Here is a 288,358-nt window from a genome sequence, read left to right as displayed (position 1 = left end):
GTCAACTTCTAGCTGGATCTCTCATCTGCTTTTGTTGATTTGTTTTTCCAACCTTCTTAGTCTCTGAAGGAGACTTTCTTCCTCTCTTGGCCCAGGTCTCACTCCTTTTGAATTTAACCAACTCCTGAATTCTTAGTCCAGGGAGCATCCCCTGAAAGACTTTTTCTTGGCTGTAGACACTTGGTTTTTCCTGAACTAAACAATTCATTGATAATATTGTTTTCTGTAGCAATTTCTCCTTAATGTGTTTTCCTTCTTCCTTTATAGTCTCTTTCTCTTACGCTAGGTCTTTTTGTTTTGTTTTGTTTTTTGTTTTTGCAAGGCAATGGGGTTCAGTAACTTGCCCAAAATCACATATCTAGTAAGTGTCAAGTGTCTGAGGCCGGATTCAAATTTCTGTCTTCCTGACTCCAAAGCCAGTGCTCTATCCACTGTGCCACTTAGCTGCCCTTAAGCTAGGTCTTAAAAATTTTAGAGCTATAGGATTTTGGATTTATAAGGCACCTAAGAGACTTATCTATTCTATTATCTATTTCATCCCTTTATTTTATGGAGGACTCATAATTCTTGTGATACTCTAGCAATATTCCTCCACTTAAAATAAATTTAAATTTTTTTTCTTTCTGCTTCTAGTCACAGCTTTCACCTTAGTTTTTAAAATTTTTCTCAATTGCATATAAAACTCTTTAAACAATTTTTAAAAGTTTTGAGTGCCAAATTCTCTCTCTCCCTTACTTCCCCCCCCCCTTGAGAAGACAAAAAATTTTTGATGTAGATTATAGATGTGCAGTCAGGCAAAGCATTTCCATATTGGCTATGTTGCAAAAGAGAATGCAGACCAAAGGAAAAAATTACAATAATAAAGCAAAAAAAAAGTGTATGCATCAATCTGCATTCAGTCTCTATCAGTTCTTTCTCTAGAGATAGTATTTTTCAACATGAGTCCTTTGGAATTTTCTTCTATCTAATTGTTGAGAATATCTAAGTCATTCACAGTTGATCATTATACTGTTTTACTGATCAATGTTGCTATTATTATGTATAATGTTCCCCTAGTTCTGGTCAGTTCACTTTGCATCAGTTCATGGAAATCTTCCTTTTCTTTCTTTTTTTTTTTGCTTATTATTTTACTTTTTTAAAATTTATTTTTTTGTTTGTTTTCTTTTGCAAGGCGATGGGGTTAAATGACTTGCCCAAGGTCACACAGCTAGATAATCATTTAGTGTCTGAGGTCACATTTGAACTCAGGCCCTCCTGACCCCAGGACCGGTGCTCTATCCACTGCACCACCTAGTTGCCCCCTAGATTTTTCTCACAGCATCCCATTCATAAGTTCTTAGAGCTCAATAGTATTTCATCACAATCATATGCCCCAACTTGTTTAGTTATTTCCCAAATAATGGACATCCTTAAATTTCCAATTCTTTGCTATCACAAAAAACCCAGTTTCACTTAAAATATAACATTCTATATTTCCATTCCCCAACTTCACCCATTGGTAATCTAAAAAGTCACCAAGCTCAGATATTCTAACCACTCTCCCAAGCAACCAAATTCCTTTGTTCCCTTCTCTGAATCATTTTTCCTCTTCATAGTATTTTCTGTATTTTTTTTATCTTATCTATTACTAATTCAACCTAGCTTTAACATACAATTGGTATGCTAAAAGAAAGGCATAGCTCCTGCCTATGAAGTCTCATCAATCATATACAGTCTCTATTATAGGTCCAAAAGAAGAATTAAGTCTCCTATTTGTGCAATCATATTATTGGAATAAACTTGGGTAAATCATTCAACATCAGTGGTACTCAGTTTCCCCATTTCTAAAATGAGAAGATTGGACTAGAGGATCTCTAAGGACACTTCTAGGTCCAAAATAATTATTTTTCAAGTTCTAAAATTTCATGATTTTATAAGTTGGAAATATGCAGAAGGAACCTGCAAGTGGCCGGTGGCAATAGAACTGAGTCTTCAGAGACATCATGGATTTTAAGAGGCTAAAGTACTAAGGGGAAATAATTTCACACCTGGAAAATGGTCTTCCAAGACCCATGGAAATGGGAATATGTGGAAGAAAAGCAAGTTACCTTCTACAGATGGATCATTAAAGTATATTTACTTATTATTTTGAATTGTAGAATTTAAGAACTCTAAAGATAGATGAGGAGGGGAGAGAGAGAGAGAGAGAGAGAGAGAGAGAGAGAGAGACAGAGACAGAGACAGAGACGAGAGAGAGAGAAATAAAGAGAAATAAAGATATATTAAACCAAAAGGACCCTTAGAAAGCCTTTGAGCCAACCTCCTTATTTTAGAGGTGGGAAAACAGTATTATTGAGGCTAAAGGACTTACCCAAGGTAGTCCATGTCATACAACTTGCAAAACCCAAATTCTAATCCAGGGATCCTGACCCTGAATCCTATTTCCTTTGTGGGCTTCTCCTACCTAAATGATCTAGTCCAATCACATCTTTATATAAATGAGGACATTGACACTCAAAGCAGTACCTAAGACTTCACATATATAGTTTATCATATTTGTCTCAGCTATAGATCTTGAATTTTCCTTAACAAAAAAATTTAAATAAACATTTTAGGGCAGTGGGGCATATTGGTAGACTTGCCTTGTTCAATACCCACCTCCTCAAAATTCCTTCGTATGAAATTTTTGTTTTTATTTCATTTGTGTATATGCTGTATTCCCTAATGGAATTCTTGAAGGTAGGAAATGTTTTATTTTTGACTTTAGATGCTTAAATCCTGGTTGAATTAAATTGACCTGAATTTCATCATCACCTTAATTCTAGAGCTTCAAAGAAGTCTAAGGAATAAGATAATATTAAATATATATGTATTTTTTCTTTTATGAAACAAATTAAAATTTGACCCTGCTTTGCAAAAATCTTATATAATTGAGACAAAATCATCACTAACATTCAACCAGGTTTATCCTGAACATATAAGGTACTTGTGGCCAGGAATCTTGTCTTTTTAAGTTAATAACATAACTGAACTTGTGGACACTAGGAAATTAAACTGCAACCAAAAACAAGAGAAAGTCTACCAAATTGAGTTCTGAATTGGCAAAGAAGTGCATGTTACCTTTTCCTTGATGCTAAAAAAGTTCCACTTGGAAATTATTGTAATATTCTTTTTGAGGATCTCCTTTTGGATTCAAATGCAGAAACCTAATTAAAATAATATACTCTGTCCATTAGTCTTAAGCTTTATAACCATCTCACTGTTCTCCCATTTCTTTATTCAGAGGCAGTGAACAAGGACGCCTTCTCCTTTCTCTTGCCTTTTTCCCCACTTACACTCCAGGCTTAACCATCTCCATTCAGAGCCACAGAATAGAACAATGTGGTTTTGTACTTCACAACAGCCATTGCTTTATTTACTAGGAATAGCTTTTCTGTTCAGTCTTAGAAGAAACACCCAGGTTCTCCCTGTCTCTCCTGTGCACTGGGCTTTATAAAGTCCATTCCTGCAAGTTTATTGCAGGCTACAAGGAGAAAGAGAGGAGAAAAAGCCAGAGGCCCATGCAAGGTGTCCTAATTCCAAGAAAGCAAGTAGGAAAGTAAATAAAGGTGGCAAAATACAAAGATGAGTACATTCCTCAAACCCTCCCTGCCATGTGGATCAAAAAAGGGACCATTTCAGAAAAAAAGGGGTAAAATGATAAACGGCATATGAATTCCAGTAAGTGCTAAGAGAGAGAAACAGTGGCTATGATGTTTATTTCACACACACACACACACACACACACACACACACACACACCCACACCAAGAGTAGAAATACAACAGCAACAACCCAGTTCCTGCATTGGATTTAACTGCTAGTTTGATACTAGACCAATACTACTGCCCTTCAAAGACTAGAGTAAAATATGTAACTTTGTAATAAAAACCTTAAAGGAAAATGGCAATTCCTGCCAGAGAGTGCAGGGCACAAGGTTTGAATCTGTAAGACAGGGTTTCATAAACTGGAATCCACAGGGATTCTGAATATATTTCAGGGAAACTAAGAACTTGGATAAATGAGGGAAAATACAACCTTTAATTTTACTAACCTATAACTTAAGTTTAACATGTTCTCTAATTATGAATATTGATGACCAATGGCTTATTCTGAGGAGTCTATAGACTTCAGTGAGACAACAAAGGTTATGAGGCAATGCCACAATCAGAAGCTGTAGAGTCATTCCAGTTTGGGAACATTGATTTCCCATTACTCACCATCACTTTATAATATAACAACAAAACTGGTCTAAAAGAAATTTTGTCACTTATTTCTATATCTTTCACTCTTTCCATGCATTTCAGTTTCTTTCCTTAGCTCTTCCTCCACCTCCCTTCAAGGTTCATATTAAGTGTAATTTTCTACATAAGAACGCCCCCCCTTCCTTCAATTGATAGTATTCTTTCTGTTCCCTAATAAATTTGTACTTACTTTATATTTGCTCTTACCTTTGCTAATCTTCCTATGCCTCCATCTCTCAAGAGAATATGTGATTCTTGAATTTAGAGACTATTTGATTTTTTAACCTTTTTTTCTCTATAGCAGTGTTTTTCATATAAGAGGAGATTAATAAATGCTGCTTAAACAGTATTGGATAAAGTACTCCTGGGGAGTGCCAAAATATATATTGTTGAAATGGACAAACTGGACACCTGAACAGAATGTTGAATCTGAATTAGATTAGGAGGCTAAGTGTATAAAATATCTTAGAACCTGCCATTTATCCAATTTCACCTGATTTCCCAAGGTATAGATCTTTCATGGCAACCTCTTCTTACTCCCAAGGGCTAATGTATCAATAGACTGGTTTAATCTCTGTGTGACTCATTCACTCTCTTCATGTTGTAAACCTAACTGGGAAATCCTTTAAAATGAAGTTTGTTTTTTATTCTCTTTAGTGATCTTGGGTCCCTTTGGCAGCCTAGTGAAGCATATGGATCCTTTCTCGGGATAATTTTTTTTAAAGGCATGAAGATAAAAATATATAAAATTACAAAAGAAACCAATTGTGTTTAAAAAAAAAAGCCATTATTTTCCCCATCTGAGTTCATGGACTCCTAGAATTTGTCCTTGGACATTAGGTTATGAACTTCTGATTTTGGACTAATTCTAAAGGGTGTCCCTAAAGTCTTAGTGCAGTTTCAATTTAATTTATTAAAGTCTAAGAATTAAAATTACTAAAGCTTAAAACTGGACTAAGACTTTGGGGACATCTAAACATCCATCTTTGACAAGTCATTGCCCTCTTCAGTCCACCAATTCTTCAATTATTTTATCTACAACTCAGTATATGTCCTAGGAACCCAAGCACCTACAAGACTGTTTTTCCCCTCTGGATAATGTGACTCATTCCAGACAGGCACCAGGGAAAGTCTGAATAGATTGTAGCTTCTTATTGGCTCAGGATAAGCTTAAGCAGAGAGGAGCAAAGAATTTAAAACTCTTCTCATTGGAGAATCAATGAGCCCTCTTCTGAAGAGCCCACACAGAGTCCTGGGGGCAAAGCAGCAAAAGGAAAGAGGAGCTGAAAAAACATCTCCTCCTAGTTTAACCCAGATATTGGAGCTTGCACTTAACCAAAGACCTTCCAAAGATACCACATAAAAAGTCATCAGCAGCTGCTAACTTGTACAGGAACCTTGCATAACTCCTAGAGGGTCCCTGGGGGCTATTTGCCTCAGAGAAGATATTTTGTGTCTAAAACTACATTAGCAATATGAGCTTATGTGGGGATTGAGGTTGAGAAACACAGGAAGTCCTGGTAAACTCAATTGAAGAAAAATTAGGAAAGAATATACTTTAATGCCTTCATCTTGTGCAGTATCTTTTTCCAAAATGTTTTTGACAGTGGACAGATATTCTACTCTAATGCTTCATCATGATAAGATGGTGATCCTGTGTTCCCAAAGGCTATGTCCCCAGAGAACAAACTTTGGCATATTCAACCAAGCTGGAAAGGCTTCAAGGATAAAACCACAACAGACTATGTCTGCTGTCCAAGAACTGGTTGAACTAGGGAAAACAACAAAAACAAAAATAATAGCATTCATATAAAACTTACCTCACGTAATTCCTACAGCAATCATATAAAGTGGGTATTTTTTTTTTTAACAGACTGAGAGATCAAGTAATTTGTCCAGGCCCAGGAGGGTAAATGACTGAGGCAGGTTTTCTTGTACACATTCTCTACCTTGCCACCTGAGTCACTAAAGAAGAATTCTCTGGTTTGAGTGACCCATGAAATTTCTTTTTTTCATGAGGAGGGCAACTAAAGGATTGACTGTGTTCTCTCTGATCATTTCCTCTCAGTATATCTATAGAGGTTACTTGAGGGATCCCTGAGAATTGCACCCAAGTATGAAAACTGCCAAGTTAGAGGGTAAATACAGTTATATGAGTCAAGATAAATAAACTATTCAAACCCTTCCTCCCAAAATAGCAGTGGAATTGAGCCAGAATGTCAAAAGAAAATTGCATGTGACTCAGAAAAAACTACAAATAAGAAAAAGACAAAAAAGAAAAACATTTTCAATTCTTCGAAGTAGATATTTCCTTCTAAGGCTGCCACTTTTGGTCAACTTTATGTTGATATAGTAAAGAAAACACAGTGGAATAAATTAGTCCTGAAGTAACCAGGTTCAGAAAGTTAAACAACATAGGAAATATTGCTCAACATATGAAAGAGACGTAGAAGCCTGAAATTTTCAGATGCACATCTAAGGGAGAACTGTCCAAGAAAATAATGATGTGCAATTATTTGTTGAGGAAGTATTAAAGGACTCAACCTTCCAACTTTGAACCATTGGATTGTAGAATTCTTGAGGACAAGCCTTTCTTTATATTCCCAAAACTTAACATAGTGCTTGGAATACAGTAAGTGCTTAATAAATGTGTGTTGATTTAATGGAAGTAAGAAGAAAAGGCATTGCCATATATCTCATAGCCTCAAAAAGACTCAGAATAATTTGTATAATGTTTCTAAAATAGACACCATTGTCAAACAATTTCTCCATATCATCCTGAAAAACAAGGAACCTCCTAGCAATGATGCCTTAAAGATGGAATAGTGTATGTACTGTCAGTAAATGTGGATATTAACTTACCAAAGAATCATAGAACCATAACTTTCTAATTTGGAAAAAATTCTGAGATATGTCATTATGGAATAGGGAGTGAAGAATAAACCTTTATTAATTCAAAAAAGACATTGTGCTAATCACTTTACAAATATCTAATTTGATTTTCACAACAACTCTATGAGGTAGATGGTATTATTATCATTGTCATTTTACAGTTGAAGAAACCAAGGAAGATAACATTAATATGTATATTTAATCTTTGTATTGAATTTTCTGTACACAGAGATACAGAGGTGATGATAATATTTGTCCTTCATTCTCAAAGAAGACCATGACATCAGGGAGTTGATGCCATGACAAGCACATGAATTGAATTTGATGAGGGTGGTGCTGTGTGGAATCACCAGTCTCACTTTATCTTCCAGAGTCATCTGGATCCACTATTCAGATATGAATCAGGAAGGCTGGAGATAGTCCTGCTTGGGAAGCAGTCAAGGCTAAGTAACTTGCCCAAGTTCCTACAGCTAGTCAGTGTCAAGTGTCTGAGACTGGATTCCAACTCCCATTCTTCTGACTCTCAGTATTCTTTCTGCTGCACAATCTAACAGTTAGGTGGAGCAGTGGATAGATCACCTGATCTGGAGTCAGAAGGACCTGAGTTCAAATTTGATCTCAGATACTTGATACTTAATAGCTGTGTGACCTTGGGCAAGTTACTTAACTCCAATGTCTCCATAGAGCTGATGATCCCTCTGTAGACTTCCCTGGTCAGACTACATCTGTAGAACTGTGATTTAGTCTTAGGCAGACTATCCCATTCTTAGAAGGACAGTAATAAATTGGAAAAGAATAATGAAAGGCATTGAGTTTAGGCCAACAGGTGAACTGGGTTGAAGAAATTAAGACTTATTAGTCTTAAATAAAACTTAAAGAAACTTAAGAAAACTTAAAGAAAACTTGAGGGGAAGTGACTAGGAAAGGATAGAAGCATTGGTTATCTATCAATATTTGAAGGGAAATAAATTAAAATTTTTCTGTTTGGCCCCAGAGGGTATAAACACACAACAAAATCAAATATGGGTGGAAGTTCCAGAGGCCATTGCCTCTGGAATTGAGATTTAATGTTAGTAAACATTTCCTAATAATTATAGTTCTTCAAAAGGAGAATGGATTGCCTTCAGAGGGGGTGTTTTTGTTCTTTCTAGAGATCTTCAGACAGTTTGCATTTTGTAAGGTGGACTCCTTTTTTGGGCAATGGTTGGATAATATAGCCATTGGGATCCCAATTCTAAACTCTGTGTTCCTGTGACCTTCTCTCTAGACTCCATCTGCAATCTGGGGACAGTAATACCTGTCATCCCCATTTCACAATGCTGTTGAGAAGATCAAATGAGGTAATGCCTATAAAGCACCTTGTAAACCTTAAAACATTGTATAAAATGCCAGTCATTGTTATTATTACTAAGATTATAATGATGATGAAAATGGAAATTTTTCCATAAGAAAAAACATGTTCCTTTTTTAACATTCTCTTCATTCTCTTTGACTTCCTTGAGATGGGAATTGGCACGAAAGGGCAGAATGCAGACCTCTGACTTCACTACCATTTTAGCTAAAGAAAATGGCAACAGAGAAAACTCTGTTCTGTAGTTAGAAGTTATTAGAACCTGCTTTTCTGAGTTTGGGTGAAAATGACAAAAGTGTATATGAATAATACTATTACTTTCATTTTGGTTATGATCTATGATACACACCAATGCATGGAATTTCTTGAGTTCCTTAATATTCCAGAACTTAAAAATTCTTGGCTCCATTTTGATTAGTATGTATTCACAGATATATGATACCAAAATGTTACTCCAATGTATTTTTCAGGCATAGCAGTGAACTCTGATTCTCAAAGACTTTGCTGATAGAGCACAAACTTTAGTTGATCCTGTAAAGCCTGAAAGGTTTAGAGCAGGGGTAAGAAAATTATGACCTACAGACCAGATTTGTTCCACTGCCAGTTTTTGTACTGCTAAGAGTGGGCAGTGAGCCAGATTCAATTTGTTGACCCATAGCTTAAAGTACAGGATCATAGAGTACAGAATCAATAATGTAGGATATTTCCTTCATCCAAGAAGCAGCTCTGCAAATTTGAAAGAGGCTTATCATCTAATTGACCAGAGTGGTAAGAAGTTGCTCAGAAATGTCAAAAGGGAGCTGCCATTCAAATTTTGGTTTTGTCAACTCCTACTTGTATAACCTTTTTTATAATCACTTTATTTTTTTGGATCTCAGTTCCTCATCCATAAATTGAAGAGGTTGTATTAGATGACCTCCAATATTTGTTCTAGCCCTGCATTTATAATTCTATGAATTTTTAAATTTACTGATTGTCAATTGTATATACATATGGGGCCGCTAGGTGTCATAGTGCATAGAGTCAGGGGTAGCTGAATTCAAATCTGACCTCAGACACTTAATAATTACCTAGCTGTGTGGCCTCAGGCAAGCCATTTAACCCCATTGCCTTGCAAAAAAAAAAAAAAAAACTAAAAAAAGATTATCTACTAAAACATAAAGGTGTTGAGATCTGTTTTGATGGATGAAGGACCCATAGCTAGTAACTCAGAGAACTATGAAAAGATAAAGTACAAAGAACCATTGCCAATAGTTTTTAAAAGAATGCCAATATGATACACTCAGGATAGTTTGTTGGTTTCTTTTCTCTACCACAATAAAGTTGAATAGCAACAAAAATCAGAAAGGCATTTATCCAAAGAGAAAATGCACATAATGGGTGTAGGCCAGAAGAAAGAATCGTCAGCTATATACCTGCCATTTCAGAGTCAGCATTTTAACTAATGGTGCAAAAATAGAAAAAGGGTGCTGTTCATAGTAAAAGGAAATCATCTAAGAGATAGGAACTAAGGTAATTAGAGCCATATGTGTCTTCTCTTTCCTCTCTTCACTCTTCCATGGAAATTTCATTCACTTCCATGGATTCAACTAGTGCTTCTTTGCAGGTGATTCACAATCCAGTATCACCAGCCTTGACCTCCTAAAACTCAGACCTAAATCTCCAACTACCTGCAGAACAGTGTTATCTGGATGCCCCATGGTCAGCATGAATATCAACAGTCAAACTGCTGATCTTTGCTCTTAACCCGTTATTCTTCTGAAAAACAAAAGATGGCTATTTCTGAAGATGGATATTCCCAGTATTCTCAGAACCATACTGTTTTCTTGTACTCTTCCCTGTCTCTCAATTCTCATAGACAATAAATTAAATACATTCTGTCAATTGTATATACATATCTTTCACATCTTCATCTTCTACACTATTCTCAGTGCCTCTGCCTGATTCTCTCTATTCACCCATGGGGACTACTGCACAGCCTCCTAACAAGTCTTCCTCTCCTTTCAATTAACTCCCATTTCAACCTTCATCTGACTTCCAGATCAGGAATGATCCTTAGTTTTAGAGTTGGAAGGGACCTTAGAGATCACCTAATCCAACCATTCCATTTTTCACAAAAAGAAATCAAGACCAAGAGAATTCAAAACGTGTTTCTAAGTTTCAAACAAAGGTCCTTTGCTTCCAAGGGCACTACTCTTTCCACTGACATGGAAATGTCAGTACCATGCTGGCTAATGTTCCTCAGGGATAGAGCTTGTCATGATACTCTTCTGCTCAAAACCCTTCATTTTCCCCTGGATTTCAGTGAAATTAATTATTAATCACTTGTAATGACACTATACTGTCAGAACTTGCATTTAAAGAGTTTACAATTTGGGAACAGAAATTGTGGAAATATATGATATGTTGACAAATTGGTATAAGGAAAAATGTGATCGAAGCAGAAGAAAAAGAACCATTATATTGCCAGAAATTTGACCGAAATTTCAACCTCTTTGTCCTGGCATTCGAAGCTCTATGTAATCTGGCATCTTATATTATCTCTTACTTTGTCTCTAGGGGTATATAGGGTATTCAGGGAAGACTAGCATTTCAGGTATGAGGGCTTGCCAAGCCCTGTCCATCTACACCTAGCTCTCACGGGTGGCTCCAAGAAGCTTTACCATGCACAGAGGCCATACCACAACACACACACACACACACACACCCCAACAACAACAACAACAACACAAACATCTCAGCAGAAAGGTCAAACTTGGCTGAGGATAACTGACAAGCAAAACCCTCTTAGTGATTTAGGGGAATGGCTGAGACTTCCCCTGGTGGTAAGAGTAGATGAAAACAATTTGTTCCAGAGGCAATAAAATAGGCATTGTGGAGAGCTTAGAGCTTGAAGAGTCACTGAAAACATGAAGGTCATCTACTACATCTGGGGTCATCCCCAGTGATCTTGACTTTTGTCCTGCCACAGTACTTGGATGAATTTAGAATGAGACTGATAACCTTGTGCAACTCTCCTCGTTTAATTCCTCAAGATATTACCTGAATGCTTGGGTCTTCTTGAAAACAAAGGCATCATCATCAACAACTTTCATGTACTCCATGCTTTAGTCAAACTCGACAATGTTGACATTACTTTTTGCTTTGTATCCTTACTGTCTTTGTTTACATTTTTTCCCTCTACCTGGAATCACTTTGATTCACCTGTTGAAATTTTGTCTATCATTAAAGTTTCACAGAAAGGCCACTTCCCTTAAAAAAATCTCCAATAGTTCTTTTTTCCTCTGGCCTTTAATGTCCTTTCCTTTCTCAGGTTTCAAGTATAACTTTGTCTCCCTCAGCTATGTGTGCAATAGTTCAGTGTATTGTTGTATACCACAGTTGTTTGTGTTTAAGCACATCATAAAAACAACAAACACTTATTAAAATGTGCAGAATACCACTAGCTCCAAGAAATACAAAACCAAATCTGAAATAGTCTCTTTCCCTCAAGGTATTGCATGGAGCCTTACCATTTTGGATGACAAAACTCCCTTTGACAGTCTGATGGAGCAGATCTCACAATAATGATTTTCAATACATAAAATAAAAATATGATATTACAAAAGAAACCAATTGTATTGAAATAATTATTCAGTTTTTCCCATTTGAATGTGTGTGCTCCTCCAAATTCTATATACCCTAGGTTTTCTGTACAGCATGTACAAGATACATTTAAAATGAATACAATTTAATTTTAATTGTAAAAGAATGCTAATAGGGGCATACTACCTTAAGAAGTGACTCTGGGGAGGCTAGGTGGTACAGTGGATAGAGCACGGGCTCTGGAATCAGGAGTACCTGAGTTCAAATCGGGCCTCAGACACTTAATAATTACCTAGCTGTGTGGCCACTTAACTCCATTTGCCTTGCAAAAAAAAAACCCCCTAAAAATAAAAAAAAAATTATTTATTTGTTTTTGCAACAAGCAACATCAGGTTTCACCATTCCTTTTTTTTTGCAAGGTTTTGAGGTTCACATTTTTCTCCCTCCATCCCTTCCTTCTCACTTCCCCCAGACAGAAAACAATCGAATTTAGGTTCTATATGTGTTAATTATGCTAAACATAGATTCATATTAATCGTTTTGTGAAAGAAGGCTCAAATTCAAACGGAAGGAAATATATTAGAGTTAAAAAAATGACATAATTCCTAAGACAACTTTTAAAAATTGAAGAAAGTGTTTTGGTCTGCATTTAAACTCCATAGTTCCCTCTCTGGATATGGATGGTATTTTCCATCACAAGTCTTTTAGAATTGTTTTTGTTTATGGTAATAATGTTTTCCCTTCATTTTGGAAGAAGACCGTGACATCAAGGGGAAGATGGCATGAACTGACATGCACATGAATTGGATTTGAGTAAGGCACTGAGTGCATGATTAGCTAATCATCACCCAATGCTGTTATTAGTGGATATAATGTTCTGGTTCTGCTCATTTCACTCAGCTTCACTTCACGAAAGTCCTTCCAGGCTTTTCTGAAGTCCCTTACAGAACAGAAGTGCTCCATCCCATTCATATACCGCAATATGGAACGGATTTCTCGACCTGATTTTGTGTGCTCTTTGAGGGCAGGGCAGGGGTTGTTTCTTATGAAAACTCTGCTTCCCCCCAGCACCCTGAGTTTAGCGGCTTGCTGTGAGCACAGCAGTGCTAAATAAATGTTTGCTGAATTGACTTAGATGCATACTCTGGTGTCTGAAAGCACAACAAGCTTAATTTAACGTCCTGAAAAGAACCAGCCCTGAGAGACCAGGAGGAACTCTGGGTCTAGCGCAGGGAGACAGCCACCTTCTCTGCAACACAGAAGAGACAAGGTTGCCTTGAGACTGTGTGTTTGAGGGTTCCCCCGCCAGTCTAGCTCGGAAGGCAGGACTTCGACCCAGGCCTTCCTGGCTTCGAGGCCCCCTCCCCAGTCACCAAAACTGAAAATGAGTAAGAGGCGTTGGAGAGATGTGGAAGGGCCAAGGCAGCTCTGACTTCTTCCCAAGAAGCTACCTACACTCAGCGAGGTGATCATGTGGGGCCGGGAAAGAAGAAAGCAGGAGCTCGGTGCCAACAGCAGGGAGCTCCTCCGGCATGGCTACGGGACGTGGTGGAGGGAGTCGGGGTCCATTAGAGACGCTGCGAGCAGTAGTGCCCAACGCCACCCTGACAACCTTGGCTGCTTCCCGGGGCCCGCAGCCAGGCCTGCCGCTCCCCACCTCGCGCCCGCGAGCCCCGCTGCCTTTAGGCACGGCCGGCCCGGCGCGGTCCCCACATCTGGCCAGCACTTGCTGCGGGGGGGGGGGGGGGCGCGCCGCAGCCGTCCGCTCTATGGGTGCCCCGCCGCCCCTTGCCAAGCCGGGGCCTTCCTCTGCTCTGCCTCCCACCCAAGCTCTCGGCCCCCGGCCCCCCGGCCCGGATCTCCCCGACAACACCCTCTGCTAGCTAAGCGGGAGAGGCTCAGACAGAAGGACTTGTCGCAACTTCTGTCCCGCCTGCAGCCTCCCTCGGGCTCGTTATTTCCACACGACGAGAACATATGGGCCTTTGTGAAACGTGCATCTGGAAAACTTCCCAGATCCTACATCTGCCCTCTGATTTACACCTTACGGAGTAAGGCTGACCAGCAGGAAAGACGACCTTAGCCGGTGGGTGGGCTAGGCTCTCTCCCTCCCCCAACGCCCGCCTCTTTCCTATTCTGAGAAACAATCGTGGGTGTTCCGGCCTCCCCAAACTTCCCTCCCCAGAAAAAGTGGGGGGTGGGGAGTGGAGCGCTTCCTGGCTGGATAAAGCTGAAACACCTGTGTGCCAGAAAGAACTGCACAGCAGGGCCCTTCACCCATCTGCGGACCAATCCACAATCCAGTGCCTTGCTACGGGAGTGGTGAGGAACTATCAGAAAAGGAAAACCCACAACACAGGGAAAGCTCCTTTTGTGTCCCCCTTCCCTGCAATTCCTCTCCTCATATATCTGGGCTTGTGGCAAGAGCACAGACCGAGGAAGAGAACATACAATGCCAAACATAACCGTTGTCTGAAAGGGCTTGAAACGGAGCCCTTCCTGGGGCGACTCCTTACTCACAATAACAAACACTAGGCTGCATTCTTGGCATCCTGGAGTCCCCTGTGGAGTCGGGATCAGTGGGGCCAATTCGCTTGTTTTACAGGTTAAAAAATTCAGGTGACTTCCACAATGTACTTCCACAAGTTCCTGCTGCACTAGGTTCAAAGTGCTTCAATGGGAGTAGGGAATTCTAAGACAAAAAAGCAAGAAAATTGCTTCCCTCAAAGGAACTAGATTCTACTTGCTTAAGATCCCAGAGCTATTAAGAGTCCAGCCCTCATCTCAAAATCTCTCCATCTCTCTTCTTCCTCTTGGAACAGAAAATTCACTTCAAGCTGATCTTTCATAAGATGAGTCTCCAGATTCCCCCAATTGTAAGTACTCTCTTCCATCCCAAATCCCTTTCTATTTAGTTTTCCCCAGTAGAATATAAACTCCATGAGGATAGAGATTATTTCGTTTTCGTCTGTGTGTCTCTCTTGGGCCTAGTCTGGTACCCGGCACTTTTTTTTAAAAATCCAGAATTGTGATTTGGGGACTATAGCAATTGATCCAGAGATTGTCACCTTAACCCTTCTTATGTAGACAGAAGCTTTCTCTGAAACTCAGAGCTTTAGAGAGTAGCTTAAATTTAAATAACTGGCACATGATCTCTATGGTCTAGAGGCAGGATCAGAACTCACGTCTTCCTGACTCAGAGACCAGTGCTTTCTTTCTTTCTTTCTTTTCCTCTTTTTCTCCCCTCCCCCTCCCTCCTCCTCTCCCCCACTCCCTCTGTTTCTGTCGCTGTATCTCTGCTCTTCTCTTCCTATCCCTCTCCCTCTCTCCTCTCTCTCCCCTCTTCTCTCTGCCCCCATCTTTGTCTCTGTAGGTCTCTATCTCTCTCTCTCTTTCTCTCTCTCTCTCTCTCTCTCTCTCTCTCTCTCTCTCTGCCTCTTTCACATTTCTTCTTATAATAGTGCTGCATAACTTTGTGTTGAATTGAATTGTTTTAGTCTGGGATAAATTGAAACGAACTGTATACTTGAATTGATCTCATTGAACTCTAATTGAACTCATCCCAAAGGAAACTCCTTGTCTCCTTTCTTCTCTCTGAGAAGTTTCTTTGGGTTCTTTGGCCCAAGTAAATAGTGTGCTGTGGCTCTAGGCCAATCAAAAGCCAAGTTGCTGGGGTAGGGTGGGGTGAAAATTGAGAAATGGTTAGCCACTACTGTTATCTCCTGGCTTGCATTTCTCCAACCACCCTAACTCTTCTGTAGACCACCCTCCTTGGTTGAGAAAGCAGATGCAAAAGAGAAGCTATTCTTGAAGAATTCAATTTGGGCTGATTTGGGTATAGGTGTTGCTTGGACCCATGTGAGACCAGTTTTATGTAGAGAACAGGGAGAAAGTTTTTTTGGTGACTGGTGGTTTCAAACTATGGTTGTTGTAGTTTGAGATGCTGCTTCCTTCTTCTCAGTAAGTAAATGGTGCTCCCAGAAAATGATTCCAATTACATTTTACTTCCCTATCCCAATTCTCACTTTCTTATCAAATGTCTTAGTGTTCACAGGAGTCAAATTCAGAACAGAAGACCACCTTCAGGGCAGGGACTTCAGAAATCCATTCCATATTGAGTCATTTGCTACATCTTCTCAAGTGGATTCAATGGCAGCAATAGAGGAAAGTATGACTGGATTAAAGTCTGTTTTGGACTGAGTAGAGATAATAATATTAACAACAATAATATGGATAGGCAGTGGGTTAATATTCACAACTTTATTCAGACTTTCATTTGAGCCTCACAATAATCATATGAAGTGGCTATTGCAAATATTATTATCCAGTTTTAGAGACTGGGAAACCATGATTTGGAGAAGTTAAGTGACTTGTCACTGGTCACAACTTTAAGTAAGTGTCAGGGATGGGATTTGAATCCAGGTCTTCCATGATCTAAATTCAGAACTCTATCCATTATGTCAGCATAGAGGATGACAAAGTGAACTTTAATTTTAAGCAGCTGGAAGTTGAATGTCATAGATTGATTCTTAGAGATGAAATGTTGTACAGGTTGGTTTGTAGGAGGAAAATAATGGCCCTTTCCACTCCACCCCCACCCTAAATTGCTTATTTCAAGGACTGAAGAGATGTATTGTCTTGAATTTTCATTCATATGCTCAATTTTATTTGATCTTGTTTATACCTATCTTTGAGTTTTCTTGTTCCATTCATCTCAACCAACATGTTTGGCATTATATAGTAATCCCCTTAGAGGCTTGGAAACAGATGAAAATTGCTCTGTCCAAGTAGAGGTCAGGTGTAGACCACCCTTTAATATATGCTTAGTGAGCATATCAAAGACTCCTTCTGATATTTGTGCAAAACCCTGAAGGTTTAGATAAATTAGGCAAGGCTTTGCACTTCTGTTTGTTCAGGAGGACCCACTCAGTTTGCATTTAATAAAGAAAAACACAAGTAAAATATGTAAAAAGACCTGTACTGAAAGACACATTTTGCAAAGGACCTTTCCTTCTCTCTCTCTCTCTCTCTCTCTCTCTCTCTCTCTCTCTTTCTCTCTTACTCCCTTTCTCTCTCTTTCTCTCTCTCTCTCTTTCTTTCTTTCTTTCTTTCTTTCTTTCTTTCTTTCTTTCTTTCTTTCTTCTTTTCTTTCTGGATTACATCAATCAAACTGGTTTTCTTGTTCTTTTCTGCACTCAGTATCCCATCTCCGTTTCCATGCATTTACAGATGCAGAAGTTGTCTAATCTGCCTGAAATGTCCTTCCTTTTCATCTCTTTATTAGAATACTGAGTTTCCTTCAAGGATCAGTTCTTATGCCATTCCCCCAAGAGGTCAATCAAGTGCTTAGTACAATGCTTGCAGTCAATCAATAAATATTTATTAAGTGCCTACCATAACAAACAGCAGGAACCAGTTACAAGCTTATTTTCTTCCCTTCTCCCCCCCCACACACATCTTCTTTGTTAGTTATGTCTTCCAAATTTTCTCATACTTATCAGTGTAAATAATCTATTTCTTTTTTTAATTTTATTTAAGGCAGTGGGGTTACATGACTTACCCAAGGTCACACAGCTAGGCAAATATTAAGTATCTAAGGCTGGATTTGAATGCAGGTCCTCCTGATGCCAGGGTCAGTACTCTCTCCACTGTACCACATTTAGTTGTTCTAAATGTTCTATTTCTGAGAAGAATGGATATCTCTTTTGAGGGAAGCCAGAATTCCACATGCATTGTTCACAAGAAATACTTAATAATTGTTTAATGAATTGTTGCTAAATTAGTAACATTTCAGGTATAGTTAAAGTTGAACTAGAAAGGATTTGCCAAACAGTGAGGGAAGAACTAGAATTCTTTGATCCTTCTCCAACCCGGAAAGTCAGTAAAGACTCATGGGTCCTAGAACTAAAAGAAATCAGTTGAGGTCTAAAAGAAGCTAGTTTGTGGGAAGAATGGATTAAAAAAAATTCATGGTATCTATACCCAATGTGATAAGGCTGGTAGATGTTGGAGGGGTTGTTGGAAACTCAGGCAGGTTAAAAGACACACAAAGAGATAGAGGAAAACCTTTACAAGGAAAGAGTCATTCAGTGTTGTTATAAATTATTCTCTATCTTACAGGTAGAATTAAGAAAGGAAAAAAAAGTAGAAAGGGACTTCCTGACCTTGTACATCTGAAAGAAAGGAAAGGTCAAGTACCCTTTCTCAACATCTTTGTTAACCTCCAGAGACTCAATAAGTCTTTGAGTTAAGAGCAGGACAGGATTACAAATTCCATTTCATAGATGGGGAAAATGAAGCACAACCTCATTCAGTAATTTGTTGAAGGTCTTGAAAGCCCATCTAAGATCCCATAAGTAAATCCAGTATATAATTGAAGATAGAATTCAGTTCCCCATTTCCTGTTGGCTAACTTGGAATCTTAGATTCATCCTAGCCTGGAATGTTCTGACATTGCTTGCTCTGTCAAGGGAAGTACTGAATTGGTGGGCAATCAACTAGGTCAGAGTGTTAAATCAAAAATCTCATTAAGTTTTAGGGGTTTTAATAGAAATGCTCATTCCCTAGTAGATAGTCACATGACAGAAAATTTCAGCATACTCTCAGATATTCTTTTTTTTTGCAAGGCAAATGGGGTTAAGTGGCTTGCCCAAGGCCACATAATTAGGTTATTATTAAGTGTCTGAGGCCGGATTTGAACCCAGGTACTCCTGACTCCAAGGCCAGTGCTTTATCCACTACACCACCTAGCTGCCCCTCTCAGATATTCTTAATCTTTTCTGTATCTATGGACCTCTTCTTAGCATGCTTTTTAAATGAAAAATAAAATGAATAGGATATCAAAGGAAACTATATTTAAATAAATAATTTTTTCCCTGTCCAAGTCAAAGGTCCCCTGAAATCTAGCCACAGATTCCCCCATGACCATAGATCCCAAGTTTAAAACCTTTGTTCTAAATTAAGTCTTGGTAAGATCAACTGCCTCCAACAATGTTTAAGAAATTCAGAATTTCCAATTGGCTTCTATCTGAAAAATCTATTCAGTAGGTCCCCTTAAGGACCTCATGCAAGTTGAACATGAAATACAAAGCAGGACTTGGGTGTGGAGGGAGAAGTTGTAGCTTGGTGGCTTTATACTGTTGTATAGGAAAGCCAGTGATGTATGGAGCCCAAAATACTAAACAGTACTTGGGGAAGGATGAAAAAAGTTCCCAATTTAAAAACCTCATATAGGTTGCAAATGAGAGTCAGTAGTATTTGGACCCTAAAAAGGCAAACAAGGTAGCAAGGTTCTGAGTAAACTCACTCTCTTCTGGATCTAGAAACAAGTTAACAAAGGGCTTAAGTTCCCATTCTGCACAACTTTCAACCCACCAAAAGTAATTCTAGAAGCAGACATCACACTGACTGGAAAACACATCTTCCTCAGTTTAAAATATAAACAGGTCACCCCGTCCCTCCCAGCCCACAAAGGACTAACTTGATGTTAAATGAACTGATTCCTTAGGATGCTGGCAGTGTAGCTTGGGAGTGGGCACCACTCATTGGATCAAAGTGGATGTGTATTTTTTTTTGAAAAGGGAGTGGGGGGGGGCTGGGAGGAGAGACTAGCAGGATGGTGTTCAGCAAAGCAAAGTGACTTCATCACTTTTTTTCCACTTTAGCTTCCCATTTATAGTTACAAACTGATGTTCAGGGAATACCCCAGCAGGCATTCATGACTATGGGAAAGAGAGCATTTTGACAATAAACTTTATAAAAGGTCCAACCTGGCACATTTGAAAAGACTCTTTAATTATCAATGAAAAAAGGAGGGAGGGGAGAGAAATGGGTTATGAGGGAGAAGTCTTCTTGGGATAACTCCCTGGCTCAGCAGGCTGGTCAAAATCAATTGCTCAGTTCTAATTCTCCTAGCAGCTTCCATGCTATTCTTTGAAACGGAGTAAGAACCCCTTGGCTTAATCCCAAGAGCCAATCTATAGTAAATAGTGCACACTTAAAGCCCAAGTTCCTTTTTAGCACCATGCAGACAGTGACTTCAGCCACACAGCTTAGTCATAGCAGACATTTTTGTGGTGAAGGCATTAAACCCACATGCAGCTCTCTTTCTGTGGCCACTGGGGGTCATGCTCCCTTCCCATTAGCTGAATAAATCATAAAGTCTGCACAGACCACACAAGTAGCGAAGACCAGCAAGCCACAGGCAATGCCTACAGCCTGTTATTTCTTTTTTTTTCAGAATTTGAAAAAAAAGGAAAAGAGAAAGATAGAAAGAACGCAAGAAAGACAAAATAAAACAAAGAGAAGCAGAGGGAAGAAAATAAGGAGAAAAAACAGCAAAACACTCTCTGAAGGCAATTAATTCACTGTTCAGATTTGATCTTGGTGAGGTAATAGGGAGCTGAGCTGTTTATTTTTCCCTTTAACCCAGGAAGCCTTCTTTAAGAAGGAAAGTAATCAAAAAAAAAGAAGAAAGCCATGTATGCCCCTTTGTCATATGTCACAACATGCAGACAAAAATTTTGCTGGGTTTGAAAATGAGGAGGGCCACCCTGAGCGGCCAGTCCCCATGAGGCTTGCCCAGGTACTTTACTAAGATACAATGCAGATGCTTTGCAGGGGGTTTCCATCCGTTGAGAAGATTATATGGCAGGATGGATTTAACAAGGAAGCAAAAGTGTCGTCTAATGAATGTTCCCTGCCATCCAGTGATTCATCCTTCCAGGGAGAAGAACTGGAAGGGAGTGAGGTCTGGAAGTCTTGAGGTTGGTTCAAGTTCCCATCAATCAGGAAACAAGATAAGCAAGAAGAATTTTAAACAGAACCATTAGCAGGCAAAGACTATCAGGCTACAAGCCAAGGTTCCTTTTGATAAGCAGTTTCTTTGGGAACTTTAAAACACACACACACACACACATATATGTATATATATATATGCATGTTTTATGTATGTATGCATGTATGTTTGTAATGTAATAATAGTATTTACAAGATATATCTATTGAAAAATTAAGTGTATTGAACTTTAAAGCATTTTCAGGAGACTGCTGAACTCAAACTTTGATCCTTTCTTCCAAAGACTCAGTCAAAAATGTAGGAGAGGGAGCAAAAAGGGATTTTTTTTTTAACAAAGCAGGTTCCATGGTTTCTCATAGATAATTTAGGGATACAGTGTTTATAACATTGTAACAGTTCTGAAAGACTGAGATTCAAAGAGGGTGAGTTACTTTCTTTCAGCAAAATAGCTACAGTTTAGAATTGTCTGTGTATTTGTGTGTGTGTGTGTGTGTGTGTGTGTGTGTGTGTGTGTGTGTGTGTACACGCACGCACTTTATTAGTGGTATACTTTAGATGTAGAAGGGATGCCATTGGACTCAAATGGCTCTGGAGGAAAGTGACACTCTCCTGCCTCACTTCAATCTAATTCACAAGCAGATCATGACATCACCTTCCTCTTCCTCTAGAACAACAGAGAGCAACAATAAGGATATATTGTGTTTATGTATTGAATATATAGTATTTGGTGATTAGAAACTAAAGGAACTGTGTTCAAATCAAGGTTTCTCCATTTACTAATTTACTACTCTCAGAGTAGTACCTTCATTTTTCAAAATAGCTTTCTCCAATTCACTGCAGAGAGCTGTTCCTTCTAATATAGATTTAAATTTTTTTAAAAAAATTTTGGTTAAACTAAAGACTACATCAACTATACTATATAAACTATACCTCGGCAAAGAAGAGAGGGAAATGCAATTGATTGTTATTATCACTATAATTAGAATAAGTGATAGGGAAGAGAATCTGGGAGTATGGGGGAAATAGAAGGGAAGCTACTTCTATTTCAGAGCCTCAGTTTCCTTATCTAAATGAAGAAGGTAGTCTCCATAACAGTCCAATACAAATTCTAGCTCTAAATTATGATCCTGTCACTCTATATATTGAATTATCTTCCATGAAGACAGAGCAAAGTTTACTAACCTTTCTACCTATCTTTCAGATGAAACCTTCCATGACTATCATATCCCCAGTTAGAGCATGAGCTCCTTGAGTAGAAGGACTATCTCAATTTTCTAATCATATCCAAAGTGCTTTGCACCTAGTAAGAAACTAATGAATATTTTTTCATTCACTCACTCATACTACTAGTGTGACCTCAAGCAACTAACTTAATCTCTCTCTACCTCAGTTTCCTTATTAATAAAATGAGGAGGTTAAACTCAATGACATTTGTGACCTTTCTAGCTCTAGATTTAGGATTCTTTGATCCAAATACCCTTGATCTGCAATATCCCTCCCACTGGCAGAGAAATAGATCCTAATGAACGTAAACTGAACTCACTTCATGGTGATTTTTGTGATTTGAACATGTCACTATGGAGTAGGTCAAGATCAGTTAGACCTATTTTATTCATGTCTTAATATCCTTGGTTATCCAAAACTAAATAAGAGGAAACTTCAATCTCCTGGGAACAAGGAATCTTAACCACCCAAGCCATAAAGCAACAAGCCAATAACACATAGCCCCTGATGTATTTGGTCCCTGGATCTGGGACTCAATGGTCTACAGCTTTAACATAAACAAAATTTGATGAATATCTCTTCAATGGTGAACTGAAAGGAAGAGCCTAGAAGAAAATTGAAGATTTCCCTCATTCCAGTGGCATGACCGGCACTTCCCTTTTTCATGCACATGTTTTCCACATCAGTTAAGCAGATCATTTAGTGCATCCTCTCTGAAACTTGAGCATTTGGAGACTAGCCCCGACCCCCTCCCTATAGCCATCCCTTATGACTATGGGGATCATCTCATGGCCCACATGTTCTCAGGGAAGGTCCTCTGGGAAACCAACTGCATCCTTCTAATCAGAATGCAGTAGGCACACACACACACACACACACACACACACACACACACACACAGACAAAGGTATGCTTATGAAGCCCTGTGCCACTGGAATCCATATAAACTATACTAGGGGAGAGGGGGAAAAATAAAAAAGCAGGCAACACAAAAAATAATTTTGACTTGAAACAGGCTATTTATTCTCTGGGATACATTGGGGAAATAACTCCTTTTTGCACTAACAGGCAGCACATATTTATCTTCAGAATTCAGGGTTGTTCACTGGCATGGATGTACTTGACAATTTACTCTATTGTTTAAGTATATCTGATCTCTAGCAGAACTAATTTTCATTTTGTTATGCTAAATCTATGTTTGCTATGCATTTATATATATATATATGTATATTTATATACATATTCATAGATTATGATGTATATACCTAGAGTTGACCTAGCTCCTAAAGGAAAAAAATGAAACTAGGGAGAGGGGAAAGATTTGAAGTAGGGATCTTTGAGAAGGGAAAAGAATAATAATAAATATAATGGCTAACATTAACATAACACTTTAAGGCTTGAAAAGTACTTTACAAATATTTTATTTTTTGTTCAAAATAAATCTGAAAGATAGGTATTATCTCTGTTTTACAGATAAAGAAACTGAAATAGATGGAGATTCAGTGACTTGCTCAGGTCACACAGCTAACAAATGATTGGGGCTAGATTTGCATCCAGGGCTTCCTGACTCCAAGTCTAATGCTTTAGCTACTGTGCCACCTTGAATTTAGGATAGTAATGATTTGATCATTGACAATGATTTGAAATCTGAGATTTAGAAAAGGATTATTCTATTTTATAAAAAAATTAGTACTATAAAACAAGCTACATTTCTCTTAGGGTTGTTTTCAGAGTCACGGTTCTCTCCCTTAATAATCCACTCAATTGGTTGGTTTTCCATCTGTATCCCCCATACTCCTAGATTCTCTTCCCTAAAACACTTATTCTAATAATTATAGTGATAATAATCAATTGCATTTCCCTCCTTTCTTTGTAGAGGTATAGTTAATACATAGTATAGTTAATATATTCTTTAGTTTAACCAAGCTTTAAAAATTTTTTTAAACTCTATATTAGAAGGAACAGCTCTCTGCAGTGAAGGGGAAAAGGCTATTCTGGGAAATTAAGGTAATATAGATTTTTCTATAAAAATTTTTTAAATTAAATAACAATGGTTTATATTTATGTGGTATTTCCATTTTAAAAACTGCTTTCCTCTAAATGATCCTCTCAGTCTATTCCATTATCTCAAGTCTGTCAGCTAACCTAAGAGTTCATTTAAATGGGAAAATACTAATTGACTATTAATTTGACACACTCATTTTCTTGGTAGAATGCCTAAGATACCATGGAAGCATCAATGAACAGGAAACTAATTAGCCAGAGCCTTCATTTAACCGGGCCCTCAATTGACCAGAGCCTTCAATTAATGAGAATCCTCTATTAATGAGATTCTTTCATTGTTCTCTGCTTTTAGGGAGGAAAATACATACAGACAGACATGATAAAAATCACCTTATATGTAGAATATAAGAAATTTATTTAGAAGAACAATTTAAATAAGCTCTTTATCTTTTGGAGGTAAAAGAGGAAGCATGAAGTTTTGCCTAGATTTTAAGGGGAAGGGAGGATGGGATATACATATCTGCCATCCTCAAGGGGACCTCTGAATGCATTTTTCTATAGTTGCACATGATAATTAGATTCACAGAACTGTAGAACTCCTTCAGGGCCCTCAGAAGTCATTTGGTCCAAATCAAAACTGAATGAATAATCCTTCTACCAATTTGAAGATGATCAATTCTCTCTAGAGCTAATCAGGTATTAGGATGTTTTCCCAATAATTTTTTTAAGACTGTTAGCATGATAGTATATCTCATGTTTATCTTTTGAAAAGCAATGTGGAATGAATGTTAGATCTGAAGTCAAGACAAGCTAGGATTCAAACTTTTCTCTGATGGTCTCTTTATAACTGTGGGCAAGGTTCTTAACCTCAGGCAAATCTCAAAGAATTATCTTCTAAGTTGCCAATGATTTAATAGAGCTTATAAGAAAACTGGTAAGCAATAAGAACTGCCAGATGATTTCCAGGTAATTCTTCCTTCTAGCCTATATCCATTCCTTTCTCCTCTCCTCCAAAGTCTCCTTCTGTTGAAGTGACCTGGAGGTCACAGAGGGATCAAAATGCCAAACTACGCTGATGGAAGGATTTCCCACACCAAGGAAATCATAGATTTTTTTCATATAATAACACAATTCTTTAAGAATACACATTAATATTTATAAAGTACCTTGCATACATTACCATATTTGAGTCGTAACACAATCCTAAGAAGTAGCCACAGGATTTTATAATTTTCATTTCATAGATGGTAGTACTCATTGAAAAAGATCTTGATATTGGGGAAGACTAAAGACAAAAGGAGATGGGAACAGCATAGGGTGATATGGAATCAATGAACATGAACTTATACTTGAAGAGATAGTAGAGGACAGTACATGGAGTCATTAAAAGTTAGACTGAAGTCAGCAAGACTTAAGACACTTACTAGGCCATCTCCCTGATCCATATCTAACCCCTGGACCCACATGACTCTGGAGGAGAAAGTGAAGCTGATGGATTAGTATAACATCCCCTCACTCAAATCCAATTCTCATGCCAGTCATGGCATCACCTCCCTGTTGTCATGGTCTTCTTCAAGAATGGAGGAAAAACAACAATCCCATGCCATATAAATGAAGTGACTTGCCAAAGAGGTAGCTATGTGATGTAGTGCATAGAGCACTAAACCTAGAATCAAGAAGACTTGAGTTCAAATTTGGCCTTTTGTGACCCTGGGCAAGTTACTTAACATCTGCTTCAGTTTCCTCAGCATTAAAATGGAGATAGTAATAACACCAACTTTTCAAGTTTGTTGTGAAGATCAAATACATATACAAATACACTTGAAAAGTGCCAAGCATTATAAAGCATAGAAGATGCTTAACAAATCTTTTTTTCCTTCCTTCAAATGTCATGTTACTAATAATTGTGGGAGTCAAGACTCAAATCTATTTCTATTTCTAAGTCCAATACTTATTTTACTATATAACACAGCATTCCAAGAAGCTTTTGTGTTTGGGTTTGTATATCTAATCAGTCTCATTTCTTTGGAAGATATATTCCAGGAACCAAACAATTGGATTACATTTTTAGGGCATAACCCATTTGTAAACTGGTAGCTTGATTACCTACCAAAGAGCCTAACTCTATTTGTCTTAGTTTGTCATATGGGGATAATAATAAGACTAATCTCCCAGGGTGGATGTAATGATTAAATGAGAAAATAATAGTAAAACCCTTAACATTATCATTATTTTTATTTTATTAGTATCTATAGGGCTGTGGAAATATCCTGAAAAATCAGTGTTCTCTATACTATAACTACTAAGGCAGGAAAGGTCACTCAACTAAAATGTAAGATTCTTAAAGATACCTATGCTTCTTAAAATTATATCATTTACTTATAAATTATATCATTTTCTTATCCCCTAGAACAGTGAACTATAGTGGAACCTTCTCTTCTCACTTTTTCCCATTCCCTCTGCCAAATTTAAAGAGGAGATAGTGTGGTTTTTTTTCTCACTCATTGTTATACAAAGGTCCCTAATGGGCAGGATATGATGAAGTTTGCTGTAACAGATCAGGGTCCAAGTAAAGATCCCAGATAACAGTAAAGACCAAAGAAGGTTCAGATGAACAATGCAGGGCTAGAGAAGGAGATGAGAATAGGTAATTAGGTAAGTAGCAGATGTCTTGAGGTGGTCTGGTATCAGGGTTCCAGTCTGAAACAATATTGCAAACTACTTCCTTCTGGCTCAGTTTATGTACTCCCTGGTGCCAATTGCTACTTGTCTATTAGAGAATTAAGGGGACATCATAACTATGATAAAGCAGTCTATAATGCAATTTTAGAAAAAAAACAGTAATTTTTTTAGAGATAAAGTTTTAATTTGCTTAAACATTAGAGATTTTGATGTCATATTCACTATATCTACCTTTTACACTAAATTTAACTATAACAGTGAGGCAAGTAGGTGGTACAATGGATAAAGCACTGGATAGGAGGACCTAAGTTCAAATTTGTATCTAAGGTGGTACAAAGAATAGAGCACTGGTCTTGGAGTTAGGAGGACAGGAGTTCAAATCCAGCCTCAAATGCTTGACTCTTACTAACTGTGTGACCTTGGACAAGTCACTTAACCCTGATTGTCTCACATCTGGAGCCATCTCCACACATCCTGATTCATAGCAGGCCCCTGGACCCAGATGGCTCTGGAGGAGAAAGTGAGACTGGTGACTTAACACAGCACCCCTCACTCAAATCAAATGCATGTGCTTATCATGGGATCACCTCCCTCGTGCCATGGTCTTCATTGAGAATCAAGGACAAACAACAACTGTAACAGCCCAAGCATAGCATGAGCATGACCCTGGGCAGTTGGTGACTAAGCCAGTGGTATCCCATCTCTGACAGATACAATCAAACTCAAAGGAATCAATAAAGAACAATTTAAGACATAAAATTGGGGCCTTCTTTGATGAAGATAATATATATACCATTGAAATATCACGGAAATTTTGAAATATTGAACCAAAATTTTAGATTTACATCATTTAGCTAGGCCATTTAACAATGGACAAATCACTTAACTACTCTAGACTTTGGTTTCTTCATTACATGAGTATGTTTGAGGAGATTACATTTAAGATCCCTTCCAGCTCCCAATGTCTCATCTTATTGTTTTCTTTAAACTCCAGTAGCAACAACAGAAAAGGAAGCATTGTAGGGATGGCTCATTGAATCCAAGGGGAGACTTAGTTGGAAACTAAAGGGAAGATGGGGAAATGGGGAAGGGAGAGAAGCACTTGGGATCATGAGATTAGAGAGTCAGAGCTCCTAGCCCAAGTCTCTCATTTTACAGTGGTAAGATTTAAATGATAGGGTATTCTGACTCAAGTCAACCTTAATCATTTTCCTGTGCCATGATGACTCTTAGATCGGTAAACCAATGACCATTATTGTTATAGAAGAAAAGATAACATTACAATGCAAAGAAGTGAATAATATGATGACTTTACTTGTGGTCTGTTGCATCTGCTGTTTGGCTTGCTTCTGATACTTATTAACTGTACAATCTTGGCCAAGTCATTTATCCTCCTTGGGCCTCAGTTTCTTTATCTATAATCCTATAATCCTATGCATAGCAGAGGTTTTCCAAAGAGAATAAATGTGTATGTGCCTTCTGTGGAAGAGAACAAAAAATTTTACAGTTATTTTCAGCATTATTTTTCTACCATTTAATGGAATGAATTAAATAAAGGTAAAAATGAAATTTTGACATTGTGATCTACAAAGGGTTTTGTAAATGTAATAGGTGATGATTCAAAATTCCATTAAGTAGGCAGCAGGCTGATTTTGAGGGAACCAGCTGCCCCCATCCTCTGCCCACTTATTTCTCATGCCAACGTCTTCAGAGAAGTGAGACAAGATTCACAAGAGTCAACTGTAAGCATGTCGCTAACAGTTTACTTTTAATAAAATTGTTTGTGTTTTTGCAAAAGAATAGAAAAAAGAAGTCAATGGGGCTCTCAATGCCATCAAGTGCCACCGATAGCTCAAATATGTGGATAAGTATTATAGCCCTTGAAAACAGATCATCTGAGTGGGCTTTTGCAAAGTTGGAAAAGTTTCAAAAATTTGTTATGAAATTAGAAAAAAAAAATCAGGGTGAATAAGTAAGGTCACTATTTCCAGTAAAGTGCTTGCTTTGTTCACTTTATTTTTTCAACCTAGTATTGGATCAAAGCTCTATCCTATATTATTTGTTTTTCCAACAATACAGTTTAAGTAATGTTTATGAAAAAGCAGAAACCTGGGGGTTACTTTCAATGCTGTCGTATTGGATATATATGTATACATATGAGGGTGCACACACGCACACACACACATGCCTTTACACAAATAACCTCTTGGCTTTAGTTTTCACACAGTGAAAAATAGAATATCTGTCATATCAACCCCATAGATATTTGTTTTATTTTTAGTACAAATGGGATGCTAAGAAAATTTGTTGGACAGCAGAAACTAAGATCTCCAAAGGAGTTCCATAAGTTAGAATGATGGGCCAAATCTCATAGATGAAATTGAATTGTGAGAAATATAGATTCTTAAACTTGGGTTTAAAAAATCAACTTTATAATTATAGAATATGGTAAAGCAACAGTGTGATGTGCCAATCAAAAAATCAAATACCACTTAGACACATTAATAGAAACAAAATGTACAGAAGAATTAAGATGTTTATTATCTCACTGTACTCTGTCCTAGTCAGACTTTATGTTGTTGTTGTTGTTCAGTCAAGTCTAATTCTCTTTGGATTTAGGATTTTCTTGACAACGATACTGAAATGATTTGTTATTTCCTTTTCCAGCTCACTTTATAGATGAGGGAACTGAAGCAAACAGTGACTAGCACACAAGATTTGAACTCAGGAATGTGATTCTTTTTTATAATTTATTTATATTATTACAATAATTTTTTGTGAAAGTAAACATAAACCCCCCTCCCCAAGAAAAGAAAGAGAAACCTCAAGAGAAGTGAAGTGAGAGGTGGAAAAAAGTATATTTCACTCTGTGTTCAGATTCCATTGGCTCTGTCTCTGGGGAGTTGCCTTCTTTATCATAAGTCCACCAGAGAATTTGCTTCAGTATCTTTTCCTACAATCATTACTAGCTGTATTTCCCTCCATTCTAATCCTCCCCACTGTCATTTATTCTCTTCTCTCTCTCCTTTCACCCTGTCCCTGTTCAGAAGTATGTTGTATCTGAGTACCCTATCCCAAGATCTTCCCTCTCTTCTGTCATCTACTCCCCCTCCCCTCCCCCATTTCCCCTTATCCCATCCCTTTCCTCTCATTTTTCTCCAAGGTAAGGTAGATTTCTATACTCTATTAAGTGTGTATGTTATTTCTTCAGAGAGCCATTTCTGATGAGAATGAAGGCTCACTCATTCCCCTTCGCCTTCCCCCATTCCTCTCCATTGTAAAAGCTTCTTGCTTCTTTTATGTGAAATATCTTGACCCATTCTACCTCTCCCTTCTTCCAAGTACTTTCCTTTATCACCCATTGACTTCATCTTTATACCATATTATGCCATTATATTCAATTCCCTCCTCTGCCTTGTCTTATATGCTCCTTCTAACTGCTCTTATAAATGAGAGGGTTCATATGAACTTTCAGTTTCTTCTTCCCATGCAGGAATACATCACTAAAATCAACATCATTAAATTCCTCATAATTAGTCCTTCTCATCCACCCTCTCTGTGTTTCACCTGAGTCCTGTACTTAGAGATCAAACTTTCTGTTCACCTTTGGTTGTTTCAACAGGAATGTTTGAAAGTCCCCTGTTTCATTGAAAGTCCATCTTTTCCCCTGGAAGAGGATGTTCAGTTTTTCTGGATAATTGATTCTCACTTTTAAACCAAGCTCTTTTGTATCATATTACAAACCCTGCAAGCCCTTAATGTAAACATTGCCAAATCCTGTGTAATCCTGACTGTAGAGCTACAATAGCTGAATTATTTGTTTCTGGCTTGTAGTATTTTTCTCTTTGACTTGGGAGTTTTGGACTTTGGCCATAATATTCCTGGGAGTTTTTCTTTTGGGATCTCTTTCAGGAGGTGACCATTGGATTCCCTCAATTTCTATACCTTCTGCTTCTAGCATCTCAGGGCAATTTTGCTGTATTATTTCTGGAAAAATGAAGTTTAACCTCTTCTCCTGGTCACAACTTTCAGCAAGCCCAATAATTTTTAAATTATCTCTTCTGTATCTGTTTTCTAGGTCAGTTGTTTTTTCCAATGAGATATTTCACATTTCTTCTTATTTTTCATTCTTTTGGTATTATTTTATTGTTTCTTGATTTCTCACAAAGTCATCAGCTTCCTTTAGCTCTATTCTACACTTGAAGTAGTTATTTTCTTGAGAGAGCTTTCCAGCTGGTCAATTCTGCTTTTTAAGGCATTCTCTTCCTCATTTGCATTTTGGGTTGCTTTTTCCATTTAGACTAAACTGATTTTTAATTTGTTATTTTCTTCAGTATTTTTTTGTATTTCTTTCATCAAGCTGCCAAGTTGGTTTTTCATTATTTACCTGCATTGCTCTCATTTCTTTTCCTATTTTTTCCTCTACCTCCCTTACTTGTTTTTCAAAATCTTTTTTGAGCTTTGCTATTGTCTGAGCCTATTTCTTATTTCTCTTGGAGGCTTTGGAAACAGAAGCTTTGACTTTGTCATTTTCTGTCTATGTATTTTGATCCTCCATGAGATCAAAGTGATTGTCTATGGTCAGAGTCTTCTTTTTCTCTTGTTTGCTCATTTTCTCAGCCTATGATTTACAGCATTTCCAAGGCTTTGGGGAGTTTTGGGGACACCCCACAGGGACCTTAAGCCTTCCAATGTCTTATGAGAGGCTCTGACTACTTGCTTGTCTATGCTCTGGTCTGTGGATGACCACAGGCCCTCCTCTCTGCCCTGGAGCTGTTAGGAGGGTCCCTGCTCCACTATGGTAGTATGTGGGCCCAGACTGCAACCTGGATCTGAGTGTGGGCAAACAGCAGAGTCCTGCCCCAGAAAGAGTGGAGGGACCTCTGCAATCTCTTCCCACCCCCTTACCATCTGTGAGCTGAGTGCTCTGGAAGTGTTGGATGGCTCTACAAGTTCCCCTCACAGGTTATCACCATAGGGCTGCTCTGAGGCAGTGCTGGCCGGGGCTCCAAGCTCACTATGATTTGGCAAAGTGCCCTCACTGCCCCTTTAAGCCATCCCCCATGATCCTTGGAATAAGAGGTCTGGAAATTGCCCTCTCTGCCACAGACCTAGGCACCCTCCCCCCCAGGGAACGAGGGGCTCCTCAGGTTGTTCCTGGAAGGCTGGAGCTACTTTGCTTCACCTAGCTGCACTGTTACCCTTTCCACCCTCTGGTCCTGATAAAACAGACCTTTTTTTTTTTATTAAAGATTTTATTTATTTTGAGTTTTACAATTTTCCCCTTATTCTTACTTTCCTCCCCCCACTCCCCACAGAAGGAAATTTGCCAGTCTTTACATTGTTTCCATGTTATACAATGATCTAAATTGAATGTGATGAGAGAGAAATCATATCCTTAAGGAAGAAACATAAAGTATAAGAAACAGTAAGATCAGACAATAAGATATCAGGTTTTTTTCCTAAATTAAAGGTAATAGTCCTTGGTCTTTGGTCAAACTCCACAGTTCTTCCTCTGGATACAGATGGTATTCTCCATTGCAGACAGCTCCAAATTGTCCCTGATTGTTGCACTGATAGAATGAGTGAGTCCATCAAGGTTGATCATTGCCCCCATGTTGCTGTTAGGATGTACAGTGTTTTACTGGTTCTGCTCATCTCACTCAGCATCAGTTCATACAAATCCTTCCAGGCTTCCCTGAATTCCCATCCCTCTTGGTTTCTAATAGAACAATAGTGTTCCATGATATACATATACCACAGTTTGCTAAGCCATTCCCCAATTTAAGGACATTTACTTGATTTCCAATTCTTTGCCACCACAAACAGGCCTGCTATGAATATTTTTGTACAAGTGATGTTTTTACCCTTTTTCATCATCTCTTCAGGGTATAGACCCAATACTGGTATTGTTGGATAAAAGGGTATGCATATTTTTGTTGCCCTTTGGGTGTAGTTCCAAATTTCTCTCCAGAAAGGTTGGATGAGTTCACAGCTCCACCGACAATGTAATAATGTCTCAGATTTCCCACAACCCTTCCAACAATGATCATTATCCTTTCTGGTCATATTGGCCAGTCTAAACAGACTTTTCTTGCAGATCGTCTAGGTTATCTTGGACTGGGAAATTGTATCACTCAGTCTTTCTGTGAGTTTCTGCCCCTTTAAGTTTTGGCTAGAGTAATGATTTGATGGCTTTTTGAATTTTAGGGGGGACCAGTTTCCAGGAATTCCAGCCTTCCTGCCACCATCTTGACTCTGCCCCAGGAAGATGATTCTTTCTGATTCTACTCCATCCACTGTGCCACCTAGTTGCTCCCAATCAGACTTTGGATTTATCCCTAATAAATGTAGTCTTCCTCTAAATAAAGTTTTACACCAAAGCCTCAGTGTCATGTAGAGTTGATTCTGGTTTCTTAAAGACCATGCTAAAGGAGGACAAGTGGCTACCTAGAAATGTCTGCCTTGTTGAATAGGCTAAGATTACATGTCTTCTATTTGAAATGATTCAAAAAAACCTGAATACCAGAAGTTTATTTACTTATTGGTGAATTTTTTGCTTAGTAACTTGTTTACTAAGATGTTTAGGGGTTATAACTTGTGTGATTGGAGGACATAATTATATAATGAAGTAACATTTATTTTGGAGTAGAAACTTCACGTTATTTGTTCCAAATTGTTGAGATGTTTTTAGATTTCATTTATGCCATCCAATTTATTTGCTATCATTCTTATCTTTGTATACCAGGTCCATAAACATGTTACCTATGCCTTCACCTTGGTCATTTTTAAAAAATCAAGGATACAACTCTATCACACTCAAAAAAAGAAACTAGCAACCACATTGATATTAGCACATTGAACTAAACTCTTGCCAAACAATTCAACCCTCTCTTTTGTCCACAAGGATATAAAGACTATGTCTACAACATTCTTCTTATCTCCTAATCCAGTAGATAATAAGGTAATATCTGTAAAAAGTTCAGTGTCTGGTCCTTAGTAGTTGCTATATAGATACTTATTTTTCCCTTTCTCTTGTTGTTTGTCTTTCATTTTCAAAAGAGGACCAATGACATCACAGGGTAATGTCTTGACTCCTGGGTGAATTAGATTAAAGTGAAACAGAACTGCATTAAGTCATTAACCTCACTTTCTCTTGCTGAGTCATCAGACTTCATGGTAAGTACAGACAGTGAATGAACTTGGTGTCTTCAATGTCTGACCAAGTTCTCAGCATTTCACAGAGCCTGCTTCAGCCTCCTTCATGGCCATTGGAACAAATAGTTCCATTCAACTAATCCTCATAGAGAAGTCTTCATTTGCTTAGGGAAGATATTTCTCTAACTCATTGACAGGTTTCAGGCTTTTCAATTATTCTCAACTTCATTTAGCCCATCAGCTGAGTTGGGGTATGGTCACCAGGCATATTACATCTTCTTGGAGTTGGGTGAAGGTGGAAACCAAAGGTGGATGAGCAGCCCTAAAAAAGGCTCTTTAAGCTCTCACATCAGAGATGCCAATCTTCCCTGAACACCCCAAACACTCCTAGTAATCCTATCAATAAATGTGGTATAGTCTGATAATGCTTGCTATTAATAAAGTCATAATGGTTCTTCATTATTATCTTCTCACTTTTGAAGTACTTATAACTACTGAACCTTAACAATCAGAAAGAATGAGTGCTTAAACAACAGAATTTGAATATTTGAAATGAAAATTTTGAATGTTTAAAAGTTGCATATATTTATATATCATACATTCACACACATCCTTAACATGCTATTCACATTCATATCTCTGCATATCTCACAGCTCCACCAACAGTGTAATAGTGTCCCAGATTTTCCATAGCCCTTCCAATAATGATCATTATCCTTTCTGGTCATATTGGCCAGTCGAAACAGACCTTTCTTGCAGATCTTCTAGGTTATCTTGGATTGGGAAATTATATCTCTCAGTCTTTGAATTTTTGAAATGAAAAGTTGGAATGTTTAAAAATTGTATACATTCATATATCATGCATTCACATACATCCCTAACATGCTATTCACATTCATATCTCTACATATCTCACATACACACATTACACACATACACACTTATATTAAACATTATATATTAATATATATTAAACAATATATATTAAACATATGAATGTATATGAGTGTTTGTACAAATATTACAGATATGAATGTGTATATACATACATACATATATATTTATGTATACACACACAATTATGTCTGTCTGATTTCTAGCTATTGTTCAAGTTAATGCTCCTGAAGCTATCTGGCAACATGGCTGTAAAGATTGATGGACATCTGGCCAAAAGTCCATATAAAGCCTACCTTTTCATCTGGTGCCACAGTCACTGTTGGTTGAATGTGGATGATACATTAAGATCATCTCAGCATGTGTTACTGTCTCTGTTTTGTCTTGTCATCAGTGTGAGGTCTTTTATTTCACTTCATTTAAAAAAAAAAGTTGAGCAAAGCACTTCTTTGAGAATCAGAGATCCAGAGATAAAAATGAAAACTAAGTGCAAAGCTACTCAGCTAATATTTTGTTGGTGGAATGCTGCATATATCATTGAATCCAAAGCATCTACAAAGCAAAGTAATTTCATGAGAGGGTGAGCAGTAACAATGGAGGTTGGTGGGTTAGAATCAGTGATCTTTTCCCTCTCACTTTTTCATATTGCCTCCCTGATTAGATTGTAATATCCTTGCCTCTTTGTATGTGCCTGGCTTATTGATTGATTTGTTGATTATCCTTTGAAGGAAGCAAGGGTTTCTGTGAGATGGGATTTAGGAAGGAGTATATTCTAGAAATGGGGAACTACCTCTGTAAAGATAGAAAGGTAGACAATAGAATGACATGTGTGGAGAAAAGTTAGCAGATCATTTTCACTGGGATAGAGGATACAGGAAGAGGAGTAATATGGAATGCATAAGTGGGTACCATATTGTGGAATATTTTGAAATGCCAGGCAAACCGCATTTTACATTTTTCTAACTCTTGCTTTCCAGGAATACTGAAGTTAAAACACATCAATTGAAGTTTTGCTTCATTGTATATTGCAATATAGCCTGTTTGCTATTGCCCTATTATTGCTCATTAAACAATTGTCATTGCTGTGTCTTGTTTTTGTTCACTCATATGATTTAGGGGGATCTGAGTTGTGACAAAAATCACCATTTATTAGCTAATTAGCTTATTAGTCTATTGACTTTTTATATAATAGAAGCTTATTAGTGATCTTTAGTCCCCTGTTGATGTTTAATAATGGTTTTTAAATAATAGCAATGAAAGACTAAAGAGTCAAATACAGTGCCTCAGTGCCTGGCAAATTGCTTTACACTCAAGGCAGACACTCAAACATCTGTTAAATTTAAGTGAATCACCATCTGCAGAAAATTCAAGACTCATGGTCCTGAAGAGAGTTGGACTCAAGCACTGCTTGGGAGTCCTTTGGCTTGGAGCATGATATCTGATATCCTGATGTGACACTTTGCCAGGCTCCTGATTGCCATTGCCAATATTGTGGATTAGATTTTCTGGCTCTTGGTCAGTCACTTTGGGACAGATTTCTACCAAGAAAGGTAATTTAGTAATGGTTTTCAGTTATGTGTGTGGCAAAAATCTCATAAAATCACTGTGTCTTCTAACATGATTGTGCATTATGACTTTAATAAAATCTGACATCTTTCACAGCTCTGTTTAGTCCATTGGTGATGAAGCAATGAGTTGACCAGAAAAAAATCTTTCTGATAAAACTAGAGAAACAGAGCCATAACTAGTCATTTGTGTGTCTGAGGCAAGCAGCAATAAATGTGTGTTCAAGTGAGTCTAGAATGAGGATGGAGACTCTGAAATTGGAAACCATAATATTGTGAAGTTGTGAATGCCAGGAATCCTAGGGAAGAGCAAGATAAGAGTGGAGCAGAAAGAAGCCCATCTGGTATGTGGCCACACTAGGTGAAAAAGGAAGACTGCCATTTGGTAACATCTTGGTTTAACTAATTATTCTTATTAACTGATTTAAATTAATTAGATCCACTAAATATCTGGAATAAGGTCTCTGATCACTACCTAGATATGGTCTTGTAGAGAAATTTGAATACAAAACTTGAAGATCTAAGCAAGTTTCTGTAGAAAGTCACATTTGCTTAGAGACTGACAAAGTCTACAACAGAAAATGATTATATAAAGTTGAAAATGATAAAAAAATAAAAAAATAAAAGATAGTGAATGTATTGCTACATTTCAATTCACATAGTGCAAGACCCTGCTTCCTATCAATCCAGCTGTTCACATTGGCTAGGCCATCTTCCGACCAGCCACTCTCTGATCTTACATATATACCTTACTTTCCTTTATGTTTCTCTTTCTGAAAACCACAATCAAAGCAAAACTGCCTTGATGTGTCTGAAAGGATGAATCAATCACCTTTTGATTCCACTAACTGGTCCTGAGGTGAGACCCTCCTGCCTCACACTGTTAAAATTTCCCTGACATCTTTTCCAACTGAAAACACTTCTCCCAGACTATCAGCTCTCTATGTGTAATGTCCTTTCCCATTAGAATGTTAGTTTTTTTGAGGGTAGAGACTATCTCTTTTTGTCACTTTTGTATATATGTCCTTGGCACAAAGGATTACAATAAATATTTATTCAGGTCTCTATCTTCCATTTTTCTTCATAGTCAAAGCCATGCTATACTGCTAAGATTTACGTTACAGATTTCTGATAGTTAAAGATCCCATAGTAAATAGGATGCTCCCATAGTTGCTATTATTATCATTATTCCTCTTATTGATGATGATAATGATGGCAGCTTTGACATCCTATGGCACTAATCCCTCTTGGTCTCAGTTTCTTTATTAAGATAGGTAGGTTGGATGAATGACTCCTAAAGTTTCTCCTAATTTTAAATCCTGTGTACCTATGATCTTTAACCTTCATATTTCACAGTAACCAAAGTAGACCTCCACAAATAGTTGGAAAACTTCAATAGGCAAAATGTTTCATTTCATATATTTTATCAGTCTTCATGTCTTTTCACAAACAGCTCCCTAAAAAAGTGTTTTCGAGTTTGGTTCTTGCTTATTTTTCCACAGTTAGAAAGGCCTTATCAATGATGGCAGTATGGAGCTCTTACCTGGACAGAATTTCTTTCTTTATACATGATGAAGGCATGTGTGGTACCTAGCTTATCACTGCATTGATTTATCTTTTAGCTTTTCCCACTTCCCACTCATTTAAGAAGTTTCATGTTCTAGCTTTACTATTTTCAAAATACATATGTAATATATCCAGATATTATATATATTACATACATATATTCATATATATTCATTTATTACTATTATCTTTTTGCATTCAGTCCCTCTTCTTAAATCCCACTTAGACTTTCATTTTTCTCATCCTACTGTAACAACTTCTAACTCAATTTCTTGTCTCTAGCTTTTACCTCATTATAAAATTCACCCTTCACATTGGCTCACCAGCTATAACCTGATTGCATCAGGCTGGTCATATCACTATTCCACAGTAACCTATGGGATGAAGCAATAAGTCTTGATATTCAAGGTTCTCAACAACTTCATTTTAATTTGCCTTTCTTATCTTATATCACATTATTCTTCTTTATGTACTTGACTGGAATGGTTATAGTACCATCATCATGTTACAGTAATAGAAGGGGTCCCAACAGGGTAATATGGAAGATTAAAAAATAAGACATTATTGGTAGATGAGGGTTATGAATAGTCAAATGAAAGAAGTAGGAGAGCTAGGTAGGCACTTAAAAAAAAGAATTTCAACAAGCAGAGATGTAAGAAAAGATTACAAATGAATGAAGAGGACAAAATCAGGGAGATAAAAATTCCTTAAAGACCTTTGTAACTGGTATGTGTTGTATATGAAGAGAAAAAAAAAATTTTTTTGGACACTTTTAGTGAATGATTTCCAATGCAATCAAATAAAATCTCCTTAGTCTAGAATTCAATGCTTTTTATGATTGCTGCTGCTGCTGCTGCTGCTGCTGCTGCTGCTGCTGCTGCTGCTGCTGTAATGTTTCTCGGGGTTTTTGGTTTGGGGCTTTTTTGACTAATCAAAATTCTATTCCTCATAATGCTGTGGGGAGATCATTTGTTATAAGACCCTTGAACTGGGAGTCAGGAGATCAGGGTGCAAACCAAGATCTTCAGGTAAGCTTTGCAACCTTATGTCATTATACCAGACATACCTGCTTAATAAATGGTTATTGACTGTTACTTATGATACTAAACTCTCACTCCAACTAAATGTACTATATGAAGGTTCCTCTTCCATTTCTAATATTTTCATTCAGAGATAGCAAATCATAAATTCAAGTTCTTATTCTGACCTAAACTGGCTTTGTGATGGCAGACAAACCAATTAACCACTCAGTGCAATAAATATAACCTCCATGGGTAGAAGAAGTTTTTGTATCATGAGCACCCAAACCAATGAAATGAAAGGCCTAGTCTAAAATATCATTTGCTAACCAGAGGGGTTAAACTCACTGCCCACAGGTCACAAACTCCTGAATGAGAACCAGAGTAAAATGTAATTGGCAAATGTTTAAGAAAATAAATAAAAATATAACATTGTGGTTTTCTAAACCCAGAGGGATCCATTTCTACTTGTTTGACACCACTGTTTTAAATTACAGTTTTCATGTATCTCATAAAAACTTTCATTTTTAGGAACATAATCCCTATTTGTTATTGACTGATGAATTAACATTAATATCTTATAGGCAGTAATCTTACTTAAAAAAACCTTACCCAAGTAACACTTTACAACAATTCCCTGGGATAAGAAAAAGATGGATATTATTGTTATTATTTGTTTCTTTTATTTACAGTTTAAATCAATGTATTCTTAGAATAAAAGAATTAGTCTGGTACATAATAATAGTGATGAGGAATAAAGTTCACATCATCACCCTTAAGTGATCACCCTTAGGTGATATAGTTCTACCATATGGATGAACAACTCATTTTAGGTGGTTCATTAATACACATATTAGAGAGTTGCTAATTGGGTTCAAACTGGGTTTGAACCAGGTCCAAAATTTAATAGGAGTAAGAAAACAACCTAAGTTACATGTGGGAAATGTGCTCTTGGTGGTGCTAACCTGTTTTCAAAAGTAAGAGTCTCATTCTCTTAACAGCAAGATTCTTCCAATGATGCTATATGGCTTCTAGCATCAATGTATACCAATAACTCCAAGGTATTACAATTATAGATGATCCAAAGGACAATGGAAGAGATTTACTTTATTTTTATTTTGTGCAAATGTATCTATTTGTCTTTCTCTTTATCTATTCTCACATATACATATACATACACATACATATACACATACACATATACAATGTCTCCCCCACCACCACCTTCCTCTACCCCCGTAGAATTTGTAAACTGTTTGAGAGTAAGTTCTTTCATTTTTGTTGCTATAACCATTAAGCTTAACAGTTGCACAAAGTAGATGTTTAATAAATGTTTCTTGATTGACTTATTATAAAGGCACATAGTGGCTTATGTAGCATATAGTATATTTTAAAAGATGATTGTATAGAAAGTAGTATAAAGGATATCTCATCACAGAAATAGCACCAGAAAAGGAAGTGGGTCAGTTAAATATAAGAAGTGAATGATCACAGATGAAAAAAAATCAGTTTGCAAGTAGATTTTATTAGTCATCAATATAAATACATTGTTAAATCACAAAAAAGCATTCATCCTCCATTTATTTTGTGGTTTTGATTTTTCTTCATTGATTAAAAACTAATTGTGTAATACAGGTCTACTTCATGAGACTCTGCAGTTTTCTGTCTCTGAATGGATCAACTTATTCACTAACAAGACCATAGCAATTCTTCTTCCATTTGGGCTCTGCCCTGGACTTCTTCCATGATGGTGGCCAATTCCTTTTGGCAGGCATATATCTCTTTGCCTAGGGTCTTGATTAATCTTAATAAATTGATAATAATCTTATAAAACATAAAGTCTAGATGAGGACATACCCATCTATTGGAGAGACCAAGATCTTGTAGAGCTATAATAAGGACTGAGCAACATCATCTTCAGGAATCATGCCAGAATATAATGAATAACTAGTTTCTTGGGAATTATGATTTTTAAGATGATGACACATTTCTAATTTACCTCAATTAATTCATTGGTTTGTCCAGACTTGTGATTTAATTAGAATGGGGGAACTCCCAGGGAGGAAAGTCCCTCACTGATACAGGTTCGAAATTCTCTTTAACTTTTAGTCTTAATATGTTTCTTGGAGCATTGAGCACTAACATGATTTGTTCACAGTCCTATGAACTGTATAATATTAGAGGAAGCATTTAAACCCATGTCTTCCTGATTGAGGCCCTTTCCCTAGCAATTATACCACACTACTTCTTTATTTTTTCAGTCTATAGGGAGCAATAATCATAGCTAAAATTTCCATAGAGGGTTTTTGTTGTTTATTGCTACTGTTTATAAAGCACTTTCTGATATACCTTGTGATATCAATGGTATATGTATCATTCCCATTGCAGGGAGGGTGGGGAGGTGAAAGAAGGGTAGCTCTCTGGTGTTAAAATACCCTCTATTAGTGATAACAGGTTATTCAGTCAGTCAATAAAAATTTATGCAGCACCTACTATGGACCAGGTACTATGTTAAACACTGGGGATAAAAATATATATAAAAAAAAGAAAGACAGTCTCTCTGTCCTCAAGGAGCTTACAATCTACAGAGTGAAGACAATATTAAAAGGAGCTAAAAAAGAGGGTAGGTGGAAAGGTATCCCATGGGAAGATTTGGGTATAATTTATATTGGGGCACTGAGAGGCAGAACCAAGACTTAGATTTTCCTGACTCCACAGTCAGTCCTACTTGCCTTTACATCCCCATTCCCATTTTAAGATGAATAAAAATAGATAGTACTTAATTTGGCATTTTAAGCTTTGCAAAAGTGCTTTACATATGTTACCTCCTCTGAATCTCATAACAAACCTAGGAGATAAAAGCTATTATTGTCTCCTTTTTAGAGATAGGCAAACTGAGACATACACCAGTTAAGTGACTTGCCCAGGGTCACATAGCTAGTTAATGGCAGGGGCACAATTTGAACCCATATCTTCCTTAATCCAAGTCCAGCACTCTATAGATTCCATCACCTAGCTATTTTCATTTATTTGGGGTTTTTGTTTGTTTTGTTTGTTTGTTTGTTTGTTTCCAAGGCAGTGGGGTTAATTGCCTTGCCCAAGGCCACACAGCTAGGTGTCTGAGTGTCTGAGATCAAATTTGAACTCAGGTCCTCCTGACTCCAGGACCAGTGCTCTATCCACTGCACCACCTAGCTGCCCCCCTAGCTATTTTAAAAAAAAATGAAGCTTCAGAACATAAAGTATGTTGCCCAATTTCATCCCACAAAGCATCAGAGTCAATAATCAAAACAAAAAACTCCATTTTCCAAGCCCAACATAATTCTACTGTGTTTTACTGTTTCTAACAGGGAAAAAAACTAAGGAAAAAGCAAGAAGAAAGTTGAGGAAAAGTTGGGAAGGGAAGTAGGTGACAGAAAGGATGAAGATGGGATGGCTAGGTGGTGCAGTGGATAGAGCACTGGCCCTGGAGTCAGGAAGACTTGAGTCTGAATCTCAAACACTTAATAATTACCTAGCTGTGTGTTGAGCAAACCATTTAACCTCATTGCCTTGCAAAAAAAAAATTAAGTAAAAGAAAGGATGAAGACATTCATTCATCTAAAGTTAGCCTAATGTCTTGGAAACAGTAGGTACTTAATAGATATTTGTTGGCTTAAATGACTGTTGAGTCATGAACTGAAGTGCACTGGAGTGGGCTGTTGAAGTGTTCAGCTTCTGCTGGAAACTAGAATAGTTTCACTTTTACCCTTGGTGGGTAACTTACAAACTGGCAGGGACTAAAGCCGGTACACCAGGGAGCTCCCACTGTGAGAGAATAGATACTGATGGGAAAAGTGATAGCATGGGTTGTCCTATTGTTAGCTCAAATGATGGTGCCCAGTCCTGAGAAAGAGAAAGTGCATGCTCTAGGATGAGTTTCAGCTCTCATCTGGCCTCATTAATTCATGAGAATCAGAGGGAAAAAATAAGTCAATTTTACATTTGCATTGGAAGTTCAGTGATAACCAGGATGTAGTTTCATACTTATGTTCCATTTACAAAATGCTATTGAGATATCTGTTGGGGAAAGAGGGAAAGCTATCTGTAATTTCATCTGTGTAGAAAATTCCTTGTACAAAAATTCACTGAATTGATATAGATCAACAACTCGACTGTAATTTCCTCTAGGTAGAACCTGTTATACATAACTAGGAAGTGTCAGAATCAGGACTTGAACCCAGATCTTCCTGACATCAAGGCTAAACCTTCATGCCACATTACCTCTATATACTATCATGTTAGAAAGAGATGGATGGGTCCAGGAAGTTCTTATGAAAGAACTTTTCAGAAGTACAAATTTAATTTTCTTTGTTACCATCTCATTTTTCCCAAATCATACCATTTTACTTTAATAAATCTCATGTTAATGAACTTTTTTTAAAGGAAAGAAAGTTAACGGGAAAGCTTATCTTACAAGATCTTATGAATTAAGTCTATCTCGGCCATCATTTTTCCTGGCTCTTCCTGCCAGTCCAAACATAGATATTTCTTAGTAATATATTGCACCTGGTGTTATCTTGAGTTGCTGCCCCTCTGCTCCAAGCCCCCTTTTAAAATACTTTACTAAGAGAGATGCAGATTTGGGCATCCGAGTATATTTGTAGAAGTCGTAGTTGTGGTCACAAGGCGAAGTTTACATGTCTGTCCACATCAGCCCCACCATGTACTCAAGATGGATTTCAGCTGCCAAAAAGGTCAACCCAAACTGCTTGTACAAACCTGTCTTTATGCTCCTGTTTATTATGTTCCCATGTAGCCGATGTCTTAGGCACTGAAACAGTGGGGCCGTGTATCAACATCTCTCTGGTGGTTCCGAATGTTCTAAACAAGAGCAAGCGAGCGCTGAGCCTCCCGTGTAAACTTTATACAACAGATTCAGCAGAACTGTAATTATTTACAAAAGGATGGCATGAGAAATCTCTGGATTTATATCTTACATTCAAGGAATGGGGATGGTCTCCACATAATTCTTGAGTTCGTGGTGGGTTTGCAATTGGTCTTTGTTTTATTTTGGTCGCACTCGATAAAGCCTTGAGATGATTTTTATGAGGGGAAAAAAAAAACAGCGTCCTAAAGCTGGGCAGGTTTTGAACAAGCAGTAAAATTGCCGTATATCCTCTCTGCACTCCTTCCTCATCCCCCGTCTCAAAGATTCTCCTTCTTTCTTCAAAGCACAATTCAGGTACCACCCTCTATAGGGGACCTCTCCTGCTCCTCCTCATTCATACTGGATAAGTCCTTAGAAGTCATATAGTCCAACTCTGTCCTTTGACAGATGGGAAACTGAAGTCCGATAAGGTTAGGGGACTTTTCTTAGAGCTGTGTTAATCTTGAAATTACTTTGTGTATTTTGAAAATACTTTGTATCAATTGAGATCATATTGCATTCCTAAAGCATCCTTCCCTTGAGGGCAGGAGTTGTTTCTTTTTTTAAAAAATTGTCTCCTCCCCTTCATTTAAATATTCAAAGCTGGATAGGTCTTTAGAGGTCATATAGCCCAACTCCATCATTTCACGTATGGGGGAAACTGAGGCGTCATTAGGGTTAAGTGACCTTTATTAAGGTTCTGTTAATCTTGAAATTTTTTCATGTTATTTTCAAAATGCTTTGTATCATCTGAGATTATATTGCATTCCTCTAGCATCCTCCCCTTGAGGGCAGGAGCTTTTTCATTTAAAGAAAATTGTCTCCTCTGTACTAAACACAGTACCTTACACATAGAAGACATTTAATAAATATTTGTGGAAAGGAACTGGATAAGTTCTAAGTATGAATCACTCCTCTGGTGGCTGCAACTTTCTTCTGCAAGGGACTTGACCATTGGCTCCAGATGGAGCTCCTACTTTGCCTTGAGTGTACTAAAAGAAATCCATTTTTATATTTCCAAATTGAGATCAATGAGGCAAACAACTACCAGAAACCACAGCATCGTCGGGAAACCTCTTGAAACATCAGACCGACAACAAGGTCAGGTGGACGACAGGACTCAGTGTCCTGTTTTCAGTTTGTCTTCCATCCAAAAGAGTGAATCTCACCACAGAGCTCCCTTTTGGCTCAGGAGGGAACTGCTTCTGTGGATTGACTTTCTAAGGGTGGGAATAAAAAATTGAATGAATCCCCTGAGAATATGGGGGGAAAAATTTTCAGAGAAGAATGACATTTAACAATTTCTAAAAAGGCCACCCTTTCAAACTGGTAGATCTACATCTATTTAATTTATAAACCATGGATCCTAGAGTACCCAAACAAGGAATGTCTTAAAAGCATATTGATTCCCAGATATAAAATATATGTCCCCTGAACTATCTTCCCTACAAATGTTGGCTACAAAGACAGTGGTAATTAAGAATGTAACTAAGAACTTCTACAGTATATTTTTAAAAAACAATATAAATATCAAATCAAACATTTGTATACTTTTATTTCAGTCTTTTATTTGTATATCATCTTTGAGAAGTTTAAATTTCTCCAAAAAAAAGCATAATCTTACCATTGAAAGCCATTTTTCACATACCAAAATTACTTTGGATAAATTTTGTCCTGATATTTCAGTGGAGGGTTAGGCCATAAGAACATGAATATTCTTCTCTGAAACATTATCTTATTACTGTCAGCATATTTTTTCAGGCTTTTGCTAAATATTGCTCCCATCACCACTGCAGAGAAGATAAAGATATTACTCTATCTTCTTCCCTCAGCAGGAAAACTGAAAAGAGAGTAGTTAAATGTTTTGCTCAAGGTAAGCAAGGGAATTTGGGACAGAGAGAGATTGAATGCTAATTTAACTCATCATCTTGTTTACCAATCAAGGCAGTAGATGATTTTTTTTTTCATTCCCAAATGTCTCTGACCTGCTGTGAGGGCTCTGTAATGTGATAAACTAGTTCTATTTGGACCATCCAATTTATTTAATCCAGTGTTTGCATCACTCACTGGAAATAAATTAGGTGAGTTTTTGTTGTTGTTTTTTTTACTTGTTTGTTTTTTGTAAATTAGGTGTTGAGAAGATGTGGCAACTCTGAAATATGATGAGACCATTTAGGGAGTAACAGAAGTATTATACTAAACAACTTAACAACTACCAGAGGATGGTGGAGATGATATAATCTATGTCTCTATAATCCCTAGATACCCAGACCACATGTGGAAATGCCATCGACTTTACTTGTTTCTTAGCAAACACATGATTTTCTTTTTTAAAATAGAATAATTTTTTAAATGGAATTTGTTCAAACTAGTCTGTATGAATAAAAATAATCTCCAGCAATTCAAAGAATAGAAGTATGGTGGAAAGAACTCTCATTTTGGAGTATTCAGAGAGTGTGGATTTGTATTGGGTTCTGCTACTTGTTTTATTTTCCATTCTTATTTTCAGTTTTGAGTTTTCTCTTTCTTGCTAACCTTTCCCATATCCCATAAGAAGATAAAAAAATGATACCCATTTTACATATGAAGTCATACAAAACAGAAATTTAAGTGAAAAAGAAAAATAAAGTGAAAAATTATTTATTTTAGTGTGCATATGACTTTGCATCATTGAATTTCTTCTTTCTTATCTGTAAAATGGGGAGATTAGATTCACTGATTTCTCTCTTATGTTCACTTTAAGATTTTGTGATTGAGAATCCAGACTCAGAAACACAATATATGAGAGTAGCAAAATGATTTAGTGTCTTTCGTCCTGGTTTAGGCTTTCAATCAAATATTGACCTACTACTGCTGTATTTTATGTCTTTCAAAATTCATGATTAGAGGCATATTTCTGTGCCTTATGTTCTCCATTGTAAGTAGGGCACTTGACTATTTACTGGGGAAGACAGATAAATAAACAAAAATTGTAATTTCTTTAACCAGGAATTCCTAAGCTATGAAACACATTGCTATTCATTTGATTTTTGTCACAAATCCTGCTTTTCCCAAAGTTCCATTTTTGTTTTAAAAATAAAGTTGATTTGAGATTAATTTTATTCCATCGTGTTTTAAAAGTAGCCTTATTTTGGGAGTAGCTATGTGTCATAGTGGATAAAGCACCAGCCCTGGAGTCAGGAGAACCTGAGTTCAAATTTGACCTCATACACTTAATTACTTAGCTGTGTGGTCTTAGGCAAGTCACTTAACCTCTTGGCCTTTCTAAAAAAAAGTACTTATTTTAAAGGACAATATACTTTAAAATCATAGGAGAAGCCTGTGAGGTTACCAGGATCCTTACCTTAACCAAAGAAAATACCGTTTGTGGTGTGTGTGTGTGTGTGTGTGTGTGTGTGTGTGTGTGAGAGAGAGAGAGAGAGAGAGAGAGAGAGAGAGAGAGAGAGAGAGAGAGAGAGAGAGGGAGAGAGAAAATGAACCAATACAGGCATGATTCCACATTTTCAAGTGAGGAAAACTGAGACTGAAGGCATTAAAGTCATGACTGGCTTGTCCAGGTTCATTCCACTAATGTCAAAGCTGAAATTTGAACTCTCACATCTAGCACTTTTGCATCTGTCTAGAAGCTGACATCAATATCTAAGTAATACTTTTCTATACTCAAATAAAGGTGAAAGATAAACAAGAGCAAAAGTAAGAGACAGACTAAAGCACAAGCCTAACTGTTCTATTTACTGGCTATAAATATCATAACTTCCATAATGTTTAGATTTTCCCTAATATCACATTTTCCTAGACACTCAGAATTAAAGAATTAAAGTTTAAGAGACCCTTAGAGAACATGACCCTTTCTATAATAATAAATCCTAATTATAACATCCTCATTGAATTATATATAATTTGAAGACCTCTGTTGATAGAACTCAACATCCTTACCATATTCCTAAAATGTCCCATTCCACTTGAGGACAGAGCTTCTACAACTTCCACCCATGGCTCCTCATTTTTTTCCCCCAACTCAAAAGCAAAATTCAAATCCCTGCAAAGGCCCTGAAGTTAGTTGGACATCCTGGTTTCAAATTCTAAGCCTGACACTGACTAGCTGTGAGTTCCTGAATGAGTTCTAAACCTGTGTGAGCCTCAGGTTTCCTATGAAATGATGCAACACCTTGTATAACAAGATATAGAACCTGGGTGAGCTTATATGCAAGAGATAAAATTTTGTGAATGAGGAGTAGCAAGAAGGACAATATGACTAGCACACTGAGTCCACAAGAAAGAATAGAAATCTTAAAATGAAGACTGGAGCCAGATTGTGGAGGAATTTAAATACCAAGGTAATTATATAGAAAGTCCCTGTAGATTTTCACACAGAAAAGATACATGGTTAGAAAGAGCTGAATATACTTTGGTAAGATGATTTTGGCAGCTGTGGAGAGGATGGATTGGAGAAGGGAGAGAGTGGAAGTAGGGAAAGCAATTATTGTAACTATTCAGATTACGGAGAGTTGACTAGACTAGAAGCTGTGTGAATGGAAGTACTAAATTAGACTAATTTAGCATGACCATCAACTCCTGATAAAGCAATCTATGCCACTGAGGGGAAAATGTATAATACCTGAGAATATATATATATATACATACATATACATATATATATATATGACTATAGAATAATATTTTTCATATTTTCTTGAGTATGTGTTCAATCTTCAAATCACTTCTAACAAAATCCACTTGGAAGACTTTTCTTTTTATCATTTGGCAAACTGTCTAGTTTGCCTTTTGTCTTCCCCTGCTCAACTCCTTCTCATAATTTTCTCCCTCCTGGGAAAAGGGGTACTCTATAAAATGAGAGAAAACTAGTGTTTTTATTTTCTCTTCCCTCTATCCTCCCTTCCTTTCACCCTTCCTTCCTTCCTTCCTTGCTTCCTTCCTTTCATCTTTCCTTTCTTCTTTCTTTTTATTCTTTCTAGAATTTTATTTATGATATTTTAAACTTATAAAATAAGTATTTCCATGACAGAAGAATAAAAAAAGATGATTGTACATGAAATTGCAAATCTATTATGTACAACTTCCTATAACTTTTAGATATGTCATAAATTTACATTTATCACATAAAATTCTTTTTTCTTCCCTCCCCCAGAGATAGCTACCATTAGACAAAAATATATAAATGGATAAATATATATATATATATATAAGTGTGTGTGTATATATATATATATATATATACATGGATATGTAAAAATTATTCTATACGTACTTTTATTTATCAGTTCTAAAGAGTTTCAAAAGGAGCAAAGTTTGTACTAATTGTTTAAAAAACTAAAGCAAGATTTACCCAAATTCAAGGCCATTTATGGGACAAACAAGAAAGCCATCAAATGTCATATGGACCATAGGCTCTTTAAGATTTCTTATGATTTTAAGATATCATCAATCATAGAATGTTAGATCTGGGAAATGCCTTGAAGTTCATCCAAATCGAACTTTTACAAAGTATGTCACTGAGGCCCAGAGAAGGTATTTTTTGCCTCCCAAAATTATAATATTACTTTAATACAAAAGGAAATGGAACCTAGTTCATATGACCCCAAGATCAATGCCCTTTCCATTAAACCTATGCCAATTTTAGGTCATAGTGATATTCTATGAATCAGAATGGGGCTAAAAAAAAATCAAGTCAATCAAATTCAAATGTAGGACTTTCAAAGACCTGTCAATGAAAGGAGCAGTGGTTCTAGACTTCAACACATGACTTATTCATATACATTATGGCCACTTGGTCCACAATTTTTTACTCTGTTAGCTTATCTGTGCTTATGGCCTTATGCTCCATTGCTGATGTACTTGTATCACTGTTCTGAGAGATAGTGGATTAGAATAAAAAGGATTTAGCTTGTTATAATAATAGCATTTTTGTGGTAGTAAAAAAATTGAAAGAAAGATGTTCATTAATCTGGGAACAACTGTATAAATTGTAGTAACATCTTGATTCCATGTTATATGAGTGCATAACTGTTGCTCAGTTATTTTTCATTTGTGTCCAACTCTTTGTGATGTCATTTGGAGTTTTCTTGGTAACAATATTGGAATAGTTTGCCAGTTCATATTACAGATGAGAAACTGAGGCAAATAGAGTTAAGTGACTTACCCAGGTTACACAGCTAGTAATGTGTCTGAAACCGAATTAAAATTCATAAAGATAAGTCTTCCTGACTATTGGCCCAGTCTTCTATTCACTGCATCACTCAGGGAAATAAAGACTTCATATACCTGAAGAGCCAACATTAGAAAGAGATTAGATTTGTGTCTTGCTCCAGAGAGTTAGGAGCAATGGGTAGAAGTAGCAAAACAAAGCAAATTTAATCTTGATTCCAAAGAAACTCCTAACAATGAGGCTAGCCATGAGTAGAATAAATGAGAGGAAGTTGGTTTTTATTCTTATTGGAGATTTTTAAGAAGATGATCCATGACCACTTGTCAGGTATATATAGAATTCTTTTCAGGATGTGATTTAGATTCAGTGACTGCTGATTTTCTTTACAGATTGAACATTCTGTGACTCTGTGAATGTCATGGAATACTATCACATTATGAAAATCACAAGTAATGTAATTCAGAGAAACATGGGAAGATTTGAATGAACTAATGGCTGAGGGAAGTAAGCAGAACCCAGAGACTGAGAGACACAATGACTAACTTGAAATAATTAAAGTCACCTGGTTTGGCCCTAGAGAAGAGTATGAATCACATCTCCCTCTGTTTGGTAAGGGGTAGAGAGCAATGGATAAGGATGGTTGCATGCACTCTCAGAGATGGTTGTTTTTGTTTAACTGTGGGTTGCTTTTGCTTAACTTTCATTCTTTGTAGCAGGAGTGAGCCTTCAGGTGGCAGAAATGTCTTTGTTATAAAGCAAATTATATCAACAAAATTTAATAAACATAATACAATAGGGTAATTGTTATTATCGATTATATTTCAAAATACAATAGATAATAACAATTATATGGGGCAGCTAGACGATGAAGTAGAAAGAGTGTTAGACCTGAAGAAAGGAAGACTCATCTTCCTGAACTCAAATCCAGCCTCAATCACTTACTAGCTATGTGACCCTGGGCAAGTCACTTAACTTTTGGTATTCATTTCAGTGATTTTTTTCAGTGATGTCCAACTCTTCGTTGACCCCATTTGGGATTTTCTTGGAAAAGATATTGGTGAGGCAGCTAAGTGGTGCAATGAATAGAACACCAGTCCTGGAGTCAGGAGGACCTGATTTCAAATCTGACCTCAGATACTTAGTAATTACCTAGCTGTGTGACCTTGGGCAAGTCACTTAACCCCATTGCATTGCCAAAAAAAAATAAAGATATTGGTGTAGTTTTTCATTTACTTCTCTAACTCATTTTACAAATGAGAAAGCTGGGGTAAGGAGCTAATAAATGTCTGAGGCCAAATTTAAATGCAGAAAGATGTGTGACCTTGGATGAGTCATTTAACCCTGTTTGCCTAAGTTTTCCCATCTGTAAAATGAGCTGGAGAAGGAAATGGTGAACCATTCTGGTGTTTCTGCCAAGAAAACCCCAAATGGAATGATGAATTTAGGAGGACTAAACAACAATAACCTTTCACTCTCTGCCTACCAATATGATGTATTTTATTTTTATGTGTTTTGTCTACTAGACAAGGAACCAACCTGGACTCACACTGTTGCTAGGCTTAGGGGGAGGCTAACATGATCCTAACTTTGCAATAGACAGCCTGCCAATGTTCTGTGTTCGTCACTGAATCCATGGGTAAGGGTAACCTGTTCTGTAGGGACAGGTACTTCTTCATTAATATTTCAGGAGTTATATTGTAAATTACTTAATGTCAGAGTCCTGTACTTTTCTTCTCTGTCTCTTTATCTGATCCCCGAGGGGCTATTTATTCCAGTTATACACAACCTGTCCTTAAAAGTGAGTCTAATGTGACATGACACAGGTAACACATGCACATACACGTGCACTGTGCTTAAACATTCCAGAAAGTTAGCGAATGAAATTCAAACACGGTGCACATACACTTTTCTGCTCAGAAGACAGCAAGGCCAGAGGGTCTTGATATTACACACTGCTCACTGTAGGTGGCCAATTACTACATTGGATCCAAGCTGGAACAAATCCTTCATATATATACATAAAGCATATAATCTCTTATCTGCTTAGGCATTATCAAATTTTTAGCAAATCCCAAGGAACTTCAAACACAGTTTTAATGGAATGCGATGCTAAAACATGCAAAGTAAGGAACCAAGGCTTTTTTTTAAAGAATATAATCTGTTTTAGACTTTTTCAAGAAAACTCCTTTGCAAGGCCATTAGAATCTTATCCCATAAGGATATGTGTCTGATTTGGCAAAATCACATTCCATATGTTCAGAGGAAGGGAAAAAGAATTAGAGCCACAGACAGACTTGGAGCCCATTTCAACTTTTCATCAACTGAATGAGGACATGGTGACTGGGTCTGTCCTTGTCACTTTGTCAGAGAGTTATATTTATTTCAAAAGGAATTCTACTAGATTGCCACACCATCTTAAACTGTGCTCCAGCTGGGGTATATTCCAATGTTAATAAGAGATTCATGGCTTTTTATCTCACTGTCAAGTTAAAATGAATGCTAATTAATCAGATTCTAAGAATGAAAAAAATCATTTTCTGTTTTGCTGTCTCTACTGATCTGGGGCAATCCCTGTGTCCCATTACTTACTCTGGTTGGAAATGGAGTCTTAATTTAAAACTACTCGAAAACTGTTTGTGTGTGTGTGTGTGTGTGTGTGTGTGTGTGTGTGTGTGTGTGTGAGCGCGTGCGCACACACTTGTTTCTTCCTTATTCTTGGATTTCCCCACCTTCCAAAAGTGGTATAGGAGAAAGATGAATAGCAAAAATGAAACAAAAATTGTTTTTCAAAGAGAAAGAAAGAAAAGAAGCAGGAAAACGAATGGGAAGTTGGAAGCTTGAGACAGATTAAATTCTCTGGGAAAAGTGATTTTTCTTATGATCAGGGGCAAAATGTTGAACAAGTTGACTGTTTTCTGCGTGTTTCACAAAACAAAGGAGTTGAAACCAAAGGCTAGGCCTTGACCAAAACTTATTTTAAAACTAATTTAAAATTACAGAAAGTTGCCACTATCTTATTTTTTACAATAATATTATTTGCTTAATAGGGCCTGCAGAACTTAACAAAGAAATCTATTGCTTGTGAGTGATGCAAGATAGCACTTTCTTGTAATTTTATATAGTAAGCAAAGATTTAGAGTATTTACAGACCACCCTGTGTAGGAACGTCAGTAGGCTCCATGAGCATGATCATACCAGCACATTCATCTTTAAAAAAAAAAAGTCCAATGGTCCTCTGGCCATATATGGCTTCAGGGGAAGGTATGCCTTTGACCTCCCTTCAGCATCAGGGCCAGAGGGAAACTCATTTCATGGTACTTAAAGTTGTCTGGTGTATTGTTATTTTAATTTACAAAGATGGTTTTTTTCTCAATCAATTTTTGTCAGTTATTGTGATGAAATTCATAAAATTCTCTAAACTAATTTCTGACAAGAGATACAGCATGGTTTAGTGGAAAGAGACTAAAAGGGGAGCCAAAGGAGCTGAGTTTTAGTCTATACTGCCATTAATGAGTTAGTCATTTAACAATCTGTGCCTTGAGATTGTGCTTCTTTCATAAAATGAAAGACTTAGAATGTATGATCCTTAAGGACCACAGTCATAGTTAGGAAATTTTGTTCTCTTGGGCAAATTCAGTTGAGTATGGGCAGCAGGCAATAAATAAGGCAGCCAACTCCTTCTCTATAAAGGAGAAGGGATGGCTCATCACCATAGAGAGATTAGGGCTTTTTTTTTACATCCTAAAGTCACTGATAGTGTAGCCCTTCAAGACAAGGTGGGGATAGAAAGAAATGGATGAAAGTGGGTCATGGAAGAGAGATGCCATTTGGTTGTTCCCCAGTGGTGGAAGACCAGGCTAGATAAGAGGGGAGGAGGTAAAATAGAGAATTATAGGGTTTGGGAAGTTAGGCTGGAGAATCACATGGAGAGGAAGGGCGTCCCCTTGAATGACAGAAGTTTCGCAATGAAGAGCAGACTGCTCCACCTTAGTTATAACTCTTCTAAAGTACTTTCAAGCTCTAAGAGTATATGATTTAATGATATCCAGAGATATGATGGTTTAAGGGTTTGGGGGTCTAGAGGTGTGACAACAAACAGGCATTTATGAAGTGTCTATATCTCAGACACTTTGCTTGGAGCTAAGGTTATAAAAATGAAAGAGAAACAATGCCTGTTTTGAAAGAACTTTTATATTCTACTGAAAAGAGGCATATACACATAGACATAAACACATATTTGCACACACATATGCATAATCAACAACATACAAAGTTAAAAAGGCAAACTAATATAAATGTTTGCATTATCACTCTATGTTGCTTTAGGATATGGAAGTTTTAACCAGCTCCATTTTTGTGTCCTCACAGAAGAAAAGCCTAAATATTTTATCACAGTGTGGACTGAATGCAGCCAAGCTAGTTTCAGGTCTTTTTGATTTATGAGTATGTCTTGAAACATTCAATATCTCTCCTTATTAAAATGGATGCGGGAACATTTCAAGCTTTTACTCCTGAAAAATTCCTTTCCTATCCCTTCAACTCAATATGATTGTAATGAATTACAGTAAGCTACTATTTATGTTCCCAAAGTTGACTCCCACAGAAGTCCCCTTGTCATTCTGCATTAGCCAACGGATGCTAAAATAAGTCTGATCTCAAGATTCATGGTCTCTGGGCATTTTACACATTATACACTCAACTTGATTTTCCCAGTTTGTAAATTCCTCTCTGGGAGCAAACAGAGCTTTGACACAGCATTAACTATTTCATGGTTCTGTTTGCTGAAAGATAATGCAGTGAAAAATCAATAGAAGTCATTATAACTGCCCAAGAACTTTACCATGAATTCTACTTTTCTACTGAATGATACCTTCTATACTTGTATTGATGCATTCTTTTAAAAAATAATTATTATAAAAAATAGGAAGAGAAGAAAAAAGGGGAAAAAGTTTACTTGATTTTATTATATATTTAAAAGGAAAAGCAAATCATACATAAGAAATTTGGAATTTTATGTGCAATCATTTTTTATTATACTATGTTATGGAAATGCTTGTTTTGTCCATAAATTAAAAGTTAAATAAATAAACATTTAAATAATAATAATAGTAACAACAGGGGAATCAGTGAAGGATCTGAGGTTTCATCAATGTTTGGAACTTTCTATGTGTTAACCTTCTCCCTAAGATCATTAACAACTTGGGAACCTTACATGTTATATAATCCAAGTCTTTCATTTTGTAGAGAAGGAAAATGAAGCCCATGCAGTGGATATGATTTGCCCAAAGTCATGTAGTCAATCCATGACAGTTATCATGGAATTTGAACCCAGATCTTGATTTCAAAGTCTATCAAATTACATTGATTTTTATGAATCAAAAGCAAGGATATATGAAGTAAACATTTAACCACTAGTTCTCAAAAAAAAAGAAATCTAAGCAGGACACATGACATTATTAATATTTTTTCCCAGTACTTTCTTAAATCTAGACAATTTAAAAAACAGTAAATCAAGTCCTGAATTGTAACATTTGCTGATTCTCAAGGTAAAAATACAATGAAAATTTAACAATTAACTCTCAAGAATTATATAAGCTCTAGTTCAGTGGTCAAACTCAAATAGAAACAGTTACATAAAGATCCTTACTGGTCATATATGGACTTAGAAAACCACATATTAACTATCTATTTCTATATTATTTTTATTTATTTTGCTAAATGTTTAGCAATTACATTTTTGTTTTACGTTTTTGCAAGGCAATGGTGTTAAGTGGCTTGCCCAAGGCCACACAACTAGGTAATCATTAAGTGTCTGAGGTCAAATTTGAACTCAGGTACTCCTGACTCCAGGGTCAGTGCTTTATCCACTGCCCCACCTAACCGCCCCTAACAATTACATTTTAATCTACTTTGGACTTCCTTCAGAAATATCTGTCTTGGGCTGTTAGTTTAGAAACCTCTTTTCCAGCACACATTCATTGATAAGTCCTATAGAGTGGCCTGAGGCAAAGAGAGATTAAGTCATTAGCTCAGTCTCCAAGATATAAATGGAAGCCAGTTCTTCCTGCCTCCAAGATGACCATGATATTTCTAACAATAATAATTTTAAGAATAATATTTATACAGAACTTTAAAGTTTACAAAGCACTTTACAGACAGTATTCCACTTGAACTTTACATTCTCTGAAGTATCTGCTAGATACTATTAGTTTTTTTACATATGAAGAAGTTGAGGCAAACAGATTAGGTAATTTTTACCCAACTACAGCTAATTAGTGTCTGAGGCATGAGTTAAATGTAGTTCTTTTGGGCATTTACTATGCATCTATTTCCAGGCTCTGGGTTAGGTACCAAGGATCCCAAAACAAAAGTGAAATAACCTTTGCCTTCAAGGAATTTATATTCTAATAGAAGAGATGGTGTGAACATATATAAGTCAATGTAGAATAAATATCAATTGAATGCAAGGTAGTTTGGACAGGAAAGGCATTAATAGCAGAACCAGGAGTGGCTTAATGTGGGAGGTTGCCTCTGGAGCTGAGTTTTGAAAGAAACTCAGGATTCTAAGAGGTAGAAATGAGTTGGGGGACCTTTCCATTTTATGGATATAGGACAAAGGCACAGGGTTAGAAATAGTGAATAGTCTAAGGAGGGGTGGGGGATGGAGCATAATATAGAAGATAGAAAGAGACCAGGATTAGTGTTTTAAGACTCATTAAGTTACTTGCCTAAATGATCTCATTTAACCTTCCTTCCATAACATAACCCTATGACTCAGCCATAACTGCCATGATCCCATTTTATAAATGAGGGAATTAAAGTTCAAATCTCTCAAATAACTTGTCCAAGGCTATACAATTAGAAAGTTGGAGAGAGAAGATAAGAATGTATGTCTTGTCTGAATCTAAGACAAATTCCTCTTACCTCTATATTATATTGACTTGATTCCACTTAGGTCCTTAGTTTGGTGATCTCTGGAGCTTTCAAAAGCATTACCAAAAATTGATGTTTCCCTATTAAAACCACACCTTGCCCAGATAAAAGGACAAGAAAATGACAACACTATTTGATCATTGATTAAAATTTGGAAAGAAAAAAATCCTCACTGCTTAGATGAGGAAACTGAGGACTAGAGAAGAGAAAGAAGGGACTTGACCGAGGCATATAAGTAGTAAGCAGCAGAGCCAAGATTTGAACCCAGGCCTCTGACACCAAATCAAGGGCTCTCTTCCCTGACACACCAGCATCTCTTAATTGTATAAGCCTGAGGAGTATTATATGGTATAGGGCTATAACTTGGTCTAATTGTCAATCTATTAAAAACCCATTTTTCTAAATATTTATATTTATAACTCATTTTTATTAGTGTTTTCAGCTTCTAATTGGATGCAAGTCTTTTTGGTTTTCTCTGTGGACAGTATCCCTTCTTAGAGACCTGAAGTACTTAGAATAAATCATTAGACCAACCACATTACTATTCTGGAAAGCATAGCTTTGTGTAGCAGTCTCCTTCCATGATTTAAGTCTAGTAACCGCTGTAATTCATAAGTCTGAGTTATTTTAACAGAGTGCTAGTGATTGAAAATTCTTAGACGTGATGATAATTTATAACACACAGGTATTTATATTAAGGATAGGCAAACATGATTTGCCACCTCAAATTCAGGAACCTGGAATTTCCAATCCAAGATTTGCTATTCGGCTTCTTCTACCTTAACCAAAAAGCAGCTTCCATTGAGAGAGAGAGAGAGAGAGAGAGAGAGAGAGAGAGAGAGAGAGAGAGAGAGAGAGAGAAAGAAACTCACTCTTAAGGCATGATTTATTATAGGTCTTTCCCACAGAAGACTATTATGCTATTCAGTGAGCTCTCTCCTGTTCTTCACATCTAGAAGGGATCTAGGTAGTCACTCTCCTCAGAGCAGACCAGAGGAGAGTCTGTCTTCTATACCAGGCCAAGTGTTTTCCAGGGAAGAAACACTCAAAAAATTCATTTCAATTCACCAAGCTTTTATTAACTATTTACCATGTGTAAGGCAAATCATCAAACCTCTTAGTAAGCTAGACAATTGTTTAAGACTAGAAGTTGATCTCATAATTTATTTTTCTTCCTTAAGGATATGATTTCTCTGTCATCACATTTAACTGAGAACACTGTATACCATGGAACTAATGTAAAGACTAACAGAATGCCTTCTGTGAGGGGTGGGGGGGGAGGGAAGCAAGAATGGGGGGAAAATTGTAAAACACAAAATAAATAAAATCTTTCTTAAAAAAGAAAGACCAGGGAGTCTAGGTGACGCAGTGGATAAAGCACCGGCCCTGGAGTCAGGAGTACCTGAGTTCAAATCCAGCCTCAGACACTTAATAATTACCTAGCTGTGTGGCCTTGGGCAAGCCACTTAATCCCATTTGCCTTGCAAAAACCTAAAAAAAAAAATTAAAAAAGCCTTGAAGTTGCAAATGCTTACCCTCATTTGTTATGTTAAAGGGAGTTTCCTCCTCTGAAAATTCCTTATAGTAATGAAGTCATAGGTCCAGTCCCTATCCCTATTCTAAGTGCAAGGCCCAGTAGGCTAGCCCTGAAGTTTACCTAGTTGTTAAGTAGTCAAAAGTTATAGTCAGTTTTCTAATGAAGAAATCAATGCCCTCAATTAATTCTCTAAGCCTCTAAGATACATGGATCTATAATGGTAGAAGGAGTTACCAACATGAGGGACTCTATACAACCAAACCAAAATTTTAAAAGAAGAAAAATATAAGCAAGGCAGTATTCTATATAAAAAAATACAAATGTAATGCAGAAGTTCTTGATGCAGGGTTCAGTCACTGGAACATTTGCAATCTGCTCTCCTCCAAACACACAATAATATTTAGCTAAGGGGTACTATCCCCCAATCCACAGTATGGACAGTTATTTGATGACTGTTTCTTATCTACTTAGTAGGAGGTAAGAAAATCTTTTAACTGGATGCTGAGTTGGAATTAAAGATAGATTCAGATTCAATTTCTCTCTCTCTCTCTCTCTCTCTCTCTCTCTCTCTCTCTCTCTCTCTCTCTCTCTCTCTGTCACCTCATCAAGGTGAGGAATGATGTACCATTAGTTTCAGCTTGTGAGAACAGGTGTTGCTGAGATTATATTATCTCACCACTCAGGCTCCCATGTAACCTGGGAACATAAAGTAACTCTGTGTCCTCTGTCCCCCAATTTGTCCAATCTTTCTAAATATTAGGTGAATTAATGTTAGAGAGAGAGAGAATATCTGAAAATAGCCTTGCCTGTGACCTTGTGACTTCGATAGGCTAAAGGACTCAGGAAAAGTCCAATGAAAGGAGTCCAGATCAGAGACTATTGTATATATCATAACCCTGAGGAAGCAGTAGTGAAGTGTGACCTGTATGATCTAGTTTTGCAATGAATCAACCCTGCAAACATTATGTCTTGAAAAAAGGAGAGTGCCATGCTGCATTCAAAACTGAATTTTGGAGGAATTTTGTAGCAGCCACTTAAAGTTTCGGTCCGCTTTCCCCAGGGACCAAGGGGTAGCTGAGAGAATGTGCTTGTGATATCTTTTCATCTTCTTAGTAAAAAGTCCTTTTATTTAGAGGAAGTATTAACTAATCAAAATGATATTGAAACACTTACCACTGGTTACATCATATTTAAGAAATATTAAATTAGGGAAGGAATTATGATGGATGAGGACTTGAATATTAGAAGCCTTAACCCTCCTAGAAGTATCCCTAACTCTAGAACAGTATCCTTGGTCTGGGAACTTAATGCTCTAGTGTTAGACTGAGTTGAAAAAAAGTAATTTCCAAGTCTCTTCACAGAAATACAATAAAGAAAGCAATCTCTGATCTCAAGAAGCCTGATATTCTCAAGAATCATCAAAATTCTCTTGTGACATCTCTAGAAAGGGCTTCTCATTTGCAGACTTAAGACCCATTTGGTAATTTTTTTTCTCCCTGCCCCCAGCCTTCCTCCTGCCACCCCTGGGAATATTATGAATAAAACTGGAACCTCATAGAATCACTGGAAGAGCGACTTTGTCCACTGTACCTCAGGTCACAGTTCCTATAGTTCAGTTTTTTTAAAGTCTATAGAATTTCTTCTTCTCTCTCATAGCCCTTTTGTAGTGCAGGTAGGATGTTATCTTTATTCTACAGAGGAAGAAACTGGGGCCTGCCCATGATCACACAGAACCTAGCCTCTTGACTGAGTCCTGAGCTTTTTCCCCCCACTACTTCACAACATCCTTGAGCTTCAAAGAGAATATATCCAGACAGACAACTTAAAGTCTCCTTGCAGAATGGACCCTGAGACTATTTCAGAATTATGGAGAGAGCTTTGCTATTTTGATAATATCACCTACACGATGAAGTCACATTTAGATATCCAGAATATTAAGATGTTGCTATTAAGAAGCCATTATTCTATTTTAACCTTCTTTAGACTGAGTCAATGACATCCTCTAATGACCTCTATTTTCATGAATCTGATTTTTCTCTGTGATGGTTTTCTATTTCCACTTTCTAGCCATTCTACTCTTCCACCCAAGTGCCCCCCCGCCATTGTTTTTGACCTGCATCACTCTTGTCCATAGATCTTTCTAAAGCATATAATTCAAAGTTTTTGGTTTCTATGAGTGCCTCCCAAGCCTGGAAAAATGATCAGCACTGCTAGCCACAGCACAAGTGCCATTTTCTACCAGATTCTCTCATTTATGAGTGTTAGCCCCCTTCATTCCTAAAATTACATTGTATTTATTTTAATCTCTTCCTCACCTACCTCCCCTACCCACCTTGATATGCACACTTTAAATTTGCTCTTCTTTGCTTTTCTTCCTAATGGAACATGAATTCCATAAGAATAGGAACAGTTTCATTTTTACATTTGTATTTCCTTTATGACTGTTAATCAGATGGTAGTTACTTATGACATCATAGCTTTTGAGCTAGGCAGGCCTATAAATGCTACCTAGTCTAAAGTCCTCATTTTAATAAGTTAAGTGATTTGCCAAGGTCGCACTGGTAGAAAATGACTACTGAAATTTGAACACAAATCTTCTGCTTTCTAATCCAACAGTCCCTTTCCACTTTACCACAATGTCTCCCACTTCATACTTGTTATTTGTATGAACAAATGAATGCCCTATGTCTAATGAATGGGAGTTATTTGAAAATAACGAAGTAATTTATTCCTGATCAATATAGGATCTAAGAAGTCATTTTTCCTTTGCTGGTAGGATGCATATAAGCACTGGAGTATAATAGCTTTAGAACTAGAAAAGATCTTATAGATGATCTAATCCAAGGGTTCTTAACTCTTTGGGGAGGGTCATGGACCCTCCTGTCAATCTGAGGGAGTCCATGGATCCCTTCTCAGATTTTTAAAAATCATAATTGAAGGAAATGTTAAACTTTACTTAAAGATTAGTGAAAAAAATAAGCAGTTAGATGATGGAGGGGGAAAAAATATCAGGTGTGAAGTTAAGAAGACCAGAATTTAAATCTGGTCTCAGATTCTCACTAATTATATGACCTTGGACAAGTCATTTAGCTCTGCTTCAATTTCCTAATCTGTAAAATAAGTTAGAAAAGGATATGACAAATCACATCAGTATCTTTGCCAAGAAAATCCGAAATGGACCCTCATGAGGTCATGAATAGTCAGGCACAATTGAAAATTTCCTGACTAACAAAAACAATAATAAAAAAAAAAAGATGTTTTATTAAAAAAAAATATTCTAACCATCCAAGTTCACAGACCTCCAGAAATCCATGGACTCCAACCTAATTACAGTTGAGCTAGTTAAACCTTCTGATTTTAAAGAAAAAGAAACTGAGGCCTTAAAAGGGGAGCACATTCCACTATTTGGTTTTTAAACCCTTCACCATCTGACTTTAGCTTACTGGGCTGAGAAAGGGCAAAATGTGATTCAGGACTAGGGAGTAGTCAGTTTGGCTAGCACATGGAAAGGGTAAAAGAGATGAGTGTAGGATAAACCTGGGAAGGCAGGTTGGAGCCAGGTGGTGGTGAAGGAGGGCCCCAAATTACCCCACAGGATTATTAGGTATTTTCTGGCAACCTTTGGGGGATAACCTGAACATTCAAGTCTTTTCCTGGAGCCATGAGCAGCAGTGACGCAAGACCTGTCTAAACTTTGCCTAGTGGCCTGGCTTGGCATAACGGGAATTTGTCCAGCCCACTTTGTGAATGTCATCCAAACTTGTCTAGTCACCACTACCCCCAGACCACTTTCCTAATTTCTTTTTCCACTGTCTTCTAAAGAAAATAAAGTCACACAAAATAAATAAGACATTTCTTCTCTGAGAAGAGAAATACAAATAATCAGTTACAAAAGAATTGTCTTAATGAACTGTTAAGCCTAAATTAGACTTGCCGATTGTAAACTGAAATTCAGGGCCCAGAGCCTGTGCTAAATTAATGAGTATTACACATATTAAGCAAAAGGTTATCCAGTACTTCTATGATCTAAAAAAGGCAAGATTTCCCAACCAGGGGCCAGAATGAGGGTGGCTGAAAGCAGAAAGGGAGGGCAAGATGGATGGATGGATTGGCTAGGTTTAGGGGGCTATCGGAATTTTCTCTATATACAGAATACTGTCAGTTATTTCAGAGAGAGATAGAGAAAGCATTTCTGAAGAGCTTCCTATGAGCCAAGAACTTTGCCAAGCTTTAGAGTTATATAAATACAATCAAGCATAACAATCCCTACTAAGGTGACATTCTAAGGGGAATAGCAACATATAAAGGGGGGAGAAGAGGAAAGGGGCAAGAAACTGAAATACAGAGAATGAATCCATCTGGGAAAGGAGGTATGGTCAGGAGACCTCTGATGATGGCTTAGGTTAAGTACTCATCAAACAGGGAAGCAGACCTTAAGGAAGAAGTATCTTAAGGGCAGAAAGGCTGCTGCTTGAGGAGGCAAAGAAATCCAACAGGTACAACTGCTGCAAATATTTAAACCATATTGGAATTTTTCTAAATACCTACATACATAGGTATCAAAATGTATCTAAAAATATATCTAAATAGAGATTATCTAGGCAAACTCACACCTGAAAAAGAATTCCCTTTAGGGATTCTCTCTCATGATGAGGAACCTGAGGCAAGTGTTAAGGGTTAAGTGACTTGCTCAGGGTCACCCAGTTCACAAGAATCTGAGGCTAGATTTGAATTCAGGAAGAAAAGTATTCCTGATTCCTGTCCCCTTGCTCTATCCATTCATCTAGGTGGCACAGTGGGTAGAGCACCAATTCTGGAGTCAGGAGGACCTGAGTTCAAATGTGGCCTCAGACATGTAATAATTGCCTAGCTGTGTGACCTTGGGCAAGTCACTTGATCCCATTGCCTAAAATAAATAAAAATAAAATAAGATCCTGTGACCCAAAATCTTACATTTGTCCCCTTCTCTAAGTGATTCCAAACCAAAACCAATCTCCTGCAAGCCCATGTCATCTTTCTTTTGTATGATTGCCTTTCTGATCCCAGCCTATTCTTTTACTTCTCTCCAATTCACCCTATGCATTTACACCCCTACTCAAGAAATGTTAGTGGTTTTCTGTTTTCTTTAAAACAAAATAGAAGTTACCTTTTTTTGGATATACAAAAAACCCTTTATAGTCTGACCCCAGATTATGGTTTCAGTCAATTCCATGTTATTCTTGGCCATATATTCTATTTTTCCATCCAGACTGATCTGTTTGCTGGTCCATCTCTCACTTCCATATCTTTCCACAGACCTAGAATCCTGTTCACTCTATCCTCTTCTTTACTTCTAGAAATCCCAGTTTTTTAAAGGTTTTTTTTTTCAAGTGCTACCTTTTACAACTTTCCCAATGCCCTGAGAAGTTAGTAATTCTTTCACTCATAATCACCCATATATTTGCTTCTCTGTCAACATACTGTTTTCACCTAATCAAGTGTAAACTCCCTGCAGGCAAGGACTATTTGATTTTTGTCTTTGTTCCCCTAGAGCCTAGGTCAGTGCTTGGCCCACAGGGGTTGCTTAATAAATTCTTGTCGAATTGAATATTATTTTTACACTTGATTATAGTAGTCTAGGTGGCTAAAGTTCTTCCTCTGGATTTTTGGCCTATTCTAGCTTTGATCTGGCAGGGTATGGGTGAAAAGGAATCTAACAGGAAGTTTCCTAGAAGGTCCTCTCATTTTACAGATAAGAAAACTAGGAATGATAGAGGCATGGCATTTCCCAAGATCATATAAATAGTGAACAACAGAGTCTGAGTTCAAACTCAGCCCTTCTGATTCCCAGTCTAACACACTTCACATTGACCTGTGATGCCCCAGATGCCTCATGTCTAACTGGCATGTGGCTCATATTTCTCCATTTATTTGACCTATTTCTATCATTTTGAGCTGCCAAATTGTGCAATGGATAAAACACTGGATGTGGAATCAGAAAGACTATTTTTCATGAGTTCAAATCCAGCCTCAAGCACTGACTAACTGTGTGACCATGGTCAAGTCACTTAACCTTGTTTGCTTCAATTTCTTCATCTGTTAAAAAGCTGGTAAAGGAAATGGCAAACCGCTCCAGTATCTTTGCCAAGAAAACCCCAAACAGGGTCATGAAGGGTCAGATACCACTGCAGTGAATGAACAATATTAAAATATCTCATGTTAGATAGTAGGTTCATGAACTTAGGACAATAAGATACATGCAAACTACACCTATGAGAAGCTCAGCAATTATCAGCAGCTTTGTACTTGTGTGAGTTTTTTTCCCTGAATTCATTATGTTAAGAGTATCACAATCTGGAACATTCCCTCCCAACAACTGCCTAGCTAAGGTTAATGACCTAATGCTGTTCTTGGGGTCATTAGTTATTCCCAGCTGGTCATTAATCCCCAGAAAGTGCCCCCCACACCTCAGTGATTAGTTCTTCCTTTGACTACAGACAGAATCCTGAATTTCACTGCTTTAAACAAGAAGAAGCATAGAGTCTGGGAGTTTAATTAGTTGTTTATAAATTGGTCATTTCTCTTCAAAATCCATAACAGAGCCTCTTATTGTTAATATCTCTAGCATAATGTCACATGGAATCTAATCCAATTTGTAATTCTCCTTGAGAGCAGGATTAACTAATTTAAAAATAACCATGTTTCCATTCTCTTGCCAGACATGTTGGGTGATCAGAGATTTGCCCCAGGTTATCAACATTTATAGAGCCAGGTTATCAACATTTAGAGAGCACTGACAGTAGTTACAATCTTTCATCAAGTCAATTCAACAGTGATTTATAGGTTAAACACTAGTTCTAGATTAAGTGCTAGGGTTGCCAAGAAAAAGAGGAAAAAAAGAGGGAACAGTTTCTTTTCTCATGGATTGACAGTCTAATTAATGAAGGAATCAAAATATAAATAACTAGATATTTATTTACAAGATATATGGAGTAGATAGAAAATAATCATTATCAACTGGGGAGAACTAAGAATTTACATCAATGTCCCCCAGAGGCTTCACCAGGATGAGCTCCTGGCCTATCTATCCAGTTCCATGGCCTGCCACTCTACCAGTCCACTGAAGGCCTGTTCTTTGTTCCATGCTCAGGGAACAATTTTGTTGTTGTTTTTCCTTTTTAAAAATTGTTAGTGTTGACTATGACCTTCTCCTCCATCTCTATGTATGATAAAATAAAATCTACTCATGCTCAACTTTCCTTACTTCTAGCCCATCTCCTCCTTATGAACACTGGGTCAGACTTCTAAAAACTATTTCACAAGGAATCCCTAATGACAATAGGTTGCAAAGGTTCATCATACAATATATTTTGATACTGCACAACCTCAGGCATATCATAGATTTATTAAATTATCAACAGCAAAATATAACATGGAATTTATCCAGGGTTTTGCTATACAAATATTTACTGCAGCACAGAACTTTGTTATATTTCCCCAGTCTACTTGATAATCCCCTGATTAGACGTCCCTGTTCTTGGTGGAGCCAAAGAAAAATTGTACTGAAAGGTCAAATGCAAATAGAGCGTGTATTTGTTTTCAAAATTCTGTCTAATTCTACAATAGCTTGTTTAGGGGTTTTGTAGTTCACTGATTTGGACCAACCAGCAGGCTTCATTGATCTTTGGCCCTTCCAATCACATCAAAAGCCTGCAATGAGCCAATTAGCTGGGATACAAAGGAAAGGACATTCAGTTGAACTTCTAAGCACTTCCTGCCAATGGCAATGTAGCATACATTCAATTTACTCAGTGCCTTTTATGTGAAAAACCATAGGATTAATGCTACAAATATAATGTAGGTAGATCCCTTTATTTACAAATTAACTTACGCTTTATGTTACCTACTACTGAAGGAAACTTAAAAAAATAAATCTGAAATCCAGAGTATACAAACACCAGCCAACTCTTGTTTGATCATCTGAAATGATGGTGGAATGGTAATTTAAATGTTTAGAATCTGTGACATTTTTCCAGTAATTGTCTATGGGGTTGAGTCACAGAATTCAGCAATCTCTGAATAATTAGAGCTGAGGATCACTCAAAGGGCAGTGGAGAGACAGGGAAACTATGAGAGGTTGTAACATATTTAAAATGAGGAATAAGGCAGGAGAAGTAGTGCATTCTGGTTACATATGAGGGGTGACCAATGGCTAGAGCCTATTTTCTCTTGGTTTATATGCAGTGTGGAAAGAAGTCAAGGAAGGCCTTCAGTACTTAGAGTGTGTATTTTATGGAGGTTCTATGGGATGGAACTCTCACATGTTGAGCAGGCCTCAATGGGCTGTGATCTGTGTATCTGGAGGAACTACATACACACTGATAAATTCACATTTCCAATGTAATTACTACAACCTTATTTCAGTTGCTAACTTCCATTACTTCCCTAGCACAAATCTTTTACCAAAGCAGCTTGAAACAAGTATCATTAGGAATTTGAGCTTTAACTTCTTTCCCTTCCCCTTTACACCTTAAGTAGAAATAAGATTGCTAAGGGAACAGAGGGGAAATAAAACAAAAGGAAAGACCAAAAGAAGAGAATTTAGAAACTGGTTGTTTTCTTAAGTAATTTGAAATATACAAGATTTGTGGCAAATATTAAAGGGTTATATCTTTAGGAAGATCTGACCTCTTGATAAAATTTCATGTGCCAAATGTCATTCATATATTCAGACATTTATTTCAATAAAAAAAGTAATTGCTTATGTGGACAGTACATGCCAGGTGCTGAAACTATAAAGATGAAAAATGGTCCAATTCTTGATCTCTAGAAACTTAGATTTTTAATAAGGAAAAAATAGTCAGGAATGCACATTTTTAGCTGGGATAATCAAAGAGGATTTTGTGGAGAAGGTGACCCCTTAAAAGAGAAGAGATTTCACAAGAAGAGTGGAGTATATCCTAGGCAAGTTTGGTATCCTATGTGAATGCACAGAGGCAAGAGGCGACATATAGCATTAAAGGAACAGTCAACAGTTTATTGTTGGATTGAAATGAGGCTATGGAACAGGAAATGAGGATGAAATAAAAGAGAAAAAGTAGGGTCAGATTGTAGAAGGCCTGGAATGTCTTTGTTTTTCAGTCATTTCTGATTGTGTACAAGAGCTCACTTGGGATTTTCTGAGCAAAGATACTGTTGTGGTTTGCCATTTCTCTCTCCAGCCCATTTTACAGAAGAGTAAACTGAGATAAATGTGTTGGGTGTCTTGTTCAGGGTTACACAGTTAGTAAGTGTCTGAAGCAGTATTTGAACTCCGGTCTTCCTGACTCCTGGTCTAGCATTCAATCTACTGCCCCATCTAGCTGCCCCCTTGAATGTTCATTGAATACTAACAAAGGGAAAGGTACTGCTATAGCAAATAAGGATGAAAAAGACATAGCCCATGACCTCAAAGCATTTTTGAGATAGTAAAAGGACTTGCTTTTAATGTAACAGATTCTTTTGTCACTCAAGTTATTCTCTCCCTCTATCTCTGTCTCTCTGTCTCTCTGTCTCTCTCTCTCTCTCTCTCTCTCTGACTCTGTCTCTGTCTCTGTCTCTCTGCCTGTCTGTCTCTCTCCCCCTTCTCTGTTCCTGACTCTGTCTCTATCTCTCTCTCTTTCTCATCAACTCCAACAAGCAATAATGGGAACCAATTACCTTCATGTAGCAGGTAATTCTCTCTCTATAGAATGTACAGACTAGAAATACAGAATTAAGACTGAGAGAGCACTTACTTTTGCTTTGAGCAAGAATTCTTTTTCAAGTTAGGAAAAAAGCATACAAGCATACAACAACAAGTGAAAATAGAAAAAACACAACACATTTCAAAATCAAGCATAACATTTTAATCTAAAAAATATGTGGGACTAGTTGAGCAAAGTCACCAAGGTCACTTTTTTCATACACGTATCAGGTATTGAAAAATGCTATTGGACTCTGATTCTCTGAACAAGAATTTCCAGCCTTTTCCTGAATGCTTTTCCTTTAAAGTACAAACAGACTCCATTCATCAAAACCAGATGCTACTGTTTCTCTGTTCAGTTTCAGTTATCAATATTACCTTGGAAAGATCCAAAGCATTTTAGTTTAAAAAAATGACCAAAGCTTGTGATCAGGTCAAGTTAGACTGGGATGCTATGCCAAGTTTTATAGACCCCTTTGAAATGAGAAAAAGTCAAGTTTATTTCCCCCTTCTAATTGTTATTTTTAATCCTGAAAATATTGTTCATGTTGTAAAGAGAACACACACACACACACACACATACACCCATATATTCACTTCCTTTTGTCAGTGTCTGCTAAAAGTTAGAAAAGGAGAGAAACCAGCAAACTTCCTGTCTTCATTAGATTTGAAAATTCCTTTTTGAAATTGTTGGCATTAAACAGACCAGTGTTCATAAAGTAGGCCTACCCAGTTCACAGGCATCTCGGTGACACTGAGGAGAGAATTCAGATTCAGCCTGAAACACTTATTGTATGACCCTGGGCAAGTCATTCAACCCTGTTTGCCTCTGTTTCCTTACCTGTAAAGTGAACTGGAAAAAGAAATCACAAACACTCCAGTATCTTTGTCAAGAAAGACCCAAATGGGATCATGAAAGCTTGTATATAATTAATGAAAAAAAAAAAAAAGAGCAAGCATAGTTAGCCACAGGAACACTCCTAGGATGCTGAGTTCCCTCTGCCAGTAAAATAGGCCAACCAAACATGACAATTCCACCTCACTGTAGTAGTAGTAACATGACCATACTCTGGTTTGAAGGTTCTGAAGATTATCTTCTCCCACTTATGAAGATTCTAAGGAGCTTCATATTTTATGAGAACATACCACCTCCTACCTGTATCTTGTAGTGGTTAGTAGCTAAAGAATTTTCCTTTTTTTCCATGGACAGTAATAAAAATATCTTAAATTTATTTTTTAAGATTTATAGTTAAATAAACCCAGTCTCAGATATCTCTATAAACTTTTATAAACCCATGGAAAGACACAATTAACTAGAAATACAAGAAGACATATAGTATAAGGACTAGAAAGATAATTTTGAAGTCAGAGAGATCCAAGTTCAAGTCTTACCATTTGAGTTCATCACATACTTTTACTCTAAGATGATAAGTTTTAGAAAAGTTGTGGATCTTTATTGTTTCTACACCAAGAGTTTCTGCACAGGGAGTAAAATTTTTAACAGGTTCAAAAACTCAACTTCAGAAGCATAGGATGGAATCAGCATGGCTAGAGTACTGAGATAATGAATGTAAAGATCTTTGCAAATATAAATGTGAGCTGTGATTTATAAAGATTCCAAGAATCATCCTTGTGGAGGTGGTTAGTAGGTCTCAATTTCAATATGAATGGAAAATGGTGTCCAAAAAAGCTAAAGCATAATAAGGCCATATTTAGAGAAGAAAAGTATCCAGAATAAGGGAAGTTGTAATGCTGATAGAACTTCCCTGATTAGAACACATTTGATATACTGTTTTACTCTGTTCTGGGTGCCATATTTTAGGAAGGTGATACACAAGGTAAACTCTGTGATGAATAAGATTATGGTGAAAGGACTGGAGATCATGTTGCTTAAGGATTAGTTGAAGGAATTGGGAATGTTTAGCCTGGAGAAGAGAAGATTTTGAGAAACCAGAGAGGGATATGATTGCTATCTTTCTGAAGGTGATTACATGATGGGAAAGGGATTAGATTAATTATGCTTGGCTCCAGAGGGTAGAATTTGAAATAATGGATGGAAATTATAGAAAGTCAGAATTTTGTTATATGTGAGCAAAAACTAATCCACAATTCCCAAAATAGATAAAAATGCCTTGGGACAGGATAGGTTCCCCTACCTCACATTGCTTTTGTGAGGAAAGTATTTTGTATACTTTAAATACTTTCATAATGTTGATTATCATAGTCTTAATGATCTGTTATTTATATCATACAAATATAATAATAATAAAAAATATTATCATTAAGAACTGGTGACCACATTAGAGAAAAATCTACTCCAGTTGAACTGAAGTAGATCTTTGCTTCCCTATTGCTTTATGGTCTCCCTACAAAGATGAATTTTAGAGTATATGTATTAGTCTTACTTCATCCTGAGTCAGCCCTAAGTATCCACACAATTGGACCTATTTTGAGATGGAGAGTGGATTCTGTCATTTGTATGGATGCTGAGTTTGCCCAGAATAGAAATAATTATAAGGAAAACAACTTATTTTTAAATCATTATCAAAATATTTAAACAACAAGTTCACGAACTTCTGTCAAAGTCCATGAGTTTCCCTATTGGTCTCTTCTTGGATATCATGGGAATTTCCCCAGGAATATTTCATAAGTTTTCAAGTATTCTGTACCATGAGGTCATGTATTTAATGACCAAACTGCATTCCAGAATGGTAACAATTTGCTGAAGGTAGGTAAGTAGCAGAGCTGGAATTCAAACTCAGGTCTTCTGATTCTGAACCACAGCACTTTCTAGAATGACAAGTACTCTGCCTCTGGTTTCAACCTGGCTTCTCTCTGTGACTGAATGATTTTTAGAGTCCCAGTTGCCCTTATCTATTTATCATACTAATTTTGTTTTCTCTTGTTGGTATTTTAGAGCTAAAGAATACTTAAAGACCTGCGGTATTGTGAGCAGTTGTGGCTTTCACATTTGAAGAGAGACTTTGGCAGAAATTTGGGATATTGAAATACCTCATAACAATTACAATTTTCCAAAAATGGAATGTGATGCCTTGGGACATAAATTATTTCTGCCTCTAGAAGACATTAAAGAAGGATTCTTAACCTGGGGTTCATGAACTTGTTTTATTTTAAATATTTTGATTGCTAAATATAATCCTTTGATTACTAAATATAATTTTTTATAAAACAATGTGATTTTTATGAATTTAAAAACATGTTTCTGAGAGGGGTATTAGACTGCCAGAGGCCTTCCAAGAATTTGGTGAGAAGCAGAATGTTACATTCAGTATTTGGAGTCAGAGGCCTTGAATCCTGATCCCATTACTTAGTACCTCTATAACATAAGCTAACATTTTACCTATCTAAATCTTGAGTTCATCTAGAAAGTGAAAGGGCTATAATCCACTTTTCTGATACCTCCCAATTCTAAATCTATAATTTTAGAATGCCATAGAATTCTTTCTTTTTTTATTTTAATGCTTAGGGGGAATGAGTTTTGCTATCTTTCTGTGTAATAGGGGTAAAGAGGATCACTTCCCCATTTGGAAGGTTGTATATAATGGGGAAACCTATACCCAAATAGAAGCAAGAAATGTACTGGGTCAACCTTAGTCTCACTCTAAAGTCACATATTCATAAGTATGTATGGCATACAAATCCACTTAAAAATATAGAGACTCCTCTGAACAAAAAAAAAGTTTATTTTGGTTTTTCTGGAGAAAAGGACACACTCCAAGTCCCACCAAGGTAGTGAAGATCAAGGAGCTGCTCCAAAATGTTAGTCAAGCAAAATTATATGGCCTAATGTAATCCCCTCCTCCTCCTCCCTTTGTCCATCTCTACTCATTCATTGGTTAGTCTTCAAAGTTACATTCTACTTGTGAAAATCTACCCCAGCAACAAAGAAAAGAATGAAAGGTTTCCATAAAATATTACCTCACCATCCAGATGGTGAGAATAACCTTCAAGATTATAACTATCTTGTTGAAGTCATGTAACTTGTCTTAGAATGCAAGGCCTAGGAACAGTCTACTTGTCATCAAACAAGAAGAGTCTTATGAACTTCTTTGGAATGCAAGGTTTTTCTCGTGGAGAAAAAAGTCTACTATTCTTCTAGTAGTCAGTAAAAGTAGTCTTATCAAAAGTTAGGAGAGTGAGTCACCTCTTTGGAATACAAAGGGCTTTCTTCTAGAAATAGTTTAAGAATAATAGTCTGTTCTTTCTTTAATATTTCTTAACCCTGAGAGGACTTCACGAGGAATATTAATCCTGAAATGGTTTTATTGTGAATATTCCACTATATAGAAAAAAATATGGTATTGATTTTGAAAATACTGCTCCCTAGCTGTATAGCTCAACTGTCCACAGACCACTCAATTCACTTTCAGTCAATAAGTATACCATATTTCCCCATGTATGAGATGCACCATTTTCCAAACTATTTGGAGTCTAATCCCCAACCAGATGAAGAAAAACAAAAACAAAAAAAACAGAAAAAACACCCCTACCAAAATTGATGAACACTTTATTAAAAAGTATCTCTTATGTATCTCTTTCCCTTAATCCTAATTCCTCATGCCAAAAAATTATTAATTTGTAAATATGTTTAACAAAATATGTATGTAAAATGCTAACCTGACTGTTCCCAACTGAAGGGGGGGTGGGAAGGAAGGGTGGAGGGAAATTTTGTAATTTGAAAATATAGATGAAAATTTTAAAAAAGAAAAGAAAAATTTGGGGGTCTAAAAACTGGGAGCATCTTTGTGCTTGTTTTTGCACTCATTGTTCCCCATTATCACCTGTATATTAGGTGATGTTTTTACCATGTTCTGTCCAGAAATGGCTCCAAAAAAGATTTTCATCAGGTACTGAATTCAAATTCAAAGTCATTCAGTTACAAAAGTGAATGGTGTAGAGGGCCAGCCCCAGGGACTGATATTCATATATCCTTGGTGATCTTCTTCATCAAAGGTATGTATGGATTATTGCTCATTGTATGGATCCATTGGCTCACCAGTGACCTAGGATAATCAGTGGCTTGAGGATGATTGTAAAAGGTTTCTTTGATAGAGAAGCATGCATTTTTCTAAGAACAAATATTGTAAATTTACCCAGGAACTTGTAAAATTGGGTCTCTTTTAACCTGTCATTCCTGAGATGTTTTTGCTATAAAAATTCTGAATTTCCAAAAATAAAGTTGGTAGATTTTCACTTCCCAACTTCTTCTGTTTGGTTGTGTTCTCTACCCAACCTGACTCTTGTATATTCTTGTCCAGACCCACACCAGAGCTATTGTGGGTGATAGAATGGAAATCATGCTGCTGAACATCAGTCTGATCCTCCTCCAACTGAGAAAACAATCCAAGACTGACTACCTGAAGAAGAAACCCTATTGAAAACACCCTGGCAGAAGAAAACCATGAGAGGCAAGGCAGCCAAATAGCCTGAGTTAGAGAGAGAATTGAAGAGGTGTATTGAAGAGCAAAGGACCATTGAAATTCCTGTGTCCACAGAAATGGTTCAGCAGGAGGCCAGAAGAATTGCTGATGAATAAGAAATGACTGATTTCAAAGGAGGACACAATAGGTGCTTCAGGTTCATGAAACAAAATGGACTAAACATTCGTCCATACACCAGTTTTGCCCAGGGAGTACTTGTGGTCAACTACAGATTAGAGCATAGGGAGAAGAGTGGTAAGAGTCTCTCCTTAGACAGTGATTCATCATCAAACACAGATGAGGATGAGTTAATGGATGGGAGTTTTGATAGTAATGAGGAGTTGTATGAATTTGATGATGACTATAACTTGAGTTCAATAACTTTTTGTAATGCATTTTTTTTCAAATTTTGGCCTCCAAAATTAAGGTGCTTTTTATACATGGGAGTGTCTATGTAGGGAGATACAGTACTTCATGCAAATGCAGTTTTACATGGGTTGAAGTCTTCCTACTACCTCTTTCTGAGTGGAAACTTAAGGCTTTCTTTCCTTGTGGAATACATAGAGGATCTGGGTAGCTCAAAATTGACCCTATTTGTTAACCTTGCAAGATTATTTTCATGGGAGTGAATTAGGTCTGTTCTAGATATAAAACCCAAATGACTGAATATAATGGGATTTCTATAAGGAACACAACTCCAGATTTTTTTCCTCCTTAGGTGATATTCCCTCTAGAAGTTGCTGAGGGGGCCATATTTCTGTACTACTTTGGTCTTAATATGCTGGCAGCTTTCAGTTTTCATTAAGTTTATGGTCAGTGCCAAGTTTGTTTTCCTTTGAGGACAGCTCCAAGACTTGGGTGGAATGATTTGTATCTGGGTTTGTGTTGCTTCTCAGATGATATCATACTTCTCACACTAGAGGACCTGCCAGGAAAAGTATCTGCTAAGGGGGGGGGGGGGGAATAAAGATTCAGGGTGGAGAGGAGAAAAGAAAAAACACAAGGAAGACCAGGTCAATTTTACATACCAGGAATTCCAAGCAATAGAAATGGAAAACATTTGAGTGACATCAACTTTATCACCAGGGATAAACATATTAAATGAATGCTGACTCATCTTTCCAGTTTAGGTAGTTCTATTCAATTGAATGAGTATATAATGGAGGAAAAGACATAGTGTGCTCCATGGAAGCCCAGTTCTTGTCCCCTACTACCTGGGACCTTTCTTTATTGTCTATATTATTAGCTCTCTCTCTCTCTCTCTCTCTCTCTCTCTCTCTCTCTCTCTCTTATGATTTCTTTGTCATGTGTTTTATTTTCTTTCTTTTTTCTTCCTTTCTGTCATTTTCTTCATTTCTTTGATCCTTTGTTTTTTGTGCATTTGCTTTTTTTCCTTTCTTTCTTTCTTTCTTTCTGCAGTCAAGGTTAAGTGACTTGCCCAGTATCACACAGCTAAGTCTCTGAGATAGGATTTGAACTTAGGTCCACCTGACTCCAAGACCCACTGCAAAACCTAACTGACATGCTTCATATTTTCCTATTTGTATTTATAATGTATTCCCCTAAGTAGACAGTAAGTCTCTTGATGACAGGGATGGTTTTTGCTTTTGTTTTGTATCCTTGGTGCTTGGCATAGTCCCCTTACAGATATTGGATATTTGATGTGAATTCCTTAAGGAAAGCAAAGGTTATTTTTTGTGTGTTTGTATCCTTCAATGCCCAACTCACTGTCTTGTATACAGGAGGTATTTGATTCAAATTTATTGAAACATAGTTCATATTCCATAAAGGTTTTGTTAACTGTAGGTCAAATAAGAGCCGCCTAGCAAGATAAAACTTTTTTTCAAACAAAGTTAGTTTATATTGCATTAAAAAAAAGATGACCAGGTGATATCAACATCTAAATGGGATGTTGGAAAACTAAGTTCTAGTAATTTGGAGTAAGTCATCTCACCTTTTTCAGCCTTGTTTTCTTTGGCAAAGTGAAGAGTGATCTTGAGTATCACTATGGGTCTTTCTAGCTCTAAAAGTCTATGATCATAAATACAATGTCCAGATAACAGCTCCTGTGTAGCTATAATTTCATATCACATCTGAGTTCCTGATTTGAAGAGGGGCATATTCAAGCTAAGTGCCACAGTATAAAGAATGCCAGACCTGGAGGCAGGAAGACTTGAGTTCAAATCCAGCCTCAGATATTCATTAGCTCTGTGACTCTGAGCAGGTCACTTAATCCTGTTTGCCTCAGTTTCTTTATCTATAGAATGAACTAGAGAAGGAAATGTAAATCCATTCCAGTACCTTTGTCAAGAAAACTGCAACTGGGGTTCCGAAGAGTCACACATGACTACTAACCCACAACATTGACAAACTGGCCAGGATCACAAAAGGGAATTTCCTCTACAATACTTCCAAGCAGTCATTCAGCCTTCACATGAAGAACCTACTGCCCATTCATCAGTACAGCTTATTATATTAATATATTAAAGGTCATTGATTTCCTCAGGTTGCATACTTCTCTCCGTCAGTGCAGATAATAATCCTTCTAAAATTTGTTTGATAGTGATAGCTAAGTGGTGCAGTGGATAGAGCACTTGCCCTGGAGTCAGGAGGACCTCAGTTCAAATCCAACCTCAGAACCTTACTAATTACCTAGTTATGTGATAAAATTTGATTGATAGGTTTGGGGGAGTTGTTTGAGATTCAGAAAAGTTAATTGACCTTGTATAGCTAGAAAAATGTAAAGGTAGGACTTGAACTCACACCTTTCTGAATTTAAATTCAGTACTCTATCCACTGTGATGCAGTATCTTAGAAACCATATCTCATGGAACATTGGAAGAATGGAGATTGGTTAGTCCAATGGAAAGAAAACGTTGTGTCAATAAGAAACATTCTTTCTGTCTTTTGGAAGAAGGATCTGACATTCTGAGCTGTTAGAATGGGTTAAAGTAGGACCACAACAATGGATAGAAATTAAAATGAAGCAAATTTTGTCTCAATATGAAGAACTTTAAAATAATGAGTTTTTGAACATTGAGACAAGTGATTTCAAGTATCTTGTTTATGCATAATTGTTTCTATGTTGTCTTACCTATTAGACTGTGAATTCCCTGAGAACAGGGATTAATTTTTACCTTTTTTTATATTTTCCAGCATTTGGCACAAGACCTGGAACATAGGTTCTTTTTAAGTGCCTTTTGACTTGACCTGGCTGAAAAAATTCAAAATGAAGTTGAATGGCTACCTGCAAAGGGTGTGATAGAATGAATTTCTCTTCAGATTTAGGGTTGCATTGGTCAATGCTAAAATTCCCTAGTGACTTAATTTGATAGAAATTGGATAAGATGGTAGCTTACAAATTCCACCTCATAAATTGATATCACAAATATTTTTGTTCTACCAAGAAAGTGAGGGGACAGAAAGATAATTGAATCATAGATTAAAAGGTTACTGAGTCTGACAAGCTACCTTTGCAGATAAAACAGAGGCACAGAGAGGTTAAGTGATTTGCCTAGTGTCTTACAGCTAGTAAGTGTTGGAGGTGGGAAAACTATTCTTCATACAAATATTTCCTTCTACTGTGGAACCTAATACTCACTACTGAAAACAAAATTCCCTTGGTCTTTGCTGCCTGTTTTTTGTCATCTTTTCAGCAGAGGGCTCAGCCTGTGTTCATAGGAATAACACATGTGTTAAAAAAGTGTTAGCTGCTGACTGGCAGGGACAATCTCCATGCCTGAGGGATCTATCCTACTCCCAGAAAATCTGAAGCATGAAATATATTCCAGGTCCTACTTAAATTCATATTAGAAGAATTACTCAGGTTATCTTAGGTGTGGGCTGTTAGAAGGAAGGAAAAATGTTTTTCTTTAAAAAATATTTCTTGGTTTCTATGCCAAAGTTGGCAAGGAAAAAACTACAATCACCGAATCAAGGTTTTCCTGAGAGTCAGACCCCAAATCTCCTGCCTTTCTTATTCTTAATGAATTTTAAGAGGAATGAGTCAACAAAAGAAGTGATGAAGTGATAATAGATTGTTAAAGATGAGCTAGAAAGTGGAAAATGGGGAGATGGTTGCATAATCATTCAGTAATTGGATGACTTGCAGAAGTAGCAGGTTTATTAGAATAAGTATCCTTTTGCAAAAGCAGGAGACTAAAGTAAATCCTCCCACAGTGAGTAGGAAATTTTTCCAACATCAGAGATTTTTGTTTTTATTTTGGTAAACCCCAAATCTTAGCATATATTATTTATATTTATTGATATATAGTATATTATTTATATTATATATTGTTTATATATTATATATTGTTTGCATATATTAAACACCTTTTGATTAATTTCATTCATGATCACAGATCAAGGGATCTTTGAAGCCAAATAGTTCAATCCTCTCACTTTATAAATGAGGCAAATGAGTTCCATGATGGTTGATTGACTTGTCCAAGGTCACACTGAATTTCTTTTTTTTTTTAGGGTGTTTTTTTTTTGCAAGGCAATGGGGGTTAAGTAGCTTGCCCAAGGCCACAGGGCTAGGTAATTATTAAGTGTCTGAGGCCGGATTTGAACCCAGGTATTTCTGACTCCAGGGCCGGTGCTTTATCCACTGTGCCACCTAGCTGCCCCCATACTGAATTTCAAAGGTGAGATATGTACCTAGATACTCCAACTTCTTCCACTACACTAAGCTGCCTCTTTGATTAACTGATGTGGGGGTTCTGGTCCACAAGTCTGGACTTTGTTCAAAGCCCCAGAACCACTTCAGGGATATATATTTAAAATGAATTCACAGGGGCAGCTAGGTAGCACAGTGGATAAAGCACCGGCCCTGGAGTCAGGAGTACCTGGGTTCAAATCCGGTCTCAGACACTTAATAATTACCTAGCCGTGTGGCTTTGGGCAAGCCACTTAATCCCATTTGCCTTGCAAAAACCTAAAAAAACAACAACAACAAAATAAAATGAATTCAGAGGAGCAAGACACTTGGAGTTAAAAGGGATCTTAGGGACAAGTTAGTCCACTCCTTCTAGTGTTCCTTTTTGCAGCTGAGGAAAGTGAGTCCTAGGGATACTAACCTAATCTCTACTGTAATACAGTAATGAGTAGAACTAAGATTCAAACCCAGGTACTTGGACTCCACTTCCAGTTCACTTTCTATACTAAACTACATCAAACCACCCAGGAATGGACCTCTTGGTAGACACCACAGGGATCCCCCTCATATCATACCACCAAATAAGATGCAGACATAAATATTGTTTTTTGTTTTTCCTAGATATATGTTTTTGTTTTTCCTAGGATGATGAGTGCTTTCAATTGGCAAAGTTTAACACATGTATTGAATTTAATTGAATCTGGCAAATTTAATGCACATAAAAATGCATGGGTTTGCCAAGGAATAGTCCAAAGGTTAAGGGTTGGTTATACTGCCATTCAAGATTAAAAGATTGAAGTGGGGAATGAAGGGGGATGGGTACAAAGTAGGGAATGAGAATGGCAGCAAGGCCAGTGACAGGTTGCTCGAGACACTGAATAGGATAAATGAGTAACTAGTTTACTAAGGTCAGTTCAGCCATTTTTTAAAGCAAAGAATATTATATTCTCCTTACTTGAGGAATTTGACTCCTGGTGCTCCTTTTTCTTGTCTTTCTTTATCAAGGCAGTATAGCCTAAAGGGCACAGTACTGAATTCTGCCTTCTTTCTCATTATTTGTCACTTTCTTCCTTCACACTTTTACCCAATTATGTATTAAATTTCCTGATCCTCAAAAAAAGTCGTTTCTGGAGTCTGTCAGCTATTCTAATGATCTTTCTTTAGATTTTGCTTTGTTAATTTTTCACCATTCAGACTCTTTCCTGGCAACCTTGAAATGTGGGCAAGTCATCCTTAAATATACAAATATAGTCATCAAGATCCTCCCTCTTGTCCCTATCCAACTCCCTTAAACATCCTCTATATGGTTATCACCTCAGCTTCCTCTTGAATTCCTTTCTTGATTGCCCTTCAGTCTTATTGCCATTCTCATCACTTCTCTGAAATGGAGTACCCACTGATGTTTTCATAATCAAATTCAAAGCCTTCTATCCACATTTCCTTTGATCTGTCAGCATTTCAGCATTTGATACAGTTAGTCCTGGCCACCCTTTACAATCTTGGCTTTAATAATGATAACAAATATTGTTTTTCTTCTCATATCCCTAATCTTCCTTCAGAATCTCCTTCATGGTTCCCACGTTTCCAGTTGATCTTTTTTAAACATAGACCCTCAGATATACTTTCTTCAATACTTCAAAGGTCTGTGATTTCAATAGTTTGGGTATACCCTGCCTTGGCAAAGATCACAACCTACCCAGACATTCATAGACAATGTTTGAAAACTGGAGTAAAAATTTATCATCTCACAACAAACCAATTTATGAGTCTCTCTGAATCTCGTTAGATTGGTCTTTGGACCACAAACAAACTGCCAGAGCTTGGATTGCTCTGGCATGGACCTGGAGATTTCACTAGATAATGATGATAATAGCAATAAACCAAAATATTGATAGTAATCTGCATTTTCATAGCGCCCAAAGTTTTCAAAATGTTTCCTTATTTGATCATTTGATCCATATGACTACATAAACTAAATGGTAATGGGGGTGGCTAGGTGGAGCAGTGGATAGAGCACAGGCCCTGGAGTCAGGAGTACCTGAGTTCAAATCTGACCTCAGACACTTAATAGTTACCTAGCTGTGTGGCCTTGGGCAAGCCACTTACCCCCATTTGCCTTGCAAAAATCTAAAAAAAAAAAACCCAAAACTAAATGGTAATGATTAAGAAAAAAAGAGTATGTTTATCCCCTTTTGTTCAGTAAGGAAACTGAGGCACAGAAAAATTAAATGATTTGTTCAATGGCACACAATGGGAGAGCCAAGAAAAAAAAGCAAAGTCTTTTGACTCTCCAGGCTAAAATTCATTTCATTTGACTGTTTTGATTCTAAACCATGCTTGCTAATTGGCATTTCATTACATAAAATTAACCAGCAACTAATTTCAGATTTCTTATCTCTGATGATCATTTTAACAATATAAAAGTGGCTGGAAAAGGACCTTAATTTAGGAACAACTGCTATGTGTCAATAGAAATTTATATTGTTCAGGTAAGATATGTATATCCACATAGGCTGTCTAAATACTGCTTTGCAGTGGGACATTGGTAGATATATTCTGAGATTCCCAACATCCATGAGGATAGGAGCAAAGTCAGAATAAAAGAAGAAATGGAGGGGGAGGTACTCATTGTTCCAGTCTATCTGTTTCCCTAAATATTGCTGGTCAAGGGGCACAATAGGTCACACACACACACACACACACACACACACACACACACACACCCACAGACTCTTTCATAGTTGCTATCCTTTAAAAGGAAAAATGATTACCCCAAGTTTATTCTCACAAGCTCCTTCCCACCAAATTCTGGTTGCATAAAAAGTTATCACAAATAGTGAATAGTCAGGACAGTTAGGTGGTACAGTGGATAGAGCACCAATCCCAAAGTCAGGAGGACCCGAATTCAAATCTAGCCTCAAACACTTAATAATTGCCTAGCTATGTGACCTTGGGCAAATCACTTTACCCCATTGCCTTAAATAAACAAAATAAAAAAACAAATAGTGAATAGTATTTAAACTCATTTTTCTTTTTTAAAAAATAAATTTATTTATTTTTCCATCTACATGCAAAGATGGTTTTCAACATTCATTTTTTTTTTTTAGTTTTTGTTAGGCAGTGGGGTTAAGTGACTTGCCCACGGTCACACAGCTAGGCAATTACTAAGTGTCTGATGTTGGATGTGAACTCAGGTCCTCCTGACTCCAGGGCTGGTGCTCTATCCACTGCACCACCTAGCTGCCCCTCAACATTCATTTTTTGTAATATTTTGAGTTTCACATTTTTCTCCTTCCATCTTTTCCGTCCCCCCTCCTCTTGACATCAAGTAATCTAATATAATTATGTGAAACATATTTTCATATTAATCATGTTGTGAAAGAAGAATCAGAACGAAAGGGGGGAAAGCATGTAAGAGAGAGACAAACATAAAGCAAATTTAAAAATTGAAAATAGTGTGCTTTGGTCTTCGTAGACCTCCATAAGACTTCTCTGTATCCCATCTGTATTTCCATCATAAGTCCTTTAGAATTGTCTTTGATCATTGTACTGCTGAGAAGAACAAGTCCATCATAGTTGATCAAAACATAATGTTGTTAATGTGTACAATATTCTTTCTGTTCTCACTTCACTCAGTCAAACTTTTTTCAAGCAAAAAACAAACATAATTAAGAGAAATAATGAAGTTTTGAGTGTATTTGAAAATCCTCAGAGTGAATGAGCTATAGTAGGACATATAGCAATTCAAAAATAAATGAGAACGGGTAGCTGAGTGACACAGTGAATAGAGCATGGTCTCTGAGCTCAAAGCCAGACTCAGATATTTTATAATGACCTAGCTGTGTGACTTTGGGCAAGTCACTTAACTGCCTTCCCTTGTGGAAACCTAAAATAAATAAATGAGAAGCCCTAATCACACCTAATGGAAAATTCTTCAAATTCCCCCCCCCATCATTGTCATTTTCCTTTTCTGTCATGATAGATGTGAGGTTGTATCTCTGAATGGTTTTATTTTGCATTTTTTTCTAATCAGTTGTGATTTAGAACATTTTTTATGTAGCTGTATTTCTTCTAAAAACTGCCTGATCAAATCCTTTGACCATTTATCAACTAGAAAATAGCTCTTATTTTTATAAATTTGGTTCAATTCTTTATATATTTGAGAAATGAGGCCTTTATCAGAGAAATTTGTAAAATCGCTTTCCCTACCACCCCTTTCTGTTTTCCTTCTAATGTTAGCTATGTTAATTTTATTTGTAACAAACCTTTTCATTTTCAAATAGTCGAAATGATCCATTTTACTTCTTGGGATTCTCTCTATCTCTTACCAGGTACATTTTTCTCTGTTCCCCAATTTACTCATGATATTGCATTTTATGTCTATTTACCCATTTTGACATCCACTTGAAATAAGAGAGACATAGATAGGTCTATACCTAGTTTCTTCCAACTTCTTTTTTTTTTCCCCAACAATTTTTTTTCCAAAATGGTGAGTTTTTAATCATAAAATCTAGTATCTTTGGGTTTATCAACCATTAAATTACTATGGCCATTTACTGCTGCATAATATGTACCTATTCTATCCCAATGATCAGTCACTCTGTTTCTTAACCAGCACCAGATTGTTTTTATGATTATCACTTTGTAAAACAGTACAAAATTTGATCCTTCTAGGCTGCTTTTATTTACATTCATTTCATTGATTCCCTTTATATCTTGATCTTTTATTATTATTTTTTCTAGCTCTATAAAATAATGCTTTGATAGTTTGATAGGCATGATACTAAAAAAGCAAATTAACTTAAGTAGAATTTTTATTTTTATTATGCTGGCAATATTCTTGTTTAGAGTTACCTTTATTTGTGTTCAAAGTGTTTTTCAATTATGTTTATATATTCCAGGCTTTCTTGAAAGATTGATACTCAAGTATTTTATATTGTCTGTTACTTTAATAGGAATTTATCTTTTTAACTCTTCTTCTTAGACTTTGTTGATAATATATAGAAATGATCATTTATATAAGTTTATTTTATATTTTTCAACTTTGCTAATGCTGTTTATTATTTCAATTAGTTTTTTTATTTGATTCTCTAGGATTCTCTATGTATAACATCATATCATCTGTAAACAATGATAATTTTATTCCTTCAACCCCTATTCTAATTCTTTCAATTTCTTTTTCTTTTAGTATTGCTATAGCTAGCATCATTTCTAAGGCAGTATGCCTTGCTTCAACCTTTAGTATATAGGGAAGACTTCTGATTTATTCTCATAATAGGCAATACTTTGGGTTTTAGATGGATGCTACTTATCAGTTTAAAAATATTTCATTTTTCCTATGTTTTCTGGTGTCTTTAATAAGAATGGATGGTGTTGTATTCTATTGAAAGCTTTTTCTACATTTATTGAGAAAATAATTTTAGTTTTATTATTTTTGTTATTGTTGTAATCAATTATGCTTATTGTTTTCCTGGTTTCAAACTAGCCCTAGATTCCTACTATAAATCCCACCTGGTATATGATCTTTTTGCTATATTCCTATAATGTTCTTATACAAGTAATTTATTTAAAACTTTTTTATTAATATTTATTAAGGAAGTTAGTCTATAGTTTTATTTCTCTTTTTTTAACTCTTCTTGGTTTACACATCAACACCATTTTTGTGTCATAAAAGCAATTTTTTTTAAATTCCTTCTTTAAGGGGCAGCTAGGTGGCCAATGGATAGAACACCAGCCCTGGAGTCAGGAGGACCTAAGTCCAAATCTGGCCTCAGACAATTAATAATTACCTAGCTGTGTAACCTTGGGCAAGTCACTTAATCTCTTTGTCTTTGCAAAAACAAAAAATATAATTAAAATAAAATTCCTTCTTTGTCTATTTTTTCAAATAGTTTATATAGTATTGAGTTTAATTATTCTTTAAATGTTTAGTGGAATTCACTTGTTAATCCATTTGGTACTTGGGAATTTTTCTTAGGGAGTTAGTTAATGATTGTTCAATTTATTTTTCTAAGATAGGGATATTTAAATATTCTATTTTTTCTTCTGTTAATCGGAGCAGTTTATATTTTTGTAAATATTCATCTATTTTACTTAGATTTTTCAGTTTTAAATGTATATAATTGGGCAAAATAGCTCCTAATAATTGAATTAATTTCATCTTAATTGGTAGTATATTCATGCTTTTCAATTTTGATACTGGTAATTTGATTTTCTTCTTTGTTCATAAAATCAAATTAACCAATAACTATTTTTTTTCTTTTTTATAACAACATCTCCTAATTTTATTTATTAGTCCAATCTGGGGTTGTTGTGTTTTTACATTTTAAATTAGTTTTATTAATCTGTTTGTTGATTTTCAGGATTTCCATTTTAGGCAAATTAGTGTTTAGGAAATCTATTCAAGATTTATGTTTAATTAGGGATTTTTAATTTGTTCTTTTTCTAGGGTTTTTCCTACTTTCATGACCAATTCATTTATCTGCTCTTTCTCTGTTTTATTGATTTGTGTGTTTAGAGATATAAATTTTCCTCTAAGTACTACTTTGGCTGCATCTGACAAATTTTACTTTGTTGAGTCTTTTTTGCCATTCTTTTTAATGAAATTATTGATTGCTTCTATGATTTGTTCTTTGACCCACTCATTGTTTAGGATTAGATTATTTAGTTTACAATTCATTTTTAATTTATGTTTCCATGACCCTTAATTGAATCCAATGTTTATTGCATTATGGTCTGAAAATAATGCATTTAATATTTTTTTCTGCAGTTAGTTGTGTGGTTTTTATAACCTAATACATGGTCAGTTTTTGTGAATATGACATCTATAGTGAGAAAGAGAAATGATTCTCTCTATTCCCATTCAGTTTTCTCCAAAGATATATCCTATCTAACTTTTTAAAGATTCTATTCAACTTTTTTATGTTTTCTTTAAAATTATTTTATGGTTAGATTTATCTAGCTCTGAGAAGAATAAAGTTACAAATAGGTTAGACTCTGTTTTGTTCAGTAGGTTATTCTTTGTTGTAATCTTTTTTGCTATCTGGAATATTATATTATACATCTTCTGCTCCTTTACATGATTGCTACTTAATCTTGTTTGATATTGACTGTGGATTCATTTGAATTGTTACTCTCTGTCTACTTCTTTGACACAGGAGCTCTGAAATTTGACTATAGTATTATTCCTGGGAGTTTAGTGATTCTTTCGATTTCTATTTTATCCTCTGGTTCTAACAGATTAGAATAGATTTCCTTGATAATTTCTTGAAATATGATTCTTAGGCTTCTTTATTTGGTCATGATTTTTAGATAGTTCAATAATTCTTAAATTATCTCTCCTCAATCTATTATCCAGAGGATTGTTTTGCCAATAATATACTTCACATTTTTTCTGGTTTTTCATTCTTTTGACTTTTTTATATTGTTTCCTGCTATCTCATGAAATTATCCCCTCATTTACCCAATACAAATTTTTACAGAATTATTTTTAAGTGAATTTTTTAACCTCATTTTCCATGTAGCCAATTCTGTTTTTTAAGGTGTTATGTTCTTCGGTACTTTTTGCATATCTTTTAGCAAGCTGGTAATTACCTTTTCATACTTTTGCTTTCATTTCTTGCTTATTTTGTTTTTGTTTTTAATTGATGTTATATTTTATTTTTTCAATTACATATTTTGAAAGTTTTTTTTAATTTATTTCTTTATTTTTCACATTACTACAGTAGTCTTGTAAAAGCAAACATAACCCCCCTCCCTCCACAAAGCTAGAGAAACCTCAGAAAAATAAAGTGAGAGAAGAAAAGGTGTGCTTCAGTATTCAAATACCATCAAGCTTTGTCTTTGGGATGGATAGTATTGTTTATCATAAGTTATATCAGAGAAAATGTTTCAATATTTTTTCCCACAGTTGCTATTACTAGCTATATTTTCCTCCATTATATTCCTTCCCCTCCCTATTTATTCTAGTGTCTCTCCCCTTTCACCTTGTCCCTCCTCAAAGATGTGTTATATTTGACTACTCCCTTTCCTCTCTTTTTATCACCCTACCTTCTTTCTACTCCCCTTCCCCTCTCCCTGTCCCCTTTCTCCCATCCCTTTCCTCTTCTATTTTCCTCTAGGGTAAAAATAAATATCTATACCCAATTGAGCACTTATGTTATTTCCTCTCTGAGTCACTATGAAAATTTTTCAACATTCATCCACTTGCATAAGTTACACAATTTTCTTCCACTCTCCCTTCCCAACCCCTCTCCCTTCAGCAGTGAACAGTTTGATGAACAATGTACATGAACATTTGGGTTTAATGAGTTTACGTATTAGTCATTTTGTGAATGAGGAATAAGAACTAAGGGAAAAGAATGAGAGATTTTTTTTAAAAGTGAATAAAGTGTTCATTCAGATTCTGTGGTTTTTTGTTTGTTTGTTCATTTTTTTCCAACTTAACATTGATGACATTATCCATAACAAATGTCTCAAAGCTGACCTAACTCTCTGAACTGCTGAGAGGAGCTGCATCCATTAAAGTTGATCAACTCACAATGTTGTTACTAATGTATACAGTGTTCTCTTTGTTCTCCTCCTTGCTCAGTATCAATTCATGTATTTCTTTCCATACTTCTCTAGAATTTGACCATTCATAGTTTCTCATAGAGTAATAGTATTCTATAATATTCACATACCATATCATTCCCCCCTTGGTGAGCATCCCTCAATTTCTAATTTTTTGCTACTACAAAAAGTTGCTCTCATTTCTTTCTCCAAATTTTCCTCTGCCACTCTTATTTGAGTTTGAAGATGATTTTTAGCTCTTCCAGGAATTACTGTAGGCCTTTTGTGCAATTCATATTTTTTCTTTGAGACTTTGATTCTAACTACTTCCTCTTACTGGTGTTTCATCCATGTGATCTCATATTTTTCTTTTTCCAACCTGTTTAGTTTTCTTAAGCTGGAATAAAGTCTTATCCTTACTTTTTGTTGATTATCTCCTCCATAATTTGATTTGAGGTGTAATTTTAAAGATGTTTGAGGGGCATGTTGGGAGAACTCGACTGAGTTCTTGCTGTATTCTGCCATCACCACAACCCCACCAAGTCCAAGACCAATATTTCTTCTTATCCTTCATCCCATTGTCTTGTCTCTTATGTGAGCTTGTTACTTCAATCATTCTCCCTCTCATCTTTATCCTCTCCATGTCTTCCAGCTACTTTCCCTGGTGTCCATAAATATGCCCCTGTAAAAAGTCTTTAAAAAACAAACTTCTTTTGATCCGCTCTTCCCTTAAAGCTACCATTATCAGTCATTCTAACTTGTCTTATCACCACTTCCCTCACTTAAACCCAATGTGTTAGTCAAGAAATCACGCATGTCAGCAACCTCCCTCAGAAATGAGGGACAAATAATAACAGCTAGTGAAGCAAGGATCAGAAGCAATATTTCAACCCAGACTCTTTCTATCATATCAAATTGCTTTATATATATATATATATATATATATATATATATAATAGCTTAATAAATAGTTGTTGAATTGAATTATACTCTCATTGTGCAATGGTAACCCACCATATTCTCTGTCTTCCTCTCTTCATACTCTGTATGAATGAGATGTTGAGTTTTCCTAAGTATTTTAGGTAACCATGTGGACATATGTTGACATAAGCACATTCTGTGCTAAAATCAAACAAGCCAAGTAAACACCTATACCTCAGTATTTAAAGGGCAATCCAAGACCCCATGGTGGGCTATTTTTGCTGGTACCAAAGGAGATGCCCCCACTGTAGATACTAACACAAGCAGGAGAATAGGAAATATTAAGGAGAGCCCAAATGGCTTAACAAGGAACATAGTTTTAATTCAATTAAGCAAAATATTACCTATTAATCAATTCCCAAAATGGAATGGTCTATATCTAGAGGTAAAAGTTGCTTTCCCCTTGAAAGCTTTTGTGAAATCCTAGGTTCAAAGATCGCTTGAGAACATCAAGTTCAACCACTTCATTTTGTAGTTGATGAAACAAAGACAAAAACAGTTGATTTTCCCAAAGTCACATAAAGTAACAGAATGCAAACCTGTGACTGTAAGATCAGCATTCTCTCCATTATGCCATACTATCTAGTCCATAGAGAGGAGGGATCATTGGTGGATATTCCATGGAGGAGATTCCTGCTTAGGTGTGGTTGGACTACATTCCATCTGCGATTCTCTTAAGTACCCAAATATTCACAAGGGATTTTTTTTTATCAACAAACAATAAACTAATATGTGTTGATGTAATTCCTGTGTGTATTTAAGAAAGATAGAATCAGATTGATTATTGTACTTCTTCCAATCATGGCCCAAATCCATTTTCCTCTTAAGTAACCTGGTAGAGATTTGCAGAAGCTTGGATAGACCCATGTGCATGCTGCCTCCCAAAATGGTTTCCCAAGGACTGTTTTGCATTAGGTGCTCTGGTACTGATTAAAAGTTCTAGGAACAAGCTATAAGATGTGTGTTTGTGAGTGTGGGGGGGGGAGGGTGTGTGTGTGTGTGTGTGTGTGTGTGTGTGTGTGTGTGTGTGTGTGTATACATGCTTTGGAGCTAGGGCTAGAATTGAAAGTTTTCCCAAGGATCTATTTCTAGTTTTGCCCTAGGCCCTAGGCAACCAAGCTGAATATAAAAGTACAACAAAAAATTGATCTACTACTGTTAACAACTTCCAGGCTACAAATCCAAGTAGAGACCAATACATAAGATTCATGGCACTTTAGCTTCATGACCTGAAGCTCGATTAGATGAAGATCTATGGAAGAACTTTAATGCTACATAGAAAACAGGACCACAACTATAAGTCAGTTTGCCATAAATAAACTATTTGAATAATTATCCAAGAAATTGTCCATTTCAGCAATAAGGAGCCTAAATAAGTTTTTTTCTAGAGAAAGCATTAGATTTAATTCTTCAATTTTTTTCCTACAATTTGCTTTGACCAAATATGTTTTAAAGTAAAATATAGCATAAATTCTTTATACATTTTTTAAAATAAATAGAATATAAGAATCCTGTATTTAGATCTAGAGAAATGAATTGGAATGGAAATAATTTAGAACTAGGCAAACAAAGTGATTTAATGTCTATGCTTTCTGAATCAGAGATCCTACTTCAAGGAAGTAGACTTCAAGGCAGTAACTGAGAAACATAAAAGCTCAATATTCACCAAAAATTAATAGTATTTGGCGCCCATCAATTGGGGAATGGTTAAACCAAGTTAGGTATGTGAATATAATAGACTAGTTTGTGCTATAGAAAATAAAGAACATGATGGATAAAGAGAAGTATGGAAAGATTTACATGAGCTGATAAAAAGTAAAGTAAGTAAATCAAGGAATATTATATACATGATGATTACAATAAGGTATATGGAAGGAATAACCACCAAAAAACAATCAAAACTGAGTATTATAAAGTTTCAAAAATTAAGTCTGGCCCTAAAGAAAAGAAATAAGAAGATATCTTTCCTTATTCCTTTGCATAGATTGGAAAACATAGGTATGGAGCATTGCATCAGATTTTTTTCTATATTTTTAATGTCTCTTTTTTTCCTGCCTATTTTTCTTCTTTTTTTAAAAAAATTCTTTATTTATTGTGCTCTTTCTAGAAGAGAGGCAGGATAGCAATATAGGGGAAATCTAGGTTATGTAAAAAGAAAAAAAATTATGAAATATATTTCAAAGGAACAATAAATGGATAAATGAATAAACAAACAAATAAGGAGACCATCCATAACACAGGGACCAGACTAGACTTGGAATTAAAATGCTGAACTTTTAGGCCCTGCTTTGCTAAAGACTAGTTCCATCACTTTGGGTACATTACTTCCTTTAGGGACCTCAGTTTTCACATTTTTAAAAATAAAGGTTGAAGGAGAAACTATGAATTAATGCAGCAAAGTAAGTGGAATCCAGAAAATAATATGTTCAGTGCCTTCAAAAATTTCAGCCTGAGAAAAGGCATAAGAAACATATGATTACCAGTGCAGAACTTTGCACATGTTGCCAGAAATGGTATGGTGAAAGTTGTTATTACTTACCTATTTTTCTTTATTAAAAGGTAAGACTCACTGGGTGATGGAAATCAGGTAGGGATGGTATATCTAGAAATGACCATGATTTTAAAGGTATCAATAATGCTATATAGAAAACAGGACCCCACAGCTATAAATCAATTTGTCATAAAGTATTTGAATAACTACCCAAGGAATTGTCTATTTCATCAATAAGAAGCCTAATTAGCACCATTTTAAAAATTTTTATTTAAAAATATTTTGGTTTTTAAGAAATGAAGAGTAAACTGGGTGATCTCAAAGGTCTATTCTAGCTCTAAAATTCTATCTTTGATGACAAAAAAAATCAAAACATATTTCCCTATTGATAAGGTAGACAGAAATTGACTTTTATCTTTGGTCAGTCCCTTGACCATTATGTTAGTCAATTGCTTTTAAATTAGAAATATTAATAGTGTATGTACAGAGCAAAAAGGAAATAATAGAACATATTATGTGATTGGAAAACCTAGTAATCCTAGTAATAAATCCTGAAATGGGTTACACATCCATCTGTCTTTAATTTCATCCATTTTGTTCTTGAGAGGCCTCTCATTGTTGCTAAGTATAATGCTAAGGATAGGCCAGTTAATGAAATATGACAAATCTCATCATAAAATGATGCATCACCAAAGGAAAATTGTCCATGATTCAAGACAGCTACTGTTGTTTTTTGTAGCTACTAGTTTGGGATACAATGCTCTGAGGGAAGGGAGTATCCTTTTATTTCCCTTGTTTGTTGTGATGTCTCACCCTACTGCTCCATCACTCCTGTCATTTGCTTTCATGGCCTTGATCTCTAAGGAATAATAAGGGAGGAAGTAGTGTCAGCAAGAGAGAACAGACAGATTATGGTGGGGAGAAATGTTTGAAATATTTGGAGGAATGATATATCCTCAAGACTCTCATCACTCAGTTTATTTCTATGTCACCTCCACCATATAAATGCACAGATGTTGACCATCTTAGAACTATTTTTACTGATACTGAAGGCAAGGAATTTTATACTTTCCAACAAATAAAAGAGATTCAGAAAGTCCAAGGATTTCCTTTTCTCTACATATTCTGTATCAACATGACTGTGTTCCATGAGGGTTTATCTCTTGAGATGTTTAAAAGCTGTCATTCCATTGCCTTAAATAAAAATGGTTTCATGGAATTTGCTAGTGGTGTCAAGATTCTTTCCTCAGCTTCTTCTCAAATAAATTTATATATTTTGATTTTACTTAGAAGACAACATCATTCTCTGAAAGACTTTGTTCAAGCTCCTGAATGCATAAGGAAAAGATATGAAGCAAAATGACATAGAGCAAAAAGTGATTGAAATGAAAGGTACCCGTGTTGATATTAGAAAATGATAAGAGAATGTGCAGTAGGGAACATTAACCCTTAAATTCTTATCTATTGTTAGTTATCATATGACAGTGAGGGGGTATCAGTCAAGGCCATGCTTGTAGAGAATTGAACAAATCCAAAACTCATCTAGAGCCCCTCCCTTTATCTAACTTGGCCTTGTTTTCTTGTTTTTCATGCTGTTCCACCATAGTGGCCCAAATATAGAATTGCCTTCACTACCAAGTGGTCCTGTTCACTTGGGTTGATTGATGACAGGAAATGGCTCCCTGACTCATGAAGGCCCCAAAGCAATGTGGAATCCTTTCATGTTGGGATTCTCAGCATTCCATTTGGTTGCTCCTTCCCAACATGAATTCAATGAATAGTGATTGAGAGCCCACAGAGTGCCAAGAACTGGGGAGGTCAGAACTGGAGGCCCAGTTTTATGTTCAGTTCTCTGCCTCATTTTCATTGGACCCAGATGTTACCATTCATGTCTAGTTCAGGGAAATGACAATGAAGGGCTCTCAAAAACACACAGGTTCATAGAGTTTTAGTCCTGGAAAGAACCTTAGCGATAACTTAACACAACTCATTCATTTTGTAGAAAAAGTAATGGTGAATGGAGCTATAGACAAGTCAATTGATATGCACTTTCTAGGAAAGACATAAAATGAATTTGATTATGGATTCAGGTCTTGTTGAGGGTGGGGAAAAGAGGTTGGAAATTTGATGGGGCTGCTAGTTAACTGTGGAGTGAACTGAGGTGTTCACTTCAGTTGGGAGAGGTACTTGTTTTAGTAGGCCTGTCTACTTTCCCTTTAAGGATATGTGGAGACCATCTTCTGAATCATCATTGGTTTGACTTTCTCTCCCACCTTCTGAGACATAATAGATCCAAAACTTGAATTAGAAGTTTTAGCAGAATTTCCCTGTCTTTCTGATCTAGCTTTATGGATTGTCATGGTAAATGGGGGTAGGAAGCAGGGGAAAGGAGGGAGGCAGTGAACAACAGCATTTTCTTTAAATTAGTTTTAAAATTTAGAAATTTTATCCTTTTAAATAATTCTAAGTAAAGTTGTTTTACTGCATATTATAGTCATGAGTATCGTTAAGCCTGAGTTTGAGTCACTGGACTGACCTGAGCTGAACCTGAATATAATAGGTGACTGAGGCAACTACCAATCGAGACAAACTAAGGGTGGGAGTTCTGGGGGTGAAAGCGTTAATTCTTCTGGGAATTGGTAAGATTTAGTCTCAATTTAATTCAAAAAGATTAAATTATAACAGACTTTATTGGAGATTAAATTTCGAACTAATGAGATAAGGTTAGAGATAGGAGAGATATGACTGAAAACATTAAAAGCAAATCTATATAATTGCTATAGAGTACATAATTACCCTTGCTTAAAAAAATAATTTTTTTTCTTAGTTAGCCTTGCTATAATATGAATTTCTGCTAAGTGAAAAAAATTTCCCCTTGGAATTCAGTTATGAAATTAAAAATTCTTTCATACTTAGGGAAAAATATCAATTTCATGTTCAACATTATCTCTAGAATTCCATTCCATGGTGAACATACTTCCCTTTTTTCTGAACCTCTATCACATTCCTTCCATCTTCTATCCCTCACAGAGACCAGATAATACCACATCACTGATCATCTTCTCTATTATTAGTTGTTCCTTCACTATCAATACTGATCCTGAAGGTCAGGTACAATATGTCTTTGCTCCTCACTATTCCTTTTAGATTCTACCTTTATCAATATCACTCATAGTTCCTCTCTTGAGATTTGCAATATCAAAATTTTCCTCTCCATTCAAATTTTGGTGACTTTGCTCAATTTTAACACTAAAGGCATAAGAAATTATAGCTCTCCTTTTACCTGAGAGATGGAGAATTTTGGGTGTAGGACATTGTATATTCCATCAAAAATTGTCCTTGGGGCAGCTGGTGTTGCTTAAGTGTTTTAGTTGTTGTTATTGTTATAACCACCCCCCAACATTTGTGTACTTCCGAACTCTTGGAAACTTTAGCATCTACACTGATATTCCCTTAAACTGATCTTTCATATACCATTTCCTTAAATCCCATGGCCCATTCATTCAGAAATGATCATATCTTGAATCATACCTTTAACCTACAAGCATTCTACTTCCTTAACCAAATTCTCTGACATTCCTCTATCTAAAAATAACCTCCTATCATTCCATTTTTTCCAATGCTTCATAGTCCTTAAATCTATTATGTGATCTCATGAAGGACTGTCACTTCTCCATCTCTCTGAACTTTCTCTCGGTCTATTATGCCTTCTCACCCTTCATCATTTTGAGCTTTAAATCCAGTTTTAAGCTCTTGATTGCAGTCCCTCCTTTCTTCTCCAGAAGATTATCCCCTTCAATTATTTCTCTTACTTTTCAGTTCTCAACTTCTTTCTTCTGGTTCCTGTCCTACTACCTTCAAATATACCTATCTCCCCTTTTCTTTAAAAATAGCTCCACTCGGGCAGCTAGATGGTGCAGTGGATAGAGCACCGGCCTTGGAGTCATGAGTACCTGAGTTCAAATCCAGCCTCAGACACTTAATAATTATCTAGCTGTGTGGCCTTGGGCAAGCCACTTAACCCCATTTACCTTGCCAAGAAAACCTAAAAAAAAATAGCTCCACTAATTCCAACCATTTCCTAAAACCATGGTCCTATATCTCTCTTTTCCCTGTCCTCAAACAATATAATGGTAAAAATTATCTTCTCTCATTGACTCTATTTCTCTTTTTTTCACTTGTTCTTCACCTTTTTGTGACCAGGTAATCTTATCACTCAACTCTCCAAAGTTGTCAATAATAATAATTGTGCCCTCATGGTGGACCTATAGTTAACCAATCCAACTTTAAGCTCTTGTCTACTATGAAATCATTTCTCCCTTTCCTCTGGTGTCCCTTGTGCCAAAAATGACTACTGGATTACTCTTACTATCTGTTCTTATTCACATGCTGCTAAAAATGTTGTCTGGCTGCTAGTGGGAAGTTTGAAGACAATTATGGGAAAACACTACCAGGTCACTAGACGGCATCCTTTATGGTTGGAGCAATGACCAAATCTGACCATCTTCAAACCTCCTAGTAGCAATCACTGTTCAAATTTCAGGGATACTCATCAATTTGAGACTGAATGAAAAATATTGTGCCATATGATTGTGATGGAATACCATTGTGCTGTGAGAAATGACTAGGGAAATGATTTCAGAAAAAACATGATAAGACCTATGGTGAAATGAGAAGAATCAGGAAATCATTATGCACAATGAAAGCAAAGTTTTAATAATGATCAATTGTGAATGACTTGATTACTCTGATCAATATAATAATCCAAGATAATTCAAAAGGACTTATGGTGAATAAAATGTCACCCACCTCCAGAGAGAAGACTGATAAACTCAGAACAATCTAAAGTATCAGTTTCTTACTTTATTTTTTATTTTTTTTAAAAATGTCTAATAGATAAATGTTTTATTGATATAGTGTTTGCCTTCTCAGGGGATTGGGGGAAAGACAGAAGGAAGGGAGAGAATTTGAAACTCAATATGTTAAAATAAAATACAAAGAAGTAAACACATTTTAAGAACCAATTAATCAACATTAAAAAATTTTGAAACTAACACTACTTCCATTTATTCAAATTAAATCACAAAATAACTAAGTAACTTGGAATCCTTCATTTTCTAGTCTTCATCTTGTCCTAATTCTCCTGGATGCTTGTGCCTAATATTGCTCCAAATTGTTTTTTTAACATATTTTCTATCTTTTCATTATATGTCCATATACATACATACATACATACATATATATACATATATATATATGTATATGTATACTTGTATAGTCAATAAGGATCTTTCAAAAGCTTTGGTAGCTTCAAGTTGCACTAAGACTTTCAGAACTGTCTGTATATATAGATTGACTCCCCCAATAGAATTTAAGCTCATTGAGGGCAAAGAATGCTTCTTCACCTTTGTCTTTGTTCACCTGACACTTATTATAGTGTCTGATAAATAATAGGTGATCAATAAATACTTGTGAAAATACTTGCACTTCAGTGAAAATGAAAATGTTAAATATGATATTGTACCAGAAACTGACAGTCTGAAAGACTCCATCTCTAAAATTTTAACAATTTGAATATATTTTTACTGTGTTTAGTAGTCACAAATATCTCAATATAAATTTAAAGAGAGTTTTGACCTTTGGGCATTTTCCCATCATCTGAATTGCTTCAGTGTCCTTGAATCATAACATCTCCACAAGGAGGTTTAAAGGAAAATCACTTTGCAAAGAATTAACTGATTTTTAGATAAGAAAAAAATATTGATTTGGTAATATAACCTTGGGGAAATCACATTTTATTTCTCAGGCTCAGTTTCCTCATCTGTAAAAGAGATGCTTAACCTTTAAAATTTCTTTCTTGGATATTTTAGAATTTTCTGAAATGTCTGATCCTTGCCTTGTAATAGAAACTGATCCAAAGAAAATTCTACTTGGAGCCTTTGTCAGTTTGAAAATTGAAGAGAATTCAAAATTAATCAATATAGTACCTGCCTGAGCTTGTATGAAGTTCAGTACTGAGTCTAATGACTAGTTTATTTACCTCATTGATGAAATCTTTTGTATATGGATTCTATGCTATCCAGGCATTAACATCAAGAAATGCTAACCATAACTACTTCACAAAGAGAAGTGGACCCACCAGCCCCTTCCCACAGTAATTACACACTCCCAGTTCTGATAAGCTTATGTGTGAATTGGTTTAACTATAATTATTTGCAATTTCTCTTCAGTGAAGGACTCATAACTCCCACACTAAACCATTTCTTAGTGTTCCTTTCCTTTTTTCCCCTTTTTTTAAACTTTATAAGGGTTTCTTCTTAAGACACGGAACACAATTGTGTCTTATGGTAGCCATCTCTAGAGCAGGGACTGGGTGAGGTTGGGAAGGGGAGGCAAGGGGAGGAAAGCAGAAGAAAAAAAGGGAAAAAAGAAATTTACAGGATAACTTTATTATATATTTAAAAGGAATAGAAAATTGTACGTAGTAGATGTAGTTTCATGTGCAATCATCTTTTTATTATACTATGTTATGAGAATGCTTGTTCTATTCCATAAATTAAAATTTAAAAATAAAGTCTTCACAATAATACTGTGTGTTTTGTGGGACACTGTGTTCCAGGTTAAAAGGAAAAATGTTTAACTACTATTTTTATTATGCTTTTTCATTAAAGGCTTTTGAACTCATTTTGTCCTCTGGTTGACTAATAAAAGTATACATAGTGCTGAAGTTTGTGTGCTCTGAGTTTGAATGGATGTGGACCTACAGAATACTGTAAATTTGGGGTGGCCTTGTCTGGGGACGCACATTCTGGTGAGAATTCCCTCAAATTCCACATTTAGCTGATTTTCATGTCTTAGCTGAATGGATTAATAGAAAAAAAACACAAATAAAGGATCCAGGAAATTATTAGAAATCTTTATACTGGTATCTATGAAATGTTCAGAATTCTAGAGAAAACCCCCCTTTGTAAAGCAGGTACTTTTTGAAAACTTTATGAGTAGCTATGCCTAAGTATTACACAAGAAAAGAAGACAGAGGTATCATTGTGATCTGTGCCAATGGAAGAAGTATCCATTATCAAAGATATGATCAAGGCAACATGCAACAGCATTTATTAAGCCTTATTTGCCAGCCTCTAGGGATACAAACCTAAGCATTGAGGATTCCAGAAAAGACAAAATCAATTCCTGTGGTCAAGGACCACACATTCTTCAAAAGGAAATAATTTACAAAAGTCATACACACATATGTGCATATGCATATATGTATACCCATATACATATACAAGATTTGTTTGGAATAAATTCTAGTTAATCTTAATGTGAAGACATTGGCAATGAGAGGGACTAGAAAAGCCATCTTGCAGAGGCAAAATTTTAATATGAAACTTGAAAGAAGCAAGAAAAGTCAATGCAATTCTAGGCTTGCAAGACAAGCACTAGACTAAAGATTATGTGGTAGAGAGTAAAGGGCATGAAGATTCGAAATGTAGAAGGAACAAGTTTGCAAAGAATTTTTAAAAGCCAGAGAATAATAGCAGACATTTATATAGTGCTTTAAGGTTTCCAAAGTGCTTTAAGTATTTTATTTCATTTAACCATCATGAAAACCCTAGGAGAAAACACTATTATTATGCTTATTTTACAGATGAGGAAACTGAGAGGGATAGACGTTAAGTGACTTGCCCAGGGTCATATAGCTAGGTGTGTTTGAAGCGAGATTAGAACTCAGGTCCTCCTAACTTGAAGAACAGTATTCTATCCACACTGTCTCCTAGCTAACAGCATAAACCCATCAATGTATCGAAACATATGTGGTACAGTGGTTAAAGCATTGGGCTTGGACTCAGCAATATTCATTTTCCTCAGTTCAGATGTTTGTTAGCTGTGTGAGTCTAGGCAGGTCAATTGACCCTGTTTGCCTCAGTTTCCTCATCTGTAAAATGAGTTAGAGAAGGAAATGGCAAAGCACTTCAGTATTTTTGCCAATAAAACAAATAACTGAATAACAGCAAACACATTTTGAGCTCAGAGTAACAGAAAAACACTGGCATGCTAGGCTAGATGAGCTATATGTTCATTGAAGGATATGATTAAATAAAATGGAATATTTCACTTATAGGAATGGCATTGTCTCCAAGTTCAAAATGTTTTAATGATGGACACAAGCAGGTAGAGGAGAAGTATGGGAAATGCCCTTTAATCTCTGACCCTTTTTATTCAAACCTTGACAACATCCATGTAAATTGGGGACTTACAGGTGATGGTGGTAATGGTGATAGGGAAATATTCAAGAAGGAAAGATTATAGAAAGACCCCAACTGATTTTAATAACTGAGACAATACATGACCTCAGCAGGCATCTGTCCTGCTCTTAAGAGCCCAAACTGGCTTGGCATGGCATATGACAGGCTCTATGAGAAGAGAAAATATGTATTTTTAGTTAGATAATAACTGAGACTTAATTCAGCCTTAGACCACTTTACGTCAGGCAGGACCTAAAAGAACTCAAACCAAGCCTAAAAAAAGAAAACAGATAGCCTAAGGGAAATGAAACATTCTGATCATTTTAAAATTAGCTTTGCCCCACCCCGCTTTTTTCCCTAGATTGTTCTTAGATTCTCTTCCTCTCAGTTTAGCAATTGATGTGAACTGTAGTCAGTTATCTTCAATGCCCATCAAATAACTTGGAATCTACACTGATCAAATTAGTCAAAAAATTTTATTTCATGCTATATTGTATGGACGTGACCAAATAGATCAGGAGACAATTGATCCAGGGTTTTCAGTTGTCATCATAATTATGACTTTCTTTTTGATTTTTTTGCATGGAAAATGGCAGACATGTTAGTAGTAATGATGACCTGACTTTTGGGTCACAGAGACATAACTTAGGTATGTACTTAGTTTGCTACAGAGAGATGCATGCCTTTCTGTGGGTAATTGTCATGAGGTATAAATAAAATCACTGGACTTGCCATCACCAAAGACCTGAGTGTGACCTCAGGTCTATCAATTATTAGTGACTATAGGCAAGACTTATAACCTGTGACGGTCAACATCTTCTATCTAATGTGGATAAAAATATTTTCATTATCTATTTCATCAGATTGTCATGAGTTTCCAATGAAATGATACTTATAAAGTATTCTGTAATGATGCAAGATGCTATAACTAATATTTATATAATCTTTTAAAATTTTAAGCCCCCCCCCAAAAAAAAATCTCCTAACAGCACAATTCCATGAGATACATATCGATGTTATATCTTTATATTTCCCTTTTTCCAAATGACTGTGTCACATTCCTGGAATATGCTCTAACTTTTGGGATTCTTCATTCTCATCTCTTAATGAACAAACTACTTAAAAGATATTGTTAAAAGGAGAACAAAAACTTTGCATTACAGAAAGTGAAAAAATTAGGAACAAGAACTGTGAATATCCATTTCTTACTCTTTGATAGAAAATAGGATCAATCAAAAAGTTATAATAAAAATTAATAAGAGGAATGGCATTTAAAAAATTATATATGGCTTCATATTATACACACACACACACATACACACACATATGGAAAGAGACAGAGAGAAAGAATAAAGAAAAGTCAACACAACTGATCAACACATTGACAGAGTTCAAAAATATGTGGAATGTCAAACGACTGTGGACCTCTACCTCCATAAAGGGGATAGATTTGGAGAGTCTTTTCATATTGAAAAAGAATAACTTTTAATTATGGTCACACTTTGAAAATGAAAATAACATCTCTAAATCAAGTAGAACATTTCAATCGAAACATATCACTATTATTATAGCAAATATATTTATAAACTAAAAAGGTTGAGAATTCAATTCAACTTGATTTTCCTCCAAATTACATATGAATGTATTTGAATATTCCTGTGTTATGAGAAACAATAAATATGATGAATACAGAAAAGTATGGGAAGACTTATGTGAACTGATACAAAGTAAAGGTAAAGGATCTGCTGCACCACTATAAATAAAAATAAAAACAAATAAACAAATAAAATTAGATACTGCATAATAAAAATGACTAAGGTTGGTCCTAAAGGAGAGATTTGAGAAGATATCTACCTTATTCCTTCAAAGAGGGGGGTAGTTTATGGGTGTGGAACACTGCATATAATTTCTAGGACTTTGCTGGTATCTTGGCTAGTTTTAGACAACTGCCTTTTCCTCTTTTTTATTCTTTGGAATGACTCTGAGGTGGAAGGTGGTATGAAAAGAGAGATGAAGACGGTTTAAAAACAAAGTGTATTAAATTGCATTTAATTGCATTAAATCTCATATTTCCATTCATTTTCCTTTACATAGTAGCCTTTCCTGATCTCCCTAGCTCCTAATACATTCCATGCACACACATATATCTACAAACATACACATATGAACATGTTTTCTCTAACAGGCTACTTCTTTATGAACTTTTTCCTTGAACACCAATATTGCCATAATGTCTAATAGAGATAGGAGCTCTTTCAGTCTGTTTCCATTCTTGTTAAAGGACTACACCATGGAATAGAGTTACCACATTGATTATTTTACATAGATACTGAATCTCAGAGAAGTGATTTGTCAAGGGTCAAACAGCCAATAGATGTCAATATTGGTATTTGAACCCAGATCACTGATGACTGCAGATTGAGTACTCTTTCCACATTATTGCCCTAACCTAAAATGACTAGGAGAGAAAGAACACTAATAACAATGGAAAGGACAACAGCAAATTTGTGAGGTTTTTAAGAATTTGCAGAATACTCTGGGAGAGGTGTGAGAACCAGGGAATTCAAATGAACAGCACATAAAAGTAGATGTGACTGCTTTTCAAAATCAAAATGTTCCTAAACAGTTATATGTAAATCAAAAATTTCAAAATTGGCAGATCCTAACATAGTAAGTGACCCCCTGTGTTGAATTTAAGGAAAGACATAAACAAAAGTTACCCAAGATGGGCAAGCATATATGTGTTCTGTCTGCTTCATTGGAAGCATTATGCATATTGATGACATTACAGATTCTGAATATCTGATACTTTGACTTAAAGATTCAGTTTTCTAATTTTTTTTTATTCAAGCAAATTAAGAATAATGGTGGCGCATTTGAGGATGAGCCAATGCAGGTGCAGGCCCCTTCTTCTTCCCCCCATATTTTTTTTTTGCAAGGCAAATGGGGTTAAGTGGTTTGCCCAAAGCCACACAGCTAGGTAATTATTAAGTGTCTGAGACCAGATTTGAACCCAGGTACTCCTGACTCCAAGGCCAGTGCTTTATCCACTATGCCACCTAGCTGCCCCTTCCCCCCATATTTAAACACTTGGAGCATAAAGCCAACCAACCATGCTATATGTAGGATAAAGATGGACATATTCCCTGAATCACAAGTGGACTTTTCTCAGCACTCACTAGATGGAGAGCACTAGAGGGAGCGTGGGAGAAGTAAGAAAGGAGAAATACTACACATGGAAGCAACCATTATAAGGAATCCCGCTTCCACAAAACAACTATAACAACAGAACAAAATAACAATTAAAACAACAATCTAACATAACATTGTTTAACTACAGTACAATTACTAAAAGGAATTTTTTTTATCATTTTGGAACTTCTTAAAAATTAAATGTCATCTTTCATCATGCATTCCACTATGTTGCAATCAAGATGCACTATTAACTGTTCCCTGAGTTTTATTCATCCCTAACCTCCATAAATTTGTACAAGCCACCATAAAGAATGAATGTAACCTTTTGCCATTTCTTGTACTAGGACTCCTTATCTTCCTTTGAGATTCAGCTCAGATGCTCCCTCCCACATGAAGGTTCTCCTGATATTCTGTTGTTAATCCTTCTCTACTCAAATTAGCTTAATTTTATGTAACTTTAATTTATTATATAACTTGAATATACTTATCTATGATCTTCTAGAGGGACAATCAGACAGATGGGGATGGGTTGAATTCTTGATTGTCAGAGAGATTATTCATATCAATGAGAATACAAATTCATTGGAATATTGGAGAATTACACATCTGTGTATATGGTGCAATCTTCTGAATGAAGCTTCCATAGTCAAGGACTGTTAGCTTTGTCTTTGCTTCTCCATCACCTAACTCAACTGCTTGCACATGATAGAATTTTAATTTCTCTTGGTTTTTTTAATTGAGTTGGATTCCTTAAGATTCTTTCTAACTGATAGAGACATGATGGGCTCCCATTGAGAAAACTATTTTACTATTGGTGAGTTGTAAACAGGTCCAATCACTCTGGAGAATAATTGGAATTATGTCCAAAAGGCTATAACACTGTGACCCAACCATACCATCACTAGATCTGTATCCTAAAGAGATCAAAGAAAAATCTTTTCCATCTATATGTAAAAACATATAAAAACAAAAAACATTGATAACAGTTCTTTTGTGAGATGAATTAGAGATTTTGGCCAAGAATTAGAGATTTAGGGAATATCCATTAATTGGACAATGGTGAAAAACTCGTGGTTTATGATTGTGATGGAATACTACTACTATGCTAGAAAAATAACGAGCAGAATGGTTTCAGGAAAAAACTGGAAAGACTAATGTGAATTGATAGAAAGTATGGTGAGCAGATATAGTAGAACATTGTATATAGTAACAACAATATTGTAATGATAATCAGTTATGAAAGATTTAGCTGTTCTCATCAATATAATGATCCATGATGATTCCAAAGGACTCTTGATAAAAAATGCTATTCACCTCCAGAGAGGAAACTGATGGACCCTGAATAGATTGCAGCATATTTTTTCACTTTCTTTTTCTCTTTTACTTTTGCATCATGTTTAATACAGAAATATGTTTTGTATAACTTCATAGATTATTATATTTCTTAACTTCCCAATGAAAGGAGAGGAGGTGGAGGGAAGGGGAAAATTTGGAACTGAAAATAACTTTTTTTAAAAAAAACCTTCTTTTGGACATTGGCAATGGGAGAATTAGTTTTGCTTGACTATGCTTATTTGTTACAAGGTTTTTCTTTTTCTTTCCTTTTTGAATTGAGAAGAAAATGGGAAGGAGAGAAAATAGATTTGTTTGTTGACAAAATATAATTTTAAAAAGATGTCCTAAAGTATATTGAAATAGGATGAATTTCTAAGTTCTATTAACTTCTTCTGTGGAACAATGAAATAAGTAGACAAAGATGTTGAAGATGAAGCTGAAGTCTTTATTAGGTAGTATCAATGAACAGATTGGGGGAAATAAGCAGGACAGAAAGCAAGCACTGACTTTATGCTGTTATTTATCATTTAGGGATAAATCAGCTTTTCTGGGCTCACTTGAGTATTTATACACCTTTTACAAAAGTGTATTTCTGAGTTCCAAATGACTAAATTGAAACTTAATATTTGGATAAATCTTGTTAAATATGGGCTGCCTATATATGAAAATGTGGACTTAAAAATAAAAGCTCCATGGGACAGCTAGGTGGTGCAGTGGATAGAGCACTGGCCCTGGAGTCAGGAGTACCTGAGTTCAAATTGCCCTCAGACACTTAATAATTACCTGATGTGTGGCCTTGGGCAAGCCACTTAACCCCATTAGCCTTACAAAAACATAAAAATAAATAAAACAAAAGATCCAAGTCTTTTTCAAATACCATCAAAGTTTTTTTCTACTCATGAGAAATCCACAGCCTAATTTGTTGAAACATAAATGACAAGGCAACAAGGTGGCACAGTGAATAGAGAGCCTGACTTGGGAAACACTCTTCCTGAGTTCAAATCTGATCTCAGGCATTTACTATGTGACCCTCAGTAAGTCACTTAACTTTTTTTGCCTCAGTTTCCTTGTCTGTAAAATGAACTGGAGAAGGAAACAAACCACTCAAATATAACAAAGAAAGCTCTTAAAATGGGGGTCGCAAAGAGTTGACACAATTAAACCATGAACAACAAAAATAACACTGACCTCAATAAACAAGTTGACACTATTGAAGATTTTGGAATCATAGGAATATTCCTGAGTTGGGATAGTAAAGGAAAATAGAGACAGAATTTCTTTTACTTCTTAAGGTGCTAAAGATTTGAAGTGTTAAAAAGTTTTCTGCTTGGCCAATGAATTTCATAGAGATTGGATTTTGGAGATTTAATGAGGGCCACAAAAACTTGATCAAGATGTTCATAAAATTTTTGCATGCTTAGCCTGGGAGATGGAGACAATTAACATTTAAAGGAATGTCACAGCAAAACAGAATTAGACTTATTTTATTGCAGCCCAGCAGATAGAACCAGGGACAGTGAGATATAGGCTCCTTCATTGGAAAGATTCCCTAGTGAAGATAGGATGACACTTGTTGACATGGTTGAATGAAGGATGAGGTTCTGATTCTGTGATCAGAATCCTCAATCCCTTGAATGGTACACTATTAAATTCTGAAATAGTTTTACAGGAAAATATGTATTAGGCCTCCGAGCAATTCATATGTCTATATCAATGTCTATATCAATGTCTATGTCTATACCTATGTCTAAATCTATATCTATATCTATATCTATATCATCTATATCTATATCTATATCCACACACACATACTATATATGTATAGTGTTTTGATAGTTATTGAGGATTCAAAAAGTAAACCCAAATAAGTTCTCAATTTTCTCTTTGTATTTCAGTTTTCTTGAATTTGGACCTTCTTCAGTCATGTAAAGTTCATTTCTGATAAAGAAACAAAAAAATTATAATTGGCTCTCAAGTCTCAATGTATTTACAGTTTACATACAGCAGACTTACATTTCTCTGGATTCAGGTCCTGCTTTCAACTGAATCATAATCATTAAATTCTTAATTTATAGTTAAGTTCAATTGGGCAAATTTGCATATGGTAGACATCAGGGAGTCAAAGAAAAAATCCAAACAAAAGGTCAAAGTTCTCTTAGTATTTCAATTTCATCTTTTTTTTTCTTTTATAAGCAATGAGGATTAAATGACTTGGGCAGGGTCATACAGTTCAGTCAGTATCTGAGGTCAAATTTGAACTCAGGTCCTCCTCATTCCAGGGCATTTATTTTAGTCACATCTTGAAACTTACCTTCTGCAATAATACAAAATGAATTCCCAATAAACTAAAAAACTATTTTTACCTTGGGTAGTTATAGGTGGTACTGTAGATAGAGAAATGGACCTAGTTGTGACTCATCTTCCTGAGTTCAGATCTGTCCTCAAATACTTCCTAACTGTGTGACCCTGGGCAAGTCACTTAAACATTTTTGCCTCAGTTTCCTCATCAGTAAAATGAACTAGATAAGGAAATGGCAAACCACTCCAGTATCTTTGAAGAAAAACCCAAATGGGATCACAAAGAATTGGACATAACTGAAAAATGATTGAATAACAAAACACTCACTCATCATTAGAAGTATGAAGTATACATAGTTGGAGAATATGTATAGAATTTTTTTGCTTTGCATTTCATTAATGTATTCAAGCCTCACAATAGCCTTGTCAGATCGATACAACAGGAATTATTATATCCATTTAAAGAAGAGGAGACTGAGGCTGAGGTGTACTTTGAGCTTAGGTCTTCCTGACCCTAGGACCAGTTCTCTGTGCTCCACCCCACTACTATGGTGATACGCCATCAGGAAAGGGCAGGACAAAAACTTAGACCTATTCTCCATAGCCAAGTTTGTTGAATTTTCAGGATAAATATATATATATGTATGTATGTATGTATGTATGTATCAGAAATCCACAAACACGATAAAAACAATTGAGGCTTGATTTATCCTTTTGTTGTATAGTTTAAGAAAGTGATGCAGAGAAACTTAATTAAGCATATTAAGCTATGTTAAGCATGCTTCTTTTGGAAGGAGTGGGGGGAAGGAGTTAAATATTTACCAGCATCTACTGCTTGGATCCTTGTGACAGAGAATGCAAGACCAAAACTAAGAAAGTGGTTGGGTTTGGTTGGCACTCACTTGGCCTGGCTTCCAGAGTTCTTAGATTACAACCCTGTTTATTGCATTATTATTTTAACAGGGTCTTTTAAAGGGCATTTTAATAGCCTCCTTGTTTAGGCAGATATACATTGAAAGGCATTTGGAATACTTCCCAGTTGCTACATTTTTGATCTGCACATTTCTTAGAATTCTGACAACCTACCAGGTAACAGTTAGTATGATATTTTGCTGACACATTCCAGGCTTGGCAGTTGTTAGATTTGCCAGTGAGGTTTGTTGTCCAGATCCCATTGGCTAGAGATTTATTGCCTTTCCCTATAACTCATCTTACACTTGCCCTGCTCCTATTTGAGTTGCTTGTGTTATAACACACACCATAGATGTGGTTTTTTGAATTTGCAATGGATAGCCATGATGTAAGACAAAAGTTCTAAGCCTCTTATGTTAAGACTGGAAAAGGGCAAAAATATGACCACACACACATATATATATATACAAATGTCCTTTTTTGATCAATTAATGCTTTTAAAAAAAACATTATTTAAAGCAATAAGGTACAAAGGGAAAAGTAATTTAAAGAAAAAGTAAGGCAAGTTATTTAAAGTAATAATGGACTTCAAAGCTCCTTTGTCAACTAAATAGGAATTTGTCTATGTCATGGAAAATAGTTATCTATAAAGCCCCTTGAAAGGCTATTTTTTTCCTGAGATTTGTTCTCCCAATCTCACCAGACTGGAATTACCAGAATAATTAACAATTTGATCCCAATACTGATAAGTTAGAAGCTTTCACTTACTTCACTTCTCTGATTTAGGCAGGTTTGTCCTTTATTTGGTAGCATGATAACTCTCCACTTGTAGAGGCTCCTGTTATTGGTCTCAGACACTTAATTAGCTTTAGGCCTACTGCAATTTAGATCTCTTGAATTCAAGAAACCAACCATCCTCAATCTCAGCTTTCACTAGTAACAGGGATTACAGATTTATATCCCCACACCTGGCCAAAATTCATTTTGTCAAAGGTTTTTGTTTTTGGTTAGTCATTTCTGAGTCTTCATGACCCTATTTGGGGGTTTTCTTTGCAAAAATACAGGAATCTTTCTCCAGCTCATTATACAGATGAGGAAACCAAGGCAAACCAGATTAAGTGAGCTGCCCAAGGTCACTTGGCAAGGTCACTATCAGAGGACAGATTTGAACTCAGGGGACATTGGGCCCAAGCAAAGCAAACTAGGTCCATTATTGGAGGTTTCCTCACCTCTAAAAGACAGGATCAATTTTTTTTTCAATTTCTGGCTTATTATGCCCTCTACCAAGAATGAAAGGGAAAAAATCTCTAAATAAAAAATTAAATTTGTCTCATACCTAGGGTTTACTCAAGGATCTATTCCATTGACTTCTGACAGTCTTCTCTCTTGGTTCTCCTCTGATTTGTCTGACTAGTCCTTCACTCCTTTATTGAATTATCATCCCTGCCTTGTCACCTAAAAAAAAAATCTCCCCTAAGGCTCCATTCTATTCCCTCTTCTTTTTTTTCACTCTCATAGCGATCTTATTAGCTCCAGAAAATTAAATGATTATCTCTATGTAGATAAATTTCAAAACTATATATTTAGCCCTAATTTCACTCCTGAATTCTTTTTTGAACATTATCATCTGCCTTCTGGTCATCTACATCCTGGATCATCCATATACATTTCATATTTCACATATAATTTCCCCTAAACTCACCTCTCCTTCAAATTTGCCTGTTTCTGTTGAAACCAGATCCTTTCATTTACTCAGGATTTCAACTTCAAGGTCATCCTGAACTCTTCCTTCATCCCCCAATTCAAACAGTTGTCAAATTTTGTCTATTCTACCTCTACAATATATTTCACATCTATCCTCTTCTGTCAGCCAACAAAGCTATCAAAGTAAGTCAGGTCCTCTGCACTTTTTGGCTGGGATATTGAATCTCTGCTTCTAATCTCTTGCTTTTCTAATCCTTGTTCTACTGTGACAAGTGTTCCTAAGGCACAGGTGTGACTATTATTGTTTCACTACTCAAAGGCCTTCAGGAGGGTCCTTCTCTTTTATCTAAAGAATAAAATACAAATTTTTCATGCTAACCTTTTACCATAAGTAAAGCCCAGGGTGGGGAAAGTTTGCTCCAGAATACTATTGTCAAATACTGGTGATAGAAAGAAATTCCTGTCAGGATCCCACCAGTATAAGACACTTAGCACAAATCTGCTCCCTTGACCATCCTCATCTTCAGAACTATCACACTTTTGGTCCACCTTCCCTTCTATCCCCAAAGGAGTACAGGAAGATGAGCCACTTCATTTCCCAGATCAACTACACCCACACTCAGATTGACCACTGTACCATCATTGCTCTCCCTTCCCTTTGAACTCTTCCCTTGAACTCAGTGGTGTCAAACTCAAAACGAAACAAGGAAGGCATAAGGAACCCTACCTTATCAAGGTATCAAGTTAGAAAACCACATGTTAACATTAGCTATGTTCTATTTTATTTTTGTTTTCTTTTGATAAATATTTCCCAGTTACGTTTTAATCTGGCTTGTTGTATATTCATATTTTTTAAATATCATTGAATAAGTCCTTTTTGCTAAACATAATTTAGGACTAATCAGGATTTAGATTAGTGTCATCTTCTGACAATAAATACTAGGAACTGATTCAATTTTTTTTTATTAGAAAGATTTAATATGGGATATCAGTGGAAATGGATTCCCGAGCAGTTCTAAGATCAATGAATGATTAAAATAACCAAAATAAGTTTTCTATATATGTTCTCTTGAAAAGGTATGGGAAGACACAGGCAAGAATTTAAAAGTATTAAAAAAAAGTAACAGTAGCACCCATAGAAATAACAATTGCTCCTGTTAGTCACATTTATCTAAACTTAAGGGAATTGACTTCTGCATGGTGGAAGGAGTGTCAGTAAGGATAGAATCTTGAATCCATTTGAGATGTCTTGAAATTGTATTCCTGGGGAGACAGCTAGGTAGCGCAGTAGATAGATCACTGGCCCTGGAGTCAGGAGTACCTGAGTTCAAATCCGGCCTCAGACACTTAATAATTACCTAGCTGTGTGGCCTTGGGCAAGCCACTTAACCCCATTGCCTTGCAAAAACCTAAAAAATAAAAAGAAATTGTATTCCTGGAAAATATGAATTATCATTCAATCTTCATATAGAAATTGTTACATGAACATTTTTAATTATTATTCAGTTTATTCCAACATACATTTAAAATTACTTGATACTTGCAGGGTCAAAGGATGAAGAATTGCAAATAGAAAGTAAAAATAAAAGTGTCTCTGGCATCAAGGAGTTTATATTTTATTGGGTGAATGGTATAATTATTTTTGTCACTAAATGTTTTTCAGAATCAGGCTCTAAAACAAATTCTCCATCCATCATACAACACTGCCTTTCTGAAAATGTACGTGCTAGACAAGAATTTGAACTGTAGACAAAACTGCATCATAAACTGGGGTAAAAGAGACTGAGAACATCAGTGGGGAAATGAGAATTAACCATAACTGAATGTTGGTGTTAGGTAAATCAAAAACTGCAGTAGAAAAGGCTAGCCATTGGGCATAGATAATTTGAAAGTACTATGCTTTCCAGCTCTATTTGTAGTGGAGAATTGGAGATCGAGGGGATGCTCATCAATTGGGTAATGGCTAAACAAATTATAATATATGTATATGATGGGACACTATTGTTCTATAAGAAATCATGAAGGACAGAATTTCAGAAAAACTTGGAAAGGCTTGCATGAATTGATGCTGAGTAAGATGAACAGAACCAAAAGAACATTCATTATACACCTTAAAAACAACATGGGCTGATGATCAACCTTGATGGACTTGCTCCATCAGTAAAATAATCAGGAACACTTGTAGGTAATCTGGGATGGAGAATATTATCTGTATGCAGAGAAGGAAATGTGGAGTTTAAATAAATCCAAAAGCTTATTATCTTCAATTTTAAAAGTTGTCTTATGTTTTATTTAATTTTGCTATCTCTAATGTTTTCTTCTTTTTCAATCTGCTTTTTCTCTCAATATATTCAATTTTGATCTATGCTTATCACAGATGCAAATGTAAAGCCTATATCAGATTGCCTTCTGTTGGGAGGACGAAAGGAAGAGAGGGAGAAAAAAATTGCAAAACTCAAAATCTTGCAAAAAAAATGTTTGGTAGAAACTACCATTGTATGTAATTGGAAAGCAAATTACATATTTATATAATAAAAAAGTATAATGCTTTCAAGTCAATAAGCATTTAAATGACTATTATGTGGCAAACATTAGCTTAAATCCTAGAGGACAATTAATTTGCCCAACTCTCTCATCTAAGTCCAATTCATGCACAAGTCAAGATCTCCCCTTGTAATGTTATTGGTCTTTGAAAACAAAGGACAAACAACAGTTGTTGCAAAAAACTGAAGTGGAGAGAGTGTAACACAACTAGTAAGAGTCTGAGTGGAATTTAAATTCAGGTCTTCCTACTCCAGCCACTAAATCACCTACTTCCCTGAAAAAAATTACTCTGGAAGACAAAGTTAGAGAGCCTGGGGATATCAAAATTAAAATCTGCAGAAAGAAAGGCCGATCAAAATTAAGTTGAATCTTTGTTTCTTGATTTTCAACCAGTGTAATGGACTAATTCCTAGAAATCACTTTTAACAGGTCAGTGTTCCAACCATACATATGAATATGGTTGTTCCAGTCATTGGAATAGTTTGAGATAATCATAAAGGCTTGGCAAGAGTTAAGTTGGCCAGTGAATGTCAGATGCAATAAATAGTTTTCTTATTTGGTATATGTTAACTCACACAAGGTCTCACAAGCCCAAAGTTAGGAGAAAAACACAAAAAGGGTAAAATCCAACTAGAGTGTCTATGGTGGTCTTTGGCCCATGGTTAGGGTCAAAAAGAAAGAAAGTTCAATGATGGTTCTACTGAAAGGTAATCTTTAGCATGGAAAATCCTAACTTCTGTCCTATGGTTACAATTAATCAATGTAGAAGCTGCCTGAGGCTATCATTTCCTCAGCTAAGGCATTGAATCAGTCTTCTTGTACCAGAATTGGATGTCCATACCTCACAAATGAGGACCATAATCTAAGTTTCTCCACTAGAATCAATAACTGAATTCCACAAACATTTTCCATATAAGGACAGCTTGCTCCTTAAGGAAATCTAGGGCAGCCCACATTACCAGGACAGGAATAAAACAGGTCAAGTTCAAGAATTTTATATGAAGGGGTTTATATGAAGGGGTTTTATATGAAGGGTCAACTCTCATGCACCTCTGATTGGTTTCCTACATCTGATGTCATAGGCAAGGAGGTACCAATGAGAAAGATTGCACATAGTATGGAAGTTTCTAGCCCAGAAGGTTTTGGCATAGAAAATTCCACAAAAGAGATGCTGTTCCACCTAGCAGGTCTGTGTGTAGAACAAAGGCAACCTGAAATAAAATAGACTAGGTCCCAGCCAGGAAAGGGTTTTGGGCTATCACAAAGTTTTTCTTTGGTATGCAAAGTTTATTCTTTATATCTCACCTCTCTACACAAAGTGACAGTCTTCTGATTAGGAAGGATAATAGAAATGGTTAATAGGATTAAACCCACAGGAAGAGAAGTATCTTGAATCACAGAAATATTTAAAAAAATAAAGTAATTACTTTAAGAATAAAAATACTTTATATGTGTATGGTGCATTATATAATACCTGCATTTATATATTTTAGGTAATGCATTAATATATATATGAATAAATATTTTCATATACATTATCTATTTTATCTTCATGCCAGATGTATAAGATAATTGTTACTAAGTAAGGACAGGTGTTATTATTCTTTTTTATAGAGAAAAGGGAAGTTTCATATATAATGATGTTTTTTTCTTGCCTTCAGGTGCACAATGAAAATAACTTTATTAGTTCTTTCATTCACCTTTCCACGGAGTGTCTGCAAGTTGACCCTTTGTTTATTTTTTCCATTTTTGGACATATTTTATTATGATTCATCAATCACATCCCAATAAACAAGCTTCTTCTCCTACCCCCAGAACATTCCCATTAAAAAAAGTTATGCAAAACAAAACAATGTAATAGAGTGATTGTGACTTACAACACATGTAATTTTCCATTCATACTTCCTTGAAAAAAAAAGAAAGGAAGTGTGTTTTAACCTCAGTCAGCTGGAAATAGCATTGGCCATTATATTTGATTTAAATTCCTTTCTCCTTTAGTGTTTTCACCATTTACATGATTATAATAATTGTATATATTTTTCTTTGGGTTCTTCTTATTTCACTCTGCATCAATTTATATAAACAGAAACATAAATGTTTCTAATTCTTTCTTATTTATGATTTCATATGGAGCAATAATATTCCATTATATTCATATACCATAAGTTGTTCATCCACTTACAAATCATTAGATACATAATTTGTTCTCATCTTTTTGATACAATTAAAGCAGTGCTATGAATATTTTGTTACCTCTTTGTCATTAGATGAATCAATGCTGTTCCTGCAAAAGAATTTTAATTTTACAATCATTAAAATTATTTATTTGTTCTTTAATAATCTCCACTATCCCCTGTCTGATGCTAAACTATTTCCCAAACCACAATTGTAAAGACTATAATCTTTCATTTCCTTGATTACATGTTTTTTATACTTAGATAATTAATTTTTGAATTTTTTGCCACTATATGATATAAGATCTTGGCCTGACCCTATTTTCTTCCACATCCTTTGTGGTTTTACTAGAAGTACTTATGGAATAAAGAGTTCTTTATAATAGCTTATGTTTTAGGTTAACATTCAGTTGCTTTGTCTCATCAAAAATCACCATCAAAACACCTACGTGTTTTAGAGTCACCTGAAGCATAATGAATTCCTCCAGTTCCTCATTTAACTTGAAATGTCTTTATATTTTATTTTCCCCCAATTTTATTTGATATTTTATGTTCCCAATTACTTGTAAAAATAGTTTTAGCATTTTTTTTCAAATTTTGAGTTCCAAATTTTCTCCCTCTTTCAATCATTGAGAAGGCAAGTATTTTGACATAGGTTATGAGAGTGCAGACTTACATTTTTCATATTAAGTCATTTAGTGAAAGAAAACAGAAAAAAAAATAAACAAAGAAAAGGTATCTTTGATCTGCAATCAGGTTCCACCAGTTCTTTCTCTGGAAATGGACAGCACCTTCCATCATAAGCCCTGCAGAATTATCTTGGATCATTGTATTGTTGAAAATAGCTAAGTTATTCATAGTAGATTATCATACAATATTGTTGTATTGCGTATAATATTCTCCTAGTTCTGCTCATTTCACGTTGCATAAGATCATTTAAGTTTTTCTATGTTTTTCTGAGAACATCTTGCTCATGATTTCTTTTTTTAATTTTAATTAATTTATTTTTAAATTTTACAATTTTCCCCCAAATCTCCTACCCCTCCCCCCACTCCCACAGAAGGTAGTCTGTTAGTCTTTACATTGTTTCCATGCTATACATTGATCTAAACTGAATGTGTTGAGAGAGAAATTGCATCCTTAAGGAAAAAAAATTAAAATATAAAAGATAGCAAAATTACATAATAAGATAACTTTTTTAAAAAAAATTAGAGGCAATTGTCTTTGGTCTTTATTCAAACTCTACAATTCTTTCTCTGGATACAGATGGCATTTTGCAGATAGCTCAAAATTGTCCATGATTGTTATACTGAAGGAATGAGCAAGTCCATCAAAGTTGATCGTCAGCCCCATGTTGCTGTTAGTGTGTACAATGTTCTTCTGATTCTGCCCATCTTGCTCAGCATCAGTTCATGCCAATTCTTCCAGGCTTCCCTGAATTCCCATCCCTCCTGGTTTCTAATAGAAAAATAATGTTCCATTGCTCCATATACCACAGTTCTGCTCATTATTTCTTAAAGCACAGTAATATTCCATCACAATCAAATGCAAAAATTTGCTCAACCATTCCCCAGTTGATGGACATCCCAATATCCAGTTCTTTGTCACCACTAAAAGAACTACTATAAATATTTTTGTACACGTTTTGTGTTTTATCCCTTTGGGATACAGACTAGCAACAATATTGCTTGGTCAAAGGGCAAACATGATATTATAGTCTTTTAGACATAGTCCCAAATTGCTTTCCAGAATGGTTGGATCACTATACAATTTCACCAATATGTACATTAGTGTTTTAATTTTCTCACATATCTTTGAACATTTGACATTTTTCTTTTCTGTCATATTAGCAATCTGATAGGTTTAAGATAGTAGCTCAGAGTTGTTTCAGTATGCATTTCTCTCATCAATCACAAATTAGAGCATTTTTTAATTAATTTTTTGTACAAGTGATGTTTTTATACATTACTAAAATATTCTTGCTTAATAATAAACATAATACTCCCTCCTCCCCCAAAATATAGACCCCTCATGAGAAATAAAGTAAAAGAAAGAGAAAAAAAATGTGTTTCAGTCTGTGGTCTGATACCATCAGCTCTGTCTTGGGTGGATCACATTCTTTGTAAGTCCATCATAAAAGTTACTTTCATATTTTTCAACTGTTGTTGCTGATTGTAATTTTCTTCATCCATACCTCTCCACTACCTTATATTATATTTTCTCTCTCCTTTCACTCTGTCCCTCTTCTAAAATATCCTGTAGGGTAGCTGAGTGGCACAGTGGACTGATCACTGGCTCTGGGGCTAAGAGACCCCAAGCCCACATACCACCCCTGAGACCCAACAACCACCTGGCCTCATGGTCCCAGACAGCCCACCCAATCCCTTGCAAAAAGTAAAAAAGAAAATGTATTATATCTGACTATTCTCTCCTATGATCTACCCTCTTCTCTATCACCCATATCCCCCCCTTTCCCCCTTTCCCCCTTCTCTCCTTTTCACCCTAGATGTCTATACCCTATTGAATGTATATGCTGTTTCCTCTCTGAGCCATTTCTGATGAGAGTGAAGGTTCCCTCATTCCCTCTCACCTTCCCCTCTTCCATAACATTGCAATAAAGTTTTTAAAAATATCTTTTATATGAAATATCTTAGCCTATTCCACCTCTCCTTTCTCTTATTCCCAGTATGTTTCCCTTTAAGCCATTGACTCCATTTTACAATATATTATATCTTCAAATTCAGCTCTTTACTGTGCTTCATCTATATAAGCTCCTTCTACCTGCTCTATTGAATGAGAGGTTTCATATGAGTATTATCAGTATCATTTTTCTATGCAGCAATACATGCAGTTCATCATCATTAAGTCCCTCATATTTTACCCTTCTCCTCCACTCTCTATGCTTCACTGAAGTCCTATATTTGAAGGTCAAACTTTCTGTTCAGCTCTGGTTGTTTCAACAGGAACATTTGAAATTCCCCTGTTTTATTGAAAGTCCATCTTTTCCCCTGGAAAAAGATGTTCAGTTTTTCTGGGTAGTTGATTCTCAGTTGCATTCCAAGCTCTTTTGCCTTCCAGAATATTATATTGCAAGTCCTAAGAGCCCTTAATGTAGTTGCTGCTAAGTCCTGTGTGATCCTGACTGCAGCTCCATGATATTTGAATTGTGTCCTTCTGGCTGCTTGTAATATTTTCTCTTTGACTTGGGAGTTCTAGAACTTGGCTATAATATTCCTGGGGTTGGTTTTTTTATCTCTTTCCAGGGGAGATCAGTGAATTCTTTCAATTTCTATTTTACCCTCTGCTCTAGGATATCAGGGAAATTCTCCTGTAGGAATTCTTTAATAATGAGGTCAAGGCTCTTTTCCTGATCATGAATTTCAGGTATCACAATAATTTTTAAATTATCTTTCCTGAATTTGTTTTCTAGATCAGTTGTTTTTTCAATGAAATGTTTCACATTTTCTTCTAATTTTTCATTCTTTTGGTGTTGAAGTACTGTGTCTTGACTTCTCATAAAGTCATCATCTTCCTTTAGCTCCATTCTACATTTGAGGGATTTGTTTTCCTCAGAGAGCTTTCTTATCTCCTTTTCCATCTGGCCAATTTTACTTCTGAAAGCATTCTTCTCCTTGATAACTTTTTGAACTGTTTTATCCATTTGTCCTATACTGGTTTTTAACATTATTTTCTTCAGCATTTTTTTGGATCTTCTTGACTAAACTGCTGACTTCTTTTTCAAGTTTTTCCTGCATCTATCTCATTTCTTTTCCCAATTTTTATTCTATCTCCCTTTCTTGATTTTCAAAAATCTTTTTTTGAGCTCTATCATAGCCTGAGCCCAACTTTCATTTTTCTTGGAATCTTTAGATGCAGAAGCTTGTACTTCCTCATCTTCAGACTGAGTATTTTGATCCTTCTTGGGATCATAGACAATGTATTTCTCAATGGTGCTCCTCTTTTTCCTCGGTTTACTCATTTCTCCAGCCTGTGCCTGGTTTTGGAGTACTTCCTGAGGTTTTGAGTATTATTGGAACAACCCCCCCCCCCAAGGATCTCAGTATGTGAAGTTCCGACTTCCCTCCTGGTCTGTGAAAGACCACAAGCACAACCCTCTGTCACCGGGCTAAGGGGGGGGGCTGTTCTATTGGGGGGGGGGGCTATACTGCAATCAGGATTTGAATTTGGTCAGAGTCCTGTTCCAGGTACAGAGGAAAAATCTCAGAAGTCTTCCCTACCTTTGGTGGGCTTCAGTTGTCTGGAGGCTCCTGCTTGCCAGCTCTGTGCCTTCTTCCATTTCCTGGATCTGGGCTGCTGCAGCCACCACCACTACCCTGAAAGAGCTGATGGCCACAACAGCCCTGATGGTCTGGGCTTTGCAGGCTTGCTCTGGAAGAGGTCCCCCCCACATACTTATCCTCCAAGTTATGCCTGCTGCTCCCCGGGGTGTAGATCAGGAAACTGTCCCGGCTACCATGAGCCGTGGCTCCCAGGCACACTGGGGCTGCCTACAGGAAGCTGAAGTTTCTTCACTCTGGTGAGCCACCCCTCTAAACCCATGGAGTGGAGTCTTTCCACTATTTTCCAGGTTACCTTGGTCGAGAGAATGGCCTCACTGGATTTTACTGTGGGTTCTGTCACTGGAAATTTTAGTTACAGTCATAATTTTAAGATTTTGAAGTATTATGAAGAGAACACCTAGGAGAGGCTCTTCTGTCACCATCTTGACTCCACCCTCAAGAAACATTTCTTATGGCCTTTTCAAAATTTCTCTTGTACAGTAGATAGAGACAACGTGGAGCATTGTTTAATATGACTATTGATTACTGTCTGAAAACTACCTATTCAGATCCTTTGACCATTTATCAATTGAGGAATGGTTCTTATTTTTATTTTGAGGAATGGTTCTTATTTTTATAACTTTGACTAATTTTCCTATATGTTTGAGAAATTATATCTTTATCAGAGAAACTCTGTAAAACAATCTTTCAAATTAATGATTATCAACATTTCCCTCTATCCTACTTGTTCCCTGTTAATATTTCTCTCTCTCTCTCTCTCTCTCTCTCTCTCTCTCTCTCTCTCTCTCTCTCTCTCTCTCCTTTTACCCTGTCCATCTCAAAAGTGTTTTGCTTCTGACTTTTACCTCCCCTAAACTGTCCTTCTTTCTATCAACTCTACCCCCTTTCTTTTACCTCCTTCCCTTCCTACCTTTCAGAATGGTAAGATTTATTTCTGCACTAAACTGAGTGTGCATATTATTCTCTCTTTGAGTCAATTCTGATTAGACTAAGGTTCATGTGCTCCCCTCTCCACTTTTCCCATTTTCTCCTCCACTGTAAAATCTCTTTGAGGCCTCTTTTATATGAAATAAATTATTTCATTCTGTCTTTCCCTTTCCCTTTCTCCCAGTGTCTTTTTCTTTCTCATTCTTTTATTTTGTTACATAATCATACCATTACATTCAACACATATCTCTGCTTTCTTTCTATCTATATTCCTTCTAATGAATCTAATAAAGAGGAATTTTTAGGAGTTATAAATATCATTTTCCCGAATAGAAATAGAAATAATTTAACATTATCAAACTCCTTATGATTTCTCTTTCCAGTTTATCTTTTTATGCTTCTTTTGCATCTTGCATTTGAAAGTCAAGTTTTCTACTCAACTGTACTCTTTTCATCAGGAATGCTAGACAATCCTCTATTTCATTGAATGTCCATTTTTTTCCTCCTGATTGTACTCAGTTTTGCTGGGTAGGTGATTCTTGGTTGTAATCCTAACTCTTTTGCCCTCCAGAATGTCATATTTAAAGAGTTCTGAACCTTTAATGTAGAGGATGCTAAATCGCATGTTATACTGGCTGTGGCTCTGCATTATTTGAATTGTTTCTTTTTGGCTGTTTGTAGTGTTTTCATTTGACTAATTCTACTTTTTAAGGGGTTCTTCTCTTCAGTGAATTTTTATATATCTTTTTTTTGAACTGGCCCATTCTGCTTTTCAAGGAATTCTCTTCACTGGATTTTTGTACCTATTTTACCACTGGCCTATTCTATTTTAAGGTGTTTTTTAATTCAGTATTTTTGTACTTCCTTTACAAAACTGTTGGCTCTTTTTTCATGATTTTCTTGCATTGCTCTCATTTCTCTTCCCAATTTTTCTTCTACTCTTACTTGATATTTGCAATCTTTTTGAGCTCTTCCATAACCTGAGACTATTTCATATTTTTCTTGAAGGTTTTGTATGCAGGAATTTTGATTTGTTATCATCTTCTAAATGTGTTTTATTCATTTCCCTAGCTTATTTGTTGACTTTTAACTGTGCTAAAGTGGGGCTCTGATTCCCAAATGGAAGGAGCACTGCCCCAAGTTTCAAGATTTTTGAGTAGCTATTTTCAGAGATAATTCTGGGGACCTATAAGTTTTTGACTCTTCCAAGATGGTAGTATGATATAGGTATAGGGATATAGAGATTCTCCTGTACTGTGCAGTGGTTTGTGAGTAACCATAAGCACTCTCTTCAGTCCTGTGACCAGATTCCCTGAGCCTCTGCCACCACAAGCTCTGCTGTGGTAGTGCTCCTCTTCACATTGTGACTAATACCCAGGACTGTGACCTAGATCCACATATAGACAATGCAATAGAGTTCTGTACCTTTTGTTAGCAAAGAGACCCCTGTAAATATCCTTTCGACTTGTTGTCTGATCTCCTTACCAACTCTGAGGTGAGAAGTCTGAAAATCAGCTCTGCTGCCACTAATTCAGTCACCCAGAGTCCTGCTTTGGGTTTGGCTAGCCCTGGTCCAAGCTCATGCACACTGCACTGAACTGCAGTCTGGTGCAACCTGGCTTTTCCTGCTGCCCCTCTAAGTTGTCTTGAACAGGAAAATTCTTTCATTTTTTTCTTTTGTGGTTCTTCTGCTCTCAGCTTAATCAAATATTATTTAAAGGGATTTGAAGGGATTGGGGCCTTTATTCTGTACTCTTAGCTTTGCTCTACCCTGTCTTTACATTTTAAATGTATTTTTTTACATGCAAAACATTATTGGGTTCTTTTTTATACCCTAGTCTATAATTCTTTTCCATTTTATGGGTGAATTTAGTGCATTACTATTCAATGGTATGATTCTTATGTTTATGTTAAACTTCATCAATTTTTTTCTTTCAAATTAGCAGTATGTTTCTGCAGTTTGCTTTGATTACATCAAGTTGATCCCAGGTTCTTCTAACAGACCACACCTCCAACTTTATACTGAATTTATTGATCTTTTTTTTCTAGTTCTATTCATTTATTGGTTCTTTCCTTTCCCAACTTAAAGAAAATTATTATTAAGAATATCTTGTTTCCCTATCGCCACATATTTTGTTGGCATAAAATTAACCTATGATTCTACTTTTCCAATTATTCTATCAGTTCTTCCCCTCTCATACTTTCTTTTCTTTGTGATTTTTTTATTTTCAATATTTAATATTTATTTATTATCATTTTGTACAATTTTTTATACATTAATAAAATATTCTTGTTTAAGAGTAAACAAAATGCCCCCCCAAATAAATAGATTCACTTGAGCGATAAAGTAAAGGGGAGAGAAAAAAAGTTAAAATAAAAAAATAGTAATAATTGTAGGTATGGCCAGGTGGCGCAGTGGACAGAGCACCAGCCCTGGAGTCATGAGCACCCAAGCTGACATCCCACCCCATACACCCAACAATCACCCAGCTGTGTGACAGGCAAGCCACCCAAACCCCACTGCCCTGCAAAAACCAAAAAAAAAAGGAAAAAAAAACAAAATAAAATAAAATATTAATAATAGTAGGGGTGGCTAGGTGGCAGACAGAGCATTGGCCCTTGAGCCAGGAGCACCTAGGTCCAAATCTGACCTCAGACACCCAACGATCACCCTGCTATGCGACCCCGGGTGGGCCACCCAGCCCCATTTGCCCTGCACTCCCCCCAAAAATAATAATAATAAAAAATGTGCTTGAGTCTTTGTTCCAACACCAACAACTCTGTCACAGGTGGGTCACATTCTTTATGATAAGTCCATGGCAAAAGTTACTTCCATATTTTTCCACTGTTGCCTTTCATATTTCTCCACTACCATGTACTATATTTTTCTCTCTCCTTTCATTCTGACTCTGCTGTAGCATATCTGAGTGGCGCAGCAGACAGATCCCTGGCCCTGGGGCCAAGAGGCCCTGAGCCCCCATACCACACCTTAGGCCCAGCATCCACCTGACTCTATGGTCCCATCCAATCCCAGCCCCTTGCAAGAAGTAAAAAAGAAAATGTGTTATAACTGACCACTCTCCCCCTGTGGTCCATTCTCTCCTCCATCACTCACACTCCCCCTTCCCCCTGTCCACCCCCTCCTTCTTACTCCAGATGCCTATACCCCATTGAGTATATATGCTGTTTCCTCTCCTAGCCACCTCTGATGAGAGCGAAGATTCCCTCATTCCCCCTCACCTTCCTCCCTTCCATATCATTGTAGTAGCTCATTGTAATAAAGAAAAATCTTATTATGTGAAATATCTTGGCCTATTCCCCCTCTCCTTTTTCTTTCTCCCATTCCATTTCCCTTTTTTTCTATTGACTCCATTTTTACTCCATATTTTATCTTTGAATTAAGCTTTCTCCTGTGCTTCAACTATAAAAGCTCCCTCTACCTGCTCTATTAACTGAGAAGGTTCATATGAGTATTCTCAGTGTCATTTTTCTATGCAGGAATACATGCAGTTCATCATCATTAAGTCCCTCATATTTTCCCCTCTCCTCCAATCTCTATGCTTCACCTGAGTCTTGTATCTGAAGATCAAACCTTCTATTCAGCTCTGGCCATTCCAACAGGAACATTTGAAATTCCCCTGGTTCATTGAAAGTCCATATTTTTCCCTGGAAGAGGACATTCATTTTTGCTGGGTAGTTGATTCTCGGTTGCATTCTAAGCTCTTTTGCCTTCTGGTATATTATATTTCAAGCCCTACAAGCTTCCAATGTAGTTGCTGCTAAGTCCTGTGTGATCCTGACTGCAGCTCCACGATATTTGAACTGTGTCCTTCTGGCTGCTTATAATATTTTCTCTTTGACTTGGGAGTTCTGGAACTTGGCTATAATATTCCTAGGGGTTGGTTTTTTTGGGATCTCTTTCTTGGGGGGATCGGTGGATTCTCTCCATTTCTATTTTGCCCTCTGCTTCTAGAATATCAGGGCAATTTTCCTGTAGTAATTCTTTGAAAATGATGTCAAAGGCTCTTTTCCTGATCATGACTTTCAGGTATTCCAATAATTTTTAAATTATCTTTCCTAAGTCTGTTTTCCATATCAGTTGTTTTTCAATGAGATATTTCACATTTTCTTCTAATTTTTCATTTTTTTGGTTTTGAAGTATTGATTCCTGATTTCTGATAAATTCATCAATCTCCCTGAATTCTATTCTTTGTCTGAAGGATTTGTTCTCCTCAGAGAGTTTTCTTATCTCTTTTTCCATCTGGCCAATTTTGCTTTTTAAAGCATTCTTCTCCTCAATAACTTTTTGAACTGTTTTATCCATTTGACCTAAGCTGGTTTTTAGCATGCTATTTTCTTCAGCATTTTTCTGGATTTCCTTGACTAGGCTGCTGACTTCATTTTCATGTTTTTCCTGCATCTCTCTCCTTTCTTTCCCAAGTTTTTCTTCTAACTCCCTCATTTGATTTTCAAAGTCTTTTTTGAGCTCTGTCATAGCCTGAGCCCAATTTCTATTTTTCTTGGAGTCTTTAGATGCAGGAGCTTGTGCTTCCTCATCTTCAGACTGAGTATATTGATCTTTCTTGGGTTCATAGATAATGTATTTCTCAATAGTATTTCTCTTGTTTCTCTGCTTGCTCATTTTCCCAGTCTAAGCCTGTTTTGGGGGTGCTTCCTGAGCTTTTGGGACACTCCCACAAGAGTCTCAGTGTGTGAGGCTCTGTCCTCTCTCCTGGTCTGTAAATGACCACAGGATCCCCTCCTCTGCCACGGGGCTCAGGTGTGGGGTGGCCCTGCTGTTCTATGGGGAAGCCTGGACTATGATCAGGATCTGAATGTGGTCAGAACCCCACAGTCCTGTTCCAGGGGCAGAGGACAGAGCTCTGCAGTCTCTCTCTTCACTCCCCTCCCTAGGTTCAATGGGCTCATGCCCTTGGGGCTCCTGCTTACCAGCTCTGCCTGCTTCTGTTTCCTGGATCTGGAATGCAGTGGCCAAGCAGCTTGCTATGTGCTCTGAGGGCTGGGCTCCACGTGCTCGCTCTGGCAGAGGTCCCCCCCTGGTCCCCTACTTTGTGCCCGGTGCTCCCTGGGGCATAGCTCAGGAGGCTCCCCCACTGCTGTGAGCCCTGGCTCCCACCGCCCTGGGGATGCCTCTGGGAGGCTTTAGTTCTTTCGCTCTGGCACGCTGCCCCTCTGGCGGGCTGCCCCTCCAACCCCTGGGAGCAGAGCCTTTCTGCTCTTTTCCAGGTTACCTTGAGTAGGAGAACTGCTTCATTGGGTCCCTCTGTGGGTTCTGTCTCTCGAAAATTTAAAGTCCTTAGTTTCAAAGATTTATGAGAGAGCTCCTAGGACACCCTCCACTCTTGTCACCATCTTGGCTCCACCCCCCCCCACTTTCTTATTCATTTCAGATACCCTGGAATCCAATCATTCTTCATGGGGCGGGGGCAGGATAAGAGTCTCAGTTCTCTCAATGACTTTGAGAAAAGGTGAGATTTCTAAAAGACTTAATATGTTTATGTAATGGTTTATTTCAATAGTCTTGGCACTTGGGTTTTTCACAGAGTCAGACTCTTAAGTAATATCTATTTCAACAAATTTTAGTTCATACTTGAATCAAGACATTTAGAAACAGGATTTTTCAGAACAGGAATACTCTAAAAGGGTTTAAGACAAAGTATACAAATATATTATAATTAGTAGAGGAATGTTTACAGAACTTGGGAGGAAAGATTTTCAGGGAAAACAGAAAGAGAAAAGTCTGTTCTTGAAATTGGCATCTCCAGGTACTAATTGACCTCTTATTTCTTGTCAAAATATGGGAAAACTGGGTTCTTATCAAACTATATCCTGGACAGTTTAATGATAAAGTCAAAAGTCATGAGTTTTATGGGGATAGGAAGGTAGCATGCAATGACCTATTCAGGTGAACCCAACTGGTCTTCTACCTCATGGGAATAGAGATGCTAAGGATTGGACAACAAGATCCCAGTTATATAAATATGGGTCATAAAACTTTCTAGCATGGGCCATGTTAAGCAATAAGAGCTATATTTGCTTCATCTAAGGGTGACCAGAGCCTCCAAAATTCTCAAACTCACAATATCTTCTTCTAGCTTGGGCACTGGCATCTCAATAGATGATCTTTTCCTAAGATCAAGAAAGAATAAACATCCACACATAAACAAAACAAGATAACATAAAATAACAGATAGAGCCCCAGTGCAAGCTCACATTATTGATTTCCCCTGTATGAGCTGCCATATGGGTGTGGTTGCCATAATACCTCTATGGTGAAAGGTTAGGCCTTCCCTTACCCCTCACTGAAAGTCTCAAATTTACATAATTTCATCAAGGGTAACAACATAGGAAAATGATTTTCCTTTTCCCTAACTGCTTTGTCACTGCCAAAAGGGAGGCAAGAAGGATTAATGGATCACTCAGAGTTTACCACTTCATAACAAAATCCTAAATTTCTTCATCTCTTGGTTACCCGATGTTCAGAAGCAGGAAAGCAATTCATCATCTCAAATATTCTCAAATTCTAAGTCACATACTTGGTACACAAGAAACAGGCAGGGATGTTTGTATAACCTGCATTACAATGAAACCATTAGAAAGATAACAAATTGATGTGAAAGGGAATTGGTTTGCCAGTGTTTCTAGAAAAATCTATTCTTATTACTTAAGAAAGAAGAATCACCTTATTTGAATTTTACCACATCAGTGTTATGAGAGGAAATAGTACTGGTACTTAGGAAGAAAAGTTGGAAAGATTGACTGTACCTGATCAAATATATATGTGTGTGTGTGTGTGTGTGTGTGTGTATGTATATATATATATATATATATATATATATATATATATATATATATATATATATATATATATATTAGAATTACATCCTGGGAGTGAGAAGAAATTAAGGGCACTCAAAAGTTTGGCTTTTGTTTCAGTTTTACCATATCTCAAATAGAAAAAGTTCTTAAAAAAAAACAATCACAGATAGTGATAAAATTGTTCCTGAAATAAAACAAAACACAAGTCAACTGAGATATTAGTAGTATTGGTTGCATTAAGATCATGCAAAATTTCCTTGATAGATATAAAGATCTTCTGATAAGCAACATCAAAGCAAGCATTAAACACTATGACTGCCAAAATTGTTTGTCAATACCACAGAAGATGCCCTCTGCAAAGTCCAAAGAGGGGAATTCTTTTTCTTTCTTTTTTTTGCAGCTCCAAACAGTTTTTATTTTTTAAATATAAATATTTATTTTCTTTTTCTGATTACATGCAAAGAGAATTTTCAACACTCATTCTTTGCAAGCTTTGAGGTCCACATTTTTCTACCACTTTCCCTTCCCTCCCTCCTCCCCATGACAGCGAGCAAACTGATATGGGGAGTACATGTAGAATCATGTTTAACATATTTTCATATTAGTCATGTTGTGAAAGGAAGAATTAGAACTGGGGGGGGGACCATGAGAAAGAAAGAAAAAATGTGAAAGACGTTTTAAAAATGAACATAGTATGCTTTGTTCTGCATTCAGACTCCATAACATTTTTTCTGAATATAAATGGAATTTTCTATAACAGATCTCTCAGGATTGTCCTTGATCACTTAAATGCTGAGAGGAACTGCATCCATCATAGTTGATCATCTCACAATGAGGCTGTCTATGTGTTCAATGTCCTTCTAGTTCTACTACCTTCACTCAGCATCAGTTCAAGCAAGTCTTTCCCAAAGACTTTTCTAAAGTTCAGTCCCTCATGATTTCTTTTAGAAATACAGAAGAATTTCATAAATTCAAATACCATAGCTTGTTTAGCCATTCCCAATTGATGGACGTCCACTCAATTTCAATTTTTTTTGTGACCACAAAAAGGATTGTCATGAATATTTTTGAACATGTGGATCTTTTCCCCTTTTTTATGATGTCTTGGTGTTGCTCAATCAAAGGGTGTGCACAGTTTTATTACCTTTTAAGCATAGCTCCAAATTGCTTTCCAGTATGGTTGGATCAGTTCACAATTCGACCATCAGTTCATTTGTCCCAATTTTCCCACTCTTTTCTAACACATATCATTTTCCTTTTCTGTGATATTACTCGATCTGAGGTAGTACCTCAGAGTTGTTATAATTTGCATTTTTCTAAGCAATAATGATTTGGAGAATTTTTTCATATAATTATAGAGAGATTTAATTTCTTCATCTAAAAACTGCTTGATCATATCCTTCGACCATTTATCAGTTGGCGAATGACTTATATTTTTATAAATTTGACTCAGTTCTCTTTATGTTCTAGAAATGAGTCTGTTAGGGTGGCTAGGTGGTGCAGTGCATAGAGAACCGGCCCTGGAGTCAGGAGTCCCTGAGTGCAAATCTGGCCTCAGACACTTAATAATTACTTAGCTGTGTGGGCCTTGGGCAAGCCACTTAACCCCATTACCTTGCAAAAACCAAAAAAAAAGAAATAAAAAAGAAATGAGTCTGTTATTGCTTCTCGGCCTTTTGGCTAAGATCAAGTGTAGAAATGAGTCTGTTATCAGAAACACTAGCTATGAAAATTATTTCCATTCAATCATAATTTTGGTTGTATTGGTTTCATTTGTGCAAAGACTTTAAATTTTAATGTAGTATCCATTTTGCTATTAATAATGTTCTTTATCTCTTGTTTGGTCATAAACTCTTCCCACCTCCATGGATCTGACAGACAGACTGCTCCTTGTTATCCCAATTGGCCTATGGTAAAATCCTTTATGTCTAAATCCTATACTCTTTCTACTTTATATTGTTATATAGGGTGTGAGATGCTGAACTATACCTAGTTTTTGCATACCGTCTTGCAGTTTTCCTAGCAGTTTTTGTCAAATAGTGAGTTTTTGTCACAAAAGCTCTTTGAATTTATCAAACAGTAGGTTACAATAGTCATTTACTACTGTTTCTTTTGTGTCTAATCTATCCCACTCATCTACTTGTCTATTTCTTGGCCAGTACCAGACTGCCACTTTATAATATAGTTTTAAATTTGGTATGCCTAGGCTACCTTCCTTTTCATTTTGTCAGTAATTCCCTTGATATTCTTGACTTTTTGCTCAAGAGGGATTTTTTAATAAATGGCAGTTGTCTCTTCTGTTTCTAAATAATATTGAATTGCTGTTGCTATACAGTTGCTTCACTCATTTATGACTCTTCCTGCCCCATTTAAGGTTTTGTTTGATAAAGAGAGGGGAATGGTTTGCCATTTCTTGCTCCAGCTCATTTTATAAATGAGGAAATTGAGGTAAACAGGATTTAGTGACTTGCCTAGGGATGCACAGCTAGTAAAAGTATCTGAGAATGGATTTGAACTCAGGAAGAGGAGTCTTTCTGGCTTCGGGCTGGGAGCTCTATTCACTGTGCCACCGCTACCCCAATATTTTATTATTTATATCAAATCCCAATATCAAGACCTCCATTGTCCCTTATGAAAAATAGATTAATAATTAATACAGGAAAAATCAAATGGTTAAAGACTTCATTATCATCCCAATTATGACATAAAATTGTATGGAAAGCCCTTTGAGTTATCTATACCTGTATCTATCTATCTGTTTCTATAGATGGGCATCTACAGTTATATAGATAGCTAGTTGTCACTATGTATATAATGGTTGGTTGATTATTTCTTGTCCTTCATTATCAAAGAAGACCAAAATGACATCAAATTACAGTGTATCTCTGTCTGTGGCTGATCAGACCTTTTGGTTAATCAGAAATTGACCACACTCTTTTTTTATAACTATGGAAAGTTTTTATGGTAGAAAGTGTAAAGAGTAAAGTTAAAAAAAAGTAAATGGCTTGGGTTCAGACTTCATTATTTTCCAGCAGTTTGATTACAGCACCTTTCTATATCTACTTTCTCATCTTTCCTCAAAACCTCAAGGGATTTGTCAGTTCATATACTGGTATCTTCTCTTCATTGTTACAATTAAAAATCCATCCATACTTTCTCATTTTGCAAAACTCTCATCCATATTAATATGAATGAAAATGATTGTTCATATTTTATCCATATTCAAATGAATTTGTCAATTTCCTTGACACATTCAGTGAGGATCTAGCCAGTGCTGGAGTCCTTCCTCTGATCTTTCAGTATTGCAAGAACACTATACAAGCAATCAGGTTTTTTCCTCTGTTATCCTTCAATTTCCCTAAGAGGATAGACCACATCTTTTTTTCTGATCATCTATATCCTAATTGTCTTTTATATTATTTCTTACATGCAAGTCATTGTTGGCAATAAGTTGTAGCTCAGTCATAACCTCTCTCTCTCTCTCTACATATATATATATATATATATACATATATATATATATATATGTATATATATATATATATATAATGATCTTGGAATCACCTGGAATATTGATTCTTCTCACCTTGTGATATTTTATACGTTATAGCCCTACAGAATCACTGAGTAACTACTGACTTGTTTTTGTAACTTTAAAAAATGGACTTGTGGCAGCTAGGTGGCACAGTGGATGGAGTACTGGCCCTGGAGTCCAGAAGACCTGAGTTCAAATGTGACCTGATACACTTAATAATTACCTAGCTGTGTGACCTTGGCCAGGTTACTTAACCCTATTGCCTTGCCAAAAACCAAAAAAAAAGTGGACTTTTGCAGTAGAATAGATTAGTGGTTATTGAAAATGCAAAAAAAAATGTGATCCAAATTATCTTTCTCTGATTCAGTATTCCTTCTAACCCTTTACTCATGCACACTAACAACAGATGACATACTAACATACAATTTTTGATAAACCAAAAGAATTGAAAAAGCATGAATAAACATATATATAAGACAAATGAGTAAAAGGAAAATAACTAGAAATCACAGGCTTACTGTTAAAAATTAAAAGATTAATATAGTAATATATTTCATTCAATGTTCATTAATAAAATTTAGCATGGATACTAAATCACTTTTTTTGTTACTATTAAGAAAAAGAAGCTGTAATTAAGCCCTCAGGAGAAGGCAACATGGAAAGTCCTTTACCTGTTTCCCGCTCAATCTTCCTGCCAATTCCCCCTTTTATTTCCCCTCTCTTGACTAAACACTCAATCTCTAGTTCTACTTTATGAGAGTGAATTCATAATCCCTACCGCACTCCAACCCTTAGACCTATTTCTCCCTTTCTAATGGTGGTGGGTTGAATTGTTCCAGTTCATTATTTCTCTTTTCTACTTTCTGGACAGAAACAGTTCTTCACATTGCTTGTATAAATAGGGAATACCAAACAATAATCCTTCCAGTTAGATGGAAGATTGCCAAATCTTACCATCTGCCCTGACACTATACTCCCTGACATTGCCATCTGACCTATTAATGAATTTTAATGACTCTTAGACCTTTCCCTCCTCCCTGAAGCTGAACTCTTAAGACCACCAATTCTTTCCATCTGTCCTGTAGCTTTGCCTTCCTATAAATGTGTTATCTTCTCTAACTAGAATGAAATCTTTGGGATCAGGGACTACTTCATTCCTCAATTTGCAGCCCCAGTGCATTATTCATTAAGTGAAACACAAAGCATATCAGGGATAAGCACTTAATCCACAATGTCAAGAAATAGTTTGCCAACAAGTTCTGCAAACAGTGACTTCAGTTAGCAGTCAAAGAACAATCCTCATGGGCACAGGTTGGGCACTTTAATTGAGTGCCTCTTTTTGTTCCCATGAACATAATAAATAGTATTTAAATGTTAACATTTTGCGATCAATTAGGGATTGCAAAATGTATTATTTGATCAAATTGTTACTTCTCTACTTGTTACATGGAACCCTAGTCTTGCAAAATTTTCTTATGCAGTTCGCTTACTAATACAGATTATTTTTAAAAGAAATAGAAACTCAATAATATATCATTTACTCAATTTCAAAGGTGAATGATTCAGATATTCTATGAGTGAATTTTTTCAGACAGCTAACATTTGTCCATCTGAGGACCAAAAGTTTTCTTTAATCATTTTGATGCAATTATGTCTAACTAGCATTATAAATTTCCAAATGTCATAGGATAATAAATTTAAAGCTATTTCAGATAATATCCATAGATTTAGAAACTTTAAACCTTAAAGGTCATCTGGATTAAGCTTTTTATTTTCTGGAGATCTGGTCCCAAAGATTCATATAACTAGTAAATGGTTCTATGCCTTCTTTAAACTTTTTTTTAAAAATTCATTTATTTAAGGTAATGGGGTTAAGTGACTTGCCCGAGGTCACACAGCTAGGCAATTATTAAGTGTCTGAGGCCGAGTTTGAACTCAAGTCTTCCTGATTCCAGGACTGGTGCTCTATCCACTGCTCCAACTAGCTGCTCCCCTGCCCCCATGACTTCTTTATAAAAAGTTTTATTGATTCATTCTGGGGTTTTTTGAATCAAAGTCATCCTTTATATCTGAAGTCCTTTGACTTACCAAAACATCAATCAGAATATTGTTAAATAGTTACTGAAGTGGACAGAATATTTAAGATTCATCTCCACACTCTACCACTTCTCTCCAGAGAGGAACTGACCTATAATTAGCCTTGTTTATTTCACCTATATTATTGATCACAATTCTGTTTGTCTTGCGTTTTTAATTGGTTTTTTTATTTTGATGTTATAATTATGGTATATATCATTTTCTGCATAAACTCATGCAAACTTTTCTTTGGTTTTTTTGAAGTTATCAGATTTGTAATGTCCTATGGCACTAGCATTTTATTGCTTTCATTTACCACAAATTGTTCAGCCTCTCCTAAATTAAAGAGCAGCTACTTTTTCTCCAATTGTTTTGTTATTATTAAAAAGTTCTGCTAGAAATATTTGGGTAAGTGTGAAACTTTATTTTCTGTCATTCCACTTCTTAGGATATATGCTAAAGTGTATAACCATTGAACCAAATGGAATGAAGAATTTGATAGCTTTTTTCCATGTAATTCTAATTCAAGGCTCACCCATCATGCAAAAATGTGCATGTATTCCCACAGTCACTTCAAAAATAATTATTGCTATCACTTAGTATCCTTGTCAAGCTAACTGGTCTGAAGTAATTCCTCAGAGTTATCTTTATTTGAATATACCTTATAATTCCTATTTGTACTTTTTTCCTTTGAAAAGCATTTATTCATATTAATTCAATAATTACCAGTTGGAGAATAACTAGCTTTTTGTGTTTGTGAATCCCCTAAAAATTTTCAATACCAGATTTTTTATTAGCTACACTGACCACAAATGATAGCTTTCATTTCATTGTAGTTACATTAATTTTATTCACCCAAAGGCATTTTAATTTTTACACATAAAATGAACTATTTTGTTTTATCTCTGCTAGCTGTGGCTATTATTTTGATATCTCTTGATCTCTATTTTCTAATTTAACTTTATTTCTTCAACAGTTTTCTTTTTTGATAAATGATACAATTTAAACCTTCCATAAATTAGAAAAAAAATCTATAATACTGTTTACCATTTCAGAAATAACATATTTAAGTCATTAAATAATCATTTAATTTTTAATGACTTCAAATGAAACCTTAGATCTTTTCTATATGCATATTACTAAAGAAAAATATCTTAAATGTCTCACTGGTAATTGTTTTATAAACTGTGGTAGAACATGACAATTCTTTCATTATAAACCCCTCTGGTTTATTACTTAGAGTCTATACATATATGTACATATATATATATATATATATTATGTGTATGATGATAAACTGATATATAAATAAAATATTATACTATATATATATATATATATATATACACACATAGATATGTATACATACATATGTGAGCTTAAAAATGCTTTTATTTCTTTTGCTTCATTTGGTAAAAGAATGTTATCCCAAAAATGAGTTTTTCCCATTGGGGGCAATGATCCACAGTTTTGTTTTCTTGTTTGTTTTTAAATTTTCTTTAAGTGGCTAGTTATTTTCCATTAAGTGAATGCCATCCTTTATATTCTGATAGTATACATTTAGCACTTTTTGTGCTATATAGTGTAAGATGTTTCTCTATAACTACAGTCTGCCAAACAAGTCTTTCCAGCAACTGTTACTGATAAAGAAGACATTTCTTCAACCTTTATTTTCATTTGCTTTTAGATTTTGCTTATTCTCTTCCACAGATCTACTTTTATTTTTTATTAATCAGTAGCAAATTATTTTGATATTGTATTTTAAAATTTGATAATGCTAGAATACCATGTTTTTCATTGTCTATCTTAAAAGTTTTGATCTTTTGTTCATCTATATGAAATTTCAAGTTAATTTTGCCTTTCCTGTTCTTTCCTATCCTTTCTTTGCTGTGTGTTTTTTGAATCCATTACTCTATTTGGTTTATTTCTTGCTATTTTTGAGATGATGGAGAGCTGGCACAACCCCTGACTCCACCATCTTTCTGGAACTAAACCTTTTCCCTTCTGTTCCTCCTCCTGCATCCAAGTTGACAGCTTTCTTTTATCCAGACCACTAGGGCTGGGCAAATTCACAAGCTTCCATCCACTGAAGGGTGGGGCAGTCTGGCCAAATCTCTGCCTAGGGTAGACACTGAGACACAACAAAAGATGCTGCTGCAGCCATGTAGAACTCAGAACATGTGACTCAAAGTGAGAAAAGGGAACAGGGAAGCAGAGGTTACCAATAAGAGTTGGTACTTTCTAATTTGCTCTTCTGTGGTCATTTTTTTCTCTGCAGCTATTACTTTGTGGGGTGTTATTTCCTTTCCCTTTATGTTGTCACATTTCTTATTATCACTGGTTCCTTTTTGAATATTTTTAGGTGGTCATGGTGAGGGAAGGGGGTGGTAATGAGCTTAGTTTCAATCTCTCATTCAGCAAAATTTACAGAATTCTTCTCTGTGTTCTCAGATAGAGTGCATCAAATTTTGTGTCATCTTTGGAAATATAAATTTTGTTATGGATCAATTAATGTAAAGGACTAGTTCCCCATAAACTAAACATTTCTAAATTGCTCCACTTCCTAGTTATATTCGATTTTTAATTTTCTTCTAATGTGTCTAATATCATCACTATTATTCTCATTAATTTCATCACTATTATTCTCATTACTATTAGTATGCTTACCTCTAGCATTCTTTTACCTTCCTTCCTTCTGATTTGTTGAGCCTAATTTGCTTTGAGCTGATTTTAAAGTATGTTTTACATTTAAGTTTGTAAGAAATGTGAATAAAGCAATTAGACTTTGAGGGAGAATCTAAGAACTTCTAAAGAATGAAGTGCATGGGCTTTATGAAAGCTATTTTAGCCACTTGAGGCTTTTTTTTAAAAAATCCTCATCATCATTATTTCCACAAAAACAGTTGAGTTTGCTGGACCCCCCAAATAGCCAGGGTATTACTATATACACATCTCCAGTTGGCAAGAAAATTAAATGGCAAGAGACAAGGCAGAGCATCATGTTGAATATACATAATGTCAGAACCATTAAAGAGGTTTCCATTCCTTCATGCTGAAAGGAGATATTAGGGATTACCTCAGTCAAGAAAATGAAGCAGCTGGAACATATGTCTCCTATAGAGAAATGCTATCTTCCTGGTTAGCCAGAAAGCTCTTCAGAAGGTGGTTCATTTCACCATTGAAGACAGGGCTTTCCTGGTCACTTCAGCACCACCTCAGAAACAGAACAGAGTCCTTATTCATCAGGGGCAAGATAGTGTTTTTCCTCTTCTGTGATAGATTCACATTGGCTAAGTGGACCTTTATGGCTAGGCGTGACTTCCTGAGGGATTTTCTCTGGATTCACAGGAGGCTCCCTGAGACAGGGGGAAAGAAAGCCTGACTCACCCACAGTGCTCTCAGGGTGGGGCTGGCATGACTTGGAAGCATCTCCTCTTGGACCGAGGAGGGGATTTTGAGTTTTAAAACCAAAGCTGTCCGAATGAGAAATAGGGGAACGTGATGTTGTAAAGGCCCCACCAAGGCGTTGAAAGGGCCAGTTGAACCAAAGTCAAAGTTCTCCTCTTCCCAGCCTCTCCCTGATGCTCTGGGTGACACATTGGGGAGAGAGGGAATATGTATTCTCTCTGTCAGTTCATCTCTCTCTCTCTCTCTGTCTCTCTGTCTGTCTGTCGCTCTCTCTCTCTCTCTCTCTCTCTCGCTCTCGCTCTCACTCTTGCTCTCGTTCTCTGGCTCTCTCTTACTTCCATCTGTCTCTTCATTTCTGTCTCTCTACCTCTATCTCTGTCTGTGTGTATGTCTCTCTCACCTTCACCCTCACTTTCACTCTATATTGAAGATTTCTGCACTCTTCTTCCCTTTCCCCTAAATTAGCCTTTCTTATGAGCTTATCCTTCATATTTTAATAACTGATGCTTTTTTAAAACCAACACCTGTCTTAGACAATTGCATATCAACTGATAGCTAGTCTCTGAACCTTGCCTCTTACATTAGCTATTGTGAAACAATATTTAGTGCTTAGCACAATGCCCAGCATAAATGTTTATTGATTAAAGGCATATTGAGGCTCATTTTAAGATCATAATTCATTACATAACATACTGAATTTCATCAACAGTCTTATTCTACAAAATGTGACCCTCGGGAGACATGAAGGTTCTACTTACATCATGGCCAACACACATCCCTGACTCTTGCAAACAAGCAAAAGCAATGGGGCTGGGTATTCCCAAGGAGGAGAAGGGTTTGCTTGGTGGTGTTTAAAACAAACAGTAGCCTGAGGCCAGAGGGGCAAAACAGAGCCTGTGGTTGGAATTGGAATGTAGGTTGGGGAGTCTGAGAGGAAGGAGAGAAGGAGAGATGAAATGAGGTAGTCAAAAACAGACTTGTTTGGGAATATTAAGGGGGACAAGAAAAGGAACCCTCCAAATTAGCCAAACTGATTTGCAGATTAATCATGTGTATGCTTCCCACCAATCATTATTTGGATTCTTGGAATACTACTCTTGCTTTAATAACCAACCCACAAATCTCACCTCCCTGACTACTGCAACTCACAGGGACTTCCCAGTTCATTTGAAAGCCTCTGTAATTTCATTAAGATAGAGTATGTTCAGGTGAGAAAATGACCTCTCCCAATGGAGGTTGACATTTTCTAAACATTTATAATTTTGGAAAGTTCTCTAGGGTCCTGAGAGTTTGTGACTTGCCCAGGGCCAAATTTGTATATATTGGAGGAGGACTTTGAACCTAAATCATCCTTTCTCCAATTCCAGCTCTCTATCCACCACATCATGCTGCCTCTTTTGTGGTATGTGCAATCATTTGATCTATATGCACTGATACCTACCCCACATCTAAAAAATGCTATGAACTCCTTGGAGAAACCTGACTTACTGACTTATACCTCTTTCTGTTTCTCTTACCAAGCAACAATGCATGCAGTAAGACTTCAAGAGATGCTTAATAATGCTATTGCTAGCATTTGCCCATCTGTCTGTAATGCAGCAGTGAATATGTGTATAGGTATGATTTCAAAACAACAACTTCATTAACCTTCCTGATTAAAAAAAAATTCACTTTCCTGAGATTTGATCTTGATCATCAAACAAATAGGAGAAATCTTGTGGAAGATACATTAGACTCGTTCTGGTAATCCTCATGGGTGAAATTAAAAATGCTTTATGGAAGTAGCAACCTCAGGATTGCTATATGAAAAACAAGGAGAGCTGTCCAAAAAGGGAATGGGATGCCTTGGGAGGTAGTGAGTTCTCCCTCACTAATGTTCTATAGATTTTCTTTGAGTTATGGATTGGACCAGATGGCCTCAGAGGACCCTCTTAACTCTAAAATTTGGTGATTCTATGAACGTATTGTACCATTGTGTGTGTGTGTGTGTGTGTGTGTGCTTTAGTCAGTTCAGCCCTTAATAGAAATTGGGACTGGAAAGAAAATTCCTAAAGCCAAAAGGAAAAGAGCCAACAATGCAAGTAAGTTATCTTTTGTGGTCACTGGGTGGGGAGAGATAGAGATATGTTTGTATAAAGCAACCACAAAATGACATTGAAGCTATTGATGGATAAGCTGTTCCTGAATCCTCTGCTTTGTGAAGAAACTACAAATGTCAGCCAACAAGGCAAATCACAAAGCCATCCACTTCTCTTGATGCAAATGGCCTGCTCATTCCAGAACTATTTTAACATTGGTAATGTGTAAGACACTGATAAGCACAGTTTCATTTGTTAGATAAACAAGATACATTTTTTGTTTAAGTACAGAGCAAGGGGAAACCATGAGAAGTGTGAAACTATTAGAACAGGAGGGACAAAAATAATGTATATGGGAAGTGAAGAAAAAAAATGGTTGTAAAAGTGGATTCAGAGAATATTTCAAGTTAAAAGAAAAAATATAATTTCTCAAGCACTTGATAGAAATTGAAACCTTGAGTTTATTTTATTCACAAAAGACTATGTCTTCTTTGATTTTATAACTAAAATAGATATCTCACTCAGTCCGAGAATTTCTTATAACATTGATTCAATGTTTGGGAGATATTTGGCTCAAGCCCCCTCCTGTACCTACTTTACCAATAAAGTGGTCAGAAGTCATGACTCATGTAAGAAAGCATTTAATTGGACCATAATAGCTGAGTAAATTATTGGAAAAGTCTTGCAATAGAATAATTCTCAGGCACCTATAGACAAATGAGTACAACCTCCTACAGACTCACATGCCAACAGCAAGGGAACAAATCTCCGGAAAAATCATGTTCCAAGATAGGGAAGGGTTCCAGATTTAGTGCCATCTGCTTTGTATTGTGGCTGGGAAAAACTCTCCTGCCTGAGTTCTCACAGTTCTGTCTCCTGGCAACCAGTTGTTCCATGTTGCCATCTAGCTCCACTTCATGCAGCTCCTTAGCATGATCCAGAAGTTCTCTTGTTTTTGCCATTCCATACCTGTAATCTAGTAAAGCTCTGCTCTCAGCCATGGCTATCAACCTATGTCTACTATTTTTTCCATAGAATTGCTGATGTCACCCAGATGCTTAATTGACACCTACCAAAGCCCTGTCTCACTGCTGTAACTGGTTGTCATTGCTGCCACTAGCCAGTAGCTGTGTTGAATATTTGGTTATCTGCTCAAAGTTGATTGCTGGTCTCTGTTACTGCTACATAAGGAGAGTGTCATTGCTCACTCATGGTGAGACCATGTCAGTCAAATGCTTCAAAATTAGTTAAGACTATGGCACTTGATAAGGTACTATATCTTCAATCAACTCCAATAGTTCTACCTTGTGTCAAATGCTTTGCAGGAGAAGCTGAGAGTTTTACTATTGTTTTCATCTCCTTCAAGGAATAGTCCTCATTTCCATGTTCAAGCAAGTGAATTTCTATTCTCTCTTTTTTCTTTTTTTTGAAATCCAATATACTTTCTCTCCAACCATTCATAGTCTTTCAAAAGTTATTGGCAGGAACTCAGCAATCATATCTGTCTGTTCTTTCAGTATTCCAAGATCTCCCCTTGATCAACTGGCTTGAGTTCATTTGAGTGCAACTCAACACTTTCTTATCATCTCCCTACTTCTGTTGGATATCAATTCCCTATCTACTATTTTTGATGTTTCCTCTTCAGTTCAAAAATCATGTTCCTAGGAAGAGAAAACAGAAATAAAATAAGAATTGAAAAGCCCTGTTTTTGCTTCATTGTCCATTATCATCATCCCATCCCCTGATTAGCAGTTTTATGTTGAACTAGAAGTTTTCCTGTATTAACAACTGATGAGACATATGGGGTGAAGAAAAGTGGAGAATCCAAAATGACTTTAATATTTAGAAGTCAGGGTCTATGATGATGTACCATCAATAGAATTAATGGGTTATGGGAAAGAAGAAGTTTATAAAAGAGAGAAGCTATAGTGAATAATTAGGGATTAGCTGGGAGTGTACAGTGTGAAGGATAAAGGGAAAAGGTGTTTAATGATGGAGGGCATCTTTTTGGATAATTTAACTATTATAGGACCAAGATTATGAATGGAGGACACTAAGAACAGAAGAGAGATGTTGGATTAGGAATAGGGAAGAGATCTGGAAGTAAAAAATTGCAAAGGACAGGTCTAGTAGAACAGTAAGAAAGGTAGAAGGGCGAGAAACTATGATCAAAAAGAAATGTTATAGTTCAGCATCTTGGAAGTGGAACAACTTGGGAGTGAGGCTGAGTCTAAAATGTGGTCATTCTGGTGAGGAGTTGAGGAAGAGTGGAGAAAGGGGTCATGGGGGTGGGATAAAAGGATGAACTGGAAGACAAAGGTCTTCAAAGGTTCATATATATGCTTGTTAGAGTTGCTGAGAGTGAGAATAGAGATTAGATAAAATTCAATGAGAAAAGACTAACCTACAGGTCAATAGATGACAATATTATGGACCTAGATGGAGAATAAAGTCAAATGATAAGAACTGCAAAGAAAGAGAAAGGTTCATAATTCATGATTTCTGATGGAGTGTCTAGAAGTGGCAGTGAAGAGCAAGGAGTATGTCAATGGTCCCTTTGTGTATCATGAGGCATGAGAGGAAAAATTGCTGGTAATTGAAAGAATAGCGAAGGGCATGGTGTCTTCAGAAGAAAACTTTCAATATGAGCCCCAGAAGATGTAAAGCATGTGAAAATAAGAGACTAGAAGGAAGGCAATTTTGTTAAAATTAAAGGGGAGGTGGGACTAAGTGGCAGCCAGGTGGAGCAGTGAATAGAGCACCAACACTGGAATCAGGAGTACCTGAGTTCAAATCCAGCCTCAGACACTTAATAATGACCTAGCTCTGTGGCCTTGGGCAAGTCACTTAACCCCATTTGCCTTGCAAAAAAAAAAAAGAATATCTGATCATAATTACTAAACTTTGGCCTTGGAGAAAAACTAAGAATTGAGAAAATGAACCTGCCTCCTTTCATTGTGAAAGTAAGGAATATATACTCTCAGATATTGTTCATATATTAATCAATCTTGCTGAACTTTTAAATCAATCTTTAATTAATCAATCTTTCTTTTAAAAAATTCCTTGTCATCAAGCTCAGGAGGAGAGAGGGCAAAAATATATTCAGAAATGAATATAATATAAAAACAAAAGGAATCAATATGAATATGATTTTTAAAAATTCAAAATAATAATGACAATCCTGAGGGCACAATGGAATAGAAGGAAAGGAAACAAACAAGTAAGGTGATCCTTCATTAGAATCAGAATATAGAGAGTGAAAGTAGAGGGCAAGGATTTTGCATAGATAAAGATATTGAGTAGTTCGGAATCAGAAGCATTCAAAGAACAAGAGGTAGATTTTCTAGCTGTAGGACAGAGAGAGAACCAAGTAGGAAGAAGTTCATAAAATTGACCCCAAGTTTCTAATGAAGTTGTCCTTCAATCTCAAAGAAGACCATAGTATCTTAGAAGTGATAACATGACATGTACATAATTTGGATTAAAATGGGGGGGGGGTGTTGTGCAAAGACACCATTCTCACCATCTCTTCCAGAACCATCTGAACCCAGTGGTCTGGTATAATAGGAACAGGATGACTAGTATTGACTTGAATACAATGGAAGACTTTGGCCTTTTAGAGGTAGCTCTTTCCCATATCACCAAGGTACCTCAGTGCTAAAGTTTGAGAATAGGTTGAGATCGTTTTGGCCCCAAGGCTTCTAATCATTTATTTGACAGTTTGAAACTGCATGGCCTCCACACAGCATGGCCATTGCAAGAGCACCAGCTAGACTATGGCACCATGGACATCCTAGGCACTAAATAAATGCCTGTTTCCTTGAATCTGCAGGAAGGAAATCTCTGCCACGCCTATTTAACTAATGGAGTCCTTTTAAATGATTTCAGAAGAGGAAGAGAGAACCAAGGCTTATTGCAGTCTAGAGGGCCCATAGATTGATGGAGGTATCTACAGATCCCATGAGTCCCAGTTGAATCCAACTAGAGTTATGACTTCTTGTAAGAGTCTTGTTCCTGAAATAAAAATTTGAGTTAATTAAGATATTACTCTGTGTGTGTGTGTGTGTGTGTGTGTGTGTGTGTCTGTGTGTGTGTCTGTGTGTGTGTCTGTGTCTGTGTGTCTGTATGTGTGTGTTTAGAAAAATCATAGGTCAGGGATAAATTAGAGATACACATATGTATTTGAAAAGATAGAAGTAATTTCAGGCTTATCAGAAGGTTTCTGTCTTATGTCTGACTATGAACTTACTGAAAAACTAAATTAGAGGGGATATTAAATTATGACTTCATAGAATGTTAGAGTTAAAAAAGATCTTATGTCACTTAGTCCAGGAGTTTTTTTTTACCTTTTAATGTTATAGAACCCATTGGCAGTCTGCTAAGTCTAAGTGGAACTAGGAAGAAAATCTTTTATATTGAAATATATATTTAAAAAATAATTTTAAGGTTCAAGATTAAGAATTCATCACATCCAAACCCTTCATACTCCAAGTGAGATAACTGAGACTTAGAGAAATACAGCTGCTTGTTCACCATCACAGAATTAATTAGTGTAAGAACTAACACTATATTAGAATTCAGCTTCTCTCCTGACTGTGTCATTAGGGGTACTCAGGGAAAATAATAGACTCTATGGTGGTTTTACTAAATTAAAGAAAATAGTGTATCAAAAATGGACTGAAATTCAGGTGGATGAGTATGAAGTATTCTAATATATTTTTATGGGGTTTTGTTTGTCTTTTTGTTTCCTTGTCTGTTTTGGTTCAGTCATCATCGGGTTGGTAAATCTTGGTATAGAAATGCCCCCCGCTATAATAGATTAGCACCTCGCCTGTAATATCTCATTTTAGAAAGTAACTTGAGGAAATTGAAAAGTTAATTTACTCAGAGTCATACAACTGAGTGTCAGAAACAAGATTTGAACTCTGGTTTATCTGACTTCAAAACTAGCATATGCATGATACTATGATGATTTTTTAAAAAGTAGGAATAAACTTAAAAAAATTGTCTAGGCATGAAATCATCAAAAAGACTGGAGAGGCCCAATGGGTTAAACATAAATGGACCATGTAGTTGTTTCTTCAAAAAATAGTGATGTAGGAGCAGGGTCCAAAAATATATTAACAGAATTGTACATATACAACTTATACCAGATTGTTCACTGCCATGGAGACGGGGGAGGGAAGGGAGGATGGTAGAAAAATGTGGAATTCATAAACTTGCAAATGGATGAATGTTGAAAACTATCTTTGCACGTAATTGGAAATAAATAAAATTTTAAAAAAGAATATATTGACTGGAGTATGATAGGTCCCATTGGGAAAATCCTCATCCCTGAATTAATAAAAGTGAGCAGCAATGTTAATTATGTAAAGGAAGGGAAGGGATAAACATTTCTATATTGCCAATTTTATATATATATATATATATATATATATATATCCATCTATCTATATATATAGCACAGTATTAAATTCTTTACAATTAATATTTCATTTGCTCCACACAACATCTCTGAGAGGTAGATGCTACTATTATCCCCATTTTGCAGTTAAAGAAATTGAGGCAAAAAAGAGTTTAAATGACTTACCCAGGGTCACACAGTTAAGTAGCTGAGACTGGATTAAAACTCAGATCTTCCTGCCTCCAGGTCCAACACTCTATCTACTGCAACATCAATAACAAATACAAAAATAATTTACCTCCTGTAGTAATGCCACACAAATGCCTCTTTTTGGGAGGAACACTGCAAGAGGTGGATCAGATTTTCTGGAATATTAAAATTAGCCTGTTCTGAACACAGACCAATAGATTATAGGAAGAGATACCTATGAAACTACTTGACAACAGAGGTTAAGGATTCAGATTATATTTTTGCTTGAGGAAAATCATCTCCATCATAATCCTAAAAGTCTATGACCTAGAAAATGGGCAATCCAAATCATGGGATAGCATCACCAAGTTAAAAGTTTGTATTGGAACTTTTTTCCTCATATTTGTGAAGAACTAGACATGAAATAAATTCCGAGATTTCTCAAGACAACTCTGGGTGGGAGCAAAGTAAGGAAAAAAAGACAGTTATGATATTTTTTGAAGGGTGAATCCTTGAAGATTTCCCCTAGTCTGTTTAAGCCCAATATTTGGGGTGATGAATCACAGGTTGCATGACTTTTTTCAGTAACTAACATGATGCCATGCACATTGTAGACAATTAATCAAGACTTATTTAATTGAATTAAATCTTTTGTAAGGAAGGCTATTTTCTTTCTACTTTTGCCCTCTTGTCTGAAAGTTAATTTAATAAACAGACCATTTGAATGAATTCAGTATCATTGTTCTGATGCCCAACGCTTTCATTTCTAAGGCTTTATTTTGATGAATTATGCCTGAAAAATGCCTGCTCTTCAGACCACTCAGTTTGGGTCTTAGTTTATGACTGAAGTTAGTTACTGGGATCCATGATCAGATTTTCATTAAGCCCAGTATCTAACTCTTGTCATTGTCTAAACCACCATTATCACCCCAGCTCCATAGTTTTCTACTCAAGTGACTTCACCTCTCTGATTCTTAACAGAAGTAGGACTGAATAAGCTCTGGATGACTCCTAGATCAAAACCTAGGATCCTATAATCATAAATAACTGCCAAAGATCTCTAATTTCAATTTTGGTTTTATTTTGGCAATGCTTTTAAGCCATGAGTATTGGAAGAAAGAAAAAAGAGGGTAAAGTCAAACTGTCCTCAGACTTTTTTGGGGGTTCCTAAATTTTGGATTCCTCTTCTTCCCTCCATTTTTGCTTGAAGTTTCTCCTTCTCTCTCACTTATCAAGTGCTTCCTTAATTGCAAAACATTTCTTCTAAGGTCAAGCTATCCTTCTCTGATCCAATTTATTCAAACCTTAGGGGCCCCTAGGTGAACTATAGGGAACTCAGAAATATTTTAGTCAAAATGTATTGAGCATGCACTCTACAGAAAACCTGGTAACAGTCACTACTTCCTAGAAAATTACAAAGGAAGCAAAAGTAAAAGCTCCATTCCTCTAGGAGCTTGAGTGATAGAACAAACAATAAAAAGACATAGGTACATAAAAATGGATTGTTGTGAGAAAAGTGGTTTGTAAACCATAAATTATTAAATAAATGTGTGTTATTATTTGAAATGAATATTTGTTAAGACACATGTGAACTGATTATTACCCATAACAAATAAAATGCAATTAAAAAAAGAATTGAAACAAATGATATTATCAAAAAAAGTATAACTGAAAGAAAAGATGGATTGATCACAGAGTGAGAGAAAGGGATAACCCACAGACTGCCCCTGAAATCAAAACACATTATTATAATGTCCAGAGAAAGCATATATGGCCCCAGCATGTTGATGCCTGAACCTTACTGGGAAACTTAGGGGATAATAGAGACAAGAGTCACTCTGCATGGGTAGACGTGGATAGGATGGGACCTGAATAGCTGGAAAGAACATTCACATAAATGAGATCATAGTTCTAGTTCAGAATCTGACTATTTTTAAATCCATTATCAATAGTAAAGTAATAAGGGAGCTAGAAAGGAGTTGCTGAGATTCAAGGTGTTTACTAGCCTGAAAAGAGTTCTTAGGATTCACAACATCATAGCAAGAAGAGACCTCAGAAGCCATCTAGTATAACACCTTCATTAATTCAGAAAGTATTGAGTATTTGCTATGTATTCTAGCATTGGGCTGTGTGCTGGGACTATAAAGCCAAATTTTAAAAAATTCCTGCTCTTATGGAGCTTCCATTCTACTAAAATAGGCAATTCAATGTTATTTCTTAAAGGAGTATGGATATGTTAGAAAGAGATGATAGATAGGTAGATAAATGGATATCTATACCTCACATTTTTAGTTATGACACAATAAGAAAAGGAATAATTTTACAGAGCACAAAAAAGATATGAACCTAAATGGAAATTAATAATAAAAACCTAAACAAAGAGTGATTCAAAGAAAAATTCATAGAAACAATTAATAATTATATGAAAGATGATGACAATGACAAGATAATATACCAAAATTTTGGGATGCAACAAAGCAATAAGAAGGACAAAATTATATCTGTAAAAATATATATTAGCAAAATAGAAAAGATTAATAACATGAATATGTATTCAAAAATAAAAAGTAAGCACAATAGAAAAAATATCCAAAATTAGAACATTAGACAAGGAAGAAGTCAAAGAGACTATAGAAATTATAAACAAAACAAAAATCTACTTATTTGAAAAGTCTTATATGTGGTTAATAAATGTTGTTGAAATAGATTGACATGGTCCCTAACCTCCAAGAATCTATAGTTTAACCTAGAAAGACATGATATAACTTGATGAAAAGGCAGGATATAGTTAAGTATCCAATAAGAAACAGTAAGTGCTGTATTTTTTTTGGAAGAAAGATTGTCACATGGAGTTTTGAAGGAGAGAAGGGAAACATGGGATATAAGAACAATCTGTGAATGGGATAGTTGAGAATGTTGTTTCCAGGAAGAAGGAGGTTTAAGTCAGAAACAATTAGTGAAAGCCTTTGAACTCCGTGAATTAGTAGTTTGAGTTAGATACAAAAAGGATTTGCATCTCCTGTGGTGTTCTTTATTTAAAAACAATATTTTATTTTTTCCAATTACATGTAAAGACAATTTTTTATCATTCATTTAAAAAAAATTTTGAGTTCTAAATTTTCCCCCTTTCTTCTTCCCTTTCCCCCTTACTAAAAAACTAAACAATTTGTGGGGGTTATACATATGCAATCATGTAAAACATATTTCCATATTAGACATGTTGTGAGGAAAGAATCAGAACATAAGGAAAAACAGTCACACAAATAAAGAGAAAATAGCATACTTCAATCTGCATTCAGACGCCATCAGTTCTTTCTCTGGATGTGTGTAGCATCTTCCATCATGAACCCTTTGTAATTGTCTTTGATCATTGTGTTGCTGAGAAGAGCTAAATTATTCTCCACTGATCAATGTACAGTATTGCTGGGTTTTTTTTTTGAAATCTGCCTCCTTATCATTTCTTATAATAGTGTTCTTTTATAGTCATACCATAGTTTGTTCAGCCATTCCTCAATTGAAGGAAGTTTCCTCACTTTCCAATTCTTTGCCGACTGTGATGTACTAAAGAAATAGAGGAACATTCAAATTAATGCGTTGTGGATCTCTGATTGGAAAAATAAAAGAAAGATGAGGCAGAAATTCAAGTGTCCAAGTGCACTGTAGTCATCAGATAACTAGAACCTGGACTGGAGTTCCTGTCCTGGACTCGGCTAAGATAGAGCAAGGAAAATCATCCCATTATTAAAACATTGTCAGACTGAGTCAGAGGAAGAGAGAGACTGACACATAGTCAGAGATAGAAAGACAGAGAGAATGAGTGACAGAGCAACAGAGAAAGACAGAGACAGAGACAGAGAGAGAAGACAGAGACAGAGACAGAGATAGACCAGAAAGCGGAGATAGAAAAAGAGTCAGTTAGAGAAAGAGAAAAGGTGAGAGACAGAGCTAAAAAGAGAACAAGACAGATAAAAATGGGAAAAAATGATATAAGAGAGATATAAAGATTCCAAAAGAGTGTTGAATCCCAGTCTTGAGTTAGTAAAAATGTTTTCAGGACAGATCTTTTTTTTTTAAATGCCTATTTGAAAGGCTGCATTAACTGGCTTCTGGTAAGGAGGGAAAACTCAATTCCCTAGGTTGAAATAAACTGAAACATACATATTTTAGATGACTGAGGGGAAAACACATGCCCCTCACTAAATAGCTGCCTAGGTACTGAGATTATTCTTCCATGGGAAAGAAGAAATACTGTATTCTTTTCCTCATGAACATCCTTTTGCTTTTGAAAATGTTGTCAATATGTTCATTGTGTTTTCCTTTTTAATATAAGAGGATAGATGAAAGCAGGTGATTTGCCTCTAACAAGAAGGCTAATGCAAACTATCAGAAAACTTAATATTGCATAAATCATGAATAAGAGAAATGCAAATTAAATCTCTGAAGTTTCACCCAATATATTGTCAAAGCTACTAAAAATAGAAAGAATATTGGAGGTATATGAGAAGAAATGTACATTTTGCTACACCTGTTGATGGAAGTATCCATTGATTTTTCCCTGTTCAGGTTATTACTCTCTGGGTTTGCCTTAATTCTAGTTTGTTTTTACTGGCCTCCTAAACTATTTATGTGCTTTCATCTAGAGATTCCACTGAAGTAAATAAACCCCAAAGAGGTCTAAAAACAGAAAGTTTTTATATGTACCACCCAAAATCCATATTAACATACTGTTATAAAAATAATAAAAATAGTACAAATCAATTGTTAGAGAAAAATTGGGAAGATGAATTTGAAGAATTCAGAGAAACACAGGAAGACTTTAATGAACTGATGCAAAGAAAAATAGAGAATTTACATTACTACAATAATATCAATGAAAACAATACTAAAACAAAAACCAATGCTGTGAAATATTAATGATCCATCTTGTCTCTGGAATTGTAAGTCATAGCAATTACACCCCCCCCAAATAGAGATAAAAATAAACTAATTTGGAAAACTGGTAGATTATAGGTACAGTGTCCTAATACAATCACTGTTTCTTAACAAGAATAACATTGCTATAAAAAATCTCACAAGGTGTTTGTGGGGTGCAGAATATCTGGAAATGACTGATGTAAAAACAAAAGGCATCAATGAAACTTCTGAAAAATGAAAAAGAATGCTTCTGAATGCCAGTTATTTGGATTGCTTGGGACCAGTTTTTCCTGTTGCAAGACAGGCTTGTCTTAAAATCCTTCACTTTGACAACAGGAGTTGGCTGCTCTCCCAGGTTAACAACCCTTCTATTGTGTGTTGCTATTTCTCTTTACAATAAAAAATAAGCAGCATACAAAAAAATCTAGCTATTTGCTATGCCTTAAAACATAAGTCCCAGTGCATTAAAAACTTATTTGGGGGCAACTTGAGGATCCTGTGTGGTATTTGGGATCCAGTAAAAACAAACTAGAATTAATGCAAATCCAGAGAGTAATATAGCCTGAACAGGGGAGAAGATATCTATCATATGAAATATCATCTTAACAAAGAAAAGAAAAAAGAGGATGGTAGGAAGAGCAAGAGCAGGGGGAAGAAAAGGAGAGTTATGTGAGCTATAGCTCTGTTTATAAGAACATTTTTTTAAGTGATTTGTGTCCACATGGGAGGTACAGCTCTTGAGAATGAATTTCCACATTTTGTTGTCCATGAAGGAAACTCTTAATGAAAATGAGCACAATGCTGGTATCAAGTCAGTGGGTCTTCTGTCCATTCGTCAGTCTGTTTGAAACAGTTCCATCCCCTCTAACTTCTTCAAGATATAAGTTGAGAGGCGGCTAAATGGTACAGTGGATAGAGCACTGGCCCTGGAGTCAAGAGTACCTGAGTTCAAATCCGGCCTCAGAAACTTAATAATTAACCTAGCTGTGTGCCTTGGGCAAGCCACTTAACCCCATTCACCTTGCAAAAACCTAAAAACAAGATATAGTTTGAAAGTCTGGCATTTGGAGTAAGCAGAAGACCCCTACTTCGTGCTTTGCTAGGCACTTCACATGCTAATGCCACTAAAGCTAACATTCCACCCACCCCAAAAAAGTAAACCAACACTTGAACATAAAGATTTTCTATTTTATGCCATCTGACTTTAAAGTCAGGAGGACTGATTTCAAATACCATCATATTGACTGTCTAACAAGAGACAAGTTACTTAATCTCTCTCAACCTTAAGTCCTTCATTTTATAAAATGGAGATAATGGTAACTATAACATTGCCTCTTAGGATTGTGAAGCATCAAATGAGATAATATCTATAAAATAATGTCTAACGTTGAGATACTGTAATTACTGTCTCACAAAGTCTACCTCCATTGATTGATTTAGATCTCAACTAAAGATCATCATTGACTCATTATTGCCTCTCAGGTAAAATACAAATCTGAAGCTTGGCATTTTCTATGACTCCCATTTACCTATCCAGTCTTCTTTAATAATACTCCCTTTTAGTTGAATGACTGGAATTCCCATATATCACTCATATTTTATCTCCTTTGCACAGATGCCATATCTGGAATATACATCTTCCTCACCTGTGCCTCTTAGAATCCCCACAACTCAGGGGCCATCTCCCACACTCATCTCTCTCTCTCTCTACCTTTTGTATTTTATATTTCCTCATCTTCATACATGCTCAATTCTCTAGTAGAACACACACTCCTTGAGGTGATGATATTTTTTGTTTTTGTGTTCCTAGAATAGTACAAAATCCTTACACATACTAAGGACTTTTCTAATGTTTGGTGAGTTGATTTGAATAAAAGTCCCCTATTATAACAGTGAGGAGAATTATTTTGGATCCAGGAGGAAGGTCCTTCTTCTACCTCTTGCTCTAAGAACAATGGTTAATTCATTACTTCCATTGTTTCTGAAGAAGGCATGGCATTGACTGCTATGCAGATCAACTTACTATCACTGTAACTCAGAACTTGGTTCTAGGTAAAGAATGATGGTGCTCACACTTGCAAAAATCCCAATTACAAATCCCAATTACAAATTACATTAGATTATCAATGTAGTCACCTACTTGTTGGTCATCAAAAGCCTTCCTGAAACTCGCAGAAGAGCAAAGAAATGGTTAATCTGCTCAATTATGTTTTCCTTTTGCAAATGACCAACTCTTCTTTGAATAATTATCCTGAATTTTATATATCAAAGACATTTGGCTACAGGACTACTTTGGTTCATTAAACTCTAATTTCATATTGTTGTGTTTTTTTTGTCTTCTAATTCTTTAACAATCATTCTTAAGTTTCAAACAGTGAGTTGAGATAGGAATTAGATAAAAGAAAATCTCTCATTTGTACTCCAGGAAACATTATCCACAGAACAAATTTTGGAAACCTCCCTTGGCTCAGGGGTTCAGTATCATGTCTTGTTTTTTCCTCCCAGAAACAGATAGTACCAATGTGAGCTCGGCTAAGCTCGCAGTGGAAATCATGCCTTGGGCACTGCATCTGGCCACAGAGGATTTGGCATCAAGGCTGTAACCTCTTCTCTCCACTCACCAGTGAGAATCCCACCACAGTTTTCCATCCGTTGGTGACCTACCTCCATCCAGCATTACCTCAGTGCCCTTTTCTTGGGGCTATGGTTAAAAGACCTCCCAGAAGCTCCAGCTGTTGGTACAGAAGGCAACAGTTGTCTAGTTAATAACCGTCACCGTCTGACGTGACTGGGGTGGCTCCTGAATTCTAAAGGCCCATTAGGCTTTATGCTGGTGGTCCCCCCAAGCCTTTTAATCAGACTCTGAGTCACTGGCATTTTCAAAAGGTGTATTGAGTCCCACTGATATTTCACAACTTCTGGGTCCCCCAAAAGGCAAAGAGACAAGACAGGTGAAAAAGTAAAAGGTGGAAAAGAGACATAAGAAAAGATGTCATGGAAAGTTCTCATTGCTTTGAACAGGGGATAAAGGAAAAGGCACTGATGAGGAAATTGCTAACTCTTCTTAACACATGCTATGAACTAATGGCTAGAGAGACTCTAGATTAAGTTCCTATGACTTCTGAGACTTCTTTGTTTTGGAGTGTCATCACAATAATGAGAACGAACTGGAATCTTTAGGCTACTCTTTTCTTTCAATGCAATAGCTATCCAAAAGAGTTGAATCCACATCAACTTTACAACTGTATGATGGGCTGATCTACCTTGATGGGTGAGAGAGTGAAAATACATCTAAGGTTCTATAAAGAGGGCATTTAGAAAGCAGTTCAACTGAAAGCAGACATGGAGGTTTTAGTGGACCACACGAGAGTCCAGAAAGTTAATAGGATCTGAGACTGAATTAAGAGAGGTCTAACTTCTAGGAATTAAGAGGAGGAAAGTCCTGTTACACATTTACCTAGTTATAACTGGAGTACTTTATTCAGTTTTGAGTATCATATATTGGAAAAATATTGATGATGTAGAGTGTACCCAGAGGAGGGAAACCAGGCTAGTTAAGATCCTAGAGTTTTTGCTATATGAAGATTGGTTAAAGTCTGGATAGGGGAAGATTTTGCAGGAGCTTTATAATACTCTGCAATTATTTCCAGGGTTGTTATGGGCAAGAGGGGTTAGATTTACTTACCTGATTCCAGAGGACAGAACCAAGATCAATGAGGGTTCTTTGACAAAGGCTAATTTAGTCTTGATCCAGGAAAAATCTTTAATGCAACTAGATCTATTCATAAGTGAATGCATTGCATTGGGAGGAAGAGGCTTCTCCACTGTTGCTCTCTTTATCATCACCACCACTGTCATTGCCACCATCGCCATCATCATTATCACTATCAATATCACTTCTTTTTATTTAATATTTTATTATTTCCAAATTACAAGTAAAAGTAGTTTTAACATTCTTTTTTTTTTTCAAATTTTGAATTTCAAATTCTCTCCCTTCCCCCCCTCCATTGAGAAGGGAAGCAAATTGACATAGATTATACTTATGTAGTCATACAAAAAATTTTCCTTTTAAGTCATGCTGTGAAAGAAAATGCATTCAAAAACAAATCAAGATAAGTAAAGAAAAAAGTATCTTCAATCTGCATTCAATCTCCACCAATTCTTTCTCTGGAGATGTACAGTACCTTCTTCATAAGTCCTTCAGAATTGTCTTGGATCATTGTATTGCTGAGAATAGCTAAGTTCTTCAGAGTAGATCATCATACAATGTTGCTGTTACTGTGTACCATGTTCTCCTAGTTCTGCTCATTTCACTTTGCATCAGTTCATGTAAGTCTTTCCACTATCAATATCACTTCTATCATCATCATCATGATCATCATCATGGCCCTCTCCATCACCATCATCACTATTACTAACACCACCACCACCACAATCTCTTTCTCTGGGTAGTAACCAAACAAATAGTACTATTGCTTGTGGAATCATTTCATCTACCAATGAAAATGGCATAAACTCTAGCTTCTGAGAATGAAGGCCTTAAAGGAAATCTTATTGTGTTGGAGTTGCATAGAAGAGTCTTAAAATTTGGAGGAGTTTGCAGTTACTGCTTGATGAGGTTCCAGTTTATTGAAAGAATTGTACTTCCTTCTTTTCTAGTTTGTAAAACTGTTGTATCAAGTTTTGCCAAGTCCTGCCAAGTGCACATACAGTGATGCTGCTGAGGGTGCCCAAAAATGTTTTGCCCCCAAAGAAAAATGAATGGAAGGTACATGCATTTATTTCCCCCAATTCTTTGCTAAGCATCTGGGACTTTGCCATCTAGGCTGTTTGTTGCAATATTATTCAGTGAAAACAAAATCTGCCACTAATGAACCCCATGTGTCTTTATATTCAACATAACAAATGCAAAAAATAAAAATACAGCTTTGGAAAGAAATTATGAACTGCCTCTGAAAGGTCAGTTTCTTGCTAGGGGAATTGACCCAAGCAATTTTTCAACCCTCACTCAGCAAAACTTTCAAATATTAAACAAGAATGATACTCCCCTCTTCCCAACATACATATTTATTAAAGCCTAAGCTTCTTGAAGGAAGATTGTGTTTTGTTTCTGTATTTGTTTCTTAGAATAGTGCCATATACTTATTAGGGGCTTTTGACCTCATCACTTAAATGAAACTGCTCTCTCCAAAGTTACAGAAGTCTTGTAATTGATAAATTCAATGTTCTTATCTTTCTAACCTTTCTTCAGCTTTTGGCACTGTTGATAAATCTCTCTCCTCTTGAATATATCTTCTGCCTTGACTTCCACAATACTACTTTCCTATGTATATAACTGCCCTTGGTCAGCATAGCTTTGCTGGCTCATCATTCATCTCCCACTCTAATAGAATGGATAGCTTCCAAGACTTTCCCAGTTCCTCTTCTCTCTTTATAGTATATATTCCTCTGACAAATTGAGATCTGAGAAGGACCTTAATTTTAAGTCACCCACTGTATCCCAAGTCATCACCAGTCATGTTGACTTTTGTTTTGCCACTGAAGACCCTGGAAGAGAGAGTGAAGCCCATGACTTGCACAGTTCTCCCAATTCACTTGCAAGTTATGACATCACCTACCTAATGTCATTGTTCCTCTTTGAGAATGAAGAATAAACAGAAAATGTACTTTATTTTCACTAACCTCAAACTGAAATTTAGCATTTCCTCCAATTAAAAAAGAATTATGAGTTAAAAATAAACCACTTTCATTCTGAAATGGGATCCATAAACTTTATCAGACTATCAAAGGGGTTGAGAACAGCAAAACTTTAAGAACTTCTGTTCTATTGACTCTCTTTCTTGGTGATTTCATCAACTCTTGAATATTGAATTGAATATCTTCTCAATTCATATGACTTCCAAGGCCAAGTATATAGTTATGATCTTTATCCTTAATTTCAGTGTTCCATTTCCAACTGCCCCCAGTGTCTCATATAACATCTCAAACTCAGCAAGTCCAAAAAAGGAACTGATTATCTCCAGCTGTAATCTTCCATCTGCCCTTCCTTCCAACATCTCTTTTACTGTTGAGAGTACTATGATCTTCCTAATGAACCAGGTGTGTGAGTCATAATTGTTTTCTTTTAATCCAAAAAAATTGTCTTTTTTTTTAAATCCAAGAAGTATTTATTTTATTTAATGTCATAAATGATTCTCTATAAACCCTGCCTCTCTATCCTCTGTTACTCCTCTGCTCCCCTCCCCCTCCCTCTTACCTTTGAATCAAATCTGTAGAGATCCTGACTGTGGATTTAGTCTACTTAGTTTTGAAACTCTGATCTAGGTGTCAAAATTGTCTCGATTAAACAATATGCACAATATAATTGATCCTCTAGCTCATCAGTTCCAGAACATGCTTCAGGTCCTTTCACTCTAAACATCTTGCTCACTGCCCTGCCACCAGCATGTAACCTTCCCTCCTACTCTTCTTCCAAGGCTTGCTCTGGGAACAGTAAATAAATGACTGCTTCCTCAACAGTCTCCTCACCAAGGTCCTACTCTCTGATGATCTCTACCTCACTGGAAACTTGGAAACTTGGACTCAGTCCCTGAGTCGCCCTTCCATAGGTGAACTTTTGCTGGGGCCCAGGCCTCCATGCCAGTTCCAGGAAGTCTTGTCACCTTCTCCCCCTCTTTCTCACTTGCCCTTTTCAGCATTTTCTCCCTCCCCACTTCCAGTATTTTGGCATGAGTTGTCTTCCCTGTTAGAATATAAGTGTCTTGAATACAGAGTATGAGGCTTTCTTACTTTCTTGCATTTATATTCCCAGTTCTTAGTATAGTCTCTCTCTCTGTGTTTCTCTTTCTGTCAGTCTATCCTATCTGTCTGTCTGTCTCTCTTTCACCCTCTCTCTCTCTCTCTCATCTTCCCCCCCCCTTCTCTCTGTTTCTATATCTGTTTTTCTGTCTCTCTGTGCCTCTCTCTCTCTGGTTCCCTCATTGCTTCTAGAGATAGTTTAGCAATCAGCTGGATTATGGTTCCATTAAGTATCTTAGTGATTTCCCAACCTTTCCCTGTCCACACCAATTTATGTATTTATTATTTCTATACACACACACACACACACACACACATACACACACACACACACACACACACACACACGCATGCACACACACACACCAGGAAAAATATAAGTTCCTTGAGGACAGAAACCACCCAGTACCTGAAACATAGAAAGCTTTTAACAAAATGCTTTTCATTCATCATTTCACTCAATCATTTATTCATATTTCATCTCTCTTTTCCAAATGATCTATCCTGTCAGTTCCATATTGGTCTTGAATTTAGGAAGACCTGAGTTCATATTCTGCCCCTGACATTTATTGGTTGTGTGACCAAGGGCAAGTCATATAATTTCTCTGATTTTTCAGTGTTCTCATTTTCAAAAGAGAATATCATAAAACCTTTTTTTCAGTATGGTTGTGAAACACAAATCAGATAATTTATGTAAAATACTTTTCAAACTTTAATGTTCTATTTAAATATCAATTACTATTATAATTTTAGTGAATTCCCTTTTCTCCGTTCATACAGCCATTACCCTAGTCCAAGCTCTCCATCACCCCATACCTGGACAAATGTAATAAACTGTGCTTAGATTTCAGTCTTTCCCTTCTTCAATTCATCCTACAAAAATCTACTAAAATAATTTCTCTATGGCACAGGTCTTACCATGTCACCCACTTAACCAAAAACCTTCAACTCCTGAGTCTGGCATTTAAAACCCTCTGTCATTGGATTTTACCTTTCTGGACATTTCATTTCATAAATTCTCCATTCCAGACAAACTATGCTATCAACTGTTTCCTAAATTCAAGTTTATCTCCCAAATCCACTTATAATCCTTTGCTTCCTTCAATGTTCAGTTTAGCTGTCTCTTCCAAACATCAGCCAACTCTTTATCATCTCCATCCCACCCCTTTGCAAAATAACTTATTTTTATTTGTGTACATGTCAAAAGTAAGATCTTTAAAGATAGGAACTATTTAATATTTATCTGTTCCCCTCCACCACCCACCCAATTTAGGGCCTTGAACAGAGTAGACAGCTCAATAAATCCTTGTTGAATCGAATTGAATTGAATGAAAACAATGAAAACTATTAGAAGGATAAGTCTTATCTACAAATTGACTCCTCATCCATTTCATCACTATTGATATTTGTAGGCACCTCTTGAAAATAATCAGGCTACTTAGTAATAATTCAGAATATTTAGACTGTCCTTGAAGCAAATCCAAATTCTTTCTGGAAATTAATGGAAAGTGCATGTGCCCATTCTCAGGGTCATTCCTTCCATTGGCATGAATGAAGGATTGCTAAGGACCTCCTCAGAGTGCAATTTCTTCCCAAACCACCAAGCGGCGTTCTAAACTTGAGGAGCTTCAGCTGACTTCCATTGTATATACCTAAGCAGTTTAAGTGATTGAACCAGTCTTAAGTAATCTGCTTACTACCAAATGAATGCATATGAGCAATTCCCATGGTCCCTGCATTTACTAGTGGATCAACTTCCATAGTCCCTACATTCCCTAGTTTTTCATTTTTAGGGTCTTCTGTTTTCCTATTTAATCTTGGGGTCTAAAAAATGTCAACAATAATTCATAATTTATCAAGTGAATAGTTTTAGCCCCCATTACCATAGAATCATTCTTTGGCCCAATATCATATGACCTTAAAAGTATTATCTGCTCTCATATAGTGTGTCCCTAAGATATTAGCATAGTTTTTAGTAAATTGTACCAAGACTTTGGGGAAATCATATAAAAGTTAAGCAGAATTTTCATTCCAATGAAAATGAAATTAACAGCAACACTTGGTGCTCTGAAGGGTAGAATCTCAATCTTTCCCTCCTCTCATCTGTGACCCCACCATTGTCTTCTGTCTCAGCAACATGTTTTTTGGATTAGGAAAACACTTTCATTGCCCCATTTGCAGGTGGGAGGGGGTGTGCAGACACTCTGAACTCATCATATTTGCCTCCTACCATCTGCTTGTGTCAGAGCGGCTTCCTTCTCAAATTCCTGGGAAGCCCCATTTTGAGTTTCTGGCTCACATAGCAATTTAATTTCCCAATGAGGCTACCAGTCTGACCCCCCCAAGCCTTATCAGAACCTGGTTCTGCTCTTGAAAGTCTAAGTATCTAAAAGAAAGGGAAACCATCCCCAAAGGTAGAAAGATACAAAGCCTTGTGCCATTCCTTTCAAAATTCCTTTGTCCCAAATGGGATATGACCTCCCTCACTCCTGTTATAATAATTCCCTGAGGTCATTCAGTTCCATACTTTCCCTCTCCTTGGAACCTTCAAGATGTTGGATAAGTCAGTGAATAAACAATGGACATCTATGACTTGTATATAGTTCATGAGAGACTGGGCAGTTCTTATCATGTCTTTCCTCATAGATCTTTAAGAAAGTGTCGTAAGACATATCCTATAGAAACCCTCTAAGTCAGAAAGTGAACCCATTATGATTATCCACTCTCTTCTAAGAGAGTGGACAATGCACTAAACCTTAATGCATATACATATATGTGTGTGTGTGTGTGTGTGTGTGTGTATATAAATTTCCCCCACACATATATAAATTTCCCCATGAAATGACATCTCTCTAATTTTTTTAATAATAAAATTCATGTACACAAATTGACTGTACAGGGTTGTTGTTATTGCTGTTATCATTGTTGTTGTTTTTTTAATTTGAACTTTTGTTTTGTGTCATTGGTGATTTCTTGATATGGCAATTCCTTCCTCTGATGCCAGGCTATAATTCATCTGGAAATGAAGTCTTATCTGGCTGCCTGGGACTTTGAAAAATTAAGCCCATGATCATGCAGTTGGTGAACTGACTCCAATGTCACTCCAAAATCTCTATCTACTATGCTAAGGTGCCTGCCTTTCAAAATATAATTCACATAGTGAAAAAATAAAGCCAATTATATGTCACATTCAGGATTCCTACAAGACAGGATGGAAGGGGAGGGAGAATGAGAGAGGAGATGGGTCAAGTAACATGCCACTCTGAGTGTTTCTGTATTCTAAATTTACCAAGTCAGGGAAGTCAGACCCAGAGAAGGAATTGACTTATCTTTTGTTTTTAAAACCGTATAATTGGCGTGTGATGGAGCCACGTCTCTGAATTTTAGCTCATGACTCCCCCAGATAGTACTATTTGGAAATCTTGAACCCACAAATATATACAAAAACAGTCAGAATGAGTATTTTTACATTTTAATGTATGTTTGTATATAGGGTCAAAGGCATTTTCTGGTTGGGCCCTCCTGGTTGGAGGAGGGAGATGGGGCTTTTTTCTGTGTGGTCCAGGGGCCCTCTTTACAGGAAAAGGCTCTTTCTGGCCACACAGTTTTACCAGGGACCTTTCCCCCCCTTCTAGTCCAGCCCTGTTTATAAATATACAGGCACACATCCACAAACACATATATCCTTTAAATGTTGAGAGTGTTTCTGTATCCACAGAGATAAATACAGAAAGAAAAAGGGTGAAAGAGACAGATGGGCATGGAGAAAGTATTTTTAATTTTTAGGGAAAAAATTTGCCTGCTTTGGAGAAAGAAAACCAGCTTCTAAAGGAAAGGAAACCTGTACTTAGGCTACAAATTCTCAAGATTAATTATTGTTTTATATTAAATCCAAATGAGCTGACCCATAATTAGTGGATAAGTGCAATCCAGAGGATAAATGTCCACTCTGTCCACAATGAGACAGGTATCCTCACCAAGTTCTAAAGCCTCTAGAATTTACCACACCTATTAAGGCCTTCTTGAATGATGAGGGGTATGAGTATTTCTGAAAGAACTTAGAGTTAGCCAACAAAACCTCAGGCTAATTAAGAGAAACCACAGGCCTAACCAGCTGCAGGGCCATTGGGGTAAGCAATCACTGAGTCCCATACCCCCTTCTGCAAAAGTGTGCCTCAGGGTTCAATTGACAGCAATCAGCTCCTGGACTTCTAAAACATGGACCACCTGGACAAAATCTATATATTTCTAGACATCATGACTGGATGGGAGAGCAGAAGATTCACTGATCATTCTGAGTGTTTGTAATGATTGCTTACAGCCCTAAGTCAGGTTGTTTCCAAACAGATGTAGGCAGGAGGAAACTTCATGGGCTAGCAGATACCTACTATGATTCTTGCCCAATTGCTTTATGAGGAAAAAAGACAGAAGAGAATGGATGTCTTGTTAAGCAATGTTTGTTTGTTCATTGAGGTTGGTTTTATTAGATCAGAGAGGAGAGCATTGCCCCAGGAATCCCTTTTGGCTACAAATTAAAACATCTCTTACATACAAATTCTATTTTGGCATTGAATTAAAGAATTGGTCAATTTATAACCATGTTATATCATAGTTATATAACTGTGTTATTTCAGACTTATAATTATGTTTTAAATATGTACATATATTTATATACATACATATATAACTATAGGACTTTATGCTATATAACATATAAACATTAGGGGCAGAGTTATAACTAGGAGTTTTTGCACCTGAGGTAAGAGACATAAAAAGCATCCTCAGTTACTCAGTTGAGGTAAAGGCTAGGGACCCTGGAATATTGCTGTGAGATCTGAGAATCAGAGGGAGGGCTCACCCCTGGAGATCATTTGGAAGATTCCAGTCCAGACCAACAAGCATGAGTTAAATGCTTTCTTTGTGCACAATAGACCATGAACAAAAGCAAAACAAAAAATGCCTCTGCTTTCAAGTATTTTATAATCTTCTGAGGAAAGGATATATAAATAGATAAATAAAACATAATTTGAGGAGGGAGAGGGGGCTAGCAAATAGTCATATCAGAAAAGGTTTTCTATAGGAAATATCAAATGAGCTCATTCTAGGACAGAGCTGGGGCTTGTAAGAGGGAGAACTGAGGAGGGTTTACATCCCAATCATGGGTTACAGCTTGTGTCTTTCATTCTCAAGGAAGATTGTGCTATCAGGAAGGCAGTGCTAATGACTTGGAAGAAAATTTGATTTAAGTGAAGGAAGGCTGGGCAAAGTCACCAGCCCTACTATTTCCTCCAAATCCATCTGGGTCCAGTGGAAAGATATAGATCAGGAGAACTGGAAATGACCTGGCATGCAGTCTGAGAATTCAGACTTTTTAAACTAAGATCCTTCCCAGGTCTCAGTTTGTCTGAGAAAACACCCAGTATGTGATTAAGGCTAGATAAGATATGAAACAAAGAATAGCCTATTTTGCCCATCAAAAGGAAAAAAAATATCAATTTGAAGGGGAAGACCCTCCAGGGTTTCTGGCCAAAACAGAAACAATTGCTATTTACATTCACTCTGAGCCACCAGGTCCCAAACAAGGACCAAGTAAGACTTGGGCTGAGACCTGTTTTTGACACATCAGTGAAAACCAAAGTGATTCGGATTTAAAAGAAAGAAGGAAGGAAGGAAGGGAGGGAGGGAGGGAGGGAGGAAGGGAGGAAGGAAAAGCATGTTTATAGGAAAGCAATGAAGTGGCTAGTTAAGGCAATAGCAAATAATTAGAATAGACTTGGGAATGTAAAGTGTGCAAAGGAAAGTAATATGAAACAAGCCTGGGAAATGGTATGAAATCAAACTGCAAAGGACTTCAAATGTCATACTGAAGAGCTTCAATTGTCCCTAGCAGCAATAGAGAACCGTTGAAGATCCTTGCAAACAGGGAGGCAAATTTTAGGAAATGTATGTTAGTGTCTTTGGTAAAGGATGGATTGGATATAGAAGAAAGTAGAAGATGAGAGTCTAATCAGAAGGCTAATAGAATAAAGGAGATGAGAGATGAGAAAGGCCTGAACCAGAGAGTGCAGAGTAGGAAAAACAAGATTGATGGAAGAGATGTTATGAAGTAGAATCAATTGGTTGGTAGTTGAGGCACAATGAGAGACTAAAGATACCTATGAATTCCCAAACCTGGGTGCCTAAGAGATGCTGGTACTCGCAAGCAGCTGGGATGTTAAGAGGAATAACTGGGCATAGACCAATATCTCAAGCCGTTTATCAAGATAAGATCAAAATGGATACATGACTTAGTTATAAAGGCAAATATTACAAGAAAATTTGAAGAACATGGAACATATTACTTATCTAATATGTATAGACAATTTATGAATAAATAATAGAGTGAGGTGTAAAGTGGATAGTATCAATTACATAAAATAAAAAAGGTTTTATACAAATAAATCAAATATAGTTGAAATCAGGAAAAGAGTCAAAACTTAGGGGGGAAATTTTATTGGCAATTTCTCAGATAAAGTTTTTGTATCTCAAATATTTAAAGAACTTTGTAAAAATCTATAAGAATATGAGTTGTTCTCCAATGATAAATGGTCAAAGGATATAAACAGGCAGTTTTCTTATGAAGAAATCTAAACAATTTATAGTCATATGAAAAAATACTCTAAATCTTTATTGGCTAGAAAATACCAATTAAAACGATCTTGAGATACCATTTTATACTTACCAGATTGGTTAAAATGGTAGAAAGGGGAAAGGTGGCAATATTGGAAGGGATATGGGTAAATAATTCAGTGTTGATGAAATTGTGAATTGATCCAACCATTTTGGGTATAGGCAGCTTAATAACTCTTTTGGAATTATGCCCAAAGAGTTATTAAGCTGCCTATACCCTTTAATCTAGCAATACCACTACTAGATCTATTTCCAATGATGATTAAGGAAAAAGGAAAAGAACCTAGGCATTCTAAAATATTTATAGCAGCTGTCTTTGTGGTGGCAAAGAACTGGAAACTGCAAGAATGCCTGTCAGGGAGTAGCTGAACAAGCTATGGTATATGATCTTGATAGAATACTACTGTGCTGCAAGAAATCATGAGCTTATTGAATTTAGAAAAACATGGATAGTCTTACATGAAATAAGGAAGAGAAGAACCAAGAGACCACTGTATACACTAAAGTAATATTGTTTTAAGAACAACTTTGAGCGACTAAGTAATTCTGATTATTATTAGCACCAAAATTAACTACAAATAGAGGTATATACAGAATGATAAATAGAAGTATGTATTGAATGATTTCACATATATATATTCATATATGTATATATTATATGTATATAAACACACATACGCATACATATGCACATATCTTTGTGTCTAATAGTAGCCATCTCTAGGGTGGAGGTTAGGGGAGGGAAGAAAAAAGGAAAAAAAGAACATTTACATGATAAAGTTATATATTTAGAAAGACTATCAAGTTGTACATAATAGATGATTATGTTATGAAAATATTTGTTTTATTTCATAAATTTAGAATTAAATCATTTTAAAAGGAGGAATAGTGAATAGGAAAGATTATCAGTTCTGTTTGAATTCACTAGGCATCTTAATTCTGTTCAGAATAAAGTTAGTTTTATAGATTTGGAAATTAATAACAAAAAATGAATTGAACACAAGGAAGAAAATGAAATCACCAAGAGATAGGGAATGAAGGAAGAAGAAGAAAGGGGGACCCAGGACAAAAACTTGAGAGAGATCCACCGTTAGAGGAGTGAAAAATGGATAATAATCAGTAAAAGGAGACTGAGAAAGAATAGTTAGGGAAGAATTCTTCACAGATAAATCCTTAAATAAATTGGTTTTTTTTAATACTTTGAAAGTTCCTTAAAGCAAATCAAAATTGATACATGTTTTAGGATAGCATGTTATATAGAATTTTATGATATATATCATTGTGCTATATGCTATATATTTATACGTAAATACATGTATGTTTACATATCTTAATTGAATCTAACAGAACCTTAGGTATGTATAGTGGTCATTACCTCCATTTTATAGATAAATAAAATGATGCTAATATAGATTATGATTTACCAAGGTCACTGACAAAATGCTTTACTTTGGGACTTTGTGTGTGACTTCAACCTTTTTATATTTTAAAGGTATGGAGAAATAATATTTTAGCTGGTAATACAGTAGATAAGAGAGAATAATAGAAATGGAGTCAAAAAAGTCTGAGTTTAAATCTTTCCTCAGAGACTACCTGAGTGACTTTGTGCAAATTAGGGAATCTTAGGCATTAATAGCATCTGCTCCACAGATCTCTTGTGAGTATAGTGTTTTGCCGTTGTTAAACTATTACAGTTATCTATAGTTATTGTCATCATTTAAAAAAGAAAAGGAAAATTTTTTTCAAGGTCAGAGATGACTAAATTTATTTACTCAGAATGTGCTTTGAGGGGATCATATCCCTGAAACTGCTTTTTCCCAAGTTACCAGTGACCTCTTAATTGCCGAATCAAATAGCCTTTTCTCAATCCTCATCCTTCTTGATCTCTGTGATGCATTGGACACAGTTGATTACCATCTCCTCTTAGATATTTTCTCCTCTAAGTTTGCATGACACTACTTGCTCCTGGTTTTCCTTTTACCTGTCTGACTTTTTACTTCATCCTCCTTTGTTGTGTTCCTGAACTGTGAGTATCCCCAAGTGTCTACTGTGAGCTCTCTTCTTTTTCTCTCTATCCTATCTCCTTTGGCTATCTCATCAGTTCCCATTTATCATTTTCTTGCACATGATTCCAATATTTCTATCTAGCTAATCTTAGTGAACTCATTTCATTTTGAAATGAAGCTACCATAGATTTCTTAAATCCAAATATCTAAAATAGAGCTCATTATTTCATCTTCCTCCTCCTCTTTCTCCTCCAACTCTCCCCAGCTTCCTCTCTCTGACCTTTTCAAATTGCCTTATTATTGTTTAGGCTAACACCATTCTCTCACTCTCTGAAGTTCACAACTTCAATGCCCTCTATGACCTCCCTCTTCCTCTTCTCTCCCTCTCTGTCTCTTTCTTTGTCTCTGCCTCCCTCTCCTTCTCTCTCTCTCTCTCTCTCTCTCTCTCTCTCTCTCTCTCTCTCTCTCTCTCTCTCTCTCTCTCTCTCCCTCCCTCCTTCTTCTTCCTCCTCCTCCTCACCCCCCTCTTTTTTCTCTCCCCCTTCCATATCCAAATCTTCTCTACCTTCACTACCTTATTCACAAATCTCCCCTTCTCTCTACTCACATAGCTACTACCAATTTCAATCTTTCATTATCTCTTGCTTGACCTATTGCAAATTGGACTTCAAATTAGCCTCTTGCTTCAAGTCTATCTCCATTCCAATCCATTTTCCACTCATCAGTCAAAGTGATTTTTCTAAAGTATAGGTCTGATCAAATCATCCTGAGCTCTATAAAAATCAGTGGTTCATTATATAATTACCACCAGGATCAAATATAAATCCTCTATTCAGCTTTTAAAACATTTCCCATTCTGTTCCCTTTCTTATCTTTCCAGTCTTCTAAGACTTTACTCCATTCCAAAGCACTTTAGCCCAAGTACTTTATATAGTGGCTCATAGAGAGTGCTTAATAAATATGTGTTTCTTAATGTAAAACCCATTTAAGGCCCTACCACTCTGTGTGTATACAAGTATAATACACACATATGTACAGAGAAAAATTGTATATGCCACAGAGGAGGCTATAGAGAGCATATATATAGATATCATGGCTTTTAGAAACTTCATAGAAGATTGAAAACTATTTTTACAATATATTCAATTATCCTCATCCTCATCTGAAAGTCATAGTGAACCAATAAATAAAGGATGAAGGTAAATTTACAATCTCTTGTTTGCTTTCAAATGAATTAAGATATCAAAGAAAAATATGTTAAGAAAAGATGTAAGAAATGTACTGGCATTCTGAAATTGAAGCTAAAAGGGAAAAATACATTTAAAGCAATTTACATTCATGCAGAAAAATCCTTAATGCATACTTCTGCAACTGTCATATGAACCACAACAGATCTGGAAAGTAGCCTGAATATTACTACTAGTAGTAGGAGAGTTAGTAGGCACATACTCAGGTACTACTAAATTAAGTTCTAAGATAGGAGTTCCAAAGATATTATGGATAAGCTTCAACAAACATTATAACTTGAAGAATTGGGAAGATGTATCTTGATTGACTGTAACAAAATACAAGGAAGGAAGGAAGGGAGGAAGGAAGAAAGGAAGGAAGGAAGGAAGGAAGGAAGGAAGGAAGGAAGGAAGGAAGGAAGGAAGGAAGGAAGGAAGGAAAGAAGGAAGGGAGAAGGAAGAAAAAAAGAAAATAATAAGAACAAATGAACTTTGGAGCTCTGATCAACCCAATGACCAATCATAAAGCTTGCAGACTCATAATGAAACATGTATCAACCTCTCAACCAAGAGATGACCATTGAGATACTTTGCTTTGCTTAAATATAAATGTTTGTAGTAAAGGCTTTGTTTTCCTTGCGATTTTTTTTTTAGATTTTTCAAGGCAATGGGGTTAAGTGGCCTGCCCAAGGCCACGCAGCTAGGTAATTATTAAGTGTCTGAGGTTGGATTTGAACCCAGGTACTCCTGACTCCAAGGCCAGTGCTCTATTCACTGTGCCACCTAGCTGCCCCTTTTCTTGCTTTCTTAATGGGTATGGGGAGGAGAACAGAAATGGAAGGAGAGAAGGATGATCTTTGTTTGAAAATAAAATATGATTTATGAAAAAACTCTAGTCCTCTTTTTTTTGCAAGGCAATGGGGTTAAGTGGCTTGCCCAAGACCACACAGCTAGGTATTATTAAGTGTCTGAGGCTGGATTTGAACTCAGGTACTCTTGACTCCAGGGCCAGTGCTCTCTATCCACTGTGCCACCTAGCCACCACAACTCTAGTCCTCTTGACACATTATCCACTGCACCACCTACTCTATCCCTTTGCTTTATATTATAAAATCAGTAACTGCGACATTAAAGAATAATTTTTAAAAATAGCCTTAATTAAATTTAATGTCTTTTTTAAAAAAGTAAGTAGCAGCCAATGGATTTAATTTTAAAATGAAAATGGAGTGTTTATTCTCAAAGCTAATCATCTAGCATTTAGTAAAAACCTACCCTGTGCCAGACACAGTGCTAGGTGATGGGGACAAAAATAATTAATGAAAGCAAAGAAGAGATCCTTTCCTAAATATCGTACTTTTTTGTCCTACTCATATCACTGGGGAAAAAAAATCTAAAAAGATGCGTTTTCAGAATTAATAAAAGAAAAAATCAAATCTTATTCCATTTTCTTCCTCTTCTTGATCATTCTGATGGTAAACCTGAGATAGGTAGATGACTTTTTCCCATTAAATACATAATTATTTCTCATGATAGAAGAGGCAGGCATGGAATGAAAACAGGAATGAAAACCAAAAGACATTCTTTGAAATTGTCACTGTAGCACTGATTTTAATCCTAGACAAATCATTTACCTTCTCTAGGCCTGCCTTTAGCTTATCATCCTTAAGATGGAACTAAGAAAACTTACTTTAGATATTTTTAGAAAGAAAGTGATATGATAGAGAGCAGGCCTCACTGTCAGAAAGAAAGACAGACGGAGAAAGAGGTACAGAGAGGCAGAGAGATAGAGACAAAGAGAGACACAGAGAGAAACTGAGATAAAGAGTCAGACAGAGACAGAGATAGACAGAGAGATAGAGAGACAACATACATAGCCTCAGAGGAATACAGAGAAAACAAATACCTTGTTTGCCTACACAAGATGAAATTCCTCTCTAGTGAAGAAAGTTAGAAATCAGGGATAAGTTAAGATACTGTCTACTGTATATGTCTGTTTCTTTATAAAGTTTTTTCCCACCTTTTAAGGACCTCTTCTTGAAAGGAAAAAAAAAACAGAAACAAATACAAAAAAACTAAAATTAAGTCAAAACTGGAAGTCAAAAGTAAAACTTTTCTCTTTCAAGGTCATTCCAGTTCCACCTTTCTCACAAGAATGGTATGCTGAGTAATCTTTTTCTCCACCAATCAGGAGAGTGATAAAAATGCATCAGGCTTGAACCCCAGGTTACAAATGCATATGCACTTAAATGTGCATATTTACACACACACACACACACACATACACATACACATATGTATTTCATACTATTGCTTTGAGTATAGAAATGAAATAATAAATGTAAAAATATATTCAAAATAAAAGGTATTTTTATTATTGTATTATCATCATGTTTTTCATAGGATTCTGACAAAAATAGTCTTGGATAAGTCACTAGACTGCAGTACTATTATTTTATATTAAATATTTGTTAGACTGCTGCACAGATAAAATAACTGTTTTTTGTTATTAAATAAAAATAGTAGAATGCAAACTCATGTTCTATGGACTGTAGAAAGCATCCTCAGCATAATCTCAATAGTAGATAGACTAAAATGGCATCCTGTTCATTCAATTATGATTTCAATCTCCCATGCTATGGCTTTATATTTTGAAAGATTTTAGTTCTATGATGCTTTAAAATTAAGAGTACTTGGGGTGGCGAGATCTTTTCATCTAATACTACAGTAGAGTGATTGTGGATAACAGTTCCATCTGTAATAATTGTACCAAATACATCATATTTTATTCATTAGTTTTTCTATACTATTTCATCTTTGTGATATGGGTAGCTGTTACCTGTCAGTAAATGAAAGATAACAAGTTTCTAATATTCTAATATTCTAGCCACTATATCATTATTAGGTGCTGGGTAAGTGCTAATTTTCTATGTCCTGTAGGAATATGTAACACAGTTTCAAGTTATTCCCTACATAATATCTACATTGATCATTTAGCTCAAGATCTTTACATGTAGTCCTTCTATAATTACTGATAGTAATGATATGGTATGGGATTGTCATTATAAACTTTTATATTCCTCTTATTTATCAACATATTATTGACTGAGTTTATGTAAATGTTGCCTATGGACAACCTTGTAATTCTATTCTTAAATTTGAGACCCTGCATTGGTTTTATCAAAAGGTTAACATTTTTGGTTACATCTGGGAAATCCAATTCAGAATTCCAATTTTCAGTCTTGATGATTGCCTATAGATATTGCATCTTCTTCTTCTTCCAAAATATTTCTATAGACTTTTTACGTATGTGTCATATGCTCTAAGAATCTTTATAAATATCCTTTTTTGTTAAGGAAATATTAATCATTCTATATTGTGCTTTTTACATATGTGTCATATGCTCCAAGAATATTTATCAATCTCCTTTTTTGGTAAGGAACTATTAACCTTTGCATGGGTTATTGTTAGTATATTTTATAGTTATGATACATTTTATAGTTATAAAAATATGCATTAAGGCTTCTATTGCATGGGTATTAATTGCATTAGATGAGTTCTTCCTGTTTGTTTGATTTCAGGATGCCAGTAAATCTCTTAAAATATCCAGATATAACATCTTCATTGCTATCTTAAATATCTTTGTTTCTTTTCTCAAAGCAAATATGGTATTTGTAAGTTTCATTTTCGTTCTTTGACCCTTGATTGAGAATGATTTATGGATAAGGATGATTGATGGTGATAGAATCTATTCTCAAACTGATATTCAATCTCCTAAAAAGCTTCCAAAAGCAATAATTTTATAGAGTATATGTAAATCTTGGGAGATAGCAGTCATGACATTGAAAAAAGAATTCTTCATTTTGCATAAAGTTAATTATCTCCATTAAGGAGATCAAACAGATGACCATGATGTCAGACCAGCTACTCTGAAGTTTCCTATGAATGGAAGCCACGATTAAAGAAAACTGAGAAAAATGTTCATTGCTGGCATACCCAATTCTGACCAAGATCCAGAGAGGACTATCCCAAACCCAATAGAATTTAACATCTTTAGTAGCAATGATCTAATTGCAGCACCAAACACAGAATTTGTCCCTCAGTCCTGTTCACTGGGCTTACAATATGAAGTTTTCTCAGTCTTTGTGTAAGATGTGAAACTCTAGTATTACCATCCCATCATACTGTTCATCAGCACAATTCAGCCTAAGCCCAGAGGTTCTTTAAAAAAATATTGCAGTTGGTGGTTTAGAGAAAGGACAAACTTGGATGCCCTGTTGCTAAAGTTAAAACAGCTGAATAAACCTCACTGACACAACAACCCTCAACAGGGGAGTCCCCACAGGGTTACCATGGAGTTGACAAGAGGGCAAGCAGATCAGAAGCACTACAAGAGACACAGGGCTAGTCTGAGAGACTTGGTAGACAGAGTGCTGTAAATCCTCATGCCACCAACACTACCATTTCCAGACCACCAGGGCTGTACAGGATAAAGAAAAGGAGGCAAGGAGGCAGAGGAAAAAAAAGGTCAAGTACAACAGAGAATTGGGAAGAAAAGATTTGAACATTCATCTTCTAAAATTCAAGGGAGGGAACATGATCTCTCCCTCTCCTCTCTATTTCTTGTTCCCCTAATGACAACTAATCTACCTTTACACCTCACAAAAGACAAAAGCATTCTTGACCATGTTTCACATTCCCAGGGATATAGTCCATAAGTTCCTCTCTAAAATCCAAGACAATGTGTTGTATAGATGATAAATAGGTAAAGGATTTTGGCAGTGAGTGGAGAGGCTTTTGCCAACAGAAATTATAGACTATCTTTTCCTTAGTAGATAAGTCTGTGGATTTGTCTAAATCTCATACATGCTGGTACATACTCAATAAATGCAACAGTTTTGAATTCATTTTTCCTAATTCAAAGTCCATCACTCTACTATAGACCATGCTACCTTTGGGCAGTGAAATGGATAGAGTCCTGGGCCTAAAGTCATCTTTCTAAGTTCAAATCTTGTCTCATATTCTTAATAGTTGTGTGACCTAGACAAGTCACTTTACCTTATCTGTTTCTGCTTCCTCATCTATAAATTAAGCTGGAGAAGGAATTGGAAAACCACTTAGTTTCTTTGCCAAGAAAATACCATGAAAAGCTGAACACAAGTGGAACAAATGAAGAACAAAAACATCAAAAAAGTCATATCAAGTGTTTGTGAAATTGAAATTAAATGTCCTATATGATGGATGTTGTTCTTGTGTTTACAATGTTGATGACCTTAACACATAGAAGCAATTCAAAAAGCAATTATCTGATTTTGCTTTTTTGGACAAATGATATCAAATAAAAACACCTGTCATGCCATTTAAGACATCACAATCGGTTTTTCATTGCGACCAATGTGGTCATGATTATTTTTTTTCATACAGCTGAAAGAAACCAAGATAAATCTCATGCATAGTGTGTGACTGCTATTTGTTTGTGGTTGACAGCTACAGATGAAAATTATTGGATTTCAGAATGAGAAGTCTAAGGAGCATTCATTGCAGATTTAAATCTAGAAAGGGCTTCAGATACCATAGTACAAATCCTTTATTGGAAAGTTAAGGAATCTGAGACCCAAGGTTCAGTTCTTTGCCAAAGTCACACAGGTAATAAATAGATAACGTGGTATTGGAAGCCAAGTCCTCTTGCATTCCATAGATCATCAAGCCTTTGGATTTCTACTATAATATTGGCACATGGACATAAAAGTCATAGGATTTAGCATTAACACATTACCTAGCTCAATCTGGTCATCCTTCATATGAGGAGATTATGATCCAGAAAAGTAAGTGATTTCCTTAAGATCAGACAATTAAGGTGATGCCAAGTAACTGTAGTTTTTGGCTTTGGGGGAAAAAGATTGAGTTTAGGAGACTTGGGCTCAATTTCTAATTCTAATTAGTGCCTGGATAAACTAGGGCAACTTTGTTAATCTCTCTGGGACTCAAATCAATTTAATTTGTATTTACTAAGTGAAAGGCATTGTCTGTGTCTAGACTTCAGGTATGTTCACATTGGGGGGGGGGGGGATGGGGGGGCAGCCAGGCCCATTCAGGAAGGTCCCAGTCATATTTGAGGTAGTGCTCTTTGGTGGTATGGGTTGCACTGTATTTATGAATAGGCATTAAATTCTGTATGTGGTCCTTGAAGAGTTTTTGTTGGGCAATATGACCCAGGAGTAAAAAAATAATCCCTTTCCTCGAGGAACTTACATTCTACTAGTTCCTCATCTATTTTTTAAAAAATGGTAAGTAGGATGGGAGAGGGGAAAAGGATACTCCAAAATAGTCCTTTGAATGGTTCTGGTTAGATGTACCAGAAAAGTGTAATATCAGAGAAAAATATGGAGGTGATGAGAACTTATGGGCAACTCAAGATGAAAAAGGAAAGAGTTAAAATGATAGGACAAACTAATAAATGAATCAGCATAGCACCATGGACAGAGAGTTAGCCTTGGGGCCAGGAAGGCATAGGTTCAAAGGTAGTCTCTGGCATCAGCATACACTATTGATGTACTTCTAGGTCAACTACTTAACTTCTCAGTGGTCCAAGTCCATGTGCAAGTTATAAACAAACAGCTGATCTGTCTCTGTGGAGAATCTTTCTGGACCTTCAGTAATAAGATCTTACATTTAGGCCTGGAACATTGGGGATATCGAGTTCAAATCTCTTTGTTTTATAGAGACATGTTGCATGATGGACGCTCTGGGTGAAGTTAGGATGACCCCAAATACCAATCCTTTCTCAGAAACAGAGGAACTGTGTGACTCCAAGCAAGTCACCTAAGCTTTGTACCTCAGTTTCCTCAACTATAAAGTAATTATTTCTCAGGATTGTTGTGAGCATCAAATAAGATAATATTTGTAAATCCCTAGCTCAGTGCCTCACTAATAATAGCAATAAATAGCTGCTTCTTTTTTTCCTACAGAGGGAATAAAACATCAAACCTAGGAAAATTGAATGAATTATTTGCCCAAGGTCATGTGCAACATCATGGAAGAGACAGAATTTAAACAGATTCATAGAGTGAGAAATGGAAAAGACCTTGGATGTCCTCAAAACCCAACTCCTTCATTTTACAGTTAAGGAAACTGAGTCTGGAAGAAGGGAAGTGATTTATCTATGGTCATACAGCTGGTAAGTTTCTGAGACAAGATCTAAACTTCTGTCTTACTGAGTCTTGTACTCTGCCTCATATACTCTTAGACTATCCAGCTGCTCTCTAACTTGCTTACTTTAATCTAAATTCAAAGCTCTTTCCATTTCTCCTGGAAATCCTAAATATTGATATAGTAATATGTGGTACTAAATAGCAAGGTCGGAAGTCCTGGGCATTTTCCCTGCTAGTTCTTGATAACACCCAATGAAATTCTGTGGGGATTTTTTGGTACTTTTATTCCCTTGTAAGAGAGTGAGTGGGTGGCAAATATTACCAGTCTCTCATGGCCACTTTTGGATTGCAGTATATATTGTTGTAAAGTGTTGTGAGATGGTTCAGAAGAGGGGAGGAGGGGAAAGGGGAAATAATAGAAATATCAAAGGGAACAATAAAGAAATGAGGCTCAGGGGGAGGAAAAGAGGAGTAGAAATCATTTCTGGATGTGATGGGACTCCTTGCACCAGGTCCCCAGGGGCTCTGAAAGGAGGTGATAGGAACTGCTGGGAAAGGGAGCCATATCCATGGCACTTTCTTGGCTGGATGAGGAAGTGCCATGGATATGGCTCCCTTTCCCAGCAGTTCCTATCACCTGCTACTCTCCTTGAGGGTCATTTTCACAAGTCAGTGGGGGGGGGGGGCAAAAGCAGAAGGGGTCAGGAGGCAAATTCAGCCTATATTGGAAATAAGGGCATTCTCTGTGCCAGAAAGGAAATGTGGACTAAGGACTCTAATGAGAGGGTAAGCAGAGAGCCGCTGGTTTCAAGCAGGGAGATGTGTCATCGAGAGAGAACAGCAGCCCTGCTGGCACTGTGACAGGCCAGAGCCTTAATCTGTAAATCACTGTGCAGCCCAATATGCCCCAAAAAAATAAAAATAAAGAAAAAACTTTGGCCACCCTTGGAGTACAGGCATAAGGCAACAAAATAATCTCCTGTGGATAACCCATATGAAAATGCAAAAACACCCAGCCATCCAAGAAAGGGAAGGATGGCTTGCCAAAGACTAATTATATTTAATCAAGATGGCAAAAAATGATGAACACGTGTCTCATAATCCTAAATGAAACACACACATACACACACACACACAACTCTCTTAAGAATGCTGGTCTGTACATTCTCTCATCTCCCTTTATAAGCATACTTTAAAATTTCTGGCCCTAGCCTGAAAGTCATTAGTGATTTAGCTGAAACGTAAAATTTTACTGCAGCGCATTGGTAGCTATTATGAGGTATAAATCTGTGTGGCTCTGACAGGTTGAGTTCCCTCCCACTCCATTCCATGGTGTTACAGAAAAAGCATTTCGCTAGGCTGGAGGTATATGGGACACATCTTGGAATCTGAGGGGGAGAGAGCCAGAAACCTAGAGCTAGCAAATGAGGAAACTGAGGTCCAGAGTGATGAAGGGATTTGTCTGAGTTCTCATAGGAAGCAATGCTGCAGTCAAATTGGAGACAGAAGCCTACAGAAATGCCCTTTCTCCTGGCTACAAACTAGCTAGTCTGAATAGGTGCATGGAGCCAAGTTCTAAGAGAGAAAATGTGATTTCAGAAACCCAAGTTCAACAAAAGGGCCTTAGATATAGTTTAGAGTTCTAGAGACTGCTAGTAATTGAATCCAGCATCAGGAAGACTTGAGTTCAAATTTGCCTTCAGAAATTTACTAGCTGTGTGATCCTAGTCAGGTTACTTAACCTGTTTGCCTCACCTCCTCAACTAGAAAATCTGTATAGCAGCACCTACCTTGTAGGAGTGTTGTGAGGTCAAAATGAAATAATATTTGTAAAATGTTCAGCATAGTGTGGAGCACATAATGGTTGGTGTGTCATTGATTATTTCCTTCCTTTCCTTTTCAAAATCATGAATTCCATCAATTTGTATTGACCTCACCCACAATCATCAAAGGCCCTTCTACCTCCCTTGTTTATCCATCTTTTTTGTCTTGTTGCTGCTTCATAGAACCTTAAGTCCTTAAGTCCATGAAGGATCATCAAATTTCAGCATCATAAACTGAAGGATGGGGTAACAGATTCCTTTACCAAAGTAAAAGTTGAGCTAGGTTTCAAACTTAGGGTACTCCAAATTCATACTCCAAATATGACTCTTCCTAACATATTAGGCTGAGAACTTGTCAGCAAACCCATTTTCCCCTTAAAGTTGACACACACTAGCTTTGTGAACTTGCATAAGTCACCTAAGACTCATTGCCTCCATCCAGGGTCATCTCCAGTTGTTCTGATTCATATCTGGCTACTGGACTCAGAAGGTTCCAGAGGAGAAACTGAGGCTGGTGACTTAGCACAGTACCACCTCACCCCACCCCCACTCAAAGCCAATTCACTTGTTAGTCATGGCATCACTTCCCTGATGGTCTTCTTTGAGAATTAAGGTTAAACATAATCTTCATTAGCATCATCTCCTTTAAAGCACTAAACCAAAAGGAGAGAAAAATAAAATATTTCTAAGTTGGGACTTTGCTGCAAAAGAAGCTTTTAATTCCTCATAAATAGATTTACAATTCCATTCTGCTCAACAGCTGTTACAAGTCTACTTGTCTTTGCTCAAACCTCCTATAGAGATCTGAATCCTCTCCCTCATACTTCACTGAAAGAAAGAGAGAGACCATTTGCCAAGAACTCCTTCTGCCCTCCTCATCTCATATAATTTGGACATTTCCCCAACTCTCTCTGGTCTCAAATGAAGAGATGAACCTTCTCCTTACTCACCTATTATCAAATCCTGCTGGTGTTACCTCCATAAGAATCTTCACTCAATAGTCATTACATTGATACTGAGAGAAATGATCATTAATAGTCAATTACTAATATTGGGAAAGTAAAGGATCCAGGTTTTTTCCTTCATATAGTTTCATTTAAAAATCAATCTTCCAAAAAGATATTTCTGACCTTGCCCAAAAAATTCATCCTACTCAGACCATTTTATCTAAGTAGAATTCTTAAGCACAATTGTTCATTGTTCATAGACTGTGGAAAATAGTCCCTTTTGTACAGATTGCCCAAAGCAGTAGTAGTCTGGCTTTAGATGAGTGTCTTTGTTCAAAAGTAACACAATCAGAGTCATGTCCCTGTCTCCTCAAGGGAATAAGCCTACTTCTCATAATAATATTCATTCTCTCATTAAGTGTTAATTAATCAAAGTTGATATATGTCTTTTGGGAATATCCACTCTTCTGAGGGTGTTTCAACATTGAATGTTCTTCAGGGGATTTGTTGGTTACAATAAAAAGCAATTATTTCAATATATTGATTGTTTGCTAGTCATAATTAATAAACTGATTATTAATTACTCAGACACTATGCCTCTTAGACTTTTCAGTCTAAGTGCAGACCTTTATTACCTCTTGTTTGTATTACTGTAATAACCTTCTTATTGTTCTTTCTGCCTCAAACACACACACACACACACACACACACACACACACACACACACAGCCAGCTCATCACCTTACAACTTGATTGAACCTGAAATGATAGTTATTATTACCACAGTATCTGGCACATGATAAGAACTTAATAAATTTAACTGCTTCTATCCTTATCCAACTATAATAACAATAGTAATAGAAATAATAACTGGTTTTTATATAGCATTTAAGGTTCACAATGTATTTCACATAGCTTACCTTATTTCATCCTCCTAATAAGGTGCTAATGAAGAAGTAGATGAGGGATTAAGTGATATTACTAGAGACTAGTTGAGTGTTTGAGACAGAATTTGAATGCACACCTTCCCGACTCCAACTTCAACAATACTCTATTGTACTAATTGTTTCTGTGGCCATCCAATCCTTTATTCAATTAGCATGAGCAATGAGAGTGAGGACCTCAGGACTGGCATTTTTCTCCAGGACTAGCAAAGTTGTGAGTCTTCACACAAAGGACTGCCTTATTAAAAATTGATAATAATAATAATTTTTATTTCTATAAACTTTAAGATTCATAAAATATTGCTTCACAAGAGCTATGTGAAATGGATCATTGAAGTCTTACTATCCCTATTTTAAAGAAAGTGACATAAGCGATTTGGCCAGGATCATATAGCTAGTAAGGGTTGGAGCTAAGATTCAAATCCAGGTCTATCCTGACTCCAAGTCCATGATACCCATGAACAGACAGACCACCCTCATCGTTACTCAAATTGCTCCCATGAGGCACTGAGAGCATTATGCACATTAAACAAAAGCATATTTACATATTGAATGAATATACAAATTAAATAAGCAAGTTAAGCATTTTGTTGAATAACAATGAGTGAAAAAAACTTCTGTTCATTCAAGGAGAGTTATTACTAAAGATTACTACAACTAAAGTTGTAAATTTGTCTGTGTTAGGATTGTCACTCTTACTAGAAGAGATAACATTTCAGCCATTCAAAAGTTAGGGATACAACTCATCTGTTTCCTAGCCATGGATAGTGGTGACCAGAATTGATAGCATGCTAAGAAATCATCTTGAAATGACTGGTGAGTTAGCCAAGTTTACCTGCTAGGATGGCTTAGCCACTGTGCTTCTCATTGCCTGCTAAAGAAGTTAATTTAGAGCCCCCTAATTCCGAGCTTAATCTGGAATGTTTGCTTACCAGCCTCATCCTCCTGAAAAAAAAGCAGAGGGAAACATAAGGTCCTGTCTCTCTTTGCTGCAAGTCAAAACAGCTAATACTTAGGTTGTATACTTTTTCCATATATGTCAAAATATCTGGTGAATGTAAAATATTCTGGTGGCTAACTAAACCCCAAACGGGTGATTATTGCCAGCTCAGAGAGTCACTTTTTTTTTGGTATGGTTTTTTTTTGGTTTTTGAAAGGCAATGGAATTAAGTGATTTGCCCAAGGTCATACAGCGAGGTAATTATTAAATGTCTGAGGCCAAATTGGAACTCAGGTCCTCCTGACTCCAGTCTGTGCTCTATCCACTATACTACCTAGCTCCCCCTCAGAGAGACACTTAAGAGTTCTCTGACCTTTAAAGAAAAGACAAGACACTATCCCTTTTACTGAAGCATGCAGCAGAAAAAAGGTAAGAAAAGATATATAAGGATTTTTCCATAAGCAAAAGAGAAAATGATAGTTATAATCCCAAGATCAGGGATTCTTAATCTGGCATCTGTAAACTTACAAAATTGACATTATAAAACATTTTGGTAACTTTTTTTTCTTCTTAAGAAACATTTTCATTGATGACTTATTTTTGACATCATCAGTTATCTGCAATATCTTTCTTCTTCTTCTCTTTCCCAGGGAATCATACTTAATAACAAATGGGGTCTTTTTTTAGGTTTTTGCAAGGCAAATGGCTTTAAGTGGCTTGCCCAAGGCCACACACTCAGGTAATTATTAAGTGTTTGAGGTCGGATTTGACTCCAGGGCTAGTGCTCTATCCATTGCAGCACCTAGCCACCCCACAAATGTCCTTTTTAAAGAAGAAAAAGAAAAAAATCAGGACAACTGATCAACATATTGGAAAAGTTCTACATACGTACACATCTGTATGATGTGTAATACCTCCTTGAAGGAATGGGTTAAGGATGTCTTTTCATATCTCTCAAGTCATTCTTGGTCTTCATAATTTTCCTTACTTTTGACAAAATTATCACTTTTTATTTAATTTTGTGTTTCTTTATTTTTATACTGCTGTAGTCATTATGAATATTGTTTTATTTATTCTGCACCAGTTCATATATGGATCTTTCCATATTTCTCTGTATTCATCATAATCACTTCTTAAAGCACAGTGATATTCAATTATTTTTCTATACCACAATTTGTTTAACTAATCCTCAATTAATGGGTATCTTTTATTTCCAATTCTTTGCTCTGATAAAAAGGTGCTGTTCTATAAATATTTTGGTGTATACAGGAACTTCTTATTAATGACTTCCTTGTTGAAATATACGATATTTTCCCATGTATAAGACACTCCCATGTATAGGTTGCACCTTAATTTTGGAGGCCTGAAATTTGAAAAAAAATGTATTACATAAAGTTATTGAACTCAAATTTTGTTCACTATAAAATTCAAGGAACTTTTGCTCATAGCTTTCAGGCATCATTTGGTTAAGTCTGGTGCATGTATGCATGCATAGTATATTCCAATTCATGAACCTGAAGCAACCAATGTGCCTTTCTTTGAAATTAGTAACTTTTTCCTCAGCAATTCTTCTGCTGAACCATCTTTGTGGACATAGGAATTCCAATTTTCCTTTGCTCTTCAGTCTAGCTCTTAAATTGGCTCTCTAAATCAGGTCATTTAGCTTACTTGCCTCTCATGACCTTCTTTTGCTGGGGCATGTTCAGTAGGATTTCTTCTTCCTGTAGCCAGTCTCAGAATGTTTTTTTCAGTTGGAGGAGGACCAAACTGACGTTCAGCAGCACGATTTCCAGCACTGGATGAAAATCTTTTCTGAGCCATTTCTGGGCAGAATGTGGCAAAACATCACCTAATGTACCACAACAAATGCGAAACAATGAACACAAAGAAAGACTACAAGCACAAAAAACTGGAAATGCAAGTAAAAAAAACTACAGCCACTGTATAAGATGCTCCCAGTTTTTAGAGCACAAATTTTTCAAAAAAAAGTTTGCATGTTATACATGGTTCCCAGTAATGAACTCTCTGATTCATAGGATAAAGATATTTTAGTCATTTTAACAATTTCTAATTGCTTTTCAAAATGGTTACATCACTTCACAATGGTACATACACCAATAACGTACTAGTATAGCTATCATCCCACAGACCCTCCAACATTGGCTGTTGACACTTTTTCTATTTGCTATTTTATCAATTTTGCCAATTTGTCAAATGTAAAGTGAATGTTGTTTCATTTGAGTTTTTCACTTTCAATCATTCATTCAATATTATTATTGGTGATTTGGAACATTCTTTCATGTGGTTGTAAATATTTTGCATTTCTCTTTTTGACAACTATTTATCCAATATTATTTGACCACTTATCTCTTAGATGAATAACCATTAATACTTATCTGTCAGTCTGTCTATCTGTCTTCTGTCTATCTATATATCCATGTATCTATGTATCATCTAATTATCTATCTATTATCTATCATCTATTTCACTATCTAAAATTAAGTGGCACAATGGATAGAACTGTGGACTTGGAATCAAGAAGATTCATCTTTGTGAATTTAAGTCCAGCCTCAGACACTTAGATATGTGACCATTGACAAGTCACTTAATCTTGTTTGCTTGAGTTCTTCATCTATTAAATGGAGAAGGGAATGACAAACCACTTCAGTGTTTGTGCCAAGAAAACCCCCAAAATGGGGTTTGAAGACTGAGACATAGCAAGAATTACTGAACAAGACAACAAATCTATCTACCATTTTTATCTGTTGTTATAAAACTCATTAATATTCTAATACAATGATTTCCTCCTCATTTGACCATTTGTTTCCCTTCTTGTCCTAAGTGCATTTATTTTGTCTGTGCAGAAACTTTTCAGTTTCATTTAATAAAAAGTAGCTATTTTATCTTTTGTAATTCCTTCTATCTCTTATTTGATTAAAAATACTTCTAATACCCATAATTTGAGAGGTACTTGATCTTTCATTTTTCCAGTCTTCTAATGAACTGTTATTCTTTTTATCTTCTATTTTTTATTGTATGGTCTTTAACATAAAGGTTGTATACTTCATTTAGAACATTGTAGAATATGGAATAAGGTACTCTATAAGTCTATTTCTATCAGACTATTTTTCAATTTTCCCAGTAGCTTTTTTAAAATTAGGAATTTTTTCCCCTAGGTAATTTGATTTTCACTTTATCAGACTGTGTTATTGAGTTCCATTACTTCTGATTCTCTCTTGTCTAGTATATGCCTTTGATCTATCTCCCTTTTCTCTAACTAGTACCAGATGATTTTAATGACTGCTGTTTTAAAATACAGTTTGAGGTCCAGAAGCATTATTTCCCTTTTGTCTTTACTTAACCTCAAATGTCTTTTTATATTAAGAATCTTTTGTTTTTCCAAATGAATTTTGTTCTTTTATCAACTTCTATAAAGTACCCCCTTAGTAATTTTATTTTATTAAATTCACATTATTTTCTTGACAATACAATGTAAATTAATTTTAGTAGAATTGTAATTTTTATTATATTGATATGTTGTAGTCATGAGGACTGAATATTCTTGCAGTGATTTTATTCTTTATTTCTTTAAGGAGCACTTTCTAATTGAATCTATAGAAATCTTCTGTGTGTTTATAGATAGATCCCTAGATATTTTGTGCATTTTGTAGTTATTTGGAATGGGATTTTCTCTTTTATTATTTCTTATATTTGTAGAAATATAGTTGCTTTCTGAGTATTTTGTGGTGGGAAACTTGGCCAAATTTATTAATTTTCTCAATTAGTATCTTTGCTGATTCTTGAGGATTTTCTAACTATATCACCATATCACCAGCAAATAGTCAAAGTTTTATCTCTTCTTTACTTATCTTGTCTCATTTCTATTGCACTTCTAGAATTATATCCTTATATCCTTGTTTTGCTCTCATATTTATAGGAAAGTTTTAATATGTTCCATTGCATATGAGACTTGATTTTGGTTTCAGACAGATACTTTTAAAGATAACAAATAGTCTCTTTATGCTCTTATATTATAAGATGTTTAGCATAAAAGAGTGCTGCACTTCGACAAAGGATTTTTCTACATCTATTGGGATGATCATGTGTTTTTTTGGATGTTTTAATTTTTAAAATGATTCTGTTCATTGTTTTTCTAATATTGAACCATCATTGCATACTTGGTATAAATACCATTTGGTCATAATAAATTATTTCTTGCTAATGATTCCAGTTTATTTGACAAGATTATAATTTTTGAGTCAATAATCATTAATGATATTGGTCTATGGGTTTTTTCCTGATGTTTTATCTTTCCTCAAGGCATTAGAACTATATTAAAGGATTCTTATAGGGTACTTTCTCAATTTTTGATAACTTTTTCTTTTAGGTTTTTGCAAGGCAAATGGGGTTAAGTGGCTTGCCCAAGGCCACACAGCTAGGTAATTATTAAGTGTCTGAGACCAGATTTGAACCCAGGTACTCCTGACTCCAAGGCTGGTGCTTTATCCACTACACCACCTAGCCGCCCCTTTGATGATTTTTTTAAAGGTTTAACAAATGTCTACCATGAATCCTTCAGGACTATGATTTTTTCTTTGATAATCTCTATAAGACCTATTTTCTTTTCTGTGATTGGGTTCTTTAAGATCTCTAACTAGTCTTATGATATTTTGAACATTTAATATTTTTTAAGATATTTCACTAAGTTCCTTATTTTGTAAGCATATAACCATAATCATTAATAATTGTAATATGAAATGAGATGAGATTATATATATGAGATGAGATATGAGAAGAGATGAAATCTGATATAAATAATGTAGTATAATATAATCATGATAACTAATTATCCCTGTTTATTTCTTCTAGTTGTATTATGACTTCATAATACTCAATTTCTAATTAACTGATGTGATATTCTGCTCTCTTCTTTTTGATCAAGGTTTATCAATGTGATATGATCTTCTTGAAGACATTGATTTTAATTTAATCATTTGTCATTTTTGTTTCCAATGTATCTATTTTTCTTCCATTTCTAATATCTCCTTTTTGTGTTTATTTTAGACTTGTTTATTTGTTGACTTTCTGATTTTTCAAAAAAAATCTATGTTCAGTTCATCATTTCAATATTTTTCTATTTTGTTAGTGTATATGAAAACTGCATCAACTGCATCCCAGAAAATTTGGGTGTGCCATTTCATCATTGTCATTTTCTTTACCTTGATTGTTGTTTTAGTTCTTTTTCTTTGACCCACGAATTATTTAGGATTTTATTATTAAGGCTCCATTTGAGTCTCTGTGTGTGTGTGTGTGTGTGTGTGTGTGTGTGTGTGTGTGTGTGTGTTCCCTAAACCAACAATTATTTCTATTGTATTATAGATACCTTTTTATATTTATTTGCCTTATCTTCAAACCTTAAACATGGCTAATTTTTGTAAAAGTTCCAAGTGATGCAGAGAACATGTATATTCTATAGTCATCCCATTTGAAGTTATTATAAATATTTTAGCTCTAATTTCTCCAGCAATTTATTCAATTCCCCATTTTTCAAAACAGAGAGAGGGGCTTCTCCTATCACAATTGTGCTACTGTCTATGTCTTCTAGTCGGTTAATGTCTCTTTTATGAGTTTGGATACTAATACATTTGGCATAATAATATTGCTATGATGATTATAGTTTACAATGTAACACAACATAGTTTCTATTTATCCCTTTTTATTTTTGAATATTTGTTTTTGTTTTGTCATATAGCATGGCTACAGCTCTTGTTTTTTTCCCTCTTGGATACAATGAATATGAAATAACGTTTTTATCCACTTAGTTCTGATTTAGTCATGTTTATGTTTTTTTCTTGTTTTTATCTTTTTTTTTAGGTTTTTTTTTTGTAAGTCAAATGGGGTTAAGTGGCTTGACCAAGGCCACACAGGTAATTATTAAATGTTTGAGAACAGATTGGAACCCAGGTACTCCTGACTCCAGGGCCGGTGCTTTATCCACTACACCACCTAGCCACCCTATGTTTTTTTCTTTAAATTTATTATTCATTTGACATATCTTTTGAAATTTTGAGATCCAAATTCTTTCTCCTTCTCACTCCTTTCTCTTTCATTGAGAAAGCAAACAATATATCAATTATATATGTGAAATCATGCAAAATATATTCCACATTAGCCATATTATCAAAAAAAAGCAAAAAATAAAATAGTGTGAAAAAACTACATTTCAGTTTGCACTGAGTTCATCATTTCTCTGCCTGGATATGATAGTATTTTTTTACCATGAGTCCTTTGGAATTGCTGCTTGTATTTCTTTTGATTAGAATAGTCAAACCTTTCACATTGATCATTATTATAACATTGTTATTGCGCATAATAACATTCTAATCTTTCTCACTTCACTTTGCATCAGATCATATATATATATAATATACATATATATATGTTATGCTAAAATTTTTGTTATACTTGTATGGCAATTTACTTTTAAATTTTACCACATTTTTATTATGGGCATAATCAATAAATGTGAACACTTTCAATATACTCAGGACAAAAAAGTGTGTCAATAATGGTGAACTCTGTTATAAACAGTTAAGTATTTTTCTATTAAATATGATTTTTTTGTACAATTCAAATTTAACATTGCAATTTTGGCATATCCCTAATGATCTTTGTTTCCTTTTATTTTACATGTGAAGTTATGAAAAACATCTTTTTTATATTAGCCATGTTGCAAAAGAAAACTGACAAAAAAGAAAAAGAAAGAAAATAAAATAAGATATGCTTCAATCTACATTCAGAGCTCATCAGTTTTCTATAGGAAGTTGATAGTATTTTTCATTCTAGGTCCTTTGGAATTATCTTGATCATTGTCTTTATGAGAGTAGTTAAGTCTTTCACAGTTGATCATTCTTATAATAATATTACTATCACTTTGTACAGTGTTCTCCTAGTCCTGTTCACCTCTCTTTGCATGAGTTCATATAATCTTCCCAGGTTCATCTGAAATCATCCTGATCAACATTATTTTTAGCACTATAATATTCCACTATAATTGTATATTACAGTTTGTTCAGCCATTCCCCAATTGTTGAGCATCCTTTTAATTTCCAAGTCTTTGCCACAGGTTGTTTTTCCATTCTCTTTGATCTCTTTAGGATACAGTCCTAGTAGTGGTATTTCTGGATCAAAATGTATACACAATTATATATCCTTTGAGCATAATTCTAAATTGTTCTCCAAGATGATTAGAACAGTTTACAATTGTAGCATCAGTGCATTAGTAGGGTCCCTACTGGTGAAAGCCATGAGTAATGTGGATTCTCTATCAGTGAAATACATGAATCTTTGGTGCCTTTAGTTGTGAAAGCCATGAATCATGCAAGATTAATGTAAGCCAAAAGAAAGCATACAGACCAGGACACAACTGGGAACATGACTAGTAGATGTTCAATACATAACCTTGCATATCCAGGACTCCAGCCCAAACAGTACTGATAGGGTACCCAGGTATCTGGGGCCTGAGCCCTGTGCTGAGTAGAGTATACCCCAAATAATTAGGTCTATTTTTGCTTTTGACCTGTCTGAGATCATGTTTAATATCTCTGCCTTCTTTTCTTCATATGAAGCTTATTAGATTCTGCTCTAACCTTCTAGATAAACTCATATCTTTCTATTTCAAGTTTGTCTCTTGTAAACAACATATTGTTGGATTCTAGTGTCTAATTCATTCTGTTATTCAACTCTGTTTATGGGTGAGCTCATCCCACTAACATTAGTGGTTAGGAATATTTCTCTCTTGTTTACTTTTCTTTTTCTTTTTATCCTGTCCCACCACAAAAATCTTTTTTTCACTTCTGACCTTTATTTCTTAATCTCTCCTCCATTTTATCATCCCCTCCCTCTTTTATCTGATCCCCTTCCCTTCCTATTTCCCTGTTGGGGTAAGATAAATTTCTATATACAACTGAATATGTATGTATAGTCTTCCCTCTTTGAACCAATTCCAGTGACAGTGAGGTTCAATCATTGCCCACCATCTCCCCTCATTTCCCCCTCCACTGTAAAAATTGTATGCCTCTTTTATATGAGAAAAAATTCACCATTGTGATTCTCCCTTCCCCCAATTCTAGAATATCCTTCTTTCACCTCTTTATTTACTTCTTTTTTAGATCATTCCTTCATAATCAACTCACACTTATTCCCTCTGTCTATATGGACTTCTCCTAACTTCCATAATAATGATAAAGATCTTACATGGATCACCTTCCCAACTAGAAATAGAAACAGTTTAACTTTATTGAGTCCTTTATGTTTTTCTTTCATGATTCTTTTTTATATTGCTCTCTAGTCTTTTGTTTGAATGTCGACTTTTCTATTTAGCTTTGGTCTTTTCATCAGGAATGCTTAAAAGTCTTCTATTCCATTAAATAAAAATTTTCTTCTTAATTTTACTAAATAGATGATTGTTGGCTTAATCCAAATTCCTTTACCTTCTAGAATATCATTTCCCAAGCCCTTTGCTCCATTAATATGGAAGTCACCAAATCTTGTATGAGCTTGACTGTGGCTCCATCATATTTGAATTGTTGATTGCTTGCAATATTTATTTTCTCATTTAACTGAGAACCCTGAAATTTGGTTATAATATTCCTGAAAGTTTTCATTTTGGGATCTCTTTTAGAAGATGATTAGTAGATTATTTAAATTTCCATTTTATCCTCTAGATCCAAGGTATCAGGGTAGTTTTCCTGTATAATTTCTTGAAATATAACATCTGGGCTCTTTTTAAAATTATGGCTTTCAGACAGTTCAATAATTCTTAAATTATCTCTCTTTAATAGATTTTTCAGGTCAGTTGTTCTTCAAAACAGATATTTCGCATTTTCTTCTATGTTTCACTTTTGACTTTGTTTTATTGTTTTTTGAGGTTTCATTGAGTCATGAGCTTCCATTTGCCCAATTCTAATTTTAAGGAATATTTTTCTTTAACTTACTTTTTTTTCCATTTGACCAATTCATCTTTTAAAGAAATTCTTTTCTTGAGTGAATTTGTATGCCTCTTTTACTATTAGGCAAATTCTGTTTTCTAAGGCAATATTTTCTTCAGTCTTTCTTTTCCTTCTTTTACCAAGTTGTTAATTGTCTTTCCATAATTTTCTTGTATCATTCTCATTTCATTTCCAAATTTGCCCTATAACCATTCTTATTGCTTTCTTTAACTCTTCCAAGAATTCCTGAATCCCTGTATCCAATTAGCATTTTTCTTTGAGACATTCTTTGTAGCGGTTTTCCCGTTGTTTCCTTCTTGTAATTTTATGCCTTGGTTTTCGTTGCTACTGTGGTAGTTTTTTATGGTCAAATTCTTGTGTTCTTATTATGTTTTGCTCATTTTTCTAGCCTATTCCTTGATTTTTAATTTTATGTTAAATTTGGGTTCTGTTATCCTTAAGATATGGAATCCCTGTCCCGAACTTTAGACTTTTTCTTGCTGCTGTTTTCAGAGCTTGTTCTGTGAGGTTTACAAGTTTTCAGTGTTTCCAAAGTGGTGTGATCTGGGGAGAGGTGTGGTCACAGGGGTTCTCCCTTTACCTGGGAAGGAGCCCTGCTCCCCTGCAGCTGGACATGCTAGCATTCTTCTTGGCCCTCGAACTGGGACTAGGTCCCGTGTTCTTCTGCATTCACAAGTGTTAGTGCTATTCTCAGTCTTAGAACTGTGACAATCTTCTTTGTGGGCAATCACAGCTCTCTTTGTCCTAGAATTGTAATCCAGGACTGCATATGCAGCTATAGAATTGTCCATCAGTGTGTCAGCAGAATCCCTTGTAATCTCTTTCTGACCAGTTCTGATACTCTTACCATCTCTGAGTTAAGAGCTCCATAAACTGTTAACTGATGCTGCTACTGTTGCAGCTGCCTCCAAGACTCACTGTTGATATTATATATGCTATGTATTCTCCAGATTGGCCCCACTCTGGTGTCACATCTCTCCTAAGTCATCTTAGTCTTAAACACTATCTCACCCTGACCTTTTGTTTCTCTTCCTCTCCAAAATTTGATTTGGAGCATTATTTTAAAGGTTCTTTTAGAGGCAAATGTTGAAAGAGTTCAGCTGGTTGGCTGCCTCTAATCCACCATCATGGCTCTACCATCTGTCTTTGCTTTAAAAATGTGTTTTTTATGAGCAACAGATTGATTGTTGGGTATTGTTTTCTTATCCTATCTGTCACTCATTTGTTTTTGGTGATTTTTTTGCTTTTATTTAGAATTATAAAGTTTAGATTTATGTTTTCTTCCATTTGTCTCATATATCTTTTTTAAGTTATGATTTTTATCCACCCTACTGGAAACAAAGTATAATTTCTCTTCAATAACTTTAGCTTACTCTTTTTCTTAAGGTGGCCTATTCCTACTGGATCTCTTCCCCTTACTCCTGAACCACACTCTCATTTGTTAACCTTTTCGCTTTGAAGTTTTGTTTATTAAATCCTATTTACTTCCTGTTTTTATTTGGTTATTTAATTCTTCTCTTTTTTTCTTTCTCAATCAAGTAAATTCCTCTTCTCTCAATTTTCCTTCAGCTAGTTGTATTCAATTAGTTTTTTTAATTCCTTTTTTTGCAGAGAAATTATCTCCTCGCTCTCTTCATTATCTATTCTTTCTTATTGTGTATTCTAGAGGAACATTCTCTGATTCATGACTCCTATACTAATGAGATTTGATCTTTATTCCCTGCATTTCCCATGGAATCAGATCTTCTGAGGTATCCATTCTAAACTCTCCACTCTAAGCAGTTTTTGTCATTCCCTTATAGAATTTGCCCTAATTTCCTTTGTCCATTGTGCTTCACTACCAGAAAAATACCAATTCCATCAGATGACAGTGATGACAATGTCCCAAGATAGGACTTCCCATGTTCCTGATTAAGTAGTCCATCACGTATGGAAATCCTCTATCTTTCAACTTCTTTCCCTATTTGCCTCAAAAAAATTTCTTCTCTGGTCCATGTCTTCCCATACTCCCAAGCACCAGTTGTTCCCAAGTTCAACTTCTCCCTACCTCAAGGTAAGACGTATCATTTTTTAAAGTATCTAATCTCCACAGAAAACATCCAACACTTGGTCCCTATATTCCTTCACAATACATCCCTCTTCATTGGAAGAAGCATTCATTAGTGAAATCTCAATGGAAACAAGGCTTTCCTCTTTCTTTCCCCATTTCAATCTTTTCCCCCCTTTTTCTCACCTACTCTCCAATAGGCTCCTCTCTTCTGAGAGACTACAGGGTTCAGCTTCCTCTCATTTTAGTTCTTGATTTGACTTGGACATGTCAGTTACTCCCCTTTCCTCTTCCATGCATCCTGCCATTTTGTAATGTAGTTCCACAAAGGTTATTAATTCACCTACAGGTGGAATATCTCAAGCATTTGTCCAGAATACCCCTAAAATGTTTATAGTTGCTTTCTTTGTGGTGACAAAAAACTGGAAATTGGAGAGCTGTCCATCAACTGGGAAATGGCTGAATAGGTTGTGGTATGATTGTGATGGAATACCGTGTTATAAGAAATGAAGAGTTAAGTGAATTTAGAAAAACAAGAAAAGATTTACACAAAATTATGAAGAACAAAATGAGCAGAACCAAGAACCATTGTAAACAGCAATAGTAATATTGTTTTAATAACAAAATTGAGCAAATAAGTTATTTTGAATATTATAAATACCTAAATTATGTATAAAGGACATATTAAGAAGATACTATCTGTATCCAGAAAAAGAACTGATAAAAAGCTATAGAGAATAATCTGGCATACATTTGCTTATTTATTTATTTGTTTGGTTTTTTTGTTTATAATGTATACATTTTAGGATGGGAGGGTGGGGAGAGAAAATTAAATGATACTTTAGTTAGATATTTGAAAGGAATAGCAAGTTGAGCATAATAGATTTGCAGTTTCATGGAAAACTATCTTTCTTATTTTACCATGTTATGAGAATGATTGTTTTATTCCACAGAGTAAAAATAAATAAAAAAAGAACCTCTTCACCTTTACTTCTGTCTTCTTGTGTGCATTTAGAAAGAAGTTTCTTACTGGTCCCTTTGCCACCACTATATTGGTGTTGCTCTCCATGGCTTCTTCATTCATTCATCCCTCTTGAACTTTTGTTGTCATGATTGTATGACAAAAATAACCTCTTCAAAAGTCTATGTTCTTCATAAGAATGTCTCTTTATCATTGGAAGGCTTTCTTTTTTTTATCCATATTTAAGTTTAGATTTGCAGGGTAAGTCATCCTGGGCAGCATCACAAACTCCATTGCTTTGGAGAACAAATTATTCCATTCCCTTCTGTATTTTCTACTGGGTACAGAACAGTCTTGTGTTATTCAAATTTATTTTCTTTTATATATAAAGGAGTTTCTCCTGGTTCCTTGCAGAATGTGTTGCTTCTGAATTGAATTGTTAAATTTAACTACTCGTTTTAGAATCTATTGTTTTGTTTTTAAATTATTTCTGGAGTCAACATTAGCATTCTGTCAAATAGTATTTCCTTTTCTATATTTAGAAGTTCTAGATGGTTTTCTTGTATTATTTCTTACATAACAATGTACAAGTTTAATGACTTGTGCTCCTCTAGAAGATCTCTATTTCTTAGGTTGCCTCTTCATGTCCTATTATTAAGCTTAATGTTTTGTTTCAAAAGAGAGCCTGTTTTCTTCTAACATTGTTTTTTGCTTTTCTTTTTTTATTGCTCTTAGATTGTCCTTCACTTTTTTAATTGCTCTCCAAATCAATTGTTCTTTTTTTAGTGCCTTTAGTAAAACTTGCCACTGAAGATTCAAATTTTCTATTCTGTCAGTTATTTCTGTTGTTCAGGCCAAAAAATCTGTTCTAATAATTCTTATTTCTCTTTTAAGTCACTCGGGAATAGAGTTTTAGAGTTCCACTTTCTCAAATTCCACAGAGTCCCTGTTTCTAAAATTATTGGTCATGTCTATATAATGGATAGTATTAATGTTCATTATTTGCTGTAATCAAATGGGTGCCATGTTGTCTGAGGAGAATGAAGGTGTTCTAAATTCAAAATTCACAGGCTTCTGTAAAGATCAGGCTTAGAAGCTGCTTCTAATCAAGTTCATAGCTTTCTTGATGTGCCACAAGGGAGAAGTTCTACTTTTTAAAGTAGTTTTTCTAGTTGAAAAGAAAGGACAGAAGGAAAGAGAATAAATAAAAATGAAGGGGAAAAGATGAAAAAGTGACATATAAAACAACATCAAGAACTCATTCTATTTTGACTTTATTCTTTGGCTTAAAAACATATGAAAGAATTAAGTAGAAATGAAAAGCAGATCTGGAAATTTAATGCAGCCTTAGGTCTACTAAGAGAGAATTATTATGTAGGATTCAAAGAAACTTAGGGAGACTTATATAAGTGGATTTAGAATTGAGCAGATAAAGCAGAAAATTTTACATGAAGACCACAATAATGTGGTCATCAAACTACATTATCAATGAATTCATGAATTTGATCAATATAGTAAACAATCCTGATTTCAGAATCTCAGCAGAGAAGTGGTGAAATCATACATATCCAGAAACAGATTGCTTTGTTTTATATAACTTTACTTCTTTTTCACAAGATGAAATTCTATTACCATAGGTCATAGAGGAGGCAGATATTGTAAAGTATTGGGACTATAATATTTATTTTTAAAGAATAACAATAACAACATTTTAAAAGAAATAAATAGATATTATAGCAAAATCAATCCAATTTAAAATTCCTAAACAAAGATAAGGAATGAAAGAAAAATGGAACAAGAGCAAGAGAATAGAATATACTAGTGACCTAATTAGATTAATTACACTTATTAATGTTTGACACTTGTTTTCTCTTCAAACAAAATGCCTATGGCTTAATTTATAATCAGATTAGCTGAATCTCTGGTTTTATAGCAATCATCTTCCATGATCAATTGAAATACACATATACACATACACACACACACACACACACACACACACACACACACACACACACACATATATATATATATATATAGTTCTCCCCACCTCAGCTCTAAAGATAACTGAAAATTCTACTTTTGTAGAAATACAGAAACCAAGGATGAGGATGAATGGAGAGCCAAAGGTCCAAGTTCAAATCAAAATAAATGGAGCCTAGGCATTAGTAGGTATTTATAAAAATAGAGACAGTAGTGGAATAATGAGGAGAGGAGATTTATTGCCTCATTCTCCCCAGGAATTCACTTCTGAAAATTAAAAAACCACCTTTGAAAGTTTTTTAATATAGTTCAAAAAAAAGGGTTTTCCATATCTAAACTACCATTTTCTGGAAAGAGATGTCATGCAATATCTTTCCCAAGTCTCCTATTTTCTCTCTAATAACAAACATGGGGACCTACCCACAATGAAATATACTGCTGCTTACTTAGATATTCCAGTTTTGTCCTTTTATATTGCATTGCTTATTTGGGGATGTGCTATCCTTCCAGAACTGGCAAAATTTCATCAAACACCCTTTTCTTCCTTGACAGGATCAATTAATTTCTCTGTCATTTGCTTTTTAGGAATTAAAAACATTGCTATATATGGAGATTTTATTATGAGTTGTAATTGAATCAATTCAATCTAATAGTTCTTTCATGTTGTCCTAGTTTTATCCCTAGAAATGAAAAATATCATTGGCTTTTAAGACTCTAGTCACTTCAGTTCTGCAGAGAAGCCCACCCAGTATTCCAAGATATTGTGGACAGGAAGTAAAGAAAATTACTTTTTCTATTAGTCCTTCTGCAACAAGTTTGGAAAAGCAGGAGACCTCATATCAGAATTTGACCTGGACACCAGGATTAATGTCCTTCTGTGATTCCATGATGGGCATCAGGCTATTTGGTTAGGATCCAGTTGCCTGGGGTACCAGTCATTCAGGGTCTTAATTTTACATCTTGCCTAAATGGTACCTTCTTTACCTAAGGATATTGGTTTCTTTCCCATATGTCAGCTCTTGAGGATAAAGCCACAAAGAACGTCAGCCAGGCTTTCAGACACCAGTCTCTACTTAGAACTGACCCATCTTTCTCTGGAAGAGGATTTTCTTTTAGTCCTAGTGATTGCCCTAATTTTTGGCACATATCAGCTCTCTGTAGGAGACCTAATGTAGAGCTCCATAGAGAGTCAGTGTGGTCTACTGGAAAGAGCACTATGCATAGAAACCAGAGGGTTAGACCTGAGCATTGGATCTGCTTCTCATATATATGAGTTTTCATCAAGTCTCCTAAATCCTCTGAACCTGTTTCTTCATCTACAAAGTACCAATCACACTCTACAGTGCTATTACATGAATCAAGTTTGTAAATGATTATAATGAAAATTCTCTTGTAGTATATGTATATGTTTGTATATGTGCATGTATATATACATATATGTATATATGTATGTATATGTACATATATATGTATGTTTATATTTATGTAAAGATAAATGTGTGTGTGTTTGTGCTTGCCCCTAACTCCTTAACCTTATTTCCTATAGATTTTGTGGTTCATTCATTGTCTAACTATTCATGATCCCATTTTCTTGGTGAAAACTGGGGTGGTTTTGCTATTTCCTTCTCCAACTCATTTCACAAAAGAGGAACTGAGTCCAACAGGATTAAGTTTTTTCAAGCTCATATACATATATATATATATATTATATACATATATATATACATATATATATGTATATATATATATTATATATATATATATATATATATATATATATATATATATATATATATATATATATATATATATACAGTAAATTTCTAAGCCAAATTTGAACTCAGGAAGATTGATCTTTTTTACTTCAGGCTTGGAACTCTATTTATTGCCATCCAACAGTCAGAGAAAGAGAGAGAGAGAAAGAGAGAGAGAGAGAGAGAGAGATGGATTGAATCTGTATGCTATACCAATAAAAGCCATTTTGTTTCTCAAGAAAATGTGATGAATAGATATAAATTCAAACACAATGTTTTGTGAAGTTTGGAAGAGTCTGAGGTTTTTGCTGAACAAGAAATCAGGGCAAACTTCATAGAAAGAAGTACATTTGAATCTGTGGCAATAGCATGACCTAGGGGGAAGGGCATAGAAATAATCATCAGATCTAGTTTAAAACTATTCAATATTATATAAATCCATTCATCCTCTGGGCTTCAGGTTTCCCCAGCTATAAAATGAGGTTGTACTAGACACCCTCTAAGGCCCCTTTCTTCTTTTATGATCCAGTTCATGAACCTTTGTCTTTCTGAACAGGAGGTTTATAATTCTGTGAACTATTTTGGCTAAACCATATATGTTCTTAGGTGTTGGTATGGTGCCATAACCATATAGGAATCCCTTTGTTGTTGTTGTTGTTGTTGTTTTGGGTAATTAGTTGAATTCTTGGATGGTTCTCCTTAGACTAAAGCTTGGCAGCCATTAATGGAACCATATCTATGGAAGCAGGTTGGGAAAATGCAGTGTCTTAGATTTGACTCCATTCTGTATACCCACATCTAAAAGCCTTAGCAGGAATAAAAGGCAACAGGTTCCTGGTATAAAACTCTTGACCTTTTAGGGTCTACTATACCCTATGCACCCATTGATACTGGCTACCCAGGTTCCCTCCCCCTATATTTGCTGTCATCCATCTCCCAAACTTAAGAACCTCATAGCTATGATAGGGACAGTAAAAGTCCATGAAACCTGAGAAGGAGGAAAGTTGTCCACAAGAAGGTGGAAACCACTAGACACATGTCATCTTGATTTATAAGCTAATCCAACCTTGGAGACAGTTTTAATTGTATTTAGTTCAGACCCAATTCATGGTATCTTAAAGTGCACAACTCCTGCTGACATCTTTGAAAACTGTGAAGCTGAGCTGAGCAGTGAAATAAGACAGCAGGAGGCAATTATGAACAGAGAGGCAACAGCTCTTAAATTCTACAACCAGAATGGCTCCAAAATGAAACTTTCAGTCTTGTTTGTCTGTTACTGGGATTCACTCACAACTGAACCTTTAGCTTTCCAAAGGGATGCTTTCTTGTAGTCTTCTTTTGAATCCTTTGGCACTTTCCTGGTCCTTTACTCTTTATTCCTGATAGTTTCTAAATACTGGAATGCATCCTGATCACCACTGATCTTGCCCTCTGTCTCTGTCTCTCTGTCTGTCTCTGTCTCTCTCTCTATCTATTTCTCTCCTATCTGACTTTCTCAATTCTCTCTTCCTCTCTATCTCTGCCTTTCTTCATCTCTGTATTTTTTGTTTCTCTGTATCAATATTTCTATCTGTATTGCTCTCTGTCTCTCTCTCTCTCTGTCTCTCTCTCTCTCTCTCTCTCTCTCTCTCTCTCTCTCTCACACACACACACACACACACACACACACACACATACACACACACACACATGCCTTGTTGAATCAACAATTCTCATTGTTTTTGAGTCATGTCAAACATGACCAACTTTTCTTAGGTTTTCTTGGTAAAGATCCTGGAGTGGTTTGCCCTTTCTTTCTCCATTTCATTTTACTGATGAGGAATTCAGCAAAATGGGAATAAGTGACTTGCCCAGGGTCAGCCAGGAGTATCCTGACTTCAGACCCAGCACTCCATCTATTGAGCCACCTAGTTGTCCGCTGAATTCCTATCTATTCTTGAGAGCCATTTCAGACACTAGCTCTTACAAGAAGTCTATCCTGGTCCCCTGTCAATAATTACCTCTCTCTTCCATTTCTCTCTTTTTTAAATAAGAAAAGGCATAGATTTTCATTTACAGGTTGTTTCAAAAGTTCACAAGTTACAAAAAACTCACTGGTTAGGTTCTTTAGCAAGGTAAAGAGTTCTTAAGACACAAAATTTAAGCACAGAAGAACTTTGGTCTGAGGAAAACACAATTAAGAAAGGGGTGGAAGAGAAAGGGACCAGCCATGAGACAGTGATTGTGCTTAGATTAACATGGATCCAGCTGCATGAAGAAGGTGGTGGTTCAGTTTGGCGATGATGTTTCTCAAGAGCAGGTTAACCTCTGAAGGAGAGGAGAAAGCTGGGATACATAGTAAAGAAATGCATAGGGGAGTGAGAGTTTATTTGGGTAATTATACTCCCTCAGAGATGGCTAGTCTTCTGAAGGAAATCAAGAAACACAACTGATTGAGCAAGCTTTTAAAGAGGACTTGGAGGCAGTTAGCTCAGAGAGCAGAGATGAGGTAATTAGGTTATTTGTGCAGAGACAATCCTTTCAGGCTAAGGTGGCAACATTGTTTAGTTGCTAGAGGTTTGCTTTGTGCCTGGGGACTGGGATTTACAGAAGTCCTTCTTTGTCAGTTTGGGGCAAGGCACTTTACCAAAAGTTCATTGATTTCATCTTATAACCTGGACAACTGAGGTAGTAGTGGGATCAGTGTTAATGGAAGGTGTATGGTCCATGCAGAGGGAACAGATTAAAGAATAGATTTTTCTTTATATTTTCCTTACTTCACTTTCTTCCAGGTACTTTTATATTCCTTGTGACCAGTATATTCTTTTCTCTGAGGCTCTACTTAGATTTCTTGTAGCATTCTTTTTCTTCTTTTCTCTTAAGCCATAGTAGTTCTTCATTTTCATCTGTTTGCTGATATCCTCAGCCTTGATTTCTCCATTGGAGCTTTGTGCTTTGGTTATTCTTTATTCATCTCATTTGATAGGTCATACTTGGTCCTGGATATTGTGCCTAACACCAAGCTCAGGCTTCTGGGAATTTCCGTTTTAGCCCTGCTTCCTGATGACTCAACATAGGTTTTATCTTTGGTTCTTTCTTTGTCTCCTTATATTCTGGAGTTAACTCCTTACTGAGAATTTGATAAGTTTGAATGACATAGTGTTTATTGTATTGATAAGGTAGCCTCTTTTAAGATGCCAGCCACTTCTCTTTCCAGGTGACCCCTGGACCCTTTTTCCCTCAGCTTCTGCTCTGGGTTGTCAGGTCTATCCTGTCTCCACTGAGGATACCTAGTGACAGCCTTTGTGAGTTTGGTCTGCCACATTCAAGGTAACCCTAGATTCAACCATATTGATGGAAAGGGTGGGAGCTAGATGGAACCCAGATACTATCAACTTGCCTATGCCAAGGTCACACAGCTAGGTAATTATTAAGTGTCTGAGTCTGGATTTGAACTCAGATCCTCATGACTCCAGGACCAGTGTTCTATCCACTGTGCCACCTAGCTGAGAAACAAGTCTTCTGGAGTCCAAGCCAAATGCTTTCCTGGTCAGGAAATCAAAATGATGGTGGAGAAAATGTTATAGGGTGGGCTAATGTTATAAATGACTCATGAATATTTAGCCCAGAGTGATAAAAATGGTTTTTATTAAGATATCTTAATACAATGGCATACCTCCCTCCTTCATGGTGGGAAAGAGGGGCTCTTCCACTTCTCTTGTCCCCTCTTTATACACACATGCATTATTTTATTATAATGACTGATCCCCTTACTAGATGCTAAGTTCTTTTACAATAGGAGAAGGTCTTCTCTACCCACAGTGCCTCTCACAGTCCTTAGAAAAGTGCATCACAAAAATATGTGATGTCTTTATCCAGAAGGACAAAGTGAAAGTAGAAAGATGAAGATATATTCAGGGATTTTGATCAGTATGGATTTGTCATGAAAATATTGACCCCCGGCCATCTCCTATATATGATGAAAGACATCTCCCCTTTCCTTTCCCAAACTCCTCATAAAATTACCTCATCTCTTCATTTTGCCTCAGATGACCCAATTGAAATTCAAACTGATCCTTCCAGGTGAATTTCAGTCCTTCTTGGGCTACCTAGAAACAATGAAAATGGATTACTTTGCTCTTTTAAGCTGGCTGCTGGTAAATTCTCCACACTCTGTCTCATGTCCAGAGGTGGCCTCCTTACTTCCCAAGCAATCAATCAGCATCCACCAAGCTCCCATGTCCCAGGCCGCAAGCTTTCAGTTGTGAATGAAAAGACAGAACCCCACAAATTTAACAAATTAAATGCAAACAGTTATGGGTTAGCTCTTAGCATTGTCAATTATTTAATCTAGATGGTATGGTGGGTAGAGTGCTGGCCATGAAGTCAGGAGGATCTGAATTCTAATCTAACCTAAAACACTTACTAGCAGTGTGTCCTTGGGCAAGTCACTTAACCCTGATTGGCTTTCTTCCTGAGCTATCTCTAGTCATCCTGATTCATATCTGACTACTTGACCAGGATGGCTCTGGAGGAAAGAGTGAGGTTGGTAACTTAGCACAGCATCCCTCTCACTCAAATCCAATTCACATGCATATGATGGCATCCCTGATGTCATGATCTTCAAGAATGAAGAATAATGCTGTGGATAGAGCACTGGCCCTTGAGTCAGGAGGACCTGAGTTCCAATCATCCTTGGACACTTAATAATTAACCTATGTGACCTTGGACAAGTCACTTAACCTCATTGCTTTGCAACCCCCCCCAAAAAAAAACAAAGGACAAGCATCACTATGGTAATGACTAAATTATTTGATTTCTCCAATCCTCATCTGTAAAATCTTTACTTCTCCCACAAGAAATGAATTCAGATAGCAGAAGGGAAAGCTTGAAAAAAGATTTTAAAAGTCACAAAAATATCAGATGATTTTGAGGGATCAACCACAATCTTGAAAGAATAAGAGCCTCATAATTCATAATTAAGAAAGGCAGAGGAGAGGATTATTTCTTATCTAAATTTTGTATCTTCAATCCAATCCATCAAGAATTTATTAAATACCTACTATGTTTAAATCACAATACTGTATGTTTAAGTCTTTGGGGATATAAGACTGCTCTCAAGAAATATATTTTAATAGCTGAATACTAGGTTGACTGAGGTCCTAATATGAAGGCAGATGTAACTCTGGGCCCCAAATCCATTAACACAGGACTCTTGTTCATTGCAGAACTAGTATTTGAGGTAAAGAGAGTCAAGACCAACAAAACACTTGTAGCCCTTCTCTTCCCAAGTAAGGAATAAGCATCAAGTTATCTTGAACCTAAAAAGCACATTACCCAGACTAATAATATTTAAGGGAGCAGATACATCTAATTCTGACTCAGTACGCAAATTCTCTGAGGAGAGCAGAGGAGCTAGCCTCTAACCCCAACTTTTTCCTTCACTTTTTAGGAGAAACCAGTCTCCCTGGAGAAGCGTGAGAAGAGAAGAGACTAAACATGTTGATTTTACTTCTCTTTGAACAACACAAAGACCACCTCATACTGAATATATATATATGTATATATATATATATACATATATATATATATGGGATATCCCTATACCTCATGTTGGAGACAGTCTCACCATGCAAATAAGTTTAACAATGCAAGGCAAGGAGGATAGAGCCAAAAGAGATATCCTAATAACAAGAATTGAGGATGGAGAAATATTTTTTGAATGGAGGAGGGAGGAGGGAAAAGGGAGAAGAAATCAAAGAATGTTTCAATTCAAGTCACCCAAGAACTGTGACTGAATCTGTCATTTCATTGGTAGAGGGAACACCCAAGTGAGAAAATTGCCTCTACCACCTCAAGATGGCATCTTCTAGTCTTAGAGAGATGTTTAGCAATGAATTCAAATTAAAAAGGGGCCATTATACCACTAATAAAGATGCCTGCTGGAGTAGATATTGACTTAATACAAAAAGTTGGTCATATGCTTGAAACCTCTGCCAGGCACCGACTGGTGAAGTAATCTGCCTGAAGTCACCCAACTACTATGCATCTTAGGGCAAGGTTTATATTCAGGCTTTCCTGCTTCCAGAGCTAGCTCTCTATCCACCATACTCCACTGGCTTTTATGATTTGGAAATAGAATGATAAAAATAAAAATATTATTTCTGTTTACAATCTGCTGGAGAGAAACAACTATTAGATAAGTAAATATCAAAAGGCAATGAGAGAAGACTTTAAGGTGATAATGAGTTCAAATCTAGCTAGACTGGGCAAGTCACTTAATCAGGTTTGTCTCAGTTTCCACATCTGTAAAATGAACTGGAGAAAGAAATGACAAAGCAGCATCTTTGCCAAGAAAATCCTAAATGAGGTCATGAAGAGACAGGCAAGACTGAAGCATTTGAACAACAACAAAAATGTGTCCAGTTCTGTGATACTGGGAATTCAAATACAAAGAAATAAAAAAGACAGTCTCTACTCTTAATGAGTCTACATCTAATGGGGGAAAGCAACATGCAAAAAGTAGCTAAGGAGAAGGGAGGACAGAAGGAGAGAGTGGAAGGAACAAGAGAGGAATGAGGCATGGCCAGCCTGATCATGTTGGCCAATGGAGGCCCCAGGAGGCACTCACACAGAGCAGAAGGGAGAAGGTATATGAAAAATACCAAAATATATATCAAACATATTTAAATACAAAAATACAAATAAAATAAATAGAAAATAATGAGAAAAGGGTTCAAAATTTTTAAAGGAATGGAAGAAGAGAAATAAGAGGATGAGTCTGATATAAGAGGTTGTATTTGATCTGGACACTGAATTCAGTTGAAGCACTCTCTTGTCCATTTTATCTTTTATCACAGTTTACCTTCAGTCTTCTTTATTAACCAGGCCTAGGACAGACCACTTTGAGTCTAGCTTCTTTTTTGTTTCCCTCTTTCTAGCCCCTTTGCTCAGGACTAGTAGATGTTCCAGTAACCACAAAAAACCTTCTCTGTATTTCCTTGTCTTCATTCCCATAACTCAGTTGGCCTCCTGCTAACTGTACACCTGCAGGGCCTCTCCCCTCACTCAATTCCATGGTTCTTTGAAGCTCTAGTTGTCAGAACTGAGCATGCCTTGGTCGCCACATTATTCCCCATTTTCATATTGCCAAAAGAATCTCCCTCTACCCACATAAAAGAAGATTCTTACTTCACAACTCCCCAGCTCTCTGAGTAGGCACTAAAGTCACTAAACCTTCTTCCCTTGGCTTCCCTGTGTGACTGATCCTTTATTTTGAGGTTTTTTTCCCTGCTTATCTCTATCTAGTTTTTGTCTCCATATTAGAAAGTGAAAGTTGAGATCTGAGTTTGTTATGTCTGAAGATCTGGTTACTCAAGAATGAGGGGTAGGGGGTAAGGGGACTGGCGAGCAGGAGTGACCATCCCACTATGCCTTTCTGGGCCAAATCCTTGGCCCTCAAGACATCAGAAAAGAAAATTGGACTCAAATGAGGGAAATCTTCCCATGGTGGCAAGTAGGGTGACAGCAGGAAACATTTGTCCAGTTGCCCAAGGAGAATCCATTCTGCCCTATGGGAAATGCCAGGACAAGCAGCTGAGTGGGGCAAGACCTCCCAAGTTCTACACCCTTTGCAGAAAGAAGGCCAAGGACAATGTCTAACAATACTCACTTTATTTTGGTTGTTTTTAAAAAAACATTTTAAAAATTCTTTCATGAGGTGCTTGGGAGCAAGTCTTTATTCAAATGAATGCAGTCTCTCCAATAAAACAGGCTCTTTTCCATGCCAGATGCCAGACATTTACAAGGTCGGGCTCTCGCTGGCATATGAGAGCCTGCTGGCAAGAGGGAGAAAGTGGTTTTAGAACAATAAATACATCTTCTTAACTCTTCAGCAGAGCCCTGGGCAGAGGATTTGGCTAACACCAATGCTTGATAGCCAGATGGGCACTGGACCAACCTGGTCCCTGTTTGCCAACCCCACTGCCATTATATAACATTTTAAAATCATTTCAGCTGAGGAGGTGAATAATGGCCAACAAGACAGCTTCATCCCAGAATAAACAAAGGGATGATGTGGAGCAAGAAAAGCAGTCTTTTCCTTGCTTCCTTTTCACCTTACTATGGTTTCTAAGTATGCTTGGAATACTGATGCCAAATAATAGCACTGAAGGCTGAAAGCCCTCTTTGACTCCATGGGCACAGAGCAGGTAAGGATGTTATCCGGCAAGCATGGCACAGGTAGCACAAATGGAAACTCTTCAACTGAGCTGTGCCAAGGAGCTTCAGCATGGACCTAAGGGAACAGCATCTACGTCACATATGGACTTTGATCTCAGCTGAGACTGCCAATTGTACTGCGGGTGTCTGCAAACTCATTTTACAGAGCCCATCAAAGCAGCTCTCAGATGGCAAAGACTTTTTATTCATTAGCAACCTAAGATGGATTTGAACTGTTCTCAATTCTCCAAGTTATCCTGTCCACAGAATTTATGAAAGAGAAAGAAGGTAATGAAGTAGAGGATATGTAAAAAAAAGGCAGAATTTGGATAGGTTTCAAAAGAGGAAACCTAAATTCTTAATAATCACTGGGGGTGGGGGAGACTGCTTGACCCCCACTGATAATCAGATAAAGAAAAATTAAAACAACAGCTATAAAACAAAACTATTACCCTATATCCTTCAAATTGGCAGAATAACTAAAAACAGTAAAACTTAATGTTGGCAGGATTATGGAAAAGCAGGTACCTTAATGGGGACTCAGAATAAGGATTGAAAAAGTGTTATGATATTATATGCTCCAAAATTATTTATTTTCAGTATAAATAGTTACTAAGCAATCTTAGTTATTTGTATTGATTTTTATGATCTTTCCATGAAAATATTTAATGATCTAAATATTTTATTTAATAATTAATTTAATTGATTTAAATAAATTGCAGAAATAATAAAGAAATAAAGAGCAGAATTTATACTGTTACCTGGCATCCAAGATTCAATGTTTAACTTGGGAACCTTAAAGTTATATTCTGTCTGTAAGAGAATTAGGATTTAGCAACAATCTTTAAGAACTATTTATGACACAGTCTAAAAAAAGATTAATTATGCAAGGTATAGATATTGCTTCATAAAAATAGTATTGCAATTTTATTTGTGATCTTGCAGATGAAACTATGTTTCACCACCACAAAAAGGTGGCCTGATTTCAGAAAAGCAAGCTGTGCTGCTCCCCTCCTCCATATATCTCTTCCTTGCTGCTCATAAAAAAAAAATGGGTCATGTATTTCATAGAAGAATTCTGAAGAATGTCAAAGAGAGTGGAGCTAGCAAAGAGTCTATACTTGCTTGGGTAAACACCAAGAAGGAACTGCTAAAAGGTTAACATCTTCAGAGATCCCACTGACTAGCAGCACACATCTGGGAAAATCTGGAAAAGCATGAATAGGTTTCTCCATCAATAAAGTGGTCTCCCCATATCTACCAAATATAACTCATACAGATAATACCAAATGTAAACCATAATGGGGAGCATTCTGGATCTGGAATCAGAAACCCTAGGTTCAAATCCTCTCTCTGCTATATCATAAACAAGTCACTCTGCCCCTTGGCAGCTCAGATTCATTCTGGAAGAAATGAGAAAGTTGATCTATATCACCTCTATGATTCCCTCCAGTTCTAAATCAGATTATCTGTAGAATTTTATATCTCTTTATTTCAAGGAAATCTTCATAAATATTCATGAAGAATATTTCCCCTTCACCCCAAGTATTATCCTAATTATTTCTCTAGTGAAGAAACTGTTCAGACTAATATTGATTGGTACTCAGACAACAGCTGTACAGTTCATTTTGGGAGCTGTCCTTGATGCCTTTTCTGAAAGGTGGACCTTGCCAGATCTTGTGCTCAGCAAATAAAGTCAAGATCCTTTCCATGGTCCAGTGAGACACCAGGATAGGATTCAATGTGTGTATGCCTGAATATATGGATAGCCAAAAGCTTGAGAATGTGTCCCTGGCATTAAAAAAAAATCAGGGGGAAAAAAACTTCATATAATATTATTTGTCCCTACTCTAAAAGTACTACTATCATTTTGTAAGTATAGGCCCACATATTCCTGGCATCAAAAGGCCAGACCACTTAGAAGATGCTCATCAGCAGGAATGTGGATGTTTACAAGCCCTTTTCTTGTCTCATACATTATTATCCTGGGGAACTATATAGAAGCTAGAATGGGTATCATTGCTAAAAGTGATCAGAGTCATCTGAACCACATACTCTCCAGGAAGTGTCTGGTGTAGAGAACATCATAAAGGAATAGATACACATACACATACATACATATATTTTTAGACATATGCATGTAGAGAAATATAGTTATATCCATATAGAGACATACATCTATACATACATGTATGTGGTTGTGTGCATAGATTTAGATATCAAGTTCCTTAATTTCTAATGCAATACTCTGAGTTCACCACTCTTCCCCTTGCAGAATAGCTCACATGTTCTTCTACAAGAATCAAATGAAGTATATCATGCATGCATTCAAAAGTAACAAAAAATTTTGTAGAAAGACCCTTATCCATAATGCATTCAATTATGAGGAGAATAAGCAGTCTACCCTGAAAAACATTGCATATTCACATAGCTCTGTTGACTCAAAAAAAAAAAAAGGAAGAGGTAGTGAAGGGATGAAGACAAATGGATTAAAAAGACAATGTAAACATTGGTTGTGATTAGCTTCATGTCTTCATAAGATAATGGCAGAAAAGTACCAAAAATTGACAAAGGGAGTTTCATCTCCTCATGATAGTCTTTCAAATATTTGAAGATCAAAATCATAATTCTTTTTTTCTTTAGAATAATTATTCCTTGTTCTTTCAACCTTTAGTGATGGACCCTTAGTCACTTCAAGGTCCAAGTCATTCAAAGGTATTAAGTAGCCACTTTGGTAGTTGCTTATTTTAGGTTAATAGGGTACCACCTTGTATATTAATGATGAAGGATATAGAAGACATTTGGGAGAAAAGAGCTATGGATATTATTTTAGTTAATCAACTAATTAATTAATCTCCCAAATAAGATCCCCATCCTTCAATATAAAATATGTGACCCTGAAAATGATTGAAAGACTTTTAAAAGTTATCTGTGTGACCTTGCGCAACTTATTTAGTGTCTCTCTGCTACAGTTTCTTCAATGGTAAAATAAGGGGATTGACCTAGATGACCTGCAATAACCTTCAAATTCTCTATGCTTCTATAGTCTTTAGAAATTTTGCAACTCCTATTATAACCATCTTCAATTCCTCTAATACCTTTTTATTGAAAGATTTTTGAAAATATCATTGTTGGGTTATTTCTATCATCCTTAAACCAAACAATCTCCTAAAGTAGATGAAATGCCATATATGTCCTTTAACACTTCAGGTTCATAAAAATGGAGTCCCCAATGGCCAAGTGTCTATTCTTCAGACCAAGCTAAATGAGATATATCAGCCTCATGGGCTCAGAAGTCTAACACAACATGAAGCCTTAATGTTAAACTTTAATCAGATTATGAGAATGAAACTTAGAGTTCAAGACCTAATAACTCAGGAATTCAGGAACAGTATCTCAACCTTTTCCAAAGTATCACTAGAAATGGCAACCTTCCAGAAGCAGGAGTTGCAGAAACAGGTGAAATGATACACATTGTTGAGTGAAATCAAAATTAATAGCGGGTAAAAGGTTTTCATCAGGCGAAACCTCCACAAAAACAAATTCTTTAGCATTTTTCTTTTTTTTAACCTGATGGATATAGCTGATTTTAAAAACTTAGTTCATTGGATACATTTAAGCCAAGCTGATAAAGAAAAAAAGGAAATAAGAATTTATTAAATTTAATATCAAATCAATCATTTTTAATTCAACAGAAAGAAAATCTTCTGACAACAACAACATATGACATTTGCAGGGCACACCATCTTTTTTTAAGTCATCTCATTCTGCCTGAAAAGCTGAATTGCAAAAATTATGGTTGGCAGACTAATATCTCTTAAATCAAAATAAAACATAAAATAATCCTTACTAGACCAACAGCAGCTGTCCAATCATAATAAACAAAATTCCTCAGTTGATTTCTTTTTCTGGTCCTATTTTTTCTTCACCTTTTATTTTTTTTAACTTTAAAAAAAAGTGCAAAGAGCAGAGCTTGGGTGAGGAGGAAAAAGGAAAAGGAGACATTTAGGGCTCCTACCATGGTATGCATTGGATTATCTGGGATACACAGATAAAACTAGCTATAAGTCTTAAAATAGATCAGAGTGTCAATTTCAAAATAAATAATGATAATTGTGTTTTCAGGATCAGCTTTTTATTTTCAAACTATGCCAGAGCATTTAAAATAGCCCCATGTTATTCATAACATAATGTGGGTGGTAAGAGGGCTAAGTCATCCCTACTCAGATGTAGGGCTTCTCAAGAGCCTCGGACTTGCAGTTCATGGGCACAATATGTTTCTAGACCCTTGATAAGCTGATACCCAAACAGAATGCACAGGAGGCCAGACACATCTTTTTTCCTCTCAAAAAAAAGAAGAATGAGCATAAACTCTACTTAGAAGAATTGCCTAGGAGAAAACTGTTTTTAAAATCTATTTTAATTAGCAGACTTTTTTTTAAGACATCAGACCTTCCTCTTCTGACCCTTCACCTTGAGATTTAAAAAAAAAATTCCAAGTTAAAACCAGGCCACACAGACATTTTCCCCATGGGGTTTTACAGCCACGGAGTTTGTAGTCCTGGAATAGGAACTATGATTTCCAGAGATTAGAAATCCATTTCAACTCAGATCTGGTCCAGACTCAGCCTTTTCTAGCCACAGGTCTTTTTCGGTTAATCTTCTAAGGCTTCCCATCTCACCTATGTGACCTTGTTGTGCTATGGGGCTGGCTCCAACTGAATTTGCTTTCATCCCCTTTAAATCTAGCCCTGTCATCAGAAGAAGTCACAAGCCCAGTTAATTGTCGAGCCTATCTACTTTCTATCGGAGTTGATGAGTTTTTCTGCAGAAGGCCTAAGAATTAGGCACCTGATCAAATGATTTTGTTGATAAAGGGCCCTTTCTTTGGGAAGAAATGAAAGCTGGATAAAATATTCTCAGTGTAACCTGAGATCTAAACCTCTTGCCAAGACTCAGTTCAGGGAAACTTTTAAAACTTCTACAAATTCAAGCGAGATTGTCAAGTGCACCTGTAGCAAGGACTGACTCTAATTTCTGAATTTAAACTGTAAAGAAGTACCCACTGTGTTCCCAGATGAATTTTAGTGTTCCTTTCCTTAGAAAACAAAAACCAGTCCAAATGATTTATTATGGACCCTCATATTCAACCCTTGTACCAACCTCCTTAGAAAATTCTATTGGGTTTTGAATGGAAAATATTTTGGGATTCCTCACCTATAACCCTTGCTTTTACATTTTATAAGATTTTGAACTGTGAACATTCATTGACAAGGGATCATAGATTTGGCAATGAAGGGACCCTTGAAGTAATCTAATCAAGTTTTCCAATTTTATAGTGAAGAATATTGAAACCCGGGGCAGCTAGGTGGCGCAGTGGATAGAGCACCGGCCCTGGAGTCAGGAGCACTTGGGTTCAAATCCGACCTCAGACACTTAATAATTACCTAGCTGTGTGGCCTTTGGCAAGCTACTTAAACCCCATTGCTTTACAAAAATGTAAAAAAAAAAAAAAAAAAAAAGAATATTGAAGCCCGGGGGACTTTGCCTTGGGTCATACAGAAAGAAAGGGTCAGAGCCAGGATTTGAGATCCTCTGAATTCCAAACTTAGGGGAGTAAGGGGACATCAGTGCATAGAGAGCTGGACCTGGGGGTTAGGAAGATGCATCTTTCTAAATTCAAATTCAGATTCAGACTCTTGCTAGCTGTATTACATAGGCAAGTCACTTAACCCAGTTTACCTCAGTTTCCTCATCTGTAAAAGAAGCTAGAGAAGGACATAGTAATACACTTCAATATCTTTGCCAAAGAAAACCCCAAACAGGTCATGAAGAGTCAACCATGACTGATAAACAATTTCCAACCCTATACTCTTTCCACTGTCTCCCCTTTCAGAGGGATATGTTTGTGTGCATTTGAGAAAAGCAGGTTCAGAGGAAAAACAACAAACATCCAAAACATATTTTTAAACATAAGCAATTATAGAGATGCTTCTCCACACATATTCATTCATAACCTTCATGTCCAGATTCAGGTGGGGTCAAGCACCATATTTATAGAATGGGAGGGCAGGGCTGCTGGTAAGAGCTTCCCCCTATGACAGGGTGGCCAAGTTCCATGGGTCAAGTCCAAGGGAAATAAAGCAGAGTCTCTATGTGAGGTAGCAGAACCAAGGGGCTAAGGACTATAATTTCAAAAAAGATTTCAGTCTATTTTTTTCATTTCATAATACTAGCTACTACTGTAGCATCAGTTATACAACCGTGTGTGTGTGTGTGTGAAGTTTACTTTTTCTGGAATAAACCTGACTTTCTTATTTCTAATGATGTTTTTCTCTTCCTACAGAGGCAAGCTTCAAACACAACCACCTAAATAAGGAATAATATGCAACGCACTTTTGTTTAAAACAATATATGTATGAGAGGGGCAAATGAGGAGAGGAGACAATTGGAGAAAGCAGAGTTTGACTTGAGTCCCATCCTTATTATTAAAGCAGATAGATTCATGCAGGAACCCTTTGTAGGACTTTTATTTCCTTGTATCCTATACATAACTCCATAGGAAGGAGATAGGTTTGGGGGATGGAGGAAAGAAATAGACATTGATTGATGGCTTCCTGGAAAGAGTAAAGTGATTCAAATGCACACAAATGGGAAGAATGGTATTCATGCCCCTGGGATGGACCAGCTTCATGAGAGAAATTTAAGAAATCATCTTCCCAAACTAGATTTCTTTGACCCAGAAGTTACTCTAGGATTGGGCCAAATCACTTCTACCTGCATCTCATTTTTCCCATTTGTTAAATTAGATGAAGTCAAATACCTCTCCCAACTCTGACATCCATCATTACTATGGTTTATGTTCTATCAGGATAGATTACAGTGTCATCTAAATTTGCTCAATTGGAAAATATTGATTAAGCACCTGAAATATAGGAAATCAGCAAAATGAAAAGATATAAAGATAAGGTCTCTCCTTTTTTTCTGAAAAAAAAAATGATGATGTTGCTGAAGTTCCATGACAGGAGATTCCTTGCTCTAAAAGAGTAGTCATAGTGATAGGAAGCTACAAATCAAAGGAATAGCTTTGCTCTGTGGAACAACACTACATAATGGTTCCCAGGCCAGCTAGGTGACATAGCAGATAGAGGATCATACCTAGAGTCAGAAAGACTCCTCTTCATAAGTTTAAATCCAGCCTCAGACACTTCTGAGCAAGGCAGTTAACTCTTTTTGCCTCAGTTCCTTATCTATAAAATGATCTGGAAAAGGGAATCACTCCAGTATCTTTGCCAAAGAAAATCCCAAATGGCATCACAGAATGTCTGGAACAACAATGGTGCTTTGCCTATGGTGGAAGGAAACATAAAGCCTCCATCTACCAACTGCTCAAGTCTTTTGTTCCAAACAAAAATCAGAATTAGGTTTATTTACTCTGTTCTATCAAGGCATAATGGGAAGAATCTGAATTCCATTCTCATCTCCACTACTGCCTATGGGACCATGGGCCAACTGATCATCCTTTCTAGTTGTCAGATCTCTCAACAGTAGAATAAGATGATTGAACTATATTATTTTTAAGCATAGGTCTAAATCCTGTGCTTTGTTCCTCATACCAGGATATCAAAATCTCTCTACCTCAGACTGAATGAGACAGCCATTCTAACTTAAGACCCCTGGTTAGTCTATTTTAATAAATAGACCAAAAATTATTTAAAATTACTATATTCTTTGTGTATAAATGCCACCCTTGCTCTTTGAAACAATTACCAATCTTCGTACATGTGGAGGAATATTTAGGAGAATACACAAACATATCACACACACACACACACACACACACACACACACACACACACCCCTAACCTCTACTTCTTGAGATCATTTCAGTTAACATTCCCATAGCCTCAAGTCTCTCCCTTCTCCACAACTGCCAAAATGATATTACTAAACACAGGTCACTTCCTTGCTCAATAAAGTTCAGTGGCTCCCAATAGCAAGCTTGAATTAAATACTAATTCTTCTGTTTGAAATTTAAAAACCTTCCCTACTTGATTCCAAAATTTCCATACAATTTGGCAGGAACAAAGAGTATATGAATGGGAGAAATGTATAAGATATGTGAAGAACAGAAAGAATGTTAATTTGGATGAACCAAAGGAGAGTTAATGTCTATATTATTATTTTTTTTATGTTTTTGCAAGGCAAATGGGGTTAACTGGCTTGCCCAAGGCCACACAGCTAGATAATTATTAAGTGTCTGAGGTCGGATTTGAACTCAAGTACTCCTGACTCCAGGGTTGGTGCTCTATCCACTGCACCACCTAGCCGCCCCTAATGTCTATATTATGGTTATTATAATTATTTCCCTTTAGCTCAACCAAACTAGCCTTCTTTCTGTCCTTCACTTGCTATCCTTCATTTCTCACTTCCATGCCTTTGCAAAGGATATTCTCCATGCCCAGAATATTAACTGTTCCTCACCCTCCTCCAGTTGAATCCCTAGTCTTCTTCAAAGTTCCAATAACATCTCTTACATGCTATCAATCATCATTCCTGATTCTCCTGGCATCGACTGCTTCACCCCCCCCCCACAAACAATTATCTTGCATTGATTTTCTATGTATTTGGTATTTATATCTATGGATTTATTTTTATAGAATGTTAGTTCCTTACGGTCAAGATTTTGTCCATTTATATCTCTGTATCCCCAGGACAAGTACAGTGTCTGGGATATTGCAAGTATTTTCAAAGGATTGGTCAATTGCTTGGTTGTTGTTTTTCTTATCCAACGTAGCACTAATATCAATTCTGCTTTTAGTGACTTAGTCATCCAAAACTTTGAAGCTAAGCACTTTACCTGGGTTTCATTATTGATTTGCACATCAAATATTTTGATCTGGCTTGACCTCTCCAGGATCATCTAGAGACTTGTTCTTGACAGTCTGGGCTTTAAAAGGATCCTCTTCTAGAATCTTCCAGAGAATTGAAAATATATCTTTATCTTCAAATATTATTCTTCATGACTTCAGGGGAAGAGTATCTGTTAAAGCCCCCCTTACTGTTGATTTTCTATAAATTGTATTCTAACTTTTTCCATTTTCACAGGATGATTGATTAAGCCTATATGATTCAAAATTGTGTGGCCCTTCGGTATGTGAAGTCTGTCTTATTAGCTGCTTTCAAAATTCTCTATCAATGAAAATTTGTTTTTACAATAATATGTCTAGGTGAGTAGATTCTAAACTTCTAAACAGTAAATAATGAGTTCCCCATAAATCATTCAATCTATTTTTATATCTTCATTTAGATACAAATGTTTGTATCTTACACTTGAAGAATGTTTATTGGATTCAATTGGAATTCAACATCTCTTCCTGGAGGCACAGTTAAAGACACAAACCTTTTTTTAAAACTTACTTTTCTGAGGAAAAAAAAACAATAAAACCCCTTACTTTTCTGATCTTTTCTCTGTTGTCAACCCCTTTGGCTCAGTTTCTTCATCTTCAAAATGGGAATAGGACCTATCTTGTAAGGTTGTTGTGAACAGCAAATGAGATAATAATTATAAAGAACTTTTTATAGTGCCTGAATATACATTATTATTATTATTATTATTATTGTTGTTGTTGTTATTATTATTATTATTATTGTATCATACTCAAAGGAAAAAAGTATAAATTATTTCTGAATAATAAATAAACTGAAAGATAACTCCAACTTGATTCATTAAATGTTTATTGAGTGTGCAACCTACTGGGCCTTATAAATAATGGGTGTGACTTTCCCAAGGTCACATGTGAGTGATGGCAAAGGAATTATAATATGATCTCAAAGGGTAACCACTAAGAGGGTCAGAATATGGATTGCATCTGATCTTTCTCAATATATCCATCATAGGGCTTCTCTCCCTACCTTCACTTTCCCTTCTCCCATTATCACTGACAGGGCACTCCCCACTCTCTATCCCCTCCAATGAAGGAAGTAAGTATTCGTGACAGTCACTGTATTAAATGACCTCTTTCAAACCTCACAACAACCCTGGCACTTAAGAGTTTTCATTATCTTGAAGAAACTGAGGCAGACAGAGTTTAAATAACTTGTCCAGGATCATACAACTAGTAAGTGACTGAGGCTGGATTTGAATTGAGGTCTTCCAGACTCAAGGTCCAGTGTTCTATCCATTGTGTCCATGACTATGCAGGCTCTCAACTTCTCTCCTTTTTACTACTGGCAATGACTCCTCAAGGCAGGAAGAACCTAGTACTAAGCCAGACACCTTTCCAGAAGTTTTCATGGGCAAAACTCTCCCTGCATCCTCATATTTGCTCCCCCTAAAGTTGCTGGTAACTTTAACATGTATGTCTTAGTGGGTTCTGTGGTCCCAGTAGTGGCAGGTGAGTAAAATTGCCATTCCCATTTTTATTTCATGTGGGACAGATTTACACAGGATGAACAGACATGAATGGGTGGCAACCTACATTGTGAATTAATTACATTTTCTTTCTTCCCAACCCAGATCTCTTTTCCTTTACTGAATTTCATTCTCCTTTGAGGATATAACCATTCCAGGCATCCAGGTCCATAACTCCATTGTCATTTCAATTGTCTCACTCTCCCTTACCCAACAAATTCAATCAATTACCAATTCATCTTAAATATGCTTCCTTTTTTAAATTCACTTTACCACCACCCACCTTCAGGGTCTCATCACTTTTCTCCTGAACCATTAATCTATCTTCCTTTTCCAACCCATCCTCCACACAGCTGCCAAAATAATACTCCCAAAATATTGGTCTGTCTATGTCCAGTTCTAGTCAATAAATTCTGATGGCTCCCTATTATCCTTCCCTAGGATAAAAAAGTTTACCTGCATGTAATCCTATTAAAATATCTATTTTGTATAACTTTTACTACTGTTCATAACTATTAAAACAACATAAATATGTAATATATAACATATTAAGTGGATGTGGTCATGGCTTCTGCTTTCTTCGTGGCAACAGATCTTATGAGTAGTTGACTTCGAGAAAGACGGTAAACAGAAAACAAACCTATTTTTACAGCTTCCAAGAACACTTATGTATAACACACACACATACACTCACACAGTATACCATGGGTTTACAAATATTTTTATTAAAGGGAGTGTTCAAAAACTTTTTTTTACTGATAGAGTTGTAAGATCAAAATATTTTAGCTATCAAAGTCAAGAGTAGCTAAAACACTCCCATTCTGGGGCTGGGTTTTCCCCTTGATAAAAGATTTTACCTTCAATTCTTTCATTCAGTCAGTAAGTTAGACCACTAAGCATCAAAGTATGCAAATTATTATTATTGTCATAATTATTTTACTATTTTTTATTAATCTCTCAACATCATCTCCTTTAAATGAAGTATGATAGAAAGTCGTCTATTGAAACACTTGTTCTCACTTTGAAGACCTCAGTTTCACCATCTTTATATGTGGAACCCTTACCACCTCTAATATTTTAGAACTATCACCTCCTTTCCTTTTTATGGTGGAAGCTTCAATTTGGAGAACTTTTTGTCCTTGACATGCACACTTCACTACCTTAAGAATGTCCTCCACACCAGTTAATCTTCCTGTGTGGTCCTCAGCTTTCAATAATGCAAAAGTCAGCAACTCTGGAACAAAATGGTTCAGGCACAGAAGGATTTTTCTTTTCTTTCTTTCATTTTTTTTTGAGTGACAATTCCCTTCCATGTAATGTGGTTAATGAAAAGACCTATGGTTTACTCTGTATGTGTGTGTGTGTTGTACTTGAGTGTTCTTGGTAGCTTTGAAAAACTGTAAAAATAGGTTGTTTTCTGTTTGCCGTCTTTCTCGAAGTCAACTAATCATATGATTCGTTGCCACGAAGGGAGAAGAAGCCATGACCACGATGACAGAATGAGCAAGTAAGAAAACCACTGATTAGAGGAGACATCGTTATTTTGCTCACACTTAAGCATTGTTCAAAACTGAGTGGAAAAGGACTTGATTTTCTATTTTTATATATATTTTATATATTTGCTTTAAACCATCCTCCCTTATTTCAAGGATCTCAGGTCTCTCCCTTTGAAAGAAAAACCTGAGGTTGAACAGAGAGAGAGTGAACTAAGTTTATTCCATCTGGAATTTGGGAAGATTCTATCTTGAGATTTAGAACTGAATTTGACCTTTGTGAAGAGACTCCAATTTCATTGGGGGATTCAGCTCTAATCTCTTGGGCTGATATAATTATACTGAAAAATTAAAAAGAAGAGGCTCAACACACATCTTGGATATGTTTTTAAAGTCTTTTAAAATAAGCTGATTAAGGATTAAGTGTAAATGAATGAGAAACATCAAGATTACCTTTATTTTCCATAGAGGAGTTCAGGAAAACCTGAGAGGCTTACTATCAGCCACTTGTGTATAAAAAAGTAGGAGTTTAGAACAAAAGATTAAGGTTGAAGGTGTTGTCTCCAGGGGCTCCATTGACTTTTGTGGGTTTTGTTGTTTTCTTGACATTCTAACCTCTTTCATTTTTACTGAAGAACCAAAGATTCTTGAGGGGGGGGAGGAGAGGGTATGCAAGAAAACCATAGGGACCTCAGGACCACACAGCTTTTTTGAGCCTCTTTGGCAGAAGCATCCTCTACTACCATGAGTAAGAAAGACACAAGATTTCCATCAAGGATTAAGCAAAATTTCTAAAAAATAGCTAACCCGAAATTAGATGGCAGCTTAGGTCAGAGACAACAATTGGTAAAAAGCATACTATGTGAGTTAGGATTCCACTTAGCTGGGTGCCTCATCAATGTTCTCTCAAAAATTTTACCCTGGAGGTCTAGATTCTGAAAGTCCACAGATTCTACTATCATTTTTTTCTCAATCTTATATCTAGGCATATGAAGAGCTTGCTTTTTTTTCCCACTGAATAGACTGAAATTTAAGTCACAGAACTCTAAGTTAAAAGAGATAGTCCAAGTAGCACACTTCTCCCATGGAAAATAGGTATTAACTCAATGAAGAATTCTATCTAACACTAAAAGCTTGTATTGAAAAAACACTCTATAACCAAATGTTCATCATCCACCATGAGAAAAGGAAAGCAATACCATACAGCACCTATGCACCTAGAAGAATCCACAAGATGATTGAGGATTTGACTGTTTCATGTCCAAGAGAATCAAAATGACATCATTATGTCAGAGTCAAGGTACAATGTGTTCAATTGTGGCTGATCAGACCGATATGAGCTCAGAAGGTTCTACCACAGGTCTGGTACAAACAGTCCAGATGAACATTTTAGAGTGGAGATGACTCCAAATTTTCAGGTCACATTTCTTTTCAGCTACTGCAATTCTGCTTTGCTCAAAAAGCACAGTACCTTCTTTGATGCAGGCATATCATGCTGAACAATCCTGTGCCTGAGTCTCTTATGTTTTACAATCAGTTCTAAAGTTCTTCAGAGAGATTTTGAAAGTATCATTCTGACCTCCATGTGAGCACTTACCTTGTATAGGTACTCCATAAAATAATAATGTTTGTCCTTGACATTGGGGAGGTGATGCCATGACAAGCACATGAACTGGATTTGAGTGAAGGGGTGGGGTGCTGTGCTACGTCCCAAACTCACTTTCTCCTCTGGAGCCATCTGAGTGAGGTGGCCAGATATGAATCAGAACAACTGGAAATGATTCTGGATGCAAGGCAATCAGGGTTAAGTGACTTGCCCAAGATCACACAGCTAGTAAAGCTTTGAGGCTGGATTCAAACTGCTGTCCTCCTGACTTCAAAGTCAGTGCTCTATTTACTGAGCCATCTAGTTGCCCTCCAATAAAATAGTCTTTTAGGCCAACATCATCTTGGGTTCATGACCAGCACATTGGAGTTGAGCTCTCTACAGTAGGGTTTGAATGCTTAGCAATTGAGTTTTAGAAAGAACCTCAGAGTTTGATGTCTTGCCAGGTGAACTTCAGAATCTTTCTAGGACAATTCTAGCAGAGGCTACAGATCCCATTCTTCACACTAGGAGAAAGGAACAATAACATCACCAAAATCATCAATAACTCTGCAAGCATTTGAGAAGGGAGTTTTCCCCCTCTTCTGGCCATGTGCTTGTCTATGTGTCCATTCTTTTCACTGCTGATGTGATATAAATTTTAAAAAGGTATAGCCCTAAATTGAGAGAAATATTCTATCATGACTTTTCTTTCTCTGTTCTTTCATTAATGCCTTTGCTTTAAACTAAGTACATCTTCTGACTGACTAGTGAAAGTAAACACATTGTTAGAAACTAATTAATTATGATGTTGAATAACATATGACTCAACAGAATGCCTAGAACCAATGGTAACTTGCGTGATGTATCCATATGGATGGTATATCCTCAGGTGATGTGTTTTAGGGTCTTCTTTGCAATCATATTTAGATTTATTGTTTAGATTTATAGAGCTCCCCATTTAGAAGAAAAAAAATATAAGATGGTTTTATTTCCTCCTCTGGGATCTTCCCATTTTCTCCTAGAGTCCTGGAAAGAGTAATAAATTTGGAATCAAAAAACTTCATTAAATTATAAGGTCTTTAAAGATAGGAACCATTTTTGCCTCTTTTTGTATTCTCAGCATTTAGCATGAAGTTGACATGTAATAGGAGCTTTTTAAATATTTATTGCAGTGAATTGCATCCCAGTTCTGGAATTTCTTACCTTTGTTAAATTAGAGAACTCATTTCTACTTCCAGGACCTCAGTTTCCTCATCTTTCAAATGCAGAATTTAGTTTAGATTATTTCAAAGATGCTTTCAATTCTGGATGACACGATTCTGTCTCCTTTTCATCTACCCTCTCCAGTAGAATACAAGATACTTGTTCAGTTTTCTCCTTGCCTTTCTAATACCTGGTACATTGCCTTGTAGACAGCAGGGATTAATAAAAGCATGTTGAATTGAATTCAGTTGAATTTCTCCCAACTCTTGCAATCATTGGCATATCTTCGATTTGGGGCCTTCCCTCCCAGGATCTGAAAAAGCACATAAAGCCTTTCAGTCTGGTACATTGGCCAGGAGTCAAGAATTCTTGACTTCCGATGTTCTCTCTGCACTCTGGTTTGCTATGTAATTTTGAGTAAGCCCTTAAATGATTCATGGTCTCAGTTTTCTCATCTATAAAATGGAACTGATGCTACTAACCTGCCACAGTAGGGTTTTAGATTGAGTAGCTAATTAGGGATTGTGAAGCAATTTGAAAGCATAAAGTGTTGTATATAAATGGTCATAAATAATAATGATAAGTCTGTAAAGCAGGAAGTTTATACAAAAGTTCTTTGGCAGACAGAGAAATTAAAGTTCAGTGAAGGATGAGTGTTTCCCAATGTAAAGGAGGAAGTGAGGTACAAAATTGGGGCTCTCTCTCAAGACCCTTTTATCTCTTGAATGGAAGCATAATGTAGCAGAGCAAAAGATGTGGGTTTGGATTCCAGATGTGCTACAACTTGCATGACCTAGGGCAAGTTATCATTAACCTCCTTGGGCTTCAGTTTTCTCATCATAGTGCAGAGGATTATAACATTGAAAGTATATCCAATGCAGTCCCCTCATTTTATAGATGAGGAAAATGTAGCCCAGAAGAGATGACAAGCTTAAGGTCAGAAAGACTCTGGAGCTAAGACTTGAATCCAAGTCCTTTCATTCCAAATCTAGTTTCCAAATAATCTAATATCTAGCATATGTGTTCCTTACTTCTTTCAAAAATTTCTATTTGAAATAGCAATTCCTATCACTTTAATCTGAATTCTGAGGCCTGTGTACAAAACAGTTCTTCATTATCCTTCCCCATTCCTTCCCTCCACTTCCATTCTTTCTCTTTCTCAGTTATTTCATATTCAAAGACAGTATAATGACTATTCTTATCCTAGACTTTCTGAGCATGAAGCTCTAGAAGCAATATATTTGTTCCTGTCTCCTTAGGTTAAAATCTATTAGATTAACTGCTCTTGCCCAACTTAGCAAATTTAGATAACTCATATTCTGGAACTTTGGAGCTACCTTACTTTTATTCAAACCAACTAAACCCATTAACTTTATCTTAGAAAATGTAAAGGGAGTCTTCTAATTGTTGGCTTCTCTATACTATTTCCCTTGATAGGTTTATCATCTCAATCCTCTTTCAGTCTTAGCTGCCATCTTGACCCTTATCAAGTGTGAGTCTACCTTACTGATACAAGTACAGTGTGCCTTTTAAAACTTATCTTTTCTTCAAAACTTATATGTTCTACTTTTTCTCCCTTTGGGTTTGGTTCCTTTATATTTGGCCCCTTTGAGTCTAACTCATTTTCCAGGCTATAATAAAAGATCAGTCAAATAATGGGAAATTTTCCTTGGCCTTTTTCTCCATGCCTCTCTCTAAGCTCTAGTCTTGCATCATGTCTTGACCCTCCCTTGGGAAGAGTTTTTCTAGATTGTAAGTTTCATAATAATCAACTATTAAGAGGCGTAACTATGGACAGACTCCATATTTCCACAATGTTTTGGCCTGAATGCAACTTGCTGATTGGGGAAAATTAACCATGAAGTGTAACATCCAGAAGGCTATACACAAGCTCACAGTGTGATGACATCATCCAATGAGAACCCTGATTGAGGAAAGGCTCCCACAATAGAGAGTTTTGAAATAGAACACTCAAAGTCTCACAATATAAGGCACAAGATAAGGGTTTATAAAAGTAGAGGTACATGTAGAGCAATGGGATGGAGTAGTGATATTAAGGAATGGCAGTCATATATAGATAATTCTGAGAGCGTAAATTCATTCTGGCTGCATCATTTTTAGTAACTTGGAAAGTGATGCGGATGATGTGGACCTGGCCCTGATGTCATGAAGCTCTAGTTCCTATGAGGACACTCATTGTTGACTTTACTATACTGAGACTGAGAGAGAGAGAGAAGTAGTTAGACTGAGGTTAATAATAGAATAAATTTTTAAAATTCTTTCATAATGGGGGAGGGGGAAGAAGGAGCAATTGAACATTCTCTCAGAGTTTTGGTAGGCAGCAGCCATCATCTGAATAAGGGCATTGAAAATATGTATTACCTGATCCATTTTCCTTTTATTATCAGATATTCAGTTTTATTAAATGTTTTTTGCTTCAGATTCATGTGACAGCTTGGTTTGGAATACCAGAGATTTTTTTATAGAAGGTCTGAATAAAAGCAGGAAGTATGAGCCAGGGTATGACTGGGACGGAAAACATAATTACACAGTGAAAAGCAAGATACCTTAACCATGTGGTAGATATAACAACTGTTTTTTTTTTTCAGATTTCCATTCCCCTCTCCCCAGGAATAAAGACAAGATCAGGGTTGTCCTGATTATAGTGGACACTTCCTGTCTAAACTTTTTGACTACATTTATATGAGTCCATACTGTGTTTTGTTGTTCAGTCATTTTTCAAACCTGTCTGACTCTTTGTGACCCCATTTCAGATTTTTCTTAGCAAAGATATTGGAGTGGTTTGCCATTACCTTCCCCACTTCATTTTATATATGAGAAAACTGAGTCACAGAGCTTTTGAATTCAGGAAGCTGAGTCTTGTAGACTTCAGGCCCAACACTCTATCATCTGTGCCACCTAGTTGCCCTCTATACTATTTTAAAAAGTTTAATAGAGGAAAATAGACATAGGAAACAACACAATACTAGATTTGGAGTTAGGAAATCTGGTTCAATGTTTAAGCTCCATTATTTACTCTATGAACTTAGACAAGTCACTTCCCTGCCATGGACTTCACTTTATTTATCTGTAGAAATGAGTGATGACGTTTTTGCATAAGATCTTAAAGAAGAATCTGATTAATGGGATTACAGGGAACATATTTAGCAGATTTGATTTTTTAAAAGATGTATATAGAAACTTGAAGCAAGAGCATGCAATGATGGTTGAATACCAACGAGTGGTATAACCTTGCAAGCAAAGCATAAAGAGTAATGAAGTTCCAAATGTGATAAAATTCGTAATGAATGATAAGGAAAGCAAAGAGTGGTTTGTTTGGTTTCAGAGCTTTGTAGGGGGGCATGAAGAGGATCAAAAAAAGGAATGAGATCACTGACTAAGAGACATGAAGTGTGAAACTGAAACCCAAGATAAATTAAAAAAAAAAACACTAGAAACCAAAGTGGTGCCTATCAATTGTAGAAGGACTGAACACATTGCAGTATATTATTGTAATTGATTTTGTTTGAATATGCTTATAAGATTTAGGGGTTATACATTTCTTACTTCTTTCCTTCCTTTCATTCTTTTTTTAATAGGCTGTGAGAAATAGGAGGAAAAAATAAATTTTTATTAATTGAAAAAAAAGATGATTCATTAGAGAGCCCCTAGAAGCCTGCAGAGAGCTTGTTATGAACCCCAGATAAGTTACAGGCTAGTTTTATGAAAGAATTGACTGATCTGAATATATTATTACTATGCACTATCTCTGAAACTCCTTGAACAATGGGAGAGATATCACAGGACTAGAGAAAGACAAATATCCAGCTTTCAAAATAAGGAAAGAATAAACCCTATATTAAAATTAAAGCATCACTTTGATTCTGGCAAATTCCTAAACTAGATTATAAAAGAAATGTTTTGTGAGAATTTAGAAAGGTTCATCAAGAGCATGTCATAGCATAGACAACTAAATGATGAATTTCATTTTTTAAAGATGCTACCAGGCTGTTTTATATATATATATATATATACATATATATATATTTAGGTATAGTGTACTTACACTCAGTAAGGCATTTGACAAGGTCTTACATAAACTATTGTCATGCACAACATAGAGATCGATTAATCAATAATATATTTTTTGGATTTGAATTTAGTTGAAAAAGTAGTCTTTAAAAATGTCAGTCTTTACTTAGAGGGAGAACCCAAGGCTTGGTCCTGAGTCTGTTTAACATCTTTTAGCACTGACTGAGATGCAGGCATAGATGTATTGCTTATTGGATTTGCAGACAACACAAAACTGGGAGAGGTAACAAATTGGATGAAAACTTTCTAAAACTACAAATTACAAATAAGTTACCAATCTGCATAAGTGAAGGGGTTTTCCATGTCAAGAATTCCATATACTGATGAATTCATATGTTGCGATATCCAATCATTCATAAAAAGGTTGTTTTCACTTAAAAAGGAATATAATATACCAAGAAAAGTATAATCGAGTCTGTTGTCCAATTATGTTCAATTATACAGGCTCTGCCAACTTGATGGGTTTATCTTACCAGGCACCATCTGGTGGCAGACATCTGAATTGTGGGTATAGTGCTCTAGAAGACATGACCAGTCTCTGTGGAACATGACTTGCATGTGATGGCAAGCCTCACATTTTCTCTAGCCACTTCAGTATCTTAACTCTATATAATTGCATACATATTTTTTATCTCACTAATGAAAACTATGTGAGTACTGCTCACGTATTATTTTTGCATGTTGTGCTTTTAAATTTGTTGGACCATATAGGCTGGTTTTAACTTAGTTCCTCTTCAATATCCAAGTGATAGCATAATTTCACTGCTCCAAAAAGGCAGATCAGAATTTCTACATGCTGGGAAAGCATTTAGCTTTTAGGGTATGGGGACTTGGTATGAAGACTTAGTTCAGATTCTGCCTTTGAACCTTTCTAATTGGGTTGGGAACTTGGGAAACAATTCTCAAAGTATCAGTTTCTTCATTTATAAATGTGAAAACTATAATATCTAAAGATCCTATTCCACAGAGTTCCTGTAAAGATCAAATTAGATTGTGGATTTAAAGTGTTTTCTAAACATGAAAATACTCTATAATGTCCAGGAGTCATGGGAATAGTTAAATACAAAATAGTTTCATAATTGTGGTGGTTGTGGTGGTGGTGGTAGTGATGGTAGTGATGGTGGTAGTAGTAACAGAAGTAGTAGTAGTAGTAGTAGTAGTAGTAGTAGTAGTAGTAGTAGTAGTAGTAGAGCATTAGAAATATTAATAGTAGCAGTGATGGTCAAAGTAGTAGTGGTAGCATTAGTAGTGATAATGTAATGCAGAGTAGCAAAAACAAAAGTAGTAGTGATAATACCAATGGTAGAAGAGTAGTTGTAATAGAAGCAGTAATAGTAATTATAATAGAAATAGCGGTGGTGGTAGTAGAAGTAGTACTAGTAATAAAAGTAGTAGTAGTGATAGTAGTAGGAATAGAAGTAGTAGAATTTGTTGGTTTTGCCAAGTTTTAAAACAAGCAATTTCCTTATGTGATAAGCCCTTACAGTCAAGCTGGCTAGGCTGGTTCTCACATAAGAAACATTCAGAGTTTCTTAGCTTGGGTAAAACCTGTCAGGTACCAGGCTTTCTAAATATTGATCTTAGAAGAGCTACACTGTATCCCAGAGGCCTTTCTCAGAACATAAAAATCTCTGAACATATGTCTGTTGAAGTTTGAAGATGTTGGGGAGTGGGAGGCAGCAAGAAGATATAAATTGGGCGGCTAGGTGGCGCAGTAGATAAAGCACCAGCCCTGGAGTCAGGACTACCTGGGTTCAAATCTGGTCTCAGACACTTAATAATTACCTAGCTGTGTGGCCTTGGGCAAGCCACTTAACCCCTTCTGACTTGCAAAAAAAACTAAAAAAAAAGATATAAACCAAGGCTGGGAAGTACAAGTGAGGTTGATAAAACATTAGCATTTATCCTCTCTTCCCTTTTCCCCCCTTTCCTCTCTCATTGCTATCAATGATTGGGGAGGGAGAAATATGAGTGGCAGATTTGAAGGAAAAAAGCAGATGGTAGCAATAAGAATTCCAATGACCCTAACAGGATCTTTTTTCTTTTCCTCTTCCTTCCCCATCAACATTCCTTTCTCCTTCTCCAGCTCCTTCTTCCTATCAGTGTTTTGAGATGGTGTGGGAGGGGGGGGGTGACAAAAGTAGATCCTCAAGATATTTCCTCTCTTCAACTCCATATATAAAATTGATCAGTTGGTTCTAATACAACAGTCAATGCAATTGGCACTAGGCACTAAGGAATTAAAGGTGGAGAGAGTCAGGAGAAGTTTCCTTGGATTGAGGAAAGATAGAAGGAATCACTTCAACTTTCTCTGTCCTAACTTAGCAGTGATCTGGTGCTAAAGAGAGGAATTCCATTTATTGAAGGGAGATTTTTTTTTTTTTTTGCCAATATGGATGTTTAAATTAAGGCAGATCATCCAACTCCCACATACAGAGCTCAGGAAAAAAAATCTGAAATTCACATGTGACTAAATAATAATAAACCCATTGAGAAGCTATAGTAAGTGATTTCTTCTATCCCCAAATCTCACACATATAGACATACAAATCAGCTACAGTGTCAGAAAATGCAATATCAATGTAGGCAAGCAAACAAGTCAAATTGCCCAGCATAACCAGTGATGAAGGGCAGAACCTGAAGGACTCAGAGTTTCAGGAAAACCCTAAAGTTGGTCAGAAATTTCCAAGATTGAGACCTTGGAAACTAATAGGACATTACATAGAAGTATTAATGCTGAGGGAGCCCATGCACCCAAGGGCCCTGAGATATCTGGCAGTCTTGTGATGAAGTGCAGCTGCATATGCATTCATCAATGTAGGGAATTATGTAGAAGACCCTAAAGATCCAGGATTCTAAATAATAAAGTGCTGGGTGGAGGAATAACCCCAGGAAATGAAACCAATTCAGGAATCTAGGTAATGCAAGGTGGGAGGTTAAGTACTCCACCCAAAAGTATGCAAAAAGGCAGAACTTTGTTCTAACACAAAGTCCCAATTTAGGAATTAAAGTTAGAGATATGAGTAAACCACAGAAGATACCAATCAACATAAAAAAAAAGATCATAGATACAAAGATGTCCTAAAACTCAACTTAAGAGAATAACATAATAACTCTAAGAGACTGAAAGGAAAAAAATAATGAATTTCCCATATTAATACCTAGAAGAACTGGAGCAAGAGATTTTTAAAATTGAAATAACCTTTCTCACAAATATACATAATTAAGCAAAGCAGATTACCATATTAGTCATGTCAAAAAATGTGTGTCTCGTATTTAGTCCATCTCTATTAAAATATGGATAGCACTCTTCATTATTGGAAGAATAGCAACCTTATAAAGAAAATAAACTTATGACTTAAGAACTCAGAACAATGTAAGAAATAACTATGTCCCCAAAAGACCTGTGATGAAGGATGTTACAAACCACTTGAAAGAGAGGGGATAGACTCAAAGTGAAGAAGGTATACGATTTTGAAAAAAAAAATTCCTATTCTCTTGATTTTTTTTAATTGAAGAGTTTGGAAGGATGGTGTTTTGGGAGTTGTTTGGGGGTTTATTTTGCATAGTGGTGCAAAAAAAAGAGGGCTACTGTGCCATTTTTGAAATAGTACACAAAAGATAAGTTAATGAGTTCAGAAAAAAGAAAAGTAGTGCAGTTTTTAAAATAATATTTAATTTATTGTGTATATACATATATATATATTTAAAGCAAGTGTTATGATATAGAGATTCTCATTTCATATAAAATCCTCATTTTGTATTTTTTAGTGTATATGGATTTGTTCTCTGGGATTTATAAATTCAAAATAAAATCAATTTTAAAAGCAAATATAAGTTAATGTCTACAGTGTACTTAGGGCTCAGTATTCATGGAATTTTATTATACTGAGAGGAAACAACATAAATACATACATATTAAATACAAAATGCATAAATATGCTGGAAATTGTTCATAATATGGTATATCATAAATGGTACATTTTATACATATATATATATATATCTCATACAAGATAATGTCCAAGGATATTAAGGCTTCATGTAGGAAGTGATTACTGCAACTAAACCTTAGGAAATAGGGATACCAAGAGGCAGGCATAGGGAAGGAGAACATTCAGGTTAGGAGAAAGTCAGTGAAAAAGTGTGGAGATGCTAAGTGGAATGGCAAACACTGGAAACAAATAGACCAGCTTGGTTGCAGAATGGATTCTGAGGAGAGTGATATGAATTAAACCTAGAAGGCTAGATTGGAACCAGATTGTGAAGGGTTTTAAATGCCAAGCAGAAGAGTTTGCAGTAGGCAGGCAATGAAACATCTTAAGTAGAAAAGCTTTTGTCTGTCCTTTAGGTCAGGTCTGCACTTTAGGAAAGTGGGAGGAGGATGAAAGATGGTCAGAAAGTTTTTCCTCTCCTCTGTTCCCTTCTTTACTGCTACCATTTCTGGTATGAGGTCAAAAAGAGGGAGAAAGGAAAGAAAAATCCTATATTGGCACTGTTGGGAGACCTCCAGGGCTGTTCTCTCCACTGCAATCCTCACTCTATGGCACTGAGGCAAAACTGTAAGGTGCAGTTGGCTATTCAATGTAAGGTACACACAAATTGGGGACTGGGCAAACTTGGATTTTAAAATCATTCCAGTCACATATTAAAGTGTTGTTCAAAGATATATTCAAAGGGGCAGCTAGATGGCGTAGTGGATAAAGCACCAGCCCTGGAGTCAGGAGTACCTGGGTTCAAATCTGGTCTCAGACATTTAATAATTACCTAGCTGTGTGGCTTGGGCAAGCCACTTAACCCCATTTGCCTTGCAAAAACCTAAAAAAAAAAAAAAAAAATAAAGTACATGCCAGCGAGACTTTTAAATTTAGTCTGCATCATAAATTTTTTCTCCTTCATTTTCTTAAGCCTAAATAATCCACAAAATAATTGTACCAATTGCTCATTTCTGAAATATAAATTCCTATACTGAAAATTTAACAATTGGATCTCTCTCTCTACTGCCTTTGAGCTGGCTCTAAAACAAATCTAGCTAGAAGTAAAATTGGAGATAATGGTACCTGTAGCATCTTGCCCACAGGGACATTGTTAGGATCAAATGAGATCTTGTATGCAGAGAGCTTTGCAGTTCATAGACTGTTAGGTGAATGTAAGTTGTTAGCCTGGAACAGAGCTAGGCGACATTCCCAATAAACCTGGATGTTTTTCATTGGCTTTAATAGAGGAAAAACGAGTTCAGCTGAAAGGCAAATTCTGACAGATTCACCTGGCACTTAAGCTTAACTGATGATAAATGAATGGAGTTGGGGGACAGGAGCCTGAAGCCTGCCATACTACCTGTGTGAGACTTTGGTCAGCTCATTTCTTGGGTCTCAGTTCCCATATCTATAGAAGGAGGGCATGAATTGAATAAAAGTCCAGCTCTTAAGCTCTGATCCTTTATCCCAAGCATTTTCCAAGACCCTGGAGAGTTCAGCTCATTTTCCCTAAAGCTCACTTTTGAAGGTAAAGAAAGAGAAGTGGGGGTTGGGGGGGGAACTCATCTTAGATGACTATGTTCATCTCATCTGAATGCGTGGATGCTGCCAGCCAAAACAAAGACGCCCACCTCACTCAGGGCTGCAAATCTTTCAGCTCAAACCTCTGGTGGCAAAGAAACAGCATCCACATTTGCAACATTCCAGGGCTCTGAGAGGGTTTCTGGAGCCTCCCAGGCTTGCTCTGCAAGGGGAAGGAATTGATGACATGGACTTTGTTCCTTTTTAATAAACGGCCTCTGGAATTAATAAAGGATTTGGAAATGCCTGACTCATGGTGAAAGTTTAAGAGGAGGAAGTTGTTAACTTAAAAGTTACAATAAACCATCCCGGGATACCTCTTGTTTTAACTTTCAGAAGTACCTACTATGTGTCAGGGCCCTGAGCAGAAACAAAAAAGAAGGCTAAGTAGAACTGTATCTCTTTTATTGAAGAAATCATTTGTTTTGGATGGTTTGGTAAAAAGCAGCTGTTAACCAGTAAGCCCATGAAAACTTGATCCTAGCCCACTTTTTTCCCCTTTTTTGTATTGTATTATGTTTTATTCTATTTCACTTTTCCCTACTACATGCAAAAAACAAGTTTCAGCATTCTCTTCTGAAATTCTGAAATTCCAAATTCTTTCCCTTCCTTCCCCTTTATTGAGAAAGCAAGTTATTTGATATAGGTTAAAATGGGTAGTCACGAAAAACATTACAACAGTCATGTTGTAAAAGTAAACATAAATCCCTCCCCCCCAAAAAAAGAGGAGTTTCAAGAAAAATAAATTTTTAAAAAGTATGCTTCAATCTGTATTCAGACATCATCAGCTCTGTCTTTGGTATAGTTTTCTTATTAGAAGTCCTTCAGAGTTCTCTTAGGTCACAGTATTGTTGATAGGTCCTTCACCACTAATCATCATACAACATTGCTGTTACTTTGTACATTTCCCATTCTATCCCACTTTTTTTTTAATATGAGGAAGAAGAAAAGCAACTTGTGTGGAAAATGTGAGGTGTCCCCAGGGGGATGAAACATGGAGATAGGGGAAGGAGGTAAGATAGGGGAAAAGTTGCATTATTTAGTTCTCATTTTGCTGGGGGGTTTTCCTAATAAGGAGAATGAGCTGAGGAGAGTGTAACAAAAGACACTGAATCCCAATGTGGGTGAAGAACCCATAAAATAGCATTAATTCAAGTCACCTAGCCCAGACAAACAACATAATAGAATACTGAAAACTGTAACAGATGTGATTGCTGAGCCATTGCTGTTGACTTTAGAAAGTTCTTAAAGAGTGAGAGAAGTGACAGAAGATTGGAGGACAAATTTTGGTCCAAATTAAAAAATAAAAAAGAGAGTAAAGTTTGAAAATCATATAAGTTTGACTTCAAGTCCTAGGAAAATTCCAGAATATATTGCAAAAGTGATGATGTGAGGGAACAGAGCCAAGATGGTTTAGTATAGCAAGCAGTTGAGTTCTCCTAACATTCTCCTCCAAACAACTTTGGAAAAACACCTCAAATTGAGTTCTGAAGCAACAGAACCAATCAAAGTTTGGAGTGAGACATTTTTCTAGCCCAAGACAACTTAGGAGATGAGAAGGAGAGATCTGTGACATAAAGGTGGGAGCTGTTGCAGAACCTATCTGGCAACAACATTTAGCAGTGGACTTTGGAGGAGGCAATAGCAGTAGTAGCAAATTCAGGAGCTCAGCTCAGAAATGGGAAGATTAGACTACTGGACAGAAAGAGAACACAGGGGACTGTGCTAGCATGGGGCTCAGGAACCTGCACTGTTTGGCAAATTCATTCCCTATACTTTTTCTGGGTCCCAGTTACATGGTAAAGAAAAGCTCTTGTTTGCCTAAGAGAGCAAGAGACCTGAGAAGCAGTATCTTCTAGGCACAAGGGAATGATGACCACACCTTTCCCTAAATCACACTACCTTGGAAGCAACCAAAATTTCCAGATCCTCAGAACTAATTTTGTAAATAGCAGTTGGAAAAATCCCGAAGGTTGAGACAGTGCCTCTCCCTGCCTCTCCCCCACTCTAATACTAACCTCACCATATAGGCGACAGGGATCAATCTTTTTTATTATTATTATTATTATTTTTAGGTTTGTTTGGGGGTTTTTTTTGCAAGGCAAATGGGGTTAAGTGTCTTGCCCAAGGCCACCCAGCTAGGCAATTATTAAGTATCTGAGGCCAGATTTGAACTCAGGTACTCCTGACTTCAGGGCTTGTGCTCTATCCACTGTGCCATCTAGCCACCCTGGGCTCAATCTTAACATAAAGGTCAGAATCAAGAATAGACTGGGGAAATGATGGTGTATAAGGGAAGCTGTGTTTATTAAAGACCTTTGTGGTATCATTAAAGAGGTCATGCTATACTAACTTAATTTCCTTTTTTAATAGGATAATTAGACTGGTAGAAGAGGGGAATGCTCTTATAGGGGCATTGAGGCTAGGTGTAAGGATATAAGGATGGAGATAATTGACCATCTATTCAAAATAAATGACATGATACTACAAATATATACTCAACTGGATAATTTAAGATTAGATTAAATGTGAAAAAATCTTTGAAATACATTTGATGAACTAAAATGACATTGGGCAAAGTTGGTTGAAGAAAGTTGGTCCCACTCTGTGGCTCATCTGTGAAATAGTGAGCTAGTTCAGAATTGAGAGATTCCAGTATCTAGGAACTCAGAGTGGAAATCCACCTTCTAGCTGTTGAGATAGTGAAAAAGTTGAACTAATTCAGTTCTCATTTTGCTAAGTTTTTTCCTACTAAGGGGAATGAGATGAGAAGAGGAAATCAGAGAGTATCTTTTCAGACATCCATCCCTTCTCTACCATCAGTCTCTAGAAAGGGAGTGAGGAATCTTTTTTTTCTGCCAAGAGTCACATAGATATTTATAACATCTTTCTTGGATCATACAAAATAATCAACTTTTAAAAATTAGCCTGTTATATTTGGGCAAACATTTAATTAATTCATCCCTAAAAAGCTTCTAGATTTATTGAATTTCAAATCCCCCCCTCCCCCCAGAGGTTGCCTTGGCAATTCCAAACAAAAAATGATCCACAGGTGGGAAGTTCCCTGCCCCTGCTCTAGAGAAAGACTTTGAGTGCCCCAAAGAGGTTCAGAAGATTGGACTCTTCTATCAGCAACTTCTCAAGGGAGTAATGGTTGTTAGCACTGGAAGTCAAGAACAGACTAGTAATGAGGAAAAATAAGTTCAAGGTTCTACAAGAGGCCTTGGAAAGAAGCTAGATCATTCTTAAGGGCAAATATCTTGAGATACTGCAACAAAAGAACTTCCAGGAGTTGTGAATTATTCATTTGCCTAGTGTACTCTCTAATCTTGAGCCCACTTTCTCCTGTATCCTGGTTGTTCCAATGGGAGAGTGCATCAGAGACTTCAGAGGAGATATTAAGTCCCAACAACTTCATCACTGCAGTTTCCTTAGGGTATGACCAAGCTTGCAAATTGTCTTCATTTCAAAATTATTACTGCTGTGGAGTTACATTGCTAGACAGCTAGGTGGCATAGTAGATAGAGCACTGGACTTAAAGTTATAAAGACCTGAGTTCAAATCTAACCTCAGATACTTCTGAGCTATGTGACACCAGAAAAATCACTTAACCTTTCTCTAAATTTTCTCAATTATGAAATGGGGATGCTAATGATAACACAAATGTCTCCAGGTTGTTAGGAGGATCAAATAATATAATATTTGTAAATTATTTAGTACAGAATTTGTGACATAATAAATATGTAATAAAGGCATACTCTCTTCCCCTTGCCCATATTGGAAAGTAAAGGAATAGCAAATGCACATATATGCTTACCCACATACAACTAATTGGAAAATCTCAAATCCTCTATTAGCCTTAGTTTCCTCACAGATAAATGACAGGGCTGAACTCATAGCCTCCAAGTCTAAATATATGGTGCTATTTTTCATCACAGAGACTAGGGTTCTGCCCTTCCCCCCCACCAAGATAACTGCTACTTGGGATTAAGAAGTTATTTCTTGTCAGAGGAGTCTCCCCTTTGCATAGTTCTCTAAAAGAGACAAAAAAACTGCCCTAGACCATTTTTTTCATCTTTTAAAAGAACTGGAAACATTTAACATGGAGGATTGACTATAATGTCTCCAGGCATGTTGTGATAGATGTTTTCAAGAATTTTAAAGGTTATCTTCTGCTTGGAACCAAAAGACCAAACTAGAAACAATGGGTTGAAGTTGCTAAGACTTGGATTTCACCTGAGGGAAGAAAAAGCTTCCTAACAATTTGTTGTTGTTGTTGTTCAGTAGTTTTCACTTGTATCCAACTCTCTGTATATTTATATTAGATGTGTTTTCATGTGTGAGGGAAGGAAAGGTTTTTATCAAAATACAAGTGAGATAATAGCCTCCAAATTTTTCAACTCTCTGATTAGGAAGAGGAAGATAAGGAAGGGAGATCTGTTTGAACAAAATATTAGAACTGAGTGAAGGACACAAAATAAGTAACAATAAAGTTGGGAGATTCTTAATGAGTTGATTAGTGGAAATCTGGAATAAAAAATTGTGGAGAAGCAAGGACAGTTTTGGGAAGAGAGAGTGCTATGATCAAAGCAGAGGATGAGAAGATAAATTTGACCTTAAGGGAAATAATTGACTTCCACAATGAGAATTTATTTCTCAGTACCAAATTGCATTCTTGGTGGGAGGGGAGGAGCAACACTTAAGTGAAGGAATGGGGAAAAGATATATAATTTGGTAGTCCTGTGGTCTCACAGTTTTCTTTCTTGACAGATTCAGCCATAACAAGAAATACCTGACATGTTTACTCTGGTGTCTTACCCTCTTTTTTAGAATTAGTCAATCAATGCATCCACATTAGTATCAATAAAATTTTTTCAGAGCCTATCACTAATAGGAAAGTAAGTGTAAAATACTTACAAACCCTGTATTAGAGAAATTTCTGGTCTAAACAATGAATGTATGATTTTTCATTAATTCTAATCTTCTTAGAGGAAGACTGGCTCTCAGGAAAGACAAATGAAAGTCTAGGAAATGCAAAGAACACAAGAAGATTGGTCTTCCCCAAACCAAGGAAACCCGAAATGTCAGATTTGTGATGTAGCACATAAAACTTGCATTTAAATGATGACTTAACTGTCTTATCAATGCGGCAGATGGTCCTTTGGGCACTGCTGTACAATGTGGATGTTTAAATTTTGGATAGCGCTGAAATATTTAATGCCTTTTCATAGTTAACATTGAGTAGAATGGTGGCACATGAAAATGAGGTTTGTTTTTCTTAGTGAATAAGTGTTGGGAAAATTACAGTATTGGCCACCGGATGGCATAAAAGTCACTAAAGTCAAATTCCTCATTTGATAATTGGTTTACTTTCTTGAAACCCAATGATGGTTCTTGAAGAAAGAGTATTTTAGGCAGCTAGGTGGTGCAGTGGATAGAATACCAGCTCTGGAGTCAAAAGAACCTGAGTTTAAATCCTGCCTCAGAGAATAATTGCCTAGCTGTATGACCTTGGGCAAGTCACTTCACACCATTGCCTTAAATAAAATGTTTTTTAAAAAAAGAAAGAGTATTCTGTGGGGTTTATACTATTTGTATGTCAATGCTATCCCATTACTATTTCTATTGATTAACATGACAGCTTAATACACATTGGTAAACTGTGTCAGTAACTCTAAGATGGAATACAACCTCTGAGGTATCTTTTATGTTGAATTTTGGAAAGTAGAAAAATAATGGAATGTTAAGATGTATTCCCCAAGTGATAAATGGTCAAAGGATACGAATAGACAGTTTTTAGGAGACAAAGTTATCAATAGTAAAATAAAAATGCTCTAAATCAATAATAATTAGACAAATACAAATTAAACCAACTTCAAGTTAATACCATACACCTATCAAGTGTCAAACATGACAGAAAAGGAAAATGACTGGAAATTTAGAAAAAGAGGTACATTGATGTCCTAGTGGGTAGAGTTGTGAACTGGTTTAAACATCTGGAGAATAATTTGGAACTATGCCCAAGGGGGCATAAAATTGTGCATACCCTTTGATCCAGTAATACCACTACTAGATATATTCTCCCAAAGAGATCAAAAGAAAAAGAAAAGAACCCATATGTACAAAATATTTATAGCTGTTCTTTTTGTGGCATCAAAGGATTAAAAATTAAGGGGATGGCTGAACAAGATGTGACATATGATTTTAATGAAATAGTATAGTTGTTATAAGAAATGACAACCAGAAGGATTTCAGAAAAACCTGAAAAGACTTATATAAACTGATGCAAAGTGAAGAGAGCAGAACATTATAAACAATTTCAGAAATATTGTAGGATGATCAACTGTGAATGACTTAGCTATTCTCAACAATACAATAATCTAAGACAACTCCGAAGGACTCATGATGAAAAATACTATCTATATCCAAAGAAAGAACTGATGTAGTCTGAATGCAGATAGAAGCATATAATTTTTCACTTTATTTTTGTGGGGTTTTTTTTTTGGTTTGCATCTTCTTTTACAACATGACTAATATGGAAATATGTTTTATGTGATTTCATGTGTATAATCTAACTCAAATTGTCTATTGTCTTAGGAAGGGGGATGGGGCAGGAGGAAAGGAGAAAATTTGGAACTTGAAATTTTAAAAAAATTCATGTTAAAATTGTTTTTACATGTAATTGGGAAATATAAAATATTTTTAAAAAGAAACGAAAGGGAGGGGAGGGGAAGAGAAGAGAAGAGAAAGGAAGGGAGGAGAGTGAAGAAATAATTTTTACTGTCCTGTAATCTCAATCACTATCATTTTCCTAACACATCCATTTTCAAATGTTTTGTTTTCCACTCCTCAAATCCAAGTAGAGATTCAACCAGTTCTAAAATCTCCTTGGTGCTTGAGAATGCATTAGATACGAATCATTGTGACTTCCTAGAGAAAATGCCCCATATTTCTTTTATCATCACATGAAAGGATATCTTTTATCAATACATATGGAGGAGACTTGTGATGACTAAGAAACAGCCATAACTTACATTTTTGCCTCAAGAGCAAGCATCATTATGCACAATGGAACAAATGAATTGAAAGATACCCAGCTGAGGATGGAGATGAGGTTGTGCTATGGGCCTCACCTTGGCAGAAAATGACAGAGGATCAAAACATTTTTTACATCAGTAGATCCCCTGGAGGAATGTTATTTCCTCAACCAGACTATAAAGTCCAAGAATTATAGAGGAATGAACATAGGACTAGCAATTCAGGGGTCCAAATTCTATCTCCAGTCTTGAAACAAATTTCCATTTAATCTTTAAAAAATCACTTCTCTGTACCTAATTTCTCTGATCTATTAGATGGGCAAAATTAATACGTTTCTTGCCTTGAAAATGGAGGACATAGTTGAACAAGATGTGGCATATGATTTTAATGATTGTGCTAAGAAAAACAAATTTCACAGTACATTGAAGTTTAAAATACTTCACAAAGCATTTATTTATTATTATTATAATATGAACCATTGATTTAAAGCTGAAAAGAATTGTGAAGGATCACCTAGCTGAATTCTCTCATTTTGGAGATGAGGAAAATGAGGGTCAGATTGTTGTCATTTGCCCAGAGCTTTGGAGATGGAGTGACAGATTTGGGATTTCAATGCAAGCCCAACCTCCTGTCCTTACCCTGCCCCATACTTCTTCCAAGGGTGCTTACCATAGTAATAGGGATATAGATTGCAAATAGGCAAAAGGATGTGTGATTCCAACAACACTGGTTGCAGATGTTTGTTAAGTTCCAGATAGATGCATAGAGAGGGATTAAGTAACTTTCCCTGAATCATTCAGCTAGTGGAGGATTCTAACCCAGCCTTTCTGAATCCAAGCCTAATGTTCAATCCATACAGCTGGCTTTCAACAAAGATTATATATTAGATGTCAACACCTATCATCCTGGCATTATTATATATTGTAAATATTCAGATACAGGGAGAAAGTAGGGCTACAAACATGGAATTAGTTTAGAGAGTTTCAAATGTGGATATAGAAGCATGAAAGGAATTCTTGTAGACTGCTGAAAGAGGAGAAAAGAAAGAACAAAGAAAGGGATTGGGATTGAGGTTGAGGTAGCATCTCTTGAAAGAGTAGCAAAGGGTCTTTATTCCATTCTCTCTGACATTCATCATTCCATTTCCATACATTCAATAAGTGGTTCTTCATCATTACATCATTTATTAAAGGGTCTACTATGTGCTATACCTTCTGGTAGGTGTTAGGGCTACACAAACATGAAATAATCCTTTCCCTCAAAGAGCTTGTATTCTACAATAAAAGGAAATGTACACAATCTTTGGAAAGAGGGTCAATTGTCTCCATCATCTTTCAACAGATGGCTACCCAAAGCAGGGAAGACAGCCTTAATGAAGGATCAAGGTAGAGACAGGAGGTAGGATGTGCCAAACAAGTTAAAATAATACCACAACGGGGGCAGCTAGGTGGCATAGTGCATAAAGCACCGGCCTTAGAGTCAGGAGTACCTGGGTTCAAATCCGTTCTCAGACATTTAATAATTACCTAGCTGTGTGGCCTTGGGCAAACCACTTAACCCCATTTTCCTTGCAAAAACCTAAAAAAAAAATTAATACCACAATCTTGAAATTCATTAACCCTAAAACCCAGTTGGAGCCAATTCAGGATTTTGAACCTAAGAATTTTTTTTGAATTGCAATGATTCCAGCCCAGTGTCCTCAACTATCATCCTGGGAAACCACCCTGTGGAGATAAAGACTGGTAAAAGTTCCAGCAGGTATGATAGCCATTTCTATTTAAGACACAGAAAAGAAAATTCTTATCACCAAAGTCATTGGTATTGTCAAACATTCAACATCAGTAGCTGGCATGGTTTTATTGATGGAAATGACATTAAAGAAGCCTTACCAGCTATCTATAGTCATATGAAAAAATGTTCTAAATCACTATCAATTAGAGAAATGAAAATTAAAACAACTCTGAGTTACCATCTTGCATCTATCAGGCTGACTTACTTAACAGAAAAAGAAAAGGAAAATATTGAAGAGGATATGGGAAAATTAGGACACTAATGCATTGTTGGTGGAATTGTGAACTTATCTAAACATTCTAGAGCAATTTGGAATTATACCCAAAAGGTAATCAAACTGTGCATATCCTTTGATCCAGAAATACTACTATTAACTCTATACTCTAAAGAGATGATAAAAAAAGGGAAAGGATTAATATATACAAAAATATTTATAACAGCTCCCCATTTGGAAATTGAGAGGATGCCTATAAACTAGGCAATGACAAAATAAGTTGTGGTATATGAATGTAATAGAATACTATTGTCCTTTAAAAAATCACAAATAGGCAGATATCAGAAAAGTTTGGAAAGACATATGAATTGATACAAAATGAAGTAAACAGAACTAGGAGAACACTGTACACAATGACATAAACTTTAAATTTCTTAACTTTTCTCAGAAATTCAATGGTTCAAGATAGTTACAGTCTTATACAACCAACAGCTAGAGAAAGAACTGATGGAGTTTGAATATAGATCAAAGCATTTTATTTTCACTTTCTTTTTTTGTTTTTTCTTTCATAACATTATTAATATGGAAATGTCTTATGTGATTACACATACATAACATAAATAAAATTATTTAGTGTATTTGGAAGGAGGGAGAATAGGAAGAAAGGGCAAAATTTTGGAACTCAAAATTTTTAAATGAATGTCAAAAATGGTCTTTACATGTAATTAAAAACTAAAATATTGGGGCAGCTAGGTGGTGCAGTGGATAGAGCACTGGCCCTGAAGTCAGGAGTACCTGAGTTCAAATCAGGCCTCAGACACTTAATAATTACCTAGCTTTGTGGCCTTGGGCAAGTCACTTAACCCCATTTGCCTTGCAAAAACCTAAAAAAAAATAAAATAACATTTGAAGAAGGAGAAAGAAGAAAGAGGAAAGAACAAGAATGAAAACAAGAACAAGAAGAACAAGAATGAAGAAGACGAATGAAGAAGAAGAGGAAAAGGAAGAAAAAGAAGAGGAAGAAGAAGGAAGAAGGAAGAAGAAGGAAGAAGAAGAAGAAGAATGAACCTCTCAGGGAAATTTCCTCATGAGAATATGCACCTAATTTATGATACAAGATTTAAAAATAATTTATTTTATAGAAATTCACAGAATTCACTTTCTTATCAATTTTATTAAGCATATATTCTTTAAAGTAGTATTGTCAAATTCAAATAGAAAGGGAGAGATCATCAAATTATAATTAAAAGCTAATCATAAGACTCCCTGTTGGTTTCATAATGATTTAGAAAAGCCATATATTAACATTATCTGTGTTTTGTTGTATTATTATTTACTTTGTTAAATGTTTACCAATTACATTTTTATCTGGTTCTAATCATACTCAGGACTCTCCTTTTTGATACTACTGCCTTAAAATGGCCATGCCCACATTGGTATGTGGTACTCTCATCTAATTTTCCAACTCTCTCATGCTGGATCTCTGGTCACAGGTCTCATCTCATTTCAGGACCCCATTAACCTCTGAAGACCAATAGAAGGCCAAATTTCTCTCCCACATTCCTTATTAAGGTTCATAAATTCAGAAAGGCCATCTAATCTAATTGCATCATTCTAAAGTTGAAAAACAGAATCAGGGAAGTTATTACTTCCAAGGTCACCCAGGAAGTAAGTGACAGCATTGGAATTTGAGCTCAACTCTTCTGACTCCATATACATATATAGATATAGGCTTCTTTCCAAGGGGATAGCCTTTCCTTCCCAGGATTTCCACATCCCCTTGACCTGCAAACAAGAAAATTCTCAAAGCTGGTTCGGATAGCTATTAATTTTGCCTACAGAGATTGCAGATGGAGAAAAAAAAAGAGGAAGACTTATAGCTTTGTTATTCCTTCAATAAATATCTGAAATTTATGGTTTATTGCTCTAATTGACTATCAGGGAAAATGAAGTAATTATCTAAGACACAAGATGTTATTGATTTGACTGTGATCATATAAGCTTCCTGTCCTGAGGGGAAAAGTTCTTAATTTCTTATGAGGAAAATCTCTTTTCCTCCCTTGGACTTTTCTGTTTGCAATACCAGACCCACAGACAACAACAAAGGGGAATTATTGCCACTCAGCCCTTAGCACATGCTAGTCATAGCCTATTGCTTTGGGGATTTACCATTCAAAGCAGAATTAAGAGATGTCAATCGCTAGAGCCTCAGAAATTAGTTTCATATTGGCGCAGTTGACAGCAGCCAAAAAAAGAAGAATTAATAAAACATTATGGTGTAGTACAAAAAACTTCAGCAGATTGACGTCATCCATTAATCAGTGACCTAACCAGAAAAACATTAGTCAGTGATTAAAGAAAGATGACCCAAACAGAGTGCAGACCAAGTAATATGGTCTTTGGGCAAAGTCTCCAGATCTAATGTAATTTCAGGCTGTCCTCACAATTCAATTTTCTTTGAAGCCTTAAGGCATCTATGCCATAGAATTTCCAGTCTACTTCTATCTGAACAGCCTTAAGAAGAATTCTGAAAAAATGGCGCTCTTCATCCTCAGTGAGCAGTTCAGCAAGGGAGCCCCGGTGACCACCTATGTGGACTGTCAAGGGATGGGATAGGATTATGGCACCTGCTGACCATTACCCTCAACAGGAAGGGAGAAAATTCTTTGTCTTCCTACCAGCTTGGGCTTGACAGGTACTGACAGCTTCTACAGGGCAGGACTCCTTGAGAACTGCCACCTGGAACTGTCCATCCACCTCAGGCCAAATGACAGAAGGAAAAGGTTAGCAGTCCTGCAATTTCTATTCAGAGCTGTGGAGGATGGCTATTTCACACTTGAGAACTTAATCAAGCCTTTTTGGTTATCAGGAAAAAAAAGGAATGTTAGACTTTCCCTGTAGCTGATTGCCTTTTAACTGATAGTTTCTTTTTCTTTGGACTTACAGGATATCCCAAGATAGAGGATTTTTAAGATTTTTAAGATTTAGCTTGACTAGTATACTAAGTCTTTGGGGACACCAAAAGGATTTAAAAAAAGTAAATTGGAAAGTTTATAAACAAATTGTAAAGTTAGGAAAACATTTTTCTTCATTATCTCCTTTGAACCTCACTTTGAGGTAGAAACTTTGGATATTTTTATCCTCATTTTTATAGAGGGCAAATTTAGGCTCAAGTTATTGAATCATTGTCAGAGGTTGGGTTTGAATTTCCTTATTCCACATCCAGCTGTCTATCCACTGTACTGCCCAGTACTGTTTGGTTCATCCTTATTAAGTAGGAAGCTTTTTTCTTGTGCTGTTACTTAATATGGACATTTTTTCAGGGTCAAAAGAAAAATAAAAATAATTTGCTTATGTATTTCTTTTTAATTTATTTCTCATCTTCATAGATGGTACCATAGACATCTGGGCAGCTGAGTTATGCAGTAGATAGAAAGAATGCCAGCCTGGAGTCATAAAGACTCATCCTCATGAGTACAAATCTGGCTTCAGGCACTTATTAGCTGTGTGACCCTGGGCAAGCCACTTAATCCTCTTTGCCTCTGTTTCCTCACTGTAAAATAAGCTGGAGAAGAAAATGAAAATCCCAGCATCTCTGCCAAGAAAATCCCAAATGAGGTCACCAAGTGTCAGACATGACTGAAGAACTATAACTTTAGACATCAAAATTGTTTTGCTATGCATTAAGATTGCTTTATAGTATCTGTTCTCCATAAGTCTTCTATTTATTTGTGAATAATTAGGAATCATATGAAAGCTGGAAGGGACCTTAGACTTGATCTAGTCAAAGTCTCTCCTTTTGCAGATGAGAAAATTAAAATCAAATGGTTTACCCCAAATCACTAGTAGTAAGTGATTATACTATAGTAAATGACATACTCAGGATTGAATCCTTTACTTCAAAATTCAACTCTGGCTTCCTGTTTATTGATTTAAATCTTCAAACCACTTTTTGACTTGTACTCCTATCCAGGGTTTCTAAAATGGAGAACATTAGAATTGACTGGTGTCTAGATTTCTACAGGAAAGGTAAAAGGATCCTTGGTTTCCATGAAAATTTTGAGGTGGACTATACCTCTCTATCTATACACACACAAATATACATACATGTAAATGATACTTATATGTATATATTGATATGTGTGCATTTTATACATATATGTGTATGTGTAAGTGTGTTGTTACACAGTTGTTTCAGTTGTATCCACTTCTAGGTGTGACCCCATTTGGAGTTTTCTGACTTGCCCAAGGTCACACAGCTAGTAAGTGTTTGAGGCCATATTTGAACTCAGGTCTTCCTGACTCCAAGTCCAGCATTCTATTCACTAGTTGCCCATATATTTCAACAAGACAGAACCATCATGGTGCCATGTAATGAGTACTGAGTTCAAATTCTGACATTATTTTCCTATTTGCCAGTTATTTTCCTTCACCTCTCAGACCTCAGAATCTTAGTTTCCTCCTCTGTTAAAAAAAAAAAAGAAAAAGACATTAGACCAGATAATCTCTAAAATCCCTTCCAGCTCTGAATTAATACCATGAACCCATGATCACCTGATAGATCATACAGAGCCTTCTCAAAACTTACACCAGGACTCAGTAACTCCCTTTCCTTCTCTGGTGGGTGTCCTCCTTCCTCATAAAAGTTCTTTACATTTATTGCACTCTCCTGTGATTTAGTTTACTTCATGAGAAGAAGCCCTTGATGTTTCCTGGAGTCAATCCCACTTCTGAATATCCTCTCCCAATGATCTTTACCATACTCAGCTTTGAGTTCAGAATCCCTGAAAAGGGAAGCTCTTGGAGTCCACAGAGACATTCTTATTCTCCACAGAGACTCCAAGAAGATGATGTCAACACCATAGTATCACAAAAGGAGAATGTCATAGGAAAGAGATGGGGTATTTCCTAGAGGAGATAATGCTTGACTCCTATCTCAGCTGACTTGTCAGGAAACAGTAGAATAAACAAAGGATTCTCTATGGCTGCCTATGGGCTTAAGAAGAGCTAATAATCCAAAACAGGACAGACAACTGCAAATAGTAGTCATTTAATAAATATTTCTTGAATAAATGAATGAGGACAACCATGGAGACATGCCTTCTCTAACTGAGTCCTGAATTGGATTTATTTTAAACAAAAAATGATGATGCAGCAAGACCTCAGGATGTGGAATCAAGAGGGTCTAGCTTTCAGTTCCACCTCTAACACTTGCTAATTTGTGACCCTAGCTCTGAACCTTAGCTTTCTTATCTGTAAACTGGGGATAATAACAGTAAGTACTTAATTCTCAGGGTTATAATGAGACTTGAATGAGATGACGTATGTTTAGCCCTTCTTGACTCTAAAAGAACCATATAAGTGTCACTGATTATATTATCATAGCTCTGAACTATGAATCAACAGAAGCAAATTTAAGCCAGCCCAAACCCTGCCATTTATTAGCTGGGTGACATGGGGGGGGGGGGGGATGGGAATCACAACTTCTCTGAAACTTGGGTTCTTCAACTGGAAAATAAAGACAATTATACCCATGCTACTGACTTCACAGGGTAGTGGGGAAATAACTTTATAAACTGTTGAGTCTATCTAAATGGGATGAATACAAGAAGAGGGTTATAGTAGATCCTGAGGGTCTTAACCCCTGGAGGAGAGAAGCCTCAGGGGAAACATGATACCTATCCCTAAAAGGCTGAGACCTGGAAAGGCTGTCCTACTGAAGATGAATTAGCCTTCTATTTGGCACTGGAAAACAAAACCGGAAAAAGAGGTTGAAAGTTGTAGGAAGCAAATTTCAGTTTGATGTCAGAAAAAACTTCCTTTACCAATTAGAACTTTACCAAAGTGGAAGGCTGACTCAGGAAGTAACAGATTCAGTTCTCCTAGAGGTCTTCAAGTGAAGGTTGGATGACTTATCAGGTATGATATTAATGATTCACTAGGTGACCACTGAAGTGTGTGTGTGTGTGTGTGTGTGTGTGTGTGTGTGTATGCCTATCTTACCCTCTATAAATGTATAAGAATAACCTTCTGGAAACTTCTTTCTCTGGTGGATGGTGTTCATAGAATACAAAGGTAGTTCCCATGGTATTTCCCTATCTATGTTAATGTGGTAACATAGGTCAAAGTCATTGTAAAAAGTCAATGCTAGATTCTATTTCAAAATATTTTAAATATATAATTATTTTGTGGTCCATATTTATACAGTCATATTTTCTTCCTACCTGTGTATTTTTAAGAAGTTCAATAAAATATTTGTCAAAAAAAGCATTTAGGACATGCAAAGATCCCAGGTGCCAATTTACACAAAGAATTAGAGGAGTCCAAGAAACAGGGAGTTGAATAGGTGAAATTGGATTAGGTGGAGACCTAAGAAAAGGATGAAAAGAATAAGATTGGCACTTAACTCAAGAATGAGAAGAATCAGACCATAGAGTTGAAAGCAGAAATTATTTGCCTAACACTTTGTTCCCACAGAATTATTGCCTTGATCATTTTATACATCCCTTAGTTTCCCACCCATGCTCTCTCATATATGTAGAAAGTCTAACCATCAAGGAAATAGATCAAAACCTCTCGGAAGTTCCCTTCATGACATAGCAAGAATGTCTTTGACCATATTCCCTGAAAAGAATGAGATTTAACATGACACCAGACCCATATTTGTTCTTAATAGATGCTTATTGACCAAGACCCTGGACACCAGTTACCTAATTCAAGGTAAAGACTATAGTGCTGGTTTTGAAGTTTTCTAAAACATTCAAAAAGATTTCTAGAAATTGAGAGATTAAATTGATCGGTGAAGCTATCTTTTTTGTCAAAACTGGCTTCTTCAATACCCAGAATACTGTACATCTTTCATGACATGAAATATGGTAAAAGAACATTAATTACTTTATTTTAATTATAAGTTACAAGAAAGGCCTTTATGAATTTCTGAAAATTACATATTAAACAGACTAGCAATCACTCAGTCTCTCTGGGCCACAGTGTAAAATGAGGGGTTGCAAGAGATGATCTCAAAGGTCTCTGCCAACTCTAAATATATAATACTGTGTTCCTAGGATACTCTTTCTAAATGAATATAATTTAATTACTTTCCTGTGCAGACAGTAACTGGAATTAATTGAGAACAAAGTACTTTATTGTTTTAATGAAAAGCTGACTTGTTTGTAATTAGTGATTTCCATTTGTAGTAGAACACTCATTTAAAGACCTTAAAACCTTTGTCTCTGATTGTAGCATCCACAGACCCTTGCATTCTTATTTGTGTAAGCCATCCCAATTAATGAAATCAGAGAAGGCCCAGATAGTTGGAGTGAATCAATCAATTCAAGGTGTAAACTAGATAAGAATAAGTCCAGAATCTGTTTGGGTAGAGCCAAATCCTTTGATCCTTTCTTGCAGACAGATGATACCACCCAGGAAATGTTTTGTCATTGACTGAAAGAATCAAACACTTCTCTGGGTCTATTGCCTTGGGGGTGGGCGACAGGCCAGATTGAATTTCCTTCCTAAACTGCCCCCTCCAGGCCCCCCATTAACCCAGTGACCACCTTGTGAACTTTGAAAGTTGGAATATTTGGAATTCAAATTGCAAAATGGTGGCCTGCTTGGAGCAGCTTTGGCAGATGGAATTATTTGCATCAGGAACTGAGAGGCACACTTAGGACTAAGTGGACAAACTGAAGAAAGGCAACTTCAGAACTATACGAGCACCATGCCTTTGAAGTCAAAGAAAAAAAAATACATATGAGGGGAATTTAATGAGTATTCTACAAAGGAAGACTAGAACTTCCAATAATCAGAAGCTATGAGCTATTAGCCGCATGGACTTTCTACTTATGTTTGGAAGCTCCTAGTACAGAGAGAATCGTTCTCTCTTCTCTCTTTTGAATGTAAGTTAGGTTCAGGACTGCCTTTCTTTTTCTTTACATTTTATTCCCAGTCCTAAAGTTAGATGTATTTTTTTCTTTGACTGTAAAGCTATGATGCCTGTAGAATTCCCAAGTTGCCTTTCTTTAGTTTATCCACTTAGTCCTAGGTGTGTCTCTCAGCGTCTAATGCAAATAATCGCTTTAGAAATATTTAAGTATCTTGATTTACTTGTCTACAATACAATAATGTATATGAAAATGAATTAATAACAATTCACAAGATTAAAATTCTACTTTTATATATAATCAGAATTATAGATGTAATGTTGACAGCAACTTTAGAAGTCATCTCTGATCCAATCTTCTTATTTTATGGGTGAGACAACTGACAATTTTAAAGAATTACAAATTAGTGAAATATTTAAAGAAGATCTGATCTATTCTAAAAGCACAAAATCAGTCATTCCTTTCCAACTCTGAATGGAGTTATTATTTGAGTTCTTTTCTTCATTCTTCATCAAGCCTAGAACTCTATCTGTGCTTTCTCTGATATCACAAATTAAGAATAATGATACAGCCAGCTACCACCTTCCTCTTTTACTGGACAAAGCATCAAGAGAAGTTTCCAAGTATGTCCTTTGACCCAGGTCAGAGACACTGGGAGAAAAAGATCAAACTGATTCTATGCTAACCATTCAGTACTCCAATAGAGTTATGAATTCTTGGATATGGGTATTGGCTCCATAGATGGGAAGTTTCTCAAGGGTCATCTCACTCATGTCCTTTCATAAGTTTGCCATGGAATGTGCCAGAGACCTTCCTTGCATTCTTTTGACTTTCTGTGAAAACCAGTGGAACACTTGAGCTGTCCAAGGCTTGTCCCCCTCTCTCATTATGTGATCAGTCCATCTTTTGGGTGGGGTGAGGAGTCATAGATTTTCTAACAACATTCTGTTTACCATTAATTTGGTTCCTGGGTTTTGAGCAGGGTGAGGCCAAAAAATAGTCTAAAAATACAAATAAATCTAAAATGTATGCCAGCATATGTCGGTCAACTATATGACCAAAAGCAAAGCATTTTTGAACTTGAAGCAAATGGAACAAATTAAGCCCAGGGCCACCAACAAAATGCACCCTCTATTGAGGAGTTGGACAGTAGAGCAGGGTGGTGGTAGTGACTTATTTTAACTAATGATAAATGATATCTAGGTGCTGCCTATGTTGAAGGATTAGAGATGCTCTCAGAGCCTCTAAATTCACTGCCTTAAAGAAAAAAAAAACCCAGACTTCCCACTCAAGTTACAATTCAGAATGAATGAACTCATTTTTATCATATACCCCCTATCAGTTATGTCTCAATTGAGTGTAGTCTTGTTCTCAAAACATTCAGGTGTTCTATGAAACCTTTTTTCCCTCAAAAGTGATTTTTCTGAGCAATCATCATGTCAGCTAATCTTATAGGTAAAAATTTCAACCTTCCACTCTTTTCCCCTCTGACTATAGTTTGTGACAATTTAATTTCAAACTCAGCTTCCAAGAACTGCCTGGTTACACTAAGGAACCTGAGCTAGTTGACTTGGAGGCAACTCGTTACATATGCACAGTATGTTATAGGAAGGAAATGAGTACAAAAAGCCCCATAAGCGTCTAGACACATATAATGAATTTATGTTAACAGAAACAATATTACATATTACTTGTCTCTCACTCAGCTGGCTACAAAATGGAAACACCCATCCCCCTGCGTGCACTGTGAGAAATTCCTAGGTTTGGCTTCATGAATTTTTCATGGAAAGCAAAACAGCATTTTTATAAGAATGTCTTGAAAATATCTTGAACTTGCCTTGGGTGTTCAGCAGGATTCATTTCTGTCATATAGCTTCCCACCCCTCCCACCCTTATCCCAACCCTGCATCCTTTAGCCACCAGTCCTCTCTGGGACCTAACAAAAAAGGCATGGAACATTCTCACTTCTTAATCCTCCAATTGCAGGGTGGACTGGGAAGTAAGTGTTCATACCTTTGTTTTTTCTGGTACTCCCTTATACCCTGGTGGCCTACTTGGGTGTCCCATGACTTCTCAGGAGGGAAATAACATGCCTCATTCGGGATTGACTCCACCTTTCCTAAATTTCTTAAGTCAGAGGTGCCACAGATTGGGAATGATTGAGGGCTGCATTATACTATATGCAGATGGATTGGGAACCATTTTCCTTCACTGATGGTGGGCCATATAGTCATTTCTGATTCCATTCTAGCTTCCCTGAAGGTTGGGAGGGTAAGATCATGGTACTGTGCAATATGACAAAAACGTAATAGGTGCCTAAATGCATATTTCCAGTGGGAACTTTTAGTTGGGTTAGTAATTTTGAAGAGAATTCATTAGAAATATCCAGGAAGGAAAAGTTCAATTTCTTATTTTATTACAGCAATAGCAATCATTAGTTTTATATGAAGGAGATTAAAAAAGAGAGAGAAATGCACCCTGTTTCATGGGTAATAGCTCAGTTTGATGGTATTCTTATATTAAAGCTTGTGAGATAATTGGTCACACTTGGCCCTATTCCTTTTCCAAAATATACATCTCCAACTAGTTGTCCCATAGGAAATCAATTGCCAAGTCTTTCTGCTTCCACCACCACAATGCCTTTTGCATCATCCCTACCCTTCTTTTTCAAGGCTAGACCCTAGTTCAGGCCCTCAATCACCTCTTACCTGGAATATTTTAATGGCTTCTAAAATCATCTTCCTGTCTCCTCTCTCTCCTATTCCCAAATCATCCTCCATATAGCAATCAAAACAATATTACTAAAGCACAGCTCTAACCATATGTCATTTCCCTACTCAAAAATGTCCAGTAACTCTCTACAGCCTCTAGAACAAAATTCAGATTCCATTGGTATGAACATTTAAAATCCCTTGCAATCTGACCCCAGCCAACCATTCCAGTCTTATTATATATAACATCCCTTGACGCATTCCACCTTCAAGCCAAATTGGTCCATTTGTTACACATATATGTAACATTCCATGTGCATTTCTGTGTCTTTGTGCAGGTTTGTCCCCCATGCCTGAAATGCCCCTCTCTCCTTACCTTTGGCTCCTAGAATTCTTAGCTTCCTTCGAAGCTCAGCTGAAGAAGGAAATAGCAAACCACAGTATCTTTTGCCAAGAAAACCCTAAAAGAGGTCACAGAGAGTCAAACAATTGAAAGTGGTTCATATATACTCCCCTCAGTGAAGTTTTTTTTATTATCCCCTGCAATGTTAGCATTTTCCCAGCCCCTAAGTTACCTTAGATTTACTTTGTATATGCATATATGAATGCATATATGTATTTATATATATATGTATAATATAAATATAAACAGACATATATAAAACATACTTACATGTGTGTGGCACACATGAATATATGTAACATTAAGATGCAGATCCCAGATGACTTAGATATCATGTGGAATCTAGTCCACTTTGTAAAGAATAGAAAGATAACTCTGCCAGCATTGCTGCCTGCCTATCTAAGTCCAGGTCTACCGACCTGCAGAAGTTGTATGACCTGGCCTCCAATCTCTAAGAGCTGTCTCAGGCTCAAATTATTTATACATATCTACATGTGCATATGCATGCATTTGTGACACCCTCAAATATCTCTTGTCTAGGTTCAAAACAAAAGCTGCTTCCTTAATGGTTCCCAAAGGGTAGGTTTAACCTTTAGTTTACAATCACTAGCTTATCATCCTTTCACCAAATGCAGGTTAACAAAATGATTAACATGCATATCTAATAAAGTCTTTTGTCATGGAAAGCAACAAACAGAAATCAGAAAAGTTATATAGAGTTGTAAGTACTAAAAAAATACCAGTATAGAGAGTGAGAGGGATTGAGAGAGGCTCTCAGTTCAAACAAGGAGAGAAAGCAGTCTCTAAGGCAATAAACATTAGAAGTCCCCTATGTATTTGCAGTTCTGGGGCTCCAGTTCTCCATTCAAGTCTATCATTCTCTTAAGATCTTCTCTCTGTCTCCAGTGAAATCAAACTAAATCCCTTCTATCATACAGCAATGTGGCTCAGCATTCATTCAGCCTAACAGGAGATATGTCCCTTCACAATAGAACCCATCCAAGGTTCTGGAAAAAGCACAGTTATCTCTATGTTTCTGTTTACTTATGTGTGAACATCTCATTTCCTCCCAGTACAACATAACCTTGTGGACAGGGCCTATTTCATCTTTGTTGTTTTATTCTCAATGCATAGCACACTATTTTGTTCAGGTGCTTGCTAAATATTTGATGATTGATTAATAATAATGATAATAATAGCTGACAATTTTATGGTGCTTTCCATTTGGAAAAAATAAACTTTAAACTTAAACTTGCATTAAGACTTGTGGAATACCCTGTGCATACTTTATCTCATTTGAACATCACAAAAACCTTCTGAGATAGATACTAACAGGTCATTATTCCCATTTTACAGATGAGGAAATTCAAATTCCAAAAGGGTAAGGAATTTTTCCCATGGTCTCAACTTGAGTTAGAAATGAGTCTTGAATTCATATCTTCTTGAGTCTATAGGGAAGGGGAAAGAAATAAGAAGTTATATAGTACCTGCCATGTTAAGCACTTTGTTAATATTATCTCATTATTCCCATTTTATAGGGCAGACAGAATTTAATTGTCTTGTCCAGGGTCACACTATTAATAAGTGTCAGATCTTCCTTGCCCAGTGCTCCATCATGAAATATCTACAAAATTAAAAAAATGTGAACTAATTTCTTATACTTGCTTTATGTCTTAATCTCAAAAAGTTAATCTCTAAATGACGAAAGAAGTGATGAGTCTATCAAAGACTGGGGCCTGAGTCTTGTGAAAATTCTTTCATGTTCTTTCATGATCATTCAAGAAGCCTCCCAGAAGATTCCTTTAACTTCAGTATCATGATTATAAAAAAACATGCCAAAAATATTTCTTGTGAGCCTTCTTCTGCAACTTCTCTCACTCATCTCTACCTTTTGGAATCCCTGAGACCCTTCAAGGCAAAGGTTCACCTAACTTCACCTACCTGATGCCTTTCCTGATACCACTACTCCAGTTCTAAGTCCCAAAATATTATTATGTATAAATGCTATACTTGCTTGACTCTATGTACATTTTGTTCCAACCTCTTCCAAAGGAATGCAAGCTACAGAGGGCACGGAATATTGTGTTTTTGTCTTAATATTCCCAAAGTCTTACCTTGAACACTGTAAATGCTTAATGTAAATGCAAATGACTTGAATTCAACTTGTCAATTTATAGGCCATGCAGAGTGGAGAAAACATTTTTGCTTTGAAAAATAGCATATCATTTGAGGAAAAAGGAAACACTCAGAGTTGTTACTTGTGACCAGAGAGTGAAGCTTCAGCAATCTTCTTTCTTTGATTCCACACTTGTAAAACAAAAACAAAAATAAAATAAAATCATTTGCCCTAACCATTATTCATATTTTAGTTGACCATTTTCTTTTCCTGTAAGGATGCATAAATCTTATTTGAAGTAGGGAATGAAAGAGTGGGGGCACAAGACTAATCTCTTGCCCCTCAGAGAGAGAAAGTGACTTCATTTGGTACATTATTTCTGTAGATGTTCTAAGTTTGAACTGGACTTTGCTTATAGAATGAAATCAGTTTTTGAATTCTGAATACAGCCTGTTGTATTGAATAGAATGTTCTCTGCTGGTGAGGACCAGTCACTGCCCTAGTTAGATATTCGACTGCTGAAAATGGGGTGATAGCTTTTGTTGCTTTTTTTAGTCGTGTCCAATTCTTGGCAAGTATACTGAAGTGCTTTGTCATTTCCTTCAATTTATTTTATATTTGAAAAAAAACAGGCAAAAATGGTTAGGTGACTTACCCAGGGTCACGCACCCAGTCAAAAAGTGTCTGAGCTCAAATTTGAACTCAGATCTTCCTAACAGTATATTCTCCCCTGAGTTACATACATACCCCAGGATATGCATAGAGGTCACCATTTTTCATAGCACAACCCTGGTTTAAAGATGGTATGAAAACTAGAAAGTACCACAATTTTTCACTTCAAATATTGATGGATGAAAAATTTTTTAAAAAGTCTCATTTCAACCATACTCTCTCTTTTAACTGGTAATAAAACCTTGGAGGACTGAAAGAATTCAGAGAGATCATTTCTATTACAATTAAAAAGATTTTGTATAAATAAAACAAAGGTAGCCGAGATCAGAAGAAAAACAGAAAATTGGGGGGCATAAGAATTTTATATTGAATTTTTCAGATAAAGTTCTCACTTCAAATATATAAATAACTGTCAAATCTATATGAATAAGATTTATTCTCCACTTGATAAATGATCAAAGGATATGAATGGGCAGTTTTCTGATGAAGAAATTGAAATAATTTATAGTCATGTGGAAAGTATTCTAAATCATTATTGAATAGAGAAATGCAAATTAAAACAACCTTGAGATATCATTTTGTACCTGTCAGATTGGCTAAATGTGACAAATGTTGGAGAGATGTGGAAAAATTGAGACACTAATTCACTGTTGGAACTGTGAACTGATCCAACCATTTTGGAGGGCAAAACTATCTATATCTTTTGACCCACCAAAACCATTACTAGGTCTGTTTTCCAAAATGATTATAAAAAAAGAAAAGAACCTATATATATATATTCTAAAATATTTATAGCATCTTTTTTATGGAAAAGTACTAGAAATTTCAGGGATGCATATCAACTAGGGAATAGCTAAACAAGTGTGGTATATGAATGAAATGGAATACTATTGTGTGATAAGAAATGATAAGATCAATGATCCTAGAAAAACACAGATCAATTTGCATGAAATAACAAAGATCAAAGTGAGTAGAACCAAGAGAATTTTGTCATTTTGACTATTATAAATTCTCATATTAACTACAAAGAAAGCAAGGAAGATGCTATTGCATCCAGAGAAAGAACTGATAAATAGAAAAGATGCATAGCATCGTTTCTACATATATATATATATATATATATATATATATATATATATATATATATATATGCTTATATTTGTGCCTAATGTAAGCCATCTCTAGGGTATAGGTGTGGGAAGGGGAGGGGAAAAAAAAGGTTAAATTGTTATTATATATTTTAAAAACCAATAAATTAGATTAAGAGTTTCACGTGCAATCATATTTTTTTCTGTTCTACCATGCTATGGAAATGCTTGCTTTATTTCTTAAATTCAGGAAAAAAAATTTTTTTAATCCCTTAAAAGAAAAATAATCAAGTACAACAAATTTTCTCATTACCTATATCATTTTAAAATGAAAAATATCCACCTCAGTTCTCTGGATTTTTTAGATGTAAATGGTATTTTTGGTCTGATAATCCAATTAATTGTCTCAGTATTCATAAAATAAAAATTATTAAAAATAAAATATTAATTCAAATGGGTATCAGGGTGAACTACAAAACCCAAGATGGAACTCATAAACAGTGCCTGGAAGTTAAAATAGACACTGCTCTTCTCTAGCACCAGGTTTATGAAGGCAATTCAGAACAAAATTTTCCAGACACCCAAATCCAGGCTTAATATTAAAATAGTAGAAACGCATAATGCCTATATCCTTGACAGTTGTGATTTGCAAACAGTATTTGTATTCATGAAATTAGTCTTTACTCTGATCTGTTATCCACAGGCAAATCACTAAATTCCTGATTCTCCCAGATAATTATCTGGTACCATAATTTATAGTTGTGCTGCTGATTTGCTTTGGTGGAGGGAGTTTACCCACAAGAAGATAATAAAAATGATAATGACAACACTGAAAAAGTGTTGTATATACATTCTTATTTGATTTTCACAGTACTAATGATATCTAGTATTTCATGATACCTAGCATTGAAAGGTTTGCAAATTGTTTTACAAATATGATTTCATTTTATCCTCACAATAGCCCTAGGAGATAGGTACAATTACTATGTCCATTTTACAGTTAAGGAAATTGAGGTGGACTGAGGTTACTTGACTTGATCAAGGTCATACAGTAAGTGTTTGAGGATGGATTTAAACTTTGATTTTTCTGCCTCTATACCCAGCAAGGTTTTCACTGAGCCACCTAGCTTGCTGATGAGGAAAATCATAGGTATCCTGAAAAAAAGTTGGGGAGGAGGGAGGAGGAGCTCTCAGCTGAACTGCCCAGGTACCCTCCATGTGTTTGGCATCCAAAGTTACAAGAGGACTTTGAAATCTTTGTCTTTAAGCAAGCAATGAATCATAAAGTCTTACTTTAGCATCTCAAAAACAGCATTTACAATATTTTTCTCTGCTGCCAAATGAAGTTGAGAGTTGAACAATACCTGAAGAACTCAAATCCATATTTGATCAAAGAGGTTACACAATGAAAATAATTTAAGGTAAATTTTTCAGTTGAAGTGCCAAGATACTTCCATCCAAAGTCTACAAATAGAAATAAATTATGCCTGCCTAGCAGTCCAGCACAAAGCATTGAGTCTGTCATCTCCATCAATGAGGAGAGACTTCCACAAATATGCCCAACTTGAGAACTAGATTACAAAAGTATGCATTATTTTCATTTAAGACAGACACTTGAAATGGTATGCAAATATGCAGGAGGAATGAAACTTCTTGGAGCAGATGAATATAGGGAAATGGAGAACATAATTTAAGATTAAGTAAAAAGTTGGTCTCAAATTTGAGAAAATTCTTGGTCAACTTTAGAATGATTACCATAAAATTCTAATTGAAGAAACCTAAAGAGATGACTTCATTTATTCTTAACTATCCAAAGTGAAATATATACAAACCACCTAAAGTAGTGAAATCTCTATTCTTGTTTTTAAGACTTTCACAAGAAAAATGATGAAAAGGAGCATGTTGTAATTAATGCATATCACACTGACTTTGGATTTAAGAAGACTTGGGTTATAACCTTAATCGTGACACTAATTATGTGATCCTTAATGTGTCTCACTTTAATTATCCATTAAATAAAGATAACAATAACACCTACTTCACCCAGTTGTGAGGATTGAAGTTAAGGAGATAAAGAATGGAAATTCTTTGCTATATAAATGTTATCATTATTTCATAATGGATTTAGAAGTAAATGTAAGTGATAAGCTAATAGACAAAAGCTCCCCTACTCTCCCTCCCCTAAAAAAACCTGGAAAGAGACAATTTTTAATAGCAGGAATGGAACTTTACCTTAACTTAACTGGTGAGGCTCACTTCCAAATGAACCAATATGGTGGAACTAAGAGAAGGAACATTGAATACTTGAGTGAAGATAATCCATTGATGACAGAGTAGGCTTGTTATTACAGAGTGTTGTTCATTTGTGTCAACTCTCCATGACATCATTTACCCAGGGTCACATAGCTACTAATTATCTGATGCCCCCTTTAAAATCAGGAAGGCACCTTTCTGACTTCAGGTCTAGCCCTCTATCCACTGTACCACCTTACTACCCTTCTTATAGGATAGACCAGATTTGACTAGTCCATTAGAGTTTTGGGGGGGTAAGTGTTAATGTGCTAAATATAATAGTTTTCATTTTAAAATGAATTTGAATGAGTTACTCTAACTACCTTCAAAATTCAGTCAAGAAATCATATCCTACATGAAGGTCTCTTCTGAGCCCCCTCAACTATCAGCACCTCCCTCCCAAAGTTATCATTTGTTATCTATTTTACATGTACTATATTTACTTGTTTGTATGCATGTTGGAGGCAGACAGTGGTGCATTGGCTAGAGGCCTGAATCTAGAGTCAGGAAGCCATGAGTTCAAATATGACCTCAGACATTAGATCCTGGGCAAGTTACTTAACCCATTGACCTCAGTTTCCTCATTTGTAAAATAAGCTGGAAAAGGAAATGGCAACTCACTCCAGTATCTTAGTTGTCACCACGAGGGGTCAGGAAGAGCTGGACACAACTGAAATAGCTGAACAAAAAAAAAGTACATGTTGTATCCTTTCAGTAGAAGGTAAACTCTTTAAGGACAGAACTGTTTTTGTCATTTTACCAACAGAACCTAGCACAGTGCTTAGAGCTTAATATATGCTTACAACTCCTTGTTGAAGTAAATTGAATTGGCAATAGCTCTTTTCCTTTTCACTCAAAATTTCTTTACCTTCTAAAGATCAAATCAATGAAACTAAAATTAAATTTCCAACATGATTAGAAATACATCTTTGGAATTTATTTGGTCATTTATTCACATTGAGGAAATAAGGGGAAGCAAAAACAAAAAACAGAAGAGTGCTGGTGTGGTTGCTGCTTTCCCTTTCTCCTCCTATCCCCCACAAATATATTCTGTAAGAGCAAAAGAAGATTTGTATCAGCAAAAAAGAATTAGATCTGGAATTAGAAGGCCTTGTCTTAAAACTTGGTTCCAACCCTTTACTGTTTATGTGAACCTGAGAAATGCAGTAAAAAGTCTTTGGAACTCTCTGGAGTCTCTGGAATCCTAGATCTGCACTCAAACCCTGTCTCTCCCACTTACTGCCTGTGTACCCAGGGATGAGTACCTATCTTGGAGCTTCAGTTTATCTGTAAAATGAAATGATTAGATATCATGATCTCAAGAGGTCCCTTCCAATTCTTGAACTGTTAAGTCTGTAATTCCAAATCCCTTAAGCGTTTCCTCATCCACCTAATGCAGGCAACTGGACTAGATGGTCTCTAAGGTCCCTTGGATCTCTTAGTCCTAAATTCTTTTTTTTTCAGAAATAGGAAGATTCAACCAAGAATAACCCTACTGATTCTAGTTCCATCCCAGTGCTAAAACAGTTGTTCAACTTTGGATGGGGTGAAGGGGTCAGGGGAGTCATACTCAGCTTCCAACTCAACTGAAAAAAAATGAGAGGAGGGGGTGAAGAGGGAGAGACAGACAGACAGACAGACAGAGAGATAGACAGAGAGACAGAGACACAGAGACAGAGACAGAGAGTTAGAGAGACAGAGACAGAGTCAGAGACAGGAGAGAGAGATAGAAACAGAGTCAGAGAGAGATGGAGAGACAGGGAAGGAATGAGAGAGAAGAAAAGAAGAGGAGAGAGAGAGAGGGAGGGAGGGACAAAGAGAAATGAAAGAGAAAGATAGGAGAGGAGGGAGGGACAGAGAAGAGATGGGAAAAGAGAGAGAGAGAAAGAGAGGAGAGGAGAGGAGAGGAGAGGAGAGGAGAGGAGAGGAGAGGAGAGGAGAGGAGAGGAGAGGAGAGGAGAGGAGAGGAGAGGAGAGGAGAGGAGAGGGAGGGGAGGGGAGGGGAGGAGGGGGAGGAGAGGAGGGGAGGGGAGGGGAGGAGGGGAGGGGAGGGGAGGGGAGACAAGGAGAAATAGATGGAAAAGAGGGAGGGAGGGAGGGATAGGAAAGAAGAAAGAAAGAGAGGGAGAGAGAAAGAGAGGGACAGGAAAATAGAAAGAGAAAGAAGAGAGAGGATAAAGACAGAAATAATATAGAGAGATGATGGAGAGAAAGAGATATAGAGAGATAGAAGATTGAGTGAGATTGGGATAAGAAGGAAATAAAGATGACTGAGAGATATCTGTATTTGTATATATAGATATATATCCATACAAATTTTATATATCCTTATATATAACTTTATCTATTTAAATATATTTGTATATATTTACACATAAAATAAATACATATCTGTACATATAAATATGCCAGTATATTTATATGTATATATATATATATATATATATATTCAAAAGCAATAAACAACCTCATAGTAGGTCAGCAAAAACTGAAGTCTCTGGGGAAGGTTATGCTGTATCCCAGGAAGGAGAGACTACATGGTTCTCACTGCACTTGAGCATGACCTAGTGGCTGCTTCATTGAGTGGCATTTATGACAGGAAGGGGAAAGACTAATTGGCCATCCTCTTAAGTCCTGTGGATGCAGCTGTTCTCTGGGAGATAAATGGTGGGAATGGGAATAACATTAAAAAAATGTGGAGACAAAGAAAGGATCCACCGAATCCCTCATATTCACCAATTAAGCTTGCCCAGGATGCTTGCTACCTGAACCCATCACAGACACTTTACTTTGGAGTAAACAGAATGTTCTCATAGAATCTTCAGCAAGACCCAAGAATGGTAAACTTTGTCTTCCACTGGCTCTCTTATTATTGAGTGAGATTTATTTAGACTGTAGGATACTTAACAGGACTGAAAATGCTTCCATATTAAGCATTCCTATTACCATTCAAATTTCATCAGAGGGTGCTGGGCATTCTTCCCCTTTGTAGCTCAATGGTGTATTTTAGTGGTGACACATCAACATCAGAGGACAATGGAAATCCTGCAATCATTGTATTTTGGAGCAAGACATACCATCTACATTAGACAGCATATCTATATTCCTCCAAAAAACTGACTTTGTGATGCTTGCCAAATTTTTGATTAAAGTTGATGAAACTGAAAATTATCTCATGTTCTTTATATAATCTTCAATGATAAACAAAATATTCTTTTACGTTTTGAGCAGATGATAAATAATGTTTGATTGCATTTGAATTTTATAGAACTAGCTATATTTTATCCATAAATTTTTATTCCTTGAGTTCTTATAGTCTCTCATTGTAGGTTTGCATCTTTCTGATTGAAGATTTAAACCCTCTCTACTAAATTTGGAGTTAGGAAGACATGGTCTGAAATCTGCCTCAGAAACTTCCTAGCTTCTGAAAATCACATACCATTTCCAAGTCTGTTTCCACAACTGTAGAATGGGAATAATAAGAGTGCTTACCTCACAAGGTTGCTGTGAGGACAAATATATAAAGCACTTTGCAGAAATTTAAGTGATGATGATGATGAGTGGTGGTGGTAGTGGTGATGGTGGTGGGGTGGTGCTAGTGGGGTTGTGGTAATGGTGATGGTGATGATGATGATAGGAACTGGTGAGCACAATGAAAAGAGTTCTGAGTTTGGAGTCAAAAAATCACTCACCTATTTACATATATAACATTTGGCAAATCACTAGTCTGCTTTTGGGACTCAGGTTCCTTTTGGGTAAACTAGGGAATGTTGGTTGCAGTAACTGACCTTGGAATCCCTTCCAGCTCTAGAGTTACTCCAACATTACTTTTAACCTTGACATTACCCTAATCTCTAAACTTCCATCTAGTTCCTATCCCAACATCACTCCTTATTCTACTACTAATTCAGATTCAATATGAAAATGCATACGTTTTTTCATTGTCTCTGAGTCGGAAGGATTATACATTCACTTTCCAGAAACTGAAAAAAGTATATGGTCACAAATTTAGAACAAAAAATTTCCTCTGACATATATATTACAAGTTACTACTAAGTATCACTAAAGGACTACAGGACTTTTGACCAAACAGTTTACTCTGTAATCCTCAAATGACCCCTAATAAAGATGAAAATTTCATTTGTCATCTTGGCTTTTCCTTTCACCCATAAATCAGAATTATTTTCTTTAGAAGATTTGGGAAATGTTCAGTGGTTCAGTTCACTTGCCTCTATTTCAGGATGCTCTGGCTTGAACTCCTGTTGACCCTGAATTCCAAATCCTATGAGCAAAGAAAATAGGTACAAAATTCCTATTACGCACTAATTCAGCATCTAAAAACAATTGCTTACCATCATTTAAAAGTCAACAGGCTTGTAGAGAGTTGTAATGAAATAAATGGGGGGGGTGAACCACTTACTAAATAGTTATAATATGCTGTATATTGTAAATACAAATACAAAAGCCTAATACAGTGCCTGTCCTCAAACTACTTAGATTATAAAGTTGGAAACTGCTCCCTTCTGGGGAGGAGGAAAAGCCAGAAAAGGTCACTTTAGTCTGGAAATTACTGAGATGGCTAATGGGACTATAGGGGAATTGATGACATATGTCATTCAAGAACAAAGAGTTTATTTGATTATAGTTTCAAGACCTGGTTGGGGGGGTAGGGATTGGGATAAAGGGGAAAGAAAAAGTATATAATTTATGAGAAGGTGGTAGAAGAGGTGGTCAAAGAGAATGGAGTAAGGTTCACAGTACAATTATATGTGAAAATACTTAAATCATAGAGAGATCAAGTGAATTGTTCCAGGTTGCATATTTATAAGTAAATAGGAAGGTGAGTAGTAGATAGAGCACCAGACCCAGAGTCAGAAACTTAAATCTGATATTTACTGTGTCATCCTGGGCAAGTCACCTAAATGTCTGTCTGCCTCAGTTTTCCCATATGTGAAATAGTAATAAAATAATAATAGTACCTCCCTGCCAAGGTGGTTGCAAGGATCAAATAATATAACATTTATAAAGCACTGAACACAGTGCCTACAGTAAAATAAGTTCTACATAAATATTAGCTTTTACTATTAATGTTCTTTGTATCCTCAAAGTCCCTCATAAAGTTCCTTCTGTATACAAATCACTTGGTAAATTTCTGGTAACCAATCAAGACAGTAATGGATAAATTGTGTGCAGAGAATTATAAGAAGACTTATGAGTTAGGATGAAAACACAGGTCTCTGTTGAGAAAACAAGAATTGAGGCTGGATGTGGGAAGGGCAGGTAGGAGGATTCTAATTCTCAAATGCTAGACTATGAAGCTTAAATTGGCTAAAGTAGATGAAGTATTAAAATGACTTTACAGATTATTGTAGGTGGTGGTTGGAGATAGTGAGTACTAATGCCTATGTACTTCAGTCCTGTCTAAAATTCTTGAGCCTCCCATTTTCTATCTACCAAATCCAAGCCACCACTTAAGCCACTAAAAGCAGAGTCCCCGCTAAGGCCTGTGACCAAGATTCCACTCATACCATGGATAATGCTGTGAATTATTCATGAGTGTCAGTAATCCTGCCAATAAGCCAAGCTAGATGGTTGGCATATGCATGTCTAAATTACCATTCAAGTGACTTTAACACAATTACATGGACCCAGCATCTTGTGAATTTTAAAACAGCAAATCTCTATTTCTTTGAAAAGGTCAGGAAATTTTGTGTAATGATTTAATATCCTTAACTGAAAGGAGATCTGAAAGTTGGCACAATGACTGGTCTGTCTGACCTATAAGGGATGATCACAGTCAAAACCCAACTGAGGGGTAAGGGGAATTGTTTTATTCAAGAAAAGAGATATTTCCACAATTAAAACCATCATCAAATGGATCTATGACCTCTTCAATATGAGTATTCCTTCCCATAAATCAGATTGAAACCCATTCACTGGCCCATACGGTGCAATTCCCTTTCCCTAGATTATTATTTTTACAATCCGCCAGTTCCCACAGTCACTTCTAGCCCTACCCTAAACCCTGGGCTAATCCGGGCCCTGCAGAAGTGCAAGTAAGCGCCAGTCACTCATCATTGCTAGTATCCCTACTAAACTGTTGATTCTAGTTACCAGGTTTTTGCCAGGCACCTTGTAACTGAAACCTCTACCTAGTAATCGAATGTCAGTGAATTACTCTTTGGAAAATAAATTCTGGAGGTAAAATGAGTTTACAAAAACTTGCTACATAGACAGCTGGGAAATAATGTTTCAAACCCATTGAGTGGAAATTTCTGAAATTATCTGTCTCTCAAATGGTGATACATTAGTAGCTAAACTCCAGGCTTCTCTCTGAACCATCCTGGAGTACCTGGAAGACCAGAGGGTTTTACCTTATGTCAAATCAGGTGTGATCATGATGGAATGACACTAAACTTGGAGACAGGAGATTCTAGTCTGAATCATGACTCCTATACCCACTTCCTATAATCAAATTTCACTTGTGAACCAAAAAGAAATGATCTTAAAATGTCAACATAACTTTCTAATTTCCTAATGTGTCTCTTCCTCATATACTCTATGCTCCAGCCAAACTGAACTAATCACTACCTACTTAACCTGCCTCATACTTTTGTGACTCTGCCTTTTTTTCATATACAACATATTACCCATTTCCCCATCTCCTATCCTATTGAAATCTATCCTTCCTTCAAAGGACACTTCAAATGTCACCTCTTCCTTGAAGTTTTTCCTGATTCCTCCAGTCAGAAGTTACTATATCATAGGACTTAGAAGTCAAAAGGACCTTAAGAATCATCTCATATTGGTTCATTAACATTGCACAGTGGTTAGAGTTCTGGACCTGAAGTCAGGAAGATGTCAAATCCAATCTCAGACACTTACTAGCTGTGTATCCCCGGGCAAGTCAATTAACTTCTTTCTGGATTAGCTTCCTCAACTATAAAATGGGAGTAATAATAGCACCTACTTTCCAATGTTGTTGTGAAGATCAAATAAAATATTTGAAAAGTGATTAGCACAATGACTGGCACATAATAGACACTTAATAAGCATTTCTTTCCTTCTTTCTTAACCTGGAGACCAAGAGCTTGCTTTAAAAATATTTTGAGAACTGTATTCACTTGTACTTTCTACATTGAAAAATATTTTTCTAAAAAGACATAGATTTTACAGATTCTTAAAAGGTGAATGATATAAAAAGAGAAAAAACTGACAATTTCTGATCTAGATTATTGATCTATATTACAACAGCTAACTCTCCCCCAGATTCTCATGGTACTTATCTGAAGCCATCTTCATTGTAATTCATAGATTAATTGGCAGTGTATGGATTTGGATCCACAGAATATCCCCGACTAAACTGTTAGCTCCTTGAAACAGTTATCATATCTTCTAATTATTTGAGGGTCATGGAGTTTTTCATCTAGAATTAGAGGGGTTCTTAGAGGTCATCCAGTCCAACACTTTCCCTTCTCCCATACTCCCATTCCCACCATTAAATAGATAAAGAACTCAAACTCCAAGGCATTAAGTGACTTGCTAGATGCCACACAGTATTCAATGTAGAATTTGAATCCAGATCCTTGGGTTCCCAAACCAGTGCTTTTTCTACTGTACCATATATGTTAAATAATTTGAAATTTAAATATTATGTTCTGAAGCAATATAATAATGACAATATTTTCTATGGTAACAAATTTTTCAGATTTTTTACTCTGCCCTGAGCCAGAAGGGATCTTTTCTCCTAGGAATAGTAGAAAAAGAAACTCAGAAAACCACATTTTGTTTACATCTCTCTTTTCTTTATTTATTCTTCTTATACTCTCTGAGTATGACTAAGTGATTTGCACTTAATAACACTTAACTTTGTATTAAATTGCAAGCTCCTCAGGGTCAGGGACTGGTTTCATTCTTTGCTTGTATATCCTCAGAGCCTAACACAGACCTTCTCACCAAAGAGTATGTGCTCCATGACTGTTTGATGTTTGCTGATGGAAGGAGAGAGAGGAGAGAGTGAAGAAATGGAAGAATATGAAAAGTGTTTGGCCATGAACATAGGTCAGAGTTTGGAAGTGAGATGAGAAGTTAAGGAAAAGGAAAGAATTTAAAAAGAGAATGAAGCAACCACAAAAGGACAAATAATCCTGAGTCACAAACACGAAAAATCCTTGTCTTGGCCCAAAAGCAAGGGTAATATTTTCACTAGAGTGAACAGTCCTTGAAACATCTTTCCCTAAGCTCCAAGTACCATCAGCCATAGGAGACATGAATGTCTTCTTTTTTCCATCTATTTTTAACAGGTGTCCAAACATTTTACCAGTTTAAAAAAATTGATGCAGTTAGTCTAGGTTTTTGGTCTTGCATTCTCTTATTTTAAGATGGACAAGATGTTCAGTGCCCTTCCTTCTCTCCCTTGAACATTCCCTCCAGTGGCCAAGAACTCTGAACTCTCGTCACCATCATTCTGTGCCAGTAGCCCAAACAGAAACTTATCTGGTATAGTGACCATGAAGAAGGGGCACTGGCTGACCTTCTAGTTGGGTATCTGGCTGCTGCTGAGAGACTGGGTCAGGATACTCAGCTTTCTCAAATTCTTACTGCTTTAGGTCTGAATGGACCCAAAGAAGAAACTTCAACTTGTGAGTTAGAATTTAAAAACCTGCCTTCTTTATTTCTAGTTCAATACAATTTAGATACTGTGAGGTCCAGGTGTTTCCTTTTCCAGCCAGCCACGAAGGTAAATGAACATGAATCACAATGTTCCTGAGTGCCATAAATGCTGTCCGCTCAACATGTTAGTATTTGCTGAGCGGTTTTATTTTTGAATAGTGCTTTCAAAACTTTACCCTAGATAAAGTTTGACTTTAGTGACCCTCTTCATTCATTCAATCAACAAATATTTATTCAGGGCCTACATGTCTAAAACACAGTATAGGTATTATGGGGGTTTAACCTTTATATCAAAATCTCCATCCTAAAATGAAAGATCTGAATACATTTGAGGAACTTGCTTTATTTAACTCATTGCTTTATATTATATTTATTAACTCTGGTTGGACCTGGGAACGTCAGGTATGTGACACTCTCTTAAAGGTAGTCAATAGTTCTCCTTACAAGTACTCAGATTCACAAGATATGAAAGCATACATATAATTTTATTTAGATAATAAAAGACACAGAAAAGACTGAAGGAAGGAAACAGAATGCATACATACACATACATAAATACAAATACTCCAGTGGCACATCATCCCTTCCTAGTCCCTGTGATTCATAGCACTGCCTTAGATTAAGCCTCAGCAAGGGGAAACAACTCTGGCTTCCCTCCTCACTGTACATGTCCTCTTTTAGGGATAGCTTTGCTCTTCTCTGTGCACCCATTTCATCAATCTCCTGTAACTCCCTGCCACAAGTAGGAAAATCATTTATAAAATAATTATGACAGCTTAAGCATGAAATGCTAAGGACTTGGATTATGGGCATAACAAAGAGAAAGAGGAGATAGAAGCAGATATTCTGAAAGAAGAATTGACAAGACTTACTAGATATGAGATAAGGAAAAAGGAAAAGATAGCTGTTTTATTTGGGGGGGATGCATAGCAACATGACTGAGTAGCTATTAATACAAATAGAAAAGAAGGGAGTAGGATTCAGTAGACTATTTGAAAGGGGGAAAATTAAATGAATATAGATCTCATTAAAAATTGTAAAAAGGAATTCAGGAACACACATCTAACAAGATAAATGTTCATTACTATCACACTGTGTTAAAAAAAACAGAAAGCAAAGTTTTAAACCATTAGTAAATACAGCAAGTAAATTAAACAATAGCAAACAAATTCATCATTGTAAAAAAATGTTAAATAGGTAAAAATTAAAAGGCATAGTAGAGATATGAATGTTTAATTAGCAAAAAATACAAATGGATCCTTGGGTTAGTGTATTCAGGTTCATTGCCTCCAGTTCAACTAGATTTCCATTTCTCTCAATTGCAAGTTAAAATCTAAAGACTGGCGGCTACCTTAACATGCAAATGATCACAGTCAAAAACCCATCAGTCTGGTAAATGGTGGTTAATTAAAGAAAACAAGACTGAATTCCAAAACTACAGTTATCTTTAATTGGATCGATGTGGGTACCCCCCTCAAATAATTCATATTGAAATTAGTCTATGCCTGTCTACATATTGCAACTCTTCCCTAGCCTCTCACAAGCTTGCCTCAGGAGGCTTACCCAATACAATGGGTTTTTACCCATGTCCTCTTGAATTTTGTGGATACCAATAATGTTATGTCACCCAATATGTTACCCAAAAATATGTTGCCCAAATTTTTCCATTTACATATTTGTCTACTGATATTCTTTTTTTTTTATGTTTTTGCAAGGCAGATGGGGTTAAGTGGCTTGCCCAATGCCACACAGCTAGGTAATTATTAAGTGTCTGAGACCGGATTTGAACCCAGGTACTCCTGACTCCAAGGGCCCATGCTTTATCCACTACACCACCTAGCTGCTCCTATCTACTGATATTCTTTAGACTAATTCACCCACATAATTCCACATTTCCAGTGTCCTAAGCTTTCTTGCACCCATCATTTACCTCTCTATTTTCTTTCGATGATCCTCATTTTCATATCTTTGAAAAAACTTAGTTACTCCTTTACTCGTGGTCATTCAACATATTCTGAAGAATATTGATGTTTTTTAAAAAGTAGTTTCTTTGTTCTAGGCATAAAATATTGAATAACAAAAAAGAATGACCACTAACATGTAATAATAATTATCATTTTTATAATTTGCTTTTCTCATAAGCCTGGAAAGTAGGAAGTAATGATTTATAAAAAAGGGGGAAAAGAACTCTGATTGCATTAAGCACTGTGGAAGTACTGGTCACCAGTGTTAACAGAATTCTTACCAGCATATTGTTACATGTAGTCAATGAGCACTGACTTCTGGCAGCAGTCTAATGCTATAGACACAGAGACTGAAGTGGAGAGGAGTAAGGAAAACATTCATTTATATCATTTAATGGCATTATTCTTCCGAGAAGGGGACAAGAGGAGCAAAATGTCTTCCATAGCTTCTCTTCTTCTTTTCAAATTTTCTTTTCTTTCTCTTTCTTGGTCTCTTGTCTTCTTTCTCTTTCTACTTAAATGAGCCCTTTATTCCACTTATAGCATGTATAGAGGTGGAGAATTGGACAAGGTTATAAAGAGGAAAGAACAGGAAGAAAGAAAACCACATCTTTTTATGTCCCTCTTCAAGACCTTACTGTGGGCTCAGCACCATGTTGGTTTTTTTTGTGTTGGTTTTTTTTTTGGTCCAAATTTGTGACTTTATTCATGGAGGAAACTCATGACATGGAAACTGTCTCCACAGTTTTATAGAGTTATCTGGAAACATTGATAGATCAATCTGATTTCAGACATTTACTAGTTGGATTACCCTAAGAAAATCATTTAAACTCTGTCTCCTCAGTTTTCTCATCTATAAAATGAAGATAATAACATTTACCTCCCTGGGAGGTTGTAAGAACAAAATAAGATAATATATTTGTAAAGCATTTTGCAAGTCTTAAAGCACTATATAAATGCTAGCTAAACTTTCTGGTCAATTGCCTCAATTATCTCAATTTCACTTTATTCATGAAAAAAATGACAAAAGTAAGCCTCAGGAGAGGCTTTGCATTGCAGTGACTTTGCTTCTTAATCCATCTTGATTCTGTTCTTACTTCCTTTCAATGCCTGCTTAAAAATATTCAGTACAATGCCATAAAGCACCTTATGTCCAGGCATGTTCAAATATTATTTTCATCTTTTCATCAATTTTCCCATAACTGTCTACTCTGCTTTAGTACTCCCAAAGCACTGAACCACTCTTAATTGGACATTTAAAAAATAAAATTCATGAGGTAAAAGAAAAAGCATTAATCCTCATGTCTTAAATAAAGACCATACATACACAGATCCCCAGAAACTGAGAGGAAGGCCCTGTCACTCTTGGACCCCAGGGTACTACAGAGTACGACAAGGAAAACACATAACTCTACCTCTGTCTGTCCATAAAACTCTGCTCCTTGCTGAGAGAGCCAAGCAAGACAGCGGAGGGCTACTGAGACACCCTCCACAGCAGCATCGAAGCCTGTGGTCTCTTGGCCAGGCCAGGATGTTAGAGGCAGCGGGCCTCCCCAGGGAACAGAGCCTAGAACTACAGTTGTTCTACTTCTGAATATAAATGTTATATTGTCTGGCCTTCCAGAGCCAGCCTATCCGCCCCACTCCCATTTGGATGTAATCCCTTTGCAGGTCTACTGAGACTTCTTTCAGCTCAGCCAACCTCACAGATGTCTTACAGCTAGGGCCCTATAGCCTGAATGGTTTGACTGGGACTCAGCCATTTGAAGTGATTTGCAGGTTCCTGTGTTGGGTTTTCTGGTACAGTGAGGTATTGGGGCCTTTTTTATTTTTTCCATTTTTTTCTTTTCCTCCCTTACTGGTGACATATGTAGCATTTCTGAGGTTTTTTTCCCTTGTTAAATAATTTTTTCCTTCTTTATTGTGAATTTAACAACCATAAAGGAATATTTTGATGTGCAAAGAAAAATTAAAAATAAACTTTTATAATACAACTGGATATTTATACTCATTTCCCTTTGGGCAGGGTTAGAATCTGGTAGCTCTGATTAAAAACTACTGTCACATACAAATTTTTTTAAAAAGTAAATGTTTATATCCATTTAAATATAAAAAAACATAAATATGTGTTTTATATCATTATATACTATTAATATATCACAATTATATTACATAACACATAAAGTACATATGAATATTATAAATATACAATATACTTATGTATTGTAAACATCATTTAACAAGATAGCAATTACTCTATTCATGTCTCCTGCCCTTTTTTTTGTTTCTCACATGAATTTTTTTAAAGTATGTTTTATTAATACTTTGGATTCATATTGGGGTATGAATATATAATGTGTCTTTATATAAATATGTATGTGATATATATAAACATATACATATATATCCAAAATAAATTCTTGATACTTTTATTGATTTTTTGATGTACCCATTCAATATAAACCCAAAGCACATATCATATATAATATATGTATATGTATATTATGTTTATGCTCATACACACACACATATATATATATTTCACAACTCACTAACTTCTGCTGACACATCTTAGCTTTGTGTCTTTGAGCAAGTCACAACTTTTTAGTGTGTAACTCTCTAAGACTGGGGCAAATTGCACAAAAGAGAAACTGTCCTGATCAAGGGAGTTTCTTCACATAGGTATACTCATGAAATCAAAAATCCACTCTCTGGACCCTATCTTATCAAACCACTCCTCTCCCAATGCATATAATGTATGTAATAAATGGTATATATTAGAGGTGCAGAATGGAATCTGAATTCTCAGACAAAGCATTTCCTCCCCAACAGTAAAGTATTCTCTCCTATCTCTCAGATGGGGTAAATCTCCCAAATGCCCACACTTCTCCTGTTCTCAAGACACTTTATTTAAGGTTATTGCAAGAAGAGGGAATGAGGGTAGAGATAGAAATAAGGCTAGAGATGGGGAGGGGGATATAAATAGGGATGGGGATGTATATGAGGGATGATAATGAGACAAGGGAAGAAAAGGGAAAAGAAGAGAAAGAAAGACAAGAGCAAGGGACTTATTTTGTGCTAAGCACTGGGGATTTAAAAAAACAACAACAAAAAAAAAACAAGATGATCCCAACTCTCAAGAAGTTTACATTCCAGGACTTCTGGTGATATGATATAATGAAGATTCATCAGTCATTGAGTCACTGAGTTGACTTCATGGTGGAATTATCCCCAGGGAAGAAAAGCAGTTGGTATAGAAGTACAACAGACTGGATAGTGAGTTATCACAAGAAAGTGAGCAGTATAGATAGTTATGGAATAGCTTCCTGCCCAACCATACCTGATCAAGAATCCCTTCTATAACATTGTCCATTCTCCAAGAGAAGGATTCAAGTGCAGAAGAATGTATCAACCTCCATTGTAGCCCATTCCACTTTTAAGAAATGTAATTTTTACAGGATTAATAGAAACAATAAATGGGCATGATAATGTGCTTTTTAAATCCATAAGGTTTCACACTTTTAAAATTTAGAACATAATGGTATGCTTTCCATGTCATTTTTAGTATTAATAGGAACAGTAAATGGTGATAATGATGTGCCATTTACACACATATGTTTTCACCCTTAACTTTTGGAATGCTCAAGCCCTATAATATTATGATGCCAACATGACTTATTCTATGTCTTCTGAACTTCCCAGAGTCTTCAAGAGCAGCCTTCAAGGACAATCTAGACCCTTAACTGTAAAATTTTGATGTGAGCCAGAGAAAAGAACAAAAAAAGAGAGAATTTTGAGAGGAAATAAAGGGAAAAAATGAAGAAATATTGATGGTAACAGTTCTTTTTTTCTTCTTATCTATCTGTTTATTTATTTCCCAATTATATGTTAAGATAGTTTTCTTTTGAGGGGAGGGGGGGAGGTAGTCAGGATTAAAAGACTTGCCTAGGTGGCACAGTAGATAGAGCACAGGCCCTGGAGTTAGGAGGATCTGACTTCAAATTCTGCCTCAGACACTTAATAATCACCTAGCTGTATGGCCTTGGTCAAGCCACTTAACCCCATTGCCTTGAAAAAAACCTAAAAAAGAGAAAAGAAAAAAAGACTTGGCTAAAATCACATAACTAGTGTCAAGTGTTTGAGGCAGGATTTGAACTCAGGTACTCTTAACATCTGAACTACTGCTCTATCTATTTCAGCACCTAGCTGCCCAGATAGTTTGCAATATTCATTCATCCTTCTGCAAACTTTTGAGTTTCACATTTTCCCACCATCCCCCCTTCCCACCCCCCTTTAAATGCTAGCAATCTGATATAGATTGTACATGAAAAATCACATTTAATCTATTTCTATATTAGTCAAGCTGTGAAAAAAGAACTAGAACTAAGGGACAACCCCCCCCAAAAGAAAGAAAAATTGTAAAAAGTTTTTTTAAGTGAACATAGCATGTTTTGCTCTGCATTCAGAATCTATAGTCTGAATTTTTCTTCTGGATGTAAATGGCATTTTCCATAACATGTCTCTCAGAATTGTCCTTGATCACTGAACTCCTGAGAGGATTTGTATTGATCATAGTTGATCTTTGCACAATGTTGCTGTTACGGTGTACAATGTTTTCCTGGTTCAGCTCACATTCAGCATCATAGGACCTTAGTTCTTATTAAGATCCCCAGTTGGGTGTGCTAACACACACCTGTAATCCCAGTTATCAGGAAGTTTGAAGGTGTCAGATCATTTGAGTTAGGGATTTCTGACCTGCCATGGGCTAAGCCTTTGGGGTGTCTGCTCCAAATGTGACAATAATATGGTGAACTCCTGAGAGTAGTGGATTACCTGAGTGTCTAAGGATGGGCAAACTTACCCAGGTTCTTAGTAGAGAAGTTGGGTCAAAGCTCCTGAGCCAATCCAAGTGGGATCAAGTCTCAGAATTGCCCTTGAATTTCCAGCCCAGACAAGAAAGGGAGACCTAATCTTAAAAATTAACTGTTATTTATTTAGTTGAATGAAAAACAAGTCCCATTTTTTTACCCACTACTAACTGACTTGTTGCTCTTAGGAAGTAAATATCAGATACAAGTGACCTGGAATACGTGCAAACTTTTTAATAATACTTAGTTCTATTGTCTCATCATATGATGTCACTCATAGAGTCACAAAAAAGCCCTGTCAGTAGCTCTTTGAGCTTTGTTCCTTGAAAGTAGGGATTGTTTCATTTGGATTTATATCTCTGGAACCTCACTTAAATACTTGGCATATAATAGGTACTTTAAAAATACTTGATAACAGAATAATTACTCTAACAAAAAAGTAAGAAGTTTATGCTAGCATTCAGAGCAGCATGGGACAGTGGGAAAAGTTTCTAGTTTCTGAGTCAGAAAGAGCTTGGGTTCAACTGCTGTCTTTGACACTCAATTACATGCATCAAAAAATTTCATTTATGAAATGTTTACTATGTGCCAGGATAGCACTGAAGATAGAATAAATAAAAAGACATTCCCTTTTCTCAAGTAGTTCACAATCTAAAGGGGTAGACAACAGAAAAACAAGGAAGTAGGAAAGCAGAGGGGTGAGGTGACTTCTAAAACAGGAGCATCTTGTTCCATAGAGATGAAACCAGGAAGAGCAGTATGTGGCAAGAGGAGAGAGCTGAGGCTACTTTCTTGTCCTCTATAAAGGAAGGCTTCGGGAGGAATTTGATCCTCAGTCCCAGGGGGGGAGAAAAAGACTGACAAAGGTAATATCCATCAAGGCTTGAATTAGAAGCAAGGTGGTGAAATTAGAAGATGTCCTGGAAGGGACATCTTGTTCCATGGAGTTGAAACCAAGTAGAGCAGGAGATGAATAGAGTGAGCAAGTGGACATAACCACGGGCTAATGAAGTAACCTCTCTGAGCCTCAGTTGTTCTATCTGTAAGATGGGCATAATAAGACTCACAGGTTTTTGTTGGTCCTTCATTCTTAAAGAGATCCAGTGATATCAGCACACTATTGTCTTGCAAGTGAATAGGATTTAAGTGGGATAGAGTTGTGAAGAGTCATGGCTTCACTATCACTTCCTGAGTCATCAGAGCAGTGGCAGGGCTTAGGTCAAGATTCTGACAACCTGGCCTCCCCAAGTTAAGATCTTTCTCAGGTCTTAGTTTGTCTTAGGCAATGCCTATTCAATAATGATGTTTGTACTATTAGTTTAATCAGATGTTATGGAGGTCAGATGATATTAATGTAGAGTAAAATACTTTGTACACCATTGTACAAATGTAGCATTTAATATTCCAGATTTATTTAATATATTTAATATTCAAAAAATCTAATTCAAACATCACCATGAAACAATAGCTGATTCCAAATCTGTTTAACTGGGTGGACTCTTCTGACATCCTCTTCTGTTACTTGTGCTTCTGGTGAGGTAATTATTAGATTCCTAAAATAGTTCATATCAGTTAGCTAGGTGGCACAGTGGATAGACTTCCTGGAGTATGGCCTCAAATACTTATTAGCTGTGTGACTCTGAGCAAGGCACTTTACCCATTTTGCCTCAGTTTCCTCATCTGTAAAATGAGCTGAAAAAGAAAATGACAAACTACTCCAGTATCTTTGCCAAGAAAATCCCAACTGAGTTCACAGAGTCGACATGATTGAAAACGACTGAACAACAAATGTAGTTCACAGAATCAGTCTCAGAATTTAAAAGGACCTCAGAAGACATATAACCCAACCTGTATCTTCAACGGATAACTTCTTCAACAAATCCTCTCCAACAAGCAGTCATATCACCTTTGTTTGAAGGCCTCCAAATGGAAGAACTCTTTATCTCTCTCAGGTCAGTCCATTACATAGCTCTAATTGCTAGGAAGTTTTCCTGACATTTAGTCTAAATTCACCCTGTTGTAACTTCTTCCCTTGGCTCTAGTTCTATCTTTTAGAGTTGAGCAATTTGAATGCTGAAAACTCTCAATGCCTTCCTCATATTTTCTCTTCTCCAGGGCAAATACTTCCAATTCTTTCATATCATCCTCATATGACCTGGTCTCAAAGGTCTTCATCATCCTAGTTGTTTTTCTTCAGATGCTCTTGTTTATTAATACTCTTCTTTTAATATGATGATAAGAACAAAATACAAGATTCTAGATAGCCTCTGACCAAACCAGAGAAAAGTAGAGCTATATTTTTGTGGTTCTTGTATTATTTGGTGTTGTTCAGTCATTTCTAATTCTTCATGACCCTATTAAGCATTTTCTTGTCAAAAATCCTTGAGTGGTTTAACATTTCCTCCTCCAGATTTTACAGATGAGGAAACTGAGGTAAACAGGTCTATATAACTTACCCAGTGTCAGGAAGGTGAGTCTTCCTGACTCTAGGACCAGTACTCTATCTACTGCACCAACATTTTATCTGCCTTGTCCTTCCTTTAAGGTGTAGGACAATGTCATCCTCTCTTTCCTCTTCACATCATGTATATAATCCACCTTGGAATTGGAATGGCATATAAATGCTGCCTTGGATACAACCTAGATGCTTGATTCTGAAATGCCATCTAGAATGTGAGTCAACTCATTTCTTAAGCCAACTTTATCCAAAGCAAGAAGATAATATTTTTATAGAAAACACAGACATGTTGTAAGGATCAAATGAGGTCACATAATCCAATCTATAAATTTCACCTATCATTATTATTCTTATCAATTATTTTGTTTATACTTATCTTTGAATCTATAAATAGTGCCTATACCATTCCATTGCATAGATATTTGATAAATATACATTGAAGTAAACTGAATCCAGTCACACATTCTCATCTGATTCCACCCATTCCAGTAGAATGTAAGCTCCTTGAGGAAACATACTGTTTTGTTTGTATCTTTGTGATTATGTGCAATGCACATAGTAGATGGTTAATATAAATATTTGTTGAATGAATCAATGACCAAGGAATATATGTGTATGTCTATAGGCCAGGACTAGGAATGATCCCAGAAAACAGACTGACCCTAACTAACCCACACAACTTTAGACTCACCAACTTGCTGATCCAACCATCTTAATAAATCTTAGTTGAAAATGGGAACAGTGGTGACTTCATCATTAAAGACTTCCCAAATATTCAAAATAATTCTTGAGATACTCTGCACCAAGTATCGTGGCAGGAAAGATTTAGACAGAACCAGGCTTTCCAAAGACCACACAGAAAATTGGATGGATTAACATTCAGCAGACCCTGAGTCTCATATTTGCTCCATTCTACTAATTTAGAGAATGATCAGTCCACCCCATCTAGAAGGTCACTCATTACTTATGCCTTCCCAGGCATTGAAAGGAAACAGCTTTCCTTCCCTTCACCAGTACTTCCAGTGGGGCAAACTGAAACTACAGGCATGGAACAAAGCCACATCAATTGTATAACTACAATTACCAGTCGTACCCAGCCATAAATTCCAACCAACTGCATTCTCTCCCTGTCTCTGGTGAGTCCTCTCTCTGTTCCCCAAGTAGGCAGTCTCTCTGAAGCTTTTCTCTGCCCCTGTCATGTTAACCCACTTTTACATCAGAAAATTCCACTAAATAATCATTCCTACCTCCTCAAAGGGCCACCCCAAAGCTGGTCTTTGCTTAATTATTTGCTTCTTATTTCTGGATTAACCTGATATTCTATTTTATCCTCTTCTCTTCTTGAAAGTAAACTCTACTTTCTTGCCACATAACCCATAAAGTCAGAGGACTGAATGGAAAACTGAAAGAAGTCTTCTGAATCATTCCTCCTACTGCCATTGTCTAGATGAGAATCCAGTTCATTTTATAAACCCTCCAGAGAAAGCAATTTCCTCACTCACCCTATGCAAGAGGCCTGGTGTTTTCATACCACAGTACTGGCAACTAAATACAAAGCATATAAAAAGGCAGAAAAATAATCAATCACAGTCAAGGTATCATCTTGAACTAAAATCTCAAATGGATTTCTATATCTCAAAAACCACAAATTGCCCTATATTTACTTATATACATGCCATGTCATTACATACCAATAGAATGTAAACTCCCTGAGTATAAGGGTTGCTTTTTATGTGTCATTGCATTCCCAGCCTTATGTAAGCCCCTTGCCTTGCATTAGATAAGGATAGCTTCTTAAGACTTTGGGCACTTAAGAATATTAGGTGTGCCCATTAAGTACTTTAGGTTTCAAGTAAGCTATTGATGACCCTCTTCCTTGCTACCAAAATAGCGTGAGTTTATTCATTTCCCACCTACCTAGAGGCAGGCAGATCAAGGTTCTGCTTCTAACACCTATAAGTTCTATGATTATGGAAAGGTCACTTTTTTCCTTATCTGTAAAACAAGACCTATACCCTGAGCACTTTCTTCACAGTGTTAGTGTGAGTCAAATGATAAATTGTATATAGGTTAGTCAGCAACCTTAAATTAATAAATGTCATTCCTATTAGTTATTATTGAATGCCTACTGGGTGATAGGGGCTGCGAGGGATAACAAAATGAATAAGACACATTCTGTGTCCTCACGGTGTTTACCATCTCACAGGTGAGGTTGCACACAATTAAAATACCTTATACAATGTAATGCAGCTAGGGGGCATAGTGGATAGAATGCTAAAGCTGGAGAAGGGAGGACTTGGGCTCAAAACCGTCTTCAGACATTTCTTAGCTGGGTGTCTCTGTGTAAGTCACTTTACCTACTTCAACTGTAATATGGCAATAATAATAGCACCTACTTGCCTGGGTTATTGTGAGGACTAAATAAGATATTTGTAAAGTTTTTTTGTTAACCTTAAATCACTATATAAATACTTGCTATTACTATCATTATAATTGAGATGTCTGCTGGAGAAAACGGAAGACTTTCATGGAAGAAATTTTGCCTGATTTAATAGCATTTCTTGATTTATAAAAAATAAATAATAAGAAAAAACCCCTAAAGTGTGATACATTATGCGAAAATAAGACATTTGAATAGAAATGTCAGGAATTCAGTTGTAAGTATATAAAGTCAGGTAAATCTGTAGTAGTCCAATCTAGATTTTGCATCTCTATAGATTTCATTTATTCTCACTTTCCCTGTTCCTTATAACCAAGAACAACTGAAAAATTATTGACAAATAAAATCAAAGCTAGGAAACCCCAAACATATTATAAAATATTTTAGGATGCTAACATCTTGTTATAAATAAGGTGAGGTCACGATTTAACAATTAATGGAAGGATTTTTTCCATTGATCTGTTTTAATTTAAAGTTCTTTAGGCTCTGGGTTACCATTCAAGTCATCTTTTATTAAGGCTCATAAATTTCTGGATGCCTTAAAAGAATTAGTTCTATCTCATTATTCCCAGAAGACAGTACCTTCATTTTCTCCTATTTCCCCAACTTAACACCACTACCCTAGCTAGCCTTTTCTTTTTAGGTCTCTCTTCTATCCCATATCCTCTTCTCTATTTTCTGTGCTACACCATTTATTTTCTTCATTTTTTAAAATCTATTCTTATGTTTCTCCTTCACCTTCTTTTGCTGTTTCTTCACCTCCCTATTGCCTTCTCTCCCTTGGGATAAGGAGATTGTCTTTTGGGGAGCCTTTTTTACAAAGATGTTCCCTATAATTAATTATAATAATACCTTGCACTTCTATAATGTCTTTCATCCAGAGACCTCAAAGCTCATGAGCAGTAATTATGCCTCACAAACCCCTTGTGACGATGAGGAGGGTGATTACCCCATTTTACAGATGGGAAAACTAAGACTCAAGTAAGTTTAAGTGACTTCCCTAAGCAACTCAGAAAATTATGACAAAGCTGGAGATAGACCCTCAGAGTTTTTGTCCCTTCCCTTCCCTATCAATTTTATTTTTTTAAATGGGCATATTTTGTTTTTCTGTCACTTTCTTTCCAAATATAACTATTTCCTCTCCCCTATACAAGGGGCCATTTCCCTTACAATTTTTTAAAGATCATTTTCTCCATATACTTCTTTATTTAACATGGTCTCCTTTAAAGAATGTTTCAAATTACTTAAACTTAATATCAAAAGTAAATCAATTTACTTAAATTTGGAGTTGGTTTAAATCCTTACTATATTACTAGCCATGTGACTGACTATGAACAAGGCGTTTAATTTCTCTGTTACTCAGTTCCCTTATTTGTAAACTAAAGAGGTCAAACTCAATGGCCCCCAAGGTCTCTTGCATCTCTAAATCTATGCTTTTAGAAGATAGCAAGAGTTATAAGAGTATGTGCATCAGAACTCATAATCCCTATATCCATGGCCCAAGCAAGGCAAGCCATCTCCCAAGACTCTGCAGGCATGGGAGATGATAAGTCAAATCTCTCCCTTTTCCCTGAGATAGTCCATCTCTGAAAGAAGGGAAACAGGCAATACTTATTTTTTAAAATAGAAAAGAGGGCTTGTCAGTGCCTCATAGAAGTCAATTTGCTAATAGGTGATCAAGTTTGAAGCCCTTATCTATAGGATTAAGACAGCATGCTCTTATTTCTTTATTATTTTTTCTAATTACTTGCATAGGTAGTTTTCAACATTCATTCATTTGCAAGTTTATGAGTTCTTTTTTCTATTACCCTCCCTTTCCTTCCCTATTCCCCAAGGCAATGCACAATCTGGTAAAAGTTGTACATGTTCAATTGTGTTTAACACATTTCCATATTAGTCATGTTGTGAAAGAGGAATTAGAACTAAGGGAGAAAAAAACAAGAGAAAGAAAGAAAAAAAGTTATAAGAAGCTGGGGTTTTTTTTGGTTAAATGAACATAGTATGCTTTGTTCTGTATTCAGAATCCATAGTTTGTTCTCTGTATGTAAATAGCATCTCCTTAGCAGTTCACTCAGGATTGTCCTTGATCACCGAACTACATCCATCATAGTTGATCATCACACAATGTTGCTGTGAATGTGTACAATGTTCTCTCGGTTCTGCTCACTTCACTCAGCATCACTTCATGGACAACATGTCTTAAGAGGAGCACCCTAGTCTGTCAACAGGTATATAGGTGACAAAGACAAAACTTGTTTTTTTCTAACAGTCCCATGGCTATCAGTCAAAATCTGTCCTGTTTTCCCCTTAACTGTTCCAGCGGGAATCTGGTTCACATCTGCATACCTCTCATTGCAGATTTGGGAATGCTACATGTCTCTTCTTATCACCCTTTCTCACTGTCCTTATTCTCCTCAAAATCCATTTCAACATTACTTCTTTTTCTTATCCAGGACAGCCCCTCCTCACACAAGAAGCTCCTCTAGCCCACGGTATCATGGAATACATAATAACCCAATTGCATCTCCCCCTAAAATATATCTGCAAAGCACCATGGAAAACTGCCAGATCTCTAGAAGATCTTTGCCTCATACTGTAATAAAAAAATGTTTCAGTAAACAAATTGGGAGACTTTGATACTCTGCTCTCACTCTGTTCCTAAGTAGTTACAAGAGGAAGAAGTAAGAGATGGAGAGAGTGCTTTCTCTGAAAGGGCTAAAGAAGGGTAAAGACCTTCTGATCCCACCTGTAAGCTGATCTTCAGAGAGGGAATGAACAAGTCTTTTAAACTTGCTTGCAACCTAAAAAATAAACAAAAAATAACCCACCCTATTACCAACCCTCCTCCTCTATCTATAAATAACACACATATTAATACATTAATATAACTGTATTCAAGTGTATATAATTCTATACATATGCAGTTTTTCAAATTGCAAAATATCTAGATTTCACTGGTCCTACTGTTCCAGAGTAGGAAAATAATTTTCTCAGTTTGATCTTATGACTTTGAAAACATTTCCATCTTTATTCTGGTTTCCAAATCATTTACTTATAAATTTACTGATTTTTATTTTGTAGGTAATTGATTGGCATGACATAATCTATAAAAATACTTAGCACAACATCTGACAAATAGCAAGAATTATATCACTGACTATTCCACCCTCACCACTACCCCCACCTGCCTTCCCTTACCTTCTTTGCTATATATGAGGACCTCACCCACCTGTGCCAAAAAAAAAAGGTCATTACAGAGCAATATGGCATCACCATTGTAATCAAGAAAAGCTTACTGGGGAAAGGGGAAAGGGACACTGCAGAGATATTTTATAGGCCGTGTTCTGGCATAATGTGGTCTGGGCAAAACAGTCTGAATTTACATCGAGTTGCTTCTTTTATTTTTCTTTTGGTCTTGTGTAAAGTTTGGACTCAATACTATCTATGTATGAACAATGTCTTTGTGCTTGTCAGGGCCATCACAAGGGCACACAAATATATATGATTGAAATCTATTATCTCAATCACAATATGGCATTAGAATGGGGGCATAGTTTAAATTATTGCCATCTAACAAAATTAAGAATTTTAATACAAAGAAAGAGGTCCAATGTTCAGAGAGCTAAGGACAACCAAATATAGCAGCCTCTCTCAAGCAAAGAAGACAATATCGGTTTCAGAAGACTCCTACTATAAGTCACAACTCAAGGGCTTCCTTTTGTTCTCAAATATCTACCTGGGGCCATTTTGTCAGTAACACAAGACCCCTTAGGAAACACTTCCATTATTTCAGAATGTCTTTCATAAGCAATCTAATAATCATAATAGAGATCTATATAAACAAAATAAATAATATGTAAACATATTTAAATAAATAAGACACAATGATACATAAATAAATAATAATAATAAACATGTATAAACAAATATAAACAATTGAATAATCAGAATATAAATACTAGTCGAAGAACTTTAAACAAGGTCCTTAACTTCCTGGATCTGTTTCCTCAATTGTAAAATAAAGAGATTGTTCTGGGGTCTAACTTTCCTTCTAGCTGAAAATTTTTTTTTTAATAAATCCTGAGGGGTTGGGGTGTGGAGAGGTTGAAAAAAGAATGAGCATACTAAAATTAAAGAAATTGGTAGGGAGAGAGAAATTCATCTTTATAGGTTACTGAAAGCTACATTGCTAAATATAAATGTACCTGTGATGACACTTATCGTGGTAGCACAGTTTTATCACATACTAAAACTTTAGCCATAAAAATGAGAGGCAATGAGAAACAAGGCCATTTAATGTTTTTATGCCTCAGTTTTCTTATTTGTAAACTGAAGCTAATAATCCTAGTAATACCAATGGCGCAGGATTGTTGTGAAGATGAATTGAGATGATAAACATAAAGAACAACTACATAAATGCCCACTATGATCTTTATTATATTAAGAAGGGAATTACACTAGGTGATCTCCAAGATTCCTTTAAGCTATAAACCAAACTATTTTATTTTACTTCCCAATATCCCAAACAAAAGTCTCTCCCAAAGAAATTTTAGAATTGGAATAAACCTCATTTTTCATCTCATCAGCCCATCTCATACTCAAAAAAGCAACCTTTCCTACAATATGCTTGAGAAGAAGTTATCCAATTCCTTCTTCAAGGCCTCCAATGAGAGGAAGAAAATTCCAAACTAAGGCAACTTATTCTACTTTGAATCAGCTTGCTTTATTAGGAAAGTTATTTTATTTATTTTTTAATCATCTAAAACTAATCATTTTGCAATTTCATCCCATTGTTCTTGGATTAGAATTCTGTCTTGTGGAGCCAAACAGAAATTCCTCTTCCACAAAGCAACCTTTCCCCATTTCTTGAACACAGTTATCATATCAGGTCTCCACTTCTTCAGGTTCAATATTCCCAGTTCCTTTACTGATCCTACTAAGATATGGGTTCAAGATCATTCACTATCTGGATACCACTCTCAGTTCTCTCCATCTTATCATTGATGTCCCTAAACCATGGCACCCATAAGTGAACACAAAACTTTACATGTGGACTGTCCAGGGAAGAATACAGAGGAGCTATCAGCTCATTGTTCTTGGAAGATTTGCCAGGTGGAGTCAAAATGACTGAGTTGAGGTGGTGGAGCAACAGGGAGCAGTGCAAATGAGCTTTTCTCCAAGCACTCCTAACAGATCAAGAAAATGAGCCAGATCGAATCTTGATGAAAATATTCAGGAAAAAAAAAATCACAATGAGACCAAGAAGGGTAGTGAGAGACAAATAAGGAGGTCTTTGGATACTGGAGATGAGTTGGATCAGGAGAAAACTAAATGGTACAGTCTAAGCACCCAGATTCAGACATGCTCAAGGGCAAGAAAATGTCTCAGACAGATACCAGTTGGCAATTTTGTGATCCACTATAAATACACAGGCCACAGATCCATATTGGAGTAAAAAGGAAATCTGTTCAAAATTTTGGTGTTCCTGAAGTAGTGAGACCATGGGTGGTATACTAAGAAAGAAAAAAGGTCAAAAGTTAACAGCAGTAGCCATGTGGCTTAGACCTCCAACACAAAGTTCTGTCTTACTTCCAACATTTAGTCCAGCCAGAAGAAGAATAATCAGGGTGAGAATCCCAGACCTAAACAGAGCTTGAAATTTTACTTCTCTGGGCCAAGAGAGCTTTCCATTTGGCTGATCGGGGCAGAATCCAATAGCATTCTGCTCTTACTCAGAACCAAACCCAGGTCAGGAACTCAGAGCTCAGACCAAGGAGCAGCAGACTGCCCCAAATCAGAAGACCACTTTGAGAGAACTGAAAATCTTCAGATCTTTGGCTTGAATCAGAGATCTTGGAATAATAATATAATACTCAACAAACACACACACACACACACACACACACACACACACACACACACACGAAGAACTTCACCAAATTGAGTACTTATGGTTTCAGGACCCTCAAGACACAAAGCAGAAGAAAATTACCATAAAATCACCATAAACATTGACTCAGAGCAAAACACGGCTTGAGCAGAAAACTCAACAAGAATTCCTAGAAGAGAAGAAATAATTTATAGAAGAGTTAAAAAGTTTTTATTAATGGAATGGAATGGAAAATATTGGAAAAATGGAAGCTATGTATGGAAGAAGTAGAAAGGATACTACTATACCTTCACATAGGAGGTACAAAACTTTGAACAAGCAACAAACTCCTTGAAAAGTAGAATGGACCAAATGGAAGTCAATGGTTTCATGAGGCAACATATTAAGAAAAATTAAAGCAAATTGCTGAAAAAATGAAGAAAATATAAAGTATTTCCTGGTTTAAAAAATAGCAACTGAGTTAAAAAATATATTAAGGAGAAAAAAGTTAAGATTCATTGGACTATTTGAACATTATGACCAAAAAGGGGGGGGGCATATATCATATTTCAAGAAATCTTTAAAGAAATCTGTCTCACTTAACCCCATTGCCTTGCAAAAAAAAGAAAGAAAAGAAAAGAAACTGTCTACCACCCATAGAACCAGAAGACAAAATAGAAAGAGAACCCATCAATCACCTACTGAAAGAAACCCTAAAATGAAACTTCCCAAGAACATTCTAGTTAAATCCAGAGTCTCCAGGACAAAGCTTTCCAGGAAGCAGTTAGAAAGAAAGAATTCAAAGAAAGAATTCAAGGAGTCACATTCAGAATTGCACATGATTTAGCAGGTACCACCATGAAGGAGTGGAGAGTTTGGAATATGATAATCTAGCAGGCGAAGGCTTTGGGCTTACAGTCAAGAATACCTTATCTAGAAAAATTGAATATAATGCTGCAGTGGGAAAAATAAGTCTTTAATGAAGTAGAGGACTTCTAAGCACTCCTCATGAAAAGATCAGAGCTATTGAGAAACTTTGAAGTACAGGCCCAGGAGTGAAGAAAAACATAAAAAGGTAAACATGAATGAACAATGACAAAGGACTAAATAAGGATAAACTGCTTACAATCAAATATGGAGAAATGGTATCCTGAGAAACTCATCATCATCAAGGGTCAAAGAGGAAGCCCAATCAGACAGGTATGAAAGTGGTTCTGTTACGTATTAATGAACTTAAAAAAGGAATGGAAAAAGGGGGAAGGGAAATATATGAGGGGAAAGGGAAAAGAAGTTTAGAAAAATTTACCTCACATAATGATTGTGTGCAAATTATAAATATGAAAAGAATGAAAAGGGGGTCAGGGAAAGAAAGTGACACTTAAATTTCATCCTCTTTTAAACTGATCAAAATAAAAAGGAGGTAGATACAGTTATGCATTTCACTTAAGAGTGAAACAGGGAAAAGGAAGAAGACAAGGAATTAAAGGGGATGGTAGATTATTGAAAATGTCAGTCCTAAGTAAAACAAATTTGAAGAATGTACAAAATTATTTATAGCTCTTTTTGAGGTGGTAAAAAAGAGAATCAGAATGGGGGAGGAGATTGGTCATAAACTGGGGAAAAGTTGAACAAATTATGGTATATAAGTGTGATGCAATACTATTCTGTTGTGCTCTCATCAATGCAATGACCAATCAGGATTCCAGAGTACTAAAGATGAAAGATGCTACCATCTCCTGATCAAAAAGTGAAGAATGCAAAATGACATAAATTTTAGGACATGGTCACTGTAAAAATTTGTTTTGATTAATTAGACATGAATATAATTCATTGTTTTTCTTGTGTGCTCAGTAGGCTGAGAGGGTTGGTTGGAGTGGAAATGTAAGGAGGAAGATCTTGGCTAATTAAAGCAGTAATATAAATATATATTATATACATGTGCATATAACATATGTATATATGTTTACATACTATATATAAATATGTATATAGTTTATATATGCATATGAGTATACTACTAAGTACCCATGAATATGTGTGTGTATGTATGTATGTATGTATGTATGAACAAACGCAATTCCTGAAATGACAAACTCAAAGGGCAAAATGAGTCAAAAAAATTTTTAAATATAGTCATTGGCATATCTTGCTTTGCATGACTAGATATACTTGTAGCACAATTTTTGCTTTTGTTATTTCAATGGGGAGGGGGGAGAAGGAGGGAGAGTGGGCTGATCTTTAAAAATAAAATAAATTGTAAGTTTAAAGAAAGAGAGAGTTAGCATTTAAAGAAATCTCTACCTAGTCCCAATTTAAGTTCTATTCTTTATAGAGTCAGACAATAGTCACTGACTTTACTATATGAGCCCATAGCCACCTTGTAACTTAACACCAGCTTGGTCTCAAAGACAGAAGAGTTTCCCCAGGCACCTTGAAAGCCATAAATACTTCTGTGGAATAGCATAGGTTGAGTAACTATCTCATTATGTGCCCACTGAAGAAGGGAAATTCAATGGGCAGAAGTTCACAGATACCTAATAGCAAACACACTCAGCCCAAAGAGCTGCCAAACAGGGTGGGAATGTGGAGTTGGTGACTTTATTTTGCCTGAAGTGTTCAGATGACCCTGCTCATGACCTCCCCTAACTGTGGTTTGTGGCTTTTACTTTCCCACCTATTAAAAGAACTAAATATGAGACCTAGGAGACTGTGCAAAATTCATGAGCTTCCCTGCCCTAGAAAACTTTTCGACTATTAGGTCGGGTCCCATGCTCAGAACTGGTTTTGACAGTCAAGTTTCTTTAGGAAAAAAAAATTGTGTCATTGACTATGAAGGTGCCCTAGCATTTGGGGTATATTTATCGAGTTAAATCAGTCAAATGACCAGTTTGGTTTAAATTTGAAATGATTGATGAAGAAGAGGAGGAAGCAGACAACTAAGATTAAGTGGGAAAAGCCTACTGCTGATTAAAATAATGCCAATGTGCCATTGCTTTCCCTCATCCTTCCCTCTGGGTTCAAGTAGATCAAATCTATTCCCTAGGGTAGAAGAGCAATCAGACTTCCGTAGAGCTATAGCAGAAGCAAAAATTGCAAAGAAGCAATGTTAGAGTTAACCTAAGGAAAAATGACCAATTAGAATGAACAATTCCAAAGTGGAATGAGCTGCTGGGGTGGAAGAGTGGGTAGGGTGTTCTTTCCCCTTCACTGGAATCCTCCTTTAAGCAAAAGAGGTTCATGTTCCTTTTCAGTTTCCATGTCTACTTTTCTTCTATTATAATGTAAGCTCCTAGAGTTCAAGGACAGTCTTTCTGTTCATGCAGTATTTGTATTCCTAGCACTTATAGTTTCTGGCATTGTCAGCTCTTAAAAGATGCATTATCTAATCTAATTTAGATGACCTCTGAGGTCCCTTCCAATTCTGAGGTTCTGTGATTCTACCATTTTCATTCCAACTACCCCAATCAATGTGAATCTATCAATAATCTGGATCACTGATTTAAGCAAATAAAAGTGAATAAAGGTATTGGTTTGAAGTCAGAAAGATGTATGTCATCTTGGGCAAGTCACAGATCATACTGAAAAATTATGCAAAAGTTACATCCATGACAACCCCTTCTGAGCCCCTTCCTATTCTCTTGGAGAGCATTTAGCAGTTGTGGGACTGACAGAAGCAAAATCCACAAAGGAGTTAATGGGGGATACAATCTCTCCAAGACATTCACAGTTAATTCACAAGAATGATTCCTTACAACCCTGATAGCAAAGAAAAATGGGACTTATCACTGACAGAGGATATTCCTGCCATGCATTCAATTTTTAGGACACGACTTTCTCATTCACAAGTCATCCCAGAGATCCAAGAAAAGCTACAGCAGCTGCAAATCTGTTAAAACATAAATCTTGCAGTGTATGCGTGTGTGTGTGTGTGTGTGTGTGTGTGTGTGTGTGTGTGTGTGTGTGTGTATTTTAAGGTGGATGGGAAATGACAACAAACATTATGCTAGTAATAAAAATCATAGCAATAACAGTTCATCTTTAAATAACTTTTTACAAAATACTTTTGTATTTGTTTCTCAAAAACAAACAAAAAATACAAGAGAAATAGATAATGTATTATTGTCTTCATTTTTCAGATAAAGGGAAGCTCTCAAGTCAGCCATTAGTTTGAGAGCTAAGATTCCAACTTACACTCTCCCAAGATGTATGTCTCAATGAGTAATATTCTATTGGGACAAATAAATCAGAAGAGCATTATTGTTCATCTTTCATTTTTGAAGAGGACCACTGACATCATGGCTGATGTCACTGAAATCCAGTAGAAAGGTGAAAAGTCAGGATGACTGGTGATGGCATAGGATGCAGTAAATGACCTTGGCATCTTCAATGTTTGACCAAGCTCCACAGTACCACTTCAACCACTTTCGTTTTTTGTTTTGTTTTGTGTTTCTTTAGGTTTATGCAAGGCAATGGGGTTAAGTGGCTTGCCCAAGGCCACACAGCTAGGTAATTATTAAGTGTCTGAGGCCGGATTTGAACTCAGATACTCCTGACTCCAGGGTGGGTGCTCTATCCGCTGTGCCACCTAGCCACCCCTACTTCAGTCACTTTCAATGACCTTTGAAACATATTGTCCACATCTACCCATTTTGCAGGAGAAAGCTTTCCCTCTAACTCACTGACAGGTTTGAGCCCCATCGGTTACTTTCAACCTGGTTTAGCCTGTCTGGCAAGGCAGTTTACCAGAGTATGATCACTGTTCATCTTATAGCTTCACAGAGCCACAGGTGAGAATCAGGTAAATCAGGTGAACACCAAAAGTGGATGAGCAGTCCTGAAAAGGGCTCAGCAAGCAGTCCTCCCGAACAATTCATACATCCCAAGATACAGAAGATACAAAAGAACCAGAAGATAAAAACTACCTAAATTAGCATCATCTGAACCTGCATATTGATGCATGAGAATGAATCCATTCATAAAGTTCAGGGCTTCAGAAATGTTTAACTCCAGGTTGTAGTCAATAATAATGATAATAGCAATACTAATACATAATATTTATATCATGCTTTAATTATTGCCTTATTTTATTCTCACAACTCTAAGAGATAAGAATTAATATTATTATCCTCATTTTACATATGAGGAAACTAGGGCAAACTGAGTTTCTTTGTCTAGTCCCTACCTAGTAGAGATCTGAGGTCACATTTGAACTCAGTTCTTCCTGACACAATAGCCAATGTATTATCAATTTTATCACCTAAATATGTTTCTTTGTAATTTATATCATGTCTTCTTGTTGAATCCTCTCTGACTCTTTGTGACCACACCATGCATGGAGTTTTCTTGGCAAAGATACTGGACTGGTTGGCCATTTCCTTCTCCACTGGATTAAAAGAAACAGGTTAAGTGACTTTCCCAGGTTCACATAACTAGTAAGTGTATGATGCTGAATTTGAACTCAGATCTTCCTAACTTCAGAACAAGCACTCTATCCATTGGGCCACCAGCTGCTTACTTTTCAAATGTAGATCTCACCCTTCTGATGAGTACCAGAAGCAGAAGGTGCTTTGGCTTCAGAATGGAGAGAAGCTGGGGGAATTTTTTTCACAATGAGGTTGGTGACAATACCAGTAAAGAAATAATAAAAGACTAAGATACAAGGATGAAATAGAGACATTGTTCCTCACCAGAGTCATTTCATAATGCCTAACTGGCCAAGTCTGCATGCCTTCCCTCAACTCATTGGCTTTCCATAGGTTTTACCCTATATTTTCTTACCTTTTCTTCTTAGAACCCCTCATTTTTTCCAAAACTCAATTTCAAGTGCCCTTTCCTATAGTCAACCTTTCCTGATTACCTTAATTGTTAGGGCTTTCTCCCTCCTTAAATTTTCACTTTTTTAACTTTTCTATTCACATGTTATATATCACTTGCTACAATATAAGTTCTTTGATCAAGGACCTTCTCTTGCTTTCCTGTTACAGCCTCATTATCTAGTACAATATCTTGCACATATTAGATGTTTAAGAAAGGTATGTTAAATTGAGCAAGTAAAATGTAAAGCACTTTCATCACAAAAACCTTGTGATGTAATTAGCACAAGAACTATCATCTCTATTTTATAGATGAACTCTGACGATGACTTGGTAAGATCACATATCCAGTAAGATTCTCATATATATAAAATTAAGTAGATAGGTATATATAGAGAGACATATATATCTATTGTTTTAGTGAGTTTTCATATTAAATTTATGACAATGTAACCAATCTGCTTAAGTATAGTTTGAATCAGAATAAAAGGTAATTAATAAATGGTTAACAAAATAAACAAAAATACAATAAAACTTGGATGATGTTATTACATTGTTTTTTAAACATATATAAACATATATAAACATATATTTTTTAAACATATGCCCCCAGGAATCTTTATGTTTGGTTCAGTGGACACCATTTCTGTTTGATTTTGAAGTTACTAGTCTATTCTACCTTTCAGAAATCCCAGGAAATATGAGGAAGGGAAAAGTAAGGGAACAAAAATTTATTAAGTATCTATTAATATGCTGAGTGCTGTGTTAAGTGCAATACAAATATTATTTCATGATCATTTGAATAACAGATGCTTACAGTCAGCCTGTTTCATGGAAAGAACAATGGGTAAAATTTCATATTGAACCCACTAGCAAATAAGGCATTCCACTAAAAGATGGAGTAGGAGTTGCATTGAAGCCAGTCTTTCATGCAAAGAGATTCTGGATAGGTCATATAACAAAAATGATGGACTACAGCTGGACTGCCTTACAAATTTTATACTATGGTTCCAGAAACATTTAAGCAGCCAAGAACCATGGAGCAAGTCACTGGTCCAGCTATTTTGGACAAAGATGAAAACAGCCAGTCCAGAATGATACATTCCATTCAGGTGATGTACTTAACATCGGGATGGATGACAGGTTGGAATATGAATATGAATTTGTTGTCCAGTCATTTTTCAGTTGTGTCCGACTCTTCATGATCCCATTTGGGATTTTCTTGGCAAAGATATTGAAGTGGTTTGCCATTTCCTTCTCCGCCTCATTTTACAGATGAGGCACTAAGGCAAACAAGGTTAAGTGACTTGCTTGAGATCACACAGCTAGTAAATGTCTGAGGTCAGATTTGAACTCATGAAGATGAATCTTCCTGACTCCATGGCCAGTGCTCTACAAATGTGGCTTTATTCCTAACATATTATTTATTTAATGAGTTTACATTATGAATATGAAGCATATGTAATCTATCTTGGGATTATGGAGCACATGGAATTAGTTAGAAACTGTTAAATATTACAACAAAATAGATTTATTTAACAATTAAGGAATTGAAGTTGTCATTGTAGTAGTAGTAGGGTATACCTACTAAAAGAATGAAGGATAGAAACAAAAAATCAATACATGAATGACTTTAGTTGCAAAGGATATGTATATTGAGTAGAATCAAATCCCAGCCTCAGAAGTAGACAATACCTCCAAAATAAGCCACCTAAATTAAGAATCTAAGACAAGTAGAGCTCATATGGGTTGGTTGTAAACCCTATACATCGCAGACTCAAGAAATCATATACTCATGAGATAGAATATCATGGGAGTTAGACCTAAAAGTTTCTTCCTTCATTTTCAAATGAATATATAATTATATATAGAGAGAATATAAAATATGATTGGATTATTAAACTTTTCAGATAATTAAAATTGAGAGACCTATAGGTCAGTGATGCAAACTTTAGTGAAACATAGAATTTGAACATAAGAATGTGGGTTAATGATCTTCATGGAAGCCTCCCTAAATTCTTCATTTTTCCCCATGTGAAGCCTTGAGATTATATGGATAACAATGAAGCTCTCCAGAAATTTGTTATTCCTTTCTCTTGCTCTATGTGACCAGGCCATCATTTTTTTTTTCTGGTCATACATTTCTTTGATGTCATTTTTTTTGCAATATGTCTATATAATTAATCAGTTATAATTCATTATGATCTATTCATATGTGTCAAACACCTCTTCTTTGCTGCCTTAGAGGCAACTAGATGGCTCAGTAGATAGAACACTGGCCTTGAAGTCAGGAGGACAGGAGTTCGAATCCAGTATCAGACATAGTCATATGATTTGGGGCAAGTCGCTTAACCCTGATTGTCTGACATCCAGGGCCATCTCCAGTCCTCCTAATTCATATTTGATCACTGGATCCAGATGACTCTACGAAGAGAAAGTGAGGCTGGTGACTTAGCAAAACCCTTCCTCATTAAAATAAATTCAATCTATATGCATGTCATGGCAACCCCTCCCTGATGTTGTGGTCTTCTTCGAGAATGATGGACAAATATCATCATTGGCAATACATATTTTCAGCTCTTTAGAGAATCTAGTGTTCCATGTCTTGCCAACATCACTGGGAGAACACTGGTATTAGAGAAAAGAAAATGAGCTTTTCTTTGGGTGAAAAACTTGGGGATCATTTAAAAAATGGAATTTCCCAAAGCAATTCACACTACTCTCCTCTTTATGTTCATTTCTAGTCCCACCTTGGGACAGCTAGGTGGTGCAGTAGATACAGTGCCAGTCCTGAAGTTAGGAAGGAGTTCAAATCTGACCTTATACACTTACTAACTGTGTGACCTTGGGCAAATCATTTAACCTTCTTTGCTTTAGTTCCTCATGTGTAAAATGATCTGGTAATGGCAAACTACTTCAGTATCTTTGCCAAGGAAACTCTAAATGGGGGTCACAAAAACTCAGAAACAACTGAAAACAATTGAAATAATGGAAGTCCCAACTTATTGTCCATTTTCATTATCTGTTCAAGATCTCTCTCTCTCTCTCTCTCTCTCTCTCTCTCTCTCTGTCTCTCTCTGTGTGTGTGTGTCTCTCTCTCCACATGTGTGTATGCATGTACATAGGTATGTATGCTTGTGTATATATATATATATATATATATATATATATATATATATACACATGTATATAGATAGATAGATAGACTTGATAAGTCACCCATCCAACTGTATATCATAATCTATACAAGCAGTATTCTTCATCTGCTTGATTTTTCCTATGTGGATAGTTAGACAATATTAGGAGACTAAGAGGAAGCTATCCGACATGTTGGGTGGAAAACTTATGAGAAAGCTGAATGAAATCATGGAAGGACAGCCATGGCTGGCTCATGATCTACTTCACTGTAGGGAATACCACCATCAATGAAATCACAGATCCAGTGTACACTCCGGATTATGTTTTTGTCTGCCTAGATAAAATATTTAAAGGACATCTTCATCTTCACAGTTCTAAAGCTAATAGAATAATTACTTGAGATTTTAACCTACATATCAATATCACCCTTACCTTCTTAAAACTTTATGGAATTAATTTATTTTTAGCATACATAACATTTTAACATACCTTTTTCAATGGTATTTGCCAAAAGTCATCTATTTCTTGTCATATTTTTGATTTTTTTTTCTTACTAAATTACAATATGATATAGAGACCCTTAAACATTTTGTGTCATAGATTACCCTTGGCAGGCTGGTGAAGCCTGTGGAGCCTTTATCAGTATAATGATGTATGTAACTGAAGGAAATACTAAATCTTAATTTGAGATTATTAAATATAAAGATATAATTTTTTTTCCTATCTAAGTTCACAGACTCCCTAAAACCTGTCAACAAACTCATTAGGAATCTATGGGTTCCAAGTGAAGAGTCCCTGCTCTCCCACCATAGGTCTCATCCTAGATGAGTATTATATTTCTTTGTATTCTCCTCCCAAAAGGGCTAGCAATGTGGTATACCAATTGGTACTCAACAACTAATTGCTGAATGAGTAATTAAATTAGTAATTATAAAAATCTTTTGAAAAATAAAGTCATCAAAGATTAAGAGGATATATTGAGATAAATCCCAAAGATCCAAAACAGAAATAGTGAGTTTTTTAAAAGGGAAATTTAGATTGAGTACATAACAATCATCTATAACTTTCCAAAATTCCTAAAAATACAAGGTCCATGTGTTAGGTCATTAAAGCTAGACTTGACAAAGAATGAGAAAATAAGAGTCAAGAAAAAAGCTGGCCTAGGACAGTAGAAATAGAAAGGCTCAATGACACAATCATTCTTTTTCATCTTCGATGTAGACTTAAATTCTCCAACTGTGAGCTGAATTTGGCAAAGGCATTGATGCAAGAAAGAGGTGCTCTGATCTTTATCCAAGGAGACTCGACAAGATTTATAATGCTTTTCCTACTGAAGGACCTTCTCTATCCTCAATTTAACTTCAAGAATATAATCCTCATCACTCAGAGCAAATTAGAACAGGTTCACCATCTTGGGTCCAAGGTCCATTCATGCTCCATCCTAATAAAAATAATCCTCAGCTTTGACCACTTTTCTCTGTGGCTTCTCCTATGGGAAGTATACTGCCAGATTTTCTCCATTCTCCTGAACTCAACTGATTATTCTTGGATAACAGAGCAGCACATTGAAAGGGCAAGAGCTGAGTTAGTTAAAATACAAACACACATACACACATAATTTTTGTGTGCACTGCTAAAAGCCTCCCAGTAGAAAATTATTACACTCTGGGGAAAAAATACCCAAGTCATTGGTTAGCTTTATTCTGATTTCAACTAGATATACCAAGGCATAACAAGTAGATTTTGAATCATAATTCATTTTTATAATGTGCCCCTCCTATCTAACCTCATTTAAAAAATTCCCATAAATGGCATCATGTTTTTAAATACATAAAGCTACATTAACTCCATAAAACATTTCCCTGTATAGCTCTTCCAAACATTTTGGTCCTCTTGAAAATATCACACAAAACATAAGTTGTACATATAGGTCCTGAGTTTGCCTCTAAGCTTAGCTGGGTATGTTTCTAGAACAGACTTTCATTTGGCAAGTCCCTGTTGAATATCAGGGCTATGTTGAATCACTAATAACAGAGTAAAACAAAATTGCCTTGTTGCTATAGCATATCATAATTCTTAATATGCCACTGATAGAATTAAAGACACAGTGTCCCTGCTCTCTTCTTTGGTGCAGGGAGAGCCAGTTGGTAGAAGGGTAGTGATGGATATACTTTGTATTTTTTTTTTATCATTTCTGCATCCTGTAACCAGTCAATCATTCAACAAACATTTCTTAAGTTCCTACTTTAGGCAATGTGCTAGGCCTGAGGACACAAAGAAAAGCAAAAAGCAAAAACATTTTTTTCCTGCAGGATTTCAAAGTCTAATATGGAAGGCAACATGAAATGTCCAGTCAATATATATAAAAGATAAATTGGGGGGGGGTCCTAGAGGGGAAATACTAAAATTAAGAATATGTGGAAATGAAATTTTGCTATCTCTTATAGAAAGATAGTTGAAGGCCAGGTTTTAAAGGGTTTTAAAAGCTAAACAGGATTTTTCCATTTGATCCTGAAGGTAGTAGGGAGACACTGAAGTTTATTAAATGGGGACAAGGGAAGGGGAAGGCATATATGTGATCATTTCAGATCCATGTTTTAGGAGGAACAATTTGACAGCTAAAAACAGGATGAACTAGAATGGGCTGAGATTTTGCCAGGAAGACCAATAAGCAGGCTATTATAATAGTCCAGATGAGAGCTTCCACTTAGTTGGCTGCAATATCTAAGGAGAGAAGTATAATAATGCAAAGGTAGAAATTGCCAGGTTTGACAAGTTATTACATATGAGAGATGAGACAGAGTGAACCTGACTGACTGGGAGGATGGTGATACCCTAAACAGACATAGGAAAGTTAAGGTGAGAAGAGGGTTGAAGTGAGAAGAGAATGATTTGGGCATATGGAGTTCAAGATTTTTATGGACATCCAGTTCAAGCTGTCCAATAGGCAATTGGAAGACAGAAGAGAGGTTAGAGTTGAATAAGTAGATTTGAGAGTCATATGTAATCAATTGTCAAATCTGTTGCTATTGAAATTAAGACATGTATGTATGTTATAGAACATTATTGTTCTATTAGAAACCAAGAAGGATGAGAATTCAGAGGAGCCTGGAAGGATTTGCATGAACTGATGCTGAGCGAGATGAACAGAACCAGAAGAACATTGTATACTATAACAGCAACAAAATGATCAATCTTAATGGACTTGCTCATTCCATCAGTGCAACAATTGGGGACAATTTGGGGGTATCTGCAATGGAGAATACCAGCTGTATCGAGAGAAAGAATTATGGAGTTTGGACAAAGACCAAAGACTATTACCTTTAATTAATTTTTTTAATGCAATGTGGTTAAGTTACTTGTCCAAGGTCATACAGCTAGGTAATTATTAAATGTCTAAGGCTGGATTTGAACTCAGGTACTCCTGATTCCATAGCCAGTGCTCCATCTACTGTGCCACCTAGCTGCCCCTATTACCTTTAATTTTAATAAAAAGTTATCTTACTATATAATTTTGCTCTCTTATGTTTTTCCCCTTAAGGATATGATTTCTCTCTCAACACTTTCAATTTAGATCAATATATAGCATGGAAACAATGTAAAGACTAACAGAGTGCCTTCTGTGGGGGTGGGAAGAGGGAAGCAAGATTATGGGAAAAATTGCAAAATTCAAAAAT

At 36.1% G+C, this 288,358-nt stretch overlaps 1 pseudogene; it reads left to right on the top strand.

Moving 5' to 3' along the window:
- The first annotated feature begins 126,502 nt into the window (after nt 1–126,502).
- On the top strand, nt 126,503–126,630 carry LOC141519701 (U2 spliceosomal RNA; annotated as a pseudogene).
- Nucleotides 126,631–288,358: the final 161,728 nt, after the last annotated feature.

The sequence above is a fragment of the Macrotis lagotis genome, chromosome 3, assembly GCF_037893015.1.
Source record: "Macrotis lagotis isolate mMagLag1 chromosome 3, bilby.v1.9.chrom.fasta, whole genome shotgun sequence".
NCBI lineage: Eukaryota > Metazoa > Chordata > Mammalia > Peramelemorphia > Peramelidae > Macrotis > Macrotis lagotis.
This window is presented reverse-complemented; position numbering and strand designations above follow the sequence as displayed.